Here is a 233,333-nt window from a genome sequence, read left to right as displayed (position 1 = left end):
GGACGGACACACAGGGATGGACGGACACACAGGGATGGACGGACACACAGGGATGGACGGACACACACACAGGGATGGACAGGCATGTCTCACCCTCGGCTTATACACGAGTCAATAAGTTTGCCAGTTTTTTTGGGGGTAAATTGGGGGCCTCGGCTTATATTCGGGTCGGCCTATACTCGAGTATATACGGTATTTTGAATGTTAGGAATATACATTGTAAATACCTGAATTTGACTTTGCATGAGCATCTGCAAACTGTAGAGCAGAACTCAGGCTAGGAAATGGAGAAGCAGCACAAGGAACTAGTCAGCTATTTTGCAGTACTCGTGAGCCAATAGGAGACGATGAGAGGAGGAAACAGTATCAGAGAGATGAGCTCATCAATGTGCTACTTCTCCATTCATTGTCCAGTCATATAAAACGAAAAATCAACCAGCGCTAAACACAATAAGATAAGTGAAAAAGTGAAAAAATGCAGCTAGAATACTATAGGTCAAAATACCAAATCCCACATTACAAAGTAAAAAAGTAACAGTACAGCGCAAATATATAATATAAATAATTAAATAATTCAACAACACAAAGTGCATAAAACACAAAAGTCCATAGGTGAAAGAAAAAAGATGCAGTAATCAGGAAGAGTCCACTTGTGCAGTGTGTCTTCAATCAATATAGCAAGTGACGATGTAATCCCTTCACCATTGAGCAAGTTGGACTCTCACCTCAAATAATGGACCCCTGATATATCAGACAGGTCAGAAAACGCATGTTCCCATCAAGGGTAGATCATGAAATTTCAGCAGACAAAACGGGAGTACTCCAAGACAAAATCCATCTCCATGTCATCAGATCAATATGATTCCATGCATAAACATAAAGAACAAACAAAATCTAGTGCTCTCCGTTGGTACGAGTTTATTAAAAAGCAAATAGAAAAAAATTACACTCACATTTGGAAGCACTGATCTCCAGTGCCGAGTGCTGAGCATAAAAGCAAGTATAGCCAGGTCCTGAGCCGTGACGTCATCCGCAAGCTAACACACTGATCCGCGCATGGATTTTGGGCTATACTTGCTTTTATGCTCAGTACTCGGCACTGGAGATCAGTGCTTCCAAATGTGAGTGTAATTTTTTTCTATTTGCTTTTTAATAAACTCGTACCAACGGAGAGCACTAGATTTTGTTTGTTCTTTATGTTTATGCATGGAATCATATTGATCTGATGACATGGAGATGGATTTTGTCTTGGAGTACTCCCGTTTTGTCTGCTGAAATTTCATGATCTACCCTTGATGGGAACATGCGTTTTCTGACCTGTCTGATATATCAGGGGTCCATTATTTGAGGTGAGAGTCCAACTTGCTCAATGGTGAAGGGATCACATCGTCACTTGCTATATTGATTGAAGACACACTGCACAAGTGGACTCTTCCTGATTACTGCATCTTTTTTCTTTCACCTATGGACTTTTGTGTTTTATGCACTTTGTGTTGTTGAATTATTTAATTATTTATATTATATATTTGCGCTGTACTGTTACTTTTTTACATTGTCCAGTCATAGGCTGGGGAGGGATGAAACCTGGAAGTATTATATAACTTTAACAGATAAAGGTCAGATCTTCTGCCCTAACAGTCCATATACATCTCAGCTTTCATAGAAGCATTTCTTCTGGGTATTTAGCTTTTTGCATGAAGTTCAGCTTTAATAATGACAACTATCTTTTGATGGGTTCCTTATCACTCTCCCTTTGACAAACGGAAAACATCTACGTGATTATCCAATGATCTTCAGCCTAGGTGTAAATGCAGCCTATATGAAAACGTATTTTGTATTTAGCAACCAATCTGATTATCCCTGTCTTTTACAAGACTGCATTATAAAAATACCTTTGAAGGTTGATTGGTTGCTATGGATAACAAGATTAGGTCACTTTAGAAAACCTTCAGCTGTGATGCTTATTACTGAACTCATAACTAAATACAAATCTGAGTGTGATAATCAGTTAAGGAAAGCAACTTGCTTTGAATAAAAAGGACCTGTTTCACCATAGTAGTTATGATCAGGGCAGCCATCAAAAATGTTGGGGCCCCTTAGAAAGCCTTAGGCCAGTACCCCCCCCCCCCCCCCCCATGCCTGACCACCAACATTCCCCAGGGCGTGTCCACTGGCCAGCCAGCCCACTAAATTCTTCAGTAAACCCACTTTTATTTTAGCACTTTATAACTTAATATATGAAAATGAAAAATGTATTCCAACCCATCAGTGCTTTCAAGATTTAACAATGAAGAATTATATTTTGGCCAAAAAATATGAAGCCTGCCACCACAACTAGGTAGACTCTTTTGAGCAAGACCCTGTGCTACCTTTTCAATAGGCCCTGACACCTACCTATCTCTATATAAAACCCCCGCCTACTGACCTTTACATAAGATCCCCTGAGACACTGACCTCTATATAAGATCCTCTGACCTCTATATAATTTCTCCTGACATCTACCAACCTCTATATAAGACCCCTTGATGCATACCAATCTCTATACAAGAACCCCCAAATCCTACCAACCTCTATATAAGACTACCTGACACAATGACCTTTACATAAGACCCCCTGACACCTATCGACCTCTATATAAGACCCTCCACAACCCTTACCAACTGCTATATAAAACTCCAGACACTTGCTGACCTTTATATGACCTCCAAAAACCTACCAACCTCTATACAGGACCCTCAGGCCGCGTACACACGCGGGGACTGTTCGCCCAACTTTGTCCGTCAAACAGTTTCAGCGGACAGTCCGCTCAAAATTAGCATGGACGGACTTGCCCACACACGACGAACGAACAGTCCGCTGAAACCGTGCGCGATGACGTGAACGGCACGTACGACGGGACTAGAAAACGACGTCCTATACACTGCAATGCAAACTTCGGCGTGTAAATCCTTTCTGAGCATGCGCGGAACTTAGTTTGACGAACAAGCCTACACACGTGGGGACTGTTCGCTGAAACAAAGTTTCAGCGGACAGTTTTTCGGAATTTCCGAAAAACTTTGTTCAGCAGACTGTCCGCTGAAACTGTCCGCTGAAAGCCCACACACGAGCGGACTGTCCGCCGAAACACTGTTCAGCGGACAAAGTTGAGCGAACAGTCCCCGCGTGTGTACGCGGCCTCAGACACTTACCAACCACTACATAAGACCCCCTGATACCTACCTGCCATTATATAAGCTGGTGCGATGAGCTCAAGTGCACCCTCTCATATAATATTGTTCCGCCCAGGGCAAGTGGCAGGTCAGCAGCAACAACATCTCATTGGTTGGGGCCTGAGCCCCTTGGAATACCCAGGCCCCCTACATGGACTGGCCGCCCCCCCCCCCCCCCCCCCCATGGCGGCCCTGGTTATGATGTTGCAGTTTCTTCTATTTCTGAAGCCTTTTTAAAAATGTATTAAGAGGAATTAAATACATCTTACTGTAAAGAAAGAAGATCTTCAAATATTTCATATGATGCACAATGTTCATAAAAGTGACCAATTATACTTAGCATCTGCAGTTGTATATTTTATATATATGCATACAGCTCAACTGTGTAGGTGGGGTGCAGCGTGGTATGGCAGCAATAATTCACACAGTCAGGTGCAGTATTAAATTTGTACTGAAGTAATGCAACAATAGTTTGCAATAGACCCAGTAGGAAAGCTTTCCAGCAGGGCACACTCAGAGTTTCCAGTAACATGAAGAAGCAGGTTCCAGTGAAGCTGACAATGGGGCCTGGCCATAGCATGCACAAATCGGGAAGGTATCCAGAGAGATGCAACCTTATGCTGTCAATCCTTGTCAGGAACCTTTCCCTATCAGACAGGGTACATTTCCCTAACAGACAGGGTACATTTCCCTACACTACCCACTTGCATAAAGCGTGCCAAACCCAAGGACCAGGGTCTTAAATAGAGGCACAGACAGTAATAAAAACTGTTAGTTGTTCTAATCCCTCTCTACTCTGTCCAAAACTGAAAAAAAAAAGTTTGCCTTTAGTTATACTTTAAAAAGACTCTGCTATACCTAAGATGGCCACCAGTGTCACATGGGCGACCAGCATTCAATCAGATCGTAAACCCTGTTCGTCATGACTTCCTCTCCCTGTGCATTGCCACTGTAGTTGAGGGCCAACTACAGTGGAGATGGCAGACTCCATCTGCCTACACTCCCTCTTTAAAAGGTGCTGTCCTCAGCATCACAACAACATGGAAACACCGTAACACAACAGAGTATAGTTAACCACTTTCAGACCGTTTCAGACCATTTTGCTGGCTTAAGACCAGACCACTTTTTGTGATTCGGCACTGTGTAGTTTAACTGACAATTACGCGGTTGTGCGACGTGGCTTTCAAACAAAATTGATGACCTTTTTTCCCCACAAATAGAGCTTTCTTTTGATGGTATTTGATCACCCCTGCGGTTTTTATTTTTTGCGCTATAAACAAAAATAGAGCGACAATTTTGAAAAAAACACATTATTTTTTACTTTATATAATTATATATTTATATAATAAATATCCCCCAAAAATATCTAAAAAAACATTATTTTTCCTCAGTTTAGGCCGATACGTGTTTTTCTACATATTTTTGGTAAAAAAATCGCAATAAGCGATTATTGATTGGTTTGCACAAAATTTATAGCGTTTACAAAATAGGGGATAGTTTTATGGCATTTTTATAAATCTTTTTTTTTACTAGTAACGGTGGCGATCACCGATTTTTATTGTGACTGCGACATTATGGAGGACACATCCGACATTTTTGGGACCATTGTCATTTACACAGCAATCAGTGCTATACAAATGCACTGATTCCTGTGTAAATGACACTGGCAGTGAAGGGGTTAACCAGGGGGTGGCAGTGTAGGGGATAAGTGTGTCTTAGGGGCGTGTTACTAACTGTGGGGGGCTGGGCTGTGTGTTAGTGAACACTGATCTCTGCTCCAATCACAGGGAGCAGAGATCAGTGTCGCTTGTTGCTAGGCAGAATGGGGAGATGCTGTTTACATCGGCATCTCCCCATTCAGCCTCTCTATGAGATGATCGTGGGTATCCCCGCGGTGATCGAGTCCGCGGAACTCGCGACCGGACTCATGGGGGTCTTGGCTGGAGGCGCGCACACGATGGCAGGGTGCCAATTTTAAATGGACGTACCTGTATGCCAATTTGCCTGTCCGTGCAATTCTGCCGACGCACATCATCATGCACGGGAAGTGGTTAAGCAGAGCAAAAAACTATTTTAAACAAAATAGTCCGAATATCTTGCAGGGAGTGGCCCGTGGGTAGACTGAAAATTGCACTGGTTCTCTTGATTTTCAGCTGAGCCACTTGCAAAGGCTTCACTTCAGGTAGTGACTATGGGGCCGCAGGTGGCAAGGGGTCACATGTCTTCCATTTACCCCTCACCTGGGCCCAAAGTTGTCTCCTCGGACATGTCAGTACAGTTCATTGTGCTGGATGGAGTTGCTGGGCCTTCTGGACTCCCAGCACCAGCGCTACAAGGGAAGGCAATCAGTTGGGGCTTCCTGGGTCAGTCACTGCCCAGCACACAAGGTCTCAGCATGTTTTTTGATGCAGTCTCTTTTTCACAGGGTCTGGCCCCTCTGAAACCAGGTCATAGACTGGGGTAGGTGGGAAAGGCTGCCCCACCACCCAGTACAGGGTGCTATCCCACTTGGGGTCCATCTTAAGTAGTCGTGTTTCCTTGGTGTTCTTTACCAACACCAGTCGCAGTGGTAGTTCTTTCAAACAGTCGGAAGCCATCTCTATGTACTTGTCCAACACCTACTCTTTGGCTTTTTGCATCTGTTCCCAATTCTCCTGCTTCTCAAGAGCTGGGTGTTCAGGGCAGGAAGTGTTCCTGTGTTCCCATCAGGAGGTCCACAGGCAATTGGCCGTAATGCCCAAACACCAGAAAAAAGAGCATGTGGCCAGTGGACTTGGGGATGGTGTTATAGGTCCATACCACAGCCCCCATATGTTGGCGCCACTGATCCTGTTGGCTCAGCTCCAAAGTCCACAGGATCCTGAGAAAGATGTGGGTAAACCACTCACAGCGCCATTGCCTTGAGGATGATAGGGAGTGTTATGGAACTTTCGATGCCACTTAAGCGACAGCGTTTATTCATTATCACAGACTCAAAGTTCAGACCTTTGGCCCACATGATAATTTCAGGTAGCCATACAGTTGGATAATGTGCTCCCAGAAGAGTTTTGCAGTTGTGACAGCTATCTGGTCCTTGGTAAGTACTACGACTGTGAATTTGGTGAAGTGGTCAATAAAGATCATTGTGTACTGCTACCCAGAAAGAAGTACCTTAGTCTGATCTGCCCTGAAATGGCCACCCATGACCTGGAGTGCCTGACAGACTTCCAAGATATGCAACTGGTGGAACACAACTATAGCAGGATGTCCTGCTGTTCAGAAGGGATTTGGGCCTACCGGTAGAGTACTTTGTCTCGCAATTGCAGCCGATCCCATGGTCTCAGGATTGCCTGAGCAACTGGAAACTTTTGACACTCCCGTGAGTTAGGCTTATACTTCCGAGAGAGGTAGCGATGCACCTATTCCTCCCGCCCATAAAGCTTGGCTGGTTTGACCCGTGGGTCAGGATCTTGTCCCTCAATGGCACCTGAGACAGCTGGTACAGGCAGAACAGGAGAAACCTCTATGTCTTCCAGATTAGAGTCCACATCCTGTCCTGGGCACACCACTGGGAATGAGACCGGGTGTTGGCATGACCTTTGAGCTTCCCTAGCCAGTAATGTATCTTGAGTTTAAACTGTGCCAGGCAGGCTGACCGCCTTTGCTCCAAGGCCTCCATTTTTGGGGTCTCCAAGTAGGCTAGCGGGTTGTTATCAATAAAGATTCAATGTCTGTCCCCGTGAGTTATTCAAGCTTAAAAGAACTGTAGTGGTGCGGGTTCTTTATCTCAGTGGGCCGTAGGCTTCTGTTGGCGTAAGCAATCCCCATTGACCATCATTGGGCCAGGGCAAGGGGCAACCCCCAGACCCTGGAGGCTGCCATCTATGTAAACCCAAAATGGCTGGGTGTAGTCATCCAAGGCCAGCAATGGGGCTCAGGTCAGTCTTTGCTGCAATGTTTCACAAGCCTGCTGCTGTGGTTCCTGCCATTTGGCTTGAATGGAAGGTGAGGACCCACCCTTCCATTGGAAGCTGTGACCACACAACTGGGTAAGGGGGACGGCGATCTGGGCGAACATCGGGATAAACCACCAGTAATATCCCACCATACCCAAGAAGGAACGTAGTTTCGTGATGGTTTTGGAAGGGTATCAATCCTGGGTGGCCTCTACTTTGCTCGGGTCTGGGGAAACATCTCCAGCTTTGACCACATGCCCCAAGAACTGAAGCTTTTTCCTCATCAGGGCACTTTCTGGGCTTAAGTTTTAGGCCATAATGTGCCAAACGGAAGAACAACCGGTCCAGATGTTTCACATGCTCCTCAAAAGTCTTGGAGAAGACTTAATATTAATACCTGACCATCATCTAGAATGATGGTCTGCTATGATTATAAAAAGGAACTCCGTTTCAAAAATTAAAAAACTGTGTGGGGTTCCCTTTTTTTTTTTTGAATCAAAAAGGTGTTTATTGAAGTTACAGGTATACAGCAATTTCCAGTGCACATTTACATCCAAATGGTATTCAGTTATCAATATACATACAGGCATTACATCAACACATGACTCCCTCCCTCTGTTCCAAGGTCGCTCAAAGTACCCCAACAGGTATATCATGTCCGGCCTAAGCATTCCTTGTCTGCCCTTTGCTACAAATCTTACAGTAATCTGGACAGTATTAACTCATTTGGGCTCAGCCCAGGTGTATCCAGCCAATGTGACCACAGGCGCTCGAACCTTCCCGGGCACCCCGTGTTGATAAATATATTTTTCCATAATGAGGGTTCTGCCCATATGTGTTTTCCAGGTCGCCACTGCAGGGGGCTCCGCCGATTTTCAGCCCAGCAAAATAAGTTTCCTAGCCACCCTGATTGGTTCCAAGGATACCACATCCTCCAGGACCCCTAGAATACAGCATATGGCATCCAACGGTATCTGCGTTTGAAACACCATGTTGATAGTGTCCACTACCTCCTTCCAATATCTGTGGAGCTTCGGGCAGCGCCACATGAGGTGGATGAGATCCCCCTCATGTTGCCTGCACCTACCGCACAAGGGGTCAACCATCACGCCCATCCTGCATAGCCTAACCGGTGTGTAATGCGCTCTCGGTGTAATATAAAGCTGTGAGACTTTTTGCGCCACATTCAAGGAACAGGAGGTGCTTGCATGGCCTCCTCCCATTGCTCTCCCGTGAGTTGACCTACGTCCCTTTCCCAAAGTGACAGTGCTTTGCACGGGTGATCACGCAGGTGCCGCGCCAGCAGCATCTGGTAGCATTGTGATATTATTCCCTTTGTGCCTTCCGCAGAGTGCATCGCATGGTACAACGGGGTGGGCGACATTACCCATTCTCCCGAGTCCCCCTGCGCGGCCACCGCATGCCGCAGCTGCAAATAGGGAAAAATCATAGCCTCCGTAAGGTTAAATTTATTCTGCATGTCTGCAAAGGAGAGAAGCTTTCCATCTTTAAATATTTGGGACAGCATTTTCACATTATGGGCACTCCATCTAGGGTCAGGCTGTATTTTAGCAATCTCTACATATGTGTGGTTACCCCATATAGGACTATATTCTGTGAATCCCTGCACCCCCTGAAGCTGTCTACTCTTGTTCCAAACTTTTTGTTTCATGGACAACATAGGGGTCAGTTTGTTAAACATCTGGGCCTCCAGTCCCATAGGGATGGTCTCTGCCCCCGACACATGGAGCAGCAGCCTGGCTGATGAGCCCGCCGGTTCATGCGACATGGAGCCTACCAAATGTTACAGCTGGGCCGCAACATAGTACAGCCAAGGGTTGGGTACCGCCAACCCTCCGCTGTCCTTAGAGCGCTGTAGCTGTTCTAACTTGATTCTAGGGGGCTTCGTGTTCCACATCAGCTTCCGAAAAAGCGTATTCACCACTCTGAAGATTTTTAAATGTATTACAACCGGTGAGTTGTGGAGAAAATAGAGCAATTGGGGCATTAAAATCGTTTTTATGAGATTGGCTTTCCCAGCCAGTGACATCCTAAGGGTATTCCATGTATTTATCCTATCCCGGAATCTCGACAGCAGTGGGCATATGTTCACTGAGCAGTAATCCCCTACTTTGGCCGTAATTTGTACCCCTAAGTACTTGAAGCTAGTTACTACTGGCACGGGACAGGACTCCGGGACCGTTACGTCTCCCTCATTCAACATCAGCATAGCTGACTTAGACCAGTTAATGGTCAAACCGGAGAACCCTCCAAATTTTCCTATTATGGCCATTACCTGTGGCAAGGACTGGCTGGGGTCGGCCAAGAAAAGCAACATATCATCCGCATATAGCATGATCTTCTTGTGAACAACCCCGTACTGAAATCCCTGTATTCCTACGCTGTCTCGTATGAGGGTGGCAAGAGGTTCTATCGCAATTGCGAAAAGCAAGGGGGACAGAGGGCACCCCTGCCTCGTCCCCCTGGGGTTCCCTTTTAATATCATACCAGACCCTCATCCAGGAATATTGTCCGATAATAATATAAAGGATAGCTCTGCCAAAAAACGGAAGTGTGGGGTTCCCCTATAATATTCATACCAGTCTCTCATGCAGAATTAGAGTCCGCTATGATCATAAAGGGGAATTCTCCCACTGCTGTCAATTGAAGGGAGCACATGGACACACAGAGCTGACTTGGGAGCAAGCACGCCCAAGTGCACTCATAGGATGTGGCTTGCTAGGGGGCACTTGGCAGGAAGGGGGAGCCAGGAGCACTGGTGATGGACCCCTAGAAGACGAGGATCCGGACTGCTCTGTGCAAGACCATTACACAGGGCTGCCAAGTATAACATGTTTGTTATTTATTTTATTTTTTTATAAAATAAAAAAAATTGCCTTTTGAATCATTTTAATTTTCTGACTGAAGTTCCACTTTAACCACCTACCGACTGCACCAAAAAAGATTTACTGCTACAGGGTGGTCACGATGTGCAGAATCACATATATATATATATATATATATATATATATATATATATATATATATATACACACACACATACGTGATTCTGCACTTCTGCGTAGTGGACGCCAGCAAAGTGCTTCTGATGTTTTGTCATGGCGGAAGCCGATCAGCAGGTGTTGGCTAATGTTGGGAAGACACACAGGGCAGAGCTCTGCCTATGTAAACAAGGCAAAGCTCCGTTCTGACAGGGTGAAGTGATGGATTTTCTTTCCCTGCAAAGCACCTTAGTAAAAGCACCTCCCACAATATGCAAAAACACTGGCTAGGCACACATTTAACTCCGATCACCCTAGATGTTTAACCCCTTCCCAGCCAGTGTATATTTTTTGCACTGATCACTGTACTAGTGTCTCTGGTTCCAACAAAGTGTCAGTTAGTGTCTGATTGTCCACTGCAAGCCCTGCTATAAGTCACTGATCTCCTCCATTAATAGTATAAAAATAAATAAGAATTCAAGTATATATTCCAGTTTGTAGATGCTATAACTTTTGCGCAAACCAATCAATATACGCTTATTGGGATTTTGTTTTACCAAAATATGTAGCAGAATACATACTGGCCTAAATTTACGAAGAAATTAGATTTTTTTTATTGGCTATGTTTTAGAACAGAATTTAAAAATTATTTTTATTTTTTTTCAAAATTATCTGTTTTTTTGGTTTATAATGCAAAACACAGAGGTGATCAAATACCACCAAAAGAAACATGTATTTGACATTTATGGGAAATAAAATGACCTAAATTTTATTTTGAAACAGCGTTGCATGACCACGCAATTGTCAGTTAAAGTAATGCAGTGCTGTATCAAAAAAAAAAAAAAAGGCCTGGACATGAAGGTGGTAAATCTTCTGGAAGTCAAGTGGTTTTTAGACCCCTTTCACACTGAGGCACTTTACAGGCACTACAGTGCTAAAATAGCGCTTGTAAAGAGCCTCTCCTGTCTCTCCAGCCCCAAGGGCTTTCACACTGGAGCGATCCGCTTGCAGGACGGTAAAAAAAAATTCCTGCAAGCCGCATCTTTTTTTAAGCTCTGTAAGAGCAGTGTATACACCACTCCAAAAGTGCCCCTGCCCATTGAAAACAATGAGGCAGTGACGCCAAACCACCACTCCAGCAGCACTTTGCTGGCGGTTTTAACCCTTTTTCAGTTGCTAGGATGGGTTAAACCCCCCCCCCCCCCGATAGCAGCTGAATAGTGCTGCTAAAACGACGGTAAAGCGGCACTAAAAATAGCGCCACTTTACCATCGACGCCCCCAATGCCCCAGTGTGAAAGGGCTCTTAAAGCAGTTACACTTCCTGCTTGTTTCTTACCTGCTGTACAGCACACTATTCACTGCAGAACAGAATGGAGTGTGGGCGGTGACAACACAATACCATTCCTTCCCCTCCACCCATGAAGGCCCAGAAACACCCACAGTAACCTGAAGACTCACCCACTTCAACTCCCACAACTGGTACAAGTGACTCCCATAGCCTGCCCTGAAACTACAGAGGTGCAAAGGATCATAGGAGATATAGTAACAGGACTGGCAAAGAAAGGAAGTAGGAAGTCAGATTACTTTGAAATGCAACCAGGAGGAGGAATGACATCACAGAAACAGGAACTTGCTGCATACAGCTAAAGGAGGTAAGTTACACACAAACTGACAGTGTGGATGTGATTCATTCACATACACAATACATCTATTGTTTTGGGATGGAAAAGCTGGAGTTTATCTTTAAGATACCAAAGACATAACTGTGCAAGTCCGATGCTTTTTTCGACTTTCCTCAACTCTTTCTTTAGGCAGTGGTCCTTTTTTTTTACTGATGCAGAGTGCGGCCTCGCTGCGGCGACACTCCCTCTGGGCCTGATATTCACAGTATGTCCTGTTTGGGTTGAAGAACACTTGACGTCACTCAAGCTGGAAGACTTAGGGCCATTTGGTAACAGAAATAAAGTATTGAAAAGAACAATACTGAAGAGGAGATGAGTGTTGCAACCAGGTGGTGTTTTTTAAACTCTGCTTAGTGATAGAATGTGTCAAGTTTTGTATCGTTGTCTGTGTCTGCATTGTGGAGAAGTTTGTGACAGTGATGGTGGTAACAAAAAAGGAAATGACAAATGTCTCCAATAAAATCAGAGACTGCAACAAAAAAAAAAAAAAGTTTTTTTGGATAGTGGAGAAAGATTAGAACCATTGTCAAGATTTTATTCTTAACCCCAAGTCTCTACTGGGAAGGAGCTTCCTCAACAGGAAAAAATGAATAGAACAGGTACACAGACCAATAAATAACCTTAAAAATTCTTTGTAGTGGCAAAAATGTTTCAACAAAATAGAACAAATCTGATCAACAAATGTTAGTCACATTAATTTATGTGACACTGTCCATAGTTTATTAGTGATATTGTACCACACAGTGATACCCAACAATCTATTGAGAAACTGGATTTATTTAGTAACACAGGCATCCTATGATGGTCTAGCCAATAAACATGTGAAACATGTCATTAACCAACAGAACAAAATATACAACAGACAGACAGTAACCAAGTATTAGAAAAGTTGGCATACCTCAGATTTAGCAACTTATTGGAAATCTCTTATCAACTCAAGATATCTACTCTGCATTACACATAGACATGTATTCATTGCATACACAGTGTACGCTAACTGCCCATCAACTAAGAACTCCAGGTTAGGAGAGCCATGTTGCTGGTTGAACCGTGAACATTAATGAGGAACCATGGGCTCATTTTGTGCCTTGGTAATAATACCATTGGTTGATACTCTCACAGGATGAATTTTGGTCCAGCCTAAAATATAGTTGCTCCACAGTGTGTAATTTTACAAGTTTTTTTTTTTTTAAACAACTTGTGTAAAAGATGTATAACTCAGATGTATTGTATGTATCCTAAGTTAGCATAACTCATATTCAAAGAATTGGTAGATCTGAAACAAAAAGGTTACAAGAGCTACAAATGATAGTCATAACTCTTTATGTAGAAGGTACCACATCTGCACAGAAAATGAAATGTTTGCTATCTAAGTAACTTTGTGGTCATCTATAAGAGCATTGACAAAGGCATCTTGTACGTCAAATGGTTGTAAAGGCTCAAGGTTTTATACCCTCATTGATTTTTTTTTTCATGAAAGTAAAAAACCTTCTCTGCTGCAGCCCCCCTCATACCTACCTGAGCCCTCTCTCGATCCAACAATGTGCACCAGAGTCTCTGTTCTCAGAGGACTCTCCCTCCTCATTGGCTGACAGCAGCGGGAGCCACTGTCAATCAAAGCTAGTGAACCAATGAGGAGAGAGAGAGGGGGCAGGACCGAGCCATGGTTGTGTGTGTGAATGGACATGCAGAGCCATGGCTCAGAAATTAGCCTGCTTGGATGCCCTCATTGCAAGCTACTTGCTCTGGGGGCATTCGGCAGGAGGGAGGGGCCAAGAGCGCCAGCAAGGGACCTGAGAATAGAAGGATCTGGGCTGCTTAGTGCAAAACCACTGCACAGAGCAGGTGAGTATGACAGTATTAAAAGAAATAAAAAAGCCTTTAATATCACTTTAAGTTTTTGATCTTTCTTTCATTGTCTGTTTGTCCACATGATTCTGCATTCGGTTTTCATCCATTTTTCTTTGTTTTTAAGCAAACTTGTCAGTAACTTAAGAGTCTACCCTGGCATTTCACAGTATACAAATGCAGTACAGTCCCCCCCCCCCCAAAAAAATAAAATAAAAATAAATGTATATATAGATTTATATACCACTTCTTAGTAGTAAAAAAAAAAGTCCCTGAACTCCGGTCAAGGACTTTGCCTAAGCAAGAAGGATTATTGGGGAATGGTCATCTGAGTCTGTTGCAACCAGCAATTTCTCAATCCCCCAACCCCCTAAACATGTTAAGTGTTCAGTCACTGGAACAGGTCATTGTAACTTTCTCCTAAGACAAAGGTTTAGGAATAGCAGGGTGGGCTGATCCGAGTGAGACAGTGATTGATTTTTACACTTGTGATAGGTTGAGAGGCAAAAGAGGGACTGAGCCGTGTATAGTTTTTAACACTGCCTGGTCATAAGGTGACAGACAGCAAAGGGTTGACATATGCAAGACTGACAGATTTCTATACTAGCAGGTCATATGGTTAGAGGTATAAGAAAGTGTACTTGATTTTTACACTGCCTGGTCATAGAGGGGTTGAACTGTGCAAGAAAACACACATAAACAAAGCCAACACCACAAATGGCTCAGGTAGACAGACAATGTAAAAAGATGTTGTCCTTTAAAGAGGTAGTAAACTTCCTCTTCAAACTTTTACCTATAGGTAAGCCTATAATAAGGCTTACCTGTAGGTGTTGAAAGTCTCCTAAACTTGTACAGTTTGGGAAATAGTTCTACTGCACGAAGCCAATGACATCACTGGCGCATGCACGCTGAAGGAATGGCCGTTCCTTCCAAGCAGTGAACGGTGGAAGAAGATATGGGAAACCACTGCAACAGCTTTGTTTAAAGGCAAGTACTTCATAATGAGCTAGTATGCGATGCATACTAGTTCGTTATGCCTATGTCTTGCAGGTTTTTTTTTTGGGGGGGGGGGGGGTTTCAGAGGTTTACAACCTCTTTAAATGCATGCTTTGGAAGATGAAGCACAGATATAGGCTGCCTTTGACCTGCTTTGCCTGCAATGCAAAAAACATCTTAATACAGTCTCAGATCTGTCTTCCACACTTTACCATTGAAGAAAATGAAAATTTGCTGACCTGTGTTTAATGTGCAAATTAAACGCATATCAAATGCATGAAAAAAATAACATCTTGTGTCTACACAAGCTCAAAGACTACTGCATGATCATATGTTACAGATGTGGCATTGGTAAGAAGAGTACTCTACTAGGTTTACACATTACATACAGTACATGTACTGTAACGAGACAAATACATCTGAATGCAAGTCTGCTTAAAAAATATTTCCATATTTTTAACATTCAAATCTGTAGGAAGCAGACATCTGTTAGGCCCTTCTGATTCCATTTTCAACTCATCTTTTGCAGTTAATGGCTATAGAGTAAGAAGAAAATCAAGACAGAGGAGACTGCAATAATTTTTCAGAAGACATTTTAGACATGGGTTAAAAATGAATCATGAATTAAAAACGGAGACATCCTGCGCATCTTTATGAGTAAATGAACATATACTTTGCAGAGACCCTCAGCTGCGTATTTTAACTGACCATTAGAAATAGTATATGACATTTTATAACATTCCTGAGAAATTTTGAAACTTTTACATATCTACAGTGCCTTGAAAAAGTATTCATACCCTTTGAAATTTTCCACATTTTGGCATGTTACAATCAAAAACGTAAATGTATTCATGTGATAGACCAACACGAAGTGGCACATAATTGTGAAGTGGAAGGAAAATGATAAATGTTTTTCAAAATTTTTTACAAATAAATATCTGAAAAGTGTGGCCTGCATTTGTATTCAGTACTCTGATACCACAAACTAAAATCTAGTGGAACTAATTGCCTTCAGAAGTCACCTAATTGGTGAATAGAGTCCATCTGTGTGTAATTTAAGCTCTGTTCACTAAGGTTCTCTAACAAACCTCTGAGGGCTTCACAGAACAGCTGCATTTATACAAACAGCATGATGAAGGCCAAGGATCACACCAGACAGGTCAGGGATAAAGTTGTGGAGAAGTTTAAAGCAGGGTTTGGTATTAAAAAATATCCCAAGCTTTTAACATCTCATGGGGCACTGTTTAATCCATCATCTGAAAATGGAAAGAGTATGGCACAACTGAAAACCTACCAAAACATGGCTGTCCACCTAAACTGACAGGCCAGGCAAGGAGAGCAATAATCAGAGAAGCAGCCAAGAAGGCCATGGTAACTCTGGAGGAGCGGCAGAGATTCACAGCTCAGGTGGGGGAATCTGTCCACAGGATAACTATTAGCCCTTGTACACACAGTCGGACATTCCAACGGAAAACGTCCGATCGGACCGTGTTGTCGGATAATCTAACCGTGTGGGCTTCATCTGACTTTTCCGTCGGAATGTCCGACCAACAAAATTTGAGAGCTGGATATAAAATTTTCCGACAACGTGATCCGATTGGACTTTGTCCAATCGTTTGTAGAGAATTCTGATTGGACAAAGTGCCATGCACGCTCTGATCAAATTACGAGACCAAAGCTATCGGCTACTAGCCTGAACGTAGTCCCATCGTAACTAAAAAAACTTCATCACGTTACGAACGATCGGATTTACCGAGAACTTTGTCCGACAGTGTGTATGCAACACCAGTTTTGGGAAAAAATCTGACGGATTTTGTTGTCGGAATGTCCGACTGTGTGTACAAGGGCTAAGTCGTGCACTCCACAAATCTGGCCTTTATGGAAGAGTGACAAGAAAGCCATTATTGAAAGAAAGCCATAAGAAGTCCCGTTTGCAGTTTGCGAGACGCTATGTGGGGGGACACAGTAAACATGTGAAAGAAGGTGCTCTGGTCAGATGAGACCAAAATGTTTTGGCCTAAAAGCAAAAACGATATGTGTGGCAGAAAACGAACATTACACATCCCCCTGAACACACCATCCCCACCGTGAAACTTGGTGGTGGCAGCCTCATGTTGTGGAAATGCTTTATTTCAGCAGGGACAGGGAAGCTGGTCAGAGTTGATGGGAAGATGGATGGAGCCAAATACAGGGCAATCTTAGAAGAAAACCTGTTAGAGTCTGCAAAAGACTTGAGACTGGGGCGAAGGTTCACCTTCTGGCAGGACAACGACCCACAACATACAGCCAGAGCTACAATGGAATGGTTAAATCAAAGCATATTCATGTGTTAGAATGGCCCACTCAAAGTGCAGACGTAAATCCAATTGAGAATCTGTGGCAAGACTTGAAAATTGCTGTTCACAGACTCTCTCCATCTAATCTGACAGAGCTTGAGCTATTTTGCAAAGAATGGGCAAAAATGTACCTCTCTAGATGTGCAAAGCTGGTAGAGACATCCCCAAAAAGACTTGCAGGTTGTAATTGCAGCAAAATGTAAGTTTTTTGTTGTAACATGACAAGGGGTATGAATACTTTTTTAAGGCACTGTATCTGTGAATGTTGTTTTCTTTGTGAATCAGAAAGACTATTTTATTACATTTCACTTTTAGTATTCATCTAGACCAGTGAGGTGCAGTAACTCAGACAACAGAAATCCCAGTTTTCATTAGTACACCTGACAAAAAGTAATTTGCTACTAGGTTGATGTGGGCTATAGTCGACTTTTGCAGTATTAAAAAGGCATCTCCAGAGAATTGATTAGAATTACCTTTTAGTTAATGGGGTTTCTTTATTAAAGCTAGAGAGGGCAAAATTAGTCACAACTCTGCAGAGAAACCAATCAGCTTTGAACCTCGCCTTGCTTAATTAAGCTTTAACAATAAAACCAGGAAGCTGATTGGTTTCTCTGCAGAATTGTGACTAAATTTGCCCTCTCTAGCTTTAGTAAATAAACCCCAATGTGTATTCTGTGTTCTGGAATTATTCTTTAACTCAGCTGGAGTGATTATGTAAAATCTCTTTACATTATGCTGCAAAATGCCAATTATAAATAGGACTGCCATAGGAATGCCTTCTCAAAGGTGGGGGGGGGGGGGGGGGTTTCAACAAGAGCATTACCAGCTGTTACTTGTAATCCACACAGCAGACTGGACAGCATCTCCTTATTCTAAGCAGCCATGTAGCACAGCAAAGTGTACACTCATTATGCTAGGAATCACTCGTATGGCAGGTATAGTAGTCTCTACACCTGTTGCAACAGTGTATTTAGGTGTTTGGCTGCGTTGCCCTTTGAAAATATACCACTGACACTGATTATACCTTTTAAATAATACAGTTGACCTTTTTTTAAAAAAAAAAAGTCAGTTTCCCACTTTATTTAATATTTTGCATCACTATATACGCTTCAAAATGCCTAGTTTACACTTCTGTTAAATCAGTAGAGAAAAGCCTGACAAAAACCCTAGTATCACAATTAAACAGATTGTTAAGAAGAAGAAGCTATTAAGGAAGAACCGATTAGATCTTTGGCTTGGATTCCCTTTACTATGGTCTGGTCCAAGCTTACAAAACCTTTTTTAGCTCCATGTGCGGTTGGTGCTTGACACAGAAGAGGCCTGGTGTAGCCTGTTCCTAAGATGATTTGGTCCAAGTAACATGGGAATGGTTGTTCCTAAAATGAATGGCCCATGATCAGCAAGGATGGTCCTAAAAAAAAAGTAATAATGTTTCACAACAGTCCTTGTTCCAGGAAAACATTTTCTAAGCTCAATGCAACGCTGATGGTTATAAAACTAGTGGCAATGCTCAGACGTTCTGGTACAAAGACCACGTTATTATTTAGGGGACTCATCTCATTTCAAAGGCATCCTTGCCAACATGTGAAGACATATGAAGATCCTCGCACGGGTTTGATGTGCTAAAAAGGCTCTAGGGCAGGTAGGGGCAGATTTAGGCTCAGTCTTAGAACTCCTACTAGCAAACAGAATATTGGATCCCAGATGGATTCTCCTACAGGAAGTTGGGCACAATCCCTTGTATAACTGCTAGGGGAAGGGGGATTGTTTTCAATGCTCTGTGATTGGTTCCCTCCTACAATAGGATCAAGGGCCTCCACTATATGAATAATCTGCCTTGTTGTGCATCACTAGCTTGTTGTCCACAAAGTAGAAACTGTCTGATTGAGTCTCGTAAGGATGAATGATCATTTCACGAACTGCAGGGCAAGAAGAGAAGAAAGAATTAAGACATATTAAAACAAATAAATTATTCAGTTGAATGCTTTAAAATGTAGTAAAAAAGTGTGCATTCTAGTCGGAGGAGAAAGCCAGCACTGGAGTTAAAGCTTTGGATGGTTCCATTTTCACCAAGTGGCTTTTGCAGGTAAATTTGACATATAAGAAAACCCCAATAAAATTTCAGAAAAGTGTCGCGTTTATAAATGCCAAATGAGCTGGCCTCTCCAATCCCTAATTTTACCCTGCATTTGTTGCACCTAAGTAGTTTCATATTTGGACTAAATTACATTTAAATTTGCTTAAATTATTTGGCTGCATCCCCTGCCTTGAAACCCTTCACCACTATGCGACCAACACAAATTGCCCAGTTCTGAAATATTTCATCATCTCTAAATCAAATATTTCTTCAACTCACAACTGCGACCTCTTGTGACTCTCGATCAGAGGACATGTGTGAAGATGAAGATGGGCGACTCCGATCCTCATGCCCTGGTGCAAATATCTAAATTATACAAGTGTCTTACCCTACTAAAGGTGTGCCTTCCTGCGCAAAGGGTAAGGAGGTTGACCTCAGGGTCATTCTAGAGGAAGAGGATTGGACACATTTGGTCATGAACTAAATGAGCTTTGAAAAATGTCTTAGGAAGCCAATTATAAGGCGTTCGTCTGCTGATACCAAGTTCCAGCATGCATAGCTAAATATGTACCAAACTATTCCTCGTTGTGCTTTTGCAGCTGTCTGGACCTAGGTACTCACCTTTAATATTTTTGGACTATGGGACATGTCCACCAGATATGGAATAAAATGTTTGTGATCTTTTTCACCCTATTTCAAGTCATTATGATACCAGACCTTCTGACAACTATTAAATAAGCAGCCTGAAGACCTTACTCGATCCCAATTTAAATGACTACTCTAGGTTACAATTGCATCTAGGTTAACAATAGCCAAGGCCTGGAGATCACACCCTCTAAGCATAGCTGAAACAAAAACCTGCATTACTATTACAAGCTATAATACACAGCAAAATAGAGTTTTTAAACACAAAAAAATTACGCAACCTTGGGTCTGCCATTTTCTCCCTCCAACATCTTTGCTGAAAGCTTGATTGGAGGTTAATTAGACCCAATGGAACTGCCAATCGTTCCTTTCATCGTGACCCCTGAAAATTCTTATTACCTTCTCTTATTCTCTTCTCTCTACTTCTACCTTTGCGGTCTTGTATCTTTCTTCTTAAGGGCTTACAATCCAAAGGTCCCGCCTGGAGGCAGTACAGAAGGATCGGAAATTTTAGATTACTCTTATCTAACACTTAAACTAGCCAATTCTATGGTTTTAGAAGTTGTACAAACTGAGAGTAGGTTATTTTCTTTTTTATCTGGGTTCTATGCATGCGGACGATGTACTGCATGCAAACATTCTAAATGTAATGTTAAGAGAAAATCTTTTGTGGCCGCAGCCAATAATAGGGAATATAAGATTGACCAACTAATTACATGTGCGACCATGGGGGTCGTATACATGCTCCAGTGTGGCTGCGGCCTTCAATATATCGGCAGGACTTCTAGGCCCCTCCACGTTAGGTTGGGGGAACACGTCAACAACATTAAAAAATGCCTCAAAACACATAATGTGTCCCGGCATTTTAAATTGGTTCACGCTCAGAGTCCGAAAAGCTTAAGCTTCTGGGGTATAGAAAAATGCAACAAACATTGGCGTGGAGGGAATTTTTTGCGACAACTTAGTCAGAGAGAATCATACTGGATCCACAAAACTAAAGTTCTTACCCCTGGGGGCCTTAATGTAGAATTTGATTTAAATTGTTTTATTTCGGATAGGTAATTATATTATTATGATTTTATTTTTATTTATTTATTTTTTTTAGTTTATTTTTTTCATTCACGGATCGGGGTTGCCACGGGTGACGTCTCGTGTTGTTGGTTTTTTGTGATGTTGAGCTGAAATGTCAGTTTAGAGCATATGAGGAATTTTTATCCCTTGCATTGAATTGATATAATGTGTCAATTTGGTTGGATGAGATTGTTAGTAATCTCTACAAATTGCTTTAACCTCATTGCTTTTTAAAAATTGTATCACCTTTTTAGGTATTACTCACTCTCTCTCTTTTGGAAATATACATATATTTTGTTTTGTGATTTGGGTACAGTTGGAGATTTTGTTTTGTGACCCTATATACCCTTGTTTCGGTTTGAGGCTTGTATAGCCCTGCTCTATAGGGAGCTAGGTTTCATCTGTACCTACACCATTCATTTGGCGCATTGTTTGAAGCTTTTTCGTTGTCTCTGTTGTCAGGCTTTCTGTGAATTGCCTACTTCCAGGGTCACGTTTGTAATGTTTGTTTTATGATTCGACTTGCGCATGGGCGATCTTTTATTGCCCATCGAATTTCGGTTTTGACTATTTTCCGACCCACGCATGGGCGATCTCTTGTCCATCGAATTTTGTTTTGACCATCGAATCCGTCATTGGTCATCTAAACTTATTGACTATCGAATAGCATTATTAGTATATAAGAGGGTGTATTTCGTTACGCCGTCACCGCTGATGAAGTCACGCCTACTTTGAGGGGACGCAACGCGTACGGACCACATGATTTTAGCCGTGACTTCACCCGCCTGTTTACAATGCTGATCCGTGCATGGATGGTCTCTGTGACTGTATTATTACTCTGTCTGCAACTTGGCACTGGAGAGCAGTGCCATACCATGTGAGTGTATTATTTTAAATTTGTTTTTTTTTATAAATTTTGAAACGGAGAGCACTATTTGTTGCCCTTTTATATTTTTTATATATACTTTACTGGATTATGTTGGTAAAAGGGACATGAGAAGGATTAACCCTTGGAACACCGATGTTGGAGAGCTGTTACCTGTGATTCACCCCTGGTGGGGACATGCTCGTTTGACCTGCCTGAGCCGTCAGGGGTCCATTGCCTAAGGTGAGAGTCCATCTTATCCTCCGGTGGAAGGGATCACATCATCACTTCTCAATTTTGATTGAAAGAAGACACTCTGCACTTGTGGACTCTTGATACTTCCCTTATCTATTCTGCACTCCATTAATTTATTTTATTTATCATTATTTTTTATTTTTTTAGTTCGTGTATCTGAGCTGTACTATTGTATTTTTACTTCTGATTGTGGGATTTGGTATTTTGTCCTATAGTATTCTAGCTGCAGGATTTTGCTTTATGTATATTTTACTAGTTTAGCGCTGGTTGATCTATTTTTGATCTCTATGGTTTGGCTGGACAGCTTATTGGGGTTGAGTGCTCAATCTCCTGCTTTCTGTATTATTTACTTCTTGGTACTATTTGTCATGATTCTGAAAAAAAAGATATATTGAACGAGAAGTGCCAAATCAGTTCTGCGCTTTATGGACAGCAATGCCAGCATAAGTGGCTGCTGCAAGTCAGAGAATGTATGCACAGTACCTTAAACACAAGCCAAAGTCTATGTTTTTGTACCTTTGCTTGTACTGAGCCTTAGAGCAGTAGTAAACTCAGACAATGTAACTACAAATCGCAATATTTAACTTAATTTAGGTGTTTTTAATCAAAGTGCCGTATATAGTATGGCAAAAAAAACCTGCTTGTTATAAGTAAGGCCGCGTACACACGCGCGGACTGTTCGCCCAACCTTGTTCGTCAAACAGTTTCGGCAAACAGTCCGCTCAAAATTTGCATGAGCGGACTTGCCCACACACGAGCGGACTGTTTCAGCAAACTGTTTGCCAAACAGTTCGCTCAACTTTTGAAATGAACGGACTCGCCCACGTAAGGCGGAGGCAAGTCCGCCCATTTCGAGCGCGTGTGCAGGTAGGCGGGGCCCGCGACGGAGACGTCGCGGGCTCCGCCGCCTGGAATGAACTTAAAGGGGAACCCCAACGCCGAAAAAAATCGGCGTGGGGGTCCCCCCAAAGTCCACAACAGACCCTTGTCCGAGCACGCTACCCGGCCGGCCAAGAAAAGGGGGGCGAGCGAGCGCGCCCCCCCTCCTGAGCCGTACCAGGCCGCGTGCCCTCAACATGGGGGGTGCCTTGGGGAAGGGGGGGCCGCGCGGCCCCCCCACCCCAAAGCACCTTGTCCCCATGTTGATGAGGACAAGGGCCTCTTCCCGACAACCCTGGCCGTTGGTTGTCGGGGTCTGCGGGCGGGGGGCTTATCGGAATCCGGGAGCCCCCTTTAAGAAGGGGGCCCCCGGATACCGGACCCCCACCCTATGTGAATGAGTATGGGGTACAATGTACCCCTACCCATTCACCTGTAAAATAAAAGTACCCAAAAAAAAAAAACACAACACACGAGAAAAAATATTTTATTGCACAGCTCCGGGGGTCTTCCGTCTTCGGGGGTCTTCTCGCCGGACTCCTCCGCTATCTTCTTGTAGCTCTTTTACTAGCGGAGGAGTCCGGCTTTCTTCCTCCCCGCCGCCGGCCTCTTCTCCCGACTTCGGGGGTCTTGTCCCCCTCTTCGGTTCTTCTGCCGGGCCACCGCGCCTTCTTGTAGCTCTTTTACAGGCGGTGGCCCGGTCTTCTGTCGCCGCCGCCTTCCGTTCTTCTGCCGGGCCACCGCGCCTTCTTATAGCTCTTTTGCAGGCGGTGGCCCGGTCTTCTGTCGCCGCTGTCGCCGTCGCCGCCTTCCGTTCTTCTTCTTCTTCTTGTTCTTCTTCTTCTCCAGGAGATGTTGCCACGTCGCTCTCTCCGGCCGGAATGCCAGAGCCGCCCTGCGCTGCCACTTATATAGTGACAATGGGGCGGTGTCACATGGTATATGTCACATGGGTTGGTCACATGGGTTGACATGGGCATGGGCAGAAGAACCGAAGAGGGGGACAAGACCCCCGAAGTCGGGAGAAGAGGCCGGCGGCGGGGAGGAAGAAAGCCGGACTCCTCCGCTAGTAAAAGAGCTACAAGAAGATACCGGAGGAGTCCGGCGAGAAGACCCCCGAAGACGGAAGACCCCCGGAGCTGTGCAATAAAATATTTTTTCTCGTGTGTTGTGTTTTTTTTTGGGTACTTTTATTTTACAGGTGAATGGGTAGGGGTACATTGTACCCCATACTCATTCACATAGGGTGGGGGTCCGGTATCCGGGGGCCCCCTTCTTAAAGGGGGCTCCCGGATTCCGATAAGCCCCCCGCCCGCAGACCCCGACAACCAACGGCCAGGGTTGTCGGGAAGAGGCCCTTGTCCTCATCAACATGGGGACAAGGTGCTTTGGGGTGGGGGGGCCGCGCGGCCCCCCCTTCCCCAAGGCACCCCCCATGTTGAGGGCACGCGGCCTGGTACGGCTCAGGAGGGGGGGCGCGCTCGCTCGCCCCCCTTTCCTGGCCGGCCGGGTAGCGTGCTCGGACAAGGGTCTGTTGTGGACTTTGGGGGGACCCCCACGCCGATTTTTTTCGGCGTTGGGGTTCCCCTTTAAGTCCATTCCAGGCGGCGGAGCCCGCGACGTCTCCGTCGCGGGCCCCGCCTACCTGCACACGCGCTCGTAATGAGCAGACTTCCCTCCGAGCGAGAACAGTTTGCTCATTTCGAAAGTAGCCTACACATGGGCGGACTGTTCGCTCAAACAAAGTTTCAGCGGACAGTTTCTCGGAATTTCCGAAAGACTTTGTCCGTCCAACTGTCAGCTGAAACTGTCCGCTGAAAACCCACACACGAGCGGACTGTCCGCCCAAACACTGTTCAGCGGACAAAGTTGGGCGAACAGTCCGCCCGTGTGTACGCGGCCTTAGTGTTTATGAACACTCCTGCTTGTATCTCACCGCCGCCATTACTACTGCTGTCTTCCGTGTCTATACAGTAATATATTTCCGCCCTCAGTATATAGCTGTGACTAATTCTGCCCGTGCGCATTATTCCCTGAGGCCGAGCCTCATCTCCTCTCCACAGCCAATGTGACATAGCGAGTCACATGGGGGCCCAGGGTCAGCTTCTTAATGGGAGTATCGTGGGATCGTAGGGCTGACGCCAGCATTAGGAAATGACGCAGCCCCGGCATATACACAGCATTTTTCCAGCAAGCTAAGGGCTAACAGCGCATGCACCGATGACGTCATTTAATAGAAACATAATTACCGAAAGCAAGCAGGTAAGAAGCAATAAAAACATATCAAACAGTACTATAGGCTGCACTGGAATATTATTCACTTTCACTCGGCAGGACAAAGAAGGTGAATCTCCTGGGGGGCACAAGGAGCACAAAAAAACCTGAGAGGTGTTCTAATCCCATCTGAATGCGACATTAAGCCTTTGTCAGAAAACAGTTTTTCCAAATTGCGGCGTTCTTACAAGAAGACGACAACTGCAACATAATCTCTGTAAGAAGGTCAAAAGAAGTTCTCCGATCTCTAAAAATTCAGCAACGCTAGTTTCCATAATTGTACCGACAGGTTCCTTTTAACAATAAGACTACTTTAAAGGGAACCTTGCATGCTATTTAGCTACCATCTATATCTTTGCTTCACTGTTTGGGGAGTCATTGACTCAGAACAAGCATGTATTCATCAGGTGACCTAACACTTGAAGCATTAGTATACGTTCAGGATAAAAAAACAAAAACCCCTGCAAGGTAAAGGCATAATGTGCTAGTATGCACTGCATACTAGCACATTATGAAAGACTTACCTTCATATGAAGCTCTCCAACAGCACGGTGTCACCGCTGACAGAGCTTCCATCTTCACCCGGTCCTACCTTGCGGGTTCATGGGCTGTGGAAGCTTGAATGACCGAGCTGCAATGATGTTGTGGCATGGAGCTCTGAAGGAACATCACAGGTATGTCATTCCTTTAGAGCGCATGTGCCAGTGTCGTCACTGCCGGCTGCTTGCTAGAATATCTCCTAAAGGGTGCATGTTTAGGAGATATTCATTTAACCTACAGGTAAGCTTTATAATAAGCTTAACAGTAAAATAAAAAAGGAGAGTTTACTACCACTTTAAAAAGTGTCAGAAGCCAATTTTTTTTCTTATTTTGTACAGTATCTCACAAAGGTGAATACAGCACTCACATGTAAATATTTTATTATATCTTTTCATGTGACAACACTGAAGAAATGACACTTTGCTACAATGTAAAGTAGTGAGCGTACAGCTTGTATAACATTGTAAATTTGCCATCCCCTCAAAATAACTCAAAACAGCCATTAATGTCTAAACTGCTGGCAACAAAAGTGGCTACACCCCTAAGTAAATATGTGCAAATGGGGCCCAAAGTGTCAATATTTTGTTTGACCACCATTATTTCCCAGCACTGCCTTAACCCTCTTGGGTATGGAGTTCACCAGAGCTTTACAGGTTGCCACTGGAGTCCTCTTCCACTACTTCATGACGACATCACGGAGCTCATGGATTTTAGAGACCATGCACTCCTCCACCTTCCATTTGAGGATGCCCCACATATGCTCAATAGGGTTTAGGTCTGGAGACCAGTCCATCCCCTTTACCCTCAGCTTCTTTAGCAAGGTAGTGATCGTTTTGGAAATGTGTTTGTGGTTGTTATGTTGGAATACTGCCCTGCAGCCCAGTCTCCGAAGGGAGGGAAGTTATACTCTGCTTCAGTATGTCACAGTAAATGTGGGCATTCATGGTTCCCTCAATGAACTGTAGCTCCCCAGTGCCGGCAGCATTCATCCAGCCCCAGACCATGACACTCTTACCGCTATGCTTGACTGTCGGCAAGACTTGTCTTTGTACTCCTAACCTGGTTGCTGCCACACATGCTTGTCACCATCTGAACCAAATAAGTTTATCTTGGTCTCATGAGAACACAGGATATGGTTCCAGTAAGTCTTCTGCAAACTGTTTGCGGGCTTTCTTGTGCATCATCTTTTGTGGGCTCTTCCTTCTGCAACAACAGCCATGCAGACCAATTTGATGGAGCGTGTGGCATATGGTCTGAGCACTGACAGGCTGACCCCCCACCCCTTCAACCTCTGCAGCAATGTTGGCAGCACTAATAAGGTCTATTTCCCAAAGACAACCTCTGGATATGATGCTGAGCATGTGCACTCTTTAGTTGACCATGGAGAGGAATGTTCTGAGTGAAACCTGTCCTGTTAAACTGCTGTATGGTCTTGGCTACTATGCTGCAGCTCAGTTTCAGGGCCTTGGCAATCTTCTTATAGCCTAGGCCAGTGATGGCGAACCTAGGCACCCCAGATGTTATGGAACTACTACTAGGCCATCTTTATGTAGAGCAACAATTCTTTTTTTTCAGATCCTCAGAGAGTTCTTTGCCATGAGGTGCCATGTTGAACTTCCAGTAACCAATATGAGAGAGTGAGAGCAATAACACCAAATTTAACACAACTGTTCCCCATTCACACCTGAGGCCCTGTAACACTAATGAGTCACATGACACTTGTAAGGGAAAATGGCTAATTGGGCCCAATCTAGACAGAAAATTTATACTGTTATGCAAGCTGTATACTCACTGCTTTACATTGTAGCAAAGTGTAATTTCTTCAGTGTTGTCACATGAAAAGATATAATAAAATATTTACAAAAATGTGAGGGGTGTACTCACTTTTGTGAGATACTGTATATAGCATTTAAATAGAAGAGAAACCATCCAATTGGGTGTCTAATAGAGAATTGCCACTTACTTCCTGTTGAGTTTACACAACAGGAAGCAAAAGAAAATCTACCCAATGGATGTTAACCTTTCCCTACGCTTTTCAAAATTAAAAGTTTTGGCTTCACCATAATTTGCCTAATATGTTTTTTCTCCTGGCATTGCCAACTCCACCTAGTGACCATAATGAACTATTTTCCTCGAATCGGGAAAACACTGCATTCTGACCACTAGATGGCAGTGACCACTTGAAATAAACATAATAGGAAATTACAGTAAAGATTTGACACCATTTTTTATAAATAGTTCCATAGTATTGCAAATGTGCATGCATTCACTATTTTTTTCCTTGCAATTTAAGAAGATTTATATATTAAAAAAAAAAAAAAAATTTTAAATAAAAAGAGAGACTCCTTAAAAGTAGAACTAATGACTTTGATGAAGAGCATGACTTTGATGAAGATCACATTACATTTAGGGTTTATTTTCACAGAGATTTCCAATTGTTCCCAAAGTCTCTCTCACAATAGTATAATGTGCTTTAAGTCCCATTGTGGTAATGACTATAAATATTCAAGAAAATGTATTCATCAATGTTTATCACGGAGAAGTAACAGACACTTACTAAGATCCTCTGAAAGCTGTGGGAATTCATAAATATGTTCACATGTGTTTTTACTGCTGGGGATACAGAAGCCAAACTCAAAGTCGAAGCTCTTCAAGAGCTGCTCACGGAAGTAATGTCTCTCAATCATTCGAAAGTTATTAATGGGCTTGTCACCGACTGTAAATTCAACCCTGGAAAATTGTAATAGCACTTTTTATTAAACAAACTCTTCATTAGGATAGAAACATAAGAAAAAAAACAGTGTGATAAACGCCACTATAAATTACTATAGAAGAAAGGATGATTCCCATATAGAAACAGAGAATTATTGCAAACAGGATTGTACTCCAGCAATATGATCAAGTAAAAAAAGGACTTGGCATGTAATACCTATATCCATATATTACAGTAGTAGATTGGCATTCAGTCAGCAATGGTACCATTTGATACATAGCCCATGACTCATAATACTTTAAATTAAGTATATGCAGCAATTAGTGCAAAGTACACAGAGAGTTGACACTCCCCTACCTACAGATTAATCGCCTATGCAAGCAGAGGCTTGATCTAGGCAACTGTCACAATCTTATGATATTTAGCTGAGCATCCTGAATGAATGTAAATTACTTTATTATATGGTAGCGTGAGATTAATGGCAGCTACCCAATCTTGGACTGTTTGTGGTGATGCCCTGAGCCAAACTCAAACAATCAACATTCTAGCCATGAAAAGTGTTTTTTGGACTGAAGATGTTTGTCACTATACGGATTGAGGAGGAGGAACAGAAGACATTGCTTAAGGCAAAGGTTTCATGGGGAGCCCATTCGATCATGTAGAAACCAGACCACCTGTGACCGTAGCCTTGGATGCCTGTCATGGTTATGCAGTGATCTTCCTGTGTTTGCTTACCTCCCTTCATGTGTTCAGACTAAGAGGCCAACCACTTCCACCTGGTGGTTTTTATAACCTCTCCTCTAAGCATGGCTCCAACCCAGGCCCTATCAGGGAGCCCTATATTAACCTGTGCACTGCAGGCCATCAGTGCTGATCAACCATTGTGTATTCCTTTGTGTGTTTGGCTTCCTGTTACCTGCCATGTGCTCTTCTGTTGTTCCGTTACCGACTTTGGCGTGTCTTTGACTATACCTATTTGCCTGTGATCCTGACCTTTTGGCGTGTCCCTGACTACTTCTGTCTGTGGCCCCGACCTTGGCTCTGTCCCTCACCATCCCTATCCTCCTGTTGCCTACTGTGGGTGTGAGCTGGGGGACCCTGGGGGTTGCGACCTGGAGCCAGTTGCAGCCAAGTCCATCCTCACCACTCGAGGCTCTGGTGAACACCTGCTGGCTCTTAGACTCCGCGCCCCAGGGAATCTTACGCTCTAACCCCGGTGGGACCTGTCTCCCGTCCGCAGCAGTCAGCCGTAGGGTCCACAACCTTGCGGTGCACTCCTGATCTCTACGGTGTGCATCTGTCACCTCGCCTCAAGGTGACCTGACAATGCCATTGTATGCCCATATCAGGTAGTAAAAAGTGCTGCTGGTCTCACCACATCTGGAGCGCAAGATGATGTGGCTGGTACCTAGATAGATGAATGGAAGTTAGATGGGTTCTATGCAAAATATATAAGTGGGTGAGGTGATCAAAAAGTTTTGGGTAGACCAGTTTGCAGAATTCCAACACGTCATCCCAGTCTTCATCCTCCTGCTTCCCACCCAGCCAGTCTTCAATTGGTAAGCTAAATGAATAGCTGGCAGTAAGAGGAGGCTATTATAAAAAGTGGATCTCCTTTAAATTCTAGTGCTGGATGCCATGACGGACGGGTGGATACTTTGATAACGCTGTATTGAGGACCGCTCGCTTTGCCCCAGTGTCTCTCCAGGTTTGGGAGCTCTTTTCAGCTCCAACTGCCCATTTGGGCTGGGGGTCTCGTCTCTTCGTTACATCGTGCCGGTCTTTTGGCCTGTTCTGTTGGAGTGACTACATTGGAAGGTCTCAGGGGGGCAAAACAACCACTGGCAACATCCACCTTGGTTCTCTGTCGTGTTTTTAATCACAAATTTGATGGAATGTTTATTCAACACACTGCTCTGAATATATCATTTCTTACAGTTGTACATAATCCCTGAAGAAGGAGAATTTAGTCTCTCTGAAACGCGTAGGGTATTTTAAGCAATTCTCATATGTACACATTACCAGTGTATTTATGCATTCCTTGTTTTATGTATTTTCTTTAAAAAAAATCTTTCAATAAAAAATCTGTCTGAATTATTTTTTTAAAAATGTACGTGCCTTAAAAGTCCACTATTAGGGGTATTCCAAGAGCCCGGTTTATAAAAAGTGGACGTTGTTTTTTTGTATTTATATCCAGGAGTATGTCCAACAGGTATAGGGATTAGAGATTAGAGCCAGAGTCCCCAAATTGGGTATATATAGCATGTGGCAGAGCTGAAGGTAATGAAAAAACATGGAGTTGGGTAACTGAAATTCAGTCTTAAGATCCTGAAACAATTTAATTCCTCTGCTGGAAAGTACAGTACATGGGAGACATATATGACCCCTCCATTAAACCACAACTCAATCAGGCACAGCAAGTAGTTCCAGCAAGCAGGAATTACCCCAAAGAGGTGTATGGGTATGAATAGGTAGAGCATTTAAGGACATTTTACAAAAAAAAGAAAACTTGCTACATTATATCACATGCAATCACATTTCACTCTTTTATTGCTTACATTTGCTTGAATCTAAAGATCTTAGGCAAGCTATAGAATGGCGAACGGTTTAAAGATTGTGACATCACCCATGCATACATACTAATATAATTGTGGAGCATGGCAGGACACCAGTGTTACCTTATTTCAAGGGAAACAGCAATGGAAAGAACACAATCCTACCAAAAAACACTACTTTCAATGGAACCAATGACTAGGGATGTCTACTGATTAATCCTAGTGGGACATTATCTCTAAGTTTTGAGGCCCGCTTGGGATCTAGTTTTGCTACCTTCTAATGCTTTAGAATTATGAAGTATATTTATGTTTAATGCCGAACACCAGGAAGATATAAAATACACAAATTATAGCAGCTCTGAATTCAGGAATACATCATTTCCTTTTTTTAAGTCAAGCGTTATAAGCACCTGAATGTAGCTTATCGGCAGCCTTTTGCAATCCCCTGTACAGCAGAGCTCAGACTAGGATAAGCAGAAGCAGTGCAAGGAGTCAGTCAGTTGTGCTGCAGTCAATATCTGCTAACGAGGAACATGCTGATGGGAGGAGGGAGCATAGTGACAGAGCCATCAGTCACTATAAGCTTATTGGTCTGCTGATTCTTTTTACACTGTCCAGGTACAGGCTGGAGGAGGAACAAAACCTGTAAGTGTTTGGCAGGAAAAATAGTTCCAATATATGTATTATATCTATGTCTTTAGTGATTTGGCTTTAATATAGATTTCTGTGCATGTATAGTCTATCGTGTTTCATAGGGTACAGCTTAATTTTCTAGTGACTTTTACAGATTCAAGAGCAATACTAAATACCCAAATCCATGACGACTGCCACCTGATGAGGTCAGCAGCGAACGTCTCATGTATATTGGCATCACTACCACCCAGGTGTCATGGTGGGTTATTAAACATCACTTGCATAGGAGTTGCACCCAAAAACCCGATTCAATAAGGAAAAAAGTAACATGTAAAATGCAACAATATATAATAGCTAATTGGTATTGTTTCATGAATATAACTAACGTGAACTAAAATAGATTGCTAGATGCATTTAGGACATTACTACTCTTTCACTACTTTAACCACGTCGGCCCTGGAAGGATTTACCCCCTTCCTGACCAAGCCTTTGTATCCCAACAAAATTTGAGCAAGAAAACCCGGAAGGGCTAACGCTTTGCTAGAAAATCGGAAATGTGAAAACAAATTGAGTATAAAATATAATAAAAATTATAAAATACAACAAGCTGCCAGCACTAAAAAGTCCAATACTAAAACTCCAAGTAAATAGGCATAGAAAAGAGGGCAGCACTACGTATGCTACAAATGAAATAATCTTTGCAATGTGATAAGTGAAAAAAAATCTGTGAAAAGGAAAACTAAGGTAAAGTCCCAAAAAAAGAATTCTTTCAGAAATTAGTACAAATAACGTAATTCTGTTGATATGGTAAGTGCAAAAAAGATTTTTTCAAATTAACACTAGAAACAAAGTCCAAGTGAAACATCAATCCATAAAATAGAAATAACAATCCATATGTGATGACGGTGACAAATCGTGCAGAATCTTCAAATAGATGTGAATCCAGCTCCACACCCAAGTGAAAAAGGCAGCCTACTTACCAGATATCCATGTCTGGTATAAAACAGTCTCACCTAGCGCAGGGAAATCGGTCTCCCCCAAAACCCTTAAAGTTGTACAGGACTACCCCCCTCCCGCCGCCATCCGGTGCTTCTCCAGGCTCTCCCGTGCCATATGGGGCCTGGAAAAATAATCGGCCGGCGACGGGTGAGGACGATAGAGATTTCCGGTGACCAGATGGTCACCAGTCATCTCTATGACCATCGGAGGCCCAGGCGAGACGTTATAACAAAGCCGCGATCGTGGCTGTCAGCATGAGATCGGTGAATTTTTTTTCACGATCTCATGCTTTCCAGCTTGGAGGAGAGATGTGGGGTCTTATTGACGTCACAACGTCACGCTCGGGTTCCCGGAAGTAAACAAAACCGCGATCGCGGCTTTCAGCGTGAGATAGTGAATTTTTTTCACGATCTCATGCTTTCCAGCCTGGAGGAGGGATGTGGGGGTCTTATTGTCCCCACTTTTCTCCATAAAGAGGACCTGTCACAATAGATTCCTATTACAAGGGATGTTTACATTCCTTGTAATAGGAATAAAAGTGATCAAAAAAAAAAAAAAGTAAAAATAAATAAAAATAAAGTAAAAATAATTTTTTTTTTTTTTTTTTTAAAACACCCCTGTCCCCGGTAGCTCGCGTTCAGAAGCGAACGCACAAGTCCCACCCACATTTGTAAACGTTGTTCAAACCACACATGTGAGGTATCGCCACGTGCGTTAGAGCTTGTGCAATAATTCTAACACTAGACCTCCTCTGTAGCTCTAAACTGGTAACCTGTAAAATTTTTCAAAGCGTCACCCATGGAGATTTTTAAGTACTGAAGTTTGGCGCCATTCCATGAGTGTGCGCAATTTTAAAGCGTGACATGTTAGGTATCTATTTACTCCGCGTAACATCATCTCTCACATTATACAAAATTGGGCTAACTTTACCGTTTTGTTATTTTTTAATTCATTAAACCGTTTTTTCCCCAAACAAAAGGCGTTTGAAAAAATGATTGCGTAAATATTGTGCAAGTTGTACATATAATGTAAATGTATTTAAAGAGTAGCATGGGGTTGGGAAAAAAAATTGACCCTCACCTAGATGGATGCAGCATTGACCTGATGCTGTGTCTATAACCCACTGGCTCTGCACTGAGAACTGAGTGATCAAACAACGCTGGCCAGCTGTGCGCTGCCCCCAGTTGTCACTGGAGCGCTGGGCTGCGGAGGGGGGCGGGAGCAGATGGCTCAGACTCTACGCAGGTTTGCAGAGAGTCTGAGCCACTTGTCCATCAAGGACCTGGGTGTATCTCGACATTAAAGTCGGGATCCTGTGATCTATAAGACCTTATGCACACTGGATGATTTTACAGCTGCTTCTAGCAGCAGTAAGTCGAAGTCCGTGCAAAAACTAAAATCCCTGCATCTATAGCCACCAACATTCTAACACTTACCTATCTAGCCCTGAAAAAAAAAAAAAAATCAGTATACATACCTTTTCTACAGGCGATCCGACCCGATCTCCAGTGGTGGAAGCTCTGATCCCACACTGAGCTGTAAGCCGCAGCTGCTCTGTGTAGGCGGGTGCAGAGGACACTTCCGTCAATGGAAGCCCCATAGTAACTATATGGGTGACGTCACTTCCCCTCATGTCACAGCCATTGTCGGACGTGTACTCAAAGCTTCCGCCACTGAAGATCAGGTCGGATCGGCTTCAGAAAATGTATGTATAGCCATTTTATCTTTACAGGGCTAGATGGTTAGTGCTAGAATGTTGACTATAGAAGCAGGGATTTTAGTTTTTGCATGGACTTCCACTTTAAGCATATTTTGGTTGGGGAGGATGACCTGTACAGGCACCAAAAGGTGGAAAGACGGGATTGCATGGAGACCTTGAAGTGGGCTTTGCTGATGTATCATGAATGGCTTCATTTGAACCTTTAGTGAAAATAGAAAAGTTTTTCTTAAAAAAAGGTAGTATAAAGTCAGTCTCCCTCTTTGTGTGGTTGTACAGGGGATTACAGAAGGCTAATATTCAAGTTTTACTAGCTCCACTAAAATAATTTTTTCAATTAAATGGGATGAATTTACGTTTTTATATCTGACTGGTGGAAAAAGACCTAATTGAGTTTACATTTACTTACGTTGCCCCAACCTGGCGCAGTCTGAGGAAAGCAGGTGTGAATTGGTACCTGACAAATCTACCTGCATTGGGATCCACATCCTTCTTGTCACCATGTTCTCGCTCTAAAACAAAAATAAAAAAATGAATTCATGTACTGGCAATATCTGAACACACAGTAAATATCAGAAGGTGGGACAGCTCAAGCAAAAAGGAGGACAAAGGAACAACTTTCAAGCTCGAACCTTGTGCACTTTCGCAAAATGTCTTTTGCACTGATGTGACTGCAAACGCACCATAAGCACATTACAATGTACTTTGCATTACAAGTCACACATATTAACACATGAGAACATGCAATTCAAGTATATTCAAGTGACACAGGCACTGACTGCAAAAATATGGCATGGTATAAAACCTGGTTTCAGACAAAAGCAAAGGACTTCCCTTTCTGATGCATTTCACCCAAAATCCTCCTGTTTTTAATTGTATTGTAACTGTGCTGTCAGCCCTCATGTTGTAAAGCTCTGTGCAAACGGATAGCACTATGTATATCCTGTATAATAAAACAGGCTTTGAAATGTAAGTTCACCTTATCGCAACAACGTACACCCTGATTCTGAATGGTCAATGTGGTCACATGCCAGCACATGACCAATCAGAATCACTCTGATTGCTCCTGGAAGAAGACTGCAAATTTCAAGTCTGATTCTCTGCATCGGCTAGTTGGGCAGGAACTGGGAAAAGGGTGGGGGGGCCAGATGGTGAGAGGTGTACGGCATTGGTTCACCTTTTCATGTTTTGTGAAAATTTTCCCATTGACCCCAAATGAATAGGTTTTACAGGGTTAGTGGAGACCTAAAATGTTAAGGGTCCCTCTGGGATAAAAAGGTTGAGAAAGTCTTTGATATACATTGCCTTGAAAAAGTATTCATACTCCTTGAGATTTGTGTGATGGTGTGTATGCAAGACAAGTTTAAGCCAACATCCGTTGAAAAAAAAAATCCATGGATTTTGTTGTTGGAATGTCTGATCAATGTCTGATTGCGTGTACGGGGCATAACACTTTCTTCTGCACTGTGGTATAATGCGGTGCGTTAATACGGGTTTCCATGGAGACGGCGGCCTCACAGGCAGGCTTCCTCTCATCATCTTGTTGCTATGAGCTCCATGCTCATGTGCGGCACACCATGTTTGGCGGGCGGTGTTGCTGAATGGCAACCTAAACTGCTGGGACCTAGTGGCTGCTCATTTTTGATCGGGCACATCTGGTTGATGTGCCCAATCTATTGCACATACACTGATGCTATGCATGCGGGCTGTATTCCAGGAATCTATTGCTTCAGCGTGCTTTAGGTTACTTTGTTGCCTTTTAGTTTTTAACGATTTTTGGCGAGATTCTGATGTCATATTGACGTGACAGGGTGGGGGTGTTAACATTTTTTTTTCATTTTTGCGTATTCTGATTGATGGCTGATGTATTATATTCTGCTTTGACACTGTTACACTTTATCACATGCCTGACGAAGGGGCCCTGCGCAGTTCCGAAACATTGCACTTATCTCTATGATGTGATCTCTCTCAATCAAAGACCTTTGGATGGAAGTTGTTGATCCATGGTGTGCTGGCGAATATGTACACTTGCTTGATGTTTCCAGGACCCAGCTGGTAATCGCTGCAGCACTCACCATTTTAAGAGCCATACTTGCCATTAACATGTGCGATAGGAATATTGACAAGACACATATGCGTCAGCGGGAACGGATTAATAGAAAGCAAGTATTTGCAATATGGTGTATTTTAAAATCACAGGTTTGTGTGAAACAGTAAAAATTTACTTTTAGACATATTTGCATTTTTTCTGGCTTTTATATTTAGGAGGCATTTTAGAGATGTTTTCTTTATGTGCACTATGTAGTATTCTAATATAATACATAATCGAATATTCTTAAGGCAGACCTTGTATGAAAAAACATAATTTATCATTATAAACCAACTGTTGCCGCTCAGGTATTGTAAGCCAAGTTACATTTTTTAACACATTAGCTGTGTGTATGGTTGAGTGTAAAGAGCTTTAATTTGACTGCACTGAAAAAAAAAAATGAATGACAACTTTGACCTGATTGTTATGACAGATCATATGATAGCAGCAATTTTGCTTATCCTCACCTCATTGCATTAAGGATTCTTTCTATTTGGGCTGTTGATATGCAAATATAGCCAAATACATGTACATTACAAGGATTATATAGAATTAAAAGTATTAACAATTTTACTAGGAACAATGTGGGGTAATATGACGCTCAAAACCGACCCCATTTTTCAGCTGTGGATATGGCTGTGTATAGCCTCGGCCAGCACTGCTCTGGCCATGCACCCTGACAGGTTCTGCCCTGCCTACCCAGATTTGGTCACGAGAAGCAGGCGAGGCGAGAAGCACTTGCTGAGGCTATACACAGCCATATCCATGTCTGAAGCACAGGGGACGGTTTTGAGCGGCATCTTACCCCACATATGTCCACGCCTCTGAATAAGTGCCGACACCTGCTCCCACTTTCTGTATACCGGTAGGGACACTAGTTAGACACCAGTTATGCTCCAGCTTTGAGCTGCGCTTCAAAGCATTTGAAATTTACAGGTAAAACATATGTTTTAAACATGATTTTATTGCAAGATTCTCTTTTGGCATACTAAGAAAGACAAAACGACATTTCTAAAAGTCACTGTAGCCGGCTAATCAATACAATTTTATATAGCTATTAAATTTCAAAATCTCTCCAAACTCACTATTTCATCAATGTGTAGTCTTATAAGAGGAAACTACTGTTACAACATTTCCTTTAGAGGTATTACAAAATAGATCCTGTGCATAATACTCTTTGGCCACTAGGTGGAACTGTTCTATTGCTTATAATATTGCTTATTGCCAATATACCGATTGTCCTATTAAATCAAGCAAAGAATATACAACGCGAGGTTCCCATAAAAAAAAGTAATTCACTAATCTGGTTTTAATAAACCAAAAATTGATTGGTTTCTCTGAGTTATCACAAATGATGAAAGTTTAACTTTATTTCCATTGATCATTTCAGGTACTAAGGCTGTCTATTTTTATGCTGATCAAGCATAATTTTTATGCTGATCAATTTCAAGTTCTGACTTTGGCTGTTCCACAGTCCTTCCTTGTCAGCGATTCCAGTGTTCGGTTCAAGAATTTTTATTGGTTTTAGTGAAAATAACAAAAAAAGGAACCGGTGTTGCCCACGCAGGGGCTATATAAGGAGCATTCAAAATGATAAAAAACAGAAAAGTGTCAATGGAAAACAAACAAGCAAGACAATACATCAGGTGAGCGGAGGGGGCCCCTATGGATAACCCCCATGTCGAATTACATATAATTCTAAAGATGGGAACCCCTGCCACGGGGTAACCCCGTACAAAGTAATTTCAGGTGTTAAAGCAAGAGACAGCCAAGCAGCTAGCACTTTCGGAAGTAGGGCAGCAATGCCAACCCCTATATTTCTTCCAAAAGATGGCTTATTATACTAGACACTTAACGTAGCTTTAACAAAATGAAACTTTTTTTTTTTTTTTTTTTTTTTAGTTAGTTTTTAAGCTTTTGTCTACTTTAGTGCATTTTTACAGCTGAAAAACCTCTGGGTTTTGAGAGGAGTTTTTCAGCTGTAAAAATGCGTTAAAAAGTAGGAAAAAAAGCTTTAAAAAAATGCTGAATAAACACAGCTATCTGGCGTTTATCAGCGTTTTTTGAGCCCATTTTGGTTGAGTCTAATTTGGTGTTTTTTCTAGCCAGAAAGCGCCCCTGGTACAGAGAGGCAGAACAGGGATCTGCCAATGTAAACAAGGCAGATCCCCATTCTGACGGAGCGATAACATGGAGATCTGTTGTTCCTAGTGATTAGGAACAGCGATCTCTATGTTGTTCCTGTCAGCACTTCTCCCACACACAAATACACTGAGGAAACACAGTTAACCCTTTGATCGCCCCTGTAGTTAACCACTTCAGTGGTCAGTTTAATCAGTTCATTTTTTTAAGCACTGATCACTGTATTGGTGTCACTGGTCCCCAAAAAGTGTAACTTAGGGTCAGATTTGTCCGCCGCAATGTCGCAGTCCCCGTAAAAAAAATTGCAGATTGCCGCCATTACTAGTAAAAACTATTTTTAAAAAGTCCATAAATATATCTCCTATTTTGTAAACGATATAACTTTTGCGCAAACCAATCAATATACACTTATTTTGTTTACCAAAAATATGTAGAATATATATTGGCCTAAATTGAATAAATATCAGTTTTCTTTTTTTGGATATGTATTATAGAAGTAAATAATATTGTTTTTTTCAAAATGGTCTTTTTTTGTTTATAGCGAAAAAAATTAAAACCGCAAAGGTGATCAAATACCACCAAAAGAAAGCTCTATTTGTGGAAAAAAAAGGACATGAATTTTATTTGGGTACAATGTCGCACAGCAGCGCAATTTTCAGTTAAAATAACGCAGTGCTGTATTGAAAAAATGGCCTGGTCAATAAGGGGGTAAATCCTTGCGGGGCTGAATTGGTAAAAAATGAGAAAGTCATAAAAAGTGTACTGTAGGTAACACACCACAACAATTCCACTAACTGAAAATACACAGCTTATTATCAGACATCTATATTGATATTGTAACCACCTTAAGAATACAATTTCCAGGCAGTGCTGGTCACAAGGATTATGTTCTAGTCACCCAACTGTTCAAATGTCCATTAAAATAGTGGCTCACAAGTTTAAAAGAGATGGGGCCTAAAAATAGGAATGATCTGTCATAAATACTGACATGATTATACATGTCAGGGTGAGGTTTAAATAGGGCAAATGTATGTATGTAGATGATCGCGTGTATCCAGGTCATGGTATAGCTAGTAGTAGTCACTTCAACTGAACGTGTACTTTCATGTTGAAGACATTTCACGGCTCATCCAAGTAGCTATTAAGTACTCTGAGAGCCCATTCACACATAAAACTGCACATAATTGCACGTTTCTGACTGAGTGTTTACATGCATTTGAAGTGCGCTTGACATGCGTTTGAGCGCTGCATTTTTAACCACTTAAGGACCAAGCCTCTTTTTTAAGTTTTGTTGTTTACAAGTCAAAAACAGGTTTTTTTGCTAGAAAATTACTTAGAACCCCCAAACAATATAATTTTTTTTCGAACACCCTAGAGAATAAAATGGCGGTCGTTGCAATACTGTCTGTCACACCGTATTTGTGCAGCGGTCTCACAAGCGCACTTTTTTGGGAAAAAATACACTTTTAATTAAAAAATAAGACAACAGTAAAGTTAGTCCATTTTTTTTATATTGTGAAAGATAATGTTACGCCGAGTAAATTGATACCCAACATGTCACTCTTCAAAATTGCGCCCACTTGTGGAATGGCGACAAACTTTTTCTCTTAAAAATCTCCATAAGCAACCTTTAACCCCCCTGGCGGTATTCCCGAGTCTGGCTCGGGGTGAAATTTTTATACCAAAAGCGGTAACCCTGAGCCAGACTCGGGACCGCATCGCTGGATCCAAGAGGACACTTACTTACCTTCTCCCCTGGATTCAGCGATGTCCCTGTGCTGTACGAGTGGCTCGTCCTCCGCCAGATCTATCACGGAGCCGATCTCCGCTCCCTGCGAGTGTTGCGACGCACGGGGATGCAGATTGGCGCCAAATTCAAAAAGTGAATCAGTGACCAGCTAAAAAACAGCGATAATAAATTGGAATCACTCACAGACTTGAGCGATAGTGATTTGTGGGGAGATCCGTCATCAAATATTGAGAAGTAATGACAGTGACAATTCGCCAACTGAGCAAATTTCAGTGTTTTTGATTTGATTACATTATTGAATAATTTTTATTATTGTTAAATTATTTGGTACAATTATTTATAATTATTTATTATAATTTATGATTTCATTTTTCAAACTTTATCATACCCGGGATGTCTGCTAGGTTTGGACAGATTTAAGTGAGTTATTGCTAAGAATTACAGGACTACAATATAAAAACACCAAATTTTCATGCAAAATTGTACCGCTTTTAGCACCTAAAATCCGAAATAATCGTACCGCCAGGGAGGTTAAAAAATTCTAAAGGTTGCATGTTTTGAGTTACAGAGGAGGTCTAGGGCTAGAATTATTGCTCTCGCTCTACTGATAACGGCAATGCCTGGTTTGAACACAGTTTTCATATGCGATCCTACTCATGTATGCATTCTCTTCTCATGCGAGCTTGTCGGGACGGGCGAGATTTTAAAAAAAAAATCTTATTTATTTTACCTTTTATTTCTACACTGCTTTTTAAAAAAAGAAAAATTCTGTCACTTTTATTCCTATTACAATGAATGTAAACATCCCTTGTAATAGAAAAAAATAATGACAGGACCTCTTAAATATGAGGTCTGGGGTCAAAAAGACCTCAGATCTCATATTTACACTAAATTGCAATAAAAAAAAAAAAAAAGCAAAAAAAAAAGATTTATCATTAAAAAAAAAAAAAAAAAAAAATGGCCCTTTAAGAGCTATGGGCGGAAGTGACGTTTTGAGGTTACTTCCGCCCTGCAATGGTCTGGAGACGGGTGGGGCCATCTTCCCCTCACTCATCTCCATGCCAAGAAAGGCACAACATCCGATCACCTCTGCCGCTGCCAACGCTCCTTTAAGCCGCTGCTGATAAAAGTGATCTTGTGGTGATTCCACCGCAGAGACCACTTTTATCTGAAAGTGGTCTGCCGGCCAAAGAGGATACTGGGGTTATGGCAGCCAGCTGCCATAAGAATGATATTCCTATTCAAAGTCAGGGCGTATATCGGTGTGTGGCGGTCCATAAGTGGTTAATGCAGTTGCAGTGCATTTTTCTATACATTTTTAGGGCTTGGCTTTGTTGCATTTCCTTTGAGGTTACTTCCTTTTTTATAGTATGTGGACAAAAGTAAGAATGTCTGCTCTTGTTGGCAAAATTCTGGTGCTGGCCATTGCCATTTTGAGATGACGTACTTGGAGGCGTCGTTACTGGGTTCATCCACTACTGATGTAAAGAGACCAAAGGTAGTAGTTTGGATATTCTCAAGAGTCTTGGACAGGATGGAATCTCCATACATTTTTAACAGGTTTAATTTCTGGGCCCAATTTCTGCAGGCACCCTCACCCCAATGGTAAAAAAAAATATGTGGTCACTGCACTCTGTTCTGGAACACTTCATGACCGATATGACAATCCTAATAACCACATGCAGTAAGCTACTTACCAGTGATCTCCTTTCCGTCCTTTTATTTATAATCAAGTAAATTCTTGCTCTCTCCCAGATCTTCCCTTTTCTTCTGTTGTCCTTATAATGCTGATGCCAGGGTTCATAAAGCACTGGGTACTCCTGGATCATGGTAATGAAGTCCTTTGCATCCATTGGTGACCTGTATGCCATTTTGGCTGTGTTCTGTTCTCCACACACACCACATGCACAGAGCCAGGAAGTTAATGGGAGGGACAGGACATCGGAAGGAGGGACAGGTTATAATAATTAGTACAGTTATTTTTTAAGGGGAGCAGGGCATTTGTAATGTATTTGTAGTGAGTTCCCTGCATTTGCAGTATAGAAAAATGCAGCCTGCTCTATTTTTTTATTTTATTTTTTTAACTGGGCTGAACTGGTGTGAACTATGGAGTGCAGTTTAAAATGCATCCGTGTTCGGTGTAAAAGGGCCCTAAATGTAGGACTTGACCATGCAGCTCGCCATCTTGAAGCCTTTCGGGAAGAGCAGGAGATCCCAATAACCACGGATGGGATGGATCACTTTAACTTTACAGATGGGAACCAACTGAGCGTAAGCTTGTGGGGAGCACTTCACTCTTGACATGTACTAGGTATGTCCACAAAGCTGAAGTGGTTAAGTCAACCTTCCCTGACGTAACCAAATCTTCCTTTATTTAGGTCTCACATGCCTCCAATGCCAAGCACTTCATCTCACAGTGGGAGGGTTTCAGCAACAGAACAGTGCTTTCAATCTAGAAAGCCGTGGGAAAGACTAGATGTGGCAGGAAAAAGATTGAAAAGCTATAGGCTTGTGAATCAGCAATAATAATGCCAAAAGCCACACCCCTGCATAATTTTTCATCCCATTGACGTGCAACACTGCTCTGAATTTCAAAGCAGAGTAGTATAATTGCCACACCATAACAGGAAACTGCATTAGGCCTTGTTCACATGGGTGATGGGTATATCGTGAATAAGCCATTTTTAACTTCCAGGTGCTGCACGCAGACAGCCCACTGAAGTCTTTAAGGACGCAGCCGCTTGTCCTATTGTGACGGGTATGCACATGCAGAGCAGTTGTCCCAAACATACACTGTCTGCATTTGGCACCGCTCACCCACACCTGTCACATTAGGATAAGTGACACTGTCCTTGAATGCTCTGCCTCCTAATAGAGCTCAATAGCCTGCACACAGTAACTTGAAATTCCCCTGCTGAAGTGAAGCATTCCCTGAATAGGCAGACTCCATACTGAATTCTGCACTAAAAAACATTTGACACAGGAACTCCTACAGGTATTGTCCAACAAAATAATCCTGAGGATCAGATTTCCTGGCCGGACACACTGAGTGCTTGCTGCAAAGTTGTACCAACCAAAGAAAAGGACACTATAATGTGGGCTTCCAATCTCTTATCCGCATTGTTCTTAAAGGCCAGAACCTCATCCACTGGGACCATCAGGGTCTTGCTCAGGTAGAAAATAACTGGATCTATGGTTGGAGAAATCCATCTCAATAGGATTCTGCTAAGTTAACCATTTTAGAGGTGAAAACAACTTCTCCAGATGAGCTCAATCAGCAGACATCACTTCCTGCAAGTTAGGATGCATGGGAAAAGATTTGAGTGTGTTTGGTGACTGCCAGGACCCAAACACTGACCTTCAGAGAAGTACATTTTGGAAGTGACAGCTTTAATTTAATCCTGACCACATTGGCCAAAAATTCAACTGTGGTCCTATGTGCCCCGAGACAGGTCAGAACTCTGAGACTCTTCCGGGGAGGACTCTTCAAAAAAAAAAAAAAAAAAAAGAGGACTCCTGCACCTCCCCACTTCCTCTTCTTCAACATCCTCGCCCAAAAATAATATTCATGTTCTTGCAACAAGGAAAGCGCCCACATTTACATCCCAGGCATTACAACCCAGTGAGAATCCTTGAGAGCTCTTTACACAAGCCTGAGGAGACTGCAAAAAATTTCTCCCTAGACAAAGGAATTTGAGGAACTTGCACCTGAAACAGTGGAAAGATCATATAAGGGCAGAAAATCCAAACTGATCTGACCCAGAGGGCAGACATTACATGGGGAATTTTGTGGGGGCCTGTCCTACCCTTAGAAGGGATTTGAGAGTTCATCCTTTTGTCTCTCACCACCTTTCTGCCTGCATTCTGACTGGGCATTCTTGGGAATAGAAGCCACAAAAGGGTAATTAGATGACCACAGCTAAGTAGTGGCCAAGTGAAGCCTACCTTGCAACAGCACAATACTTGCAGGGAGATGCACTGGGTGAGGAGGCCAACCGCTTGGTCTGTGCTGCTGTGCATTAAAAGGAGGGGTGGCACTCCACATATGTGAAAATAGTAGGTTGACTGCACTTCGATATGACGGAGAGTATTAATTTTATTGGATACATCCACAAAGATCCATACGCAGAACAAGCACAAGGATGCAGGCTGCAAGGCTATCAGAGAGCCCAATCTTCAATTATCACAGTGGGCACGCTGCAAAAGGGCTTTCAGGGACATGTCTCCTCCTTAGGAGATAACAACCCTGGACTTGTAGGGCATCCTGCCAGCATCAATTCCAGCTACCAAGTACCCAGGACACTGCCAGTGCTGACCAGCAATCTTACAGGCTGTCCTTGATCTTCTCTTCCAGGTATAATCCCCCTGTGCGCTAGCCCACGGGCAGCTCATCTGGATAAAGCCTTTCCCTTTTCTCCAGCAAGGGTGTATGGAACAGGCCATAAAATCCATAAGCCCACTCATATAAAGAAGTCTTTAGAGAGACTGCCGAGAAACATATAGCACTTAAGGACACTAGCACACAACTGAGTGTTGTGCTGGACAAGGAAACCTTCCTATTATTGGCCAGTGTCCATTCACTTTTAGGTGGCTGCATAATCCAAGTAAGCCATGAATAAAAAGAAACCTTGTGTCCTATGATGTACGATTAGGACATTTCTATATAATGAAATAACCCTGGACATGACCGTAGTCAAATCTTACTCAGAAAAATAAAATGAATGCAGACCAACAAAAAGTACAGAAGGGAAATTTTGAAATCATGAAACAATCTTAAGATAATACTCTTTCCTTTTCTCCTGGAACACATGAAACTTGCTAAACAGGAATCATTGCATTTCCTCTGTTTGCATTTGCTGTATTAACTGATGTTGCTGTTATAAGTTATATGTTCCTTTGTTTCAAGTGCTCTGCAAGCAGCTTTTTCCTTTACAGTCTGTTTACTTAGTTAAATATTTTTGCCAATTGCCAGAAAGGTACACTCTTCCCAAAAAAAAATAATAAAAAAAATGCATATATATATATATATATATATATATATATCACAGGTCTTTGGTCGAGGTTTGCATTACCTCATTGAATAAGCCTGATGATTCCAAATGCCTTTGCATAAATAAATAACCTTTTAAAACCCACAGTGCTCTAGGCTTAATAACTGTATAACTCTGCAATGTCTTCCTTGCAAATACCCATTGTACAAATTATCAAAAAGAAAACTATATACATATGAAAACACAGCACTTTCCAATCCTATCTGCATAAAATATAATAAAATATTACCAGTTAAATGTTATTTTCGTAACATTGAACTTGTGTTAGTGCCTGGAACACTCTATATAGAGAGTCTCTGTACAGAACCAATCCGAGCGGCTCTGTACATTCACTTCAGATTACTGTGACTGACCATAAAAAGACCAATTACAGGTACCACATGATGTAAACCAATGTTTCTCAATTCCAGTCCTCAAGTACCCCCAACAGGCCATGTTTTCAGGCTTTCCATCATTTTGCACATGTGATTTGATCAGTTTCACTGCCTTAGAAATTACCACAGCCATTTCATCTCAGGGAAATCCTGAAAACGTGACCCGTTTGGGGTACCTGAGGACTGGAGTTGAGAAACATTGATGTAAACAGTGCATGTTTGCATTTCTGAGCCCCCCTTCCCTTCCTTTAAAGCCCTATTCACACAGGGTAATTACTTGTGCTCCCCATGCTGGGACGTGTTTTGCTGGCAAGAAGATGCAGTTGGACCATGCATCCTAGTGCTGGCAGTCCCATAGATGTCTTGCACTATGTGCAGCTGCACTATGGGACATGCAGCTGCACAGACACAGCCACTATGTCCTAATATGTCCTCTATGGGGGTATGTGACCTTAACTCACCCTGGGTGCATTCAGTGTTGTGCACCCGCACCCACAGGAGGAGCCACATTGGGACACAACAGCTGTGTTCATTCAGCCACTTATCCCAATAGACATCTATGGGACAGCTGGCACAGAGATGCATGGAAAACCTGTGCATCCCCTTGCCAGCTAAACGCAGCCCTGCACAGGGCACACTGTAAATCGCCCAAAATGAATGGGGCCTTACAATGGAGTAAGGGGAGCAAACAGGAACTAATGAATTGATTAATGTAGTCATTCATTATTTCTGAAATATAGTCAAGGCAGCAACTGCTGCAAGTAAAGTTTTTATTCTTTTCATCCTCCTCTCCTATACATCCAATCTGCATAGTTTCTCTCTATGTCTATGTTAAACCTTTGCTTCCCGTATGCTGCACATTAACCCCTTCATCTGCTTCCCCCCTTCCTCTATATCTAGTGCACCATTACTAGCATGTTTCTTGTGACAAAAAATATAACCACTTTGATGTGTCTACTTTTCAAAAAAGGAGTCATTTTGGGGGTGTTTGCACGGTCATGGCATTTTTTGTTTAATAAAAAATATATATATATATATATAAAAAAAAAAAAAAAAGTTTCCTTTTTTTTGAAGAAATTAGCATCTGCCTTTAAAAAAAAAAAATGCATAAAATTTGGGTACAGTGTCCCATGACTAATTAATTAATTATCAAAGTATCGTGGCACTGGAAACTGTATAACAGCTTGGTAATGAAGGGGTAAAACAGAATAGTACTCAAGTAGTTAATAAAGTAACCTCACCGGATGCTGGTGGCTTTGTGATTTCAAATAGAACTGTTCCTGACTCCATGTCTCGGATTTTAAATCTTGTGAAGTCTATCTTGTAAACATTTTCTTCTGGGGTGCATAAATAATCTGAAAAGAGCAAATGGATGGTTAGATTTCAGGAATAAATCCTTACTCCAAGAACAGATTGAAAAAGAGGTCTACAAACTAAAACGTTAACAATGTTCATCACCTTAGGTTGGTCATGCACTGCACATGTCCTGCTGTTCTGACTATTGCTTGGGTCAATTTATCCAAAATTTCAATTTTAATTAAAGTCAGATATAATCTGTGAGGCCGAGCTGTCCCCAAAATCTAATATCTATAGGGGACTAGTGCAGCAAGAGGTTTCCTCCATAGTTGTGGATCTGTTCCTATCTACTTTTGGCTATTCCCAATGCTCTTGCTGCATTCTTCAGAATATAAATTAGAAAAACAAAGGATGTTGGATGGTTTTGAAAGGCGTGCAGCACAATCCTGCACCATTTACTAAAACTTCATTCTCAGTGTTTTAAGCCCAACAACCTCTTTAACTCTTAAAATACTCCAGTGAATTCATTATACATGTACAAGTGCTCATTACTATACAGTGTTGACCTTAGTTACCAATCCCATTTCATAATCTGGATGGCAAAATCAGCTTTAGGAGTAAAGGGCCGTACACACTGGCTGAATATCGGGAGGCATCGACCAGTTCCATAGAAACTAGCTGACATTCGCTCCGTGTGCGTGGCAGGCGGTTCAACAGAAGCCAGATTTTGTTAAAGGTGCATGACTGGAAATGGCTGAGACCGAGCACTGATTGGTGTGTTCTGGAGAGGGGATGTTCCCCTATCAGAATCCAATAGCTCAGCCGGGGAGATTGCTGTACTAACATAGTTAGTACAGCGGCTCCTCCCGAGCTGTCAGTTTTTTTCCATCAGGCCACTGGGTTGAGAAAAAAAACAAACAAACTAGGAGGCACATAGGCGGAGCCCAACTGAGCAGACATGCCAGCTCAGAGCTCTGCTCCTGAAAGGATGTTTCCATGTCCCGGCTCAGCTTCACCTGGTAAATGTTGCTTGGCCTAATAACCCCTGCCACTTAATGTAATGGTTCTTGGGAGTTCTCGCTGAAAATGAAGCCAAAAAACAACAAAGCAGCGCTGCCTCAGGTTTCAGTCAGAATGGTACTAGCTTCATCCCCTCCCCCATTACCTCACACTCAGTGAAATCCTCTTAGCGTTCCAAGGTGTTTGTAGCAACACAGGGGGACTATAACTCAGATTCAGATATACAAACTTCACAAATGACATCTTTTACAGACTCTGGGTCATTCCCCTGTTCTGAGGCAATTTGAAAAAAATGCTTCTCAAAGCCCTTAAACATCCCTCAGATCATATAACAAACAGTCTAATTATGGAAATCAGCACTGCAAATCTTGAAAAGCGAGTTGATGAACTTGAACACCCAGACTCATGCAGATGAATTTGAAAACCTCAAAGAGGAAAACTTATGTACACACGACTGAACTTTCCGGCAGACTAAAGCCCCATACACACGGTCGGACTTGTACAAACTTTTCCGTGGACTTTTGTACAAAGTGTGTTGTCCACAAGTTTGTATTGCATACACACGGTCGGACTTTTTGACAACAAACACGAACGTAATGACGTCACAACGTACTGACGCCGCTTCAAAAGAGGACGTTCAATGACTCCAGCGCCACCTTTGGTCAACTTCTGTATTGTAGTCTGATCGTTTGCAATGGTTCTGAGCATGCGTGTTTGTACCTTGTACAAAAGTCCGATGCTTTTGCGTACACACGGTAGGACTTTGCTCCATCGGACTTTTGTTGCCAGAAAGTTTGTCCGTTCGCAGAGCCAACAAAAGTCCGATGAAAACAGAAAAAGTTTGTCCGATGGAGCGTACACACAGTCGGATGTTGCTCCAAAACAGCTAATTTGCATGTTTGTTGTCAAAAAGTCCGACCGTGTGTACGGGCCTTTAGGCAGTTGGAATTGTCTGGACTGATTCCGTCTGTGTGTGGGCTAATTTGGTCATTTTTCGTAAAAAAAAAAAAAATCAGACGGACCTAGAAATAGAACATGTTTCTAATCTGTCCAACGGAATCAATTCCTATCGAAGAAAACCGTTTTTCTGTATGCTGGTCCAACGAACCAAATACAACACAAGGGAAGCTATTGGCTACTGAACTTCCTTCATCATGGGGCTGGGGCTGTACCTCTGCTGTGCATATTATGAGGGGCTCCCACCATCCCTGTGCTGTGCTGACTTCCTCCTGGGGCTGTACCTCTGCTGTGGTCAGTATGTCAGTACAGCACAGGAATGGTGGAAACCCCTCATACTGAGCACAGCAGAGGTACAGCCCCAGGAGGAAGTCAGCATAGCACAGGGATGGTGGGAGCCCCTCATAATAAGCATAATGACTGAGTCGTCGTCAATTCAATGACAACTGATCCAAAATCTGAAATTCGTAAATAAAAGTTCGTATTCCGTACAGAATTCGGACGCACGGCAATTCATATTTCGGATCCTCCCGAACGTACGAACTTTGGGAAATTCGTACGAATTTGAGATTCGTACGAAACGAATCGCACATGTCTAGTAATAATCAGTGAATAAGCAGTCAACCACTAGGCCCAAGTACTGTCATATGAGTATGGACCTAACTTTCAGAAATCTTAAACTCAATTATTTTCTGTGTCAGAACATTTGAAATATAATTAAAGGCAAAACCTTTTCTTTAGTTTTGGATAGAGTGGAGAGAGATTAGGACCCCTGCCAGTTTTTATTGCTGTCTGTGCCCCCATTAGGGAGATTCCCCCTTTCCATTTGTCCTGTTTACCGTTCTCAATGAATGTGAAACTAAAAGAAAATCCCAAATTTTGGGTTGGTCCCAGAAAGATAATAGAGAGGAAATCTTCCAATGGGGACACTAGTTCTGGTGGTCCCCAATGAATTCCCTTTATTTGCAGGGATTTCCTCTCACTTCCTGTTTTGCTACGGGACAGAAAGTGAAGGGAAATCTCCACAATGGGACACAGGAGAAGAAACAAAATCTGACAGGGGTTATAAGCCTCCCTTAGACCCCTTTCTCACTGCAGGTGCTGCAGCACTAAAAATAGCACATGCAAAGTGCCCTGAAACAGCCGCTGCTGTGTCTCCAGCGGTGCGCTTGCAGGACATTAAAAAAAAAAACTTCTGCAAGCAGCATCTTTGGAGCGGTGAAGGAGTGGTGTATACACCGCTCCTGCCCATTGAAATCAATGGGGCAGCCCAGCTATACCGCCGGCAAAGTGCTGCTGCAGCTGCGCTTTTAACCCTTTTTCGGCCGTTTTACCACCGACACTGCTCCCGCCCCAGTGTGAAAGGGGCCTAATGCTATTCCAAATTAAAAAACGTTTTGCTTACAGTTCCACTTTCATGGTTTTTTTTTGTTTTTGTTTTTTACGCAGCTCTCAGCTACAGGAGCAGTCTATTAGCTGGTACTGAGTCAGGCCTATATCTGTGCAATAGCAAAAAATATATTCTCTGATTGAACAACGCTAGCTCTGACTGAGCAGGGGGGCATGTCCGACCTCTGCAGACAGACCACTGATTCCGCAGAGGGAGCAAGGGCCCTTCACTACATTGAGCTGTCGGGCGTCAGACTTTAATACCTAGGCTGCTGTTTATAGAAAATGAACGGTTAGAAATCATTCATAGCGACTGACCCGATGTGATGCATTAACGTGCATTGTGTCATGCATTCGCATGCGCTGCATAAAGGCAGCCGCTAATGCACCACAATGGACCAAAAATCATATATGCATGTTTGGCAGAACAGCACACCGCAAGACACCACTATTTATTCTGAAAACAAATTCTGCTCTGTAGAGCTATACAACATGATGCTCAATTTGCAACAAAGTGTGAAACTGGTTAAACACAGCCAAGCATGCAGACCAGAATGGCTGGCAAGAGACTACGGTCCTATTTTCAAGCTCCATCTTAAAGGGAAGAATTATATAGAGTATAACGATCCATAAATACAGATAAAAAAGTAAACAAAGGTTTTTTATAGATTTTTGCACAGTCACTATGTTTCTAGATAGCAGTTCACAGATTTCCTTGTTGCTCCTAAATGTTCTTTAAACCGACAATAGCAGCAGTTTGCATTAATAAGTGTCACAAATATTACAGCTGGCTGCACAGTGCATTATTTGTAAATGCTGATTGACTAAAACCATACAACTCTTAAGCCGCTTTGCAACCTCATTAAGTCGGCATTCCTGAAATAGAAACAGATTAAGAGTTGCCACGGTTCCATAATGGTCTGTCAGCTCGTCTTCCATAAACACAGGTAGCTTGGCTCCATCCTACCTAGCTCACCGCTAGAGCTGGCTATGGATTTCACTGGCAGGTACGGTTACAGCCATCAGTCATTCCACATGGAAATAAGACAGGAAGGCAGAGACACACGAGATTAATCCCTCTGCGTGTCATTATCACCACGGTGAAAGAAAGCATAGTGAGGGCACATTGTGCAGCAGTTACAGCAGTTTGTAATGTCACACCATGCTGGAAAATCGTAATCAAGCTATACACCAAGTTATAACAAGGTTTCATTCTACAATATGTACTAAAGGATTTCAACATGGAACAAACGATTACAGCGGACACATGCAAAAAAGACATTTACCTCCTGCAAGGCCATTCAAAACATCTAAACATTTTCAAAAAATATGGGGATTTAGTCACATCATATCGCTATATGATGCTTAACCACTTGGCACCCAGGCCAATTCTGACATTTCTCTCCTACACGTAAAATTCATAATTTTTTTGCTAGAAAATTACAAATTACAAATATTGTGGGGATTTTTTTAGCAAAGACCCTAGAGAATACAATGGCGGTTGTTGCAACTTTTTACCTCACATGGTATTTGCGCAGCAATTTTTCGAACATGTTTTTTTGGGGGAAAAAACTGTTTCATGCTTTAAAAAAAAGCCCAATTGTTTTGCAAAATGTGAAAGATGAAATCGATACCCAACATGTCACGCTTGAAAATTGCACACGCTCGTGGAATGGCACCAAACTTTGGTACTTAAAAATCCCCATAGGTGACGATTTAAAAATTTTCACTGGTTACATGTTTTGAGTTAGGCCGCTTTCACACGGGACGGATCCATAATGATCCGCCCAGTGATGATCCGCTTGCTCAGAGGGGATCACTCCGTTTATCCCCACTGAGCCGGTGGATGACAGGGTGGTCCCTGCACACTGTGTCGGGACCGCGCTGTCAGATCTCCGCTCTCCCCTATGGGGGATCAGATGAACACAGACCGCCTGTCCGTGTTCATCTGATCCGCTCTGCACACGGATAGAAAAATAGTATTTTCCTCCGTCTGCAGAATCGGACCATAGCAGAGACGGACGATATCGGGGGTCAGCGGATGTTCATCCGCAGACACTCGCTATCCCATAGGAATGCATGTATGTCCATATTTCATCCACAAATGGATGGATGAAATGCGGACATACGGTCCGCATGTGTGAAAGGGGCCTAATAGAGGAGCTCTAGGTCTAGAATTATTTATTCTATCATTTCATGTGACAACTCAGTTGCCCCGGTTCACTCAGGGGCAGCACAACTTGCAGCATGACTGCCTCAGTCAATGCAAGTCAATGCAATGCAAGTTGCCTGAAGTCGCCCCAAAAGTAGTACAGGAATCTTTTTCTAAGTTGGAGTAACTTGAGACAAACATATTGAAAATCCAACAAGGTAATGCCGCTCCAGGTGATCCCAATGAAATAGATCCGGATAGATATGTGGGTACAAGCCACGGCTCGCCACTGAAAGTAATAGGAAATGAAGAAACGGCTGCACAGTGGCAATATCAATCCAACGTAGACTTATTTGAACAAACTGGTACTCATGTCTGCCAACCAAGACAAGAACAACGGAGAGGTGACACGTTTCACACTGCAATAGTGCTTTTTCAAAGAAGTTGACAAAGCACTATTGCAGTGTGAAACGTGTGCCCTCTCCGTTCTGGTCTTGGTTGGCAGTCATGAGTACCAGTTTGTTCAAATAAGTCTACGTTGGATTGATATTGCCGGTGTGCAGCCGTTTCTTCTTTTCCCACAAACATATTGAAGCCATATACAGCCAGGCAACTAGAATTTTCAGAAGGCAGTCAGCAATGGTAACGTTCGTAATTCACTAAGTACAAGTTTCCTTTAAGTCATTTTGTAGCTGGCCAGTTTTTAAGTCACTTATCAAATACAAATCACTCCTTTCATCTGCATAGTCTATAAATAATGCACTCCATTTGTGTTTTACGAGAGTATGTTTCTTGACTTGCTGAGTAGGATTGCCGATCATACACCATAAAGCTTTACTAATGAGGGAAGCAGTCATCCTAATGGGTGTAGGTCATGTCATCCTAAGCCACAACAAGCATTAAATACCCAGTGGGGATGATATCCAATTCTTCCACTGAAATGCTGTTTATTCTATATATATTCTATATTGTCCTTAAAAATATGTACTAGTAAAAAATCTATACATCAAATGGTGCAGATTGCTTTTCTTGTTGTTCAGTGTATGCACCATAGGACTTCTCAATATTCTCCAAGGTAAAGCCGGCCATACATGAAGCGAAAATTCGGCCCGTTTGCTCGTTGTACAACAATTACTGTAGTAGCCCTTGTACACGGGGTCGGAAATTCCGATGCAAAATGTCCGATCGGACCGTGTTGTCGGATAATCCGACCATGTGTGGGCTCCATCTGACTTTTTCCGTCAGAATGTCTGACCAACAAAGTTTGAGAGCTGGATTTAAAATTTTCCGACATACAAGATGTATGCAACACCAGTTTCGGATTTGGTTGTCGGAATGTCCAACCATGTGTACAAGGGCGTAGAGTTTGGGGAGGAAGGAGACCTTTTATTTATTTTTCTAAAGTTCAGTAGTAATAACACGTTCCCGCATGAATTCTAGAGTTAAAAAGTTACTAAACCGAGGACCCTGCATTCACTATATCTGGTCTCCCACAGTACACAGAACATGGAAATGCAATCATAGTAAATATAAACTGCTAAATACCTTTTTTCGGCAGCAGTATATAGCAGTCTTGTGACTTATCAGTGTCTAGTTAAAGCGTGTAGGAGGAGTTTTCATTCTCCTAGGATTCTTCCATGAGGCTGGTTGCAGGACCCCTGACCCTCTGTCTGGACAGTTCTGATTGGCCCTGTGCTAATCACATGCACTCTCCCAAGAAAAAAAAACTCTAGAAATACACACCAAACTAAGCCTGTGCAGCCCATCCCCCAATGCTCTGTAAATATCAGGAAATATATTGAGGACAGTGAAAGAAGGAGATGATCAGAGAAGACAAGATCAAACAGCCTTTTTACACAATGCAGAGGATTAACCCCTCAGTTTCCACAGTGAGTATAACAAGCATGGTTTACTTCATATACACAGACTGATTTTATGGTTTAGTAACACTTTAAAATTGAAGTAGAGAAAAAATAAACACATTACCCTTGCAGGAGATGGCATGGCATAGATCCCACTCATGTTTCCACTATGGCCCAGTATTTTTCAATCACCCCCATATGTTTGCCTCAGTGGCTCCCAACTGTATACAATAATGCTTTTGGGGAGAGAGTATGTCACACTTGTATAGTTTTTACAGATTTTTTTATCATCAGGTATAGAAATACAGGTACCAAAATAGTTGCACAGTAATAAACTGTACATACTACGATCATAATCATTCAAGAAGAGAGGCCCGAGTCACCAGAACTAATGAGCCAAATTGGGCTATGAAGGCAATGAGGAGCTACATACAGTGAAGCAAAGAGGCAATGGGCAGTACAGTGCCCAAGTGGTTAGCACTTCCATCTAGCAGCACTAGGGTCATTGGTTCGAATCACAACCATGACACTACCTGTCTGGAGTTTGCATGCTCTCCTTGTGTGGGTTTTCTCCAGGTACTCCGGTTTCCTCCCACACTCCAAAGACATGCTGGTATGTTAATTGGATCTGGTCTAAAAAATGGCCATAGTATGTGTATGTATGAATGAGTTAGGGACCTTAGATTGTAAATTCCTTGAGGGCAGGGACTGATATGAATGTACAATATACATTAGAGATCAAAATTAGTGAACAACCTACAATTTCAAGGTCACTGCTTAGTCCTATTTGAAATTATCTAAACAGGAGTAAGTCTTCTTAAGCATATTTCATGAGTTAAATATATTTTGAAGCACAGAATAAAAAAAACTTCAATGAGATTTGAAAAAGAACATTGATCAAAATTCATATACCACCCAGTTATTGGTGTTAATCTGGCACCTTGTGCCGAGTTCTTTAATTATCTGACAAGCCCCATTTAACTGGCAGCCTAACTTTCCAGTTTTCACTGACTTTGCAAGATGGTGAGCCATTCTAAAGTGACTGAAACCCTCCGGCGGCAGGTTGTCCAGATGAAGGCCAAAGAGATGACCTTTTCAGCCATAACAAGAGATGTTTGACGTTCCAAATCTGTGATTTCTAGAATATTGCAGGATAATGCATAGAATCTCAATGGGCACTCAGTTCAACACTGCAGCTGCGATTGCTCGCCAGTTCAGCGCTGAATAGAGTAAGGATCACTCTTGTCATAGTGTCTCGCCGTTTATGAGAATTTGGACTGAAAGCCATTACCAAAACTCTCATTAGCAGAAAGGATCAAAAGGCTAGACTAATCTTTGCTGAAGAGCTTGTTGCGTGGACAGAGGAGAACTGGTCCAAAGTTCACTTTAGTGATGAAAGCAAGTTTAATTTATCTGGGTCCGATGGGAAACGTTATGTTTGTCGTCAAACTGGGGAAAGACAGAACCCAAAGTGTGTAAAGAAGTCAGTGAAAGGTGGAGGGGGAAGCGTCATGGTTTGGGGGATCTTTTCTGCAGCAGGAGTTGGGCCTCTTATACAGCTACATGGCAGAGTGAATGCAAATGTTTATCAGAACTTTCGACAACATGCGGGCCACCCATTGACTTCTATGGGAATGCGAATGTCAGCGGAGATGTGTCCTCTGACACCCACCTGCCACCCGATCTGACAAGATCCGCTAAAAACAGACAGATGGTGATACGTTCACCATCCGTCCAATGGATCGGATGAAAACGGGCAGGCTGTCAGTTTTCATCCGATCTCTCCATAGAGAGCAGACAGGTCCGTCCCTGCACAGTGAGCAAAGATGAATCTGACATCACTCATTTCACCCAGTTTTCCCTGGTAGAGGATTAATGATGATGGTCTATTAAATCATCCAATTGATACTGCTCAAATTATATATACAGAGAAAGAATGTCTGTATATATAACTTGAGTGGTATCAATGGGATGATTTAATAGACCATCATCATTAATCCTCTACCAGGGAAACCTGGGTGAAATGAGTGACATTATAGACGTCATGTAGATTTATGTTATTACCATGACATATGGGCCTTCTTGGATTATTTGTAGAATCCAGTAAATGAGAACAATTATTGTATAATAAGCATGAATTACATTTAGGAATTTTACTATGTACCATGTTTTAGTATTATATTAAGTATGAGTTTTGCATATGTATGGCAAATGCACAGTGAATGCTCTGGGCCTTTAGGTTTGCCAGCGGTGACTGACCCTTTGATGTGATTGTTGAGATATCCGATGCCGCTGACCCCATACATTATGCAATGAACCTGGAGATGTCGGCGCTGAGTGCCTCTGAAGATACACCTCTGAGCATTAGAAGGGGTTAAGACCTAACAGACAACAGTCTATGAAGTTGCAAGTCCATGCCGTGTACCCACGCCTATTGATAAAGGCGGAATGACGAAACGCGTCTAGGCGTGACTACACGGCTTGCTGCACTAGTCTACTGTTTCGATCTCCTCCCGGGAATCACTGCAGACTAAAATCTTTCTGAGTGGTGACAGAGTATTGAGTGATGTTTTGTTGAAATGCTTTATGGCTTATAGATTATGATGTATTATATAATATAGTGGCCGCTAAATGTTTGCTAATTTCTGCTAATTTTATTAAGAGTAATTTACCCTCATATACATTGAAGCACCCGATTAGTAACCCTGTTTACTTCACTTTGCATTTTATACAGAGATGCTACTTGCCCAGGGGCAGGTGATATAGATTTTGTGCCAAGCTGAAAAGGATCCCCATCATAGAAGATGTAACATTATAGGGTGTGTGTATACACATCCGTTTACACACACACTGTATTCACAGAACTGTACTGTACAGTTTCCCTTTAATGTATGCTTGTCTATCATCCTATCCAGGAGGGGGAACTGCAGACATATCACACATTATACCTTGCGACTCAAAGAAAGGAAGATTACAGGCAAGAATTCACTATCTGTATTTCCGTGAGGTGCCTCATGAATCTGCGAGGAACTGCAGTGGGTATAGAGCAATACTTTCCAAGTACAACCTCAGCAAATCTCAGAAGACAGGGCTAAATAAAACGTTTTACATCATATCCCCTGACAATGTACTATTTTTATGGAATCGTCGGTGGTACAGACAAGGCTACTGGGAGGTAAACTCCCGTCTGTTTAAAGCACTGTTCCACTGAGAGTGGCATACGCCATACTCATCAGATGTGTTTACGTAAAAGCATACAAATTTTTTCTTTTGCATCACAAAAAGCAAAAATTCCATATTGAACACACACAATTTGGTACCAATTATCCTATTTAAATAGCTATATAAAAAGGAAAACTGCACCTACTTCTAAAATCTATCACTGTTGCTAATTAGTGTTGGGTGAACGGTTCGGCCAGAGCATGAGTTTGGGCCAAACATTGGCTGTTCGGGGCGTTCGTCAAACACCCAAATTTTGCACCCTGATTGGGCAAAGCTTTGCCCACTCATGGCACAGTATAAGCTGGTAGTTAAGGAGAGTGGCCCAGGAAGCCATCCTTTGTGTCCTCAACAACCGATGAGTCATTAGCTGTCAATGAGCTTCCCCGCTGAAAAAAAAAAAAGTGTGCCCCACCACCCCCCAAAACCCTTATTTGGGCACGCAGCCCGGTAGGTCAGGAAAGAGGGGGGACGAGGGAGCACCACCCCCCCGAAACATACTAGGCCACATGCCCTCAACACAGGGGGTGGTGCTTTGGGGCAGCCCCCCACCCCAAAGCACCTTGTGAGGGCAAAGCATCTTGTCCCATGTTGATGGGGACCAGGGTCTCATCCCCCCAACCATGGCTGGTGGTTGTGGGGGTCTGCAGGTGGGGGGGCTTATCGGAATCTGGAAGCCCCCTTTAACAAGGAATTGTCAAAAATAGTGTCCCCCCCCCCCCCCATGTATATCCATAGTCAATCACGCTGCCCACCGCAACAGAAAAATGTAAAAAAGCGCTCCTGCCGACATGAAGGCCGGCTGCCTACTGCAGGTTCTGCCGTCTGACAGTTCTTATATAGGTAAGGGGCAGGGGTCACCTGGCTATGTCCCCTGGTGGCACCGCCCTCTTGTGATGTTGCTGACCTAGCATGTACCAGTCCATGATGTCAGAAGGGGTAGTACCACCAGGTGACAAAGCCAAGTGGTCCGCCCCTAACCTATATAAGAAATGTCAAACGGTGGAACCTGCAGTAGGCAGCCAACCTTCATGTCGGCAGGAGCATTATTTATTTTTTGGGTGAGGCATGATTGACAATGGATTTACATCAGGGGACACTATTTTTTACATTTTAATAAAGGAATTGTCAAAAACTGTGTGTGTTTTTATTACTTTTTGACACTCTTGGTGAATCGGTAGGGGTACTTTATACCCGAAACTCATTCACATTGAATCTGGAAAGCCCCCCCGCCTGCAGACCGGCACAACCACCAGCCACATCTGTGGGGATGAGGCCCCCCCTTTCCTGACCTGCCAGGCTGCATGCCGAGATAAGGGTCTGATATGGATTTGGGGGGGGGGGACCCCACACCCGTTTTTCCTTTTTAATTTAATTTTGGCGTGGGGTACCCCTTAAGATCCATATCCTTTAAAATTGCAACCATTAGTAATTTTAATATGGGAATTGACTTGTTTTACTCTTTAGAAATTACATTTTTGCTGCAGCATGTGCTGTATATGCTACAGATGCGCCACTTTACGGGCAGACCAAGAGGACCCCCCCCCCCAGCACTATATTTTAAGGAATTCGTTTTTTTTTGTCACACTTTAAGCATCATTGAAACACTGCTCCTGATAAAAAATATTATTTTTAAGATTTTTTTTGCATTGATACATGGCCCCCAGGGAAGTACCTAGACCTCCATACCCCTTTTATGGCAAATTGCTTGCATATAAGCCTTGACAATGGGCACCTTTGATTTTTCCTGTTAGGTGCCCATAGACTTCAATGGCACTGTTTGGGTTAGAACCCAGAACAGGGGGGTGTTCAGGCCAACTTTACTGCTAATGCTATTAAGGAAATTAATATCACAGAAGAAGGTTATTTATCCAAATCTCAACCTTATAAAAGCTGGTTAGCCAGAATTAGAGCTTTATTGGAAACGTGCAGCAATATAAATGTTTAATCTGCCCTTACTGACCTCTACTACCGTGTTTCCCCGATAGTAAGACACCCCCGATTGTAAGACGTATCGGGAGTTTCAGAGGGGTCGGCTAATATAAGCCGTACCCCGAAAGTAAGACATATGTCTTACTTTCGGGGAAACACGGGGGTATTGCCGCCTCCAGTGACGTACTAAGAGTGGGGCGGGGGGTGCGGGCCGCACCGGGTGCCACACCCTGGGGGGGTGCCAGGCCAGCGCCCTCCCCCTCCGACTGAAGAGACAGCGCCGTTCTGATCAGTCTCGGGCAGCGGCTGTCACTCACACCCGAGCAGAGTGAAGCCGCCTCTTGTATGGCTACACAGTGCTGTCCATGAAGGAGAAGGAGGGGGAGGCGGCTTCACTGAAGCCGCCTCCCCCTCCTCCTCCTCCATACACAGCACTGTGTAGCCATACAAGAGGAGGGGGAGGTGGCTTCACTCTGCTCGGCTGTGAGTGACAGCCGCTGCCCGAGACTGATCAGAACGGCGCGACGCAACCACAGAGAAGGGGATTATTGCGCCAGGTCCCGGATCACTGCCGACAGGTGTCACTGGCTCTGTGTCCTCCCGGTACAGGTCAGTGCTGGTCATACAGAGAGAGACCAAGGAGGGGGAGGGGGAGGGGGGGTGTGAAGAGATTCTCTGCAGCTCTTATTATGTAACCGCAAGATGCAGCTGAGGAGGACTACAAGTCCCAACATACCGGGCTGTGTGGGCTTACAGTTCTCCTCTGCTGAGCATAGCAGCTTTGTATGCTTGGACTTGTAGTCCTCCATAGTGCAGCCTTGCATGCTGGGACTTGTAGGCCTCCTCTGTAGTACAGTGCAGCCTTGCATGCTGGGACTTGTAGTCCTCTGTAATGCAGTGCAGCCTTGCTTGCTGGGACTTGTAGTCCTCTTCTGTAGCGCAGTGCAGCTCTGCATGCTGGGACTTGTAGTCCTCTTCTGTAGTGCAGTGCAGCCTTACATGCTGGGAGGTGTGGTCCTCCTCAGTAGTACAGTGCATGCTGGGACTTTTAGTCCTCCTCTGTAATGCAGTGCAGCCTTGCATACTGGGACTTGTAGTCCCCTTCTATAGTGCAGTGCAGCCTTGCATGCTGGGACCTGTGGCCCTCTATAGTGCAGAGTAGCCTTATACTGTATACTGTATGGGGCTGTAACCCTATGGGAGACTGTGATACGGAACCACAAGCAGTGCTTATACCGTATGCTATATTTTAGCCCCTAGACATGAGCGCTTCCGGTTCCAGTGGTAAAAGGAAGAGTTACACCGTGGAGTATAAAAAAGCGATTGTCGAAGAATCTTGGGGCAAAAATGTAGTGCAGTTCTGCAAGGAGAAAATGTTGGATCACCGACTGGTCCAAAAATGGCGTGCAGAATACACTAACCTGAGTGAAAAAGTGGAGAGCGGAATGGCTAAAAAGCGCAAGATTGGATGTGGTCGGCAACCAATGTATACAGAGCTGGAAAGCCTGGTCTCTGAGTGGGTTGCAGACAGGAATGAATGAATGAATGAAAGAACTTATATAGCGCACATTGCGAACTGAATCGCCTCTAGGCACAGGAGAGCAAAGACATTGGTGGTGACCAGGGCTCAGATTCAGGAATATGCCCTTGCAGTGTCGCCACAGTTTGACATTTCCCCTGAACAATTCAAGGCATCACAGCACTGGGTGGATAACTTTCTTGAACGCAATGACCTGTCTTTGAGAAGATCCACAACCCTCTTTAGGTTGGAAGATGCTGAGATTGTTAAACGTGCATTAGCCTACAAGAAGTTTGTGGATGACATTGACTTCTCTAAATACAGTCTTTGCAACATGATCGCCATGGATGAAACTGCCGTGTTCATGGGCCAAGCAGCTCAAACCACCATTGATCAACGAGGTGCCTCCTCAGTGTACGTTCCCTCCACCGCTTATGAAAGTGCACGTGTCACCTGCATTTTGACGATTCGTCTGGATGGCACTAAAGCAACACCGCTACTCATTGCAAAGGGCAAGAAGGAGAAGATTGAGCGGGTTTCTGGCATTTATGTGCTGGAAACTGAAAAAGCCTGGGCCACACAAGATGTTATAAGAAAGTGGCTTGATTTAATGCTGCCGCTTGTAATGCGCGGGAACAAAAGAGGGATGCTGATCTGGGATGCAGCCAGCACACACCGCGCCAAAACCATGAAAAACTTCCTTCATGAGCGGAGAATCGACCAAATCATGATTCCTGCAGGGATGACGGCTTATCTTCAGACTCTCGATATCGCCATTAACAAGCCGTTCAAGGACTATCTGCGTGTGGAAATCAATGACTACATTGAAAACCGAATGGAGAGAAATGTACGTGGGAACTTTGTGAAGCCCAGACTGCCAGAGATTGTTAACTGGGTGAAGAATTCTTGGAACAAGATCACTAACACCTGCGTTGCAAATGCACTGCGAGCTGGCTACCTGGACAAAGCCTGCTCATTTCAGGACAGTGCCGTTGCTACCCATGAGAAATATGGGCCAATGATTCGGCAAGAAATGTCGTCCCGAGAGTCCCAAGAAAATCCACAGGAACCTAAGAGTGTGGATGTTTATGATGATATTCCTGAGGATGATGACATGGTTGTCATGGAATAAATCTGTTTTATCTTCCAGTATTCCACTGTTCGTTCTTACCATTTTTCATTGTTTTACATGTTATGCAATGTTGTAACAAGACATTCTTGGCACTTCCTTTTATAAAACTGTTTTGTGGTGAATACAATACTGTTCAGGTTGTTAATAAATGTTAATTTTATGGTTAAAACAAAAAATTCAATTTTTTTCCAATATAAGACATACCCCGAAAGTAAGACATAGTGGGGCTTTTGGGGATAAAAAGAAAATAAGACACTGTCTTACTTTCGGGGAAACACGGTAGTTACTGCTAGTTACCTGGTTGTCATGTTTATCCTCCAAATCTTTAATACCATCCAATTTGTATGGAGCTCCAGAGTTTAACATAGCACAACCGTACAAATAATTTGATAATAAATGGGGTGCTGAAAGTGACAGTAGAATTTGCCACCCCTCTCCGAGAAAAGTTTACAAATTTCCCTATTATTGGAAATGTATTTAATTTCATTAGAAAAAACAAAAAAAGGAAAGATACAAATCATCAAGCAATATACAGTATCCATTCAATTACAGTCAAATAGGGCCCTTAAAGGGAACCCTTCTTAAGAAAGGGGCCCTCAGACCTTTATAACTGGAACTAATTGCTTGGATATATTGCTGGCTATGGAAGGGGCTATGTTAAGGGCTGGTTCACACTACAGAAACGCGATGAATTTTTGCTGTGTTCCGGTGCGTTTTTGATGCGCATTTCCCCCTCTTTTTCCCCGAGGTTTCCTGGGGTTGTTTTTCTGTAACGTGTTATTAATGTGTTTTTTGCAGTGTTCCAGTACAATTCTGTACAGAAAAAAATACAGCATGTTCTACATTTTTCTGCACTGGAACATAACGGAACTAACAGCACTGGTGTGAACTAGAACATTGGAGACCATATATTCTATTGTCTATGTGTTTTTGATGCAGAAAAAAACCTCATGGCATCTGGTGTGAACAGACCCTAATGCCGCATACAGACGGACATTCCGACAACAAAACCGTGATTTTTTTCTGACGGATGTTGGGTCAAACTTGTCTTGCATACACACGGTCACACAAGTGAACATCAAGAACGCGGTAAAGTACAAGATGTACGACGAGCCGAGAAAAATTAAGTTCAATAACCAGTGCGGCTCTTCTGCTTGGTTTGTTGTTGGAAAATGTGAGAACCAGCTCTCAAACATTTGTTAGCAGAAATTCCGACAGCAAATGTCCGATGGAGCATACACACGGTCAGATTTTCCAACAAGCTCACATTGAACATTTGTTGTCGGAAATTCCGACCGTGTGTATGCGGCATAAGGGTTTTTTTTTTTTTCAAATTCACTTTTCAATGAGAATACAGACCAAAGAGTAACATGGTTCAACACAAAGGAGGTTAATGGTTGTGTGTTAAATATGTATTGTTAGTACTTTTTCAAATTAAATTTTAAGCAAACCTCTGCAAAGGCTCCTGGGATAGGTAGCCTCAATGCCCAATACTGAGGCTTGGAAGGCAATCCCAAACACGACTTTCTTCACTATTCCTGGTAGTTTACCAACTTGTACTACGCAGAGGTTTATGTGAATAGATTTAGAGTAGGATACAATTATGTTCAGCAAAGTACAGCCCTGCCCCCTCCTTGCAGGATTTGATTGACAGCAGTGGGAGCCAATGGCTGTCTGTGAACCTGTGAGAGTGAGACACAGTGAGTGAGAGAGACCAGTGACACTGCAGATGGGCACAGCGATGGATCGAGATAGGCAAGTATAAAGGGAAGTGAGGGGGCGATGTAACTAGTGGGATTTTTTTTTACCTTAATGCAGAGAATGCATTAAAGGGTTTGTTACCCTAAAAAAAAAAAAAAAAAAAAAAAAAAAGATCCTGTCCCTTTAAAGTATGAACAACAAAACAGTGCTTGTGCAGTGCAATATGGTCCCTCCTATCACCTGAAATACCAGGCTGAAACTGCCAGGTTCTGCTGTCACCTCTGTAAACTGACTACAGTTCATCATGGCTGCTGAGCACTGACACTGAAGGTCAGTTTACATGCCTCCATCATCCACCCTCTCCTCTGTCCTCCTTTGTCCTCTCCTCACTCCCCTCCCTGCCTGTCTACTCTGTCTGTGCCCACTGGGCCTGCCCCTTCCCTCCTGCTGAAATAACAGTGTTATTTTCAGGCAAACCCCTGTCTTCCTTAATTCAATGTCTCCAGTGTATCTGTTTCAATAATAAAATGCCATTCTGTACTGTATTTCTGACTGCCGCTCAGCGCTCACGTGACTGGCCACCTCTCTCCTCCTGACTGACATCAGCAGGGGATTCTTAGCCACTCCCACTCTACCTATCAGATCGGGAGAGGGAGCAGCAGCCGGTCACGTTAGCACCACGGGGCACTCGGAAACACAGTATAGAATGGCATTTTATTAATAAAACAGAAACACTGTAGAAATTGCATTAAGGAAGATAGGGGAGTGTGAGAAAATCACCAAGTGCAGTTACAACCACTTTAATGTACAAAAAGGCCAAGCATTAAGAACACAATATCTTACATTATTTTCACAGAATGCAAAGCAGTGTGTGAGTGAAGGAGGTGCGGATGAATGACACAATCTCCCCTCCTTCAATCACAGAATGCCCCACATTCTGTGAAAAAGATGTAAGAAGCTTTGTGAATGAGGGAAGTGTACAGCAAGCAACCCACCATGATCAGTGTAGTAGCACCTAGACTATACATTTTTTTAAATGGCAAATGTAAAAATAAGCTTTAAAGCAGGACAAATAGCAATGAAGATACCTGATTAAATGAGATCAACCCTAGCAATGCAATATATTGTCTGACCAGTTTCTGTGGATGATTGTACTGTGCTCTTTAGGTCATGAAATAACACATAGGTCATTACTTAATGCCAGAGAACCTTAAACTGTACTAATTAACAATTGAGCTTTATTTTCTGGCTATTGTAAACTATGAAGGATGAAATCTATTTCTGGGTAATTGCACATCATTGCATTTTCCAGTGACGTACTAGAGTAATCTTTTTTAATCTCTGCAAAACTTGCCATAAGCCATAACACTACACACGTATATATGGAAAGGACATACATGTTTACTAGTACCATGTCTGTCAAGCTGTCAGTATTGATGTTACTGGTATAATAATGGTAAATAGACGGACCCCATTGGCAGGAAAAGAAGCATGCAGGAAACGTAACATTAAAAAAAAATTGTTCTCCAAAACTGCCTGCATCTCTAGTGAAAAGTCAAAAGGTAAAGCATAATGGGCTACTATGCATCGCAGAGTAGCCCATTGTGTCACTTACCTGACACAGAAGCCAGCGATGTCACCGCTGTCCCCTGTAGTCCGGAGCATCCATCTTCTTCTGGGTGTCGCTGCTCCGGCCACTCACAGCGCCGGAGCAATGATGACGTCACTCCCATGCATGCGCACGGGAGCCGCCACTAACGGCATATCGCCGTTAGCAGCAGCATGCTGCTAACGGCGATAGTGCGCCTGCGTGCAGCTGTCTACGGTGCATGCGCCAGAGACAGCTGTTACTGTCTTTTACTAAATATCTCCTAAACCGTGTAGGTTTAGGAGATATTTCTTGGACCTATAGGTAAGCCTTAATCTAGGCTTACCTGTAGGTCAAAGTGGTTTGTAAGGGTTTACAACCACTTTAATGCATGCAAGTTTGTGGGGTGCACCGGAGTTGGACACCACTAGGAGTTGATCAATAAACAACTTCATAGATTTTCAAAACAAGCCCTTAACATACCGTATTTCTTCCATTTTTGATGCACAGTGTCATCCATAGACTTTGCTTTGTATAAGAGGACTCAAGGTCCTGCTTTGAAATAACATTTTAAAGGCTTTTTCACACTATAGTCCATGTTGGTAGTCTCATAAGGCAGCCCATTAATTTTTTTACTTCTATCAGCTTTTTGCTGCTATTTGTGTTGCTAGCCAGAAGATTTCCTCCCACTTTGTGTGCTTACAGAAAGTCAGGGATAATATTTCCATTTATTGGAGCCACCACCAGCAATAAATCTGGATAGAAGTTCTAACCACTCCTCATCCAACTTTTTTGATGCAGTGATGCTGCGTCAGTCCAGCTGTTCTCTGGATTCTGCCCTCGACTGAAGCATGTATAGATGAGGACACTGGCAAGCATACATTTAACATAGATGGTAAATGGTTAGCTGCTAACCCAGTGTCTGCCTTTGGTAATGCTATCGCAGAAGACCTATTCATACATAAATTATACATACAATATACATTATCAAGAGTATTTTCATGTCAAAAAGATTCCACGTGGTTTTAAATTTTGTAACCAACAACTGTGGAACAGAAGAGGAACTTCTATGGGAAGTGGATTAAAGCTTCCATCCAGAATTACTTAACTTAGTTCTTGTTGTCATTGAAGAGGTTAAAGTTCAACACAAATAACTCAAAAAGGAGATTATCACTCTGGAATAAAAATGTGGGATACTACCCAAACAACTGAACTGCAACACACTGAATTAGATTCACGAGTATATACAAATGGGATTAAATGGAACAAAAGTATAAAAATTCATACAGTGAGGGCAGGGTAAAACCCCAAGTCAACAGGGCTCAATTCCCAACACAAACACTTCCAGGAGTCAAGGGGTGGTAACTCACCACTTCAAACAGTGACCTTCCCACTGATAACATGTCCACTAATAGTGACGCCACACCAACAAACACTGCTGTCCATCAATCTTCTGCCAAGGCCCCTACACACTTAGATTCAGGAGGGGTGACTGAAAACACAATAAGGCAAAATCTAAGATCAAGACCTCCGAAGAGCAAGAAGCCTGACCATAACTCTTTCTGGCTTGTTACTTACCAAGGGAGGGATCAATCTCCTAAACTGGGGACTCTCCTTTTGTCCTACTAAAAAATTGCATATCTTCCAACTTAACATGGAACTTTCAAAGTCAAGTGGAACTTCGGCAACATTTTTCTGCTCAGCAGCATTTTGCTAGGGCAACTTTGGATCAGTTTAAGTACATGTTAGTCCTCACCTTGTAAAACAACCCATTCACTTTAAAATAGAACTTAAAGACAAACCATTAAAATTATACATATATATATATACATACGCACACACAGTGCCTTAAAAAAGTATTCACACCCCTTGAAATTATCCACATTGTCATGTTGCAACCAAAAACGTAAGTGTATTTTATTGGGATTTTTTTATGTGATAGAGCAGCACAAAGTGGCACATAATTGTGAAATGGAAGGAAAATGATACATGTTTTTCAAATTTTGTTTACAAATAAATATCTGAAAAGTGTGGCGTGCATTTGTATTCAGCCCGCTTTACTCTGATACCACTAACTAAAATCTAGTGGAATCAATTGGCTTCAGAAGTCACCCGATTAGCAAATAGAGTCGTGTACGTAATTTAATCTCAGCATAAATACAGTTGTTCTGTTAAGCCCTCAGAGGCTTGTTAGAGAACCTTAGTGAACAGACAGCATCATGAAGGCCAAGGAACACATGAGACAGGTCAGGGATAAAGTTGTGGAGAAGTTAAAAGCAGGGCTAGGTTATAAAAAATATCCCACGCTTTGAACATCTTACGGAGCAACGTTCAATCCATAATCCGAAAAATGGAAAGAGTATGGCACAACTGCAAACCTACCAAGACATGGCCGTCCACCTAAACTAACAGGCCGGGCAAGGAGAGCATTAATCAGAGAAGCAGCCAAGAGGCCCATAGTAACTCTGGAAGAGCTGCAGAGATCCACAGCTCAGGTGGAAGAGTCTGTCCACAGGACAACTATTAGTCGTGCAATCCACAAATATGGCCTTTATGGAAGAGTGACAAGCAGAAAGCCATGGTTGAAAGAAAGCCATAAGTCCCATTTGCAGTTTGCAAGAAGCCATGTGAGGGACACAGAAAACATATGGAAGAAGGTGCTCTGGTCAGATGAGATCAAACTAAGTTTTTGGCCTAAAAGCAAAACGGTATGTGTGATGGAAAACTAACACTGCACATCACCCCGAACACACCGTCCGCATTGTAAAACATGGTGGTGGCAGCATCATGTTGTGGGGATGCTTTTCTTCAGCAGGGACAGTGAAGCTGGTCAAAGCTGATGGGGAGATGGACAGAGTCAAATACAGGGCAACCTTAGAAGAAAACCTGTTAGAATCTGCAAAAGATTTGAGACTGGGTGGAGGTTCAAATTCCAGCAGAACAATGATACTAAAGATACAGCCAGAGCTACAATGGAAAGGAATTAGATCAAAGCATATGCATGTGTTAGAATGGTCCAGACCCAATTCCACTTGAGAATCTGTGGCAAGACTTAAAAATTGCTGTTCAGACACTCTCCATCTAATCTGACAGAGCTTGAGCTATTTTGCAAAGAATGGGCAAAAATGGCACTCTAGATGTGCAAAGCTGGTAGAGACATACTCAAAAAGACTTGTAGCTGCAATTGCAGGGAAAGGCGGTTCTACAAAGTGTTGAATACAAATGCAGGCCACACTTTTCAGATATTTGTAAAAAATATTGAAAACCATAATTTTCCTTCCACTTCACAATTATGTGCCACTTTGTGTTGGTCTATCACATAAAATCCCAGTTTTTGGTTGTAACATGACATGTGGAAAGTTTCAAGGGGTGTGAATACTTTTTCAAGGCACTGTATATATAAAAAAATATAAATACTTTTTGTTTTCTTTTTCTATAAGTGATCACATAAACTCTGTTCTCAGCTGCATAAGGGGCTTAGACAGCTGTGGGTGGAGAACAGAACAGCAGAACACAGATCTTCCTAAAGTGGTTGTAAAGCCACTATCATGATCATACAATCCCCTGTGTTATATAAGGACATGTGCTGCACTGCACATGTTTTATAAAAAAATATGCCGATTTCCTTATTTCAGAGCACCTCCCAGCGCTCACGTGATGGCTCGCCTCTCTCCTCTGCTGGGCTAACAGTTACAGTGGGAGGGGCCGAGAACTCCCCTGACGTCAGCTGGGAGGAGAGGAGGAGAGAGGTGTGCAGTCACGTGAGCGCCAGGACATGTACTTTTTAAACACAAGTACATGGTACAACAGGCAGATATCAATATGAAATGTGGGGTTACATATTCTTTAAAGCAGAACCAAACTCCTGTATCCCTTACAGACAAGTAAGCTGCATCTTAGCCTCTGTTTCATAATATGTGTAGCACCATGGCAACTGCTGATCAGCTATGCCACCAGACATTTAATAACAGGACAGTTCACTTAAATGCTGTGACAGGCCATCCTATTTCTGTTCAATGGTTAGGTCCATCATACAAAAGTTTACGGAATACATTATCCCAGATGACCCGGCCTTTTTTTTACTGCATGTAAACACAATGTCCACCAAAAAGTATAAGCAATCTATAGTGTGTCACCTAGTGAACGCAGCCAGAGCCTGTGTCCCACTTCACTGGAAAAACCAAACACCCCCATCAGTGGCATCATGGATTCGTTAGGTAGAGGACATTAGTAAAATGGAAGACCTGGTATTATCCGGGAGACAACAGGAAAAATTTGAAAAAAATTGGGCTCTTTGGCATCAGTTCATCCTCTCCTCTGAAGGTGTGGCGCTTAGAATGGGGTAAGGTGATTAGTGCCTTGGTGAATGGTTGGGGGCTGTCAACCAGTAATCCCTTCTCCCCCCCCCCTTTTTTTTGTTTTACTCCTCCCCACCCTTCTTCCCTCCCTACATGTCCGTTCCAGACCTACGGGTAAATTAAAAGTCCCTGGCGCTGAGAACTCACCAGGGGAGATGGGGAACTGGGAGAGAGGGAAACGGACAGCAGCTGAGACGTAGACTGCTAACATACATCCTGCTCCATGTTGAAGGATCTTAGGCGAGTTGGCCTTTGGCAGGTTATGATGTGAGATGACTTATCCATCTGATCCGTGTTGAGTATGGGATGTATAACATGTCTGCCTCTCCTTCCATATGTATGACAAAGCTACATTGTATTTCCCGTGTTTCCCCTTATGTTTTTCAAAATTGTGAGTCTATTGTTTTGCACATGCCCATGTTGGGCACAGCCTTTATGAATAAACTTATATTTGCAAAAAAAAAGCTGTGATAGTTTGGCCCCTTTCAGACAGGCAGAGTCAGTCCATCAAGCGTATCCGTCTGCTCAGCAGGGGATCTCTCTGCTGATCCCTATGCAGAGTGGACACTGACACAGCCCGCTGTTCTCTATGGGACGGTCACATGGAAAAAGACTGCCTGTGTGTTTCCATCTGACAGTCATCTAATCCTCCAGATGGATAGGGAACAGATCCCCATCCATCTGTTTGTAGTGAAGCATATTGGATGCTGGCAGATGGCAATGGATGACTGTCCACGGACATTCACTGCTCCATAGAGAACAATGGGTGGTTCGATCAGATCCACCTGAAAAACAGACAGGCGGAAGCAATCGGTCCATTTGTGTGAAAGGAGTTGTATTCACAGCATGACTTGAATGTAACTATTTTGCAAAGCTGTTAAACCATTTCAGTTTAGAGCACCTTTGACCCGCATGCAACTTTAGTACTATTGAGACCTTCATTAAAATCACAAGGAGCAATACTGTAAAATTTGCTCATTGACTTCAATTTCAAAGCTGGATAAAAGTATCATCCTCTAAAGGGGGTGAGATTGTTGGGTTTAATCATTATGATTACAGGCAGGGAATTTTATGCCACCATGATGATTCTTAAACATATCTGAGTGTCTTCTCTGACAAGAGGGTTAAACAAATCGACAGATGTGGGTGCTGGCAATGCATGGGTTTCCATGGACACAACTAAATTAAATCGGAAAGTGTCATATTTATCCTGGTATTTATGGTTAGCCGAAAATTGAATAGAGCTTTGATCTGTTAAAATATTGTCACGTTGTTTCCAGCTCTTTTGGGTTTCTCAATAGGAGGTTCATGGTTATGATTATACAGGTTTCTCTTTTGTCTTACCTGGAAGACATTCGTATCTGAGGTTACATCAGTTTGTGATTATTATGGAATTGCAGTCTTTAATTCCAAAATCTTTATTTTGGAACCTGGTGTGCTGACAATTTTTCTTGTATTCTTTTTTAAACCTTTATGTGGCATCTTTGAATATTGACCTTGCATTGTAAAAATTAAGCTGCCCAAACAGATCAAATATCATTGAATTTCTGGTAAATTCCTTCTATGGGTGGTCCTGTTGGCAACACCAGTGGGGCTGAATAAGAGAAATCTTAAACTTGTATGGCCAACTTAAAAGAGAAGTACTGTATGGCCAAAGCTTTTTTGCCATACATTTCTTGTGGGTCACAGGAGTGAACTTAATTATTTCTCTTGTGGTAGAGCTACTCCAAACTCGTCATTCTGGTTGGTATCCACCCAGATGTCTCATTGACAGCCAACTCCATCTCGCCAGTGTGTGGCTGAGAGTCAGACAGCTATGCCTGCCCCTTCCCTTGCCTGGATCTCCTGTGAGTGCTGCAGGAGCAGAGAAGAGAGCAGTGACTGATAGTCACTGCTCTATACTCTGAGTGCCCGTTCATACTACCGCGACTTGTCAGGCGACTTAGCCGCCTGACAAGTCGCGCTCCGTTCTGTACCATGGAACCGTTCTAATAGGAGCGACTCAAGTCGCTCCGACTTAGAAAAAGGTTCCTGTACCATTTTTGGGGCGACTTCAGGTGACTTGCATTGACTTCTATACAGAAGTCATTTTGCAAGTCGCCGCTGAAGTTGTGTGCAGGTCGCGTCTGAGTCGCGCTGCAAGTCGCGTCGCCCCTGTGTGAACGGGCACTAAGTAGACCAAGAACTGAGCAATCAGCGGTCATATCATTGCTCAGTTCTTGGGCTTAAACCAACATGGGACAGCTGCAGCATCACACTGATGCTGCAACATAGAGGCGAGTATGTACAGTATCTCACAAAATTGAATAAACCCCTTTATTATCACTTTTCATGTGACAACACTCTAGAAATGACACTTTGCTACAATGTAAAATAGTGAGTGTACAGCTTGTACAACAGTGTAAATTTGCTGTGCCTTCAAAATAACTCACTGTCTAAACCGCTGACAACAAAAGTGAGTACACCCCTAAGTGAAAATGTCCAAATTGGACCCAATTAGCCATTTTCCCTCCCCGGTGTCATGTGACTTGTTAGCGTTACAAGGTCTCAGGTGTGAAAGGGGAGCAGGTGTGTTACATTAGGTGTCATCGCTCTCACTCTCTCATACTGGTCACTGGAAGTTCAACACAGCACCTCATGACAAACAAATCTGAGGATCTAAAAAAAAGAATTGTTGCTCTACATAAAGATGGCTTAGGCTATAAGAAGATTACAAAGACCCTGAAACTGAGCTGCAGCACGGTGGCCAAGACCATACAGTGTTTTAACAGGACAGGTTCCACTCAGAACAGGCCTTGTCATGGTCAACCAGAGAAGTTGAGTGCACATGCTCAGCTTCATATCCAGAGGTTGTCTTTGGGAAATAAACGCATTAGTGCTGCCAGCATTGCTGCAGAGTTTGAAGGGGTGGGAATGTCAGCCTGTCAGTGCTCAGATCATATGCCGCACACTGTATCCAATTGGTCTGCATGGCTGTCGTCCCAGAAGGAAGCCTCTTCTAAAGATGATGCACAAGAAAGTACATAGTTTGCTGAAGACAAGCAGACTAAGGACATTGATTACTGGAACCATGTCCTGTGGTCTAAAGAGACCAAGATAAACTTATTTGGTTCAGATGGTGTCAAGCGTGTGTGGTAGCAACCAAGTGAGGAGTACAAAGACAAGTATGTCTTGTCTACAGTCAAGCATGGTGGTGAGAGTTTCATGGTTTGGGGCTGCATGCGTGCTGCCGACACTAGGGAGCTACACTTCATTGAGGGAACCATGAATGCTTACATGTACTGTAACATACTGAAGCAGAGAATGATCCCCTGCACTGTCTTTCTAAAGAAACTGAGGGTAAAAGTGATTGACTGGCCAAGCACATCTCCAGGCCTAAACCCTATTGAGCAGCTGTGGGGCATCCTCAAACAGAAGGTGGAGGAGCGCAAGGTCTCTAACATACTCTGATGACCTCATGGAGAAGTGTAAAAAGAAAGGGGAGTAAGGGGAAAAAGAAAAAAGGGGGATTGGGAGACTTTATATGAAACACACCACTGGAATATGATGAATCAATACATTTAAATGACATTTATTGGATACAATTGAGCATACTAGGCAATGAAACATTCATCACAGTAAATAACATACAAATTATAATAAACATGATTGGTAAATCACATGGTAAAAATTATTGAATAATAAAGAAATGATAACGATAATTACATAATATGCGTCAATGTGCCCAAAAATGTATATAATAAAATAGACCCAGTTGTCTACAAACATGATTTACATAATATAAGGCCATGGTACTATGTAATTGATTCATAATTCTCTGAGGTAAAAATTACATAACGCATAGTTGCTGTGACATAGCATCAATAAAAATCTTGACGTGTTTCGTGGATAATTTCCACTCATCCGGGGCAGATGTAGCCTGGGTATATCTGTAATAAAATATAAATTTACCATATAGTAATTAATATAGCGGAAAGAGGGGGAGCAGAAAATATGGTCCCAACACTCTTGCCTATGGGTAGATTTGCAGGGTAAAAAAGCGTAGAAGGTACTAGGGATATTGGCGGCTGGAAGCACTGTGGGAACATGATCCCCGGGGGGGAGCTAAGGTAACGGCACTGCAGCAACAGCACTGCAAGGACCACCAGTCAATGGGCATCTAATGGAAAAGGATCCCCAATCAACAGCTATAATTATACATCGTATCAGGTGAAAGCCCGTGGGGTTTCTATAAAAATTATATTAAATAATAATGTATCCTTGGAGTGACTAGCATCAATGTGGAAACAGTACTGCTAAAGATTACCTGGGACTAAGAATAAGAAACATGGTCCAAGATAGTGTTGTCACACGGGGACACTAGGTAAGTATGGTGTATACTATTTCAAGGTGTGATAGTGAAAGACGGTCAGTCCACCGCAGAACCCTACCAATGTCACACTGCGTGCTAGCTGGAGAGAAGGCACACATGTCAGACAACTGGGTCTATTTTATTGTCATCAATTTTTGGGCACATTGACACATATTATGTAATTATTATCATTATGTCTTTATTATTCAGTAATTTTCACCATGTGATTTACCAATCATGTTTATTATAATTTGTATGTTATTTACTGTGATAAATGTTTAATTGCCTAGTATGCTCAATTGTATCCAATAAATGTAATTTAAATGTATTAACTGATTCATCATATTCCAGTGGTGCGTTTCATATAAAGTCCCACAATCCCCAATTTTTTCCCTTACTCCCCTTTCCTTTTACAAGTAGCAGGGATGAAGAAAATGGTATTTTAATAGCAGTCACCTCATTTAGACCCCTTTCACACCAAGGCGTTTTGCAGGCGCTATATCATTAGAAATAGCGCCTGCAATCCGCCCTAAAACTGCTGCACCATTGTCTGTTGTGTGAAAGCCCAGAGGGACTCAGGTTATCAGCCTGGGGCCACAAGTGGCTGAAGGAGAAAATGTGTTTGGAGTCTGCCACATCTTTGCCTCCTTCAACGACACCTTTGTGCATGTGACTGATCTGTCTGGCAAAGAAACAATCTGCCGTGTGACTGATGGAATGAAGGTCAAGCCTGATAGAGACGAGTCCTCTCCCTATGCCGCTATGTTAGCTGCCCAAGATGTCGCTCAGAGGTGCAAGGAGCATGGCATCACAGCTCTTCACATCAAGCTGCGTGCCACTGGAGAAAACAGGACCAACATCCCTGGCCCTGGTGCCCAGCCTGCACTAAGAGCCCTAGCTCGTTCAGGCATGAAAATCGGTCGCATTGAGGACGTGACCCCCATCCCTTCAGACAGCACCCGCAGAAAGGGCGGTCACCATGGTGGTCGTCGTCTGTAGTTCTCCTGCTTTGTCTTTCAGTTGTTAATAAAATAATCAGACCAAAAAATATATATGTATATAAAACACCAACATTTTGTATGACTGTTATAAAGAAATGAAGCATTAAAATGATACATTACATTGGATACATAAGATCAGTGCTGTAAAGTGTTTGCGGTATGGTAGAGGAGGACACATCAGAGCGCCAAGTCGGAGCTGACCTGAGATAGCATTTCTGTTTCCTGGATACAGTGGGTTCACCAGGAGCACATAATAGGTTAGAGTCTTAAAGAAAAGTACTTAGGTATCTGTACATAGTATTAAAACTATGCAAACCTTTATAGGTTTTCCTTTATAGTGAGGACTAAGGGTCTAGAACAGTTAATGTTTCATTCATCGAATCTCCAAGTGTGGGCATATTCCTGTACATGAAGGAAGGGGTAAGATAAGGAGATTTCTGTTCAGCTGCCAAGCTTTCAAGAAGTGTCATAATCCGATTTAAAGTCACAAAGGAGCGAGGGAGGATGGGGCCCGATAAGATCACTTCTTGCTAAAGCTTATGTCAGTGTATTAAGCCCATGCTGGGTGCGGGTGCCTTGGTGTCTCCAGAAAATGTATGGCTGTCAGCTACCCTTATCACCAGTTTACTTCCATTGCTGGCTCAAAGTGTAGGTTTCAGTCTATATCATCTAGCATAAGAGGAGTAGTCCTAGTACAGGGCCTAAGCTGTCATTTTGTCACAGTCAGCTAAAAGACAAATGGCAGCAACATGGGAACAGCTTGAGCTAGGTTTGATTTTTGTGCAGTCATCAGAGGCCTTAAACACCCTAGAATAATGTCATCATGTTTACTTGTGACCAGGTTAATTATTAAATGTTTTCCTACAGAATTTCTCCTCTGCTTGCACCATAGCAACAGCTCAGTCCCCTACCCGGGCAGCATTTATTGCCATAGCAACAGTGTTAGTGCATCACAGAATGGAAAAGATAGGCTGCTCCTCCTCAGTACACAGCCCAGGCATGTAGTATTCCCCCTCAGGAAGACATCTCTGGGGAACAACATATTCAGCATATAAAGATGGAAAACATGTGATGTTCAAAAAAAACATATGTATCAATCATCTCATACATGGATATTTGTTGTTTTTTTTAAAGACTATTTCCAAAACATTTTGCCTGTTTGATCAGAATAGTAATTTGCCCTAATTTTGCATAATACAGTAAAAACACATCAGGAATGTTGTACCCTCAAGCTTATGTATTCTGATACAAAGGTTTGTTCCAGTCTTCTAATGTAGGTTTAAGAATGTGTTTACTGATCATACTGCCTATGGTGCAACGATTTCATAAAAGCACACCTGACTGTCACAAAATTGTATACCAGAATGCTCTAATGGAGGTAGAATAATATGTACTTTATACAAAAGCAGCCAACTGAGTTATTCAGCTCTGCTTCTCAAAGTATAAAATGCATACCACCAATCATGACCTTTGGTCATCTGTGGTAGGGATCTAAAAGTAATATATAGTATTTTAAAACATGTTGTAGCTCAACACATAGGATAGCTTGATATAAATGATAAGTTAGGTTTTAACATTTGAGTTCTATGTATAAGTTGTAATTACACCTCTGGGCAGCCATAGCTGCACATAATAGATGGAGGCTCAGCTTTCTTGCCTTCATTTCCTATGTGGCCGATAGCCTCATCTCAATGGTTAAAGAGGAACTTCACCCACCAGTGGGGATGCAAGGAATGTTCTAGCATCTGTGGTGGGAATGCCCTCACACCAGGCCATTTTGTAAAGTGGCGAGGGATCTGATCAAAAAGGCCTTACAACATACCCTTCCAAACAATTCACTTGTGGTTTTACTTCATGCCACGCCTACCAAAGTTCCTCCCTCATCTCCTAAAGTGATACTAAAGTTATTTATTTATTTTTTTTAGTTAAAAATAACAAACATGTTATACTTACCTGCTCTGTGTAGTGGTTTTGCACAGAGCATGCCAAATCCTCCTCTTCTCAGGTCCTTAATCTGTGATCCTGGTTTCTCCCTCCTGTTGAGTGCACCCACAGCAAGCAGCTTGCTGTGGTGGGCACCCGAGCAGAGCCATAGCTCCCTGTGTCCACTCAGACATGGAGCCACAGCCTGGCCCCCTTTCTCCCCTCATTGGCTCACTGACTTTGACAGCAGCAGGAAACAATGGTGCCATGCTGCTGTCTCTGCCAATGAAGAGGGGAGTCCCAGGCAGCCGAGACACAACTACCACATTGCTGGATCTAGATGGACCTCAGGTAAGTATTAGGGGGGCTGCTAAACAGAAGGCATTAAGATAAGAAAACCTTCTGCATTTTCAACCACTTTAAAAGCCGTAAACAATCAGATATGGTTATTGTGAAACCAGAGTAGAGCCCCAACATTGAGAGTCTTCCCTATTAGGGTTCAGACTACTATGGAAGCTGAGGAATGGTTACATAAAATGCAAGACCGGTATAAGAAATGGTATAAGTCTTGGGCCTCTTGGACTGAATTGACTTACCCTACAAAATAGAAGACAATCATGTCTACTTCATGACTGTTATTGTCAAGGCCCAGGTGGTTTCTTACAGTTTCACTTCCTTATTCTTTTTTTGTCTTGTCGGAATACAATAGTGCACCAGGGGAGATCCCTGCATCCATCACCTGTGGATCTGGTCTCAAGGTTGAGCAAATAAAAACTCTGCATGTATATGTTATTGCTTTGACATGCAAATCTTAAAATCTGTATCTAAATTGGAGCTGTACTCATTTTTTATCATAATTCCTATAAGTCAAAACCAGTCTAGTAGCCTCCTGCCTGCTATCCATCTTTCTTGCCCCAATGTCCTCACACATATCCCTCTCTCTGATGTAAAAAAAAAACAATGACACGAACATGGATATTAGAATGCCACCAAATTTAAGATCAGAGAGAAGGTCTGCTTTAAAAAGTAAAGTAACTAAACCACTGAGAACTCCCTCTAGTGGCTAATCTACAATTGTTTATGCTGTATAATAATGAAAATACAGAAAAGGGTGCCTATAACATGTAAAAGTCATATAAAGAAATAACTGAAAATAGATACTTTTTCTAAAAGGAGGTACATTTATGTTAACATTGAGAAAACGCCACCACCAACACCCAAAGCTTCTGGGTATGGAGGAACATGTGGCCCCCACTCATTATCTAATATAGTACTTGGGCCTAAAAGGCAAATTGCAAGGCCTAAACACTGTCAAGCGAGGAAGAGGAGGAAGCCATTAAGCCTATGTAAGCGCCAACACATATATATATATTACACTATGTTAGAAATACTAATTGCAATGGACATTCAGAATGGTCAGGAAGGAATTAGAACAAAAAGTATCAGCTAGTGGGATGCTCTCTTTAACCAGGCCACTGTGACCTAAATTAAAAGTGATAGAGTCTAAGAATAAACTGAGTACACAATTTTATTACTGGTCATAGTCACTGGAACAAACATTTGTGGGGCATCAATCTGATTTTAGAGTTAACTGCCAGGTGCTAGATGAAGGCAATAGCCCACTATGTTTAAAAATGTATGAATGTGACAGATCAATTTACTATATATACTGCTCTCCTGTAGGTCCTTGGAAAGTAGTGGGTAAGTGGTCCTTGGAAAGAAGGACCACTCACTGTACTAGCAAGTCAACTATCACTCTCACATAGCCAACTTTGAATCCCAAAAATCTCCCCCTTGTGGAAACACCAGGACAGTGATGCCAAAACCTTACACCGAAATGTTGGCCACCCTTTAGAATACAGGCTCTTTATGTGATTTAAACCAGCTCAGCTAGTAAAAAAAAAAAAAATTCACTGGTTCTTAATAGACCTTACATCCAATTCTGAAAGATAGATCAAGAAAGTCTACACAAAAGAGAAATTGTTCAGGGCATTCTTGAAACAATGCCACCTAAGTAAGCAAAGTACAATGCACAAGAGCCAGTTTATAACAGAGAGGTATATTCGTTCGGACAAGGGTCAGATTGTTACTGAAAATAGATTTAAATGGAAAGGCACTACTTATAAATGCACATCCTTTGTTGACCTTATCATATAATAAGCTACCCATTTATTCTGTGGAGTTTCTGCTCCGTGCATAAAAAGGTTCTATCCGGAAAATTCTGAAACCTCTGCTCCGATAAGCCGCTGATGTAAAGGCTATTCTCAAGTACCTGACAAAGAATGTAAGGAATGTTCACTCTCCAGAGAAAGTCAGAAAACCCAAATGAAATATTAAATACCACAACTGGATGCTAAAGGATGCTGCTAAGGCCAAACGCCAGTGTTGTTGAGGGAAATAATACTCACCTATAGGTGAAATATAGTAAGAATTTTAGCAACATTTATTGCGGTCCCTTACCTGGCTTTTGTCTTAAAGTAATAATGAGCTATGCCATTCCTGTACACTTACTACAAATGAATGCTAAGCAGGGGAAGCTAGCCTATTATAAGTTTTCTACAGTTTTTCTACAGTTTTCTAAAGCTGCCCATAGATAGATCGAAATTTGGCCAGTTAAGTACGGACTTTTGGACCTATGAGTCCTGTGGTTGTACAAAAGTCAACCTACTAATCAAATACTGTATGACTGCCCTGCTGGAAAATTTCCTCTCGATCAGTGCTGCAGGCTATAGCCTGCAGTGCTGATCTGTGTATTCTGATGGCGGGGAAGTCTGACACTTCCGAACGATTCCCCCATCCACCTCAAAAGTGTGTAATTGGGAATTAGGTCATCTTTTTTCATTCAACAACAAAAAAACTGACCATCTATGACCAGCTTAATACTTGCCTGTCCCGCTGCTCACGCGGTCGCCGTTCATCTCACATGATTTTCACAAGGTACCACTGGATAAAGATCCTTTAGCTTCGGACACACCTCCTGGAGTGTCAGAGGACTGGCCTACCTTGGCATACTGTGATTACGCTTACACAACAGGAGACAAAGGTGACGAAGGGGCTGGCAAAATAATCCACAGAGCACAGCAGACCACACAAAGAATAGGAGGAAGGAAACTGAAGACTCTTCAGCAAGTGCTATTCAGTGAATAAAGAGGGTAGCAGTGGCTTGGGACTGGTGCTGTTGCCCAACCATGTGCAAATGTCTGGTTTATTTTAGAAAGCTGTCGGTATGCTGTATGGAAGACTTAGCCCTGTTTAGAAGTAATGGTCTTTCTGCAGAGTTCTGACATGCTTCACTCTGAGCCAAACCTTTAGCTCTGCAATCAGTGACGTTCATGCTCCCTGCTGTATGGAGAGCTCTAGCTCAGTAGACAACATCTCAGACCTCTGAAGACAGAACACAGTTTGTACACAGAGCAAAGGACCTTCTCCAAAGCATGCTGACTGGGGACAGGCTTTGCTCCTTAGGCTGTGGCTTCTTTTCCAAGAAAGCCAACTGCAGGGCTAGGTTCACACCTATGCACTTTGCAGTGCCTATTCAGTTTTGCAGAAACGCAATACAGTCCATTTAACATTATTTCCTATGGGCCATGTTCACATCTGTGCGTTTTCAACTGGTGTGTTTTTTGGAATGGGTCAGGGACCTTTTTTCTCACAGCAGGTTGCATTTTGGTTTCATAGGCTTCAATGGCATCAAAAACGCAGTGCTTGTGTTTATGAGTTTCCGCTGCGATTTTGCTGGTTTCTCCCACATAACAAGAGACACCTCCCCCCAACCAAAAAAATAAAAAACAAAACACAAAATGCATCAAAAACACACAGGAACAAAAATGCAAAACACATCAGTAAAATACATCAACATAAACCTGCATAGGTGTGAACCTAGCCTAAGACTTAACATGGCTTCTGTCCTGATTCACTAGGAATGTATATAGCCAAAGTAGAATCTGTGTTGATGGGTAATGTTCACTTCAAAGTTTTGCAATCCTTTAGATCAGGGATTGACAAATTTGCTTTCAATCTAGGAGCCAGCTAAAAAAAAGTTAGGAGCCAGTTTTATTTAAATTTTTTTACCTAACAAAGCTTTATTTCCAACGACAAAACCCCTTCTCTTATATAGCCCTGATGCGTATCTTTACAGATGTACGACAATTCTGCCGCTCAGCTTTTGCCTATTAACCTTCTTAAGCCGCGTACACACGGGCGGACTGTCTGGCCTACTTAGTCCGCCGAAACACATTTCAGCGGACAGTCCGCTCGTGTGTGGGCTTCAGCTGACTTTTTCAGCGTGCAGTCTGGCGGACTAAGTATTTCGGAATGTTGGAAATACTGTCCGTCGGACTCGCATTTCAGCGGACAGTCTGCTATCTTCTTGTAGCTATTTTGCTAGCAGAGGAGTCCGGCTTTCTTCCTCGCCGCCGGCTTCTTCTCCCGACTTCGGGGGTCTTGTCCCCCTCTTCGGTTCTTCTGCCGGGCCACCGCGCCTTCTTATAGCTCTTTTACAGGCGGTGGCCCGGTCTTCTGTCGCCGCCGTCGCCGCCGCCTTCCGTTCTTCTTCTTCTTCTCCAGGAGATGTTGCCTCGACGATCTCTCCGGCCGGAATGCCAGGGACGCGCTCCGCTGCCACTTATATAGGGACAATGGGGCGATGTCACATGGCTTTATGTCACATGGGTTGGTCGGCCTGCAGAATTTCCATTTACACCATAAGGGGGATCTTTGTGGACTCTGGAATGTAAAGGTGAACCCTCATTTAAGAGGGGGCATGCTGCGGTGTACAGAGGAACTCTGAAATAAGAGAGTCCCAAAGTCCCCCTTACATCAGAGTCCCTCTTATGTTAGAGCACACACTGGGAGGCAGGAGAGAGAAGGAAGGGAGGAGGGAGATATCACTCCCAGTGGATGGAGAGGCCATCAGCCAACGGAAACTTTCCTCTTCTGGCTGCTGGCCTTTAAACCTCCCATCCACACAACCCCTTCTATGAGGCATGGCACTGCTGGGGAGTGTGGGTGGGGCAGACACAGGAGAAGAGGGCAGAAAATAGAGATGCTGATCAGCTCTCTCTCTCCTCTCCCATTCATGTGGTAGGAGGGGGGTGTAAACTGTCAGCGATGGCTCCGGGCTGCATAAGAGAGACAAACTCAGAGCCCTACAGCCAACAACCCCACTGGGGAGCCACGGTGTGAGCTCTTGGGGCCCCCCACAGTGGCAGCACTCTATGGTCCGGTCACAAGTGCGACCCTGGTAGTTCCACCACTGGCAACAGTGATTGGGCTGATAAAAGCTGGGATTTGTTGAGACATGCTATACATGTCTATGAGAATGTAAAACCCACTTGAAGCCGGTCAAAAGTAGGAATTGTGGTTGATCTCAAATTGGTGTGAAAATGCAATCGACACAGGCCTTTCAACTAAAAGCTTAGTTTGACATCAAACAACTTATTTTCTATACAGTGTTTTTTTGGAAGGGGGGCTCATTCAAAACGAAAGTTTTTTGTGTTAAGGAATGTGTTAATGTGTGCGGCTATTCTTTATGAATTGGCTACCAACGTACCGAGAAAAAAAAAAACACGTACATGACCATTTTCCAAACAGCATATGCCCTGTGTTGCACTGCAAAGCATTGTGTTCCACTGTACAATAAGTTGGGGTACCATTCACATCACAATGGCATCACAATATAGGTACTTTTCCATGCATTGTGGCAATGTTAGTTGCACAACACACAAGTGTAACCAGCATTAAACAAAAGACGAAACTCAGAGCAGGACAAGCATAACTAAAAAGCAAACTTTTTTTTGGTCTTCGATAGAATGGAGAGGGATTAAAATACCTGTTATTTTTTATTGCTGTCTGTGCAAACAGACCACCCTCCCCCCAGGGGTGGCAAACAGACCACCCCCCATCCCAGTGGGTGGTACTCACATGGCCTCTTGGTGGTAGCAGAGGTGACGGATGCAGAACTGATGATGGCGGCCATCTTATGGATCTCCGTACATCCTCTCTATCCCCGGTGCAAGCCAATGCAACCGCTTTTCCGCTCGACCAATTGCGCTTCTCCTGCTTCCTGATTGGCCGGGAGGAGAAGCAGGAAGACAATAGTGAATATTAATTCCCTATTCTCACACAAGAAGGGTGCTCGTGGCGCAGAGCCCTCCCTTTTTTTAATCCAATGAGAGCCTCAGGCTCTAATCATGTGCTTCAAACAAAAACCCATTGGAATCCATGCATCCGGCGCCCCGCATGTAGATTAGGGGGCCGGGCACATGGTTAGGGGGGCGGCGCCCGTGAGCCCCCTATGGAGCGACCGCCATTGATGGGGATCATACCTTCTATTAGTGGACTGAAAATTCTTCTCACAGGGAGAGAATGCTACTAAATAAAAGCACACTTTTTCTTGAAGAGTAAGATTGTTTGGTTATAGTTACGTATCATTGGAGAATCAGACACTAACAAATGCCCATTCCTGGCTGGTTCTGGTAAAATTTGCCTTTAAATGTTTTTGATAGCTAGACTGTGCCAGGGACAGTAGATTGGCTGCGACTGCTGATCACATGTTGGTCTTCCAGCATACCTGTTTGACAGAAGCCGGTTGTGAGACCAACTTTTGTTGGACAGGGAGCTCTATACGTGGGCTAAAAGTCAGTCGGTTCCTGATGAACCGATGATTTTTGGCCATTGTGTACCCAAGCCTAAGTGTTTTTCCCAACAGCAGCATGTAACATGAATTAAACTTACAAAACATGAGAGCACAAAAACAGCCCCAGAGGAAGCTGCTTTGTTTAGCCAGATTTGTGATTCAGAATTAGGCTCATTATAATAAAATCTGAATATATTCAATGCTTGTAGGCACAATATTTATGCTGTTGATAATCTTTGAGTATTTCAAAAGGGGGGAAAAAATATATATACTTTTTTGATTCTCTGAAAATCCGTTACAAATCTGGAATGGACTATACAGTCAGGTATTGTGATAAAAAAAAAAAAATTAAAATATAGCGGAATAAAAAAAAAAAGGAATTTTTACCCAAAACAAACGAGTTCTCAAATCACTCTGCACTGCAGAAATCTCATTAAAGGAGAAGTACAGCCAAAGCTTTTTAAAGATTAAAAAAAAAAAAAAAACAAACAGAACTCCGTGATCGGCAAAAAGTCCCCCATTAGTACACCCCCCCCCCCTCCCCCCCATACACAAAACACTAAACAGCTACTAAATTTGTGAAATTCCTTACCATTGAAGAGAAAAGTCTAATTGAATTTTCAGGAAGTCCTCTCTGCAATTCACAAAAATGCAGCATCTATTCTGCCAAGGAGGAGCTGTTAGAAGAAGGATTACATCATATCCTCTCCTCTCACTACACTATAATCAAACTACATTTCCCATCATGCTTTGGCAATTGCAGTGAACGTAGAAGGGTACACTAGGCCTGTACATGTTAAAGAGGAATGCTCACATAATTTGTAATAAAAACATCTTTCCATTTTGAAGCTTCCCTCCAACCACTTTGCATGCACTGCAATTCTGTACTTTCCAATTATGCTGAAGAAATCTCCCTCCACTAAGTCTGGATTCAGCCATTTTAACTGTGGGCAGCTGAAGCTGCAGCCTGCTTTACTTCCTGGATTTACACAGACACACACCTCCAGCTCTGCAGCTTGCTTTGATTGGCCCTCTTATGACTCATTCCTCCTTCCTTTGTGGCAAATTCTCAGGAGAGAGAGAGAGCTGTGCATAATATCATAAGCCTAGGCTAATAACCAGACAAGAAACAGGAAGTGGGCTGTATAAGGTATTTACTGGCAGAAAAAAAAAATGTTTTACTATCCAAAGTTAAAACAACAAGGGCAAAAGATTTAATAGATGTTTAAAAAATTACTGAAGGTCAGCTTTAGGCCCCTTTCACACGGGGCTGTTCGGCTCAGCAGACTCCGCTAGCTCAGCGGGGATCCCTCTGTTGACAGGTCAGTCTCTGCTCACTGTGCAGGGATGGACCTGTCAGAGCCCCGCTATTCTCTATGCAAAGATCTGATGAAAGCGGAGAGCCTGTCAGTTGTCATCCGATCCCATCCGCTGGACAGATGGCCAACGCATCGCCATCTGCCTGTTTTCAGTGGATCTTGATGAATAGGAGGGCAGTCGGATGTCAGTGGACACATCTCCGCTGACATCCGCCTGCCCATACAGGTCAAGATCTGTCACAGCCGGGGCAGTGCTGGCAGCAAGCAGAGACCCCTTAGGATATGGAAAAGTTTTTTTCCAGAGTTCCCCTTTAAGCATCTGCTGGCTACACTGGACAATAAAGACCATTTATATTCTTATATTTACTGACTAAATTGACTTAATAGATCATAACGTTAACATGAACCTTACCCACCTAAAAATTTGAAGTAAAAGCACAGTAAATTCAATTTTGAGAGGGTTTTTCCTTTTTATGAACATTTTGTTTTTCAAATGCAATGTACTTCTGACTTCTGGACTTGCTAGCAAATTTGACTTCTTCTGGAAGACTCAATTCCCAAGCACAGCCCCCTCCCTCTTTGCATGTCAGAGCTTTCTCCTCTTTTGGAAGTGGCCAATTAATCTTTATGCTGGCCAGTCTTCTCCATCCTCACCTCCTCACATAACCTTTTATGTAGCTGCTGGGGGAGAAGCAGCTATATTTGAGCGACAGCCCTAAATCTGCTGACATCACATCCAAGATGGCAACATCCAACAGAAGTCTCAAGACTTTACAACATCAGAAAACCTTTAAAAAAAGGCAAGTAGCATGCATACTATAAGTTAAATGAATAAATACTGTTATCAGAAGATGCAGTGCCTTGAAAATGAAGTATTCATACCACTTGAAATTTTCCACATTTTGTCATGTTACAACCAAAATCAAATGTATTTTATTGGGAATTTATGTGATAGACCAACACAAAGTGGCACATAATTGTGAAGTGGAAGGAAAATGATAAATAGCTTTCAAAATTGCATTTGTATTCAGCCCCCTTTACTCTGATACCCCTAGCTAAAATTTAGTGGAACCAATGGTCGTCAGAAGTCACCTAATTTGTTAATATAGTTCATCTGTGTGCAATTTAATCTTAACCTTAATGAAAAAAACTGCATCATGAAGGCCAAGGAACACACCAGACAGGTCAGGGATAAAGTTGGAGAAGTAAAGCAGGATAGGTTATAAAAAATATCCCAAGCTTTGAACATCTCACAGAGCACTGTTCAATGCATCATCCGAAAAAGGGAAAGAGTATGGCACAACCAAAAACTTACCAAGACATGGCCGTCCACCTAAACTGACAGGTCGGGCAAGGAGACCATTAATCAGAGAAGCAGCCAAAATGCATAAGGTAACTCTGGAGAAGTTGCACAGATCTACAGCTCAGTAGGAGAATTTGTCCACAGGACAACAATTAGTCGTGCACTCCACAAATCTGGCCTTTATAGAAGAGTGGCAAGAAGAAAGCCATCGTTGCAGTTTTCAAGAAGCCATGTGGGGGACACAGCAAACATGTGGAAGAAGGTGTTCTGGTCAGATGAGACCAAAATTTAACTTTTTTGCCTAAAAGCAAAATCCTGTGTGTGGTGGAAAACCAACACTACACATCACCCTGAACACACCATCTCCACCATAAAACATGGGAAACATGGTGGTGGCAGCATCATGTTGTGGGGATGCTTTTCTTCAGCAGGGACAGGGAAGCTGATCAGAGTTGATAGGAGGATGGATGGAGCCAAAAACAGGCCAATCTTAGAATAAAACCTGTTAGCCCTTGTACACACGGTCGGAGAATCTGTCGGAATGAGTCTTATCGGACCGCATCGTCAGATAATCCGACTGTGTGTGGTATGCATCGGACTGATTCCATCCGAATCTCCGTCCGATCCAAATTTCCAACATGTTGGAAAGATTTCCCGACCAACTGGGCCGGACGGACCTAATCCGATCATGTGTACAGCATTTTCATTGGACCAAGTGCCACGCATGCTCAGATCAAATTCCTACATCAAAGCTATTGGCTACTACTAGCCTGAATGTAGTCCCATCGTAACGAAATTACGTCATCACGTTCTGAAAGATCGGATTTTTCGCCAACTTGGCCCGACCGTGTGTATGCAACAGTTTCGGACACAATCCGTCTGACTAAATCCAATGGGCAAAATCCGACGGATTTGGTTGGCAAAATCTCCAACCGTGTGTACATGGGCTTAGAGTCTTCAAAAGACTTGAGACTGGGGCAGAGGTTCACCTTCCAGCAGGACAAAGGCTTTAATCACTTCCATACCGGGCCTATTTTGGCACGCCTCTTCTACATTTTTTTGATAGAAAATTACTCAGAACCTCCTAACATATGTTTTTTTAGCAGACACCCTATGGAATAAAATGGCGGTCCTTGCAACTTTTTATGTCACACGGTATTTGGGCAACAATTTTTCAAACAGGTTTTTTTTTGGAAAAAAAAAAAGTTTTGCGAATTAAAAAAAGAAACAAAACACAGTAAATATATGTAAAGATCAATCAGCACCACTCTACAAAGTGCTATGTGCAAACTATTTAACTGCTTGCCGACCAGCCACCATCATTTTATTGCGGCAGAACGGCACGATCCCGCAAGCCGTCATAGCTATATGCCGGCTCGTGAGATAGGAATAGCAGGCACGCACATGTGTCCTCTACACAGCGGGGTTGCCGATGCTTGTGGCTGGTGTTCGTGATGACCGACGCCACGGGCGATCGTGGCCACAAGAGGCAGAACATTGATGAGTGTATGTAAACACACAAATCCCTGTTTTGTGAGGCGTGACAGATTGTGAGATCCTCTTGGCTAGGATCTTCTTGGCCACGATCCGTCACTTCCTCTAGGTCAGTCCCCTCCCCATACAGTTAAAAACACACCTAGGGAACACAGTTAACCCCTTGATTGCCCCCTAGTGGTAACCTTTTCCCTGCCAGTGACATTCAGATAGCACTAATCGCTGTATAAATGCCAATGGTCCAAAAAGGTGTCGAAAATGTCTGATGTGTCCGCCATAATATCACAGTCCCGAAATAAATCGCAGATCGCCACCATTACTAGTAAAGAAATAATAATAAAAATGCTATAAATCTATCCCCTATTTTGTAGACGCTATAACTTTTGCACAAACCAATATACAGTTATTGTGATTTTGAAAAAAAAAATAAAAATTGGCTTTTTTTTTAAATGGGGATATTCATTATAGCAAAAGGTACAAAATATTGTGGTTTTTCTTCAAAATTTATTATTTTTGTTTATAGTGCAAAAAATTAAAACTGCAGAGGCAATCAAATACCACTAAAAGAAAGCTCTATTTGTGGAAAAAAAAAACATCCATTTTGTTTGGGTGCAGCGTCTCACGACCGCGCAATTGTCAGTTGAAGCGACGCAGTGCCGAATCGCAAAAAATAGCCTAGTCATTCAGCAGCCAAATCTTCCGGGGCTGAAGTGGTTAAATAAATAAGTATTGTGAAAAATGAAATCAATTAATTCACTGCGGCTATCATAGTGTATCACCCACCATAAGATATTATAATTGTGTATAAATAGCGCAGCACTGCAAGCTCACATGAAAATAATAAATACAATAAATTGTGAATTAAATATCAACACAGTGAAAAATTTAATTCATAAATATAAAGTTCATATAAATGCTGTTTAACTTCTGTGATTTCTTGATTGCTGTGATTCTTAATAAATAATCCACCACTGTGCTTTTACTGTGCTCTGTAGATAATGTTAACTTGTGTACACCTCCACCAACCGTTATGCCTGTGTTTCATCAAATTTGGCGACCACCCAGAATGTGTAAGGGTAGTGGCGTTCGTCACCGACATCTTGCTACACCCTGCGCTCTTCCATAGTAAGGATACACTGAGAAGGGGAAAGCGGACATCTTGTTACACCCAGCCATACTCTGCCATACTCTAATGTCCCCTCCCGTCGCCTGTAAGAATGATCAAGTGGTGGAACTGCCGATCATTCCTGCGATGCACAGAAGCACCAGCTCTAAAAGATGATATCTGGATGATGCCTGTAGCTGCAGGCATCATTCAGATATCCCCACTGAAAGTCAAAGACGTCATATGACATCCTTAGGCTGGAAGAGGTTACCCAGCCAGAGCTACACTGGAATGGTTAAATCAAAGGATATTCATGTGTTAGCCCTTGTACACACGGTCGGAGATTCCGACAACCAAATCCGTCGGATTTTGACCGACGGATCTTGTCTGAAACTGTTGCATACACACGGTCGGACAAATTTGTCAGAAAATCCGATCTTTCAGAACGTGATGACGTAATTTCGTTATGATGGGACTACGTTCAGGCTAGTAGCCAATAGCTTTGATGTAGCAATTTGATCTGAGCATGCGTGGCACTTTGTCCAATCGGAATTCTCTACACATGATCGGAGTATGTCCGATCGGAGCATTTTGTCGGAAAATATTTCCGGCAAGATGGAAAATTTGGTCCGACAGATATTCAGACGGAAACAGTCCGATGCAGACCACACACAGTCGGAATATCCAACAAAACGCTCCGATCGGACACATTCAGTCGGAATCTCCGATCGTGTGTACAAGGGCTTCGAATAGCTCACTGAAAGTCCAGACCTAAATCTAATTAAGAATCTGTGGCAAGACTTGAAAACTTCTGTTCACATCTAATCTAACAGAGCTTGAGCTATTTTTCAAAGAAAAATGGACAAAAATTTTACTCTAGATGTGCAAAGCTGGTAGAAAAATACCCAAAACTTGCAAGACTTGCAGTGGTAATTGCAGTGAAAGGGGATTCTACAAAGAATTGACTCAAGGGGGCTGAATACAAATGCAGATGACACATTTCAGATATTTATTTAAAAAAGAAAAAAAGAAAAACATTTATAATTTTCCTTCCACTTCACAATTATGTGCCACTTTGTGTTGGTCTATCACATAAAATCCCAATAAAATACATTTACGTTTTTGGTTGTAACATGTCAAAATGTGGAAAAAGTTCAAGGGGTATGAATACTTTCTCAGGCACTGTAGATGCTAAAGGTTTGAATCACTGACTGGCTTCCTATGTCTATAATGGGCTCAGTTTGTAATACGTCAGTTCCCAGGTCAGTTCTATTGCAGCTATTGAGGAGGAGATCTTATTCTATCAGCTGCATTCATTAAATTTACATTATGTAAAAAGATCAAGGTCAGTCTGACTCCACTCCTGGTACCATATGTCTGGCAAGGAAGTCTTGCTACTGAGGCCCCCCCAAGACATTGAAGACGCTAGTAGGTTATCTAGTGCACCCATAATTTAAATATCAGCTTTGGGTGGGCTTATCCTTTAAGAACAAAATTAGCACTATTTTGGTATTTTAATGTGTTAAAGCCAGCCTCACCGTCATTAAAAGCCAATGCCATGGTCTGCTAATACCAAAGATTAATTAAGATAAAATGAGCTACAATTTGTTCAAAGTAATCTCCAATTTAATCCAGTTGTATAACTCTCAAGGGTGTGGGTAGGCAAAGGCTTGAGGTGTGTGCATAAAATCCGGCTAATCATGACCACTGTAAATTCAAATGCATGCATAACTTGTTCTGGTCAGGCTGTGCAACCTAAAATGGATTTCCTGGAAAATGCATAATGAAATAATAAAGGCTAACATTTTAAAATTACTAATATTTTATATTAGGCTTTATATATATCTGAGGTTGGAAGTGCAGTTGCAACAAAAATAAGCATTTATTACAGTAGTTACAAAACTCATTAATTGAAGAATTCCCAGCCGCTTACTCCAACAGCCTTTTTTAAAGCCGAAGTTTAATCAGCTTGTATTTTGTCTTCCCTGGTTCCTCCTTTCTCCCCACCTTATCAACATGCTATTTAAATAAAAACTTTTCATTTCATACCTTGTTTTAGAACCAGGGACATCATCACTGGGACTCTATGCTTCTCTGCTCAATGCAGGGAGATCATGGCTAGTGGGAGGGGTCAGCAGGGTGTTGTTCATAGCCTCCTGAAAACCTTACAACACCTTGACTCAGTCCTCCTTGTAACGATATCACGTACTGGACACACGAAAAGCTGTAGCTAGTGGCCATGTTGTTTGAGAACCTCAGGGCAGCCATGACAGCTTGGCAGTAGAACTCAATCCCTCCTCCCTTAGGCCCCTTTCACACTGGGGCAATGCGCCAGTCGGCGGTAAAGCGCCGCTATTTTATCGCCGCTTTACCATCATTTTATCGGCAGTCTGTGGGCGCTAGCGGGGTGGTTTTAACCCCCGCTAGCGGCCGAAAAAGGGTAAAACCGCCCGCAAATCGCAGCTGCAGCGGCGCTTTGCCAGCGGTATAGCCGTGCTGTCCCATTGATTTCAATGGGTAGGAGCGGTGAATACACCAAAGATGTGGCTAGCAGGACTTTTTTCACTGTTCTGCTAGCGCACCGCTCCAGTGTGAAAGCCCTCCGGCTTTCACACTGGAGTGAATGGGGCCTTTTTTTCAGGCGCTACACAGGCACTTTAGCGCCTGAAAACCGCCCCAGTGTGAAAGGGGCCTTATGTTCAGGAATTCATAGGCTTTATACTTCAAGAGCTGTTATCTCAACAGAGAAACCAGAACCAGGCTAGGTCTGTAAAAACAGCTAATGTTGGCCTGGCAGAATGTCCAGGCCCATCATAAAACTGTCACCCTCTCAATTCAGAGAACCAACAGATACCGGTCATAAATACCTTAGTGCACATAAAGCTTAAACAGTGCAATAAGTATGTCATTTCAGCATGTTTTATAACTTCCAAAGTAATAATAGCACAGCCATAATATGGCCATATTTAGTTTCCTCAGATGATTTGTAAGGTTTCCAGTCCAGGCACCCCTATGTCAGGTTGTAAGAGAAACCACTGGTAACCCTTATTCCTCCTAGGTAAACTAGGCCTTGAAGATCTGGTATGTGTGTATTGAAGCAAATGTCACGCTGAACAATAATATGGATATTCGCAGTCTGTAAACAGTATATATGCATAAATATGAATATGTATCACAAAGTGTACCTGGGACATGGTCATAAGTGTAGACACCTTCCAGCAACCAACCCCTAAACAAGATGACCAGACGAATTGTCACTGGTTGCTGTCAACACCCCTTTGATCTGACAGAAAAGAGGAGATGCCAAGACAATGGTTAGTTCTCCTTTTACCATCCAAGCAGGAACATCTGCCAGGTTTGAGAACCGATTACCCCGTTCATCGATCAAATTGCAAATATTCTTCTTCCGATTCTACCTTATTTCTTTGTGGCTGTATATTGTCGTTATGTCTTTGAAACATCTTTTTTCTGTAAATGTGTTATTTGCCCCAACTTTGATCTTTTCATAATAAACCCTTATGTTGAAAAGTGTTAACCCTGTTTCTAAAGCTCTTAATGCAAGCTATAAACGAACCTGCCCCTTGAAGACTGCTACTGTTGCTACTGTCTCCCCCGGCTCGGTCTAAACAGGGGTGGTGGTAGTTAATTGTGTAATTAGTCCAGTGACAATCGCTCTGAGGCCGCGTACACACGGGCGGACTGTATGGCCTACTTAGTCCGTCATACAATCCAACGGACAGTCCGTCATACTTTCGAATGAACGGACTTGACCACACACGGATGCACAAACAGTCCGTCGAAAGCTTGCGCGATGACGTGTACAGCACGTACGACGGGACTAGAAATAGGAAGTAAATACACAGCAATGCAACCTTCCGCCGTGTAAATCCTTTCTGAGCATGCGCCATTCTTAGTCCGTCGAACTAGCCTACTCACGAGCGGATTGTCCGCTGAAACCAAAGTATGACGGACAGAATTTCGAAAAATCCTAAATACTTAGTACGCCAGACTGCACGCTGAAAAAGTCAGCTGAAACCCACACACGAGCGGACTGTCCGCTGAAATGTGTTTCGACGGACTAAGTAGGCCATACAGTCCGCCCGTGTGTACGCGGCCTTAGGCTGCTGCCACCTAGATTGTGTTCCCGCAAGCTGGAAAATCTAAAATCTTTGTGCTGGGCACAGCTGAGAGTGGCATTGTTACGCAAGTGACAGCGTGGTGTGAGGTTGGCCAGTCCTTCATCAGGAGTTAGCAAAGAGGGCAGGGATCTGACACCCATGTTCATCACACTCCTCTCAAGAGCCTCAGACCCGATCCAAGCAATAGGCTGGCTCTTGGGAGAATTTGAGCAAATATCAAAATGTCTCGATAAGTGGATGTCAGTCTAGAGGCATAAGTGTTTTTAGATAAGCTGAATTTGCATTTAGACTGCCCTAAGTAACACCCATGATGCTGAGCCTCCATGATTAAAAGAACTGAAATCCAATGGATGAAAGATGCAGGGCAATTATAGTCAGGTTGGGCAGGAACGAGCTAAAGGATGCTAGATGTCTTATAACCAGGAAATGAGGAGGACTCGCTCTCAATTGCTTCAGCTTTTAAAGTGAGACTAAAAGGATATTTTTCTTATCGCTTTAAAAGGAGAAGTATAGCCAAAGCTTGTTTGGCTGTACTTCCATAGATCACAGGACTGCAGTTCGTTTGACACCCCTGTGACCTGTTTTCAGCAGAGAGCGGACTGAAGTCCGGTCTCTGCTGTCATCACAGAAGTCAGTCCAGGGTCCACATCACCACAACAATGGAGTCTGGATCCCCAGATCCCTGGACCAACAACCAGCTCAGCCTCTAAGCAACCTGCTGAGAGCCTGGACCGGCCGCCCCTGCACAGCCTAGCACTCCAATGAGCAAGGAGAGAGCAGAGAGCTGTGACAGTCAGCAGCTCTTTGCTCGGGGAACTGTGAGAACTGATTGATCAGCGGTGTTCGATCTCTCAGTTATCATTGTAGAGGCGCCGGGGACCAATGCTGCATCCACCTAGGCAAGTATGATTCAGGAAAAAAAAAAAAAAAAAAAAAACTTACTTCTCTTTTAAAATACAAAAAAAAGCACGTTATACTTACCTGCTCTGTGCAATGAGATCACACAGAGTGGCCCCTTAAAGTGTTACTAAACCCACAACAGTAAAATCGGTCTGTATATGCAGCATAGCATGTATGTTATATTTACTGTGGAACATAAGGGGTTAATCCTCTGCATTGTGTAAAAAAGCTGTTTTATCCTGTATGCACAGATCCTCCCCCTCCTACACTGTCTATCTGGGTAGGGCCAGCTAACAGGCAAATTAGCCGACCTGCACATACTCAGTTGTGTCTTTTATGCTGGAGAGAACAGTTACTTGTTCTCAGAGATGAGAGGTCGCATCACATATGTGGGCGTGCATATAGGCTGCAATGGAAATCTCCCCCTTCCTGATTTCTCAGCACTGGAGAAACTGTGCAGTTTGTGATGTAATCGTGGTATACAGATGATCCCAAAAAAAATATATATATATATTGGCAGTATTTTCATGTAAAAATAATATGTATAAGCTGTGGGCACTGTGGGGGGCAGAAGAACTACAGTGCCTTGCAAAAGTATTCACCCCCCCCCTTGGCTTTTTACCTATTTTGTTACAATGCAGCCTTTGGTTCAATGTTTTTTGAATCTGTATTATATTGAATGGATCTGAACACAAAAAGTTGGTGAAGTAACAGTAGAAAAATATATACAGAAAACAATTTTTCTGAAATAAAAAACTGATAACTGGCATGTGCGCATGTATTCACCCCCTTTGTTATGAAGCCCATAAAAATCTCTGGTGCAACCAGTCATCTTCAGAAGTCACATAATTAGTGAAATGATGTCCACCTGTGTGCAATCTAAGTGTCACATGATCTGTCATTACATACACACCTTTTCGAAAGGCCCTAGAGCCTGCAACACCTAAGCAAGAGGCACCACTAACCAAACACTGCCATGAAGACCAAGGAACTCTCCAAACAAGTAAGGGACAATGTTGTTGAGAGGTAAAAGTCAGGGTTAGGTTATAAAAAAAAATATCCAAATCTTTGATGATCCCTAGGCACAACAACAAACCATAATTCACGGACCGGGTAATGAGGGCGTTAATCAGAGAGGAGGCACAGAGACCTAAAGGTAACCCTGGAGGAGTTACAGAGTTCCACACCAGAGACTGTAGTATCTGCACATAGGACGATAATAAGCCGTACACTCCATAGAGTTGGGCTTTATGGCAGGGTGGCCAGAAGAAAGCCATTACTTTCAGCAAAACACAAAATGGCACATTTTGAGTTTGCGAAAAGGCATGCGGGAGACTCCCAAAATGTATGGAGGAGGGTGTTCTGGTCTGATGAGACTAAAATTCTACTTTTTGGCCATCAAAGAAAACTCTGTCTGGCGCAAACCCAACACTTCTCATCACCCAAAGAACATCCTCCACAGTGAAACATGGTGGTTGCAGCATCATGCTGTGGGGATGTTTTTCCGCAGTTGGGATTGGGAAACTGGTCAGAGTTGAGGGAAAGATGGATGGTGCTAAATACAGGGATATTCTTGAGCAAAACCTATACCATTCTGTGTGATGTTAGGCTAGGACGGAGGTTCACCTTAAAAACGGGACAATGACCCCTAACACACTGCTAAAGCAACACTTGAGTGGTTTAAAGGGAAACATGTAAATGTGTTGGAATGGCCTAGTCAAAGCCCAGACCTCAATCAAATAGAAAATCTGTGGTCAGACTTAAAGATTGCTGTTCACAAGCGCAAACCATCCAACTTGAAGGAGCTGGAGCAGTTTTGCATGGAGGAATGGGCAAAAAACCCAGTGGTAAGATGTGGCAAGCTTATAGAGATTTATCCAAAGCGACTTGGAGCTGTGATAGCCACAAAAGGTGGATCTACAAAGTATTGACTTTTGGGGGGTGAATAGTTATGCACATTGACTTGTTCTGTTATTTTGTCCTATTTTTTATTTGCTTCACAATAAAAAAAAAACATCTTCAAAGTTGTGGGCATGTTCTGTAAATTAAATGATGCAAATCCTCAAACAATCCATGTTAATTCCAGGTTGTGAGGCAACAAAACAAAAAATGCCAAGGGGGTGAATACTTTTGCAAGGCACTGCATTTTTATATTACTGGGTTTAGTAACACTTTAACTCCTCTTCTGGGAAAAACCCTGCTGGCACTGTCCACTCCTCCCTCTTCGGGTCTATAGGGACACACAGCACTGGTAAGCCACGCCCCCTAGCTTACACTTGCTTCTCCCTGGCATTGCAAGTGTGGACACCCGGCTGTGACAGCCTGCGGCTTCCCAGCCAGGTCACACAGTGCATCCCCATTGGTCTGGTAATCTTCTGGGACCTGTGACATGTCCCAGAAGATTGAATAGAGGGAGGGGGAGAGGAGAACTTATGCTCAGGCTGTCTAAGCAGCTTGACTGGAAGTGGGACCAGGTACCTGTCAAAACTAAGTACCTGCTCCCTCCCCCAAAATGACATGCCAAATGTGGCATAGTGGGGGGGGGGAGTGCTTAAAGGGGATTTTCACCTTTTGGGTGGAGCGCCGCTTTAATGAACACTATGAGAAGCTCACAGTGGGAAGTAAAATCAGAGAAATTTATTTCAGTACAGTTGAGAAGCATGTGCAAGACTGAAACAAAGGCTTGAGCTCAGCTTTAAAGTAGTTCTAAACACAAATGCTTTTTTACTCAAATGCATTTTCCGCAATAAGGTAAAAAACAAAAACACAAAACTTTCCACTAGCTATTCCCCCAACCCCATCCCTAAACACTTACCTGAGCCCTCTATCGATCCAGAGCTGTGCCCGGCTACAGGTTCTCCCCTCTCTGTATTCACTGGTTCCACTGAGGGCAGCGGGAGCCATTGGCTTCTTCTGCTGTCAGTCAAATCCTGTGAGATGAGAGCAGGGGAAGGGGCCGAGCACACTGTATGTGTCTATGGATGCACACAGCCCAGCTCGAGAACACGCCCACATGAGTGCCCCATAACACAGGACTTGCTATGGCGGCAATCAGAGAAGGGGAGGATCCTTGCACTTGATGGTACTCAGGGCCAAACCCTTTCCCACTCATGACTGGAGAAAAAAAAAAAAAAAGTGTCCCGCCAACATACTTTCGATGCACCATGCCCAAGTTCTATTGTAAATCTTGTGATTTCTAGTCTTGAGAAGCATAACGATAACTGCATCAGAAAGACCCCTTTCAAGATCCTGTCTTCAACAGCCAGGCCATGAAGGCCAGCAGCTGTAAAGCAGGATAGAATATCGGATGTTGAGACAGGAGGTAGGGTCGACCTGAAAGAGGCAGCGGCCCATCTGCAGACAGGTCTGCTATGCCGGAGTACCGCAGTCTCTTGGGCTAAGCTGGAGTTACCAAGACCAAATGAATTCCCTCTGACCGTATTCATCACAACACTCAGGGCAGAAGTTGAAGCAGTCAGAAAACGTAAATTAGGGAGAACCAGTCCCACAAAGTCACCAAGGCATTTGTTGCTAAATGTGTCCTTGGCACTGGACACAATCTGTCCACATCTGGCATCCCCCTTCACCAGTAGAGTGCCTCAAACACCTCTGGCCGAAACCACCTGATATGCCACCGCTGTGTTGTCCAACTGAATTCTCACTATAAGATTCCTTAGACGATCTGACCAATGCAGGAGAGCCAAGTGAATTTCCCTCAACTCCAGGATGTTGATGGGCAACATCAACACCTGCAATACGATGACCAAGTGCCCTGAATCAAAAAATTCTCCAGGACCCCAGTTCAACTGGTCAGGCTGACATTTGACCTTCCAGAACATCAGGAACAACAACAACCTTCTGACCTCCGGCACTGGAGTGGAAATCTACCCATCAAGGGACAATTTGGTAAATACATCAGAGAGCCAAGTGACTGACTTCTTGTCCTATGCTGACAAGATATTCAGTTGGAGAGACCTGGAATGAAACTGAGCAAAAGGCTTCAAAAAAGGAAGCCACCATCTTCCCCAGAACCCCCATACAGAAGCGTACGGAGGGTTGATGCACACCGCCTGAAGCATCTGCATCTGAGCCTGGAGCAACAAGCATTTTACAGGCAGGAGGATCACTTTTGACTGATCCATATCCAGCATGAGGCCCAAGCATTCTAGTCATCATGGTGGTACCAAAGCTCGTTTTTGGGCGTTCAGAATCTACCCGCACATTTTCAAAGTGAAAATCTTCCAATGCACATTGGACTCCAGAAAAGTTCTCCCTGAGGAGAAGATTGTCCAGGTAACCCATAGTAAGGATACCCTGGGAACACATTGGGCCCAAGACTGTGGCTACCATCTTAGTGAATAAGCTGGAAGTGAAAACTGGATTTGCCTTTTTTCCACCGCAAACCTGTGGAACTTTCAGTGTAAATTGTGATGTGCAGATATGTTTCCTTTAAATCCACTGATGCCAGAAATTCCCTCTGTCTAGTCAGTGTTCACCTTGCTTCAAATTCCATTTGGAATTTTTTCACATAAAGAAACCTGTTAAGCACCTTCAAATCAAGAACAGGTTGCATATTGCAGTTTGGTTTGGGCACTGTAAAAGGTTAAAAAGAAACTGAAACCTTTCTTCTGGGACTGGAGCGATAACTCCCTCTAGGAGCAGACAATTTTTGTAAATTCAATGAAACATTCAATAGCATGAAACAAGTGAAAGGAATGCTCAGGAATTCCAGCTTGAAACTCTGATATACTATGCTGCAGACCTCATCATCCAGAATCTCCCCAGTCCAAACATACATGAAGGTCAGAAATCATCTACCCCGGCAAGCTGGAATGTCCCTTCAAATGGCAGTGAGCTTCTCCCCTATCTTTGAAGGCTTGGTGACCCAAAACTTCTTCCAGAGTTGAGTATTAGCTGGTTAAGGAGGAAAAAAAAAAAAACTTGGAAGTGAAAGGAGGAACAGGTTTCTCTACTCCCAAACTGTCCTATTCTTGAGCAGTAAGAGGGTGCTCTTACACATGATCACTTTTTAAATGTAATAATAATAATAATAATAAATGTTATTTATAATTCCCTTTTCATCAAAAAGATCTCAAAGCGCTACAGATTAAAAAAAAAAAAAAAAAATGGTTTATACAATGAAACAAAACATCTAAGCCCTTGTACACACGGTTGGACATTCCGACAACAAAATCCGTTGGATTTTGTCCGAAACTTGTGTTGCATACACACAGTCGGACAAAGTTGTCGGAAAATCTGATTGTACGTAACAACGTTATTTCATTACGACGGGACTACGTTCAGGCTAGTAGCCAATAGCTTTGCTCTAGAAATTTGATCTGAGCACTTTGTCCGATCGGAATTCTCTACACACAGTCGGACAAAGTCCAATCGGATAATGTTGTCGGAAAGTTTTAAAGCCCAGCTCTAAAACATTGTCCGTCGAATATTCTGACGGAAACAGTCTGATGGAGCCTACACACAGTCGGATTTCCGACAACATGGTCCGATCTGACATTTTCCGTCGGAATGTCCGACCGTGTGTACAAGGGCTAAAAGAGACCAAAGGCTTTACTAAAAACAAATCTTAAGACCTTTTTTAAAACAATCAGTGGATTGAGGAGCCCTCAGTGTCAGGTAGGGCATTCCACAAGCGCGGGGCAACTGCACAAAACGCCCTGTCTCCCATTTTCCTGAATCTGGTTCTTGGTATATGGAGGAAGTTTGAATGAGTGGAACGGAGGGAACGTGTTGAGTTTTGTGGTTTGAGAAGAAGTTCTTTCAGGTAGTGGGGGGCATGGCCATGGATGCATTGATGTGCAAGGAGGGAAACCTTATACTTAATCCTGGAGGAGACAAGAAGACAGTGGAGTGAGTGGAGAATAGGGGTAATATGCTCATGTTTCTGCACTCTCAACAGGATCCTTGCTGAAGAGTTTTGGATGTACTGAAGCCTCTGCAGACTCTTTCTAGGAATCCCAATAAGAAGTGTGTTACAGTAGTCCAGTCTGGAGGAGACAAAAGCATGAACCAGCTTTTTGGCATCTGAGAGGGAAAGAATAGGATGGAGTTTAGAGACGTTACGGAGGTGGTAGAAAGGTCTTACATAGGTGATTTATATGTGCTTCAAAAGTATGTTGAGAGTCCATTTTTATACCAAGATTTGTAACCGGTGATGAGAACAGGATGTTAGAGCCAGAAAACATGACGCTGGTTATGCATAATGATTTGGTCTGGTAAGGAGTACCAATCAGAATAACTTCAGTTTTGGAACTGTTTAACTGAAGAAAATTGTGCTCCATCCATACCTTTATCTCCGCCAGACAGGTGGTGAGTACTGATAGGGATGACTGAAAATGGGGTTTCAGCTGTTGCATTTACATATAACTGTCATTGGCATAACAATGGAATGAAATTTTATGATGACTAATGATTTGACCAAGGGGGGTAAGGTAAAGAATGAAAGGAATGGGGCCAATAACGGACCCCTGGGGGACACAAGTAACTGTATGTGGATTTGATTTAAAGTGACCCAGGGAGATATATTCTGTCTGGTTTGTGAGGTATGATTTGAATCAACTAAGTGCTGTGTCAGTGAGTCCAGTGGTGAGGTGGAGCCGGTTTAAAAAAATGCCATGGTCAACAGTGTCGAATGCAGCCGAGAGGTCCAGGAGAATGACAAAAAGAGCCAGCATCAGATGACATAAGGAGGTTGTTTGTGACTGACAAGGGCAGTCTCTGTGCTGTGAGCAAAACGGAAACCTGACTGGAATTTTTCAAAAAGGTTATTATGTTTGAGGTGGTCCTGAAAGTGAATGGCAACTGCTTTCTTAAGTACTTTTGATATAAAGGGAAGATTGGAGATGGGTCTATAGTTAGATAGGACTTCAGGATCAAGAGTGGGCTTTTTAAGCAATGGTCTGATAATGGCACTTTTTAAAACAGGGGGAACATGACCAGTTTGGAGGGAATGATTTTCTAAAAGCGGTGATCAAGGGACTTAGGACAGCGATATGGGTTTTTACCAGAGAGGTTGGGAGGGGTCTAGGGGATAGGTGGAAGGTTTCATCTTCCTGATGATGTTCTGCACCTCTTCTGGTGACACCTCAAGAAAACAGCTTAGGGGTTGGCAAACAATATATGTTGGTGGAACAATTTTGGTAGGAGGACCAGAAAGGGCCGAACGAATATGTGCAATTTTTGATGTGAAAAAAAAACCATGAATTTATTACCCTGCTCTTCTGTAAGAGCAGTAAATGGAGGAGGTTTTTGTTTAAGAACATGGTTTAGGGTGGAAAAAAGCTGCTTGGAATTGTCTGGGCCATTTCTGATGGCACTGGAGTAAAACTGTGACCTTGCCTCTTTGAGGGACTGTGCATATTTTTGTTGTTGCTCACAGTAAATTTGTTTGTGGACAATAAGACCAGAGGCTCTAAAGTGCCGCTCAAGGACCCTCCCTGCTGCCTTCATCTTACGAAGCTCATCTGTGAACCAGGGAGCTGAGCGGGTGAAAGTGACTGTTCTTGCTTCAACAGGTGCATGAAGGTCCAAGAGGTTGCCAAGTTGGCTGTTATAGTAATCCACCACTTTGTCGGCTGATGAAAAGTGTGTAGAAAGATACTGAAAATCTGCTGCCAAGAGTTCTGTAATCATTCAGTGCAGAATCAAACATTCCCCTTGAATGGGCAGACATTCAGCTTTTTACAAGGCAGTTCTTCACAGGCTTCACAGCACTGAAAAAGAGAACAAACTGACAGCAGAAGCTTACATTGAAGGATCCAATCCATTACTATCCGCCCTGACGGTTGCAGATGGGAACTTTTTAAAGCTGTGTAGGGTCATGTCTGGTCTTTATATGTGAGTGTCTTTCTATTTTTATGCTTTTTTAACCACTTGCTTACTGGGCACTTAAACCCCCCTCAGTCCCAGACCAATTTTCAGCTTTCAGCGCTGATGCACTTTGAATGACAATTGCGCGGGCATACAACACTGTACCCAAATGAAATTTCTATCATTTTTTTCCCACAAATAGAGCTTTCTTTTGGTGGTATTTAGTTACAGCTCGGAGTTTTATTTTTTGCTAAACAAACAAAAAAAGATGCAAAAAAAAAAAAAAAAAAATCATGTTTTAATAGTTTGTTATAAAATTTTGCAAACGGGTCATTTTTCTCCTTCATTGAAGTGCGCTGATAAGGCGGCACTGATAGGCTGCATTGGTGGGCACTGATGGGCTGCATTGGTGGGCACTGATAGGCTGCATTGGTGGGCACTGATAGGCTGCACTTGTGGGCACTGATAGGCATAGTTAAGGCGGCACCGATGGGCACAGATAAGGCGGCACTGATGGGCAAAGATGGGCACAGATAAGATGGCACGGATGGGTGGCACGGATGGGTGGCACGGATGGGCACTGATAGGTACCACAGATAGATGGGACTGATGGGCACTGATAGGTGGCACTGATAGGTGGCTCTGATAGGTGGCACTGCTGGGCACTGATGGGCGGCACTGCTGGGCACTGATGGGCGGCACTGGGGTGCAGCACCTTTGAGGCAGATTGGGTGGCACTGTGGGTGGCACTGTGGGGTGGCACTGTGGGTGGCACTGTGGGGTGGCACTGTGGGCATTATGGGCACAGACGGGGGGGCACTTACTTTTACTTTGTTATTTTTCAGGATGGCACTGCGGGAGGCAGGTGGGCACTGGCAGGTGGCATGTGGTGCCTTTCATTGCTGGCCGTGATCGGGACTGATGTCCCGATCACGGCCGCCGGTGATCGGCTTTTTTTTTTTCTCCTCGCGCTGTCAGCGCGAGGAGGAATAATAGCCGATTACCGGCTCCGTTCTATCACATGATCAGCTGTCATTGGCTGACAGCTGATCACGTGATAAGGGGTCGGGATCGACCCCTTACACGGATCGGTGATCAGGCGAGTCTCACGGACTCGCCGATCACAGAGCGCGCCGCGCGCGCCCCTCAGGGGGCGCGCAGGCCGCTCGTAACCAGGACGACGTCAATAGACGTAGTCCTGGAAATCTAGGTCCGCGCTAATGCCGTCATTCGGCAATAGCGCGGTACCCAAGTGGTTAAATAAATTAATGAGTAGTACTATGTAGATTCTACTTGTCTTTTACCATGTAAGGCTCCATGCTGGCTGGGAAAAAAAAAAAAAAAAATCACTGGATAATAAACACCGGCAACAGTTTTTTGTAGTAGCAGTTTAGGATCATTAGTCTTTTGCCATTTTTGCAGTAAAAACGAAAAAAAAAAAAAAAGCTCAAAAAACACTATTAGTAGCGTTTAGGAGTGTTTCTGCTGGAAAAACGCTCCAGGAAACTAAAAAAACATTTTTTTTCTACTTCTAAACGAAGCTTGAAAAACGCTAATAGCCTAAAGTATTGTGCATGGACACAGGATAATACTACTTAGCTTCTAGGAGCAGGAAAAAAGAAAAAAAGCTAATAGCGTCTAGAAGCTTAAAAAAAATACTAGTGTGCATTGAGCCTTAATACAAACTGAATCATTGATCCACCCATTCGAGCAGCTAAGGCTCTCATACACATATCAGACTATCCGGCGGACATAGTCTGGGGGACTGTCCGCCAGACTTTCCGAACAAGCTACCTGCCCACACACAGTACTTTTGCAGCGGACTAAGTCCGCCGGACTATCCGCCGTACTTTTGAAATGAACGGACTTGCCAACACACACGGAGGAAAGTCCATTCATTTTGAGTGTGGCTCCAGGTAGCCGGGACCAGCGAAGGAGGCATCGCTGGCCCCATCACCTGGTATGGCCTGTAAAAGAGCTAGAAGAAGGTGCGGTGGCCCAGCAAGAAGAACCGAAGAGGGGGACAAGACCCCTGAAGTCGTAAGAAGAGGGCGGCAGCGAAGAAGAAAGCCGGGCTCCTCCGCTAGTAAAAGCTAGCAGAAGATGGCGAGGAGGAGTCCGGTGAGAAGACCCCCGAAGACGGAAGAAGACCCCCGGAGCTGTGCAATAAACTATTTTAACCCTTGTGTGTTGTGTTTTTTTTTTTTACATTTTTTTTCACAGGTGAATGAGTAGGGGTACATTGTACCCCATACTCATTCACATAGGGTGGGGGGCCGGGATCCGGGGGTCCCCCTTGTTAAAGGGGGCTCCCGGATTCTGATAAGCCCCCCGCCCGCAAACCCCGACAACCAACGGCCAGGGTTGTCGGGAAGAGGCCCTTGTCCTGATCAACATGGGGACAAGGTGCTTTGGGGTGGGGGGGCTTCCCCAAGGCACCCCCCATGTTGAGGGCACACGGCCTGGTAGGGCTCAGGATGGGGGGCGCTCGCTCGTCCCCCCCTTTCCTGGCCGGCCGGGTAGTGTGCTCGGATAAGGGTCTGATATGGACCTAGGGGGGACCCCCACACTATTTTTTCAGCGTAGGGATTCCCCTTTAAGTCCATACCCGGTGACAGGGCCAGCGACGCTTCCTTCGCTGGTCCCGGCTACCTGGAGCCACGCTCAAAATAAGCGGACTTTTTTCCGGGCGGGAAAAGTCCATTAATTTCAAAAGTACGGAGGACTGGCACACACACGGCCCTACTGTCCGCCGAAATGCGAGTCCAGCGGACAGATTGATGTGAAAAACTCCAATCTTAGTCCGCCAGACTTTTGGGTAAAAAAAGTCCACCGGAGCCCACACACGGGCGGATTGTCTGGTAGACTTGAGTCTGCCGGACTTTTCCACCAGATTGTTTGATCGTGTGTACGCGACACAAGAGTCAGAGTCCTTGTTAATTAAGAAGAAAAGGGGTCCATTTAGTGTTGGAGCACACATTGATCTTTTTCGGGGGGGGGGAGGGGGGTAAATACAGAGATGGGAGTTTGCCCATAAGGGATTCACCGCGGTGGAGGAGTTTCTACTTGCATGTTCTTGCAGCACTTACCTGGGAGTGTTATACTGTATATCACAAATTGTCTGGGACTACTACAGTCACAATTAGTAGTTCTGCTGACCATCACTCTGGCCAAAAAATTCTGTGCATATGTACAGACAAAAGACTTATGCCCTGTACACACGACCAGTTTCCCATCGGAATAAACTCTGAAGTTTTTCCAACAGCGCTCCTACGGAATTCCGCTTGAGCTGTCTTGCATACACACAATCACACCAGTCCGACCTTCAGGAACACATTGGCGTACAACATTTTCGACGGGACTAGAAAACGGAAGTTCAATAGCCATTAGCCAAAAGCTTCCGTTTCCTACTCGCTTCAGAGCATGCATCCTTTTTGGTCTGTCGGAACAGCATAGAGACAAGCGGTTTTCCTGATAGGACTTGGTTCCGTCGGAAATATTTAGAACATGTTCTATTTCTAGGTCCGTCAGAATTTGGCATAAAAGGTCGGACATTCTGCTCATGTGTACGCGGCATTAGAGGAGAAAGTTGTTCAAGAGAATTCTTTAGTGCATCCACCAAGAAATTGCGTGCTCAAGGAAAATCCTCCAGCACCTAGCAGATTCGGCATCCCTCCTGTCAGAATCATTTTCTCCTATCAACCATAGACCCCTAACCTTATGGCCTGACACACACACCCATGGTTGCTACTGCCGGTTGCAGGGCCACCCCTACCAGGGCAATGGAAGACTTAAATGCTTCCAGGGGCTTATCTGCAGAATTCTTAAAGACTACACCAGGCAACCACCAGGTCTACAGACGAAATACTCCATTTTTTTCTGACAATATGTGAGCTCTAGCTGTAAAAATTCATTCAGTTGAGAAGGGCAAGGGCATCAGCCAAAATAATCATCCTAAAAAAGGTGTTATGCCTGTACCCCAGGGAGACGTATAAAAGGATCAATGAATTAATGTAGTCCAGCAATCCTGGAAGCACTGTTCACCAATCCCAACACAAAGTGGCTCATAAACTGTGAAGTGAAAGAAAAATGTTGAATGGTTTTCAATTTATTTTTACAAATAAATTAAAAGTGTGCCGTGCATTTGTATTCAGCCCCCTTTACTTTGATACCCCTAACTAAAATCTAGTGGAACCAATTGCTTCAGAAGTTACCTCATTAGTAAATAAAGTCCACATGTGTGTAATTTAATCTCAGTATAAATACAGCCGTTCTGTGAAGCCCTCAGAGGTTTGCTAGAGAACCTTAGTGAACAAACCGCATTATGAAGGCCAAGGAACACACCAGACAGGTCAGGGATAAAGTGTGGAAAAGTTTAAAGTTAGGTTATAAAAAAAAATATCCCAAGCTTTGAGTGGCACAACTGCAAACCTACCAACACATGGCTGTCCACCTAAAGTGATAGGCCAGGGAAGGAGAGCATTAATCAGAGAAGCAGCCCAGAGGCCTATGATAACTCTGCAGGAGCTGCAGAGATCCACAGCTCAGATGGGAGAATCTGTCCACAGGATAACTATTAGTGATGGACTCCCCAAATCTGGTCTTTATGGAAGAGTGGCAAAAAGAAAGCCATAAGAAGTCCTCTTTGCAGTTTGCAAGAAGACATGTAGGGGACACAGCAAACATGTGGAAGAAGTTGTTCTGGTCATATGTGACCAAAATTTAACTTTTTGGCCTAAAAGCAACACCCTGTACACACCATCCCCGCCATAAAACATGGTGGTGGCAGCACCATGTTGTAGGGATGCTTTTCTTCAGCAGGGACAGGGAAGCTAGTCAGAATTGATGGCAAGATGGATGCAGCCAAATACAGGGCAATCTTACAAAGGATACCTGTTAGAGTCTGCAAAGGCTTGAGACTGGGGTGGAGGTTCGCTTTCCAGTAGTACAACAACCCTTAACATACAGCCAGAGCTAAAAATTGAATGGTTTAGATCAAAGCTTATTCATGTGTTAAGCCTCGTACATGCTCTTTGATTTTCAGATGACAGAACTTCCGATTTTTGTGGCATGCTAGTCTCATGTCAAAAGTGAAGAGGTTACTCACAATATGAGAATTTACGTTTGACAGAATACATCAGAAGTGACATAACATGTTGAATAGTTTTGTATTGTAGTGAACATCCAACAAAAATGTTATAGTCTGCACATCCAGCTTTTGTCTGATGAAAAAGTGAAATTGGCTGTCAAAAGCACCGTACTAAGAGTAAGATTTGCAGACAATCGATCATCGTAACACAATTGATATCCAAAAATCAAAGCATGTGTACAGGCCTTTAGAATGGCCCAGCCTAAAAATAATTGAGAATCTGTGGCAAGACCTGAAAATTGCTGTTCACAGACTGTCCATCCAATCTGACAGAGCTTGAGCTAATTTGCAAAGAAGAATGGGCAAAAATGTCACTCTAAATGTGCAAAGCAAATGGAGACATACCCAAAAAGACATGTAGCTGTAATTGCGATGAAAGGTGGTTCTACAGTATTGACTCGGGGGGGGGGGGGGGGGGGGGCAGAATACAAATGCACACCACACTTTTCAGATATTTATAAAAAAATGTTGAAAATCATTTATCATTTTGCTTCCACTTCACAATTATGTACCACTTTGTGTTGGTCTATCACATAAAATCCCAATAGAATACATTTACATTTTTGGTTGTAACATGGAAATATTGAAAATTTCAAGGGGTGTGAATACCTTTTCAAGCCACCGCAGTAATAAATAAATCTCTCTCAACCCCACTAATTTCTCATCATAATTTGAGAATATGGCAATGTTACACATTGTATTTTGGTATTGGATTTAATATTACATATCACTGTGACCAGTCTTGTTTGCTTTTTTTTCTTCCTTTCGCTTTTGATTGTCAATTATTAATATGACTTTGTATTTTGTTTTTTTTGTTTTAATTCAATAAACATGTTATTGTGGGGAAATTTTTTTTGAAAAACTTTGAATTTATTAGCGAACACAAAGTACAGAGGGACCAGTGTCCTTATTCAATCTTACAAATTATGTAACCCTGTTGTGATAGATATGGATATGAAAAAACCCTTTATCCTGTCATGTACGATAAAGAAAAACATTTTGAAACTTGATGCTCATTCATTGCTGCAGGCTTAAGCTGTCCGTACACTAATCAAAATTTTTGATCAGTGCGTGATCATCCCCGCTCGACATCATTTGATCAACTTCGGTCAGACACGTTGGAAATTGTTTCTTGATCAGTGTATTCTGACAGTGGCAGATCCCCCAATCAATACAATATCCTGGCAGGTTTCCTTCATCCACCTCGTTTGTGTGAATGGAGGAATCTGTTGGCTGAATGAACAAAAACGAAACAGTCTATGGTCAGTTTTTTTCCGGTCTGATCCTCTGCTGATTTTCAAACATTTTCAGCTCTTCACCGCTGCCTATGGCACATCTGCAGAAGGCAAAGGCACCAACTGGCTTGCCTCTTCCTGCTCCAGAAGTCACAAAATCCTACAAGTATTTGTCATGCTTATTGCCAGAAATTCAGACACAAGAACATATCAACTCCATAAAGAGTTTCCTGGTAATGGTATGACCACATTTGCCATTCCATTAAAGCAGTTCTCAAGAAGCTTCCAATCAACCATGGATTTCAACTGTACCCCACATGTAGCTGAAAGGATGGACCCAATCCTATGGATAATTGTACGATTAAAACCAATCATGTTAAATTTTGTGGCCAGGAGTAAAATCCATAAAATCCTTTTTCTTAGGGCTTTTTCTTCATGTTCTCCGATGTATGGATTTAATTTCCATCTTCTAAGCACTCCACAGGCAATTAACAAGCCTCCGTTCCTTAAGCTTTGAAAAGCAAGCAATGATTTTACTTCTAATTAGTTCAATATGGTCAGAATGGGTGTTCGTGTTAATGGCCTTACACAGACCAAGACGGTTATATTATATATTTGCTGAAATTCTGCAAGCATCTCACCGTCTAGTAGCAGAAAACAGACCAGCATTAGTTTTATAGATTTGCCTGAAAGGAAACTTTTAGAAATTGTTTTTGTTCTCCGATAGGCAAGAACAAATATTCAAGTGTCACTAGAGATACCAATCAATAGACAAACTGATGTGCGGGTCAATTAAAGGATAATCCAATGAGGATGACCGTTCAAAAACAAAGTCAGGGCAAAAAGCAGTGATGAGAATGTTTACTGAAAGAGAATCCATGCAGGATAAAGGAAAAAATGGCGATTAAAGTATATAATATATATATCAATAAATATATCAATAAATGCTGTATTAAGACCCCTTTCACACCACACCGCCCATGGCATGGGCGGTAAAACGCCGCTATTTTTAGCGGCGTTTTACCGCCGGATTTGCGGTGCATTTCGGCCGCTAGCGAGGGCGCTTTTACCCCCGGCCGAGAAATGGTTAAAAATGCCGGCAATATGCCGCAATAGCGGCGTTTTGCCGGCGGTATTACAGCGCTGCCTCATTGATTTCAATGGGGAGCAGCGGTGGAGAAGCGGTAAAAACACCGCTCCTTCACCGCTCCAAAGAAGCTGCTGGCAGGACTTTCCTGACGTCCTGCCAGCGCACCGATGTAGTGTGAAAGCCCTCGGGCTTTCATGCTACAAACAATGGTGCAGCTTCTTTAGGGCGGATTGCAGGCGCTATTTCTAACGCTATAGCGCCTGCAAAACGCCCTGGTGTGAAAGGGGTCTAAATGCTGTTCTAACTCACTCAGTCACTATGAGATTCATTTTCTGTATTCTGAAAAAAAACTGGTTGATCCTGCTACTCCATCTCCACCTTCTGTCCATGTTACAAATTCTGCACATGCTCAGTTTTCACTGAGTTTCTATGCTGGGAATTTCCTCCCTATCACATCTGAGCAGCCCACGTGACTATAGTCACGCATGTGGGCACACACACAGTGGTAAATGACAGCTCACTCCCTCCCTCCATGCCCACTAACCAGTTAAACACAATGGGAGTGGGATATTACATGTATATTATTAGAGGCTTCACCTCCCTCTTATTCTAAGACACATGCTGGAGTGGCAAGAAATCCAAGTTAAAGCGGTAAGAAGTGTAAATACTCCCAATGGAGTACACCTAATAATAAGGACGTTTCTAAACGAAACTAATGGAATCAGAAATTCTACTGCATAACACTAATAAAGTGAATAAAAAAAAAAAAAAAGAAAAAGAATAGAATCAAGCTAAACCAGAAAACCTAAAATGTGTATAAACCTCACATATTAGAAACACACCGATCATGGAGATACCCAGAATCAGCGCGAATCAAAGGAAAATACAACAGTGCATATATGTTATGTTTTAAAACCATAAATCACAAAAACAGACAAAAACGTGAGTGAAGAACCATAAGTGAAAAAATTGTGAACCGTCAATTAGTAAAGACACAAATTTCAGCAAAACTATATAACTCCAATATATGTGATAAATATGGGTAAAAGAATATGTGACAAATTGGGAAAAGTCCAATCATATATACGATTCAAAAGTATGACATCCACGCATGCAAAACTAAAATAAAATAAACTAAAGTCCATCCATAATTAAAATGAATCTTCAAATGCTGAAGTGAAAGCTGGTATAAAAAAAGACTATGCTGAATCCACCGTTATACAGAGAGAGTTACTTCTTATGCCCTGTACACACGGTCGGAAATTTGGAAAATCTGATCGTGTGCGGGCTCTATAGGACTTTGAGATTGAGATCGGAATTTGAGAGCAGGATCTAAATTTTTCTGACAAAAAAAATCCGATCGGACTTTTTCCGATCGTTTGTAGAGAATTCCGACGGACAAAGTGCCACTCATGCTCAGATCAAATTACGAGACCAAAGCTATTGGCTACTAACCTCTACGTAGTCCCGTCGTACGTAACGAACGTCACCACGTTCCGAATGATCAGATTTTCCGACAACTTTGTCCGACCGTGTGTATGCAGTACCAGTTTGACAAAATCCGTTTGAAAAAATCCAACTGATTTTGTGGTCGGAATGTCCGACCGTGTGTACAGGGCATTACCAAAAACCCATGATCCCCCGTTACAGAGAATCAGGGAGAAGCCTGTAGTAATGGTACAATCTCCAGAACACACCAAGCAAAGCCGCTGGTCTTCCAACCTCCTATGGGGATGGTACAGTCTCCAAAGCGCAACAAACAGGGACACTACTCTTAAGAACATCTCATTAGATTCAAACCCAGAGATGGATGTATGTAGCATGCAAAAAATTTAAAGGCTGCAAATAGTGTAAAACCTTCAAATTTACTAAAACAAATAAAACAAAAATATTGCACTTACAATGTGATCTCAGTAAGAATGCCTTAAGTCTGGTGCGCCGGCCGGCACACACTCAGACAGACCTGTCCTTCCTGGATATTCAAACAGCAAACGAGGTGACATCAGTGCGTCACTACCCTACGCGTTTCATAATAGAATTACGTCGTCCATGAGCATTCGTTAGGCTTGCTTTTGTTAGTATTTTATTTAAAAAAACTACCTTATATTGCTCCTGCTCAGGCATTCCCATCTTGCTTGTGGGCAGGCGAAGACCAGAAGCATAAACTTCTGGGTTTATGGTGCTGCTGAATAACCAGCATGCACACATCCCCTCAATGAGAGCCCCTGGCGCTGCTCACTGACTCCTGGGAAAGAATGACACACATCTCCCAGGAGCCCTAACGAGCACAGATGCTGAGGGAAATTACATAAATCTCCGCTGAGCTGAAGAAGCAGAATACAGGAGACCCTATAGCAGTGATGGCGAACCTTGGCACCCCAGATGTTTTGGAACTACATTTCCCATGATGCTCAACTACACTGCAGAGTGCATGAGCATCATGGGAAATGTAGTTCCAAAACATCTGGGGTGCCAAGGTTTGCCATCACTGCCCTATAGCAACAGCGAAGAAGGGGTAAAAAAAAAAAACTAAAAATAAAAAAAAATTCCAATTGTTGTTGCTGAAGGATTATGATGTTTATTTCTATAAAGTCAATTTTATGGGTGGAACTCTGCTTTAAGTATGCAAAGTTAAAACAGTTTGATATTTATGTATTTTTACTCTGTATTCCAAAGGCTGTTTTTTTCTTTTTAACATGTGAGCAGCAGCAGAGGACTAGAAGCTCCTCCTGCTTATGTTTCCATGCAGACAGGATGGGAAAGAGCTGGGTCATCCGACAGCTGTATATTGATTAAGAAAAAGGTGCTTGTTTTTTCTTATTGATTAAGAAAAAAAACTTTTTTTTTTTTAATTAAAATAATTAGTGCCATCATCCACATACAGAAATAGAAGGGACAATGTAAAGTAAGCAGTGTGTGTTTAGTATCCCTTTAAAGCATCTGTAAAGCCACACCATTTGCACAAAATGGCACTCGGACAGATTCACTTTGTACTAGATGCAAAAGGGACCATGGTGACCCGATACATTTACTGTGGCAGTGCCCAAAATTACATACAGTACATATTAGAAGGTGGTGGTTGACACACTTAACTCTTCCATTTCAATATTCCACTTGATCCTAGGTGTTCTATTCTGGATATCTTGGAGGAAGTAGACATTCATGCATTTACCAAGAAGGCACAAGCCAGGGCCTTATTTCAGGCTTATAAATTAATCATAGTGCACTAGAAGTCCGATGAGCCACCCTCAATAACAGAATGGATTAGACATACCGAGGGACACTAAGATTAGAACGTTATACTGTATATATCTGTAAAGGGGGTGTCTAGGTAAATTTGAAAAATCTGGGCAAATTGTACCAGTTTGGCTCAACTAGATTAGTCGATAGGGGTTGATGGCGACAGAAAGGTACTCTAATGCCGCGTACACACGACCGGACTTTCCAGCAGGCTACGTCCAATGGAATCAGTCCATCGGACATTCCGATCATGTGTGGGCTGATCCGATCATTTCTCATTTAAAAAATCCAACGAACCTAGAAATAGAACATGTTTCAAATCTGTCTGATGGACTCAATTCCTACCGGCAAAACTGTTAGTCTGTATGCTGGTCCGACGGACCAAATATGACACAAGGGCAGCTATTGGCTACTGGCTATTGAACTTCCTTTTTTAGTCCTAGCTTACGTCATCATGTTCAAAATGAACTGACATAGTCCGTTCATATGTGGGCAATTCCGTTCATTCAGAAGTCCATTGGAACTCCGCCGAAAGTCAGTCGGGAAGACCGCCGGACCTAGTCTGCCGAAGAGTCTGGTGATGTGTATGCGCCATTACTCGCCTTTTCCACGCATAGGTTATAGCTTTTGTTGATGTTTTCTGATGTGCAGTGCCTTATGTGCGGGCTGCAATGTAATTGTGTAAGCATGGTTTGCTCTGGAAATGTACAACTCTTTCAATAAAGTATTTCTTGGACAAAAAAATAAAAATAAAAAAGCATCTGTAAAGTGTATGAAATTAAGCCAGGGAATATATCTTTAGTATCATATTTTATATACATTAAAAATGTTGCATTTACTATAATAAAAAAAGTGTGCTAAATACCTTTTAGAGAGTTTTTTTTCCTGGAGTCACATGACTGTGATAACTTCAGATCAGAGGGCTGGGCAGGGCGAGGGGGTGTTTTCTTATGCAAAGAGCGATCCTCCTCTGTCACTGGCTGCTGAGTGACCTCATCCTCTGCTTACAACAGCTAGGGGAGCGTAGATAACACTCTGTCCTCTATCTTTAGGGAGGCTTTCTTAGTTTAGTTTCCTTTAGCTCTGCCTGGAAAGACTGACAGCGACTACTGTCAGGAGTCATGCTGTCAAAGGCATATTGCAGAAAGTAGATCTGATGCAGACCGTGATCTGCTTATGCAGCTGCTAAACAGAGTCTGACAGATGAGGTCACCCAAATAGAGAGTCTGACAGATGACAACCAGCACAATGGAGAGTCACTCTGCATAGGATACAGTGCTGATTCATTTCCAACAGCATGGCCCCAGACAGGAGATGCTGTCAGTCATTTCAGGCAGGGCAAAACGGGGGGGGGGGGGGGGGGGGCTGCCTGTGAATAGGACTGTAAAAATGCTGTGAGATCTTGCAGTTGTTATACTTTAGCTGGCCGTGTGTGTATTCAAACAGGAAGTATGGATTTCTTCTACTGAACTTGTATTGAACTGTTACCGAGTGCATCTCGAGGACAGCATCCTTGGTGCACGTTTGAAGAGGGCAGGAGGCGTAACTACAAATCTGAGCACGGGAAATACAGGCAGGCAGTGTGTAGATACAGCATCCTGTAACTCCAAGCCCAGATAAGAAAACTGATCATGCCAGCGCCCGCATTGATCTGCTTTCCTGCATGGTGTGGTCAAGCAAAGTGAACATGTAGAATTGGCAAGTATTTATAAGAATAGAAGAAATATATATATATTTTTTTTAAATGACAGACAACATACAGCATCTGTATGAATGCACATACACATATACACTCTAAATAGACTCATATTTTCTACACATCCTGTACCAGCAGCACCAGGGAAAAAAACTTGGTGTTCCAGGTATTGGTGAGAAGGTGACACTCCACCTTCCATGCAAAAGGTCTGCTGCTGAAGCTTTAATCTCATTCACTATTTTAGAATTGTGGACCTTCAATATTACCTATTTATACATCACACTTTTGAATTACCTGGATGTGATCTTTGTATAGCTTTTTTGCACTATATTGTCACATATTATGTTATTCATTGATTTGTAGAGCTGCACTTTTATTCTTTATCAGTAAATGCTGACCCCTAGATGATGGCTAAAACAAAGATGTCTATGTCCTTGGAGGGAAAAGCAGAAGTGCTGTGATATTTTTAAGGCACTGAAATGCATTTGACATTAGAAAACATTTTGAATGCTTGTATAGTTAAAGCAGTATTAAACAGAAAAGAAAACATTATATTGCAGTTAATCAATTCTTAGATGTGGTGGATGCATTTCTTTTCTTTCAGGCCTTCTATCTTTTTTTTCTCATCTGGTGATTCAGCCAGTAAGTCTGTTTTTCACCAGAACAAGCTCTCCCACAGATGTAGCAGTTTAGAGTGTTGAGAAAAACCATTTAATCACTGACAGAGGTGCTTATAATAATCAGCTTTTATTTATGTAAAACCTTTAGGCTGCTTTCACACTAAGGCGCTTTACAGGAGCTATAGCGCTAAAAATAGTGCCTGCATAGCGCCTGTAAAGAGCCTCTCCTCTTTTCACACTGGAGCAGTGCGCTTTCAGGACGGTAAAAATTTTTTTCCTGCAAGCAGCATGTTTGCAGCACTGTAAGATCGGTGTATATACCGCTCCTAAAGCGCCCCTGCCCATTGAAACCAATGGGCAGCGCCACTGAACCGCCATTTTGCGAGCGGTTTTAACCCTTTTTCGCCCATTAGGCGTTAAAAGGGAGTTAAACGTGAAAAGAAAAATTAAAACTTTTTTTTTTTTTTTTTTTTTTTTTTTTACACAAACTGGTCAGTTTATAAGATATTTATAACTGGTAGCATGTATATAGAAAAAATTCAGAATCCTCCCAAGTATGGCGATACCACATGTGTGAGACTTTTACACAGCCCGGCCACATAGATAGGCCCAACATTGAAGTGGTACAAGGCAAAGCATTCTAGGAGCATAAATTACACGTCTCATTTTATTCCTACCTATCACACTTTTGAAGGTCCTTGCGCACCAGGATAGTGGAATTACCCTTAAAATGACCCCATTTTGGAAAGCAAACACTCCAACGTATATTTTTTATGAGTCATGGGCTGCAGACAGGTACCCCGGGCACACTGATGGGCTGCAGACAGGTACCCCGGGCACACTGATGGGCTGCAGACAGGTACCCCGGGCACACTGATGGGCTGCAGACAGGTACCCCGGGCACACTGATGGGCTGCAGACAGGTACCCCGGGCACACTGATGGGCAGGAGACAGGTACTCAGCCGGTCATGTGGTAAAGAGACATTTTTTATTGGCTCTTTACACAAGTCCAGGATGGGCTGTGTCCGAGGGACACACCTCATCCCTGATCGCTGCGGGCCCCCAGGGTCCCATCGGAGTGGCGAGAGGCCAAGGACGTCATATGACACCCGCGTAGGATGGGAGATCCCATCTGCAGACATCATTTTACTATTGGCTTGGAGTGAAGTGGTTAAAGGATAAGTTAACCTTCAAAAAAAAAAAAAATAATATTATTATTATTATTAGCAGCACATCTTTTCGCAGGTAAACAAAAAAAAAATTTTTCATTTTTTAATTTAATTTTTTATTGGTAGCCTGTAAAGCATTACACAAGCAATCAGCAGATCTCAGGTGCATTGCAGGCCGTCTGAGTAAGAGGTCTGCTTGTACGCAGACAGGCACTTGCACACTGACAGGAAGCATCAACAAACTGCCTAGAGCGCTCAACAGCACCCTGGTAGTTCATTGAGAACTACAAGTCGACATGCGCAAAGGCTGTGGGTACTTCTAGTTCTCCCATTCATAGAACTCTGTGAATGGATGACGTGGCCGAGTGGGCAGTGACTGTGGGCATTGGGAGAAGATACCCTGGCCTGCTGTCACAGCAGGGATGCAGGAGAGGGGGGTGTGAAGGCAGCAGCAGCAGTAACAGGGGGGAACTAGTACAGGTGGTGTGTTACTCATCAGATCACCAGGTATAAACAAAGTGAAAAAAAAAAAAAAAAAAAAACATGAATTGATGGAGCCATCACATCTAAGGTTTGGTAAGCGGCAATATATTCGATTTTTGTTTTGGGTTTATTATCGCTTTAAGGAAAAAAACAAGTCAGTTTACCAGAGTATTTTAGAATAAGAACATACAAATTCTATTCAACAAGTTTTCAATGAGTGTTCTTATACGATTTGTGCTAATCCTGTAATTTGCAATCTGGTTGTCAAAAGAACTAGCACAGGCACAATTCGTGTTATGCACAAGCAGATCCTCCAACTGATATAACATCAAAGGCCTAAGGCAATAACACCTGGTTCCCAGAGTCTCTCTGAAATCAAATTTACAAGAGGCACAGTCAATTAAAGACTACATGGCCCTGTTTATATGAAGAAGCTGACTACACACGAATGCCACAGTGTGCACCCAACTCATGGTTCAACAAAACCTGTGCTTACAGAAATATGAAGCCTACTGTTGCTGACCTTGTGCGTTTTGCCTGATTGCTATACTGATATAATGGCTTCTTTCCGTGGTCTGCATGCTCCCCACTCTCTGCTTGAGGGAGTCATTGACAGTAACAAGTGCTCATAAAACGTCAGGTACCCTTTCTTCCTCTGTTTTGTGTTAGACCCATTTGACTTAAAGTGGTTCTAAATGCTGAAGGTTTATTTTAACCTTCTTGCATTCTCTGCATTAAGGTAAAAAACCTTCTAAGTGCAACTGCCCTTTAGACCCCCCCCCCCACCTATCTGAGCCCAATCTCGATCCAGTGCTGTGCACAAGAGCAGTAGGTCTCTTCCTACCCATAGGCCCAGAGATAGCAGCGAGAGCCATTGGCTCCCACTGCTGTCAATCACAGCCAGTGAGAGGGAAGTGGGGGGACCAAGCCAGTTTGGGGAAAAGCCTGCATGAATTCCCCCATAGCAAATGGCTTGCTATGGTGGCAACTCAGCAACAGGAGCACCGGCTGGGTACCAGAGAAGAGGAAGATCAGGGCTGCTCTATGCAAAACCACTGCACAGAGCAGGTAAGTATGACATGTTTGTTATTTGTAGAAAAAAAAATTATGGGTTTACAATCTCCCCCCACAAACCACTGAACACACAGTCACAAAGCAGATTGCAGAAAATAAAAGGCACACTACAACTTCAAAAAAGGAGTATGGAATACATACATGTAACATGTTATCTGCCCAGGAAGGTCTAACTTTATTGTGTAACAGCCTAACCTGCAAAATTCTCAAGTCACTGGAAAAACCTAATGCCAGGCCTACAATTCTGCAGGTCAGTTACTCCAATCTCCACTCACCTACCTCTAATTAAAATTCAATATTTCTAATTATGCACAGCCCCAAGAAATTATGAAGTATGTAGGCTAGAGGATGTGGGACATCTTTCATTACAGGTAGGTTATGTGACTGCAGCTGTAAAGAAAAAAAAAAGGAAATTGATTAAAGAGGGACTTTAACTAAAAATCCCTAATACTGGTCCCTGTCCTAAAATTAAAAATATGACTACTAGACCACAAAGTCAAGTGTTGTCTTGCTAGAAGCAAATCTGCTTCCCTTGCTTCTCTTCTAGAGCACCGCCATTTTTAATGGAGTTCAAGACCTGACAGATGAATGCAGCATGACTGTGCAATCTTTTTGTCAGAGATCCCGCGTTATGTGTTTGCATTCACAACACCTTGCAAAGGGCTCCTTGAATGGTTACATCACACATCCCAGGAGGGAGTTTGTTGAGGTGTTGGCGCAGGCGTGACACGAGCCACGATGATGTCATTTTCTGCGCAAGGGAGTTTTGGCCATGGCATGCATCCAACATCACCAGCTGCTGCTGGCTATATTATCTCCTAAACGGTGTATGTTAGGGAGATATTTATTTTCCCTACAGGTAAGCCTTATTATAAGCATACCTGTAGGAAAAAAAAAAAAAAAGAAAAAGAAAAGGAGAGGCATTTACTACTACTTTAAATTCTTCACTTCCATTATTGCTGTAGATCACATTGGATTTTAACCTAAATGAATGGAGACTTTTTACATCAACTTCCGGATTCAAATAGCTTTAAGCCGCGTACACACGGGCGGATTGTATGGCCTACTTAGTCCGTCATACAATCCGACGGACAGTCCGTCATACTTTCGAATGAACAGACTTGACCACACACGGATGCACAAACAGTCCGTTGAAAGCTTGCGCGATGACGTGTACAGCACGTATGACGGGACTAGAAATAGGAAGTCCAATACACAGCAATGCAACCTTCCGCCGTGTAAATCCTTTCCGAGCATGCGCCATTCTTAGTCCGTCGAACTAGCCTACTCACGAGCGGATTGTCCGCTGAAACCAAAGTATGACGGACAGCATTACAGAAATTCCGAAATACTTAGTACGCCAGACTGCACGCTGAAAAAGTCCGCTGAAGCCCCCACACGAGCGGACTGTCCGCTGAAATGTGTTTCGGCGGACTAAGTAGGCCATACAATCCGCCCGTGTGTACGCGGCATTAGAGTTATTTTTAGACATTTGGAAAGCCGGTAACCTAATGAAATGGACCCACTTATGGATGATGAGGATCCACTTTAAATTTGGGCTTTAACAAGTTGCGTAGGAAAAAATACACTATAACCAAAATGCCTAATCAGAGCGTCCAGATAAAATTTGTTTCAGAACCATCCCCTTATAGAAACCCTAGGCATTAAAGTTCACCCTTAACTCCTCTCCTTTAGAACCCTTAACGGTGAAAAGAGATGGAGAAGCAATTCGTACACACTGATATTTTAATACCTAGTTGATTCCCAATAATTGGCTGAAGGCTTTAATGGAGATTTTAGTAACTTTTCAAGATCCATAGTGTATATGGCCTTATTCACTAGGGTGCGACAGGTGTAAAAAAAAAAAAAAAAAAAGTTTTAACCATTAGGGCCAGGAACAAAAGTTCCTGCATAATGATCAGTAAATAGATCTGTTTTTTAATGCGGATACAGGTGCATCTCTAAAAAATAGATCAAAAAGTTAATTTATTTCAGTAATTCAATTCAAAAAGTGAAACTCGTATTATATAGAATTATTACACACAGTGATGTATTTCAAACATTTCTTTTAATTTTGAGGATTAAGGCTTACAGCTAGTGAAAACCCAAAATGTATTACCTCAGAAAATTAGAATATTACATACCGTATATACTCGAGTATAAGCCGAGATTTTCAGCCTCTTTTTTGAGGCTGAAAGTGCCCCCCTCGGCTTATACTCGAGTCATCGCTGTCTGCCCGCTCGATCAGCGTGTCGAGCAGACAGACAGCGGCCATTCTAGGATTCAAAAGCTGCGCCTCCGGCTCCGCCTTCGCCTGTGATAGGCGGAACACTGAATTTCCCAGCAGCCTGTGTTCCGCCTATCACGGACATCGTATCATCCTCGTACTACGGACGAGGATGATACGATGTCCGTGATAGGCGGAACACAGGCTGCTGGGAAATTCAGTGTTCCGCCTATCACAGGCGAAGGCGGCGGCGCAGCTTTTGAATTTTACAATGGCCGCCGAGGCGCCGACGAAGAGGGCACGGGACGGAGGCAAGGCACGGCGGCAAGGCACGGCACGGGACGGGACGGGACGGAGGCAAGGCACGGCGGCAAGGCACGGCACGGGACGGAGGCAAGGCACGGGACGGAGGCTCGGGACAAAGGCTCGGGACACAGGTAGGCTGGACACACACACACACACACACACACAGGGATGGATGGATGGATGGAGACACACACACACAGGGATGGATGGATGGAGACACACACACACAGGGATGGATGGATGGATGGATGGATGGAGACACACACACACAGGGATGGATGGATGGATGGACACACACACACACAGGGATGGATGGACGGACACACAGGGATGGACGGACACACAGGGATGGACGGACACACAGGGATGGACGGACACACACACAGGGATGGACAGGCATGTCTCACCCTCGGCTTATACACGAGTCAATAAGTTTGCCAGTTTTTTTGGGGGTAAATTGGGGGCCTCGGCTTATATTCGGGTCGGCCTATACTCGAGTATATACGGTAACTCCAATAGAAAAATTATTTTTAATACAGAAATGTTGGCTTACTGAAAAGTCCATGTACAGTATAGTATGCACTCAATACTTGGTCGGAGCTCCTTTTGCATTAATCACTATCAATGTGGAGTGGCATGGAGGTGATGAGCCTCTGGCACTGCTAAGGTGTTATGGAAGCCCAGGTTTTTTTTATAGTGGCTTTCAGCATCCACATTGTTGGATCTGGTGTCTCTCATCTTCCTCTTGACAGTACCCCACAGATTATCTATGGTGTTTAGGTTAGGCAAGGTTGTTGGCCAATCAAGCACAGTGATACCATGAACATTAAACCGGGTATTGGTACTTTTGGCAGTGTGGGCAGGTGCCAAGTCCTGCTAGAAAATGAAATTGGCATCTCCATAAAGCTATTCAGCAGAGGGAAGCGTGAAGTGCTCTAGAATTTCCTAGTAGAGGGCTGTGCTGACTTTGGACTTGATAAAAGATAATGGACCAACACCAGCAGATGGCATGGCTCCCCAAATCATCACTGACTGTGGAAACTTCCCACTGGACCTCATGCAACTTGGATTCTGTGCACCTCCACTCTTCCTCTGGACTCTGACCTAGATTTCGAAATGTAATGAAAAATTTCCTGTCATCCAAAAAGAGGACTTTGGACCAATGAGAAAGGTAAGACTTCTGACATTGTCTCTGGTTCAGGAGTGGCTTGACACAAGGAATGGGACAGTTGTCCTAGATATGTGTGTGTGGTGGCTCTTGAAATACTGACACCAGCCATAGTCCACTCCTTGTGAATCTCCCCCAACTTCTTGAATGGCCTTTGCTTCACAATCCACTTGTGGTTATTCCTGTTGCTTGTTCACCATTTTGTACCATACTTTTTCCTTCCACTCAACTTTTAATGAATATAGCACCCTGTGAACAGCCAGCTTCGTTAGCAATGACCTTTTCTGACTTACTCTCCTTGTGGAGGGTGTCAATGACTGTCTTCTCGGCAACTGAAATAAGCAGTCTTCCCCATGACTGTGTAACCTACTGAACCAGACTCAAGACCATTTAAAGACCCTGGAAATCTTTTCACGTGTGACACCACGAGTCTACCATACTGAACTTTTTCACAATATTCACATTTTCTGAGATACTGAATTTGGGGTTTTTGCTAGCTGTAAGCCATAATCATCAAAATTAAAAGAAAGAAATGCTTGAAATACATCACTCTTTGTGTAACAAATCTATATAATATGAGTTTCACTTTTTGAATTGAATTACTGAAAAAAAATTAACTTTTGAGGATATCCTAATTTTTGGAGGTGCGCCTGTATATGTATACACTTGTCCTCAGATGCAGATTTTTGAATTTTCTGTTATGGATCTGAAGGCAGTGCATTTTTATGCACCTGCGTGAATGCCTCCATTAAAAACAATTCAGATCCATAAATAAAAAACAGTTGTAATTGCATTTTTTTAAAGCTATGTGAATGGGGCCTCATAAAAAAAAAAAAAATTTATTCCCCACTGATCAACAAAACATACTCCTAACCCCTGTTGAAGATAGGTGGGTAAAGAGGTGCAGTTCAAGGTTTTAGGCCGCAGAACTGCATATTAGGTCCCTTCTCAGTAATGCAAGGAGGTGAAAGTGTTAACTGGCTGTATCACGTAGTTCAACAACTCCTCAATTTAAAACAATATCCTGCTGTTGCTGTTACACTGGAGTTGGTCTTTCGTCTTAAGTAAAACTGCAGCAGAAGTTGGTTATTGACACAGCTTGTTGACTTATCGTTATATTCTAGCTGTGAGCTCTTTAAATCAACAGATCATAGATGCCAACAGCACCAAATCTAAAGATCCCAGGGACGGACGGCTTCTTTTTTTTATGGAAAACTTGGTCAAAATCAGTGTAATGCAAAAAAAAAATAAAAAAAATATTGTAGCAAAAAGTTTGAGTTTGTGTGTGTGCACATCGCATTTTCTTGCAACAGCATATTTATGGTGCCATGTTGATGACATCAATTTGAAACTGCATATTATTCCAAAAAGACAGGTGAGCTTTAAACTAAATGACCATTGAGTAACCCCTCTGCCTTTCCACTCGAAACTAAAGATGAGCAAATCTGGCTGGGTTCAGTTAGCGAACAGTTTTGCAAATCTTACTCAAAGTCTGCAAACCCCACTGAAGTCTATGGGGAGCAGATCTTGTGATTCAGTTCTGCCCATTTATAGAGCCACTGTGTTAGTAAACCCACAGCAGTAAAATCAGTCTGTATATGCAGTAAAGCATGCTTGTTATACTCAGTGTGGAACCTAATTCTTAGTACACATGGGACGAATGTCAGCTGGTTCAATAAAAAAACGGCCAACATTCAGCCCATTTGTATGGCGGGCAGCTTCTGTCGGACGTGCATGCTGGAAAACTTTTTTATTTTTTTTTATTTATTTTTTTACACGTGTTTGGAGGGCCACTACTGATTTTGAATGGTCCTCCCTCTACAAAAACATACCAAAGAAACTCATGTCTCAAACTTTGGCACGGAGGAAGGCGAATTTAGTATTTTGCCGCACGAAAATCGCAGCAAAAATCGCACTACATTTGGGGTTTCATTAAGACATTATGTCACCGCAAGCGCGACACATGTTTTGTTGCGATTCTGCCTGCAATTCTAATATGCTCAGGTGTGAACGGGGCCTTATCAGACCAAGCTGCCCAGGCAAAGCAGCAGTTACGGGGTTAAGGCAAACCATTGACATGGGTGCTTACAATGATCAGCTTTTATTTATTTATGTAAAACCTTTATACCGAAAGAATAAAAAAACTGTTGTAACTGCTTATAAAGCGTTCGCTAGAGTTCAACGTCAAATTGTCCTATTTAAATCTGCTAGTCTATCACTACCCTCTCCCCAGAGTGACAATACTGCTGTCCAAAGTGGTCTTTACTATTTAATGCAAAATGCAGACACCCTGAAGTCAGGAAGTGTGGTATTGGTTGGATCAGCAGGTGAAATAAATGAGGAAAAAAAGCCTAAATAGAAAAACGAATGTTGTCCTCACATCTAAAGATTAGTAAGCTGCAAATATATTTCATTTTTTGTTTTGGAGTTTAATAATGATTTTAAGGACTTGTGTCAATGGCATCGGTTTGATATGATTCTGAGATCATTTAGAATTTACTGATGAGTACATGTGACCTCCTTCTGACCTGCATTTGACCTGTTTAAGGAGAGTTTTGCATTTCCATACACTTGTATGGGGATGCAAAACCCATCTAGCTTGAACAAAAGCCCATCAACAAAGGCCCATCAACAAAAGCCCATTCAGAGGCAAGAAACAGAAAAACAGATCTCAGTGTCTGGCCAGCAAGGAACCAGGCAATGCTTACAGTCTTCAGCTTGACTTCTACTTTATCATCCCACACATGCACCAGCCATAAAATATAATGAAATCTCTAGGGACAGCCCATTATATTCTATAGCCAGTGCATGTGCAGGGGGGCAGAGTAAGAGCAGAAGGATATAAACCTTGCTAAACCTGGATCAACCTATATCACAGATCTGTGTGGCTGAAAGGTATGAAAGTGATGAGTTTGACAAGGAGGGCAAGCAGGGTGTGTTTTAGGCACATTTATTTAAAAGTCTAACTATCCTTTTTACCACTTCCCAACCGGGGCACGCCGATGTACGTTGGCAGAATGGCAGGGACAAGCAAATAGGCGTACATGTACGTCCCTTTAAATTTGCCACCGTGGAATCCCGTGCACGCCGGTCGGGACCTCCGTGAGTTAGATAGCGGGTCCTGCGAACTTGATCACCACGTGGATACCCGCAATCATCTCATGGGGAGGAAAAACAGGGAGATGCTAATGTAAACAAGCATCTCCCCGTTCTGCCTAGTAAAAGTGTCACCGATCTCTGCTCCCTGTCATCGGGAGCAGAGATCAGTGAGGTGTCACACACAGCCATACCCCCCACAGTCAGACACATGCCCAGGACACACTTAACCCCTTCACTGCCACCTAGTGGTTAACCCCTTCACTGCCAGTGTCATTTACACAGGAATCAGTGCATTTGTATAGCACTGATTGCTGTATAAATGACAATGGTCCCAAAAATGTGTCAAAAATGTCCGATATGTCCGCCATAATGTCGCAGTCACGATAAAAAAAAAAAAAAACGCTGATCACTGCCATTACTAGTAAAAAAAAAAATTATTAATAAAAATGCCATAAAACTATCCCCTATTTTGTAAACGCTATAACTTTTTTGCGCAAACCAATCAACACATTGCGATTTTTTTTTTACCAAAAATATGTAGAATACGTATCGGTCTAAACTGAGGGGAAAAAAAAGGTATATATTTTTGGGGGATATTCATTATAGAAAAATTTTAAAGAGAATGCGTTATTTTCAAAATTGTCTTTTTGTTTATATCGCAAAAAATACAAACCGCAGGGGTGATCAAATACCACCAAAAGAAAGCTCTATTTGTTGGGGAGCCACATCGCACAACCGCGCAATTGTCAGTTAAAACGACGCAGTGCCGAATCGCAAAAAGTGCTCTAGTCTTAAGTGGTTAAATGGGACTCCATGAAAACTTTTATTTAATTATTTAGCCTAGTAACACCTAGGTTATGGTGATAAGCAAGACTTCATATTTCTTCTCTGTCCAGAGAATACATTAATGATTGATTACATCATCATTCGGCCAATGGCCAAATGATTCCACCTACCAGCACTAGATTCGCCGGCTCAAATCCCAACCATGATGCTAGGGAATGTGTGTGTGTGTGTGTGTGTGTGTGTGTGTATAAGTGCTGCATATTGATACCTGTAATACATTTTTTATTTATATAGTTTGCTTCCTTGTGGATTCTGCTTAGGAGGCAAAACAAAAAAAAGTTAAGTTTACAGTAATGCCATGGATGTCACTGGGACAAACAGTGAACAGAAATACTCATGTGGGTACAGCCAAAAATAGAAACATGGAATCCGAGACTGAAGCGCCGCGCCAAAATGTAATTGTCCAGCTATAGATTTTAAAGATAGATACTTTATCACAATGCCAATGCGTTTCGGAGATCATAGAACATTCCCTTCATCAGGGCTTAAAATGGAAAGCTATATATTCTTCACAATCCCATTCTAAAATGTAAAAAAACAAAACTAATAGTTTTACGTAATGCAGAAGCATCCACACACATAGGACACAAATGTTAGAAATGATTTATTCTTCCAAAGCTAAAACACCTTTGCACACAGGTACTGACAAGTATTCCATTGTTTCTCTTCTCACTCAGTTTCTTTCCCTCACTTCTCTAACTTTACCCCAATGCCAGTGCCCAGTGCAAAGATGTCAAATTGCGCTCCCACTTCATTATGTGCGAACTTATGAGGTGGTGAGGAAGAAAGTCCTGCCCGCACTTCCTCCCAGCTCTCCTCTTCTTGCTGCTTCCAGTGCGGAGCTGACAGAAGTAGTGATGCCACTGTCAGTACTCCTGTCAGTCTTATAGTATGCAGTGCCCCCCATCCCTACAGTACATGCTGCGCCCAGGGCAGCCGTCCAGTCTGCCCACCCCTTGCCCCATTTCTGCCCAATGCTGACAGAGGGGTGCACAGAAGGGGAAAACAAGGATGCTGTTAAAGTGTTTGACGTCCTCCTTATCAACTGATGAAATCATTGGTTGTTAGGATGCCGTGGCTAGAAGGTTGCAATGGTGGTTAAGCACTTTAGTGTTCTGACCACTGGACGTTGGAGAGGGTAGATGGTGATTCCCTCCCCCCCTCCTTAACACATTCTTATCCTCTTTCTCCTTTTTACTCCCTCTTCCCTAACCCCCCCAGCCCCCCCCCCCTTTTTTTATTTCTAACCCTGAAGAGAGTAAGGGGACCCACTTAATTTTTACCTGCCACTGAGGGACACGGACAGAGACTGGAAGAATTGGAGCTACTTGCTAAACATGGTTTCTTAGCATTAGATCGGTGGCCTCTCATCCCTGCATTTCCACTTTTAGCTCAATAAGTTCTGATGAGATTCATGGAGAAATATGTTCCTCCATCTCCTAGGGTAATTACATATAAGCATCATTACCCCAATGGAGAATATGCTTGAGAGATGTTTAGACCTGTTTTATTTCTGTTGTTACCTACCTATGGGACTATATATGGCTCATAGAGTAATTTGTACCTATGTACTATTAAAATATTTTCAATAAAACATTTATGTAAAGAATTTTAAAAAAAAGCCCATCTTTGGGTAACTATAAGACAGGCTTGATCCACCCACAGGCTTGTACAGAGTTCTCTGATCCCTGAAACATGTGGACTTTGTGTGTAAAGTTTTTATCTTACCTTGGAATAAATATATATTTGGATGAATATAGTTTGGTGTGGCATTTCAGCTTCAGATTCCCTCAGTTACAAACAAATGAGACAACGGATGTCCTTTGGTGTGATGAAGCTGCCAGCCAATAAGAATGTAGACATCCTATTCAGATACGTATAGCACCAGGATAATCATGTTTCTTATCTATCCAAATTTCTTACCTGAGGATAACAAAAAAAAAAAAAAAAAAAGACCACCATACATGACCTAGGATCTAACCCCACTTGAAAATGTAAAGCCTTTATAAACTATAGGTTCCAATGAGGGTTTAGAAGGCAAGCCTTCACATACAATACATAGCAAAAGCACTCTAGAAGAATAGTTTGATAGCAAGTGGACCCTGTCACGTAATTAATCAAGGCTGCTCTAAAAAGGGTCCCCTAAAGTTTGCTGGGAAACCAATACTTTCAGAAGTGTCAATCTGCATGTTCCCCACAGCTCTTACTGGTTTCTTCTGCTGACCACCATGTCACTGCAAGAGAAAGTAATGACATGGCAGTCAGCAGGAGGAACCAGCAAGATCTGTAGGGAACCATCTACAGTGCCTTGTGAAAGTATTCGGCCCCCTTGAACGTTTCAACCTTTTGCCACATTTCAGGCTTCAAACATGAAGATATAACATTTTTATTTTTTGTGAAGAATCACCAAGTGGGACACAATTGTGAAGTGGAACGAAATCTATTGGATTTTTGAAACTTTTTTAACTAATAAAAAAATGAAAAGTGGGGCGTGCAAAATTATTCGGCCCCCTTGCGTTAATACTTTGTAGAGCCACCTTTTGCTGCGATTACAGCTGCAAGTCGCTTGGGGTATGTCTCTATCAGTTTTGCACATCGAGAGACTGAAATTATTGCCCATTCTTCCTTGCAAAACAGCTCGAGCTCAGTGAGGTTGGATGGAGAGCGTTTGTGAACAGCAGTTTTCAGCTCTTTCCACAGATTCTCGATTGGATTCAGGTCTGGACTTTGACTTGGCCATTCTAACACCTGGATACGTTTATTTGTGAACCATTCCTTTGTAGATTTTGCTGTATGTTTAGGATCATTGTCTTGTTGGAAGATAAATCTCCGTCCCAGTTTCAGGTCTTTTGCAGACTCCAACAGGTTTTCATCCAGAATGGTCTTGTATTTGGCTGCATCCATCTTCCCCTCAATTTTAACCATCTTCCCTGTCCCTGCTGAAGAAAAGCAGGCCCAAACCATGATGCTGCCACCACCATGTGTGACAGTGGGGATGGTGTGTTGAGGGTGATGAGGTGTGTTGCTTTTACGCCAAACATATCGTTTTGCATTGTGGGCAAAAAGTTCGATTTTGGTTTCATCTGACCAGAGCACCTTCTTCCACATGTTTGGTGTGTCTTCCAGGTGGCTTGTGGCAAACTTTAGATGAGACTTTTTATGGATATCTTTGAGAAATGGCTTTCTTCTTGCCACTCTTCCATAAAGGCCAGATTTGTGCAGTGTACGACTGATTGTTGTCCTATGGACAGACTCTCCCACCTCAGCTGTAGTTCTCTGCAGTTCATCCAGAGTGATCATGGGCCTCTTGGCTGCATCTCTGATCAGTCTTCTCCTTGTCTGAGCTGAAAGTTTAGAGGGACGGCCAGGTCTTGGTAGATTTGCAGTGGTCTGATACTCCTTCCATTTCAAAATGATCGCTTGCACAGTGCTCCTTGGGATGTTTAAAGCTTGAGAAATCTTTTCGGCTTTAAACTTCTCAACAGTATTACGGACCTGCCTGGTGTGTTCCTTGGTCTTCATGATGCTCTCTGCGCTTTCAACAGAACCCTGAGACTATCACAGAGCAGGTGCATTTATACAGAGACTTGATTACACACAGGTGGATTCTATTTATCACCATCAGTCATTTAGGACAACATTGGATCATTCAGAGATCCTCGCTGAACTTCTGGAGTGAGTTTGCTGCACTGAAAGTAAAGGGGCCGAATAATTTTGCACGCACCACTTTTCAGTTTTTTATTTGCTAAAAAAGTTTAAATTATCCAATAGATTTTGTTCCACTTCACAATTGTGTCCCACTTGTTGGTGATTCTTCACAAAAAATAAAAATTTTTCTCTTTATGTTTGAAGCCTGAAATGTGGCAAAAGGTTGAAAAGTTCAAGGGGGCCGAATACTTTCGCAAGGCACTGTAGGTCAGGGGTCTCCAAACTATGGCCATCCAGTTGTTAAGGAACTACATTTCCATTATGCCTAACCTTGTCTGTGAATGTCAGAGTTTTACAATGCCTCATGGGACGTGTAGTTCCGCAACAGCTAGAGGGCCGTAGTTTTCAGATTGATCTAGGTCATAGGAAACAGTTGCTTACCTTTTACAGCAGGTAATTGCCCCCACTTTCTCAATTCTTACCTAGGTGCAAATGTGTTTACACTAGGAGAAACCCCCCTCCCTCTACCTGGCCACAGCCCCCTGGGATAACATAGCCCATCCCAGGAGGCTACTGGACCAAACTCAGCCAGCCAATCTCGTGCCAGCTTTGAATCATCAGGAAATGACAGTCGGATCCCAAATCCAAGATGGCAGCACAGAATCTAACAACCAGTGAAGACTTCAGGTGATAGTAACACATTAGGAACCTAATGGACTGGCAAGTATGGCTTTCTTAAAAGTCAGCAGCTATAGTACTTGTAGCGGCTGACTTATTTCTGTAGACAAATGAAGTTCCTATTCAGAGATGGGAAGCTACATGGAAAACCTTTTAATGCCTTTTCAAAGTGTTGCAATACATTTAAAACGCATACTTAGGAGTCACTTTAAATGAGTGGACGCACTTCAAAAGGCAATTCTGGTCATTATATGCCATTTCTCCAGAGCTTCTCCCATCCTTTGGAACTCCCTACCCCAATCTGTCCGACTGTCCCCTAATCTATCCATCTTAAGACGATCCCTGAAAACCCTTCTCTTCAAAGAAGCCTATCCTGCTTCTAACTAACACTGTTTTACTTCCTCCATCAGCTCATCCCCCACAGCTGTTACCTTTTGTATCAATTGCCCCTTACTTTTTAGATTGTAAACTCTAACGAGCAGGGCCCTCTGATTCCTCTTGTACCAAATTGTAATGTCTGCCCTCATGTTGTAAAGCGCTGAGCAAACTGTTGGCGCTATATAAAACCTGTATAATAATAATAATAATTGTAAATGGGAACATAACACACACAAAAAAAAAAAAAAGTTTAAAATATTGTCAGGAAGCAAAAAGACATTTGAATTAAGAAATACTGACACCTCGCTGTAATAGGATTACACAACGTGAAATGGTTTGTACAGAGCCCCAAACGCACAATAGTTCAAATGTTACATGTGAGTTATATAAAAATATTAACTGGTTTAGTAATCCTTATTAGAATCCTTGCGTAGTGATTAGACCTCGCTCCTTCAACTAGCACACGTATCCTACATTAACCACGAGGAGGTATGTTGTATAAAAGGAAAATCCTTTAACTCCTGTTGCATCTGAGGTAGCACGGGAACCCTCAACCAGATTACAATGGGTAATCCCTTAATCTCCAAGGCACTAGACAGACACTTTGTCCCATGTAGGGGTGGAACACCACCTGTAGTCCGCACCAATACATTATCCTGACTGAACCAGTAGTATACACTCTCCAGTCCCCAATGCAGTTCCATTACTTGTGCCCTCACAAATGTGGTCCTACATCAGCTACAATGCAAAATGAGTTAAATAACGGAGTTCAAGCAAAGCACAAGCATACAGAAAGCCTACATAATAAAATTAAAATACTTAACCATTTAAGCCACAAATGGCTAAAGAGGAAATCAAGAAAAGGGGAAATATAAACCACAATATTACCACAGAATATAAGACGCAGCACATTATAATCAACAAAACGCTGACATTGGTCTCACTATAACATTCCCTCAGGGGCGACACTGAATAATCCGCTACCCTTTTATCACCATTCAACATTAAATGCATCATTGCAAGGCAGCTGGAAGATCTGTGGTAAACAGCATGGGCCTGCATTACCTGGGGATACCTATCACTTACTAAGGCCAGCTGCCAGTACACTGTAGCAAGAAAAGAATTGTAAATTATAGTGAAAGGACTATCACTTTATCATTAGAAACATAGTTCTACCCCCCAGGGGACAAAGTACCGTATATACTCGAGTATAAGCCGAGATTTTCAGCCTCTTTTTTGAGGCTGAAAGTGCCCCCCTCGGCTTATACTCGAGTCATCGCTGTCTGCCCGCTCGATCAGCGTGTCGAGCAGACAGACAGCGGCCATTCTATGATTCAAAAGCCGCGCCTCCGGCTCCGCCTTCGCCTGTGATAGGCGGAACACTGAATTTCCCAGCAGCCTGTGTTCCGCCTATCACGGACGTCGTATCATCCTCGTACTACGGACGAGGATGATACGACGTCCGTGATAGGCGGAACACAGGCTGCTGGGAAATTCAGTGTTCCGCCTATCACAGGCGAAGGAGGAGGCGCGGCTTTTGAATTTTACAATGGCTGCCGACGAAGAGGGCACGGGACGGAGGCAAGGCAAGGCAAGGCACGGCACGGGACGGGACGGGACGGGACGGGACGAAGGCAAGGCACGACACGGGACGGAGGCTCGGGACAAAGGCTCGGGACACAGGTAGGCTGGACACACACACACACACAAACACACACACACACACACGGATGGATGGATGGAGACACACACACACACAGGGATGGATGGATGGAGACACACACACACAGGGATGGATGGATGGATGGATGGAGACACACACACACAGGGATGGATGGATGGATGGATGGAGACACACACACACAGGGATGGATGGATGGATGGACACACACACACACAGGGATGGATGGACGGACACACAGGGATGGACGGACACACAGGGATGGACGGACACACAGGGATGGACGGACACACACACAGGGATGGACAGGCATGTCTCACCCTCGGCTTATACACGAGTCAATAAGTTTGCCAGTTTTTTTGGGGGTAAATTGGGGGCCTCGGCTTATATTCGGGTCGGCCTATACTCGAGTATATACGGTACATGTAGCACTTTGACATTTTCTTCCATGTTCCTCCTTTATTTGCAAGCCTTGCCCCCTCCCAATGCAGCTGTCCAACGACACAGCTAGCAAGGAGACAGCTGCTTGATAACCAGCGCCTGTCTTAGCTCCAAGCCCTTCCCCAGGACAAGCGATGGCAATCGAAATTCAGAGGAACAGGAAGCTGACATGACCCCTGTCCCCCTCTGCATTCTTCTTGCCACCTCTTATCTCAGGCAAGTGCATGGAGATGAAGATAAGGGCTAGCTATCAATACAGCCACCTCCTTGCTAGCTATGTTGTAGATTAGCCACAAATGGGGAGTATGCTGTCATAGCTCATAGCCATGACAAAGCACATAGGAATATGGGACAACGTACTACCTAAACTTGAGGGGGATAGAACACTGAAAAAAAATGCAGTGAAAGTTCTTTAATAAAGGCTGCTCTGTGCAAAACCATTGCAAAGAACAGGAAAGTATAGGATGTTAGTTATTTAAAAAAACAAGCCTTTACTATCACTTTACAGCAGATCTTCACTTCATCTAAGAATCACAAACCAAAAAAAAACACAAATTCAATTCATTTTTATTATTCAAAGCAAACTCCCCAATCCATCCAGGCTTTATTTTGTTTCTTTAAAATACAACACTCTAGCATTTCTGGCCCTGGCCATCTTGAGTAAGGGCAAATGATTCATGTAGCATTTACTTCCTGGAATCCATCTGCCCTTAGCTCAAGCATGCACACAGTGTGTGCTTAGCTGAGAAAACCCCTCCTCCTGCTCCTCCCCTCCTGAAGACTCCTGGGATGCATGACATCATTAGCCTGGGCAAGAAACCAGAAGTACATGAAGAAATGTAAAACAAAAGGTTGAAAACAAGTAAATGTGATAAACTTTGCTATCTATTTACTAATGCTAGCAGCATGAAGATTCAAATTTATGGATGTGCATTGGGAGAGTGAAGTTCCACTTAGCAAGTGAACAATGATCAATCTATAGCAGCTTTTCTCAATCTTCCATGAAATATTTGTCAAGTTTCTGGGAACCTCTGCTAAAAATGTTTATACCTACATTCTGTGATTAGCATGATCACTAAACTGTAGACTGTGTTAACATGCGACCTCTCGGAGTGTGGACCTTGACACAGAGTGGCCACATATTTGCGTACTATAATTCAAATGCAGTTACCAGCAGCTAACAGCTTTCTGATCATGTGACAGCCAATCACAGTGGTCACATGATCATAGACCCAGCGCCGCCTACTGGATCCTTAAAGGGTCGGAATGCAGATGGGGTTCCCCAACATTAGTAGTCAGTGTAGAAGTACCCCCTTGAACTGGTTTTCAGTGAAGGTAGGAGATCAATTCTCCATAGAGCACTCCTCCAGGAACCTCAGGAGGAACCATAGAGTTCCATGGACCTGTGCTTGATAAAGGCCGGTCTGCACTGAAAAGACACTAGTACAGTTGCGTATTGCATATTCAATTTCTAAAAAGCATGAATATACCCTGGGGGCCCAACTGTCTGTAGGCCATTACAAACGTGTCTCAGTGGCCATGTTCAATGATTACCATTCCTAATATTTTGGGGACTTTCCAAAAATGGCTGTTGGCCCCACATGGGCTCATGAACCACTATATCCATGAAATAAAAGTGCATTTGGAAATTTCATTTTGGGCATCATGCAATCCATGCATTAAAAATACCACTAAACCTGGAAATCAAGGGCCCCTACATCCCAGAAAAGCATATATGTTGAAATCAAGAATGAGGGGACTTCAAAAGGTGCCAGAACACAAGTTATAAAAAAAAAATAATCTTTATTGTGCTTTACTTATAAAGGAAACAGTATGCGAATACTGTTGGATCATTAAAACCAAAAGGAGAATATCCAAACACAAATTTTTATGTTGTTGACAAATGCCCCTCGCTCAACATGTTTCGCCAATCTGCTTCTTCAGGAGCCACAAAGCATTATCTATGATCACTACTACAATTAAGAGCAGAATATTATAGCAAGTTTTTACAGATGGTTATACTGACAATATCTAAGTTTCCATTGTATATTAACAATTCAAACAAGTATCGTCAATATCATCAGCATTCCCCTACTTTGTAAAAAAGAGGGGGGGGGGGGGCTCACCATGGATATCCAAGAAATTAGTGAGCAGTATTCACAGAAAACCACTTGAGTTCAGGCACCAAGAAAACTGGCCCCACAGGTATTAAAAAGATCTCTGGCTCTATATTTGTTCCCCCTATGACCTACTAATACCTGTGGGGTCAGTTTCCTTGGTGCATGTAAATGCAGTTCACTAATTTCTTGAACATCCATGGTGAGATGCCCCCTGGTGGCCCCCCTGGTGGAATGCTAATATGTATACTTGTTTGAATTGTTAATATGCAATGGAAACTTATATTTTGTCTGTATAACCATCTGTAAAAACTTGTTGTAATACTCTGTTTGCTCTTAAATCGGTAGTAAACCGCTGGGTGACTTGTTTTTCTTCTGACCTGCAAGGTAAAGCCATAATGTGCTAGTATGCATTGCATACTAGCACATTATGCGAAACTTACCTGAAAATGAAGCTTTCCAGCAATGTGATGTCACCACTGGAGGCCGTTTCCATCTTCACCTGTCTTCCTTCCAGTTTTAAAGGGTGTGTGACTAGTCGGAGCCATGATGATGTCACTCCCGCGCATGCTCGTGGGAGTCACCATTTACAGCACAGGTAGACGTTGCTTCAGCACGCTGGTGCCGATGATGTCACCGGCTGCATATATAGTAAATATCTCCTAAATGGTGCATGTTTAGGAGATATTTACATTACCTATAAGTAACTTATTCTAGCTACATCTCAAAGATTGGAGTTTACAACCACTTTTATTGTAGCGGTGACAATAGGTAATAATTTGTGGCTCCTGAATAAACATGTAAAGGAAAGAGCATTTGTCAACATAAGAATTTGTATTTGGATATTCTCCTTTGGTTTTAAGGATCCAACAGTATTTGCATAAGGTTTCCTAATACTTAAAACAAAATAAAGAAATGTTTTTTTATGATTTATGTTCTGGCTCCTTTAAAGTCTCCTCATTCCTGATTTCAATAACATGCAATCCAATCATATGTATTTCATAACCTACTTACACAACAGACTTAAGCTAGTCTTCAGTCAGGACACCTCTCGGAAATGCCCTGCAAAAAAGTGTTTACCAGGATATCGTGCAATTCCAATGAATCATATAGAAATAAACACATACCTAGGCTTTGCAATTCATATTCATTCTTAAAGGATCAGTCTACCCAGAACTGAGATCCCAGCTTTGGTGTCCAGTGGCTGGCTGTTAATGAGTGAAGCATTTTTCACCCAACTTGACTCATACATTATGATACTTTCTACAGGATTATGCAGCAGGGTGAGTGAGACTTCACAGCAGAAATGAGGACTTCAGTGGGGAAATGTCACCACTAGAATGCCCAGTGGGGTGATCCGGGCCCCCAGCACCCCTCTAGTTGTGGATGGACTGATCGTGTACCTTATGACTCCTGAGGGTGATAGATCCAGTCCAGGTTTTCAGTCTCCACTCTCAAGAGGTAAACATACAGAGATGTGGAACTGGAGCCCTGAACATGATCTATAAGAACTAAGAACCCTATGGAGGAGAGCCCTACGGAGAAGAGCCCTATGGAGAGAAGAGGAGAGCCCTATGGAGAGAAGAGGAGAGCCCTATGGAGAGAAGAGGAGAGCACTATGGAGAGAAGAGGAGAACCCTATACAGAGAAGAGGAGAGCACTATACAGAGAAGAGGAGAACCCTATACAGAGAAGAGGAGAACCCTATACAGAGAAGAGGAGAACCCTATACAGAGAAGAGGAGAACCCTATACAGAGAAGAGAAGAACCCTATACGGAGAAGAGAAGAACCCTATACGGAGAAGAGAAGAACCCTACGGAGAAGAGAAGAACCCTACGGAGAAGAGAAGAACCCTACGGAGAAGAGAAGAACCCTACGAAGAAGAGAAGAGAGCCCAATGGAGAAGAAGAGAGCCCTATGGAGAAGAGAAGAACCCTATGGAGAAGAGAAGAACCCTATGGAGAAGAGTTGAAGCCTAAGAGGAGAAGCCTATGGAGAAGAGTTGAAGCCTATGGAGAAGAGGAGAAGCCTATGGAGAAGAGGAGAAGCCTATGGAGAAGAGGAGAAGCCTATGGAGAAGAGGAGAACCCTATGGAGAAGAGTTGAAGCCTATGGAGAAGAGGAGAACCCTATGGAGAAGAGGAGAACCCTATGGAGAAGAGGAGAACCCTATGAAGAAGAGGAGAACCCTATGGAGAAGAGTTGAAGCCTATGGAGAAGAGTTGAAGCCTATGGAGAAGAGGAGAACCCTATGAAGAAGAGGAGAACCCTATGAAGAAGAGGAGAACCCTATGAAGAAGAGGAGAACCCTATGGAGAAGAGGAGAACCCTATGGAGAAGAGGAGAACCCTATGGAGAAGAGGAGAACCCTATGGAGAAGAGGAGAACCCTATGGAGAAGAGGAGAACCCTATGAAGAAGAGGAGAACCCTATGAAGAGGAGAAGCCTATGGAGAAGAGGAGAACCCTATGAAGAAGAGGAGAACCCTATGAAGAAGAGGAGAACCCTATGAAGAAGAGGAGAACCCTATGAAGAAGAGGAGAACCCTATGGAGAAGAGGAGAACCCTATGGAGAAGAGGAGAACCCTATGAAGAAGAGGAGAACCCTATGGAGAAGAGGAGAACCCTATGGAGAAGAGGAGAACCCTATGGAGAAGAGGAGAAGCCTATGGAGAAGAGGAGAACCCTATGGAGAAGAGGAGAACCCTATGGAGAAGAGGAGAAGCCTATGGAGAAGAGGAGAAGCCTATGGAGAAGAGGAGAAGCCTATGGAGAAGAGGAGAAGCCTAAAGAGAAGAAGAGAACCCTAAAGAGAAGAAGAGGAGAACCCTAAGGAGAAGAAGAGGAGAACCCTAAGGAGAAGAAGAGGAGAACCCTAAGGAGAAGAAGAGGAGAACCCTAAGGAGAAGAAGAGGAGAACCCTAAGGAGAAGAAGAGGAGAACCCTAAGGAGAAGAAAGGAGAGCACTGACCGCTGGTGATCTTCTGCAGGAGGAGGACATCCTCCGGAGTGATGTGCGCCTTCCTGAGCAGCTGCTCCTCCGTGCTCCCCGCAGCCGCCGCCACCACCTGCCCTCCGCTCTGCTTCACCTTCATGGCGCCCTCCTGCGTCCTGTTACCGGGGAGAGTGTCAGTGCCGAGGGAGGAAGAGCTCATTCTCCGGGAGAGAGAGCCGAGAGAGCGCCGGGGAGGAAGTCAAGCCGGAGACGGAGCGAGCCGGAGATTGACAAGAGCGCAGGACTGACGAGGAGGACAAGGAGGTGGGACCGGCTGACCTGCCCGCCCGCTTCACTCTTTAATCCGGAGAACGGGCATCAAACGCGAGGCCGGGGAGCCCACCTGTGCCGGGAGCTGGCTATGGCTGTGTATGGCTGCCTGCGCCGCCCCCTCCTCCTCCTCGGAAATGGGCAGCACACATAATAACATAGTAACTGCGAGGGGAGGTGTGTGATCTACACTGAGAGACGACATTTGTCTTATTTATAAATGCCGTAATAACAGGCCGGCCTCTGATTGGCTGACAACACAGAACAATGGTGCTTCTGTGACAGTTAATGATGCAAACAAGCTGCTGGATGTTAGAGAGAGAGAAGGGCCTGAGAATAAACGGCTCATAGGACATGGCGATGTGCCCTCTCCACCATCCATAGAATGTGGCAGTGTGCCCTCTCCACCATCCATAGAATGTGGCAGTGTGCGCTCTCCACCATCCATAGACCGTGGCAGTGTGCGCTCTCCACCAATCATAGAACGTGGCAGTGTGCGCTTTCCACCAATCATAGAACGTGGCAGTGTGCGCTCTCCACCATCCATAGAACGTGGCGGTGTGCACTCTCCACCATCCATAGAACGTGGTGGTGTGCACTCTCCACCATCCATAGAACATGGCGGTGTGCGCTCTCCACCATCTACAGAACGTGGTGGTGTGCGCTCTCCACCATCCATAGAACGTGGAGGTGTGTGCTCTCCACCATCCATAGAACGTGGCAGTGTGCGCTCTCCACCAATCATAGACCGTGGCAGCGTGCGCTCTCCGCCATCCACAGAACTTGGCGGTGTGCGCTCTCCACCATCCATAGAACGTGCCAGTGTGTGCTTTCCACCATTCACAGAACGTGGCGGTGTGCGCTCTCCACCATCCATAGAATGTGGCAGTGTGCGCTCTCCACCATCCATAGAACGTGGCAGTGTGCGCTCTCCATCATCCATAGAACATGGCAGTGTGCGCTCTCCACCATCCACGCAATGTGGCAGTGTGCGCTCTCCACCAATCATAGAGCGTGGCAGTGTGCGCTCTCCACCAACCATAGAACGTGGCAGTATGCGCTCTCCACCATCCATAGAACGTGGCAGTGTGCACTCCCCACCATCCATAGAAAGTGGCAGTGTGCGCTCTCCACCATCCATAGAACGTGGCTGGTGTTTGCTCTCCACCAATCAAAGAACGTTGCAGTGTGCACTCTCCACCATCCATAGAACGTGGCCGTGTGCGCTCTCCACCATCCACAGAATGTGGCAGTGTGCACTCTCCACTATCCATAGAACGTGGCGGTGTTCGCTCTCCACCATCCATAGAACGTGGCGGTGTGTGCTCTCCACCATCCATAGAACATGGCAGTGTGCGCTCTCCACCATCCATAGAACATGGCAGTGTGCGATCTCCACCAATCATAGAACGTGGCAGTGTACGTCCTCCACCATCCACAGAACGTGGCAGTGTGCACTCTCCAGCATCCATAGAATGTGCCAGTGTGCGCTCTCCACCATCCACTGAACGCGGTGGTGTGCGCTCTCCACTATCCATAGAACGTGGCGGTGTTCGCTCTCCACCATCCATAGAACGTGGCAGTGTGCACTCTCCACATCCATAGAACGTGGCGGTGTTTGCTCTCCACCATCTACAGAATGTGGCAGTGTGCGCTCTCCACATCCATAGAACGTGGCGGTGTGCGCTCTCCACCATCCATGGAACATGGCAGTGTGCGCTCTCCACCATGCATAGAACGTGGCAGTGTGCACTCTCCACTATCTATAGAACGTGGCAGTGTGTGATCTCCACCAATCATAGAATGTGGCAGTGTGCACTCCCCACCATCCATTGAATGTGGCGGTGTGCGCTCTCCACCATCCATGGAACATGGCAGTGTGCGCTCTCCACCATGCATAGAACGTGGCAGTGTGCACTCTCCACTATCTATAGAATGTGGCATTGTGCACTCTCCACCAATCATAGACCGTGGCAGTGTGCACTCCCCACCATCTATTGAATGTGGCAGTGTGCGCTCTCCACCATCCACGGAACGTGGCAGTGTGCGCTCTCCACCATCCATAGAATGTGGCAGTGTGCACTCTCCACCATCCACAGAACGTGGCAGTGGGTGCTCTCCACTATCCAAAGAACGTGGCAGTGTGCGCACTCCAGCATCCATAGAATGTGGCAATGTGCGCTCTCCACCAATCATAGAACGTGGCAGTGTGCGCTCTCCACCAATTATAGAACGTGGCATTGTGCGCTCTCCACCATCCATAGAATGTGGCAGTGTGCGCTCTCCACCATCCACGGTACTTGGCAGTGTGCGCTCTCCACCATCCACTGAACGTGGTGGTGTGCGCTCTCCACTATCCATAGAACGTGGCGGTGTTCGCTCTCCACCATCCTTAGAACGTGTCAGTGTGTGATCTCCACCATCCATAGAACATGGCAGTGTGCGCTCTCCACCATCCATAAAACGTGGCAGTGTGCGCTCTCCACCAATCATAGAACGTGGCAGTGTACGCTCTCCACCATCCACAGAACGTGGCAGTGTGCGCTCTCCACCATCCATAGAATGTGCCAGTGTGCGCTCTCCACCATCCACTGAACGTGGTGGTGTGCGCTCTCCACTATCTATAGAATGTGGCAGTGTTCGCTCTCCACCATCCATAGAATGTGGCAGTGTGCGCTCTCCACCATCCATAGAACGTGGCGTGTGCGCTCTCCACCATCTACAGAACGTGCCAGTGTGCGCTCTCCACATCCATAGAACGTGGCGGTGTGCGCTCTCCACCATCCATGGAACATGGCAGTGTGCGCTCTCCACCATGCATAGAACGTGGCAGTGTGCACTCTCCACTATCCAAAGAACGTGGCAGTGTGTGATCTCCACCAATCATAGAATGTGGCAGTGTGCGCTCTCCACCAATCATAGAACATGGCAGTGTGCACTCTCCACCATCCATAGAATGTGGCAGTGTGCGCTCTCCACCATCCATAGAACATGGCAGTGTGCACTCTCCACCATCCATAGAATCTGGCAGTGTGCACTCTCCACCATCCACAGAACGTGGCAGTGGGCACTCTCCACTATCCAAAGAACGTGGCAGTGTGCGCTCTCCACTATCCATAGAACGTAGCAGTGTGCGCACTCCAGCATCCATAGAATGTGGCAATGTGCGCTCTCCACCAATCATAGAACGTGGCAGTGTGCGCTCTCCACCAATTATAGAACGTGGCATTGTGCGGTCTCCACCATCCATAGAATGTGGCAGTGTGCGCTCTCCACCATCCACGGTACTTGGCAGTGTGCGCTCTCCACCATCCATTGAATGTGGCAGTGTGCGCTCTCCACCAATCATGGTGGTGTGCGCTCTCCACTATCCATAGAATGTGCCGTGTTCGCTCTCCACCATCCATAGAACATGGCAGTGTGCGCTCTCCACCATCCATAGAATGTGGCAGTGTGCGCTCTCCACCAATCATAGAACGTGGCAGTGTACGCTCTCCACCATCCACAGAACGTGGCAGTGTGCGCTCTCCACCATCCATAGAATGTGCCAGTGTGCGCTCTTCACCATCCACTGAACATTCATCAGCGAGATCGTACGGTAGGAGTCACATACTAACCATTTCCATACCGTCTCCCTCAGTCAGGATAGTGTCTATTCTAGAGAGCGTCTTATGCGCAGCGGCGTATCTAGTGAAAATGGCGCCTATGGCAAGCACTGAAACTGCACCCCTGTCAAAACCAAAAAAAAAAAAATAGCTAACAAAACTATAAGTCAAGCTCTTTAATCTTTCAATTAACAAATTATGGATTGGCACTACATAAAATGCCCGATGGAACATTCTACATTCAGTGAAAGTTCATGTATTGCAAAGTTTGCACTACATGAACTTTCACTGAATGTGGATTGTTTAAGGAGCTTGTTGCACAAATCATCTTATTAAACTTTATGATATCTATTTATTTAATCCTTATTGAGCACTATTTGATTGTGTGTGTGTGCCAAGCAGAAGCAGCCAATCAAATATAGTGCTCGATATGGATTAAATAAATATGCATAGCCATAAATATCAGAAATAAAAGTGTAATAAAGTGATTTGTGTAACAGCAAGTGCTACTGTTAAATAGACTGTAGATGCGACTACAGGAGATGACCAGCGAATGTGACATACTACAGGAGATGACCAAAGACTGCGAATGCCACATACTACAGGAGATGACCAGACTACGATTGCGACATAATACAGGTGATGACCAGACTGAGAATGCGACATACTACAGGAGATGACCAGAGACTGCGAATGTGACATACTACAGGAGATGTCCAGACTGCGAATGCGACATACTACAGGAGATGACCAGACCACGAATGCGACATACTACAGGAGTAGCCAATTTTAAAATTTTAACTTTCAGCAATGCACAGCTATACAGGGGGGTAAACAACATTGTCAGGGAGGGTTTAGTAACAGTGAGTCTATAGGCAGAAAGACCTACCTGGCTAGCCGGGCTCACCTCCGACTCTCAGAGGTCCGGAGGCGGAGCGTTCCGTGGGAGGGGGGCTTACAGCGATAGGGGCTGGGCTTATGGCGGTAGGGGGCGGGAATATTCATGGTCCAGGAGAGGCAATCTCAGTGCTTCGAGGCACATACAGACTGCATGGGGCAGGGTAGGTTCAGAGCATCAGTGGAGCTCCCTGCCCCAAACCTCCCTGCTGACAAAGCCTCCCTAAGCCTAAGCCGAGCCCAACAGCCGGCTATCTGATAGAACATCGGCGCCGCAATCCAGCAAGCTGGCCGGTGCTGGGGAGGACAGGTGGGGATTTTTTTCATGCGGAGGGCGACTTTTTGCCGCCCTTCCCCCTATGGCGCCCATGGCACTTGCCATGGCTGCCATACCTTAGATACGCCACTGCTTATGCGTTTCCGAATAGCAGGAGTATTCCCTGACATCAGGATGATAGAAACGCCAGACATCTGTAAGGCCATGGGTAGACATCCATCCCGTGAGGGAGGTCGCCCCACCAGTCACCGTACTCATTCTATCCAGCACTGGATTGGACACTGCATTAAAATCTCCCAATATAAAAATCTTGCCCTCTGCTATCTCATATGTCACCTGTAGCATGTCGTTCATATGAGCCAACGAGAAGGGGGGAGGTACATATAGATTCACAACCGTGAGGAATTTACCCATCACTTGTACCATTAACACAAAAAACCTCCCTTTAGGGTCAGTCCAGACTGCGTGTAGTAGTATGGGCATAGCTTTGGTAACTAGGGTGGAAACACCCCGTGTATATGAAGAGTAAGTAGCATGATATGCCCCAGCAATATGTGCACGTTTTAGGGAGAAAACTCTGGAGATGAGTTTCCTGTAACAATATTATATGCGGTTTATATTTTTTGATATAGTCAAATATAAATGAACGCTTACATTTCGAGTTGAGGCCCCTAACGTTTCAGGCCAAAATCTTAAGACTAACCTCCATGAGACACTATTGTAAAAATTGAGGGGGGTATCCACCTTCCCCCAGAGAAACAAACACCCCGAAAAAAGGGCTCCAAAGCTCTCCCCCCACGCATCCAAAGCATAATGACCATAACCTCAGTATCATTCTCTTGCATATATAAATATACAATGCCTTGCGAAAGTATTCGGCTCCCTTGAACTTTTCAACCTTTTGCCACATTTCAGGCTTCAAACATAAAGATATAACATTTTTATTTTTTGTGAAGAATCACCAACAAGTGGGACACAATTGTGAAGTGGAACGAAATCTATTGGATAATTTAAACTTTTTTAGCAAATAAAAAACTGAAAAGTGGTGCGTGCAAAATTATTCGGCCCCTTTACTTTCAGTGCAGCAAACTCACTCCAGAAGTTCAGCGAGGATCTCTGAATGATCCAATGTTGTCCTAAATGACTGATGGTGATAAATAGAATCCACCTGTGTGTAATCAAGTCTCTGTATAAATGCACCTGCTCTGTGATAGTCTCAGGGTTCTGTTAAAAGCGCAGAGAGCATCATGAAGACCAAGGAACACACCAGGCAGGTCCGTAATACTGTTGTGGAGAAGTTTAAAGCCGGATTTGGATACAATTCGCCTCCTGCCAACCCAGTACCTGTTAACCAGATGCTGGATCTTTCTGAACCTATGCAACTGGGACTGATGAGACCTTCTCTAACAGCTGAAGAGTGACTAAGCCGGTGACAGAATAACTTATGCCTGTACTGTGGGGAGGCCGGTCATTATGTTTGCTCATGTCCAGCGAAGCTGGGTAAGTGCCTCTCTATCAAGTAAGATGTGGCCTTGAGTTCAATATGTTGGGGCGGCTATTCTGTCTTCTGCTGTTTCTCACAAAAAAAAAACAAAAAAACTTGTTTTGCAGAATGTTCCTTGAATATGTTTTTTTCTTCCCATCATTTTTCAACTTTGCTATTCAGGGCCAATATTTATGCTGACATGAGGCGAGCCAGGAATACAGAAATAGTTTTTTTATACTTGTGGTCAGTCTTCACTTGGAAATAGGAACATTCTAACTACCAAGACCTGCGGTGTGCCTTGGCCTAGCTGGTCAGTATGCTTAAAAGAGGGCATATCCTGAATGAATATGTATGAAATGTAAATAAAATCATGAAAGTATGGGGGAACGGGTAGGTGGGAACCCAGAAAAAAAGCGGGTGGGTGGGAACCCAGAAAACGAGCTGACAAGGGTCTGATAGAGGAGGAGGAGGGATATAATGGGATTTTTATATACAGCTTACCTGTAAAATCCTTTTATTGAGACACAGGAGCTCATTACATAGTGGGTTATATAGGCACCTCTGGTGATTGGACACTGGTTAACCCCAATTAAGGAGAGTTCCTCCCCTATATAACCCCTCCCATACGGGAGGCACCTCAGTTTTGTAGCAAAGCAATAAGAAACCACATAAAACCCAAGAGGGGCGGGAGCCATGTGTCTCGTGATGTACTCTCAAGAAAAGGATTTTACAGGTAAGCTGTATATAAAAATCCCATTTTCTTGATCATACATCACGGGACACAGGAGCTCATTACATAGTGGGATGTCCCAAAGCAATGCTTAGATTGAGGGGAGGGAGACACAGATCATAATTATAGACTGCCAGGGACCGGAGGACCTAAACTGCAGCCTGCAGTACACTGCACCCGAAGGCGATATCCTCTTGCCCCCTGACATCCACCTGATAGAATCTGGTGAATATGTGGACTGATGACCAAGTTGCAGCCTTACAGATCTGAGCCAGGGAGGCCTGGTGATGCACTGCCCAAGAAGCACTTACAGCCCTGGTAGAGTGCGCTTTCACACGAAAAGGAGGGATTTTCCCTTTAACACTATAGGCTTGAGAAATAACCTGTCTAATCCACCTTGAGAGAGTGGATTTTGACGCCGCCTGGCCCTTCCTAGGGCCTTCCGGCAAAATAAACAAGCAATCAGTTTTCCTTATCTGAGCAGTTGCTTGAAGATATATACTGATTGCTCTAACCACATCCAAAGTGTGCAAAGATTCTTCTTCTGCGGACTGTGGGCACGGAAAAAAGGATGGTAGAATTACGTCTTGATTCAAATGGAATCCCGAAACCACCTTAGGTAGAAAGGAACTGTTGAGACGCATGACCACCCGGTCCTTATGAATAATTAGATACGGCTCCTTGCTGGAGCTGCTAGCTCTGATACTCTTCTAGCCGTGGATATGGCTACCAAGAAAACCAATTTTTTAGTCAGGAGAACTAATGAAGCCAGATGCAAAGGTTCAAATGGTTGCCCCTGCAAAGCCGAGAGAACCAAATTCAGATCCCATGGGCATACCGGAGGTTTGACTGGCGGCCTTATCCGCATGGCCCCCTGGATGAAAGCCCGCACCAGGGAATGCGATGCAAGTGGCTTCTGAAAAAACACTGACAGGGCCGAAATCTGCACCTTGATAGTGCTTATGGCCAAATTCATTTCTAGGCCTGACTGGAGAAAGGCCAAGATCCTGCTAATGACATACTTTCTAGGATGCCATTTCCTGAGTTCACACCAGGAAACATATGCCCTCCAGATTTTGTAATAAATAAGTCTGGAGGCCGGCTTTCTGGCATTGACAGAGAAAGGTCTCTCAGAATGTGGGTCTCAGCAGCCAAACCGTCAAATTCAGATTGTGTAAAGCAGGATGGTAAATTGGACCCTGTGAGAGCAGATCTGGCCGAAGAGGGAGGATCCATGGCCTGCCTACTGCCAACTTCATGATCTCTGCGTACCACGGTCGCCTGGGCCAAGCCGGGGCCACCAAAAGGACCGATTTTGTCTCCCTCTTGACTCTTCCCAGGAACCGTGACAGAAGCGGGCTCGGGGGGAAGGCATAGATCAGATTGTACTGATCCCAGGGAACTGTCAGAGCATCTGACCCCTGAGCAATTGTATCTCTTGTCCTTGACACAAAATTGTCCAGTTTCCTGTTGAACCTGGATGCAAACAGATCTACGTCTGGAGTACCCCACCTGTGACATATGTTCCGAAACACGTCGGGGTGCAGAGCCCATTCTCCTGGACACAACGGCTGGCGGCTCAGAAAATCCGCCTGCCAATTTTCCACTCCTGGACCGAAGACTGCAGAAAGACACGGAACATGCTTTTCTGCCCAGACAAGTATGCGATTCACCTCTTTTTGCGCAACCAGACTCCTGGTACCGCCCTGATGATTGATATAAGCCACTGCTGTGACATTGTCGGACTGAAACCCCTGAAATTTTTTGGACGAATTTGTCTAATTCTTCTCCAAACAAATGTTCCCCTTTAAACGGGAACCCAATCAAATGCTTCTTGCATGACAGCTCAGCTGCCCAATTCTTTAGCCATAGGGCCCTTCGCATGTGTACCAACAGGAGAGACAAACGTGATGCTTGTTGGACAGAATCCAAAATCGCATCAATCATGAAACACAGAATATGAGGTATTTCTGCATAATTCTCTACTTTCTCACTGGGAAGGAGCCCAAGCATCTGCTTAACCTGTTCCTTGAGGAACTGACACAACCCCACGGCTGCGACTGTAGGTTGCACTACAGCGCTAGTCATAGAAAAGGAGGCTTTTAATAAGGTTTCCAGCTTCTTATCAGTTGGATCTCTAAATACCTGCGCATTATCCAAGGGACAAGTCAGGTTTTTATTCACGCAAGAAACAGCCGCATCAACAGATGGGACCCCCCACTTCTTGGTGAAACTTTCCTCCAGAGGATAATGCATAGAAAACCTTTTAGGAGGAGCAAACAGTTTATCAGGATGTCCCCAATCCTCATACAACAATTTATTCATTAAGGGATGAATTGGGAAGGAATAGGCAGTCTGTGGGGCTTTCCTGACTCCCAGGGAAGAAACAGAGGACGTAGCGACTTCAGCAGCAGGCATTCTGAATGTGGTATGCACCAATTCAGTATAATACTGCACCTGCTTTCTGAGTGCCTGGGAGGAGGGGACTCTCTCCTCTTCCTCTGATTCCTCCGACTGCTCAAGATCCCTGCCCCAAGACAGGGATCTCTCCTCATTGTCAGAAGAATCATCTGAGAGAGGAATCTCAGCAGAGGGAGGGGATCTACCCCTTTTCCTGCTATCTTTCAGGGAAGCAGAAATAAAATTCATTATTCGCCCTTCAAAACCCTCCAATGTAGCCCTAAGGGAGTCCTCAGTGACATATACCGGGGCTGACACATTAGGAGAGGCTGCAAAACCTGACAGGGGCACTGACTCATCCTGAGAGGCTGGTTCCAGTCTTGCAGGGGGGGATGGTAACTTACAGGCACTTTTAGAACCCCTGGACCTAGGCGGTGATTTACCAGTGCTCTTGTTACCTCCCCCTGAGACCCTAGAGGTACTAGTACAAAGTGCAATCACTGTTGTGCTTAAAGTCTCACAATAAATAGATATGCTTAAACTGCACAACCTGATGCTGAGTAGGTGTCTAAGGTTTGCCTGGATCCAATCCCCTGGGATGCTTACTGCCCACAGCTCCTGTGTCTCCACTTACAGCCCCCTGACGCTCTGGGCTTTTTAAAACTGCCACCTGGCGCCTGCGCAGTACAGCGCCGTGCAAGCTGATGTGCACGGCTCACAACCACACTCCCCCCTCCTCCATTAGGCCGGGAGCATGCCCGGCGCGCATGCACGTGGACCGCGGAATCCAGGGGGGGAAAAGAAACTCCATTGGAGCTGCGTGGGACCCCGAGACTACGTGGGACCCCTGTATTACCTCTATTGTGGCAGGGATTGCAGTGGAGACGTGAGACAGCTGGAGAACCAGGCTTCACTGAGCGTGTTTACTGAAAGGCATGTAAGTATGCATCAGGCTGCTCTTACTCCCTCTAGTGGTGGAAACCAGGTAAGACATACAACTACTCAAAATAAAGAAATCCATCATATAATTATATATATAGGATTAACTTCTCTTATCTGTCCTCGCCGCAGGAATTGCTGAAACAGACAAATTCCAGCCTTCACCCATCACGGCGGGCAGTGTTAGCCAACCTTCAGGTTTATCTGGGGCTCTTTCTCAGAAGAGCCTCCTACCTGGACCATGTAAAAGACTCTGCCAGAAACTTTCGTGCGCTCTGTGTAAACAGTACACCAAGTCTGGTTTTCCCAGAGCCCAGTCTTCCAATAGGAGAGGACTTACAGGCCAAACCTTGTTTCTTCGGCTGACGAGGCCCGGGTACCATATCATCTTGGGAGTCAAATATTGTCCCGAGATATGGATCCGGTTTGTTGCAGCCCTTAGGCCCCCGCAGGGACCTGCACAGAGCTTTCTTCATAGCACATGTTTTAGGTGACCAACCACCATAGACACTGGCGAAAAAACTGAGGTGCCTCCCATATGGGAGGGGTTATATAGGGGAGGAATTCTCCTTAATTGGGGTTAACCAGTGTCCAATCACCAGAGGTGCCTATATAACCCACTATGTAATGAGCTCCTATGTCCCGTGATGTATGATCAAGAAATAGCCCTCAGACTAGTCCTACAAATCCAGGCTAGCCTGTGGCCAGCCTTCTAACTTGTAGTCAGAGTCTTCACTTGGAAATACGATAATCCTAACTAATCCTAACTACCAAGACCTGCGGTGTGCCTTGGCCTAGCTGGTCAGTATGCCTAAAAGAGCGCAGAAAGACACACGAAGTAGGTGTGATGTGAAAGCTTCGATGAAGAACCAGCAACAACCATCAGTCCAGAAAATAGAAAATGCCTAGATGATTACAAAAAAGGGGGTTACATATGTAACTGCTAAAACAGGAGGATCTCCAGCACCCCATGTACCTGATGATAAAAGAAGGGACCCCCTGTTCAAGACCTACAAAAGCTGCCTCCGACCCCAACGAATATCCAGAAAAGGGTATAGGATTCAAGCCTAATTTGGAAGGTAAACCTGGACATGAGAATGAACTGTTTGTAGTGAGAGGATGCATGGGGAAAGGGAGAAAGAGCTCACCAGAGAAATATTGCAGAGAAGGACATATCCTTTAATCCGACACCGTTACTGCAGTACGGTAATGAGACCACGAACCCTTGGCTTGTCCCTCTATTCTAATTATGAGGAAGTTGTAAGCGTAGTAAAGGGGAACTGCCTAGAGCACTAACTGGTAACTGTGCCAGGGTAGGAGACAGGAAGTCTGAAACACCACAAAAACCTGGCCGGTAACTAGTAGCCGTGCTGAAGAGAACATCCCTGTCTACCCTTTATCATGACAGAGAGGATGAGCTGCAAAAATGGACAGACTGACAGGAGTTTGTAGGCTTTTTTTTTTTGCAGTATGTTCCTTTAATATGTTTTTTTTTTCTTCCCATCATTTTTTCTTTGACTTTGCTATTCAGGGCCAATATTTATGCTGACAAGAGGTGAGCCAAGAATACAGAAATAGTTTTCTTATACTTCTCCCTCATATCAGCATATTTTCCCCTCCTGGTGTACATCGTTAGTCTATTCAGAACACTTGGCGGAGGTGGTTATTGGCTACTGAGGAGATTCTCCTGTAGGTTTAGAGGGTGGAGCTGACCCATATGTATGCTAACATGAGGGAAAGTCAGGAAAGGGAAATGATGGTAGGTATAAGAAAATAATTTTCTGCATTCCTGGTTCCCCTCATGTCAGCATATTTATGGAACCTGACTAGTCTTAAAGAGGGAGTATCTTCACCCCTCTTCCTTCCGGGGACATGGAATCCGGCTCTAAACTGGCTGGAGTCACGTTACGTCAACACGGGCCCTATAGATATGGCGCAATCATGCTCTTTCTTTAGTGTGCATGCGCCAATGACATCGGGCAAGCGTATATGGTAAATATCTCCTAAACCTTCTATTTACAGTACATACAGGTAAGCCTTATTATAGGCCTGCCTGTAGGAAAAAGTGGTCTGTAAGGGGTCTACAAGCTAGCTATACACATTTTTGTCCTGTGCACACAGTTGGACATTACGACGACAAAATCCGTAGGATTTTTTCAGACGGATTTTGGACCAAACGTCTTGCATACACACGGTCGCACAAAGTTGTCGGAAAAGCTGATCATTCAGAACGAGGTGACGTAAACCACGTACTACGAGACTATAAAGAGGGCAGTAGCCAATTGCTTTTGTCTCTTAATTTATTCTGAGCATGCGTGGCACTTTGTCAGTCGGAATTGTTTACACATGATCAGAATTTAAACGTTCAGATTTTGTTGTCAGAAAATTTTAGATCCAGATCACAAACTTTGTGTGGCCGAAATTCCGACTGAAAAAGTCAGATGGAGCCCACACACGATAAGATTTTCCGATAACACGATCCGGTCGCACATTTTCTGTCGGAAAGTCCGACCGTGTGTACAGGGCATTCGATTTGTCTCTTCTAGCCCTGCGAGCTAAAAAAGAGAAATAAAACGATTACTCAATCTGTGCTAAACAATGCAGATGGAGGAATCTGCATTGCAAGCTATTCTATTCAGTGGCAAAGCCAGACATGTTTTCACCCAACGCAAAGACTAAGTTCAGAGCCCCCTCCCTCCCGAGAGAGAAGTTCTGCATGGGGGGGGGGGGGGGGGGGGAATATAGCTGTTGTTTGAAAGTACTTAAAAATTATATTAGCTTTTACCATAAAATGTCTGCATGAATGGATTTTCTTGAATGAAAAGCACATACACTGTTGACGAATACCAACACTGGCCTAGCACTTAAGTCTCGCATACACAGTACGATTGTTGGCAGGGGATTGTCTGTTGACAGACTGTTTTCCTAAAATTTTACCATTAGTACGCTTCTTTTGACAATTGTTGTCCAACTTTCGGCCAACAAATGTTGGATGACAGGCTACTAAATTTTCGGCGTACAGAGATTTGATGTCAGATTTTCGTATTGTCTGTACACAAATCCATCACACAAAAGTCGAAAGTAGAAACACGCATGCTCGGAATAAATGCTCACCAAACACGAAATTAGCAGAAGGAGCCCAAAGGGTGGCACTCAGGAGGTGAAATTCCTCGTAGTACGTCACTACGTTCATGTTTGTGGCGTGACAATTGTTTACTGTTATGCTGCATACACACGGTCAGAATGTCCGACAACAAATGTTCGATCTGAGCTTGTTGACGGAAAATTCAACCGTATGAATATGCCATCGGACATTTGCTGTCGGAATTTCCGACAACTAAGGTTTGAGAGCTGGTTCTCAAATTTTCTAACAAAACTTGTTGTTGGAAATTCTGAGCGTGTGTACACAATTCCGACACACAAAATTCCATGCATGCTCGGAATCAAGTAGAGGAGCCTACGTGTTGTACGTCAGCGCATTCTTGACGTTCGGAATTTCCAACAACATTTGTCCTGTGTATACAAGACAAGTTTGAGCCAACATCCATCGGAAAAAAATCTATCGTAATGTCAGATCGTGTGTGTGCAAGACAAATAAAATAAGGCAGCCCTCGCGCTACTACCTAAAGGTGAAGACTACGAATATGGTAAATAGTGATAAATATCAAAAAGATAATAAATAAAACCAATAAATAAAAATGCACGTGCAAATTGCAAACAAAGTGCTAATACATGCAGCTGGATCTATCAGTATTCACATAATACTGCAAATGAAATATAATATAATCAATAATGATCCTGCGCAAATGGAATGTGTAACAGTGAATAATAAACATATAAAGTGCAACGTGCTGATGAGAAAATATGTATAAATAATTATATTAGAAAGGCACGCATCATAAACAAGTCCAAATGAATATATGGTGACTGATAAAAAATAATAAATATATAAAGTGCTAAGTGCTAGTGCAATCAAATAGCAATAATATTCGGAAAGTAGGCACCATAAAAAAATAAGTCTCTCAATAGCACCAGAAGAGTTCAAATAAATTCTTATCCAGGAAACAGCAGGTGAAATATGGTGCAAAAAGATATGGGCTCTCAGAACTCTCACCTCCACTCCTTGATATAATAGTACAAGTACAATGAATAACCTCCATTCTCTCCTTTACCACCAGGGGGTCTTCAGTTGTTAATAACATGGAAATTATGGACATCCACACTGGGCCACCAGGGGGCCATTTATCCCTGTATCAACCATAGGCAAAGCCAGGCAGCGACCTCCGCGAAAATATGCCACTCAATAGGGATATAGGGAGAGAGAGAAAGGCTCCAATAGTGTAGTATTAGGTAAAATCAAAGGTTCAATTTATTAAAATAATGATAGGACTCTCACATGAATAGAAATAACAAACAGCACATAAGGAAAATGGTGTCCTGGCGACTTCCATCAGTCTTACGTCACTTCTGGTATTATGTCACGGCCAATCCCTACGCATTAGGCCCTACGCATATGACTTCATCAGGGGATCCCCCCACTATTGAGTGGCATATTTTCGCGGAGGACGCTGCCTGGCTTTGCCTATGGTTGATACAGGGATGAATGGCCCCCTGGTGGCCCAGTGTGGATGTCCATAATTTCCATGTTATTAACAACTGAAGACCCCCTGGTGGTAAAGGAGAGAATGGAGGTTATTCATTGTACTTGATGTGCTATTATATCAAGAAGTGGTGGTGAGAGTTCTGAGAGCCCATATCTTTATCACCATATTTCACCTGCTGTTTCCTGGATAAGAATTTATTTGAACTCTTCTGGTGCTGTTGAACATTATTGAGAGACTTATTTTTTTATGGTGCCTACTTTCCGAATATTATTGCTATTTGATTGCACTAGCACTTAGCACTTTATATATTTATTATTCACTGTTACACATTCCATTTGTGCAGCATCATTATTGATTATATTATAGTATGCAAGACAAGATCCTGGCACACGCCCTTTTGACAAAAATCAGATGCCCGGTTGGCCAACAATCGTACCCTATGTACGAGGCTTTAGGCTGGGTTCACACTGGAGAACGCAGTGGCTCACAGCAGTCTGGTGCGTCTCCATTTACCGTTTCAGGTCAGAATTTTTGGCTGAATTCTGACCTGAAACGGAACAAAAGACGCACAGGACTCCATGCAATTCACACCAGAGCTGCTGCGGAGATGTGTGAACCGGCTCCATAGAGAGACAGTCACAATCTCCTGCTATGCGAATTAGATGCAGGGAAACCCATATAGTGTGAACCCAGCCTAATAGATTTTTCAGGCTGAATGAAAAAAATCTAACAGATTCCTCCATCCAGGCTAACAGCACAGATGGACGATTCTCCCACTGAGAATATTGTATTTTGACAGCCAGTACGGACAGCTGTCAGAATACAGTACGCGCTGCCAAACGGTAATGGCAGCTGATTGACAGATTGACAGCAGTCACTGTGTAATAGATAAGAACTACAATCTAGTTCAAGGTTATCTGCTGCTGTTTCTAATTAAAAAGTGTATACACGCATGCATTCTAGAAGCAAAACTCTCTGACACAGCGTTCAGATCAGTTACTTCTTACACTTCCGATTTATTCCTGGACGGTGTTAATATTTTATACACAAAGATACGTCATTGCTATGTCAGTCTAAAGGCCCATACACACGATCAGACTTTTTGACAACAAACATGCAAATTAGCTGTTTTGGAGCAACATCCCACCGTGTGTACGCTCCATCGGACAAACTTTTTTGGTTTTCATCGGACTTTTGTTGGCTGTGCGAACGGACAAACTTTCTGGCAACAAAAGTCTGATGGAGCAAAGTCTGATCGTGTGTACAGAAAACCATAGGACTTTTGTACAAAGTACAAGCAGGCATGCTCAGAACCAATGCAAAAGATCAGACAACAATACAGAAGTTGACCAAAGGTGGCGGTAAAGAGCAGAAAAACCACGTGATTTGGTGAAAGTTGGCTGAAAAAGTCCTGCTGTGTGTATGCTTAACAAGTTCAGGGCCGACGCCCTTTGTACAAAAATCCAAGGGAAAGTTTGTACAAAGTCCTATCGTGTGTATGAGGCTTAATAGGTACATCTCATTGGTTGAAATACAAGAGAAATGGAGAAACTTGATGCTTGAAGGTTGATAGAAGCTGGTTCTGTCATCACATATGCATTATTCTCATGTGTGGGAAGCAGGGTGTAGAGGTCGTCTTTAGTTCCAAACAGAGAGACAATCTGTATACTACATAATAAATAAGGAGTTGCATAGAAACATGTATACACATAAGCAAATAGACATGTTCTGATTATCAGTATGTACATTATATTCCTTCACAGTCCCCCCTAAAATGGCTATTTGCCCCTGTCCCTCATCTAAAAGTCCTACTCACCTGGCCAACTCAGCAAATCTTTAAGGCTTTATATAGAGTTGGGTACAGCTGGAGAAGTGCTACCAGGTGCTATCTATCCCTATAACCCTATAGAATTGTGAGATTTTGGACAGGGAGTGACTGTAGAGGGGTGAAGGTTTGGTCATCCTCCATCATAAGAGGGTCCTCTTCTTCTTGGTGGAGAAATGTAGGTGTGCTGTTGTCTACAGCCTTGCTCATTAATTTCTTTACGAAAGGTAGAATGCAGCATACAATCAGAGCTAAAAGAACCAGGATTATTAATACCATTACCCCTATCTGGGCGAGCACCTTTTGCCACCCACTCATCCAGCTAAAATATTAATCCCATGGGTCTGTGATACCTGAGTTCTTCAACACCAATGACAGATCTCCTAATTTCTTTATAGCTAGAGTAACTTTACCATTTGGGCCAGTATTATCAGGAATGTAGGTGCAACAGGTTCCATTTTTTTTTTTTTTTTTTTTACAGATACCTCCTTTCTCAGCTAACACAATGTCTAAGACCATCCGGTTCTGAAATGTCATGCAGGAAGTGGGGGGCTAACTGGTCAGCAATTCCCTGGAGGGCATCTTTAGTGTAATTCACAAATCTTTGTTGGTTGTAGTATATGTAATTGATCCAATCTACATTCTTGTTGACAGTTATTATGGGGATCAAAGATTCAAAACCAGCTTTTACCTGATCCCTGGCTTTGAATTAATCAGGGACCCCCCCTTGGGACTCCCATAGCATCTATGGACACATGAGGGTCAAAGCTTCCAGAGAGAGCTGCTCGCTTCCTCCTCTGACTAGGTGCTGGGTCGGTATCAGGAGTAGGGATGAGCTTGGTGTTTGAGTCGAACGCATGTTCAACTCGAACACCGGCTGTTTGTCCGTTCGGCGAAGCCACAACTCTGTGGGCCGTTCGCGCCAAATTTGCATGGCGCTCATGGCCCACAATGCACTGCGCCCCCTGTGACCCCTCATGCTTGGCCAATCACAGCACCGGCAGAGAGGAGAGCCATAATTGGGCACAGGCAGGCGGCCTTGTGTAGTGTTCCGGCGTCTGCAGGAGTTAGTGGGTGTTGTGTGCCTTCAGCGCAGCATACACCTGTATCTACCCTTTATTGCTGTTCTCTAATACAGCCATCTGCAGGAATTAGTGGGTGTTGTGTGCCTCCAGCGCAGTATACACCTGTATCTACGTTTATTGCTGTTGTTCTCTAATACAGCCATCTTCAGAAATTAGTGGGTGTTGTGTGCTTCCAGCGCAGTATACACCTGTATCTACGTTTATTGCTGTTCTCTAATAGAGCCATCTGCAGGAGTTAGTGGGTTTTGTTTGCTTCCAGCGCAGTATACACCTGTATCTACCTTTATTGCTGTTCTCTAATTGAGCCATATACAGGAGTTAGTGGGTGTTGTGTGCCTCCAGCGCAGTATACACCTATATCTATGTTTATTGCTGGTGTTCTCTAATACAGCCATCTGCAGGAGTTAGTGGGTGTTGTGTGCTTCCAGCGCAGTATACACCTGTATCTACGTTCATTGCTGTTCTCTAATAGAGCCATCTGCAGGAGTTAGTGGGTGTTGTGTGTTTCCAGCTCAGTATACACCTCTATCTACCTTTATTGCTGTTCTCTAATAAAGTCATCTACAGGAGTTAGGGGGTGTTGTGTCCTTCCAGCGCAGTATACACCTGTTTCTACCTTTATTGCTGTTCTCTAATAGAGCCATCTGCAGGAGTTAGTGGGTGTTGTGTGCTTCCAGGGCAGTATACACCTATATCTACCTTTATTGCTGTTCTCTAATAGAGCCATCTGCAGGAATTAGTGGGTGTTGTGTGCCCCCAGCACAGCACAGTATGCACCTGTATCTACCCTTTAATTGCTAGTGTTCTATAATAAAGGCATCTGCAGGCGTTAGTGGGTGTTGTGTGCCTCCAGCACAGCACAATATACACCTGTATCTACCCTTTATTGCTGGTGCTCTCTAATACAGCCATCTGCAGGAGTTAGTGGGTTTTGTGTGCCTCCAGTGCAGTATACACCTGTATCTACCTTTATTGCTGTTCTCTAATACAGCCATCTGCAGGAATTAGTGGGTGTTGTGTTCCTCCAGCACAGTATACACCTGTATCTACCCTTTATTGCTGGTGTTCTCTAATACAGCCATCTGCAGGAATTAGTGGGTGTTATGTGCCTCCAGCACAGCACAATATACACCTATATCTACCCTTTATTGCTGGTGTTCTCTAATGCAGCCATCTGCAGGAGTTAGTTGGTGTTGTGTGCCTCCAGCGCAGTATACACCTGTATCTACCCTTTATTGCTGTTCTCTGATAGAGCCATCTGCAGGAGTCAGTGGTTGTTGTGTGCCTCCAGCACAGTATACACCTGTATCTATCCTTTATTGCTGGTGTTCTATAATAAAGGCATCTGCAGGAGTTAGTGGGTGTTGTGTGCCTCCAGCACAGCACAATATACACCTGTATCTACCCTTTATTGCTGGTGTTCTCTAATACAGCTATCTGCAGGAATTAGTGGGTGTTGTGTGCCTCCAGCACAGCACAATATACACCTGTATCTACCCTTTATTGCTGGTGTTCTCTAATACAGCCATCTGCAGGAGTTAGTTGGTGTTGTGTGCCTCCAACTCAGTATACACCTGTATCTACCCTTTATTGCTGGTGTTCTCTAAGGCCGCGTACACACGCGCGGACTGTTTGCCCAACCTTGTTCGTCAAACAGTTTCGGCAAACAGTCCGCTCAAAATTTGCATGAGCGGACTTGCCCACACACGAGCGGACTGTTTCAGCGAACTGTTTGCCATACAGTCCGCTCAACTTTTGAAATGAACGGACTCGCCCACGTAAGGCGGAGGCAAATCCGCCCATTTCGAGCGCGTGTACAGGTAGGCGGGGCCCGCGAAGGAGACGTCGCGGGCTCCGCCGCCTGGAATGGGCTTAAAGGGGAACCCCAACGCCGAAAAAAATCGGCGTGGGGGTTCCCCCAAAGTCCACACCAGACCCTTGTCCGAGCACGCTACCCGGCCGGCCAGGAAAGGGGGGCGAGCGAGCGCGCCCCCCCTCCTGAGCCGTACCAGGCCGCGTGCCCTCAACATGGGGGGGTGCCTTGGGGAAGGGGGGGCCGCGCGGCCCCCCCACCCCAAAGCACCTTGTCCCCATGTTGATGAGGACAAGGGCCTCTTCCCGACAACCCTGGCCGTTGGTTGTCGGGGTCTGCGGGCGGGGGGCTTATCGGAATCCGGGAGCCCCCTTTAAGAAGGGGGCCCCCGGATACCGGCCCCCCCACCCTATGTGAATGAGTATGGGGTACAATGTACCCCTACCCATTCACCTGTGAAATAAAGTACAAAAAAAAACACAACACAGGGGAAAAAATATTTTATTGCACAGCTCCGGGGGTCTTCCGTCTTCGGGGGTCTTCTCGCCGGACTCCTCCGCTATGTGTGTGTAGCTCTTTTACTAGCGGAGGAGTCCGGCTTTCTTCCTCCCCGCCGCCGGCCTCTTCTCCCGACTTCGGGGGTCTTGTCCCCCTCTTCGGTTCTTCTGCCGGGCCACCGCGCCTTCTTGTAGCTCTTTTACAGGCGGTGGCCCGGTCTTCTGTCGCCGCTGCCTTCCGTTCTTCTGTCGCCGCCTTCGGTTCTTCTGCCGGGCCACCGCGCCTTCTTGTAGCTCTTTTACAGGCGGTGGCCCGGTCTTCTGTCGCCGCTGTCGCTGTCGCCGCCTTCCGTTCTTGTTCTTCTTCTTGTTCTTCTTCTTCTTCTCCAGGCGATGTTGACACGTCGCTCCCTCCGGCCGGAATGCCAGGGACACGCTCCGCTGCCACTTATATAGTGACAATGGGGCGGTGTCACATGGTATATGTCACATGGGTTGGTCACATGGTGACCCCGCCCCCTTACGATGTCATAGTCCCCATGTGACATCAACCCATGTGACCAACCCATGTGACATATACCATGTGACCCCGCCCCATTGTCACTATATAAGTGACCGCACAGCGCGGCTCTGGCATTCCGGCCGGAGGGAGCGACGTGTCAACATCGCCTGGAGAAGAAGAAGAAGAACAAGAAGAAGAACAAGAACGGAAGGCGGCGACAGCGACAGCGGCGACAGAAGACCGGGCCACCGCCTGTAAAAGAGCTACAAGAAGGCGCGGTGGCCCGGCAGAAGAACCGAAGGCGACGACAGAAGAACGGAAGGCAGCGGCGACAGAAGACCGGGCCACCGCCTGTAAAAGAGCTACAAGAAGGCGCGGTGGCCCGGCAGAAGAACCGAAGAGGGGGACAAGACCCCCGAAGTCGGGAGAAGAGGCCGGCGGCGGGGAGGAAGAAAGCCGGACTCCTCCGCTAGTAAAAGAGCTACACACACATAGCGGAGGAGTCCGGCGAGAAGACCCCCGAAGACGGAAGACCCCCGGAGCTGTGCAATAAAATATTTTTTCCCCTGTGTTGTGTTTTTTTTTGTACTTTATTTCACAGGTGAATGGGTAGGGGTACATTGTACCCCATACTCATTCACATAGGGTGGGGGGCCGGTATCCGGGGGCCCCCTTCTTAAAGGGGGCTCCCGGATTCCGATAAGCCCCCCGCCCGCAGACCCCGACAACCAACGGCCAGGGTTGTCGGGAAGAGGCCCTTGTCCTCATCAACATGGGGACAAGGTGCTTTGGGGTGGGGGGGCCGCGCGGCCCCCCCTTCCCCAAGGCACCCCCCCATGTTGAGGGCACGCGGCCTGGTACGGCTCAGGAGGGGGGGCGCGCTCGCTCGCCCCCCTTTCCTGGCCGGCCGGGTAGCGTGCTCGGACAAGGGTCTGGTGTGGACTTTGGGGGAACCCCCACGCCGATTTTTTTCGGCGTTGGGGTTCCCCTTTAAGCCCATTCCAGGCGGCGGAGCCCGCGACGTCTCCTTCGCGGGCCCCGCCTACCTGTACACGCGCTCGAAATGGGCGGACTTTCCGAGCGGGAACAGTCCGCTCATTTCGAAAGTACAGCGGACAGGCCCACACACGGGCGGACTGTTCGCTCAAACACAGTTTCAGCGGACAGTTTTTCGGAATTTCCGAAAGACTTTGTCCGTCCAACTGTCCGCTGAAACTGTCCGCTGAAAGCCCACACACGAGCGGACTGTCCGCCCAAACACTGTTCAGCGGACAAGGTTGGGCGAACAGTCCGCCCGTGTGTACGCGGCCTAATACAGCCATCTGCAGGAGTTAGTTGGTGTTGTGTGCCTCCAACTCAGTATACACCTGTATCTACCCTTTATTGCTGTTCTCAAATAGAACCATCTGCAGGAGTTAGTGGGTGTTGTGTGCCTCCAGCACAAATTACACTACCCAATTGCTGGTTTTCCCATCTCCCTGCAGGCCATTACCATGTCTGAAAGGCCAACAAGGAGAGGCAGACAGGCATGAGCCAATAAAAGAGGGCAAGCAGGCTCTGTGTCTAGAGACAACAGTGCTGGTCTTGGACGCGGTGCATCGTCATCAGTACGTGGCCATGGGACCCGCTTGTCCTTATTTTCGGCAGCTGGACGTGTTGAGCCGCATCATGCCGAAGACTTGGTAGAGTGGATGACCAAGCCCCCTTCATCCTCCTCATCCTCTCTCACCCAGGCTCAGGGTACTAGCAAAGCAGCTGCCAACGCATCCTCTTCCCTCGTCTCAATGTCATCATCAGTCACTCCTTCCCTAGACCCACCATGTCCTCCTGAGGAGTCCCCCGAACTGTTTGAGCACAGTGTTGGGTACATGCTGCGGGGGGATGCCCAGTGTTTTGTAGGCTCTGATGATGATACTCAGCTAGAGGAAGGCAGTAGCGTGAGCGCAGAGAGAGGGGATGCTCAAAAAGGACAGCAATCTGGCAGTCATGTTCCACAAGCTGCAGCATACTGCCAGGTTTGCTCCAGTGATAAAGAGGGAAGGGATGATGAGGTCACTGACTCCACGTGGGTGCCTGGTGGGATAGAGGATGAGGAGGAGGCACATCTCCAACGAGGCAGGATGCCCTCCGGGGCCAGCTTAGGGGCAGCACACCGACTGAATCACACACGCAGAGCTCTGCCTGTGCAAGGCGCTGCCTCTGCATGTTATTCTAAAAGTTCTTTGGTGTGGGCCCTTTTTGAGACGAGCGCATCAGATCGCACCGCTGCTATTTACAACATATGTCTCAAGTGTATCTCGCGTGACCAAAACATCAGCCTCTTGGGCACCACATGCTTGACCAGATATATGTTGACCTGCCATGCAGCTCGTTAGCGTACCTCAAAGACCCACACCAAAGAACAAAGCGGACCTCTCCTTGTTCCTCATCAGCTGGGATCTCCAACCCCACTAGACCTTCAGTTCTCTCTGAAACCTGCACCGAGAGGAATGAAGGTGTAGAATTAGGTGTGTCAAGTGCTTGCGGGCACTCTGCTAGCAGTACACCCACGTCCGATTGTAGCAGGAAAATTTCCCTGCCCCAGCTGCTGGACCGTAGAAAGAAGTTCACTCCCAGCCATCCACATGCCCAGCGGTTGAATGCTAGCTTGGCTAAATTGCTAGCACTTCAACTGCTGCCTTTTCAGTTCGTAGACTCGGCCCCCTTCCGTGAGTTTGTGCAATGTGTGGTTCCTCATTGGCAGGTCCCCAAATGCCACTTTTCCTCACGGAAGGTGATTCCGGCTCTCTACCGACATGTGGAAGGCAATGTCCTTGCCTCGCTGGACAGGGCGGTCAGCGGTAAGGTGCATATTACCAGTGACTCATGGTCCAGCAGGCATGGTCAGGGATGTTACCTGTCTTTCATGGCCCATTGGGTCACTCTTCTGGCAGCTGGGAAGGATGCAGGACAAGGTGCAGTAGTGTTGGAGGTTGTTCCACCACCACGCCTCCAAAATGCTACTACTGGTTGTGACACACCTCTCCTCCACCACCTCCTCTTCATCTTCCTTCATGGCCTCTTCCAGTGCTCTGTCCTCGGAACCAGTGGTGCTCCGTAGGCGTTCAAGGGGCTATGCTAGTACGCAGGCAAAACAATGCCATGCCGTGCTTGCGTTGGTTTGTTTGGGGGACAGGAGCCACACTGGGGCAGATATTTTGTCAGCTCTGCAGGGGCAGGCTGAGAGGCGGTTGATGCCACGCCAGCTTAAGCCAGGAATGGTGGTTTGCGACAATGGCACCAACCTCCTCTCCCCCCTCCGACAGGGACAACTGACCCATGTGCCCTGTGTGCCTCACGTCCTTAACCTGGTGGTGCAGCGGTTCTTGGGCAGGTACCCAGGCTTACAGGATGTCCTGAAGCAGGCCAGGAAAGTCTGTGTGCATTTCCGCCGATCATTTAATGCCAGTGCTCGGCTGGCTGAGCTCCAAAAGGAGTTGAACCTGCCCAAGAACCGCCTTATATGTGACATGCCCATCAGGTGGAAATCAACGATGGCCATGCTGCAGCGGCTGCACACGCATTAGAGGGCCATCAATGAGTACCTGTGCGACTATGGCACCAGGACAGGGTCAGGGGAACTCGTTTTTTTCTCACCACGCCAGTGGGGCATGATCAGGGATGCATGCACTGTCCTGTCACCGTTTGAGGAGGCCACAAGGATGGTGAGCAGTGACAGTGCATGCATCAGTGACACTGTACCTCTTGTCCACGTGTTGGAGCATACGCTGCGTGGAATAATGGACAGGGCACTTGAGGCAGAACAGAGGCAGGAAGAGGAGGACTTCCTTGCCTCTCAAGGCCCCCTTTATCCAGACAGTGTTCCTACTGTCCCACCCATCACACAGGAAGAGGACGAGGAGGAGGATGATTGTGTCATCATGGAGGTGGAGCCTGGCACTCAGCATCAGCAGCAGCAGTCTTGTAGGGATGATTTACAGTACCAAGATACCCGTGGACTTCTACGTGGCTGGGAGGAGGTGGCTGTGGATCATGTTTCCTTAGTGACCCAGAGGACTCTGGACCGAATGCCTCAGCTAACCTATGCTGCATGGCTTCCCTAATCCTGCAAAGCCTGTGGAAGGCTCCTCGTATTCTCTTCAGATCAAGGAGAGGGACCATTACTGGCTGGCCACTCTACTTGATCCACGGTACAAGGGTAAGGTTGCCGAACTTATCTTGCCATTGCAGAGAGAGCAGAGGATGAGACATCTCCGGGAGGTCTTGCAGAAAGGTCGTGCAACGCGTTCCCAGAGACTGGGAGGTTACAAACTCTTGGTCCTGGACAACATGTTGCTGAGGCTTCGGTCAGAAGGAGCGGTGGAGAAGGTGGCCGTCTGACCGATGCGTTCAGACAATTTTTTAATCCCCAGCCCCAAGGTATGATCGGTTCCAGCAACCATCGCCAGCGTCTGATTTGCATGGTGCAGGAATACCTAGGGGCAAGGTCAGACTTGGACACCTTTCCCACCGAAAATCCTCTGGCTTACTGGGTCTTGAGGATAGATCACTGGCCAGAGCTTGCACAGTATGCAATTGAGCTACTGGCCTGTCCTGCATCCAGCGTTCTTTTGGAACGCACCTTCAGTGCTGCTGGTGGCTTTGTAACCGATCACAGGGTGCGCCTGTCCACCGACTCGGTTGATCGACTGACCTTCATAAAGATGAATCAGTCTTGGATCACCACCAGCTACCAAGCACCTGAAGCTGATGTAACTGAATATATTTTTTTTAAATATCACATCCCTTCAAGACTGCCTATGCTGATGCTGAGTGACTGTCCTGCTATGTTGACTGTCTATCCTCTTCCTCCTCCGCTGATATCTTGGAAGAACATTTTTGGTTCTGAGTGATTCCACCAGCCCAATTTTTCAGCCCCTGTTTAACAGGGGCGTGTAATTAAAATTTTTGATGCAATGCTTTGCAGCAGGGCTCATTCCTGCACTCCAAATAGAGTATATGGGAGAGGTTGCAGTGTCGTGGCACCAGCACCAGTGCCTAAGGCCCAATTTTTCAGCCCCTGCTTAACAGGGGAATGTAATTACAATTTTTGATGCAATGCTTTGCAGCAGGGCTCATTCCTGCAATACAACTAGAGTATTTAGTAGAAGTTGCAGTGTATAGGTCCAATTTTTCAGCCCCTGTTTAACAGGGGCATGTAATACAATTTTTGATGCAATGCTTTGCAGCAGGGTTCATTCCAGCACTCCAACTAGAGTATCTGGGAGAGGCTGCAGTGTTGTGGCACCAGCAAGCAGTGCCTAAGGCCCATTTTTTCAGCCTCTGTTTAACAGGGGCATGTAATTACAATTCTTGATATAATATTTCATAGCAGGGCCCGTTCCTGTGCCCACCGAGAGTAACTGTGGGGACTTATAGTGTTGTGGCACCACCACCACAACCACCAAAGGCCCAATTTTTCTACCACTGTTCAACAATGGCATGTAATTACAATTCTTGATATAATCGATCACAGCAGGGCGCTCCAGCGCCCACCAAGAGTCACTTGGAGGGCTTACAGTGTTGTGGCAACACCAACACCTTGTTCCACCATTTCTGCAGAGCATGTAGGGCAGGCCCCTACTTTCAAACATCCAACTTACAAACGTCTCCTACTTGCAAACGGAAGGAGACAACAGGAAGTGAGAGGAAAAAAGACGGACGGCAAAAAAAATTATATAGGGGTGATAACCCTTCCCTATGTTTTCCTAAAAGCTTAAAAATAGATTTTTTGACTGGAGCTACACTTTAAAAATGTACCAGTTCAAAATTACAAACAGATTCTACTTAACACAACAAACCTACACAGTCCCTGTCTTGTTTGCACCGCCTGTATACTCCTGTTCTGAGTATATGGGGGCCCTACGCCTTTTCTTTTTTTAATATGGGTACGGGGTTCCCCTTAATATCCATACAAGATCCAAAGGGGCTGGTAATGGGCAGGGGAGCTACCTATGCCATTTTTCTCAATGATTTTCATCCGTATTGCCGGAACCAGATATTACATTAAAACCGCAAGCAGTTTTAAATGATTTTTTTTCCGTTAAATGTCATTTTGTGCAGGGACTGTTCTAAACACGGGAAACACGTGCCACTTCACAGGCATACTATAGACACCCCCCAGGCCCAATATTTAAAGGAATATTTCACTTTTTTTTCACTTTATTCGTCATTAAAATCAGTGCTCCCGAAAAAACGTCCGTTTTTAAAAACATTTTAGGCATTGACCCATGTCCCCCGGGGCAGGAGCCAGGTCCCCAAACCCTTTTTAGGACAATATCTTGCATATTAGCCATTAAAATTAGCACTTTATATTTCAAACGTTAAAGTCCCATAGACTTCAATTGGATTCTAAGGTTCTTCCTTGTAAAGAACCTTTTTCACCCAAGACATGTGAACGCCTTCACCATCAACTAAAACCACACTCATGCTCAACAAAATTTTCAGTGACGAAATACGTCAGACTTGAGCTTCATAACACAAAGGAGGTGATATCCTTTTCAGTCTAGATCAGTCCTTAACATTGACCAGGACTGTGATATGGGCTGGCTGCAGTGCACAGATAAGAAGGAGAGAGATAGTACCTCTGTATGCTGATGCATATAATGCCAATATGCACCAATACCAGGTGGGTGTATTTTTTATTATATTATAAGTTATGTTTTTTTTTACACTATGTGCAATCATTTTTGCTTTCTTGTTATATGGTAGTTATGTGAGAACAGAGGGTCCTTTACAAGGAGCATATATACTCTGATTGCATCCTAGTGGAACATGTAAGATCAGTGAAGAGGTGTGTCCAACCTTGAAAATCTGTTTTAACCACTTCAGCCCCGGAAGAATTTACCCCCTTCCTGACCAGAGCACTTTTTGCGATTCGGCACAGCGCTGCTTTAACTGACGAATGCGGGGTTGTGCAACATGGCTCCCAAACAAAATTGACGTCCCTTTTTTCCCACAAATAGAGCTTTCTTTTGGTGGTATTTGATCACCTCTGCGGTTTTTAATTTTTGCGCTATAAACAAAAAGAGAGCAACAGTTTTGAAAAAAAAACATTATTTTTTACATTTTGCTATAATAAATATCCCCCAAAAATATAAAAAAAATATTTTTTTTCTTCTGTTGAGGCCGATATGTATTCTTCTACACATTTTTGGTAAAAAAGAATTTCAATAAGCGTAGATTGATTGGTTTGCGCAAAAATAGCGTCTTCAAAATAGGGGATAGTTTTATGGCATTTTTATTAGTAATTTTTTTTTACTAGTAATGGCGGCAATCAGTCATTTTTACCGTGACTGCGACATTATGGCGGACACATGGGAAATTTTTGACACATTTTCGGGACCATTGTCATTTATACAGCAATCAGTGCTATACAAATGCACTGATTCCTGTGTAAATGACACTGGCAGTGAAGGGGTTAACCACTAGGGGGCAGTTAAGGGGTTAAGCGTGTCCTGGGGAGTGATTCTAACTGTGGGGGGCGTGGCTATGTGTGGCACGTCACTGATCACCGCTCCCAATCATAGGGAGCAGCGATCAGTGACACTGTCACTAGACAGAACGGGGGAATGCTTGTTTACATTAGCATCTCCCTGTTCTTCCTCTCCATGAGACAATCGCGGGTATCCCCACGAACATCGAGTCTGTGGGACCAGCGATCCGACTCACGGAGCTTGCCGCGGGCACGCACACACCCGCAGGCTGCCTCTTAAAGGGCAACATACAAGTATGTTAGTTTGCCTGTACGTGCTATTCTGCCGCAGTATATCTGCGTGAGGCGGTCAGCAAGCGGTTAAAAGTGCTTTTGCAGACATTGGTGATGTGGATAAAAATAATAAATATCGATATGCTGATGTATAAAATGACCTATGAAGCTAGAGGGGCTCCCAAGAAGTAAAGGAAGGTATGGTTTTCGGTGGGTAGACTCTGAAAATGGAAGAGGGGCAAATAGACAATTAGACCATTAATCCGCTTAAGACCACTTGCACTTTTTGTAAAATGATAGAGGGAAGATAGTGATTATACCTTTTTTTCAATGGGACAGTTTTTTGTATACTTTCGAGGATAACACTGAAAGCAGACATCCCCTGGGGAGGGAGGGGTTTATTTTAGTTAGGCTACCTGACTTTTTTTTTGGTTCCGGTTAATTATTATTTGTTTTTTTTTTTAAAAAGGGAAAAAAGCACATATATGTCGATGTATGATGGGGTGGAGTCTTTATATTTCTCAGCCAAGCATACATGGATTTGTCCAACGTATGTTGTTAATATTGGATGTTGTTTTTTCATTGATCTAGATGTAACCCCTGTCTGATGTACTGTATGAATAAAAGTGCTTTTGCCGGTCTTTAATGAGAAAGGTAAAGGAGAGAGCAAGTGTGGTTTCAGTTGATGGTGGAGGCATTCACATGTGTTGGCTGAAAAAAAGTATGTGAAATACTGCAGTGGAAGAAGAGTGATAAGTTAAAACTGCATTGTTGGATTGATGTTGAGGTACACAGATATTTTTTATTACTGTACATGGTTTATTGATAAATATAGAGACACGGATGCAAATTTCTGCTGTATAATTGATATGTTACACGCACAGGGATGCACAGGTGTTTCATGCATCCCCGTACAGGCAGTCCCATTTATGTCAATTTGGATGCAAAGGCTGCACAGGCATAGCTGCTGTTCCCAATGTGACATCCGTGTGGGTGTGGGTACATGACCCCTAACGCAGGCAGTGTGAGCTCAGGAATGTGCAAGTGAAGGAAAATACTGCGCTAAACCCCAAAACATAAATGAATAAAGATAATGATAAAAATATAAAAATGTGTATGATAAAAATATAAAAATGTGTATAGAAAGCTGCTGACACACAAAGTCCAAAAAGTAATATAAAGCAAGATAGTGTAGTGCTACAATTGGACCCCAAAACAGAAGCCACAGTGAGGAATTAAATCACAATAAAATAAATTAAAATATACTGTGAACAAAACAAACCATGTGGCATATAGAACAGCGATGAACGCTGGTCAAATCGCCAATGTCCACATGTAAATGTCCAATAAATGGATAACTTGTTCTTCAATCCCGAGCTGGAGCAGGGAACATATATTCCAAATTAACTCTAATGGTGAAACAAGCATAAACTGATAAGAGGGTGGGTACTTTTACCGCAGGTGGACGCACAAACCGTATGGCGGTGCGTCATACAGGCTTATAGTGCTGGATAACCGATGATGAAAAATGCCCAACTGGATGGTAACACGAAGGCTAGAACTCCAATCCGCATGCAGATGGATGGTGATTCAAAATCAATGGTTCCAAAACGGACAGGCAGCCGAACCAATCCGCAGAATGATGGTCAGAAGGCATTCATCAGTACTCAACATGAGGGAGGAAAAAGAATAAACGCTCCACATGGTGTAGATCAACCAAAAAAAGGTTTATAAAAAAAATACCATACAATAAAATGCAGGTATAGATAAAAAATGTGATCATAAATAATCTTAAAAAGCAATATGGGAAGCAGGAGGTGCTGGTCCGACGCATTTCAACTGCTAAGTCTTCAACTGGGGCATATCCTAACCTCCCCATATTGCTGTTACATAAAAAGACTAAACACTGGTTACAAAATTGAAAGGATCCCCCCCCCCATCATGGCGGAACCGGAAGTGAGCCTGGCTCCTATGACTCGAGGCTCCTCCAAACTGCATACAAATATATGACATATAAAATCAATCATACCTCCAAATAAATAGATCCAACCCTGAGGGGATCAAAACCTCATATGATTAGAATAGAATGCAGGACGCAAGCATGGAACACAGCTCACCTGCGTCTCAAGCCTCGTAGTGGACAGTGCAAGCGACGAGAACGTCACTTTCGCCCAAACGCACGAGGCATGCACCACAGACCCGGCCAATGGGATAAATGCATCTCAAGTCTCGTACTGGATAACGTAAGCGATAATAACATCGCTTCCGCCCGAACCCGAGAGTACACACCCCAGACCCAGCCAATGGGATCGATGCTGTCAGACAGCATCACTGCCCATCCAATAGCACTCCGCGTCACTAACCTAGCAATGCGGTAACACCAAAAGGGGGAGGTCGCACTGCCAGATGCAAACAAATAACTTTATGAATGCAAGCACATATATTGGCAAACAAAGAGATGCTTGCCCATCTTAAAGAGGTTATCATAAAAAGTGCACACACTCAGGGGATTATAGGACACTACTCTCATGGAAAAGAACACCAGGATGTGCGAGTAATACACTCGCATACTCCCATAGGGATGCATGGTCACGCCACAACGCCATTGTGTGAAAAGAAATTAGACCAGAGGCGGGAGCATATCCAATGAGTTTCCAAACCCGAAACCGGGTGTAGGATCACTCACTGGGGCCCCACACACAGGAAACCAATAGCTTCACCACAGACACACTGAAGTGTCACATATGTTCACACCAGGGAAATCCTAATTAACCAACAGCATACAGACATAGTGGTGACCATATATTAGGTCAATCTAAAACAAACTCAGAAAGTACATCAGAACAATCAATATTGTTAATAAAAACATATCCAAAAGGAGAACACATAAATGTGGAAATGCCCCAGAAAAGGCAATAAGGATCTGAACCAAATAAAAAAGAAAGAAAAGAAAAGAAAAAAAGAAAAAAGGGACACAAAGGGAGAAAGAGCAGTAGCAAATAGGGGTGCATCGCAGACAAGAGACCACCAGAGAGAAGGCGCCACTCACGCCCGGTCTATGAAACAATTGATATCCCAATCAACGTTCATACCATGGGGTGAGTAGCACCTTAACTCATATCCAGTAAGTCTCAAGCTGCGATACACCCCTAAGGCTGGACTCACCCCTCCAGCGTGGAACGAATTTGTCAATGGGTAAGGTACTGTGGGGGGCTTTTGACATTTACCCATGCACTCTCTCTCTCTTTTCACTCCAGCAAGAGCCCTATCCTACACTGCCGCAAGCGTCCACAGTGTCCCTCTCATGACCTGGAGGAAAGACATTTATCTGTCCAGGCAGTGATGCACCTAAAGACCATGGTAAGGTGACCTCTTTAAACTACTCTGATTTGTACCACAGCAGAGGTATGAACCAACCTCCACAAAAAAACCTCATTCCCTCCATTACTTGCTCAGTGACTTATTCGGCCCTAGCCAAATCCCTTCCTGTGGAGGTAGCTGTTCCATGGGAAGAAGCGTACCCTTCCCAGCCTACAGCTCTAAGTCACCTGCTAGAACGCAGAAACTTGCTGCCTAAAATAAGCCTGAGATACTCTCTTTTTTTGTCCCTCATCCGCAACCCTTGAAGTGTGAGTTTAATCCGGGCTATCATGGTAGAGGGATAGATAAGTGGGACACTTGGTCATTTGCTTCTAACATCGGAATGGTTAAACTTGATGCCAAAATCCCAATCCTCTCGCTTCCCCCTCTTTTTACTTATGGGGGGACCGCGGGGACACAAGCTCGCTACGCAGCTGACGCAGAAATCGCACTGACAGTACTGGGACCTCCTTAGGCCTCCCCTTACTTGAGCTCTGAGGAGGAGGGTGACCACTACAGCTTGCCGAAATTGTATTTCTGTATTACTGTTTGACTCATATTGTTTCGCCATACATGATCTCTCTCATAACCAGGTCAATCTATTGTGTACCATATCGGAGAAGACCTTGAGCAGGTTGCTGCATAACAGGTCATAGATTTTAGAGGCCAGAGGGCGTAGAGACCCTGAAGTTAGGGAGCGCTCACACTCTACCTGATTCGGGCAGTGGGTGTGCTCCCATAATACTAGTATAAATAAAGTGCACCGCTAGGATTATACATGTGATGATTTCAATATAATCTTGAACCAGTGAAAAGAAAAAAGTTAGAAAATATCTAATTAACTTATGGCTTTCAGTAGTGATCTTTGTAACTCATCATAAATCGGATTAAACCATTCAATGACTATATATTATCAATAGCCACACTGTACAAAATATATGTGATACATTAAATAAACAGATATATATAAATCCACCAAAGTGAACGTATTATAGTCAATTAACGTCAAAAAAATCTAAATATTGTGACAAAGTGAGGTATCTTGAAAATCATAGTGACTTCTGTGAGTTAATTGCAGATATCCACCACCACATGAAGAGAGGCTTACCAGATGTTATGGACCCAACTAGGTGTATAATATATTAGAATGGGGTAATTGGCGCTACATGATAAATATCATAAATTGTTTTATTTTAATTTAAACACAGTGGGAATTAAGGGTTCCAGGGACTTATCTGCTAGTGGTTATACAGTATAATACCTTCATATACCTATACTAGGTCTATAACACAATGGTCATTTATATAGAGAAGATCAGTGATATTCAATTGTGTATAATTAATTTGTGAGTGATCATAGTTAGTATTCCATGATAAAGTGCATTGTAATAATAAAGTGCTCAATAAAAAAATACTCAATAAAAAAAGTGCAATAAAAAAGTGCAATTAGTGCTTATGTACCCTATATGTACTACAATATAGTGCGCCCTATTGGACCATTAGTAATAAACCAAACAGATTTTTTTTTCTATATATGAGATTAATAACTAAACAAATATAAAGATAAAAATAAAGATAATAAAAAAAAGAAAAGTAAAAAGAAAAGTAAAAAGAAAAAAGGAAAATCTAATTATGCGAAAAAAAACCTTACAATAAATATAATAGTAAAAATACAATCATGAAAGATCAACAGCCAAAACAATTTAAATAAAGTTAATGTCCATAGAGAAAACGTGTAATTCTTTGATTGTGCAACTCCAGCAGAAAATATTTCCATAAAGTGACTTTCGTGCTCATATGATCTTCAAGTGAAAAATGTGTGTACAAATAGCCGCGCTTATGGAAAAACAAAAAAGACACATGAAGGTTGCTGCCGCCCTTTAATTCCCAGACTTTATTAGAAGTCCGTGGCTTATGGCTGTTTTGAGGTATTGGTATGGGCTGTTGGCGCTACCTCTGTTGAATTACTTTAGCTTCTACTAAATTTATATTACCTCTATCTAGTGACCCAAACTATTTATCAAATACTTATGAGGGATAGATAACATCAATAGTTATGCAGCCCCATGCCACCTATATATATGCACTAATAGTGTCAGTAGCATGCACTGAAATAAGATAGTGATCCTCAGAAGATGGAGAAAGATGAACCATAGACCAAAGGCTAATTTAAGTGAGACAAAAAGTAAGAAAAAGGGTAGAAAAATGAATAGATAAATGAGAGGTAGATAATAGGATAAGCCTATATTTGTACACAGCCTTCCTTCCTCTGGATTAAGAGCCCAGAGATATTCCCCTCTACACAATCCCTATCATTTGTATACGCAGGGGGTATTTCAGGTCCTGATCGTATGATACTATTGTAAATTGGGCGCAAATGTACAAAGGTTACAAACTAATAAAGTGCATATCCAAATTATAACCCAATATGATGCATAAGTGCTACAGTGAAAGGTTATAAAGTGCAAAATAATACAAAAATGAAAAAATACAACAATAATACAAGAATAATGATGCTTGTGCAAATAAACCCTACGACTCCCAATCTAGAAACCCCACATTAGACCATACTGAAAACATATATCATGTGTAAAAATTGCGAGACAAATAATCAAATTTCATTTTATACTTTATAAGTTCAATAGTCCTCAACCATCAAGTTTGTGAAGCTTGCGAAAGCATCAAAAAACACAAAAAAAAACATTAAAAAATGAAAAAATGAAAAAAATTCAAAAAATGGAAAAATTGTTTTTTTGTGTATAAAACTAGTGCTCAATAGATAAAGTTCTGCTGGCATCTTATAATATTCAACAGCATTCAGGGTCCCAGCTCAAGAGGGAAGAAGGTGACTTTTGTAATCATGTATATTTGGAGACTTCTGTGCTCGTTCCCCCTTTTGGGTCCCCACTCACCAGATCCAGATCCACATATAAACAGGCATATAAACTCTCCACCACTGTGCGACTTGCTATTAACGATTCCACCTGCTAGCTGTATACTCGACAATCTGCCGGTACTCCTTTTCTCCATGCGTTGATGTTCCTTTTATCAGAAAGCGATCTGTGGCGAACAGAAAATCGACTCTCATAGTGTAGTATGTCAGTCACCATAAAATTTGTAAAAAAACTTTTACCACATATTCCCAAACCCTTAATAGGACTTGTTAAGGGATATGTACGTTAGAGGGAAAATTCATAAAGTGCACAAAAAGGAAAAGATTTTTCAGGAAACTGCAAAAAGTTGGTCCTTAAGCCAATGTTTATTGAAAAAATGCCATATCAGCAAAAAAGACTATTATATATAAAAAAATCAATCAAAGATTAAAATAAAATTTAAATTAAAAAATATAAACATTGAAACATACTAAATTATAAAAATCAAGATACATATGCCTCACAGGTTAGCTTATATCATAAGCCTGCTTGGCAAAAACTAGAGAAGGGACCAATATATGTAGCCACACTATTACAGTATCCACTTCAAAAAGAAAAATAGAGGCTAGGTGGTTACTGTCATATAGATCCCGGATCACTGTGGGAGCTAATAGTCCTAATCTCTAGATATATTGTTCCTGAAAGAAATCACTTCTCAAAAAATGAATAAAAAATATATATACTAAAAATAGTATATAAGGCGTCGTAGCGCTTGTAAGGAGACTATCTGCCTCTGACGGGAGGTATCGCGGGCGAGCGGCGTGTGTTCCAGCTGCGCTCCATGAACTCGACAGACCGGAAGTGACGTAGTGTGCGTGGATCTGCTGTATGCGTTTCGTCATAGACGTCCTCAGCAACGGTACCACGCCACCACACACTATCATCTATGAAGCAGACCGAACCTCCTCCTCCCAGGGTTTTGGCCAATCCCTAGGTAGGGGGGTGCGGCCTGCATCACTAATCGTAACCGAATCTTAAAATATTCTAAGGTAAATACAGAGAGGAGACACAGAAGCTGAAATGTTAAAAAAGGCTGAAATATTAGATGAAAGTGAGGAGGTACATCGGACAGACCTACCAGCAATAAAATCAGTAAAGTAAACTAAATAAAATAAAAACAAGAAACATCTCTCTTTCGGACTGTCTTATATTTACAAGCGGTCCGGAGTATTCTGTCAGCCCAATCTTATTGTACATATATACCTGCCTGGGTTGTTAATAATGATACATTAGGTTCAGACCCAAATCCCCTAATCCGTCATGGACAGCGTAAACTGTTATATACTACAAGACCAGCTGACAAGGGAGGAGGCCTGGTAATTCTGGACAAAAAAAGACTACCAAGAAGAAATGGAAAATCTATTGAAAATAGAAAATACATACAAGGTATTACAAGGCAACCCTAAATCTGGATATGAAGAGAAGTTGAAGAATTATGCGAGGAAAGGCCAACAAATGGACATCCTTAATAATAAGGAAGCAGAATATCTGGTGTCAAATTCTATAAAAACACCTGTCATGTATTACACTCCCAAAATACATAAAAGGCTAATGAAACCTCCTGGGAGACCAATTATTAGCGGGATCAACTCAGTCTTCTCACGACTAGGGGAGTATCTGGATACCTTCTTGAAACCGTTAGTTCAGAAAGGAAGATCTTATCTAGAAGACAGCACTCAGCTTATAGAGGAATTATGTAACATCAAAGGGACAGAAAGGTACCTATTGACAACTATAGATGTGAACTCGTTGTACACCAGTATTGCACAAGAGGATGGACTGGTAGGGGTGGAAAAAGCCCTGTATGAACATACGGATATGAAACATGAACAGGTGCAGCACATTATTGAGGGACTGAGGCTGGTCATGTCTTGCAATTACTTCTGGTATGGACACCATTATTATGTGCAGACCAGAGGAGTTGCTATGGGCGCACGTTATGCCCCAAGTGTTGCCAATCTCCTTATGAACATGTGGGAAGAAGAATACATATATTCGAAAAACGTACCCCAAATAAAGTTATTTCGGAGATATATAGATGACCTTGTGGTCTTGTGGGATGGGACCCCAGAATCATTTGAAGTTTTTCTCGGTAGTTTAGACAATAATAAATATGGCCTAACCTTTAGTGGAAAATGTAACGAGCAGAAAATAGATTTTTTTTAGATCTAGAGATTTTTAAAAAGGGCGATGTTCTTAATACTAAGACTTTTTTCAAAGAAACAGATAAAAATAGTTATATCCCAACCTCTAGCTGCCATCATCCCAAATGGAAGGGGAATATCCCTAAGGGACAACTCTTAAGGATACGGAGGAATTGCGATTCGCTGGATGACTTCTCCACTCAAGCTGATAGACTTATTACACAATTTGTGGAAAAAGGATATAAATATGAAAATCTAGAAAAAATTTAAAAAGAGGTTGGAAATATAGATAGGAGTACATTAATAAAGAAGTCTAAGAAGGAAAAACGTAAAATAGATCTAGCATTTATCACTGGGTATAACACACAATATCACGCGATAGAGAAAATAGTGAAAAAGTACTGGCCTATTCTCCAGGAGGACAAAGTTCTATCAGCCATTCTTCCAAAAAAAACGAATTTTATATATATAGAAGAGCCCCTACACTCCGTAACCTTCTGGTACATAATGTGATTGATGCTCCTAAACCTCAATCAAATTTTTAGATGAACTAAAAGGCTTCTATAAATGTAACAATAGTTTGGCCTGCAGGGTTAGCAGGCCTCAACCTCGCAGGAAGGAAGTCTTCAGGTCTAAGACAGACCACAAAGAATACAAAATCAAAGAGCTCATTACGTGCCGGAGCACACACGTGACATATGTCATTGAATGTTCCTGCAATTTGCAATATGTGGGAAGAACTACCAGGCCGCTATATGTGCGCATACGGGAGCACATTAAGAACATCAGAAAAGGGTTCCCGAAACACAATCTATCAAGGCACTTTGACCTATTCCACCAGCGAGACCCTTCATGCCTAGTGTTTTATGGAATTGATTGTATTAAACAGAACTGGAGGGGAGGGAATATGACCACTTTGATCTCTCAAAATGAAACTGCTTGGATATATAGATTGGGGTCTCTAGCCCCCAAAGGGTTAAACATATAGATCTAAACTGCTTTATAGCTAACCCGTAGGTATCTGGAGAAATTATAAGACCTAAAAATATGAAGGTACCAACTATACGGTTGGAAAATATCAACCTCTATAATAAGATATTCCTAAACAGGCACTAAGTAAAAGATCTCTTAACATCCGGTTTGGGGATATAACCTGAAGGGCATATGGATTGACCTGCTGGATAGGAGGATCTTCGTACATTATACATGCCTTTCAGGCATATGTGTGTGAGTTATGGAAGCACAAGGTGAAAGTGGGTCCATATGTACCTTGCACCCACCAATATTGTATGATGGTTTCCTCTGTTCCCGCACGCTATGCATATAATATTAGATTGGGAATGGTCCTCTGATGCAAGCAATTAAGATGGATAATATTGATCTTATAATCACTATCCTCCTTATACAGCTTTTGACTAAGGGTCAATACATCACCTTCCAGTATGTTAAGTAAGGGGAGATAGTAAAGGAATCTGCTAGTATTACTATTATTGTCTGTAGGTTTTGAACTTTTATTAACATTAATGGTCTGTATAAGATACTTTGGGGCTACTAACCATATGAAATAAGTGTCTTCTAAGCCCAATTTTGGCACATGTATGATTTCTCCACTAACATCACCTGTTTAATAAAAAACCCCCTTCTGGAACTTTACAGGGTAATATCTGGTTTGCAATGTCAGAACTAACCCCAGAGCTAACTCCAATCTAATTCAATTGAAATGGTTCTAGTATAACTAAGGGGACACTCCAAATATAAATAACTAAGTATCCCCCAAATTCAATACAAAAAAACTAGTTTCCGGAACACAATAAGGATATATAGAATTTCCTTATAATTTAAAACGTATAAATAAATCTTGCCCAAAAGTCTTATAGAGTAATTCTGGATATAGTATATAACAGCTTACGCTATCCATGATGGATTAGGGGATTGGGGTCTGACCCTAATGTATCATTATTAACAACCCAAGCAGGTATATACGTACAATAAGATTGGGCTGACAGAATACTCCGGACCGCTTGCAAATATAAGACAGTCCGAAAGAGAGATGTTTCTTGTTTTTATTTTATTTAGTTTACTTTACTGATTTTATTGCTGGTAGGTCTGTCCGATGTACCTCCTCTCTTCCATCTAATATTTCAGCCTTTTTGTAACATTTCAGCTTCTGTGTCTCCTCTCTGTATTTACCTTAGAATATTTTAAGATCCGGTTACGATTAGTGATGCAGGCTGCACCCCCCTACCAAGGGATTGGCCAAAACCCTGGGAGGAGGAGGTTCGGTCTCCTTCATAGACGATAGTTTGTGGTGGCGTAGTACCGTTGCTGAGGACGTCTATGACGAAACGTGTACAGCGGAACCTCCCGTCAGAGGCGGATATTCTCCTTACAAGCGCTACGGCGCCTTATATACTATTTTTAGTATATATATTTTTTATTCATTTTTTGAGAAGTGATTTCTTTCAGGAACAATATATCTAAAGATTAGGACTATTAGCTCCCACAGTGATCCAGGATTTATATGACAGTAACCACCTAGCCTCTATTTTTCTTTTTGAAGTGGATACTGTAATAGTGTGGCTACATATATTGGTCCCTTCTCTAGTTTTTGCCAAGCAGGCTTATGATATAAGCTAACCTGTGAGGCATATGTATCTTGATTTTTATAATTTAGTATGTTTAAATTTTTTAATTTTATTTTAATCTTTTATTGATTTTTTTATATATAATAGTCTTTTTTGCTGATATGGCATTTTTTCAATAAACATTTGCTTAAGGACCAACTTTTTGCAGTTTCCTGAAAAAATGTTTCCTTTTTGTGCACTTTATGAATTTTCCCTCTAACGTACATATCCCTTAACAAGTCCTATTAAGGGTTTGGGAATATGTGGTAAAAGTTTTTTACAAACTTTGTGGTGACTGACATACTACACTATGAGAGTCGATTTTTTTCCCCTCTGAGGAACGACCGTGTTCGCCACAGATTGCTTTCTGATAAAAGGAACATCACCGCGTGGAAAAAAGGAGTACGGGCAGATTGTCGAGTATACAGCTAGCAGGTGGAATCGTTAATAGCAAGTCGCACAGTGGTGGAGAGTTTATATGCCTGTTTATATGTGGATCTGGTGAGTGGGGACCCAAAAGGGGGAACGAGCACAGAAGTCACCAAATATACATGATCATGAAAGTCACCTTCTTCTTTTCTCTTGAGCTGTGACCCTGAATGCTGCTGAATATTATAAGATACCAGCAGAACTTTATCTATTGGGCACTAGTTTTATACACAAAAAAATATTTTTAATTTTTTTAATGTGTTTTTTGATGCTTTCACAAGCTTCACAAACTTGATGGTTGAGGACTATTGAACTTATATTTTATGAAATTTGATTATTTGTTTTGCAAATTTTTACACATGATATATGTTTTCAGTATGGTCTAATTGACCCTATGTGGGGTTTCTAGATTGGGAGTCGTAGGGTTTATTTGCACAAGCATCATTATTCTTGTATTATTGTGGTATTTTTTCATTTTTGTATTATTTTGCACTTTATAACCTTTCACTGTAGCACTTATGCATCATATTGGTTTATAATTTGGATATGCACTTTATTGGTTTGTAACCTTTGTACATTTGCGCCCAATTTACGATAGTATCATACGATCAGGACCTGAAATACCCCCTGCGTATACAAATGAGAGGGACTGTGTAGAGGGGAATAGCTCTAGGCTCTTAATCCAGAGGAAGGAAGGCTGTGTACAAATATAGGCTTATCCTATTATCTACCCCTCATTTATCTATTCATTTTTCTACCCTTTTTTCTTACTTTTTGTCACACTTAATATAGCCTTTGGTCTATGGTTCATCTTTCTCCATCTTCTGAGGGTCACTATCTTACTTCAGTGCATGCTACTGACACTATTAGTGCATATATATATATATATATATATATATATATATGGGTGGCATGGGGCTGCATAACTATTGATGTTATCTATCCCTCATAAGTATTTGATAAATAGTTTGGGTCACTAGATAGAGGTAATATAAATTTAGTAGAAGTAATTCAACAGAGGTAGCGCCAACAGCCCATACAATACCTCAAAACAGCCATAAGCCAATGATCTTCAAGTGACTTGAGTGCTCCCCCACTAGGTTCCCCACTCATCAAACACCCCTGCAGGGGTAATGTGCATATATATCAATTCCTTAAGGTATATCGCAGCTCCAGATACCATGCGATTCCAGGAGTCAGACCCAAGAGAAGTATATTCCTTCTATAAATCTCATGCTCAGTGGGGGAGCACTCGAGTCACTTGAAGATCATATGAGCACGAAAGTCACTTTATGGAAATATTTTTTGCTGGAGTTGCACAATCAAAGAATTACACGTTTTCTCTATGGACATTAACTTTATTTAAATTGTTTTGGCTGTTGATCTTTCATGATTGTATTTTTACAATTATATTTTTTGTAAGTTTTTTGCATAATTAGATTTTTTTATTTTATTTATTTTTCATCTTTATATTGGTTTGGTTATTAATCTCATATATAGAAAAAAAAAATTCTGGTTGGTTTATTACTAATGGTCCAATAGGGCACACTATATTGTAGTATGTATAGGGTACATAAGCACTAATTGCACTTTTTTTATTGAGCACTTTATTATTACAATGCACTTTATCATGGAATACTAACTATGATCACTCACAAATTAATTATACACAATTGAATATCACTGACCTTCTCTATATAAATGACCATTGTGTTATAGACCTAGTATAGGTATATGAAGGTATTATACTGTATAACTCCAATACAAAAGTGTAGTGATAAAGACCTGAGCAAAGTGACCTTATGTGCCACCCATCAATATTCTCTAGTGTTCCTCATAATATTACATAAACGTCAGGAATGAAAACTATATTAAACAATCGTTTAGAATAGTGAAATTAAATTACACAATTGTATATGCACTAATTATTGTTAACAAAAATGAAGTGATACAAAAGTCCAAAAATCCACAGAGTCTCTTGTATAAGACTATCCAATCCCACGTGTGTGGTCAAAGTCACATTCCACCTTCCTTAGACATGAGAAACATGCAGACACCACGTGACATTCCCACCACCATTCACGATGTGGGCTTACCAGATGTATTGGATCCAAACGAATATATATTCGAAGGATCACAAAAGCTTGTGTAGTTTACATAAATGCGCAAGGATGAACTCTCCAGGAAAATTTCAAACAGGACCGTTCCACTCATACTGAACAATAGGTTCTCCAGCTATATAATCCAGCTCAAATTGTTGGATACATGTAAGAAGAAAATGGGGCCAAATAGCGTAATTCCATTTAAAAAGATGTTTTAATAATAAAAAAAAGGTAATAAACTCACATTTGTACAGTGAATCAAGAGCTTTTTCAATAAAAATTTGGCTGCAGTAGAGTCCCGACGTGTTTTGTCCTCATAGACGTCTTCTGGGGTGGCCCAGAATTCACAATGATATCAAGATCTACTGCAAGAGACTGCTTGACCTGAGCAAGACGAGTCTAGGCCCCTTGTATACTTTTTTTTTTTTTTTTTTACCCTGGCCCAATTCCTTGAAAGCATTAATAGGTTTATAACACACGGCTGCATTCCTACTCCACTTAATTATGCCTTGACAACTTTTTCAGGGAACCTTATGAATTTTCTGTCTAAACCTATTATTGTGTAAGGGTATTGGGCACTGACTATTGGTTTGTTTTTTTCTACAAATATTGAACTCTGATATTTCCTTGGAACCAAGTATATTTGTTTACACGCTTGTTATTGTGCTTTCTGTAACACCTATGAAAATTTCTCAATAAAAAACTTTGTGGGGGGAAAAACAAAACCCCCCAAAAAAAAACCACAAACTTTTTTCACTCATGGTTAGGGCCGGTTCACACAGCGAGGCGATGCGAGGCGATGCGAGGCGACACGACTCGCCTCGCTCCCGCAAGTCGCCCCCGTTCTGTACAATGGAACCGTTCTGAGAGGAGCGACTCGAGTCGCTCCGACTCAGAAAAAAGGTTCCTGTACTACTTCTGGGCGACTTCGGGGGCGACTTGCATTGACTTCTATACAGAAGTCCTCTGCAAGTCGCCGCTGAGGTCCCCGCAGGTCGCGGCGAGGCAAGTCGGAGACGCCTCGCCGTGCCTCGCTGTGTGAACCGGCCCTTAGTGTTTGGCTGAAACCATTTATTATCAATCAAATGTGTTTACTCTTTTTAAATCATAATAGCAACAGAAACTACCCAAATGACCCTGATCAAAAGTTTACATACCCCAGTTCTTAATACTGTGTATTGCCCCCTTTCACATCAATGACAGCTTAAAGTCTTTTGTGATATTTGTGGATGAGGCTCTTTATCTTCTCAGATGGTAAATTCCTCTTGGCAAAAAGCCTCCAGTTCCTGTAAATTCTTGGGCTGTCTTGCATGAACTGCACATTTGAGATTTCCCCAGAGTGGCTCAATGATATTGAGGTCAGGAGACCGAGATGGCCACTCCAGAACCTTCAGCTTGTTCTGCTGTGGCCAATGTCAGGTCGACTTGGCCTTGTGTTTTGGATCAGTCATGTTGGAATGTCCAAGTACATTCCATGCACAGCTTCCTGGCTGATGAATGCAAATATTCCTCCAGTATTTTTTGATAACATGCTGCATTTATCTTTTAACAATTTTGACCAAATTTCCTGTGCCTTTGTAGCTCCCACATCCCCAAAACATCAATGATCCACCTGCGTACCTTTCATCATAGGCCTTGTTGATGGTTTATGGTTGTGGCCAAAAAGCTACATTTTGGTCTCATCATTCCAAATGACTTTGTGCCAGAAGGTTTGAGGCTTGTCTCTGTGCTGTTTTGCGTAATGTAAGCAGGATACTTTGTGGCATTTGTGTAGTAATGGCTTTCTTCTGACAACTCAACCATGCAGCCCATCCTTCAAGTGCCTACTTATTGTGCATCTTGAAATAACCACACCACCTTTTCAGAGTCCTGTATTTCACCTGAAGTTATTTGTGGGTCTCTCTTTGCATCACAAACAATTTTCCTGGCAGTTGTGGCTGAAATTTTAGTTGGTCTACCTGACTGTGGTTTGGTTTCAACAGAACCCACCCCTCCCTCATTTTCCACTTCCCGATTAGAGTTTGAACACTGCTGATTGGTATTATCAATTCCTTTGATATCTTTTTATATCCCTTTCCTGTTTTATACAGTTCAACTACCTTATCCCACAGATCCTTTGACAATTCTTTTGCTTTCCCCATGACTCAGAATCCCGCAACATCAGTGCAGCACTGGATGAAAGATGCAAGGGTCTGTCAGGAGTCCAGAAACAATTTGACTTTACACATACACACACACACACACACACACACACCAATTACAAGCAAACAGATCACTGGTGAGGATGGTTACGTTTATTAGCCATTCAAACCCCTTTGTGTCAACTTGTGTGCATGTTATCTGGCCAAAATCACCAGGGTATGTAAACTTTGATCAGGGTCATTTAGGTAGTTTCTGTTGCCATTATGATTAAAAGAGTAAACAGTTGATCAATAAAAAGTCAATCAATGCAGTCAAACACTAACCATGAGTAAAAGGAATGTTTTTGCGTTATTCATATTCTCTGAAAAAAATGGCCAAGAAATCATAAAATTCTGCCAGGGTATGTAAACTTATGAGCACAACTAAGTATATATTACATAATATATTTGCTTCATCCTCTAAATTCTAAAATTTGAATACATACAACTTAGTAACATGTCACAAACGCATGAAAATTGCCTCATGTCCTCTGAAATTGCCCTCCTCTCCATAGCTAGCACAAGTCTACTCTGATTCTTCCATTATGTGTCAGACATGTGATTCCCAGACACTGGGGAACCCCAGCCTACTGTTGTGACAATGAAATAGTGAATTACTGAATTACCCCACCTGGAACACAAAAAAAAAAAAAAAAAAAAAAAAGGTACCGACAGTCCAATATTGATACACCCCTTACATCACCTGGAGCGCATAGGTCATATTTTTAGGTACCCAATGCCTAAAAGATATTGTATTATAACACTAAATGAGGTTTGAAATGTTGGGGGCTCATCACCTCAGCCCAGACTCCCGTTACCCTCCCCTCACTTTCCTTCTGTCCCTGACCCCTAATTTTGCCTTTTCTGCACTGTACTTTTTTCCCTGCTTTCCATTACCGCATACCTAGAGACAAAGGTCATCTGCAGTACTCAAGGGCTGAGCAAGTGTTCATTCTCCTTTTCTACATACTTCAGTGTCCACTTCAACAAATCATCCATCTTGCACTGCTATATCATTGTACCACGTGACTCATGATGCAATGTAAATGAGAAGACCTGTAGTAATATGTGCCTAACTAGATCTGTTCACTACTTTTCTGTAACCTGGCTACTAGCCAGAAGTGTTTGTTTATGGATCTCCTTTATCTACTAGCCACATAAAGTTTTATGGCTAGGTTTTTGTTTTTTTATTTAATGAAAAAATAGTAACAAAATCAACTTTAGATCTGAACATTCTGAGCATGACAAACATCATTGCTTAGGAAGAACTGGCAGAAAAGAGAAAAGCCCGCTAAATCTGACATCATTGGACTTTAATTTACAAAAGAGCACCACAACCACTGGGTGTATTCTCGAACATTGGAATAGTGGCAATCAGTCAATCATAGTGACATAAGCAGCTCGCTGGCTAATTTTACAGGTTGCTTGTAATAGATTTAAAGAAGCCATTTTCTTTCAGACTAACTAAAAAAAATATAATAATAATGGAACAGAAGCTAACATTCTTATTGGCAATTTATATTTACAATTAGACCTGGGCCCAACATACTGTATACATCCCTTTTCCCTGAGAACCTAATTTTGAATTCTATCAAATTGAGCAACAAAAACAAAAAAATAAGTAAAAACAAAGTAAAAGTACTGTTGTCTCCGTGATACATAGCGATAGTAAACATAGAAAAAGGGGCCCAAAGGCCAATGTTGCCCTTGAAAATAAAAAAAGGTTGTATGTGAACAAATGTACACAGCTGCCAGCCCCTAAAGTCTAATACAAAAACTCAAACAGATAAAATATGCAAAATAGATGCAGCGCAAGTGAAAATATTAATCGATTTATCAGGTGAAAAGAAAACGAAAGCAGAGTCCCATTGATATTCAAGTCCATAAACAACAAGGGAGTAACACCCATCCGTGTAGATAGAGATAAGTTACAGAGGAGGAAATCATGAAAAATCCTTCATATAAAGTGCGTCCAGCTCCACACCCAGGTGAGAAGATAACCTACTTAACAATTATGCATAACTCTCAAACACTGGCTGTATGGATTATTGTTCACTGGAGATGTCAGTACTAACACTATGGGAGCATTTCTTTTTATGAGCATCATCGGTTTCAGCTGCAGTTCCAGATAACTTTTAAAAAGGTCCTTTTCCCTGAGCTTGGTGAGACTATTGTTTAGTGGGCATGGCGATCTGGTAAGCAGGTTATCTACTCACCTGGGTGTGGAGCTGGACACACTTTATATGAAGGATTTTTCACGATTTCCTCCTCTGTAACTTATCTCTATCTAAATTATTTATGGACTTGAATCTCAACGGGACTCTGCTTAATTTTTTTTTTTCCACCTGATAAAATCGATTTTTTTTACTAGCGCTGCATCTACATAGCGATAGTGCAAAAGATTTACACACAAAAAAATTATTGCAGCCAGCACTGACATGCATTCCCACACCAAAGGTAATATTCCTTGAAAAAGTGCAGCCCAATCACAATTTAGTCAAAAGAAACACACTAGACACGCATTAATGTGCAAGTCCAACTTCAATGCAATATGACCTAATGGTTTTGCAGGCGTCTCAAACTGGTGGCCCTCCAGCTGCAAATCTACAAGTCCCATGAGGCATTGCAAAGCCGACAGTTAAAAGCAAAACTCCCACAGGCAGAAGCATGATGGGATCTGTAGTTTCGCAAACAGCTGGAAGACCGCCAGTTTGATACCCCTGGTTTAGAGTGAAATTATATGAACTTGTGCAAACCAATGACATGCACTAACATGCATCAAATATCATACTAACTATATAGCCTGTCCAAAAATCCAATCCACAGTTTAATTGATATGACCCAAAGTTGCTTAGTGCCCAATAACAATCTTCAGTGATAATAGTTAAAGATAAATTATAATGTACACCCAGTGGAATCCACCACCAATTAGTGTTGAATGCCACTAAAAGTACACCATAACCCATTAACACTGAAGATTGTTTTGGGACACTGAGCACCTTTGGAGTACATTAACTAAACTGTGGATTGGACTTCTGTACATAAATATATTTTATTCACATTTATACACGCAATTTACATTGTATTTTTAGTTAGTATGATTTAGGTTACGTTTATGCATGTCATTTGTTTGCACACAAGTTCAAATAGATTCACTGTAAACAGATCATATTGCATTTAAGTTGGATTTGCACAATAACACAGGTCAGTAGTGCTTTTCTTTTTATTATACTGTGTCTGCACTGCACTTTTTCAAAGATTAAAAAAAGGAGTAGAGTATGTGTAAACACACATACTATAAAAAACACAAAAGAGCAACATTCTGGATAATTGAAGAAGAACACATGGGGAATGCTGATGCTTGCCGATAAAGACCGTTAAACCTTTTAGAAACGAGACATAAAATCCTTAATACATGCAGCTGCGATATAGAAAATAAAAATAAAAGTGGAGGTTGCAGGCTGCATCTTCCCCATAAGCCTCTATTCTCCAGTCAATTTTTTAGATCAGTACAGTTAGTAAATAAATAAACAAAGTCAACAGTGCTCTCCTCTCCAGAGGAATCCAGTGAAGACTTATGAAGACTTCCTTCAGTCTGTTTTGGTGGCTTCCTTCTTGCTTGACCTGTATTCCTTAGCTATCTTCAGCAGAGACAGCAAGATGGGGACTGCCATGGGCAAGAACAGAGGAATATAAATGGCAAATTTCTGATCATCTGGGAAGTACAAGAGGTGAAGCAGGGAAGGGTCAAAAAAAGCCTTCTCTGAAGAAGTAATGGCTTCTTTGCTTGCTTTAAAAGCATTCTCCAGCCTGCCAGCTTTCAGTTCAGACAGTGCAATTTGAACAGAGGACACCGCATGATATACCTGTGGAAGAGAAAGTCAGAAAGTCATAAAACTAGTATTTAGGCCTTCACTGTATTTAATAAGAGGATAACTTGCATAGTTTCCACTAGTAGAGGGGCCAAATGTACCGGCAAAACCCCTTAAAGAGGAGTTCCAGCATGGGGAAAATAAAATTAAGTCAGCTACAAATACTTTTAATATAATCAATCGAGAAAACAAGCAGAGCTTCCCCTTTTGGGTGGAGCTCCGTTTTAAGGGCTTATCTATAGGCAAGCTTATTTCGTACATAAGGCCAGCAATATACAGTGCAAAATCTTTCCTGCAAGCCTTGGGATATGCACCCCACTCCCCTGCCATTACCTCTTATTAGTGTCCACCTGTGATATAGGAGTCCTTCAGTTCTCCCATATAGAGGATTGTATTTCTCCCATGGTTCAGAGAAGTAGGATCTTTCATTCTATGAATAGCGTAAGACCCACTGACAATGGGGTACTTTGACGCAGTAAGTGGACTTAAGCACCGTATAGCTATATGGTGCAATTAAATCCCCATATTTTTTTAAAATGTTCTGCGTTTTATATAGCCTTGCAGGAGTTAAACGTCTTTTTTGTATGTGTGCGCTGTAACAGTTTGTTATTTTGCTGAAGACACTTCTAATCTTCACCCGGTCTTCCTTCTGGGTTCGCGTCCTCCAGCTGTAAGTGGCCGGAGCCGTGATGACATCACTCCCACCTATTCGTGCAGGAGCCACTGTTTACGGCACAGGTATGCCTTTTCTTCTGCGCGCATGCGCTGGTAACGTCACTGGCTGCATGTACAGTAATTATCTCCTAAACAGTGCATGCTTAGGAGATATTTACAGCACCTATAGGTGAAAATCATGCATGAGAGCTTATCTCCACTTTAAGTGGGGGTTAAACAGTGGGAAGAGACAAAATAAAAAGTTAAATTGAAAAAAAAATGTTTATATCTTACAAGGCAGTATTTTGTTACATACTGCGAATTGCAAAAAATATATATTATTTTACAGGACTCACCTCAGAGGCCACATTGTCATTGATGACAATGTTCCCAATCTGATCCAGAAGCTGAGCTAAGGAGGTCAATGTGGTAGTGACCGTAGCAATGTTTTCCACTGCCCTTGTCCAGAGAAGCTTATCCAATTCCCAGTCAGTCAGCCCTTCATTGCCTGGATTTTCCAGCTGATAGCTGGCAGGCACAAGTACCTTTGATATACCCAAAAGGAGCCTAGAAATTAAAACAAAAAAGGTCATAAAACAGATAAAGAAAAAAAAGTCTTGCAAAATGGTCATCAAACTAAGACCAGTAATTCATAAAAAAAAAAAAAAAAAAAAAAAAAAAAAAGGACCCTGGGTCAAAAACAGGATTCACTGAATAACTGCCATTGCTAAATACCTTCTAAAAAATGCTACCTGCTTGGCTGTCTCTAACATCAGTACTTGACCCAAAACAAGCAATGCAGCTAGTGAAATCAGGAGAAAGAACACTACGGCCCAATGACTGCTCCCCCACCTGAAGCATAAGGCAGAGGAACCCTCTGTGGCATAAGGCAGAGGAACCCTCTGTGGCATAAGGCAGAGGAACCCTCTGTGGCATAAGGCAGAGGAACCCTCTGTGGCATAAGGCAGAGGAACCCTCTGTGGCATAAGGCAGAGGAACCCTCTGTGGCATAAGGCAGAGGAACCCTCTGTGGCATAAGGGTGACACAACTCAGCCTCCACACCGAAGCCAGTTTTTTTGAATGGAGCTTAAAATCGAGGTGCAATGTGAAATAACCACTGTGCTATCCAGCAGTATTATGTTACATGTTACCTTGTCTGTTTGCTTGTATAATAATATAATGTTGCCCCTACCTCACATCGTAGTTAGAATATGCACTGTATAGCTAATTCCATCCTCTTTTTAGTGCGTCTTTAGTTTCTACCCTGTTTCCCCTAAAATAAGACCTAGCGTGATTGTCGATGATGGCTGCAATATAAGCCCTACCCCCCAAATAAGCCCTAGTTAAGCCCTTCTATGTCTTATTCTCAGGGTAGGGCTTATTTTTGGGGAAAGAGGGTGGGGTTTATTTGGGGGGTAGGGCTTATATTGCAGCCATCACCGACACTCATGCTAGGTCTTATTTTAGGGGAAACGGGGTATTCTGAGCACATGTAATTGCCATACTAGACAGAGACATTGCCATAGACATACTATGATTTTTTGACCTGATCTTCATCTGTGAAGATCTGCACAACTTCTGTATAAAAATCTTTCCATGATCTACAGGATGTCATTTGGATCGAGCCACTGACTGCCAAGCTACTGAGGCCGTAAGTTACAGCTAGCTTGTCACAACTGGATCAGTTATAAAAGATTACAATTGCAGTGCTTAGATTGGAGAAGCAAAATATCCATTTTTTTTTTTTTAAAGGACCAATATTTTGACATTCAACAAAGGCAGCCCATGTATTTTATCAGTGTAGGGCTGAACATAAATTATCTGTGTACTCAAAAAGTGACAAAAAAAATGATAAAATAAAATGAAAACTGTGAAGGTAAAAAAGCCGTTCAAGGTAAGAATAATTGGTGTACATAGAAGGCAGGTATATATATGTACATGCAAAAAATCCCTATGGGGTGTCACCCACAAAAATATATATACATAAATACAACCATGAAGTCCCAAAATTAAAGTGTCCAATAAAGCGATGAATAACTTGAATGTCAGAATGGTAGAATACAAATGGATCTCAATAGATCTTAAAACTTCAAGAATGAAAATCAGATTGAAAGATAAAACACTCTTACCAGATGTGTTGGACACACCTACCATACGACAGTGTATCGTGTGAGCTTAAAGCGGTAACCCACCAACGCTGGGGGGATGAAACCAAACCAAATCCAAATGATACAGGCTGGAAGACGACCATACAGAGGAATAGCATCTTGCAATGGAATGGCTCAGCGGAAATACACCCTCTTCCAGCTTTTATCGTTTGGATTTGGTTTGGTTTCGTCCCCCCCTAGTGGGTTACCGCTTTAGGCTCACATGATACACTGTTGAATGGTAGGTGTGTCCAACACATCTGGTAAGAGTGTTTTATCTTTCCATCTGATTTTCATTCTTGATGTTTTCAGATCCATTGAGACCCATTTCACTTTATTGGACGGATAGAGAGAGATAGAGATATATATACGGGGATTGACAAATTTGCTTGGAATCTAGGAGCCAGCTAAAAAAGTAAGGAGCCAGGTCCGCGACGGCGATCTAGACCTGTCCCTGGCCTGACATGGAGACGAGTGAGGGGAAGATAGCCTCCAGCCCCCCACCTGTCTCCAAGCGGTAACCCACTAGGGGGGGACGAAACCAAACCAAATCCAAACGATAAAAGCTGGAAGAGGGTGTATTTCACTTTATTGGACGGATAGAGAGAGATAGAGATATATATACGGGGATTGACAAATTTGCTTGGAATCTAGGAGCCAGCTAAAAAAGTAAGGAGCCAGGTCCGCGACGGCGATCTAGACCTGTCCCTGGCCTGACATGGAGAAGAGTGAGGGGAAGATAGCCCCCAGCCCCCCACCTGTCTCCAAGTCATTGCCCATAGCTCTTAGAGGGACATTTTTTTTTCCCAAAAATGACAAATTTTTTTTAAATTGCATTTTAGTGTAAATATGAGATGTGAGGTCTCTCTGACCCCAGATCTCATATATAAAAGAGGACCGGTCATGCTTTTTTCTATTACAAGGGATTTTTACATTCCTTGTAATAGGAATAAAAGTGACACATTTTTTTCAAAAAGAACAGTGAAAAAATAAAAATAAAAAGTTAAAATAAACATTTTTTTTTAGAAACGCTCCCTGTCCTGCCAAGCTTGTGCGCAGAAGCGAACGCATAAGAAAGCAGTGTTCAAACCACACATGAAAGGTATCGCTGCGATCGGTAGAGTGAGAGCAATAATTCTAGCCCCAGACCTCCTCTGTAACTTAAAATGTGCAACCTGTAGAATTTTTTAAACGTCGCCTATGGAGATTTTAAAGGGTAAAAGTTTGTCGCCATTCTATGAGCGGGCGCAATTTTGAAGCATGACATGTTGGGTATCGATTTACTCGCCGTAACATTATCTTTCAAAATATAAAAAAAATTGGTGCTAACTTTACTGTTGTCTTATTTTTTTAAATTAAATAAAATTATTTTTCCCCAAAAAAAGTGTGCTTGTAAGTCCGCTGTGCAAATACAGTGTGACAGACAGTATTGCAACGACCACCATTTTTTTCTCTAGGGTGTTATATATTTTTTATTCTATAATGTTTTAGGAGTTCTAAGTAAAGGGAAGGAGATAGGCTGGCAGGCAGGGGAAGCTCCATTAGCATTGCTGGTTGTCATTCCAACGGCCACCACAAGAGGGTGCCAGATTCCAGAAGGAACCATAGGATCGCAGAAGGCCTCGGTGGCTGAATTACCGGCCGCGTGGCCCGACGCGATCACGCCGGGGGGGGGGGGGGGTCGCTAATTCTAGTTGCAAATGTGCTGCCCTGGGTCGCTAATTCTAGTTGCAAATGCGACCTGGCGCCCGGGTTTTGTCGAGCCATGTGTGTGATATAGATTATATATACAGTGACTACAAGTAGTATTCAACCCCCTGCAGATTTAGCAGGTTTGATAAGATGCAAATAAGTTAGAGCCTTCAAACTTTAAACAAGAGCAGGATTTATTAACAGATGCATAAATCTTACAAACCAAAAAGTTATGTTGCTCAGTTAAATTTTAATAAACTTTAAACATAAAAGTGTGGGTCAATTATTATTCAACCCCTAGGTTTAATATTTTGTGGAATAACCCTTGTTTGCAATTACAGCTAATAATCGTCTTTTATAAGACCTGATCAGGCCGGCACAGGTCTCTGGAGTTATCTTGGCCCACTCCTCCATGCAGATCTTCTCCAAGTTATCTAGGTTCTTTGGGTGTCTCATGTGGACTTTAATCTTGAGCTCCTTCCACAAGTTTTCAATTGGGTTAAGGTCAGGAGACTGACTAGGCCACTGCAACACCTTGATTTTTTCCCTCTTGAACCAAGCCTTGGTTTTCTTGGCTGTGTGCTTTGGGTCGTTGTCTTGTTGGAAGATGAAATGACGACCCATCTTAAGGTCCTTGATGGAGGAGCGGAGGTTCTTGGCCAAAATCTCCAGGTAGGCCGTGCTATCCATCTTCCCATGGATACGGACCAGATGGCCAGGCCCCTTGGCTGAGAAGCAGCCCCACAGCATGATGCTGCCACCACCATGCTTGACTGTAGGGATGGTATTCTTTGGGTCGTATGCAGTGCCATCCAGTCTCCAAACGTCACGTGTGTGGTTGACACCAAAGATCTCGATCTTGGTCTCATCAGACCAGAGAACCTTGAACCAGTCTGTCTCAGAGTCCTCCAAGTGATCATGAGCAAACTGTAGACGAGCCTTGACATGACGCTTTGAAAGTAAAGGTACCTTACGGGCTCGTCTGGAACGGAGACCATTGCTGTGGAGTACGTTACTTATGGTATTGACTGAAACCAATGTCCCCACTGCCATGAGATCTTCCCGGAGCTCCTTCCTTGTTGTCCTTGGGTTAGCCTTGACTCTTCGGACAAGCCTGGCCTCGGCACGGGAGGAAACTTTCAAAGGCTGTCCAGCCCGTGGAAGGCTAACAGTAGTTCCATAAGCCTTCCACTTCCGGATGATGCTCCCAACAGTGGAGACAGGTAGGCCCAACTCCTTGGAAAGGGTTTTGTACCCCTTGCCAGCCTTGTGACCCTCCACGATCTTGTCTCTGATGGCCTTGGAATGCTCCTTTGTCTTTCCCATGTTGACCATGTATGAGTGCTGTTCACAAGTTTGGGGAGGGTCTTAAATAGTCAGAAAAGGCTGGAAAAACAGATAATTAATCCAAACATGTGAAGCTCATTGTTCTTTGTGCCTGAACTACTTCTTAATACTTTAGGGGAACCAAACAGAATTCTGTTGAATTGAGGGGTTGAATAATAATTGACCCTCTGAATAAACTTTTCACTATTTAAAAAAAAATTAAACAAAGAAATAACATTCTTTTTTGCTGCAGTGCATTTCACACTTCCAGGCTGATCTACAGTCCAAATGTCACAATGCCAAGTTAATTCCGAATGTGTAAACCTGCTAAATCTGCAGGGGGTTGAATACTACTTGTAGGCACTATATATATATATATATATATATATATATATATATATATATATATATATATATATATATATATATATATATATATATATATATATATATATATATATATATATACACCGTATATACTCGAGTATAGGCCGACCCGAATATAAGCCGAGGCCCCCAATTTACCCCCAAAAAAACTGGCAAACTTATTGACTCGTGTATAAGCCGAGGGTGAGACATGCCTGTCCATCCCTGTGTGTGTGTCCGTCCATCCCTGTGTGTCCGTCCATCCCTGTGTGTCCGTCCATCCCTGTGTGTCCGTCCATCCCTGTGTGTCCGTCCATCCATCCCTGTGTGTGTGTGTGTCCATCCATCCATCCATCCCTGTGTGTGTGTGTCTCCATCCATCCATCCATCCCTGTGTGTGTGTGTCTCCATCCATCCATCCATCCCTGTGTGTGTGTGTCTCCATCCATCCATCCATCCCTGTGTGTGTCTCCATCCGTGTGTGTGTGTGTGTGTGTGTGTGTGTGTGTGTGTGTGTGTGTGTGTGTGTGTGTGTGTGTGTGTGTGTGTGTGTGTGTGTGTGTGTGTGTCCAGCCTACCTTTGTCCCGAGCCTCCGTCCCGTGCCTTGCCTCCTTGCCTCCGTCCCGTGCCTTGCCTCCTTGCATCCGTCCCGTGTCGTGCCTTGCCTTGCCCCCGTCCCGTCCCGTGCCGTGCCGTCCCGTGCCCTCTTCGTCGGCGGCCATTGTAAAGTTCAAAAGCTGCGCCGCCGCCTTCGCCTGTGATAGGCGGAACACTGAATTTCCCAGCAGCCTGTGTTCCGCCTATCACAGACGTCGTATCATCCTCGTCCGTAGTACGAGGATGATACGATGTCCGTGATAGGCGGAACACAGGCTGCTGGGAAATTCAGTGTTCCGCCTATCACAGGCGAAGGCGGAGCCGGAGGCGCGGCTTTTGAATAGAATGGCCGCTGTCTGTCTGCTCGACACGCTGATCGAGCGGGCAGACAGCGATGACTCGAGTATAAGCCGAGGGGGGCACTTTCAGCCTCAAAAAAGAGGCTGAAAATCTCGGCTTATACTCGAGTATATACGGTATATATATATATATATATATATATATATATATATATATATATATATATATATATATATATATATATATATATATATATATATATATATACACACACACATACACATATACACAGTACACACCAAAAGTTTGGACACATCTTCTCATTCAAAGAGTTTTCTTTATTTTCATGACTATGAAAATTGTATATTCACACTGAAGGCATCAAAACTATGAATTAACACACGTCCAATTATATACTGAACAAAAAAGTGTGAAACAACTGAAAATATGTCTTATATTCTAGGTTCTTCAAAGTAGCATTCTGTTGATGAGCTTCAAGAGGTAGTCACCCGAAATGGTTTTCACTTCACAGGTATGCCCTGTCAGGTTTAATAAGTGGGATTTCAAGCCTTATAAATGGGGTTGGGACCATCAGTTGTGTTGTGCAGGAGGTGGATACAGTACACAGCTGATAGTCCTACTGAATAGACTGTTAGAATTTGTATTATGGCAAGAAAAAAGCAGCTAAGTAAAGAAAAACGAGTGGCCATCATTACTTTAAGAAATGAAGGTCAGTCAGTCCGAACAATTGGGAAAACTTTGAAAGTGTCCCCAAGTGCAGTGGCAAAAACCATCAAGCACTACAAAGAAACTGATCATTGATCATTAACAACAATAGGAGTAGAATAATAATCGTATTCTCTATACGTATTTGCACATCTCTATAAACAGAGTAAGGTTTTTAACATCTAGAGGCTTAGTGATAAAATCCTGGTTGAAATTACCACTAGAAAAAGTCATTTCAGATAGAGGGTTTTACTGCAAAATATACGACAGATATTTTTATGCATTTCAACATTTACTCCTTTGTAATATTATTGGCATTTTATTTTTGTAAAAAAAGCTGCTGCTATATATCATTTTAAGACAATACCCATTTTAATGAATTTCTAAGGTATTTTTAATAATCTTTAAATATGTTTAATGATTTATGTAAGGTTTAATTGTCATTTGTTGCAAATATGCATATGAACGGAACATCCCACAGTACTGATTATCATTGGAAGGGAGTTCCGTCCATCGTATGCAACATAGAATTGATTGGACGCTGACACTTCCGGTTAGTCGTTTACGCCCTCAGATGAAGTCGGATATGACAAAACACGTCAGCGATGTAACCAACCGGAAGTGACGCATGCGCCTCATCCCCACGTTCCACGAGCCAGAGTAGCAGGAAGTGACTTGCTGATGTACACAGCGAACGTTCGACACTCTTCCGGCAATCAGGATCGGGATAAAGGCACAGTGCACTTGATTTTTAACTGCTATTCTAATAGATAATTTCTGGTATGCTTAATGTTTATTGGGGGGCCATTGTATGAATGAATGAATGAATGAAATACTTATATAGCGCACAATGCGAACTGAATCGCCTCTAGGCGCTGTGGCGAGCTTTGATCATCTGCTAAAAGAGGAAGGTCTTGAGTTTTTTCCTAAAAGCCAGGTGATTTTCTTCCAGGCGGATGTTGATTGGTAGAGCATTCCATAGCAGAGGCCCTTGGACAGCGAATCTCTGATCACCCTTGGATTTATACCGGGCTTTGGGCACGAGGAGGAGGTTTTTGTTGGCTGATCGAAGACTGCGGTTTGGTGTGTAATGATTTATTTTCTCCATTAGGTATTGCGGAGCTTCTCTATGCACGCATTTGTGAGTGAGGCAAAGGGTCTTGAACGTGATCCGATTTTTTACGGTTAGCCAATGTAAGCTCCTCAGTGAAGGAGAAACGGATTCCCAGGGTTTTTTTCCTGTTATCAGCCTTGCCGCCGTGTTTTGGATCAGTTGTAATCGCGCAAGTTGATATTGTGGTAATCCTATGTAAAGCGAGTTTGCGTAGTCCAGTCCTGAATTAATGATTGTTCCAACTACCACTGCTTTGTCATTCCTTGGGATAAAAGGGATGAGTCTGCGAAGCATGCGCAGTAGATGGTGAGATCGACTGACTACAGATCCTATTTGCGCATCCATTGACATTTGTGCGTCTAAAATAACCCCGAGACTCTTCGCTTTGGTCTTTGGGGAGATAGTCTGCCCAAAGACGGTTGGTGGAGACCAGGAGGTTTTGGTTGCGGGCTTATGATTTGGGTGTAAGATAAGAAGCTCTGTCTTTGATTGGTTCAGCTGGAGGGAGTTGGTGGTCATCCAGTCCTCTATTGATTTGAGGCAGTTTTCAAGTTGTTGTTGGTGATCTTTTTTCCCATTGATCCGGAAATAAAGTTGTGTGTCGTCAGCGTAAGAGTGGAAGCAGAGATCTGAGCATCTGATGATTTGAAGGAGTGGGCGAAAGGAGTATCAAAGGAGTAAAGCAGAATTACGCTATGGTTCTATGTTTTATTCCTTTTACATGGTACACCGGAGCCCCAACCTGCTAACAGTGACATCTAGTGGTTAAGGAGGAATCAACAAGGGATTGATGACTTTCTGAAGATCTATTATTTCTGATGTTTTGGTGAGTGCATCCCCAAAAGGGGGATTCCCTAGCCACGAGTGGTGAAAATTTGGGTGGAAGCTCTCTCCATCAACCACAATAAGAACTTTCCAATCACTTTTAAAACACCATTCTTGGAATTCAGATAGAGACTCCCTTTCACTTAGAGAAAAGTGATAAGTGCTGCTATGTATAAAGTGGACGTTTTATTAAGTATCGTTTTTATATTTTTTTTTTACAGGTATATTACATTTTAAAAGCAGCTGCTTGATTCAGATATTGATTCTAATTATTTTAAAGCAAACTGGTTATCCATATTAAATTAATCCATAGGAGTGTGTAATATATATATATATATATATATACACACACACACACACACACACACACACACACACATATATATATACATATATACATATATACACACACACACAGCCTAAAAACATCAGGCTGGACGTCTCCTTTAAAAAATAAGACAACCCATAAGGATTTTTTGCATGTACATATATGTACCTGCCTTCTATGTACACCAATCGTTCTTGCCTTGAACGGCTTTTTTTCCCCTTCGCAGTTTTCATTTCATTTATTTCATAATTTTTTTTGTCACTATCTGACACGGACGATTTATGTTTAGCGCTACACTATTTGCATAACTTTTGGATTTTGTTTGTTTGAGTGTTAGCAGCTTTTGCCACCATTTTTAGGTTTAGCTCAGTGTTTTATCAGTACAAGTTTCTTTGATACCAGATGAAAGCACAATCTAGGGTACATTAAATGTTACAAGTATCTTGAGGTGACCCACTAACCAATAAACTAAAATTTATGTAAAGACTTGGAGAACACCTACCGTAACTGTGTCAGAAAAACCTCCATTACGGATACCATGTCAATATCAACATGGACTGGAAATTCCAACTCATCCACATTCCCATAATTCACATTATATACCTGCAGAGACATGAATGATCATGCAGCAATGATGTAAGATTGTTAAACACATTTTTGTGATTGCAATTCTAAGAAGATTCAGGCTTTTGGTCTTGCTTCGGATATAAGCAGTTAAAGTGTTTGTAACTAGGGGTGCACCGAATGTTTTTTTGGTGCCGAAACCGATACCGAAAATGAAAAATACACTAGGCCGAAAACCGAAACAGCACCGATACCAAAACATATTTAAAAAAATATATATTTTTGTACAGGAGATGGTCAGAGACTGGGGACAGGGTACAGGAGATGGTCAGAGACTGGGGACAGGGTACAGGTGATGGTCAGAGACTGGGGACATGGTACAGGAGATGGTCAGAAACTACACACATGATACAAGAGATCAATGCAGCCTCACCAGTGCCCATCAGATGCAGACAGCCAGTGTCCCCATATTGCAGCCAGAGTGTCTCCCCATATTGCAGCCAGAGTGTCTCCCCCCCCCCCCCCCCCCGCAGCCTGCCTGTGCAGGGATGAGAGGAGAGCCACCTCCGCCGCCTGTTTGATAACAGCACTGGGAACATCACAGCTTTCATTTCAATAGCTGTGTGTTCCCGGCCGCGCCGTAACATACAACCCCTCCCCCTTGCCCAGGCACTTTGATAGACAGATCATCCGTCCGATCCTGTTGGATCATCCGCATGGTGCTTGTACAAATGCATGGTGGTGTTTTCTAATTATTAAATCAAGGATTTGGGTATTTTTTAAAAAAAAAATTGAAGACAAAAAAGTGAAAAGGAACAAAAATAAATAAAAATAAGTTGACTTAGACCCCCCGTTACAGGTTTGTACCTTCAGGTGATTGGACACTGGCAAAAGGTTTGGAGGACATGCCCCCCCCCCCCCCCCCCCCCCGAGTGCCTCCCCTATATCCCTACCCCACTCCGAGTCCTCATTTTTGTTCAAAGCAAAACAGAGTAATCAAGCAACAGATGGAAGGGTGACCTGTGTCCTGTACACTATTCCAAGATATATAATTTACAAGCAAGTCAAAAATCCTCTTAACTTAATCATACAGTACAGGACACAGGCTGAGAACTGTAATCATAGATCCCAAGATATTCTCAAGCATTGAATAAGAAGGGTGGGCAAACCACTAAGCAACAGAAGTGAGCCAAGATGTCCAACAACAAGGGTCAATGGACCCATCTGCTGCGCTCCGCTGCAATAATCTTGCAACTGAAAGCTGCATCTGCAGAATATTGGATGAACTGAGAACCAGGTGGTGGCTGTACAAAACTAGGCCACAGAGGCTTGGTGTCAGAATGTTCAAGAAAAAAAAGCTTGCTCCAGGTCAACAAGATGTTGTGATGGAGAGGTCCCAGATATTTTTTTTTTTTTTTTTTTTTTAATTGAGCGAATGGCACAGCCTCAAAAGGAGGCCATCATGAGGTCTAGAAAGCTCACTGTGGGAGGTCTCTGACTTCAACTCTCTGGCATGAGCCCAGAGTGCATTTTCTTCTCTGACAGGTAAAATGTGCGTCCAGGGACAATCTCAAATATTCTAGACAAAAAGAGGGCTGAAGAGCACATTTTTGGAAATTGATCACCCATTTGAAAGCTTGGAGCCTCTGAATTGTCCTGTGCATGTTTACACGTAGCTGGAAAGTAGAGGCTGCGAAGAAAACATGTGACCTGGATGCTCTTTTTAGAAGTTCTAAGTTCTTTAATGGCAAGGAGGTGCTAGGACCTTTGTGAATAGTCTATAAACATAGGATAGGCCAGAAGACAGTGCAACAAACTGGAAAGGATAGTCTTCCACTGCAGATGGGGTGGATGAATGGGAATATGCAGATAGCCATCTTGGATGTCTATGGATGGCAATTATTCCCCTGGTCTCAGAGAGGCAATAACTTATATGACCTTGCGGATTCCATGTAAAATTTGGGTATTTGTTGGAGGTCCAGAACAAGGCAATTGGCCCCGTTAGGCTTTGGTAACATGAACAGGTTTGAAGAGAATCCTTTGAACTGGCCTTTTGGGGGTGCGGTTACATATATTACCTGGGACAGGAGATGATTCATTCTGCAAATCTGACTGCCCTTTGAGCAGATTTTGGTTGATTTGAGAGAACAGTGAGGGGGTAAAACTTTGAACATATGTTGTACTCCTTTGCAACCACCGATTGAACTCAAAAGGTGTGGGACATCTGTGACCCAGTAAGACCCCACAATACACACTATTAGATTTTCTGCAGATTTCGGTCTTCCGATTTACCAAAACCATATGTAGCACCCTCTACATTAGATAGGTAGGTTCTAGAGTAGTGTTTTTGTTTGTACTGCCAATGCAAGTAAATTTAGGCAGCTAGGCCTGTTTGTTTTTCTGGGGGCAGGGGAGTGGTTTAGTGTAGCAGCAGGTGACTGACATGCATCTCAGCTCTCTGGTGCCTCCTCTGATTCCCGTGAGAAAGTTCTGGAAAAGAGGCAAGGCAGAGGGTTGGAGTGACATGGGATGTCTTTGGGAGCCCTGACCTATCCCCAACTAGGATTGGCAGGAGACAGGCCTCTTATATATACCCATGGTCAGCCTGTTGTGAGAGGAGTTGTCATGTGGAAGAACCGAGATGATGGTGTGTTAGGCGGTGGTGGCCCTTGAGGGACTCCCTTTCTTGGGGAAGGTGACAACCTCGGGCCTGGAGCTCGGGAGCCCACCAAGGATCAAATGGCACAAATTATCTTCTTCATCTAAAATGGTTGCTACTAAAGAGGGGACTGCAGACCCCCACCTGCAAATGGCTACTAGGAAAATGTTAGGCCTTATTCAGAGTGAGGCCTAGTCATGTGTCAATGGTGACAGGAATCTAGAATTGGACAGTGTAAGGAAAGCAAGTGATCTCAAGTAGTGTGCTTGAGGAGATGACAAGTAACAGACTGTCAGTATAGGTTCAACTGCCTTTATTTTCATCTCAGACATGTTCATCAGTGGGCATCCCATGTCCCTTTTCCCCATCCAAGTTTAATCCCCTAATAAAAATAACAAAAAACAAGCAAGTGTGGCTAAAGTGGATGTCTGACCAAGCAGGGTGATGTGTGGATGCTGAAACATGCTGCAACATATATGAGGTCAAACCTTAAGAGTTGCAATCAGGCAGGGCCTTGCACTACATGGTTTTAGTAAATCTGAAGACAAAAATCTGCATAAAATCTAATAGTGTGTATGGGGTCTAACAGACTCTCCCCCAAAACTACGACATCAACACAAAAGAGCAGAGCAAGAAGTAACTGCAGAATTGCTTAGCTAAGGCACGATTCTGGATCACAGGATCGTGTTGGTTATTGATTGCCCTGCTTCAGTTTCCTGTAGTTTAACAGACAGAAATTGCAGCGATAACTGGTTCAGAGCTGGGCACAAGTGTAAAAAGAGACCCTTTAAGAGCATCTCATACTTCCCACCTCCAGAAACTTGGAATGACAGAACATCTTCAATAGGTACAGAAGGATGTTTAAAGACTGAAGATGGAAGGCTCAACTAAAAGAACAGACCACTATCAGTCTACTTTTTCCACTGAATAGAGTCTGGTAAAACTTTCAAAAAAGGAGTGAAAATCTTGTAGATTGACCCAATCATTATGGATAGCCCATTCTATTTGTTCGCGAACAGGGAATGTTTTTTTAGATTTAGCAGGTCCCTTTGCACTCAAATGGGCATTAAGAGGTGGAATAGAATGAAGTATGACATTGCTGAGGCTTTTGCACACAGCAGACATGAGCATATCCACTTTAGCAAGCATTCTGCATGAAACTCCGGCTTCAGGTGTGTAGGAGTCTTGAGTTGATAAATCTTTTGCAGCCTCCGAAACACCGGCCCCAGGTCCCCTTCATTCCTTTTACGTACACCTCTTCTGGGCCAGGCATAGCAGGATCCAAAAGAGGTAGAGATGGCGTTGGTAAAGGGGCCTAGCATTTTAGAGCCCTGGAGGGAGATGGCTGTATTAAAGCCATTGGTTGTCTGAGAAATTGTGGTATAGTTGCAGAAAAATCTGCCTTTGTCAGGCAGGCGGCTTTTTGTGTAACCAACATAGAACTAGTTGGATGCAGAGACTTGTGTTAAAATTGGTTTCTGTTCTGGTGCAAGGGAAGAATCATAAACTGAGGTTGAAGCCTCGCTCACACCATGGTGCAGAGACGTCAGTTTTCCTGCACACGTTCTGCAAGGGCACAAAAAAAAAAAAAAAAATTATAAAAATAAATAAAAATAAACCCACAATGGTTCACTATGTGCCCTGTTCAACATCATAACATGCAGATTTTTCTGCGCAGGAATTTGCTATGTGTATGCAGTTTTCTGCACAGGAAAAATAAAAATAAAATGTGACATTAACATTGATGTGAATAGGGCACATAACTGACGCTCATGAAAACTGACTGAAACGTGTGCAAAAATTGATGTAAACGGATGTGAAACCGATGTCTCTGAAAGTGAAATTGTGTGGTTTTCCCATCAGTTTTCATGCAAGTATGGTGTGAATGAGCTCCGAGTGTTGTGCAGGCCTTCAGCAGTGAATGTCTGACTGAGTTTTGTCTCCCTTTCACCAGGTATGCCATAGCTATGGGTGAGGGCAATTCCCTGTAGGGTACAGATTACAGGTAAGGCATGTCTGGAAGTAGTATGGAGCAATCAAAGTCCTTGTGGCGAAAGGGAGGAAGGAAGCATCCGAGTACCTTACAACATAGGGTCCAGGTTTGGTTCCCAAGCTTTTGCACTGTGAAGACAGTAAAGATTTAACTGACAAATTTGAAGATAAAATAAGAAGCTAGTTAAGCTAAGAGTGATTTCTTTGTAAGAGAGTAGAAGTCCATCACCTTGCGACACTAGCAAAAAAACTGAGGACACGCTGAGTGGGGAAAGGTGGGGTAAGGAGAGAATGGGTCCCCAGGGGACATGTCCTTATAAGCTTTACCAGTGTCCAATCACCTAAAAAAGGTATGAGCCTATAACTCATGGTCTGAATATTCAACTTGTGTCCAGTAGTGTATGATTAAGATATGTGAACTAATCAAAAATAAAAACAGCTCAGGATTAAAAAAAGGGGGGGGGGGGAAAGGTTTAAAATTAGATAATTTTGTAAATAGAGTATAGTTTTTATTAAAGGGATTTTTTTCACTTTTTTTCAGCAAGTCTTATGATAAAATCACAGAACATGTCTATAATCTGCAACGGGGCTTGTAGCAGTGCAACGTTGTAACTACTCCAATACACTAGGTAACCCATAGAGTTAATGCAAATTAAAAGCCACATCACTGGTTTGCCAGGCTAGAACAAGACAACAGGCTCCAATGGACATATAACATGGACAACTTATTCAAGATCCTGAAGAACTAAATGAAGTACTCCAGGATTTATATAACATAGCAGTTCCTTAATTGGTTAGAAAAAAAAAAAAAAAAAAAAAAAGCACAAACTGCTACATTATTGAAAAATTTCCTGCATACAGCACTCGTTTTACTTCTGATTTTTTCACATTCATAAGACAAGTAGCCGTTTGAGGTCAGACTTAACCCTCCACAATAATGAATCATTTACATGAAAAACAGTCCATAAAACTGTAGTATAGGCAGACTCCGAGTTACAAACAAGAAGGTTTTTGTAGGTTTGTTCTTAAGTCAAATCTGTATGCAAGTTAGAACAGATAAAAATTTTTTTAGTGCAACCCCCCCCCCCCCCCCCCTGGCCTCACTGTATACAGTGCACGAAACGCCCAGGAAAGGATCGATTGGAAGGGACCCCTTCCTCCCATAAATACCCTGCTACATGCTGTTTACCTTACAGCAGTAAGGTAATCATTCATTTTTACCATGGGTATCAGTGACACTGAAGATCTACCTGTTTTGCACTTAAAGACACAGTATCACCAAAATGTCAAGATAGCAGCACACAGTGTTCCAGTGAAACACTTGCACACCTGCACTATTATTGCACATTGGACCAAAGATTGATGTCCAATATTGCACTAAAAACTTGTCACATTTAGTTTGCTAAATAATTAATGTTTATTTATTTAATATTTTCCTTGCTTAAATCAGTCACTTTATGAACTATTCATTTTTTGTGTATGTTGCACAGTTTTAGAATTACTTGCAGTTACACTTTATATCGTATAATTTTTTTGGGCAGTATTGCACATGTTTGATATTTAATGTATATTTGTGTTTTTGCACAGTAGAAAAATTACTGTCAATTTTAGGTTATTATTTTATTTGCACTTTTGCACTTCATTGACCACCCTGATAAATGTCTGCTAGTTTGAAGCATAGTTAAACATTTTATTTACTATAAGAGAAATATATATATATATATATATATATATATATATATATATATATATATATATATATATATATATATATATATATATATATATTTTTTTTTTTTTTTTATTAAGGAGCGCAACACCACCACCCTCTTTTTACAACTCCGGTAATTGCTATTCTCACTAGATTTGGAGCATCCTTTACCTGTCAAGTAAACTTGTACCTACCATGATACCACCCCAGCGGGGGCTGTGAAATGCATTACTGGGTACCCTCTTGCCATCTTTGTCCTGAATGTAGAGGGGAGAGTGAAAATACTCTGGGACATAGAGTAAAAAGTTCAGTACAGGATACAGAGAGGCAGCACTGGAACCTGGAAACAGACAAGCAGTAGTAGACAAATGAAGAAAAAAAGATCCAACTAGAATTTATACAAAAAGATATATATTGCACATTCTCTCAGTATTTAAAACTACTAATATCAAAGTCCTAAAGCAGGTGTGTCCAACCTTTTGTCCTTCCTGGGCCATATTGGAAGAAAAGGAAGTCTTGGGCCACACATAAAAATACACTAATAATGAAAGCGGGTGAGCAGAAAAAGACAGATCACAAGCTTACAAGCGCCGGTATAAATAATGTACCTATATAAGTAATAAAAAAAAAAAAAAAGAGGGCAACATAAAACTAGTGCGATATTAGACACTCTTTGGTAAACCAATACATTAATATTTGGTTCCACGGATGTAGTAGCAATTCTCAAGATGCTCATCGGATATTTTGGTTCTAATTTTGCCTTTTGTGTGCTTCATTCTTGAAAATAGTTGCTTACAAAATACAGATCACCTTACATATTTCAATAGGTCCTTTTAAGAGCCACCTCACTTCTTGCAACAGGGCTGAGAACTCTTGAAACAAAGTACAGAAACAGGATGCTGTGGTGTTTTCAGAAAGCCATGTACAGCATCCTGCCAAGCCCTTTCACCAGCCATGATCTTCTTGAATTGCAAGAGGAAAGCACAAAAGGACCAGTGAGGGCATTACTGGGTCTAAAATAAGGTAGGTCATGAAATAGAAGCTTATTACAAAAATGTAATTAGCCTGTTGTGAAGGATGGGGGACCAGGAAAAGCTTAACCACTTAACGCTGAGATAATACAAATAAGCGGCCTTTGGCTTCAAGGGGCTGTACCAGAGTGAAGCTTGCAGCAGCAGGCATCACCCCATGATCGCTTTTTTATTTTTTATTGCTGACGCGGCTAAGCAGCTGCTCAGCTGTTATTACAAGCAGCGGAAGGGGGGAAGTCCCCTCCCGCCGTCTTCAGTGGCTCATCCGGGCTCTCCCATTGCACCAAGCGACCAGCCGACACATCTGTCGGCTGGCCGGAGACCTGAACAATGCCAGAATCAGCTTCAATCGTGTCTACCATCTAGTAACCTGGAAGCAATGTCACAAGATCACTTCGGGTATACTGAAGACTTTAAAAGGCACCAAATAAAAAAAATAAAAAATACAAAAAATAAAAAAAAGACAGCATTCAAAATTTAAAAAGGGACAGTGTAAAAAATAGAAGAAAAAAAAAAATTTTTTTTTAGCGCCCCACTCCTCCGTGCTCATGTGCAGAAGCAAACGCATACGCAAGTTGTGCCCACAAATGTAAACAGTGTTCTAACCACACATGTGAAGTATTGCCATTATCGTTCGAGTGAGATCGATAATTCTAGCACAAGACCTCCTCTGTAACTCTAAACAGGTAACCTGTAGAAATTTTTTAAAACATTGCCTACTATGGAGACTTAGGTACTGTAGTTTGTTGCCATTCCACGAGTGTGCGCAATTTTAAAGCACGACATGTTAGGGCCGGTTCACACTGCAGGCGAGGCGACTCAGACTTGCCTCGCCGCGACCTGCCGCGGCGACTTGCAAATGACTTCTGTATAGAAGTCAATGCAAGTCGCCCCCAGGTCGCCCAAAAGTAGTACAGGAACCTTTTTTCTGAGTCGGAGCGACTCGAGTCGCTCCTCTCAGAACGGTTCCATTGTACAGAACGGGGGCGACTTGCGAGAGCGAGGCGAGGCGAGGCGAGTCGTGTCGCCTCGCATCGCCCGCTGTGTGAACCGGCTCTTAGGCATCTATTTACTTGGCGTAACATCTTTCACATTACACAAAAAAATTGTGCTAACCTTACTGTTATTTTTATTTATTTTTTAGTTCTGAAAGTGTATTTCTTCCAAAAAAATTTGAAGGACCACTGTGCAAATACAGTGTGACAAAATATGACAATGCCATTTTATTCTCTAGGGACTCTACTAAAAAAATATTTATAATGTTTGGGGGTTCCAGTCATTTTCTAGCAAAAAAAATTGATTTTAACTTTTAAGCGACAAGAGTCAGAAAAAGGATTAGGCATGAAGGGGTTAAATTTCAGATTTAAGAAAACCTTATATTGTGCTGTATGATAGCAAAACAATGAAATATAGATTTTAGATTTACCATTTACTTTAGATTACCTTTTCTTATATATTATGCAGCTTTACAAAGCAAAATTAAACACATCAATCCCCAAGGCTGATCAGATATTCTTGACTTGAATTGTGGAACAAGAACTTAAAAGAGACATTAAAAAAAAAAAAAGCTTTATTCATTAAAATAACAAACATGCTCCATTTACCTGCTCTGTGCAATGGTTTTGCACAGAGCAGTTCCAATCCTAATCTTCTGGGGACTCCCAACGTTCATAAGATACACAGCACAAGGCTCAACCCGCCCCTGCTCCCTCCTCCCTGGCTTTGACTGACAGCAGTAGGACCAATACCTCCCACTGCTGTATCTGAGCCAATGAGGAGGGAGAGTCGAGAGAGCCTTGGCTCTTGTGCACATTGCTGGGCTTTCCATGGCAGCTCCCTTGTGTGCTCCCAAGCTGCCCTGCCTATGTCTATTGACACAGAGTTCAGCCCTGCCCCCTGCTCAGCACAGCATTTGATTGATTGCAAAGGCTGCCGCTGCTACCACTCTTCCCAGGGAGGAGGGAGAGTGTGGCAAGAGCTGCTGCTCTCGTGCAAATTGCTGGATCGGGCTCAGGTAAGTATAGGGCAGGCTGAGGAGTATTTTACAGCACAGAAGGTTTTTCACCTTAATGCACATGTATTAAGGTGAAAAACCTTAAGGCTTTAGAAACACTTTAAACACTTCTAAAGTGAAGGGATTTTGCTTTCTAACTTTTAAATTATAGCTCTTACATGCTCTGCATCATCTACATGAAAAAAATGCCTTTCATTCAAGGCAATTGTTCTGATTTTCTAGGGGCCCATCACAATTGGTGCCTCTCAATTTGTTTTTAAAACTGGAGCGTACCTGTAAATGACCTTAGGATTCAAGTAGCATATCAATATTTCTAATTGTCTGCTTTGCGCTGACCTAACTAAAGTTCAGTATATTTGAAGATAAAATATAGGTCTGTTGACATGATTAAAAAGTCAGCTCATTTCACCTGAAGCAAAATCTGCAGATAAAAAAAAGGTACTTAACAAGAAAATATTTCATGATCTATACCCCCTTATGAGAGTACTTACCAAGTCTGGCCTCTACTGGGTTGATGACATGGGGCAGGTTGTATGCATTCAGAATGTAGCTTGATGTTTCCTTGTCAAATCGAGGATTGACTCCAAGGATTGCATAATACAGAATCTAAAAGCAAAAGCACACACATACTCCATTTCAAAACTATAAGGAAATAAAACATATCACAATGCCATATATTCTAGGTCTGTCACATTCAAAGCTTCCAACCAAGGCTGGCAACTGAAACTGCCTAAATGCTGGAAGCATTGCCATGCCTTCCATAACTGGAGTCAGTAACCAGATCTAGTACACTTTATCAAGGCTGCTGAGCCCTGATACTGGTCAGTTTATGTGCCTCTGTCATCTGCAGCTTTCCTGTCTGCTTCCCCCCCCCCCCCCCATCCTCCTCTGTCCTCTTCCCCCCCTCCCTGCCTTTCAGCTAGCGACAGTGCCCGTGCCTCCCTCCTGCTGCTGAAAGAACTCTGACCTCTTTATACTGTTCTCAGTCTCCTAATGACAGGTGTTCCCGTGTGTGCGATAGATAGAGATGATATAATATAGAGATGATATAATATATATATATATATATATATATATATATATATATATATATATATATATATATATATAAAAATTTAAAAAGTTGGCTATATCAGATTTTGGAGCATGGTGCAGACTGGCCTTCTCTCTTTCTCCGCCCCCGACTGAACCCGGGAGGTAGACTGGGTGCAGACGGAAGCCCTGTCAGTGGTGACAGCTCGCTGCTGGAGGGCTTTGTTCTAAGGCAAGCTTCACATAATGTAGTATGTAATGCATACTAGCACATTATACCGCTGTCTTGCAGGTTAAGAAAAGAAAAAAAGATCTCAGGCAGTTTACTACCGCTTTAAGGATTCTCTCAGTAAATATTATGTGGCCCCCTTGAAAATGTAACCTTCCCAATTAGGTTCGTTGTTTCATATGATTGATTTGGACTTTCAAAAAATAATTTTATATTATATATATATATATATATATATATATATATATATATATATATATATATATATATATATATATATATATATATATATATATATATATATATGCAACTGAACTGCTAAAACTGTACATCGGCACCACCCACTTTAACCTTAATGGTATTGTACTCTTTCAAATGTTTCTCATTCATTTAGTTAAGCATTAGGGTAGTTGAGGCACATGATGTGGCCGCAGTTTGTAGTATCATGGCTAATCAATTCCACTATGTCCACAGATTAAAAAGGATAGTTTCACTTTAGAAAAATAAATTAAAAAAAAAAAAAAAAAAAAATGCACATTTTTTGCAGGTAAGGAAAAGCATTGCACTCGCAATCACCAGATCGCAGGTGCCATGCAGGTCTCCTACAGAGTTTCAGTGTAAGCTGTCTGCCAGTACATCATATGGGTAGGCAGTTTCACACTGACAGGAAGCATTATGGGACTACCAGGAATGCACAACAGTACCCTGGTAGTTCATCGAGAACTAGAAGCCGACAGCTGCAAAGGGCTGGTGCTACATTAACAAGTTACACCCTGAAAATGGCTGTAACATGTTACCAAAGGTGAACTTATCCTTTAAAATCAGCTCTCATCACTGATGTTCACAGTTTTATGAAAACCTACAAATTATAAATGTAGCTACCTAAATTTTCAAAAACTTAAATTTAGAATGAACAATAGTTATAAAGTTAAGACTGTTTATTATTAGGCATCAGACAATGACTATAGATACAGGTAAACTAGTTGCCACCAACCTGAGAGTCTACAGAGAAGTTGGCTACAGGCTGCAACTTGTCCAGGAACGGCTGGATATAATGGTCTGAAGCAGAGCTTATATTCCAGTTCAAGTCATGAGATTTTGGATCTGGGTTGAGAAGGGTGAATGTGATTTCATAACCTGTAAAAGTGAAGAACAGATATATAAAAGGGCCAATTCCAACTTATGAAGTCCATTGCATTTCGTCAACAAGTATTATATTGTGGGGCAAGGCACGTTGCAAAAGAAGTTCTCTCTGAATGAGACATATTGGGATATAGAGATTATTTTAAAGTAACCAAAATTACAAGAACGTAGACTGTGAATGTGTTTATCATAGAAAAAGCATCTTGTAATCACCGGGGGAAGTTTACTAAAACTGGAGCACTTAGAATCTGGTGCAGCTGTCCAATCAGCTTCTAACTTCAGCTTGTTCGATTAAGCTTTGATAATAAAATCTCGAAACCGATTGATTTCTAAGCGCAGCTGCACCAGATTTTACACTCTCCAGTTTTAGTAATTTTCCCCCTCTGTGACTTTACCTGGGCTGGACTTCAATGCTCTTCTGCTGCTCTCAAAGTCATCTTTATTGAACCGGCCACCGGAGATCCTATCAGACAGTGAGGAAGTGATAGCCTCCTCTGCGATGGACATGGTGTGAATAATGTGCTCTACATTACGATACAACGTATGGCGGATTTCTTCAGTGGATAGTGATGGGTCCAGTGTAAGTTTAACAAACGATCTTCTATGTTTGCCAATGTAGACTGTGACCCCCTGGAAGAAAAGCAAAGCATACTTCTTCAGCAATGAGCTTTACAAAATGCCAAATAAACCTTCAACTGAGTTCAATAGGCTGACTCGCCTTTTTGATTTTTTGCACCTCAACTCAATTTGCTACAATATTTTGTGCATCTCTGCCCACTCCCTTATTGCTACATACCATATATCAGTGTACTCCAGGCAATTAAAGTTTAACTAAGGGAACATGGCACCAGTATTTGGCTTTGTAAATTTGCCACTGAAATGGGACAGAACCAGAAGTTCTGGTGGCAACAGTGCCAAGAAGGAATTCAACCTGCCAACAACCAAATGTGTGAAGCATTTGTTTTAGCTGAAACAAATTCCAAAGTGTAAATGAGGATTAGAGGTCTTACAAAATCTGTCCCCAGCTGAATTACAATTAAGGCCTTGTTCACACGGATGCAACAATCGCTCCGACTTTAGAGCACTTGTTGCATCAGAAGTTGGACCCCATTCTGAGCAATGGAATCTAATTGGTGCGATAAAGGTTCCTGCATTACTTTTAATATGACTTGCATTGACTTCTGTTAAAGAAGTTGCATGCAAGCCGTACCGCTTAGGTCCGACTTTGGAGTCACGGGTAGTGTAAACCCAGGCTAAAGCTGATCTATGCATCTGCGGCTGGCTGAGGCTGACCTAGAGATCGTGACATCATCCACCCACAGGAAGCCTTGTATTCAAAGAATACAAAGCTCCCTGTGAACAGCTGAGCAGCAGTCAGCTTGACATCACGCCTTTTTTTTCTGGGAGTGGGACTGGAAGTTCTTATCACACTGCTGAAACCGAGGACTGTATACTGTTTGAAGCTGAGGTAACAGTTTATACAGCGCACACACACACACACCCCAAAATATTTAAACTTCACTAAAAGCAGGAAATAAGCTTTAAAGCAGACCTTGCAATAAAATGCAAGGTCTACTCAAGTTGTTTCCCCAAAACCCTGTCAACGAAACATTGCAATACAACAATAACAAATATATACGTGTGTGTGTACACACACACACACACACACACCTTACTCCTGCATTCCAGCAGCTTTCTGGTATGAACTTTTACTGAGCCTCCCGGGGGGGGGGGAGGAATCTTAGGAAAGCTCAGGACCCCAATTCTTATGAAAAATACCCTAATGCACTGTACAGGAACATATTCCATGGGATTTGGGATCCTCAGTTTTTTTCCAGGATGCGGAAAGAAGACCAACCAAGAACATCCTCACATATACGCCAGAAGTTTTGGAGTAAGGAAAGTTTTTTTTTTTTTTTTTACAACTTTTTTGCTCAGGAGTACTTTTTTTTTTTCACCCTGCAATGTAGACTTTTGTAAGCAAAGGGTGGAGGGCAGTCACATAAGCGGACCTTGCAGTGAATATTTCCAACTGGCATCAAGAAAACCACATAAAAAAGTAACAATTTTGACCTATTCCAAATACAAGCTTGTCTCCGTTTTCCCTGACTCGGCACTGTTACAATGCATATCCTATGTATGAACATTAGGGACTATTGTCTTTATGAACACTACAATAGGAAAAACAAATCTATTTATTTACTTATGTTTACCAGACCAAAGTTCTGTTAATTTAACTGCAATTTTAATTATTTTTTTTTTTTTTACAAACTGTCAATTACTGAAAATACAACTTTTTCTTTTCAAAGAAATAATCTATTGTATTGGGGAGAGATAACAATCCTAATGGTGGAGCTACTCCTCCAGAAACTGTCCTGAGATATGTACAAAAGAGGCACGTCTAGGTGTACACTATTTCTAGAAATGCCACCAATCACGCAAAATGACAGCCCAGCCCTATCTTACGGCCAAGGTCTGTGCTACCACTAGGCAAACTAGGCAGCCGTCTAGGGCACCTGGCCACTGGTGTTCCTACTCTCTTCTCCCTGCAGCAAGCAACTAAAGCCCCATACACACTATCAGATTTTCTGTTGATTTACCAAAACCATGTAGTGCAAGGGCCTGCCTGATTGCATACAAATTGAAACTCCTAAGGTTTGACTTCATAGTAAATCTGAGAAAGCAGAAAAAACTGATAGTGTGTATGGGGCTATAGTCTCAGTATCAGCAGGCAGCCGCCACGCCATTTGCACATAATGTCAGAGGCGCAGCGGCGGCGGAGGACTGCTGCAGGAGACAAAATGATTGACCGCACTCTAAGGATAAGGAAAAGTGCTTTATTGGTATAAAAATATCCAACGTGAAAAATCGAGGTTACAGCATCACAACAGCATGGTTAACCATGCTCGCCTCTGTGCTGTCATGATGCTGTAACTTTGATGTTTTTTCACATTGGATCTTTTTATACCAATAAAGAAAAATGTTCCTTATTCTCAGAGTGGGGCGGCAGCAACATGAGATTTCGCCTAGGGTGTCAAAAATCCTTGCATTAGCAGAGCACATAAGGAAAAACCCTGACTGAGTCACGGGTACAGCTTTATTCCCGGTTCAGATTTTACAGTTAAGGGCACTATTAAGTAATTTTTCCACATAAAAGACTGACAATGAGAGGTTATATGGTCTGTTGGTACCTGTGGGAAAATGTGAGTGGTTTCTGATACAATAACCAGTGACAGGGATCCCTGGGTTCCTTTACTGAACTGCTGAAGAGCTTCATCCGCTTCTGAAAGAGGAAAATGAACACGTATTTAGGATGTAGTTGTATTATTTCTCAAAGTGTATAATTGGAACAAGTCACCTGTAAGAGTGATACCCATTTGTGGCGCAATCATGAATTCTTTAAATGCTATGACCACTAATTTGAGATCACATAAAAAAGAAAAGCTAAAATGTTTCTAGAACAATGTTTAATGTACTTACTGCAGTTTTATGTACGTATTTAATAACTAATACTACATTTTAGTTAAGTCACTACGCCACATGATAAAAAATAATAATAATAATAATAATAAATACAAAAAGGTCCTCTACTATAAGAAATTTCCCAATGCCAGGTATTAAAATATTGGAGAGTCACTAGACTACTGAAGCTATTCTGCCATTGGTTTATGCTCATCTTGAACTGGGAAGCAGAAGCAAATGCAACACTTTGTACCTTGTAAACTTGGCATAGACAGTACATCATCTTCCTCAATACTTGTTCTTCTGTACTTGAACTCATAGTGGGTTCTAAAACTGGTATAAGCTGAAGTAGAAACAGATTTTAAATTTGAATACAAAAAAATAAATGAAATTTTCTTGTTTTTTTTAGAAATGCTAGATAGAGAGAAATATATATAATATATATATATATATATATATAAAATATATATATATATATAAAATATATATATATATATAAAATATATATATATATATATATATATATATATATATATATATATATATATATATATATATATATATATATATATATATATATATATATATACACATATACATATATACACACACACACACACATATATATTACATACATACACACACCCCCTATAAGCCGTTCTATGGCATAAATCTACAATTATGATAAGATAATAATAAAGCTGAACTCAGGAGCACAAAAAAACAAAACAAAAAAAAAAGTTAAATAAATAGTCAGAGGCTGTTCAGCTGGCTTCTGTCGGATATGCATGCTGGACTGGAAAACCAAAGAATGCCGATTGGAGTGTTCTGGGTGGGGGGGGGGGGGGGCGTCCCCCTGTCAGAACACAACAGCCCAGCAGGGGAGACCGGAGCTAAAACTGTAGTGTGTACCAGGCTTTAGTAGATATTTCTAATGCCTTATCAGCTATGATTGCAAGAATAAATGACAGATTAACTCAAAATGACAAATTGGTCATAGTGGAACTGTATTACAAGGAGCGGCAGAATGATTTGCCATAATGTGCAAGTATGTATCACAGTTTACACGGCACTGCGAATGCACCACAGGTAGTGTGCAAAAAAATTCAAGTTAGGCTTACCGGTAACTTGTTTTCTAGTAGTCTTTCAGGACAGCACATGAAAATGTAGTTGCTCCTCTTCTTGCACACCCACAGACTTTAAATGGTAGGCTTCTCCCAACAGTCAGCTGTCGAAGAGTACCACCGGCCCATAAGAAAAGACGTAAGCACAACAAACAATATCAGATCGGGCAATTAATACGGTCCTGAAAGACTACTAGAAAACAAGTTACCAGTAAGCCCAACTTGAATTTTCTCAAAATGTCATGCAGGACAGCACATGAGAGGATAAAGAACTACTTACCACCTCAGGGTGGGACCACAGCTTGCAGAACCTTTCTGCTGAAGGCCTGCCTCCAGCTAATAATAAATACAATCTGTAATGGCATACTAAAGTGGACATGCTTGACCACGTCACCGCTCTACAAAATTTGTTCCGGGGGTGGCACCGGCCTCCCCATGTGGCTGCTAGAGCTTGTGGAATGAGCATGAATACCTATAGCAGAACGAGATTCGAAAGTATATAAGCTGATTCAATTGCCATTCTTAGCCATCTGGCAACGGATCCTTCAGTGGCTTTTGCCCTTTTTTTGGTCCCAGCAAACAAAAACAAAACAAAAAAGTCTCAGAGCTCCTGAATTCTTTAGTTAAAGAGGAGGGCCGGTTTAAAAAAAAAAAAAATAATAATTTAAAAAGTCAGCAGCTGCAAACACTGTAGCTGCTGACTTAATAAGCACACTTATCTGTCCAGGGCACCCGCGTTGTCGGCCGCCCGAGGCTGACCCATCCCTCGACTCTCGGGTCCCGGTACCGCCATTTTGGCTAAGGGAAACAGGCAGTGGAGCCTTGCGGCTTCACTGCCCGTTTCCTACTGCGCATGGGCGAGTCGCGCCGCGCTTTGTGAATGGGGCGCGCTGTGTTCTGGGACACAGTTCCCAGAACACAGCGTGACCCATTACCCAGAAGACGCCGCACGGAGGAGAGAAGACAGAAGATCTCCACGGAGGAGGAAGAGGCAGATTAGGATGATGTGCCTAACAGGCATTTCTGGTAAGAAAAAAATAAATAAAACATTTTCTGATTTTTTTTTTTAATTTTTAATGTATTTTTTTTCAGGGTGGCCATCCACTTTAATTCTAAATAACGAAAAACAATTCTTACATCAGAAGAATTTAACAATTCTTCTCCCCTGATGGGCTAGGGCAAAACGTTGGCAAAAAAATTGGAGTTACTTACTGGTAACGTCTTTTCCAGGAGTCTTTCAGGACAGCAACCCATGAGAGACCTCGGCTCCTTCCTTCTTAGGAAACACCGCCCAGCCTAGATTTAAAAGGAATGCATCCCCGCCAGCTCCTCAGTTCTTCAAGAGCAAATCCGGCAAGCTGGGGAGAAACAAGAACACATCATACACCTTAAATTACTTTGATGGTACCCGAGTCAGGAACCCAAAAGAAAAAACCAACAAGGGTGGGTACATTGTGCTGTCCTGAAAGACTCCCAGAAAAGACATTACCAGTAAGTAACTCCAATTTTCCCATATCGTCTTTCAGGACAGCAACCTATGAGAGGATAAGCGAGCACTTACCCTTAGGGTGGGACTACGGCTTACAGGACTCTCTGTCCAAAGAGTCTGATCCCTTTGCGGACAACAAAATCAGCCTCTAGTGTCAGGTAAAAAAGGTAGGAGAGCTGAATCACGTTGCCACTGCACAGATCTGGCGCGGAGTAGCATTAGCTTCTCTCAGATCTCCCTACATATAGGCTTGTCCGATTGTTAGTCAATACCATCTTGCCCAGGTACAGCAAGAGATTTTAACCCTTATTTTGGAAGGAAACCCCTTATTGACACATGAACTAAAGTTCAAAAGGAAGATTCCACGAGGGCCTACAATGAGTAAAGTTTGATCCTACTTGGAAACTGCAGACCCAACACTGGTCCAGCTGCCGAAATGCCTCAAGATCTCAGGTAAGTGAAGCATAAAATATAATCTTAAGGGATCCCTCTTAGTAGCCAGACCACCCAGCTCCCGAAACGAAGTGTTCTATGTCCACCTGTAAGACTGTGGGTGGGCAAGATGGCATAGCACCTGGGGAAAATGCCAGCTCTGAACAATGGCATCTACCCAGGGAACTGACTCTCAACCCCATCAAATCAGCGACCCAGAGCTGAAATGTTAACCGCTGAGTTACTTCATAAAGTTACGTGTCAAAGGTCAGTAGGAGCTGACATGAGGACAAGATCCTAGGTCTACAGGCAGACTCCCATGGCTGCAATGATTGCGAGCCACGATTTGCCTTTCAACGGCTTGCTTGAGGTTTTCACACACAGTACGATTTCAACCATACCCACTCCATACACCTCATGCAGGAGGGAGAGGAAAAAAAAAAAGGGGGATTCCCCTTCACCCAGTCCCTACTGGTTACAAGCGGGAAAACACTCAAAGGATGTGTATGGAAAGTACAAACACTTCAGACTTACCTGTGAGGTGCTGGGGTCTGCTTCTGCTGCTTGTGCAGGTGTCGCAGAAGAGTCCATCTGGTCTGCAGCCGCTGCTGGGTCTTCCCCTTTGAAAACCAGACCAGCAGGGATGCCAAGCCAAAGTTCTCACTTCTAGACCACAGAGCTGCCACATGTCCAGCAGAAGGTGCAGGTGCTGTGCAATACCTAGGATACGAACGGCTTTTGAACTCAGGTCCCAGAAAACAATCAGAGCCCTTAGTCTCTGACTACCATCCATGCTTCCTGCTTGCACCGTATGGAAAGAGACTGTAACCGGCATCTCCAGCGCCCGCTGATTACATATGCCCCAGAAGTGACCCCGCTGGATGCTTCCTGTGGGCCAGCTTGGAGCACAATAGCTCTGCCCCCTCGCGCACTGCAGCTTCCTACTTTCCCCTAGACCAGGGGTGCCCAACATTTTGAAGAGCGAGGGCCACTTAAGCGACTTGGTAATCGGTCGGGGGCCACAATGAGCGGAGCGGGTGGATGTCAGGTCCGTGTCCACTCTGAATTTGCAGAGCGGACACAGACGCAACCCACGATACTTTTTAGCGGATCGTATTGGAGATAGAACACAAGTCAGTTTATGTCTGCCACTACTTAGAGGGTCCAATTGTCGGACTGACCATGTGAAAAGGGTCCAAGGCTGCTTTCACACTGATGGGCTGTGGTTTACCCACACCACGTGTGCAATGCAGTGTACCTTTGGCTTTCTTGCAGTTTGCAATAGACTTATATTCTGCAGGCTTGGTGCACTTTCAGAAAGCTCAAACTCGCAGGTAATAATAGAAGTCTATGGCTCAGTGCAGGTAAAGCACAGGTAAACTGCTCTGCACCTGCGGATCAGTTTGAAAGCAGCCCAGTAACCACTGCAGAACAGATATGCCCATTTTTACACTGTGATTTTAGTAATAGACTGACCTTTAATAACAGTATTCTTTAAATTCTATTCTATCCCAGAGCAGGAGGTCGCGGGCCAAATCAGAGGGCTCTGCAGGCCACACCTGGCCTCCGGGCCACTGGTTGGGCGCACTTGCCATAGACATACCAGCCATGCTGTCAGAAGAGAAGATACGCCGCCATGTCACCTATGCGATGGCGCTAATGGGGCCAACTTGTATGCAACAAAAAATGGAAATCTCTGGTCCCCCTTTCTCCCCAGAGGGGGTGACGGGAAGGAAAGGGTACGGTACCCTACTACCACTGGTGAGGTACAGACTGGGGCTGTAGGATTTACCACCTGCCCCCTGTTTCTGTTAGGCAGTCCAAAACCCTGGAACCTTTCCCTTTCAGCAGCTGGAACCGGAAACCGCAGATCAAGGAGAGGTGCACACCCCCTGCCGAAATTGACGTAATCCATCACCTGGCCCCGCTGTGAGCTCCATAGCGGCTCGCACCAGAGTGCAGGGGGGGGGGGGGGGGGAATAGCGCCTCCTCCTAATTCTCCATTGAGAACCTGAAGGCGGGTCCCCAAAGCATCCCACGACAACGGAGAGCTGGGGTGGCAATAGAAACAGTGTGGCTGCCAAGTAACCCCTCTCCAAGGCATAGCACCACTAGTCCCCAGAGACCTCCGTCTCCCTCCTGGACATAGAGACTTCAGCCTCCCTGGCCATCTTTAGCCACAGCTCCTCGCAGTGTCTCCTTGCCGGAGGAAACACCGAAACTGAGGAGCTGGCAGGGAAGCATTCCTTTTAAATCTAGGCTGGGCAGTGTTTCCTAAGAAGGGAGGAGCCAAGGTCTCTCATAGGTTGCTGTCCTGAAAGACAATATGGGAACGGTGATACACCGACGCTAGGGTCAGTTTTCAGCACAATCCAATTTGATTAGAAATGGCTCTCTAACACATGTAGATCACTAATCCTGCATGACGAAGTGCCCCCACAATTAGAAGAACAGTCTTCAGCGTGACATACTTCAAGGTTGCAGAATCCAGAGGTTCGAAAACAGATTTGGTTAGAGCTTGTAAGACTACTGAGAGATCCCATTGGGGAAATGTTTTAACTGGTCTGGAACGGTATAATGCCCTGAAAAATCTAATTAAGGGTTCTGAAGCAACAGAGCATTCCAGAGACTCCCAACGCTGCGACCTGGACTTTAAATGTGGAAACCCCACTTTAGAGCAAGGGCATCTACCCCTATTGCTCCTTCTCTATTCAAAAAAAAAAAAAAAAAAAAAAAAAAAAAAAGAAAATTGCAGGTCTTGGCATTGTGTTTTGTAAACAAATCTACTTGTGGCAGACTCCATACCTGAAGTTGGGAAAGATTTCCTGATTTAGCCCCCTGTTCACACCTATGCGAATTAGATGCATCTAAAGCCTCATACACACTATAGGACTTTGTACAAACTTTCCCTTGGATTTTTGTACAAAGGGCGTCGGCCCTGAACTTGTATTGCATACACACGGCAGGACTTTTTCAGCCAACTTTCACCAAATCATGTAGTTTTTCTGCTCTTTACCGCCACCTTTGGTCAACTTCTGTATTGTTGGCTGATCTTTTGCATTGGTTCTGAGCATGCCTGTTTGTACTTTGTACAAAAGTCCTATGGCTTTCTGTACACACGATCAGACTTTGCTCCATCGGACTTTTGTTGCCAGAAAGTTTGTCCGTTCGCACAGCCAACAAAAGTCCGATGAAAACCAAAAAAGTTTGTCCGATGGAGCGTACACACAGTCGGATGTTGCTCCAAAACAGCTAATTTGCATGTTTGTTGTCAAAAAGTCTGATCGTGTGTACGGGCCTTGCATCCAATTCGCAAGACATTTTAAAATACATTAATTTGAATGTATCTGGATCACATATGTGTGTTGCATTTGCACTGCGCATTGCACAAAAAAACTTGTGCATTTTCTGGGCATTGCGGTGCGAATTACAAGCCCATTATCTTCTATGGGAACACATCTGATTCGCAGATGCATTCCATTCTCAACACAAAATTCTCTCCTTCTCCTCACTACACCTCCCCCCCCCCCCTCGCTACTCACTGATCCGCAGCTAAAACTCAGAGGAATCTCTGAACAACCGATTTATTATCGCATTGAAACCAGAGCTTCAAATTCGCAACGCACATGTGAACCCGGGCTTAAGCACCATTCGCCTTCTCTTGCTTGGTGCCTGCTCAGGAAAATTGGCTAACAGGTTCAGGGAAGGATGCCAAATTGATTTCTGCCCAACCCAAGATTTTGTCTGCCACATTTTGAAGACACCTGCTAGTTGTGCAGCCTTGCCTGTTTATATATAGGCTACAGCAGTGGTGTTGTCTGTGCCAACCGGAACATGATGGCCCCGGAACCTTTGAGAAAAAGCTAACAGTGCTATGGTGACCGTTTTGAACTTCCCACTTGTTGCCTTGACCACTGCCCCCATGTCAGATGACTTCCCAAGTGCATTCCCCAGCCCCAAGAGCTGGCATCTTTGGTAAAGATCTTTCCTACCGGAAAGGACCAGATCGCTTGACAGGACTCCGAGTCTTCCACCACCACAGGGATCTTTTTACGCTGTTGGAGCCCCTCACCTTGGTGTCCAGTGAAGTCAAATCCCCATTTCATAGATTCAGAATGAATTGTTGCAGGGGCCTCAAGTGTATTCTTGCCCACTGGACTGCTGCAATGGAGGCTGTTAATAAGCTGAGAACTGACATGAGAAACCTTATTGACACCTGCTGATTGCCCTGAAGCAAAGTCAGCACCGATCAAACTTTTTGCCTTTTCTCGTCTGGCAAGAAAATCTTCTGTTCCGCCAAACAAATGCAAAACGCCAGAAATAAGACTTTCTTGGACAGGATCAGGTTGGATTTTTGCACATTTATAGACCAGCCCGAGCTCTCCAGATTGTTGCGGGCCTTAGTCTAGGTGTGAGATTACCATGACACCTCTGACGGAGCCTTAGGGGAGCTAAGTACGCCGCCATCACTTTTGTGAAAATACAAGAGGAGGATTACAGACCGAATGGCAGCACCCTTAACTGCAGGTGCTGGATATGTTGCCCTGATCTCAGGGCAAGTCTCAAAAACCTTTGGGAGTGCTCTCTGATTGGGATGTGGTGATAGGTTGATTGATGCCATGTAACAGTCAGTAGATTTATGACCGTTGAACAAGCCTTGTTCAACGGCTTCAGGTTGAGGATTAAGTAGAATTTTCCGGACGGTTTTCCCACCATGAAATATAATGGGAATAAAACCCCAATTGTTTTTCTCCTGTAGGGACCAGTATAACCACTCTTTGAAATATCTGATCCTAAACTAGGTTCTCCATGGCAAGATCTTTTACCGTATTTCTTGGAATATCCATCACAAAAAACCTTCTTGGTGGAACCTCTGCAAATTCTATTTCGTACCCCTTGCTGACAAGATCCTGGATGTATAGGCATGTTCATTGTTTCCCCCATTGTGGAAAGGACCACTGTAGTCTTCCTTCCACTGGAAGAGGCAAGTCATTGTGACTTCTTGGGCTGAGCAGGAGTACGGAAAAGGACTCCTCTTTCACTTGCCTTCTGAAATCCCAGATTTTCCCTGAGACTTGTCACCTTACTGCAGGTTGCTCTGGAGACAAAAAAAACAAAAAACAAAACACACACACACACACACACACACACACTTTGGCATAAGTTTCATCTTTTTAACAGAAAAAGACTTTTTCCTGTCTGTTGTGTGGTACAAAATGGATTCCAAATTTGGACCAAAGATCTCCTGAAAATGGGATTCCGCATAGTTAAACCTTGGAGGCTGAGTCCCCCCGCCCCCCTTTCAGCTATAAGGCCCTTCTTGCCGAATTAGACAAGGCACCTAAGCATGCTGTCATGCACATGGATTTTGCGGGTGCACCCATTATATATCCAACTGCTCTTGAAATTGTAGGGAAAGAATATAGAATCTCTTCTTTCAGGTACTTGCACTAATCTGTGCTTGAAGCTGGTTTAACCAATGTTCTAGATTTCTAGGCACCCACGTCTGGCCAGAAGCTCCTTCCCCACCTAGAAACGATATCATGAATATGCTCAGACACTGCCAGACACAAAAACATGGCTCCTGCCATGCAGAAGACATGAGGGGCTGCAGCTTGCCAGCGTTACTGGTTCTCCCAAGCACTGAAGGGGAGAGAGGAGTCCAGAAAAAGGTCCCCCTCCCCTGTGACACTGCCTGGAGGAACCTGCTGCAAAAAAGGATAAAGAAGGTAAGAGGAGACCTCTCTCTCAGGCAGCATCTGAGAGAACATAGTCCCCACAGTCCCTGTGTGTTCCTACCTGGCTGGAAAAAAAAAACGAGAGTTAGACTTACCGGTAACTCTGTTTCTAGGAGTCGTCCAGGACAGCACTAGAGAGATAGGCTCCACCTCCAGAGGCAGGAAACACAAACCAGATCTTTAAAGGGTGGTCTCCGTCCCTTCCCCTTCAGTCTTGTAAACGAGAACTTCCCCGGAAACTGCTTCTGTAACGACAAAAACACTTGTCCAGCATTATAACAGCATATAGGGAGGGAATCCATGCTGTCCTGGACGACTCCTAGAAACAGAGTTACCGGTAAGTCTAACTCTCGTTTTCTCTAGTCGTCTGTCCAGGACAGCACTAGAGAGGATCAATGAGAACTTACCAGATTAGGGGGGGACTACCGCTTGAAGGACCTTTCTCCCAAACGCCTGGTCTTGCGCTGAGATAAGGTCCAATCTGTAATGCTTCATAAACGTCGAGTAGCTTGACCAAGTTGCTGCTCGACAAATTTGTTCTGGTGTTGCTCCAGCTCGCTCTGCCCATGAGGTCGATAGCGCCCGTGTGGAGTGAGCCATGGGGGAAAAAGGACATTCCATTTTCATTCCTTTGTAGGCTTCTACAATAGCTTGTTTGATCCACCTTGCAATTGTATTTTTTGAAGCTTGTGACCCCAATTTTTTACCCGCATGTAAGACAAATAATGCATCCGATTTTCTAATGTTTTTTGACATCTCCAGATATTGTAAGACACAGGCTCTCACATCCAGTTGGCTGAACTCAACCTCCTTAGGATTAGTGGGAGACCCACAGAACGAAGGCAAAACAATTTCCTGTGTTCTGTGGAATTTTGTCACTACTTTGGGTAAAAACCCAGGGTCCGTGCGCAACACCAGCCTATCCTCAAAAATTTGTAAAAACGGCTCTTTCACCGAAAGTGCCTGAAGCTCGCTAATGCGTCTGGCTGTGGAAATAGCCACTACGAACACCGTTTTAAGCGTGATCCATCTCAAGGAAGGTTCTTCTTCCAGAGACTTTTTTACCCATCCCTGTAATACAATTGACAGGTCCCATTTGGGTAAAATTTTGAAAGGAACAGGTTTAATCCTGGTCAACCCCTTAAAGAACCTGCTAACTAGCGGGTCTATCGCCAGAGGTTGATCCAAAAAAACAGACAGGGCCGTAATTTGTACCTTTAAGGTACTAATGGCCAACCCCTTATCCACACCGTCTTGTAAAAATTCCAAGACTGTTGGGATACTTATAGATACCTTTTTAGTGTCCAACCATGAACAAAAAACTTTCCAGTATTTAACATAAATTGCTTGGGTTACCTTCTTTCTACTAGAAAGAAGTGTTTTAATCACCCTATCTGAGAGTCCCTTAGACTTCAAGAGACTCTCTTCAGACGCCAGGCCGATAACTTTAGGGTCTGTAGTTCTTGTAACAGAACTGGACCCTGAGACAGCAGATCCTCCCTCTCGGGCAGTATGAGGGGAGGTTCGTCTGTCAGGCCCAGCAGCACCGAGAACCATGGTCTCTTCGGCCAGTACGGAACCACTAGTATCAATGTGGTCTGTTCCTGCAAAAATTTCCTCAGGACTAGAGGAATTAACTTGAATGGGGGGAAGGCGTAACAAATGTGAAAAGCCCAGCTTTGTGCCAAAGCGTCTATCCCTCTTGCCCCTGCCTCCCTCTCTAGGGAAAAGTATACTGGGACCTGGGTGTTCGCTTTCCTGGCGAACAAGTCCACTTCCGGAAGACCCCATTTGCGCACTAACATCTGGAAAATCTCCCTGTTTAGTGACCATTCTGATTCGTACACCCGGTGTCGACTCAGAAAGTCCGCCAGGTGGTTGTCCACCCCTTTTAGATGGACCGCTGAAAGCGATTTTAGGTTTTCTTCTGCCCAATGCATGATCGTACTTGTTAGCTTGATCAAGGACGGGCATCTTGTTCCTCCCTGCTTGTTTAGGTAGGACACCGTCACTATACTGTCCGAGAGGACCTGTACATGGTGGTCCTTCAGATCCCTGGCGAACACCCTTAAGGCTTCCCAGACTGCCTGCAACTCCCTCCAATTGGCTGACCTCTGGGACTGTGTCTTCCCCCAGCATCCTTGGGCTACCTTCGACCCCAAGTGGGCCCCCCAGCCCCAAGCACTGGCATCCGTGGTGATGCGAACAGACACTGGAGGAGACCACCAAAGACCCCGTACTAGGTTCTCTTCTCTCTTCCACCACCAAAGAGACCTTTTGGTCTTTGAGGATAGATGGATAGTCCTGTCCAGGGACTCTTGTGTCCCGTCCCAACTGCCCAGAATATTGGCCTGGAGACACCTGAAATGAGCTCTTGCCCAAGGAACTGCAGGGATTGTTGCCACCAATAGGCCCAACCCTGCCATAGCTGACCTGATGGAAATTGTCTGATTGGACTGTAGGAAGGTTACCATGTCTTTCACCTTTATCACTTTTTCCTCCGTGAGGAAGACTTTCTGTGACACTGAATCCACCAGAAAACCTAGATACTGTAAGACCTGTGTTGGTATCAGGTGTGACTTCTCTTGGTTTATCAACCACCCCAACCTTTTTAGGCAAGAGATAGCTACCCTCAGATCTCCCTGCAGTTGGAGCTTTGAGGGGGCAAAAAATAAAAGGTCGTCCAAGTACGGTATGACAGCGATCCCTTTCAGTCTTAGGGGAGCCAATGCTTCTGCCAGGACCTTGGTGAAAATCCTGGGGGAAGAAGACAGACCGAAAGGCAGAGCCCTGAATTGGAGGTATCGAATCTGACTTCCCCAAAGAATCGCTATCCTCAAATACTTTTGAGAGTCTTCTCGAATCGGGATGTGAAGATACGCGTCCCTTAGATCGAGAGAGGCCATGAAACAATTTGGAGGGAGTACTGATCTCACTGTAAAAATTGTTTCCATCTGGAATTTCCTGTAAGTTACCCACTTGTTCAGTAACTTCAGATTCAAGATCAACCAGAATTTGCCTGACGGTTTCCTTACTACAAACACGTGTGAATAGAAACCCTGATTTATTTCCTGTGGCGGAACTGGCACTAGAACCCTCTGATCTATTAAATCGCCAATTTGCGACAGCAAAGCTGACGCTTTCTGGGGGTCTTTGGGAGGTTTGGTCAGACACATCCTTGCAGGTGGGACGTGTGTGAACTGTATTTTGTAACCCTCCCTGATGATCCTCCGGACAAAAGGACTTGGAGTAGCGTATTCCCACTGTGGGAGGAACTGCCCCAGTCTCCCCCCCACAGGAACCGCGTCACTGGGATTTAGTGGTTTTTTTAGAAGAGGAAAAGAGATTGCTTTTCTGTTTTCCTCCCATCCACTGTTTCTTAGAGGTTGACTCCTTAGAGGACTGTCCTGGTGACTGTCCCTGCCTTTGAGGACGAAAAAAGCGTTTGCCTGTAGTCTTCTTAGGTTTGACAGGAAAAGCCTTTTTCTTGTCTGCAGTACGGTCCAGGACTTTCTCAAGATCCTGTCCGAACAGAAGGTCTCCCTCAAAGGGGATGCCACATAACCTCACTTTTGAGGCTGAGTCTCCCGACCAAGACTTCAGCCAAAGTGCCCTACGTGATGAATTTACGAGGGCAGCGGTCCTGGCTGACAATTTAACAGACTCCGCAGAGGCATCTGCTATATAGCCTGCTGCTTTATGTAGCATAGGAAGGGAATCCAGAATTTCCTTTCTGGAGGTCCCCCCTTCCAAGTGGCCTTGTAATTGTTCCAGCCAGACCTCTAAGTTGCGAGCCACTATTGTCGTGGCCATTGCAGGTTTTAAGTTATTCATGGTTACTTCCCATGACCTCTTTAACAGTACTTCCATCCTTTTATCCATGGGTTCCTTTAGAACACCCATGTCCTCAAAGGCGAGATCTGTTGACTTTGCACACTGGGAAAAAGCTGCGTCTACCTTGGGCACCTTATTCCAAACACAAGAGGGGTCCTCGCTGAAGGGGAATCTCCGCTTCATGCTTTTAGGAAAAAATAACTTTTTCTCTGGTTCCTCCCACTCTTTTTTGATTGAGTCTACCAGTGTGCTATGAACCGGAAAGACCCTAACTGAATCAGTTTTAAGGGTCTGATACATCCGGTCATGCAAGGACAGGGAGACTGGCTCCTCTCTGATTTCGAGCGTCTCATAAATTACCCCCAGTAAGGCATCAACCTCCTCGAGTGAGAGCCTGTATCTGGGAGAGCTTGACCCTTGAACAGGAACATCTCTGGATGATGCCGCCTCACTTAGGCCATCCAGAGAATCAAGTTCCTCCTCCTCTGATTCGTCACCTACAACTGGGGTGGAAGCAGAGGGAACTGCGGCTGGTTTTGGGGTATCAAGGTTCGCTAACATTGCTTTGATGGATTCCATTTCTTTCTGTACTCCAGAAATCAAATCCTTACAAGCTCCCGTAGCTTCCTTATAGACCAATTTGTCTATGCATGATTTACAAAGGGGCTTAGACCATCCTTCTTTTAATTTAGCCATACATGAAGGACATCTCTTCTTCCCCCCTGACCTCTCTGGTTCTTTGGGCAGAGCCTAAGGCAAGAGAAGGAGAGAAGAAGGAAGGGAAAAAACAAACAAGCCAACGTCAGCGAAACCTTTAGCAAAAATAGGACGCCTTCACCAAACACCTATGTGCACCCCACCAACTGCTAACAGGATTCGCAAGACTCTTTAATCCGGATCCTGTTTGAGAGAGAGAGGGAGGGAGGAAAAAACACACCTGGACCCTTTCAAAATGCCTATGCATTGATTAGTCCATTACTCCCCCCCCCTCTCTCCCAGCCCTGTAGGTACAAGACACCTCTGTGTTTGCCTACCTGAGCTGGTTCGGCTCCACTGCCACTCTCCACTGCATCCATTTCGTTCAGAACACGCCTGAAGGCTTCCCCTCGTAACGGCGATGAAGCAATGCAGCACGAACGCTTGAAGCACGCGCTTAACCGTCTGGAGGCTTCCCTTCGTAATGGCGATAAAGCGATGCAGCGCGAACGCCTCGTGGCTGCGGCTTTTTATAATAGCCGCCAAGGTCCCGAAAGTCCACGCTCGCCGCGCGACCCGGAACCGGTAGTGGATTGCCGGAAATCCTCTATCCTCCTCCTGTGATGCACAGGCCGGAACTCGAAGCCTGTGCCCGCCCCCCGCCAGACTTCGCGCCCAATTTAGAAACCTATTGTCAGGCGGGGAAACGAACGCCCTCCCCGGGCTTCAGAAGGAGAACGCCGGTTCGAAGCTGCAGTCAACCCGACCGGAGGACTTCAAAACGTCCGTTTACCAACAGGTAATCCGAACACCTTCCCCGTCTCTTATGGGCTATCCCACCGTCAGGGGAAGGGGAGCTCCAGATCCAGCCTCCTCCTCCGGTGGAGGAAACACAAAGACTGAAGGGGAAGGGACGGAGACCGCCCTTTAAAGATCTGGTTTGTGTTTCCTGCCTCTGGAGGTGGAGCCTATCTCTCTAGTGCTGTCCTGGACAGACGACTAGAGAAAAACAAGATAAATGATGAATTGGGGGGGAGAGGCCTCCAATTTAAAGTCTGTTGTGGGTGTGTTTGCTGCAAGAGGAGGAGGAGCGACTTTCTATCATGTACTGTCCTGAAAGACATTTTGAGAAAAATTGCTAGAAGAAAGGGAAAGGAATATTTTGTCAGAAGAGCAGTACAAAAGTCCTCCAGTATCCAAAGTGAACATACGAATGTGTGTAGCACCCCCTAATCCACACACATGCAGAGACAGTAGGATTATACCAAACACACTCTACTAACTAGCATGTTTTTACACTTTAGCTCCGTTTTAAAATTTCCTTCTGCATTTAAAGCTGGTCATACATTATACATTATGATTGTACAATTACAGTGTATATGTAGTAATAGATCAAACTTAAAGTGATATCAACGTCTAATTATTTATTTATTTTTCCTTTAAATCAAACATGTTATAATTACCTGTTGTGTGCAGTGCATTTGCACAGAACAGGTCCCTCCCATCTACCGAGTGCCCCACAGCAGGGTAGCTTGCGATGTGGGCACCCGAGCCGCGCCTCTGTGTTCCCATTTAGACACAGAGCCACAGTTCGGCCCCGCCCCCTCTTTCCCAATTGGCTGACTTTGACAGCAGTGTGAGCCAATGGCACCGCTGCTGTGACTCAGCCAATTAGGGGGAAGAGTTCCATACAGCCGAGGCACTCGTGCACATCTCTGGATAGAGATGGCTCAGGTAAGTATTAGAGGGGCTGAGGGCTGCTGCAGCACACAGATGTTTTTTTTTTTTTAGCTTAATGCAATGAATGCATCAAGATAAAAACCTTCTGCATTTACAACCACTTTAACAGATGCATTCAATACAGGCCTTTGCACTACCTAATTGATGGTAGAGCTAAAGATGGTATCGCGTATGGTCACCTTTAGAATTTAACAAGAGACCAGACCAGTATAGGTTTTAAGATCTTGTAATTTATTTTTATTTTTTGGTTCAACTTAGCAAGTATGAATAGGTTGTTAGAAAAACACACCTCAGCATTCCCACTAGTGGAGTTTTTTTTGCATAGGGCAGCCCTTTCAAGAGACGCATGACAAATGCCCCAACCTTTATTGGAGTGGAGCGCGGTGCATTTTTTCACAGTATCTTTTGGCTCGATTGCTGCACACCAAACGGGTGTCTGCTACCCACACTTGGGGTGCTATTAATTAATCAGGCACGACTCACACTTGAAGCACATTTCCAAAACGTGTCTGTGCGCTTTGTTGTACATTCCAGAAACGTCAGGTATGAATGGAACTTGTAGTTTATACTTTTATGATTTTCAACTATCTATGCTTTGTGCTGACAATTTTTACATTGTAGCTTTAAATAAAAAAATAAATAAATAAAAAATGTTCCATGCGCATAACTTAGAATAAGGCATCACAAAATGCATTTCAAATATTTAGGCTTATTAATTAAAACAAAGCTACAGTACATGCAAGTGCCAAGTGTAAACTCATTAACTCAAACCAAAAAAAATTCATGTTACTACAGTCGCACAGAAAAACACAGCATCTAACTGAATGTTACCAAAAAAGATTTTGTTTTGCAGTAAAACAACCCCTTATAGAAGACAAAGACAAATCACTCACCATTTATTACAATTTCCTTTTCTACTGCATCTGAAGCTGGGATTCTTCTTTGTTGCTCAGCAGTCAGCGTTCCTTTAGAAAACACCACCTCAACAGGCACAGTGAGCTGGAGCTGACAGATAAATTAAATAATGCTTCATTTTCATTTTTTACTATACACGTTTAATAAAAAGACAAAATCTAGTGCCTGCACAAAATGAGACTATTATCATACAGCAAAGAAAGACAAAATCAAAAATATATCTTGTAGCCAGCAGACAATGCTGAGGAGTCGCTGGGCATATGTTTCCATAAAAAAAAGCCCAAAAGTTATGCTCATATCAGACTTGTGACCCCATCACTGGCAGCAACAGAAATGCTAAAACAGAACACTCACCTGCTTCTACAGTGTTACCCTCTCTCTGATTGAAGTGCTGCAAAAGGTTGCTTGCCAGTGAGGGACTGGCAGTAGAGTGACACCTCTCTGGTCTAGCCAGTGAGGGAGTAATGATGTAGAAGCAGGGAAGTGGTCTGCTCTCCTAATGATGCCATCTTTAGCATTCCTGTGGTTGGCACCAACTTGCCATTGTGACTTGGGCCTTAAAGTGGTTATAAAGGCAGAAGATTTTTTTTATCTTAATGCATTCTATGCATAAGGATAAAAAAAAAACCTTCTGTGTGCAGCACCCTCCCTCAGCCCCAATACTTACCTGAGCCCCCTCTCTATCCAGCGATGTTGCATGAGTGCCTCAGCCGTCCAGGACTCTCCCTCCTGATTGGCTAACTGGCTTTGATTGACAGCGGCAGGAGCAATCAGGAGGGGGGCCAAAATGCGGCTCCGTATCTGAATAGACACACAGAGCTGCAGCTTGGCTCAGGTGCACCCATAGTGAGCTGCTTGCTGTGGGGGCACTCAACAGGAGGGAGGGGCCAGGAGCTTCCGAACAGGGACCCGTGAAGAGGAGGATCCGGGCTGCTCTGTGAAAAACCACTGCATAGAGCAGGTAAGTATAACATGTTTATTTTTAAAGAAAAATAAATAAATAAACTTTAGTATCACTTTAAGCAACAGCCAAGCTGTGTATCACTCAAATTAAGAAACCTTCTGACCAACTGAACACAAACAGGAAGTAATGTTCTCACCACAGGACATTAAAACGTATGTCCAAAATCAAAGGTCACCTGAAAACTGACAGCTGCTACCAATACACGGTTTATCCTCACACGCTGTACACTCAGAAGGTGGGGGATTTACTAAAACTGGAGCACTCAGAATCTGGTACCGCTGTGCATGGTAGCCAATCAGCTTCTAACTTCAGCTTGTTAAAGCACCAGGAAGACATCACGTGTGATGAAACATGTCAGAGCGGTGCTACGCACTGATGACATCATGCTTGTTCTCTTTGCCGGCAATTGCTTTTATCTATGAGCATCTCGTTTTTATTATTTGCAAGTATCCAAATGGCGTTTTTTTGGTCAGTTTAGGGAAAACTTTAGGCATTTTGCCAAGGCACCCCGGTTGAAAAGTGCTGATCTAAACAATCTGATTGAACAATCGCCTTTAGGGACAGTTCACACCACTTGCAGTCCAGTGCATTTTTTTTCTGCATCAAAAAAGTAGGTTATATGGTTTCCAATTGCATAGTTCACACCAGTGCAGTCAGTTCTCAGGCTTAACAGTTCCAGAAAAAAATAAAAAAAGAAAGTAGAACATGCTGCATTTTTCCTGTACTGGACTGGTACAAATGCAGCATGTTCTACTTTTTTCTTTTTACATAATGTGGTAAAACTGGAGCTGCACGATTCTAGATAAAATGAGTCACAATTTTTTTTTTCATTCGAATAAAGATCATGATTCTCTCAATTCTTGCGATGTAACATCTTTCACAGTATCCAAAAAAATTGGGCCAACTTTACTTTTTAGTATTTTTTTTATTTAATTTTTTAATTCTTTAACGTGTGTTTCCAGAAAAATTGCATTTGATAGACCGCTGTGCAAATACAGTGCGACATAAAAAATTGCAACAACCGCCATTTTATTCTCTAGGGTCTATGCTAAAAAAATTATATATAGTTTGGAGGTTCTAAGTAATATTCTAGCAAAATATACAGATTTTTAACTTGAAAGCAACAAGTGTCAGTAAAAGGCTTAGACCAGCTTCTCTCACTGGGGTGGTTTTCAAGTGCTTTAGCTCTGGAAATAGGCTCTGCAGAGCGCCTGAAAACCACCACCCATTCATTCCAGTGCGTCCTTTCACACTGGGGTGGATTGCTTGTGGAACGTTCTGAAAAGCAAGCAGCATCTTTGGGGCAGGCTGTATATATATATATATATATATATATATATATAGTAATAAATGGGCAGCACTTTGAAAGCTATTTGCAAGTGCCGCAAAACCAGATTTTTACCCTTTTTGGGGTAAAAAGTGCCCTGCTAGTGGTCAAAAAGCAGCGCTAAAGCCAACAGCACTTTAGCGCCAACGGCTGCCGTTTTCAGTGTGAAAGCAGCTTTAGTCTTTAGGTGGTTAAACTGACCCCATTTACAGACTGAAGTTCATTCCTTAACCCCCCTAGCGCTAATCACGAGTCTGGCTCGGGTTAGGAATTTGCTGATAGAAGCGGTAACCCCGAGCCAGACTCGGGATCGCTTCGCTGGATGCAGGGGAGGACACAGGGAGACTTACTTACCTTGTCCCCTGGATCCAGCGATGTCCCCCGCGCTGTGTGATCGAGCTGTCCTCCACTCGATTCACAGTGCCGAATGCTGCCGAGCTCCGTTCCCTGCAACGTTACGACGCACAGGAGCGGAGAACGGCGGCAAATTCAAAAAAGTAAAAATACACAAAACACACACAGCACTGTAATCTTACAGATTACAGTGCTGTATTAAAAAATACACACCCCCTTTGTCCCTAGTGGTCTGTGCAGTGCCCTGCATGCACTTTTATATTATAAATACTGTTTTTTCTGCCTGGAATTTGGAGATTGTCCATAGCAACCAAAAAGTGTCCCTTTTTCAGTGTTTTTGGATTTGATTACATTATTGAATAATTTTTAGTATTCTTTATTATATTATAAACTTTATCATACCCAGGATGTCTGCTAGACTCGGGTTTGAACAGATTTAAGAGAGTTATTCCCAAGAATTACAGGACTACAATATAAAACGCCAAATTCCCATGCAAAATAATTGTACCGCTTTCAGCACCTAAAACCGGACTGAATCATACCGCCAGGGAGGTTAATCTCCAAAAGATAAAGTATCTCTTGTTGATAAAAAAAAAAAAAAAAAAAAAAAAAAAAGCCAGAAAATGTTGTCTCTGCACTGTTTACATAGAATTGTGGAAATGGTCGATTGGGATCGTGGGGGGGTTGTTGAATCCAGATTGTGATTTTTTTTAACCATTAATTGTGCAGCTCTAGGTAAAATGCAACAAAAGCACACCAGAATGCACTGAAACGCATCAAAAAACGTACTGCATCCCATTTACAGTGAAAAAATAAATGAATAAAAAAAAACGCATCTGGAAATCATGCGGAAACTCCAAAATAAAAACCATGCACCAGAACGCGTCAAAAACACGTTAAAAACTCTGAAACGCATCAGAAACAGATCTGGAGTGCGTTTTGTGGTATGAACCAGACCTAGGTTTTACAAGAATTATATACTAGGAGGACCTAACTAATCTATCAGGCCCTTACACTACATGATTGATGGTAGATCTAAAAGAGATTGCACAGATTGTAAAGTGTATGGAGAGCCTTAGGCCCGCCATACACAGAGCAAATTTCTTCCTGCAGGAAAGAAATTTGCTTGGATTCCCCTCCATCAACACAGACTATGTTGATGCAGGAATGCTTCCTGCTGGGCCATTGGTGGTAGAAGCAGTACCCGCCGGGAGAAGACAGCGATTATTGCTAATGGCTATAGCAGCCGCTAACGATATTCACAGGTAAAAACCCGGCATGCTGATTGTACCCAAGATGATTGATCAACTTGGGTACATTCAGCCTGCCCATACAAGGTTCGAATCTCAGCCGGTTCAGCAGGATTGGAAACATGTATGGCCTGCCTAAGGCGGCGTTTACACTGGGCGATTACATCCATGCGGGGCCAGGTTTTATCAGCGCAGGAGTTGTGTGCATCCTCAAACCGCCAGTCCCATTTTTGTCTATGGCCCTGCACAGCTGCTGCTCCGAATGTGATATGGGTGTGGGTGCACCGCTCTGAGCACACCCCGGGTTTGTTGGGGGATCACGCACACCCAGTCACATTGGGAGCAGCAACTGTGCAGTTGCTGCGTCCCAATAAACAACAATGGGATTGCCAGCATGAGGATGCACGCCAGTCCTGTACATCCCTGTAGCAGTAAGCACGGCCTCCATGGGTCATGATGTACCCGTGACTTTACTAGTCCTCCAACCTTAAGACCCCTTTCACACTGGGGTGCTTTGCAGGCACTACATCGCTAAAAATAGCACCTGCAAAGCGCCCTGAAACAGCCGCTGCTGTGTCTTCAATGTGAAAGCCCTGAGGGCTTTCACACTGGAGCGGTGCGCTAGCAAGACGGTAAAAAAAAGTCCTGCTAGCAGCATCTTTGGAGCGGTGTATGCACCTCTCCTGCCCATTCAAATCAATGGGGCAGCGTGGCTATACTGCTGGCAAAGCACCTCTGCAGAGACAATTTGCAGTGGTTTTTAAACATTTCTCTGCCGCTAGTGGGGGTAAAAGCTAGCTAGTAAATAGCGCCGGTAAAGCCTTTCCTCCTGTCCCAGTGACTGAGGGCATTTTGCAGGCATTATAGCGTTAAAAATAGCATCTGCAATACGCCCTAAAACAGCTGCTCCATTGTCTCCAGTGAGAAAGCCGAGGACTTTCGCACTTGAGCGATGCGCTGTCAAGATATCAGGAAAAGTCCTGCCAGCAGCTTCTTTCCAGCGGTGAAGGAGCGGTGAGTATACCGCTGCTCCCCATTGAAATCAATGGGGCAGCATGGCTATACCGCCAGCAAAGTGCCGCTATTGTATTGCGGGCAGTTTTAACCCTTTCTCGGCCGTTAGCAGGGATTAAAAGCGCCCCCGCTAGCTATCCGAAATGCGGTGCAAATCTGATGGTAAAACGCCACCAAAAATAGCGGCATTTTACTGCGGACGCTATGGGCGGCACAGTGCGAAAGGGGTCTAAAACAGCTGCTCCATGGTCTCCAGTGTGAAAGCAGCTCACACTGGAGCGGTGCGCTGGCAGGGAGTCAGATAAAGCCCTGCCAGCAGCTTCTTTGGAGCGGTGAACTCACTGCTCCTCCACCACTGCAATACCACCAGCAGCGTTTTGCAGGCAGATTTAACCCCTTTTCGGCTGCTAGCAGGGGGCTTATGAGCGACTGAATAGCACTGCTAAAATGCCCTAGGCGGCTCAGTGTGAAAGGGGTCTAACAAGTCCTCCAGCCTTCCTCACCTCTAATAACATGCTGACAGATGTGTGAATGTCCATCATAAACAATGAAAGAGGCTGAGTTCGGGTCTCCATTCCCGGATCATACCTGCAGGTATCCCAGCTGACTGATGTCTGAGTAGGGCAGGGTGGCTCGGTAGGTCTCGGTCGTCTTCCACCAGAGAGGCAGTCCTACCACAGCGGCCACCAGAGCGATGGAGAGAGCGGCTCGCTTCCCGCGGGAGGCCTCTGGGACAAGAAGCACACATCAGTCTCCATTCATTAACAGGCGAGATCACCATGACACACCAGGATACTCACCCACCGCGGAGAGCGCCATAGGAGCCACCATCTTTGATTCCCCCTTGTCAAACCGGTGTCGCCGGAAGGACAGCCAATCACAGCACAGCTTTGTTGGACACCTAACTATTGTGTCCTCAGGTTCAGCTCTCTAGACGCACGGAATCGGCCATTTTTCTGAAGACCGGATAGTACGAGCTTAAGCATGAATCCCAGGCAAAATGGCTTCACAGATGGAGACAAGATAGAACATGACAACATTTACTGAATAAAAAATGTATATATATATATGTGTATATATATATATATATATATATATATATATATATATATTT

General features: G+C 43.3%; 2 protein-coding genes across 2 annotated transcripts; both read right to left on the bottom strand.

Annotated features, from left to right (window-relative positions):
- Window positions 1-12,499: 12,499 nt before the first annotated feature.
- Window positions 12,500-137,552, bottom strand: UNC119 (unc-119 lipid binding chaperone). The gene is made up of 5 exons (XM_077480433.1): window positions 137,085-137,552; window positions 46,881-46,994; window positions 34,643-34,745; window positions 28,174-28,346; window positions 12,500-18,929 (listed from the first exon to the last, which is right to left on the bottom strand). Exons 1-5 carry the CDS (start codon window positions 137,266-137,268, stop codon window positions 18,817-18,819), a joined length of 687 nt encoding a protein of 228 aa, XP_077336559.1. The 5' UTR covers window positions 137,269-137,552; the 3' UTR covers window positions 12,500-18,816.
- Window positions 137,553-182,854: 45,302 nt separating this feature from the next.
- PIGS (phosphatidylinositol glycan anchor biosynthesis class S) lies at window positions 182,855-233,086 on the bottom strand. The gene is made up of 12 exons (XM_077480432.1): window positions 233,020-233,086; window positions 232,808-232,947; window positions 227,289-227,400; window positions 211,596-211,685; window positions 211,072-211,163; window positions 208,276-208,510; window positions 207,732-207,874; window positions 205,968-206,082; window positions 202,626-202,771; window positions 196,008-196,108; window positions 186,439-186,649; window positions 182,855-185,422 (listed from the first exon to the last, which is right to left on the bottom strand). Exons 1-12 carry the CDS (start codon window positions 233,048-233,050, stop codon window positions 185,147-185,149), a joined length of 1,692 nt encoding a protein of 563 aa, XP_077336558.1. The 5' UTR covers window positions 233,051-233,086; the 3' UTR covers window positions 182,855-185,146.
- Window positions 233,087-233,333: the final 247 nt, after the last annotated feature.

This window comes from Lithobates pipiens, unplaced genomic scaffold, assembly GCF_037356315.1.
Source record: "Lithobates pipiens isolate NorthernLeopardFrog02 unplaced genomic scaffold, aLitPip1_a1.2 Scaffold_16, whole genome shotgun sequence".
Taxonomy (NCBI): domain Eukaryota; kingdom Metazoa; phylum Chordata; class Amphibia; order Anura; family Ranidae; genus Lithobates; species Lithobates pipiens.
Note: the sequence above shows the minus strand (reverse complement) of the source record. Positions and strands in the feature narration are given on the sequence as shown.

Excerpts from the sequence above, each read along its gene's own strand:
- UNC119 (XM_077480433.1), bottom strand. The coding sequence starts at position 137,268 with ATGAGCTCTTCCTCCCTCGGCACTGACACTCTCCCCGGTAACAGGACG. Across the intron at positions 28,347-34,642 it reads CTGCGCCAGGTTGGGGCAAC|GGTTGAATTTACAGTCGGTG; the intron begins GTAAGTAAATGT and ends ACAATTTTCCAG. Across the intron at positions 18,930-28,173 it reads ACAGCTTTCAGAGGATCTTA|TTCGTGAAATGATCATTCAT; the intron begins GTAAGTGTCTGT and ends CTTGCCCTGCAG.
- PIGS (XM_077480432.1), bottom strand. The coding sequence starts at position 233,050 with ATGGTGGCTCCTATGGCGCTCTCCGCGGTGG. Across the intron at positions 211,164-211,595 it reads GTCTATGCCAAGTTTACAAG|AAGCGGATGAAGCTCTTCAG; the intron begins GTACAAAGTGTT and ends TTCCTCTTTCAG. Across the intron at positions 208,511-211,071 it reads CCACTCACATTTTCCCACAG|GGGGTCACAGTCTACATTGG; the intron begins GTACCAACAGAC and ends CTTTTCTTCCAG.